This window comes from Natator depressus, chromosome 5 (assembly GCF_965152275.1).
Source record: "Natator depressus isolate rNatDep1 chromosome 5, rNatDep2.hap1, whole genome shotgun sequence".
In the NCBI taxonomy this organism is placed as follows: domain Eukaryota; kingdom Metazoa; phylum Chordata; order Testudines; family Cheloniidae; genus Natator; species Natator depressus.
In genome coordinates this window covers 47336658-47625015 of record NC_134238.1, presented here as the reverse complement: position 1 = coordinate 47625015, position 288358 = coordinate 47336658, and the positions used below count along the sequence as shown (strand labels likewise).

The 288358-nt window shown below is 42.5% G+C and overlaps 5 protein-coding genes and 1 long non-coding RNA gene across 15 annotated transcripts; 2 read left to right on the top strand and 4 right to left on the bottom strand.

Moving 5' to 3' along the window:
- Positions 1–48849: 48849 nt before the first annotated feature.
- On the bottom strand, positions 48850–63075 carry ENC1 (ectodermal-neural cortex 1). Of its 9 annotated transcripts, XM_074952731.1 has the most exons (6): positions 62802–63075; positions 62091–62172; positions 61674–61760; positions 60208–60293; positions 55603–57417; positions 48850–51893 (listed from the first exon to the last, which is right to left on the bottom strand). In XM_074952731.1, the coding sequence occupies exon 5, from the start codon at positions 57403–57405 to the stop codon at positions 55636–55638; it is 1770 nt and encodes a 589-aa protein (XP_074808832.1). In that variant the 5' UTR covers positions 57406–57417; positions 60208–60293; positions 61674–61760; positions 62091–62172; positions 62802–63075; the 3' UTR covers positions 48850–51893; positions 55603–55635. The 9 variants fall into 9 exon arrangements, with proteins under 9 accessions (XP_074808832.1, XP_074808826.1, XP_074808827.1 ...); XM_074952725.1 differs by lacking the exon at positions 60208–60293 and having other exon boundaries at positions 61662–61760; XM_074952726.1 differs by lacking the exon at positions 60208–60293.
- Positions 63076–96416: 33341 nt separating this feature from the next.
- Positions 96417–121323, top strand: HEXB (hexosaminidase subunit beta). The gene is made up of 14 exons (XM_074952722.1): positions 96417–96730; positions 97192–97343; positions 98765–98830; positions 99587–99633; positions 99957–100067; positions 104105–104206; positions 107036–107165; positions 112430–112610; positions 113878–113964; positions 114690–114762; positions 115980–116154; positions 116897–116987; positions 117808–117912; positions 121117–121323. The coding sequence occupies exons 1-14, from the start codon at positions 96456–96458 to the stop codon at positions 121178–121180; spliced, it is 1659 nt and encodes a 552-aa protein (XP_074808823.1). The 5' UTR covers positions 96417–96455; the 3' UTR covers positions 121181–121323.
- A 1117-nt stretch (positions 121324–122440) lies between these two features.
- GFM2 (GTP dependent ribosome recycling factor mitochondrial 2) lies at positions 122441–152049 on the bottom strand. The gene is made up of 21 exons (XM_074952721.1): positions 151874–152049; positions 148761–148850; positions 148042–148129; positions 146971–147016; positions 146175–146272; positions 143752–143877; positions 141837–141925; positions 140597–140685; positions 139725–139785; positions 139297–139482; positions 135061–135141; positions 132248–132396; positions 131054–131194; positions 130869–130968; positions 130257–130446; positions 128932–129008; positions 128192–128330; positions 127842–128027; positions 125311–125426; positions 123515–123697; positions 122441–123080 (listed from the first exon to the last, which is right to left on the bottom strand). The coding sequence occupies exons 2-21, from the start codon at positions 148821–148823 to the stop codon at positions 122952–122954; spliced, it is 2337 nt and encodes a 778-aa protein (XP_074808822.1). The 5' UTR covers positions 148824–148850; positions 151874–152049; the 3' UTR covers positions 122441–122951.
- Positions 152050–152242: 193 nt separating this feature from the next.
- On the top strand, positions 152243–159711 carry NSA2 (NSA2 ribosome biogenesis factor). Its single transcript, XM_074953980.1, has 6 exons — positions 152243–152500; positions 154385–154572; positions 155388–155538; positions 156182–156361; positions 157628–157820; positions 158731–159711. The coding sequence occupies exons 1-6, from the start codon at positions 152498–152500 to the stop codon at positions 158796–158798; spliced, it is 783 nt and encodes a 260-aa protein (XP_074810081.1). The 5' UTR covers positions 152243–152497; the 3' UTR covers positions 158799–159711.
- Positions 159712–163084: 3373 nt separating this feature from the next.
- On the bottom strand, positions 163085–226934 carry FAM169A (family with sequence similarity 169 member A). 2 transcript variants are annotated; one of them, XM_074952720.1, is made up of 14 exons: positions 226792–226934; positions 203558–203695; positions 201108–201207; positions 199994–200079; positions 183801–183972; positions 178274–178453; positions 175450–175578; positions 175140–175252; positions 172508–172562; positions 171996–172134; positions 170038–170206; positions 169136–169342; positions 166822–167406; positions 163087–166283 (listed from the first exon to the last, which is right to left on the bottom strand). In XM_074952720.1, the coding sequence occupies exons 2-13, from the start codon at positions 203690–203692 to the stop codon at positions 166852–166854; spliced, it is 2040 nt and encodes a 679-aa protein (XP_074808821.1). In that variant the 5' UTR covers positions 203693–203695; positions 226792–226934; the 3' UTR covers positions 163087–166283; positions 166822–166851. The 2 variants fall into 2 exon arrangements, with proteins under 2 accessions (XP_074808820.1, XP_074808821.1); XM_074952719.1 differs by having other exon boundaries at positions 163085–167406.
- A 20986-nt stretch (positions 226935–247920) lies between these two features.
- Positions 247921–250647, bottom strand: LOC141987410 (uncharacterized). The gene is made up of 3 exons (XR_012639522.1): positions 250537–250647; positions 250130–250211; positions 247921–249389 (listed from the first exon to the last, which is right to left on the bottom strand). It is a non-coding gene; the product is annotated as an uncharacterized LOC141987410 (long non-coding RNA).
- Between the last annotated feature and the right edge of the window lie 37711 nt (positions 250648–288358).

Sequence of the window (288358 nt, the reverse complement as noted above, 5' to 3'; positions counted from 1 at the left end):
GGAGCAAATGTGGTTGTATCTTAGGGCTTCGCTGTAGACAATGGAACTGGATCGTGTGATGTGTCCTGAATGGAAGCTGGGGGCACCTAGGGAAGTGAAGAAACAGATTGACAGAGAGAGATGGGTATCCAGAAGTCACCTACTACAGGACAGGCCTAACAAGGAAAACAAAAGAACGCCACTGGCCATCACCTGCAGCCCCAAACTAAAACCTCTCCAGCATCAACAATCTACAACCTGTCCTGGAAAATGATCCCTCACTCTCACAGACCTTCGGAGGCAGGCCAGTCCTCGCTTACAGACAGCCCCGCAACCTGAAGCAAATACTCACCAGCAACTACACACCACACCACAGAAATACTAACCCAGGAACCAATCCCTGTAACAAACCCCGTTGCCTACTGTGTCCCCATATCTACTCTAGTGACACCATCAGAGGACCCAACCACACCAGCCATACCATCAGGGGCTCATTCACCTGCACATCTATTAATGTGATATATGCCATGATGCCAGCAATGCCCCTCTGCCATGTACATTGACCAAACCAGACAGTCTCTACGTAAAAGAATAAATGGACGCAAATCAGACATCAGGAAAGGTAACATACAAAAGCCAGCAGGAGAACACTTCAATCTCCCTGGACATTCAATAACAGATTTAAAAGTAGCTATCCTTCAAGAAAAAAAACTTCAAAAACAGACTTCAAAGAGAAACTGCAGAGCTACAATTAAATTTGCAAACTTAACAGCATCAATTTGGGTTTGAATAGGGACTGGGAGTGGCTGGCTCACTACAAAAGCAATTTTCCCTCTCTTGGTATTGACACCTCCTCATCAATTATTGGGAGTGGACCACATCCACCCTGACTGAATTGGCCTTGTCAACACTGGTTCTCCCCTTGTAAGGTAACTCCCTTCTCTAAGTGTGTCAGTATATTTATGCTTGTATCTGTAATTTTCACTCCATGCATCTGAAGAAGTGGGTTTTTACCCATGAAAGCTTATGCCCAAATAAATCTGTTAGTCTTTAAGGTGCCACCGGAGCCCTTTTCTTAACAAATTGCCCATAAGTGGGAGGGAAATTATTTCAACCAAGGACACCAGGGCAAAGACGTTCTATTTCAAAAGGTGGCACAGGATCTTTAGTAGCCACACACCACAGATAAGAGCTTGGTTTCTAAGGCCATGTCCACACACGAATGTTGCACTAATTTAACTAAAAGTTTAAACTGAATTAAACTAGTGCAAACTACTATAATTTCAGTGAAAAAGAATTGGGGGGTTGGTGGGGTTTGTTTTTTTTTTTTTTTTTTTGTTTATCTTAAATTTCTTTCTAGTTAACTTAAGCTAAACTGAAATCAGTCCGAATTAAATTGAAATAAAAGGGTGTCCACACAGCCTTTTGCACTGGTTTAACTAAATCGGCTTTTTTTAAAAATGCTCTTTAATTAAAGCAGAGCAATTTTTTTGTTTAGACAAGCCCTAAGATCTCATTGAAAAAGATCCACTACCAATTAAACTGCATGGTATTTATCTGCTTCAGGAGGATGTGGGAAGTACAGAGAAGTCAACTCTGTGCTGGGATGTCAGTTTGTTATTCCCTGTCCTGGAGTCTAGAGTTTCAGAGTTTAAATCTTTTGTACCCATAAGGGATACTCCTGGAAGACGGCTGTCAGTGGCATGAAATGGTCACATCTTGCAACTGCATGAAAAGTAAATGCAAGATTATTTGAAAAGGTCATTTTATTCTGAAAGGGAAATGATTTAGACTCATGGTGCTATCTATCTGCACTCATTTAGAACAGAAAACATACTTCTTGTTTACTCAAAGCCAAGAAGCTGTTTGGTGCTTCAAAACCAGAGGCCCCTGCACCAAGAGACTTACAGTCTAAATTAGACAGACAATAGCATCCAAACCATGTAACATCCAACTTCAACCAGTATAGGGTTATTTATTTTAATATATGTTTCTTACTTGGTGAGATGCCATTGGAAGGACTCAAAGGCAATATGGAGGCAGTGAGATGAATTCCATTATTCTCACATCTACCCAGAGCACAGGACCAAGATTAAGGGGGGGAAAAAACAAACAAAATTGAGCGTGATTGTCTTTTTCTTTAATTACCTTAAAATTCCCAAACACAACGAGATTCCTGTGTGTGCTAAATTTTAGCACTGAGCAAATTGGTTCAGCTGAGTTAGGAACCCCTGAAAATAAAGCTTTATAATGCAGCTGCTGATACAGCAAATACCTGCCCCATATAGCAAAGTGACTTTAGAAGAGCCAGTTCACAGGATCGTTTGAGAAGAGGCGTTTTCCCTTTGTAAGCTTGTCTTTTGTATTGCTCACACTCCTACATGCTACTTTGTGCCAAACTATTTGCTATTCTGTGGAAGCTTCTGCAGTTTCCTACATCAGATGGAATTTACCTCCATGTAATTATTTGTTCTGGAAACTCTTTGATCTCTACTTCCCTTGTAACTGCAGTGTAGTCATGCTTTGAACTACAAAAAAGTACCAATTTAAGGCTCTTACAAACATAATGGTTAATCCTAACAACAAGGTGTTAATTGGTCTCTTGGCGATTTAAGCCACAGTCACAGTAGGCTCTTATATCTGTTTACCGCTGTTGTATTTCCTCCTCACCACAGTAAGAAAGTACTGGGTCCGATAGTCCTTTTATGCAGATTTCTATTTTTTCAGATTATGTTACAGTTTGGGATAAAGAATAGAATATAAATGTAATAGATCTCTCTCAACAGGTGTGGTTAAAGAAAATTAAACTCACGGCAAATGGTTTGAGGCTGTGTATTCATGGATAAGAACAGGTGAAAATTCAGGTCACACCGAAACTCTTTCTGGGGCACAATAACCCACTGTTAAAAGAAAGCTATTTCTTGGTATGACAATTTCATCCAATCCATTGGCCCTGGCAAATATAGTCCCCAGAACTATTCACAATAGGCCTTTCATTTTTTAAAAGCCCAGGCCTTAAATGTTTACTGAACATGTTAAAATGAAAAGCATGCATCAGATAACCCCCCAATCTATATTTGACAGGAAGAACATTTTCTGCTCAGGGTCAGACCTAATACAGGAATTCATGGCTTATCCTACACACCCTGTCTTGCAAGAATCACACCTCCATTTGTCATCAATATTCCAACTCCTGGACCCCCAAGACTGTAGTGGTGTTAACAGACCACTTCACTTTGAAAAGGTCCCTTGAAATGTGTGTTAACTACTTATGCTAAACAATCTGTTCCACAGTGTATTTATCTGTGACACTCTGGGTACCATTCCCAGAGCTGAAGAAGAGTCCTGTGTAAGCTTGAAAGTTTGTCTCTCTCACCATAGGCGCCAACTTCTCCTGGTGCTGGTGGGTGCTCGCGCCCCGCCCCGACTCCACCCTGCCCCGCTCCATTCCAAACCCTTCCCCAAAGTCCCCAACCCCCAACTCCGCCCCCTCCCTGCCCCTTCCCCAAATCCCCTCCCTGGCCTCTTCCCTGCCTCTTCCCCTGGGTGCCGTGCAGTCCCACTCCTTCCCCCTACCTCCCACAGCTTGTTACGCCGCGAAACAGCTGTTTCACGGCAGCAAGCGCTGGGTGGAGAAGTGGGGAAGGAGCGCTCAGGGGAGGAGGCAGAGGTGAGGTTGGCGGGGAGCTGCCGGTGGATGCAGAGCACCCACCAATTTTTCCCCATGGGTGCTCCAGCCCCGGAGCACCCACAGAGTCAGCTCCTATGTCTCTCACCAACAGAAACCGGCGCAATAAGAGATATTATCTCACCCACCTTCTCTCTCTAATCTCCTGGGAGGCAGTTTCCTGTGGCATTTGGCATTATAGTCACATGTTAAATTAGATTGTAGCTTTAGTCCATCTCCTTGTGTATTGGTGATAATACAAGAAAAGTCCCATTTATAGCCCTCATGCTTGCTGGCAGTATCAGCCATCTGTTGTGTAGACATAAAGACCAAACTCCAGTCCTTCCACAACAGGAACATGTTACCTTGGCAGGAGCAGCCAGTTTTTGAATGAACACAGCTCTTGCAAGTGAAGGTGAATTCCCATCAGCGACGAGGGTCAGAAGTGCACCTACAGCATGGTCATTTCCAAGGAGCATCTGCTAAAAGAGCTTTCTTGCCAGAAATGGGTTCATTGACTGGGAGAACAAGAGCTACTCTAGAGACATGGGATAAAACATGCTTTCCCAAACCTCTGGAGCTAGAGATCCCCTTCCAGGCTAAGGGCTTGTCTTCACGTATAGCGCTACAGCAGTGTGGCAGCGCCACTGTAGACAAGACACTTCTATGTCAATGGGAGAATGTAGTTAATCCACCTCCCCGAGAGGTGGTAGCTATGTCGATGGGAGAGCTTCTCCCCATGACCTAGCGCTGTTTACAGGGTGGAGTTAGGTGGGTATAACTACATTGCTCTGGGAGGTGGATTTTTCTCACCCCTGAGCAATGTAGTTCTACCAATATAGGTCTGTAGTGTAGACCTGGCCTAAGAAACAGTTCCCCACTGCCCCCACCAAAATACATCTGTCCAGTTAGAGACAAAATCCTGTAACTCTAGCCATAGCAGAAACCTCCACTTAATTATGAAGTGTCAAAAAGTGAATGTTCATTATGGAAGAGGGGCCCAAGGACCAGACTCCTGGGTCTGGCCAATTTGGTTGGGTGCAGCAGGACCCACGTGGGAATAGGGGAGAAATGTGGCTCCTGTTTCCCCTAGCCGAGAGCTGACTGGGGCCCAAGCCAGCTTGCACTGTAAATCCAGGCACACGTAGGTACTGTCTTATTAGCAAAGGCTGAAGCAGCCTATTGCACAAGCGTTCACATACCCCCTGCATTTGTCTACAAGATATTGTTCTAGGGTTATAAAGGGACACCCCAGTACCGGGGCTTATGGTGCAGTTTTTTGACACGCTGTCCCATACCCTCCTGAACACACCCTGGGCCTTTGTACAACCCACAGTCTGAGAAACCGATATACTTAATTTGCAAGATATATTGAATAGACTCATATCACAATGCGCATTGTGAATGAGGGGAAGGGGTGAGAGAGTTCCACTCAGTTTTCCCAAGTGTTGGTGCAGTTTATAGACCATGCTTCTCTCATCCGGAGAAGCTAAAAGTCACATTGAAAACTTTTAGTTCTCACCATAAAATCTTGAACCGGAGCCTTATTTTTCTGGCTCTTCACCCTGTCTTGTACTCAGATTTCTTCCCTTTTTGATCTATTGCCAATAGATAAGTAAACACTGAGTGGGATTAACAGTTAAAGGGTTTTTTGCTGTTGCTTTTTTTAAAAATGTTCTGTGAAATGAGAAAGCTGTTCAAACAAACCTATAAAATATCACAATCTGTCTTCCCCTGGTAAATACAACCACACCTTCCTGGGAAAACAATAGGTTTTATAACTGCAACCTAATACAATAAATCTAAAGCACTTCATCATGATAAATCATGCTTAAATACCATGTTTCATGATAATGATGTTTAGCAGTGTCATGCTGTCAAAAGAGGAGTGAAAAGACTTGACCTGACAGATGAACCCAAGTTTGAGCTTTTCTTAGATCTTTGATTAAGAAGTCCATCTCTTACTCTGGAGAATGGTGCTCTCCCATGTATTTCATGATGATCATCTTGTGTGACAAGTTTCTATTAGACTGTCAAGGAATTTATGGTTTTCCATCTAGGCATTTAAAGACTACATGATTGAAGTGCACACGCATATTCAAAGTTGAACAGGCAGGCAGGATTTTGAAATTAAACAGCTACCTGAACAGAATGGAGAAGATAGAGACAAGTCCTCTGCTGGTATAATGCTACTGAAGTTATGCCAGCAAATTATTTGGTCCAATGAGTTCAGGCAGTGAAGTGCTGTGGTATACACGCCCACATCCACAGTCACTACAGACTCAAACCTGCGCTGAAAAAGCTGGAAATTTGGTAGTGTTGCAGCCTCAAATTTCCATGTATTATAAAATAATTGAGGGAATGCTATCTCCTGTACTTACAGAAGGCTTCCTTTAACAGAGCCTTGCAATCTCTGAAGTACTCATCCTCACTCCACACCTAGCGAGATAGGGAAGTACTGTCCAGGGTGACACAGGAAGCCTGTGGAAGAGCAAGGAGATGAACCCAGGTCTCCTTAACCCCTACATCTTCATTTCTTCATTCAGTTTAGGTCTATCAGCCCTATCATTACTGAAGTTTCCTTCTAGAAGTTTCTCTATCTAAAAAAGCCTTCTTCCCAAACCTGCTTTGGGGCCACTGATGCTAAATGAGTGCATTTGGGAAGCCATAATTCTGGATCTAGGGTTTCTTTGGGTGTAAATCAGCAGGGAGCACGATTAGGGAGCACAAATACCAATGGAGGAGGTGGTAAATTATTTAAAATCTCTAACAATAATAGTGTAACATATATTATCTACACGCTATGACAATGGTACTTACCGATACCTGGAACTGGTGGTGTTTTTAAAAAAATACTTTGCAATCTGTATTTTTGAGGTTGCCATTGCTAATCTCAGTATCAGCACCGGAGTGGGAAAAACAGAACAGATCGATGCATGTATCTAAGCCGCAGGAAGTCTTGGGAGAACAGGCTGTCTCCCAAGTATCACAGTGCTTTCTGCTTCCACTTGAGTTGGATAGACTCAGAACAGTCTCCCTTGTCATAACCTGACTCTCCTGTTTCCAACTCTAGCTGAAAAAGCAAGAATTAAAAACGTGGAGGTGGGGGGGAATTAGTCACCATTTTTTCCAAAGCTCAAAAAAATATTTGTTTTGAATAGTGAGTGAAAATTCAGGCTGATCCTTACTCCCGCACTTTATGCATTCTTTTAAAGTATGCAGCTTGTGCTGTATCTGCTATGCCTTGTAGCCTATGTGCCGTTACTTCACATGGAGAGAAGGGCCCCTACTCTGCTGCAAAGGTAGCTGCCATTATGTGTTCAGCTATAGCCTCCTGTGGAAGATACACACACACGGAGACCTAGAGTCCTTCTGGGGCACCTGGCATTGGCCACTGTCAGAAGACAGGATACAGGGGCTCGATGGACCTTGACCATACTGGGTCAGAGCAATTCTTATGTTCCGATTGTCCTCTCAGCTGACACCAGTGTAGCTCCATTGACTACAACAGAGTTACTGCTGGTTTACACTGGAGTGACAGGAGAACAAAGGCCTCTGTTTTATACTCTCTTGTGTTTGTCACCTGAGAAAAAATGAAGGTCACTATCTGAACAGAGGGTGGTGCTCTTTGTGAATGGAAAAAGACAATGATTCCTGCTTATTGTCCTCTTCAAATTCCATTATTTCATAGCAGTGCTGTTGCCTGGGCTTTAGGGGCTTGAGCTAGCTCCCGTTCAACTCAGTGGGAGTTCTGCCATCCACTTGATTGAGAACTGGACCAGACCCTAGCAATACAGGAAAAAGTTTGGAGGTATCCTGGCAAGCAGTGTCTGTTGGGCATGCATCCGAACCAGAATAGGAAGGATTTCCTCCTCACACACTCCACCTTTAGCCTGCGGCAGGTTGACATTTCCTGTCTTGGGGGATTGTTCATTGCAACAAAATTGAAGACTCGTCAGCTGAGATGGATTGAAAATAGTGGGGTTGGATTCAGCACTAAAACACCTCCCAAGTTTTGAGACGAGGTTTAATTCAAGACCCATGTTTATAGTGAAAGTAAGAAGGGAGCCCTCACCATCCCAGAAACAAATGTGTGCTGGAGTAGCCAAAGTGAGATAAGAAATTTTTAAAAAGCTAGGACTCTTCCGAACATTTGTCAATCCATTTCTGGGGCAAAGTACAATCTTCAGGCACATTCCAAAGGGAATATTGAATATTTTATTGACAGCTCAGTCCGAATGAACTGGTTTCCATGGTGACTATCTATAAAGTCTTCCCCTTGCTTGGGGGGGGAGAGAGAGTGCCTCTTTCCTGTAAACCCCTGTTGAAAACAATGCAGGGAAACGTACCATTTTTCAGTAAGTCTCATATATCTTTCGTTTGATCCCTGACAGTTTTGCTTCCTGGAGCAGGGAACAACAAATACACAATCTTAGGATGAGCATTCCTGACTCATTAATGAGCCTTTAGAAATGAGCCAGCTAGATCATCTAAAAATAGCTCAGGTACCCATGAGAAAATTTTACCTGCCAAACTATGAGTAAACAGAGAGGCTATTGCCCAATAGGCCCGAAAGCAAGTGAGCCCACACCTCAAACATTCCCTAGTGAACGCTCAGAAAGCTATGTTAAGTGAGTTCATTTTTCAGGAAAGGTTTATATTTGTTGAAGATACAGCCGCAGCAAAGGTCTACTTACACTTCCGTACTTCAGGGCCCTGAACAATCCCTCACCCCCGCCAACGCTGGATCTTGTTTCTCACTATACTCTTCAAGGCAGCAATTATCTCTTTGTTCATGTTTGTACAGCACCGTGCACAAGGGGGCCCTTGTTCTGAGCCAGGCTTTGTCAATGGTCCCTCAGTCCACAGTGATGCCAGCCTCAGTGTACCCTTCTTCAGTTCATTTTTCCACTCTATAGAGGTTCTTAAAGCACACTCATTACCACAGTATCTGAGCACCTTCCAGTAGGGCTTTAAAGAGCATGACTAACATCTGTCACATGCTTGTTCTCTCATCCGCTCCGCTGGGGGAGAAGCACCTGTGCTAGAATGTTTGGTCTGGAGATTTATTTATACAAATATCTACACGCGCATTGCTGGGTGTTTGTTCGATAAGGTAAGAGCAAAGAAATATGCCTTGCACTTAGACCAGAAAGTGGTGAGGTTTGTCATGGTCCTTACTATCTCTGGACATTCATTTCACATACTTGGGCCGGCCCCCTATCTTCAAGCTTTTGTCCACGGTCCATCCTCTGCATGGAATGCACCATCTGCCTCAGGACAGCAGGTCCCTACTCTCTCCTTAACCAGACTCTTTCTAAAAGACTCAGTTTTTCCATAAAACCAACAAATACTAACCCAGGACAGTCAAATAACTAACTGTTCCGTGTTCAAATATTCTTGTTTGGATCCCCCACTGCATAGTGCTGCTCCTTTCTTATGGCCAGCTTGTAGAGTGGAAGCTAAGGCCTGTATTTAGCTGTGCCTTGCACAGAACTAGACACATTACCATGATTATATACTTTCAAATTAGGATACCTACTTCAGCATGCATATGGCAGACTTTTCCCCACCTACTTGCAAGTTAAGAAAGAAGTTGCACCAATTTGACTAAGCCAGTTTCTAAATCAGCTCAGTTGTGGACATCCTCTCATCAATATTAGACACACTCATGTAAGTGTCTGCACAAGGGTGTTGAGCCAGTGTAACTACATCAGCTTGCCTATCCCAGTCACAAATAGAGTCTTTCAGCTGTTTCCATGTAGCTTGCACTTTTCTAGGATTGACTGAAAATGAATTTGCCCTGCTTGACTTGTGGTGAAACAGCACATAAGAACATAACCATTGGTATCTATGGAACAGTCAGGTATCATAGCTACATTTAGGGGAAAGCAAAGCAAAGCAGAATGAACACACAATATCCCCAGTCATCACTGAGTTAGTTTTGCCATCACTGATAAATACGATAAACAGGATTAAACATATAGGGTGAAACTTGGCTTCACTGAGTCAGTGATGTAACTCGCATGAATTTCAGTGAAGCCAGGATTGAACCCATTATTTAAAACCCTACACAGTTTAGGTTTCACCAGGCTTTAATTTGGCCCAAAGCTAAGTGAGACTATGGGAAAAAGACAAGCCAAAGACAGGAAATGATTTCATGTTAGGAGCTCAAAGTAATATGTACTTGTGACTGGGCCTTCCTATAATTAAAAAGAAATCCCATTGCCACAGGGGTGGAGGACATTCCTGTGTCAAATCTTTGAAGTTAGAAGGTGCTCAGAGAGCACTGTGATGCTGAGTGCAATATAAATGCCAGAGTAGAATACATAGAAACCTAAAGGTTTCTACACTGTAGAAATAAAAAGTTATTATGGATTGATGCATGAATCTTTTGAGATCTGTTTGTCTCCAATACAGTATCATAGGAAGGAAGGAAGAATGGGATAGGGTTTCATGATAGCAATAGATGTTCACCAGATCATCCCAAGAGAGAAAAGCACTGGCGTTTTTTAATCATGTTTCCTGAATTCTGGTTGACAATCTAGATAGCGTGAGTCTTCCCAGGCAAGTTTCAGGAAAGCAATCAGCAGGGGGGTAAAGAAAACATTAGGGAAACAACCTCCCACTGTGTGGTCAGGGAGGTGACAAATCCAAGGGAGGATCAAAAGAGCCAGAGAATATACGCTTGTATCTAGCCAGTGCCCAGAAATAACTAATTATTGTACTAAAAATAAAGGGGTTGGATGGTAAGATAGTATTAAAAATAATTTGGCACTTGAATGCATAGCAAAAGAGAAGTGTAGTTACAGCTGATAGCTGTCAGGAAATATTTTTAAAGACCCCAAATCACAGGCAACAGATTTTCGGTATTTCCATGAAACAAAAATTCTAAACATTCCTTAGAAAGATGGGGGGGGAGAAGAGGGGAAGGCAAAACATTTTAAACTTCTTGAGCCTCCTTCTCCTTCAGCCATTCAGGCTGGTTTAAACACACACTAACACAAGAAAAGTAAAGATCTGTAATACAATTATTGTAAACGAGTAACCAAAGCCATGTCTACACTACAAAATTCTGTCAACCTAACTTACATCAGCATAGAGCCACGACAGTTATTAAATCACTTGTGTGTGCGCACACTTGGCTTTGTGTCGGCAGTCCTCACCAGGAGCACTTGTACCAATTGTACTGTTAGTGTGGGGCATTATGGGACAGCTCCTGAAAACCAGTAACAGTCAATGTCAGCAATGCAGTGTCTACACTGATACTGCGTCAAGCTAATTACGTTGACCGTGACTCTCCACCGCTCAGGGACAGCGGCGTATTAACACCGAGGCCGACAAGCCCTAGGCCTAGGGTGGCAAATTTGCTGGGGCGGCAAATGTATAATAGCAGCCAGAGGCTGCTTCCCCCGGCGCCAGTTAGCGCCCTCCACCCTCAACTCCCCCCTTCCCACCCCCATTCCCCGCCCCTATTGGTCCCCTTCCTCAAATCCCCACTGCGGCCCCGCCTCCTCTCCTGAGCGCGCCGTGTTACCCCCTTTTCCCCCTTCCTTTGCGAAGCTGTTTCACGCACAAGCACTGGCAAGGAGCGGGGAGAAGCAGGACCCGGCGGCGTCCACAGGGGAGGAGGCGGCAAGCTGGGGCGGGGGTGGGGCAGCAATTATTTCAGGGCCTGGGGGCGGCAAAATCTTTAATCCGCCACTGCTCAGTGAGGTGGTGTTACTAAATCGGCACAGAGAGTCATTTCTGTCACATTTAAGTGAAGACACGACCACAGCTAGGTTGATGCAAAGCAGCTTAGGTCAACCTAACCCTGTAGTGTAGACCAGGCCAAAGTCTTTAACGTTTTGCCTCAGCTCGTGAAAGACTTGTGAACTGATTTGTCAGCAATCCTTGACAGTTGGACTAAAAATCATTAGCTGAAGAATGCGAAGTGCATTCTGACTGGAGAAGACCAGAGAGAAAACACAGCTAGAGCAGGGGTGCTGCACTTACAGAAGCTCCTTCATTCGTCTGTTCCCTAGACCTTCCATGTTCACTGGAACATTGGCTCTAGACAGGAAGAAAGCTGTCTCTCCCATGTCCTTACTCGGTATTGCTGTATGCATACTAGCAAAGCCAGATGTTCCTCTCCCAAAGGAACAAACTCGGAGGAAGGAAAGACTATTCTGTGGTGGGGTTTCCTTTGCGGCCTTGCAGAGAAGGAAGGGAGCTCAGCCTGTGAACAGCATGGATCACGGCATTCTATACGGCCAACAGAGCAATCTGTATGGATCCTGGAGCATCCGTAGGAACAGCTGGGTGAACTGCACTGATTACAGGGTCCACCTCCCCCATGCTAATATGTCCCCCTTAGCCCTGCTGCCTTTGACTGACCCTCTGCCATTCCCTACAGCTGGCCATTACTCCCTTCCATGCCGCCATCAGGTTTTTCTCCCCTTCACATACTTAAGGGAAGTGAGCATCTGTACTGTATGTTCAGTACACAGAGATCCCTCTGTCCATTTCGAAATGTCAAGCTGGACAGGATTTAAGTGCAATTGGTGCCTTGGAGGACTGAGCACTCACTTTTGATTTTGGACAATATCTGGGGAGGTAAAGGATTTCTCCCTTATAAGATGCCAGGTCAGGATTCTCCAGAATGCTGATTTATTCCTGCTACAAGGTAGCTCTCTAACAGGAAACGAAGAGCTATACACAGCCAAACCTGAATTTGTCTTTTAACCTTAAAGGGAACAAGTTCAAAGAGAGAGAGAGAGACCATCTGGTAATCTGTATGACAAGTTCCTCCAAACACTAATTTATCATTCTCTGAACTGGATGGTTTTGTTTTCAATACAGTAAGTGTGACTAGATACCTAAAAAATGTCTTTAACAGCAACACAGACCATTTGTCAGTTATATACAAAGAAGAAAACCAGTTTCTCCAGGAAAACCCAGCTTACCACCATTTAAGAGCATCCTATGTGTCTCACTTGGTTGTTTATCATGAAGGGCTAAAGGCTATTTTGTCCAGTGTTTGGTCCATGTGTCTGACGGAAAAGTGTCCTTTGTACTCATTATGTTTTCAGGCATCTAGTTAAGAGATGTGGGATGATTGATATGATGGTGGTGGTGGGGAAAGTCATATTACAGCTTAAAGCATAACAGATTTCACTTGGTACTATTCAGTGGGAAATGGAAATCAAATACAGTGGCAGAGCAATCTGTCAAGGAAAACTTGTTTCATTGTGCAACATAACCCACTTAAAAACACATAAGTCACCAGTGTAAGAAAGAAATGAAAATGTCATTTCTTTCATTCCTCATGTCTTACAGATATAGGATCGAATGTATAAAATCCCCAATTATAAATCAGAGACACTATAAGAGACAAGGCCTGTAGGCTTTGTTATGCATTTAGCATAGTTCATTTTCAGCTTTGCTTCCCTCCCCCAGGCTTATCACTCAACCACATCTATCTTAGTAAGAATGACATAATGGGAAATTGTTACTGGTTTGAAGAATTTGCAGTGGAAGCACAGACTGAATGATTAAGCATTGTGCTTCCTGCATTCCATACCTAGTGACAAAATAAGACCTTTGCAATTGAAAATAAATTCATTATTAAGTCATAGAGGGAGGGAGTGTGAAGGGGATGAAGGTGTTTTTGATATATGTGGTTTTGCAAAAAATATCATCAATATTTTTGGTGATCTTATGGTTTGCACTAGAAAAGCTATTGCTATGGCAGCAAAAATATTTTATAATAAACCCCTGTTTTCAGGCACTCAACTTATTTTCCTTGAAAATTTACCCTTTGGGACTACAATTTGTGATGCTTAATTTTCAGAGCAATAGGTAAATAGTTAAGTTTATTCATAAAAATCCACTTGGCTGGTTTTGAGATCTCAAAACCTGCGCGAAAGGGAAGGCATTTCAATGGAGATAGTCAGGAATTTGACAAACAGACAGACACTGATCAGAATAGCCCTCACAATAAGGCCAAGCACAGAGGGACTTGAACCTTGGCCTTCCATATCCCAGATGAATTCCCTCACCACTGGGTTATTGGCTATTCTGGGGTGGGTCTCTCCCCCCATGAGGAATTCCAAAAGGTCTTGCTGAACAAAACCAAATTCCTTGACTTTTTTTTCAAAATGGAATTCTTGTTTTCCAGCCAACCCTATTCACCAGTTTATTTAGAAAACTGGAAGTTTTAGTCACCAAACCCAAAAAGCAGGGCACCCAGTTCCATAAATCTGCATGTTAACTTCCCCTCCTTCACCACCCCCACAATTATATGCCATGTACTCCTATTCATTTGTACACTACTTCATATGCAAGATCCCTCATAATAGTAACAGATGAGCTATCTTTCTGAGACTGTATTTCTCAGGTGGTTTTCTGTATCAAGCTGATATTTTCCCAAGGATAGCTAGCCTGTTGTGCTTTAGTTAAATTTGTGAATTCTATTTCTGAAGCTAAGGCAAAGTCTCCTGCATAAATGGTATGTTTGATCAGTAAGGAGGGCTGAGGGAGAGCTGAAACATGATATGGACATTTTTGGTTTACCTCACCAGGTAACATTTATCTTTTGTGTTATCAAGAAATTTATCGGAAAAATTTACATTTGGGAACTATAAATCATTAACTAGATGCAGGTCCACTGCTCACATGTGGCTAGATGCAATTATCAAGCCAGCTAGAATTTAAAGACATAGCGATCCAAGTCAAATCACTATGCTGGATTAGCTATGTGTCACTTTTCAGTTTTGCCCTGCAAACAACTTGCAGGGCAAAAACAACAAGAGATTCAGTGGTTTGAGCTTTGGCCTGCTAAACCCAGGGTTGTGAGTTCAATCCTTGAGGGGGCCATTTAGGGATATGGGGCAAAAATTGGGGATTGGTCCTGCTTTGAGCAGGGGGTTGGACTAGATGACCTCCTGAGGTCCCTTCCAACCCTGATATCCTATTCTATGATTGGTGCAAATTAGCAAAACAAATATTAAACAAAACTGCTGTTCAGGGGAAGAGAGGATAAAGTTTTTCTTAAAATCTGGTAACGTACTTCAAGTATATAAAATGTACCACGAAAGACACTGACTAAGATGAGACACACACAAGCAGATCTTATGGTTACCATATCATAACGCCGTGACAAGGATATTACTTAATGTAGTTCCTTCATTCCAAAACTTTCAATTACAAATGTATTTCCTGTCAGACTCAGTGGATGCATTTTTTACCATCTGAAGAAAATATATCAACATGGCTTAGCCTATATACAAAAGACCTGTTGGACTCCTTACTATTTCTTATATGTACATATAGTCGGGGAAGACTGGGATGAAGACAACATGGAGGGCCAGCCTGGAACCACTGGAGTATGCTCCCCACAGAACCTGTAATAGAACCCAGGATTCTTGAATCTCAACATTCCTCTGCTGTCAGCAAATAGCTGTGAAACCCACTGGCAAAGTGCGGGCTACATAGAATAATAGTCGTGTAGGGCTGGAAGGGACCTCAAAAAGTCATCAAGTCCAGCCTCCTGTGCTGAGGCAGCATCAAGTAAACCTGACCATCCCTAACAGGGTGTTTGTCCAACCTGTTCTTTAAATTTCAGTGACAGGGATTCCACAGCCTCCCTTGGAAGGCTGTTCCAGGGCTTAATTACATGTGGCTCTCAACACTTAAACTAGTGGAAGGGATATTGGAGAGTTTAAGGAGAGGTCATTGGAGGTTCCCCCACACAGAATCCATTACTTTTAGGTGCTGCTTCAAGTTCTCTATACACATATAATGCATGCCATCGCTGCGTTGCGGCACGCACCTTGCACCAAAGGAGATGAGAGTCTCCTCGGAAGTTGTACTACTAGCATCAATGTGGAATGAGGAAAACTGAGCCTGACATAGGGAGAAAGAGGAGAGATAGCAGAAATGGCCTTGTGACATGTAGCAACCTGCTGCTGGATCAGGAATGGACATTGCTGACAAAATAGACATGGGGAATTAAACCTTAGACAGCGTGTGACTGTCCCCAGTGGGTCAGAACCTCCAAGAGATCCCTGAATGGTCTGCCTTTTTCTTTACATGTTGGCAATGCACTTTTATTGCTAGTCATGTCAATAAAGTCTCAATGAATTGAGCTGTGCAAGTTCCCAAGGTTAAAACCAGGGATTCTTACATAGCAACATAATGTTCTATGAGCCTGATCTATGGAAAGATTCCGATTGATTTCAGTGGGCTTTGGCTCAGGCTCTATCTGCGGACCCATCAGAGCAGGCCAGAAGTAATATACAGCCCTTTTTATTAGCTACAGAAAACTCAAATGAGACTAAAATGAGTTTGTAAGTAGTAAATACCGTACATGTTTTCATCCAGACTGAGTCAGTTTTTGATGCCTGTGCAGATCCACAGCACAGAGGCTTGCTTCAACATTTGTTCCCAGAGTACTCCAGTCCTCAGAACACACTAAAAGTAGATTCAATCCTCAGTGGGCCAGAACGGTGCTCAGTGTACCTAAAGGGAGAGGCAAAGGTGGCTTTATGCTACTTTTCCCACACACCCACCACCATCCAAGCATGGGGCAGGCCTAGCAACCATTATCCCAATCAGGGATTGCCAGAGTTCAGCACACGCCATCTTGAAACTAAGAACATTCTATTGATCCCCTAAGAAATTAAAGGTTTCAGAGTAGCAGCCGTGTTAGTGAGCTGTAGCTCACGAAAGCTTATGCTCAAATACATTGGTTAGTCTCTAAGGTGCCACTAGTACTCCTTTTCTTTTTAAGAAATTAAAATAAACAGATATATCTGCTTTCTGCTTAAACTAAAAAAGATGAAGGGAAAGACTACTCCGGCTTATGTAGTAAGAGTCCCTAACTTCCCTTTATGCCGTTGGAGGAGAAAGGAAAATAATCACTCCTGGAACCATGAAGAGATGAGGGCCAAAACTTGAGAAAAAACATTTGAAAGTTTAGAAGTGATAGAAAAAGACAGCATAACTAACCTTGATTTTAGGGAAAGGCCTGCCAAAGGCAGGCTGCTTGGCCTGCTCTCGTATGGAAAAGGAACAATGACTTTCAAACCACCTAACAAGGACTTTCGTTCTAGAACAATTTGCTTATCCTTTGTACTCCACTAGGAACCAGCTATGTAAATGGGTGCTGCCATTTCAGTATGGTTTCATGATGTGATTACTCTGACCAATTGTTGGCCAAGTTCTGGGAGTTTGCCTGAGTAAGGGCAGAATAAAACCAAGTAAGGACCTCAGAGTTTGTCCCTGTGTTACGTGGAAGACAGGAGCCCGTTCTCCCATTAGAGCTATTATTACCTCCAATGTACTTTGAGTGAAAGAAGCAGAACACAAGAGCTAATTCTGTTGTGAAAACTTCTGTTACCCCATTCATTATCTACACATAGGTGAGAGAAATCTCATCAAGCCTGAGTCAGACCATCAGCCTTCCAAGGTAGTGAATGCCAGCTAAATCCAGTTGACTAGATGGGGGGTCTTTTTAGGACACCTTCAAAATCAAGATCCTGTCTTTTCCCAAGCCACTTTTCTTAAGAGTAGTGATTTGCCTTGGTGTTCTTGGCCAAAAAAACTTCCAGCTCATCTTGTTGTTTTTGATGGTACATTTTCCTCAAAGTGGTTGCACGTCAATGGTGTGGAGTGGAATTAGAGCTTGATCTTGCTTCCCTTGAGGTCAGCATGCGTTCGGTGATTGGCTTCAAACAGGGAGCAAGATCAGGTCCATAGGTTATGAAGTGCTTTGGGATTCTGCAGGATGGAAGGAGCCAGAAAAATATGAGAAATCATACTTAAAACTGCACTAAAGACAGGCCATTAGAATGCATCCTTAGGGGAAAGCCGGGCCATTGGGGGCGGGGGAGGAACAGAACTGAAAGCAGTGGAGTGAAAGCAGTTTCATTATGGAGAACAAGACTAGAGGGAAAAGGGCCCCTGTGAAAGATGGACTCTTTAGCCTGTCCAGGTGAGGGAAATGATAATCCTACTCATCACTAGCTTTCTCCTTCGAAAGCAGCAGTAAGGTGAGGAGCGGATAGGGACTCCAGTGGTAAGGAAGATGCAGTTATTCAGTTACTTGACTGCATTGTTTATATACTGCTAGCTGCATTATACTTGATGGCCCAAAGCTTCCCCCTCTCACACATGAGAGAGTTGCTGTTACAATATCAGTGACCTGAATATGGAAGAGCAAGACTCAGAGAGAATTAGATTCAAGAGGCTTGAAGCTTCCCAGGAATCTGAAAGAGCAGGCATTTAGGTCTTCATGGCCGACTAGAGCCAGTTAAAAGGTCAGAAATAAAAGGTTATTGACCTGTAGATTTTCTTGAGGCTCTGAGGTCACCATGACTTCAGCCCCAGGGTTCTCCCCACAACACTGGGATCATAAAGGAGTTTGCAGGTCACTGACCTCAAAGCATATGAAATCAGGAAGACAACTGGTAAATTTACTCTGCATTTCATGTGATTTTCATTTAAAATTTAAAATAAAGTTACAAGGCAAGGATCACATGTAGTGACCACTTACGTTACAGGGAGAAAAAATATTTCCTTCCACTGTAGGAATCACTGGGTGACGTTCTATGGTGTTTCAGAGTAGCATCCGTGTTAGTCAGATGCATCAGATGCATCCGATGAAGTGAGCTATAGCTCATGAAAGCTTATGCTCAAATAAATTTGTTTGTCTCTAAGGTGCCACAAGTTCTATGGCGTATATTCTATGGCAGCAGATCAGAACAGGAAGATCATATGGTCCCCTTTGGTCATAATATCTGTGAATCTGTGTTGTTTTGTTTCCTGGTTGAAATGTTAAAAAAGGCAGTCTCTGCTTTCATTTGCCCTTGTATTTCTTACCACATCTCGAAAACGGGCTCCCAAAGATCTGCTCAGTTACCCCTTCCTTGGAAAAACGCAGGGCAGCAAGGTGAATTACCTATTTCACTCATGACACAGCTGATTTTTTGACATGGTGCCCAGAAGTCTTAAGAACACAAGAATCTGTATCACTTTGATCACGAAAGACAAGTGGCTCTAGTTATCTGAAATTGTATTTGACAGGATGGAAGCAAGATAGGAAGTGAAATGTTAAACTCTGCCATTTAAAAAAAAAAAAGAAGAAGAGTTTTAATGAATATTTGAGCAAGACAGAAAAGTGGGTTTTCAGAAGGCAATTAAAAAAAAAAGAAAGAAAAGGAGCTGGTATAAATGTTACCAAGCATCCCTTTAAAAGACTGGCTATGATGGAAGTTCATTTTTGATTATTGTGGTGTTCAAAGTACCCTCTGAAATCCTAGAAAATCAGTCTATGGCCGCAGCAGACTGCTAGTGTTTAGCAGTATTAATCAGCATCAAAATGCTGCTATGGTCATATAAACACATTATAAACCAGATTCTCCACTCAGTGGTTTAATTACTTTGCAGTCAGTGGAGTTTCTTCTTGCTTCCACCAGTATAAATCAAGAGTATCAGGGCCTTTGTGCCTTAACCGAATTGTCTTTTGCGAACAAAAAAACCAGATCCTGCTGTCTGAAGAAGTTACCCTGATTTTCATCAGGAATTTGAATATTTCACACACAAATTAAAGTCTTGGAGCAATGACATCAGAAGTGCATGTTCGTTTCAGTTGTGGTTCTTTTGACATTACTGTAGAGCTAGTTTTGCTTCGGGCCAAAAGCACATTATGCAGATGAAAGACTAATAGCTTATGTAGCCAGCCTGCTGACTGCTGGAACAGGGCCAAATTTCTCAAATGCAAATAGTATAATTAATATTTTTGTATATATAAGAGCTTGAAGAAATGCGTTGTGCTTTGCTCCTTGGGCCCTCCCAGAACCTTGGCCCTATCGCTGCTGATTGAGTACATTGTATAAGGTTCCCTTTTGCTACAGTACGACAGTCTGCAGTGATAGCAGTAGTAACCAATCCTTCAGACAAAGGAAAAGAAGGAAAGTACTAGACGTGGGGTGTGCAGGGCTGCTTTGAAGGCCCACATTTCATATCGCTAGCAGCCCTGAAAGCAAAGTCACATTCTAGGGCTATTGTTATGAAGTCTGTTTGGAAACCATTGGGAGCCAACATGCTGATGAGACAGAGACAGCAACAACAACCCTGCTTTTTTTATATGAAGTTGAGTGCTCCCAAATGATGCCCGGTTCACGGCACTGGAGACAGGCATCCCCTCTGTATCCAGGCCCAGCCGAGGCAGTGGCTACACCAGCATCCTGTCCTGGTGTGCCCATCCCGATTCCCTTTCGGAGTCAGAAGGTAATGCAGTCTCCATGCCCATAACTCTAGGCCTTTCTGTGGAGACTGAGAATTATTGCCATGGGGTTGTTGGATTCTGGGATATCGACACCACTAGTCCATTGAGAACAGGACTGAGACCAGCAACTCTTTTGATATAGGCCAGTTCACAGATAGCAACAGCTTTCAGTCACTGCAAGCCAGGAATCGGTACCCTTTACCATAAGCCATCCAGTTCCCCACAATTGATTTACCCAAGAAAACCAGTGATATCACTGAACAGCAACAGTTGCAGACAGTCTCTCTTTCCTTCTTCCTCCAGTGAGAGCCTGGTCCTGCTTCCTTTGAAGTCAGTGGCAAAGTTCATATTGACAGTTAAGGTACCAGGCCTGGAGTGAAAAGCAAAGATGTCAAGAACCGTTGTAGAGGTCTCTGAAACTAAGTCAGTGTTATGCACCATATTGCAGCAGTCCTGTTGACTCCCAAATCAGAGGCTTCATAATATTTATTCTTTGTCATGCTTTCCCTCCAGCCCTGGAGAAGGGAGGGGAGCATCCTGCTATGCCCTCCAAAAGGGAAAACAAAAAGCAGACAACAGAGCAGTGGTGGTAGTCCCATATGAATGAGCATTTAATAACCGGTGGAGTTATCTAAAGACTCCAGAATACATCACTAGCACCTGATGTAAGAGACTGTTGTGTCTTTGACACGTCATATACAAAGATAGCTGACAATCCTACTGTCCTCGTTGTCTCCCCTGCAGTCTGAAGCTAGCCATGAACATACACTGAAGTTGATTCACCACTGCCTTGCCCCTTCAATAGCAAGTGCAGAGTGGGTATAACATGTTACCGTTCTGATCTGGTAGTGTTTTACATGCTCTTTCTACAGGTCTAAGTGGACTACTCAAGGTCTAAAGCAGGGGAGAATCAGGCCCAATGAATCTTTTAAATATTACCAATATAACTGTCTTAGTGGAGTGCCACCACCAGACAGTAAAGGATGTATGTTCTTTTCATATTGATTAAACTTGTTAGTCACTTCTTCCATGACAATACTAATGAGAGAATTGCCTTGCCACCAAGGCTTATCTAGTCATCTATTCCATATGATAGAGACCACAACCAGTGATTTCAGAGGAAGGTTAAATTAATCATGTTAAGGACAATTATGGAACAACCTGCCAATAGGGGGAGTTTCCTTCTGTTAGGCAATTAGAGTTGGATATAATACAGAAAGGAGCAAAGAGAAAATGAACTCTCTAGCATTTTAGTCACCATCAATTAGCACAATAGCAAAGGTCATGCTGTGTGCCGCATCATAGCATTTTACTAGTCTTCCCATTAGCTACAAGTTGACACCTTCCCTGGATCTTGGCTCCCCTCCACTCACAGGACAGTTGTTCTTTCTCCCCCTCCACATGATGTAGCCACTGTTAGTGTACAGCCTTCTCTTCAGCTCCTGTTATCCAAAGCAGCACTATCTACCCACTAATTCTTTTCAAATTGCATCTAAAAACGTACCTTTCATTAACAATGGACCAGGGCTAGAACCTACTTCCATCAATGGACTGCTCTGGGAGAACATTCCCCTACAGAAAGAGCCACATGATGCATCATGTTCCTCCACTTCCGCCTTCCCCATAGCTAATGCAATAAAGCTATTTTCCTTCCCAGAGCCAACCCCAGGCAGTCAGTGTTGGGTAATTACTTATGATAATGAGCATCACGTGTGCTGGATCACCCTGTTTCTTAGGAACATTTTGGTAGTGACTGGGGCTCTGGAGCATTTTGATGCTGACCCATCCCCCAGTGGGATGAGTTTTAAATAATTCTTTGAATAGTGATAGCTGGTGAAACCCACCCTAACAACAACAGTCTCACACTTGGAAGTGATCAACTTTAACAAAGCTAAGTGATACTGATAAGGAGCTTGCACTAATGTTTAAAATGAAGGTATTTTAATACTGGTTTTGAGTTTTTCCAGAGTACTGTGGAGGGGTTACTCATGCACTGCAAGCCAGGCAAAATCCTACAATAATCCCTTTAACTAAACAACATTTCTTTAGTTTACATCAAAGTTTTGTCTAATTTGCACCTCCCAAAGGAAAACATATTCCCACTAGAAATTTTAACACAAACTGTTAATGAGTTGTGAATTCCTTATATACTCAGGCAAAGACAACTTGCTGAGCTTCAAGCAAGCAAACAGAATTTAAAGCAGATTGCACAAGAAGAGGGAAAAACTCCATGATTGTATGTATATACCCAGGAACGATGACCAGCACACAAGAGGAAAGAGCAATGTAGTGACAGAGACTTATATATGGTTGAGTTTAGAGACATACCACAAATCTACAGGACAGGACAGTAATCCCACAAAGGTATTTAAAGGAATCAGATGTGATGTTTTTTAATTACATGAGACCTTACAGTAGGTAAATCCCCTTTCACCTGACTTTCCAATTCAACCAAGTGAAATAAATAGATATGCAGATTTCAGAATGAGCCCTTACCACCAGCTCCCCAAAGTCAGTTTCCAGGGGAACTGGGAGCTGATGGAAATTAAGGTCTTTCACAGTACTTAAACAGCACCTCACCATCTTTAATTAAGGCCTAATTTAAAAGGGGTGTTAACTGGTATTTGCAATTAAATCCGGTTCCAGTAATTAAAGGGATTTTCTAAATCTCATCCTCAGTGTTAGCATGCTCATTTGAATAGTTGAAGACTGTTTCCTAAGCCTTTCTTATGAAGGAAAATTTTAAAGAGAAAAGAGGAGATTTGGAAGTGCCACCAAAAATAGACAACATGAGCCTGAAATTATTTGTTGGACTCTAATTAAAAACAAAGGTCTCACTTTATTAGAAATGGCTCATGCATGCGTTTTGAAAGGCTTTCCCCCTTTTGTACAGTTGAGTCAGTCTGCATATTTCACAGCTGCTTCACAAACATAACTGGGCATAAGTGATCCACATGCCACAGTTTGTGTGGATTTACAGCTAATGCATAAGTGTCCTCATTCTCTTGTACTCAGTGGCCAGGGATAGTGTACACTAGCTGGGCACTGAAAGAAAGGGCATTCCTTTATTAACTCAACTTGAAAGTCTTATCATATTCAGAATGTTTAGGAACACACTGTACAGAAGACTGATTAGCATATGGGAGAACATATTGTATCGGGGGGAGAGAACTGATTGCTGCTAAAGCATATTAGCACAGCTTCATGACTGTCAAACTCGTCAAAGAGAAAGTGCTCACACAATTCAGTCAGATGGCTGGAGTATTTCAACACAAGGCCATGAGCGTGTAAAGAATTATTCACATGCTTAATTTAAATCACTGTGAGTAGTCTCACAAACTTTCCACACAGGATGGATGGCCTAGTGGTTAGGGTGCTAGACTAGGGCTAAGGAGAGTTGGGTTCAGTTCCCTCCTCTGCCATAATCTGCCTGAATAACCTTACGCAAGTCCCTAAGGCCTTATCTACACAGCAAAGTTATACTGGTATAATGGAAGGTTATACCAGTATATAGCTGCCTGTTAGGACTCATTATATAGGTCTCCCTCTCTCTAGCCATGTTGCTATGACTGTGTTAGAAGAGGCTCAGTCAAAGAAATACACCTGGCACTTGGAGTAGGTGGTGGGACTGTTTGTGGTGGTTCTTAATTCCTGTGGAATTTCATTTCACAGTCTCAATCTGGCTCTTGAGAAACCTCTGCTTCCTGCACAGGTGAGCTCTACCCTTTTAGTAGAGCATTCCATTGTGCCACAGGAGTGAAGTTACCAAAGTCTTCACCCCAGAGCTTGCAGTATGCTTTAAGCATCAAAAGCACTATACATTTATCAGAGGGGAGAATTTGGCTTGACTACTATTCCCCCTCCGCACAGTAATAGTAAGGATAGTCAAGAGCTTGGCTGGAAATACGTTCCAGAAAGGACTAAGATGAATGCATGTGTGTCCATACCTTTCATATTATAACAGCAAAGGTTGATAGTGTAGTGTGCAATATAGGCCTGATCCAAAGTCTACTGAAGTCAATGACTTGGATCAGGCCCTTCCACATTTTACTAACCTATAGCTTCCATGGACATTCTTTTTCTCTGCTCCCCTCCTCCTTCTCTTCACTCTTATAGCCTTCTCTCTGTCCCTCCACCCGATCTAGCCATTACCGGCATAAGAGCATTCTCCTCTGCAGCTCCTGCCCTCTGGAACAGCATCCCTGTATCTCCCCTCTTGATCCAGCCTTCAGGTGTTTTCATTTCTCATCTAGAGACATCTTTCCTCCCTTTCCTGTACTTCTTAACTGCTCTCTCCCCTCTGATTTTTTTCCTGTTTTCATTCAACGGCAAAAAAGCATTTGGGCCACACTTTGTATAATAGGTGCTCCACAAAATAAAGTCAGATTGCATCACATTGTAGCCTTCACTGGCTCTACATCCATTCCTGAATCCAATGCACAACTACCCACCTGGTTTTCAAAAGCCCCTTTGGCTTGTTCCACCTTGTTGCTATATCATACTTCTCTGATAGCTCACTCCAGCCCTGCAATGGTGGCCTCCTCTCTTGTAATACCTGCACTTCGGGTATATTCTCTTTCACTTGGACAGTCCTGTCTACCTGGTTAGACCTTCCTTCCTCTACAGGGATGGCTTCAGAATTTGAACACCCAGGGCAACTATTTTGGGAGGCCCTCATCTACTTATTCAATCCTCCCCCACCCAAATCCCGTCACTATCCCTATGCTCATTCACCCTGCTACTTCTCTCCTCCTCACCCTCTTCCCTGCCATAGCTGCAAAGTAAAGTACCCACAGATCTGCTGTCTTAGCAACACGGTGGGTAAAGAGGCCTAGTAACCAGGTCTTTTCCCAGAGAGAGCAAGTGAAGACATTAATGACCTTTGCTCTGCAGATATCAATGCATCGTCAGTGCATTCAGACAGAACTCATAGTGCCAAGTTAATTTTGGGACTGTCTCAAAATAATGGGGACCCTCATGATTCAAGAACCCCTTCAGCTACAGGTTTCAGAGTAGCAGCCGTGTTAGTCTGTATCCACAAAAAGAAGAGGAGGACTTGTGGCAACTTAGAGACAAACAAATTTATTTGAGCATAAGCTTTCATGAGCTACAGCTCACTTCATCGGATGCATTCAGTGGAAAATACAGTGGGGAGATTTATATACATAGAGAACATGAAACAATGGGTGTTACCATACACACTGTAACAAGAGTGATCAGGTAAGGTGAGCTATAACCAGCAGGAGAGCGGGGGGAAAAAGCCTGTTGTAGTGATAATCAAGGTGGGCCATTTCCAGTTGACAAGAATGTCTGAGGAACAGCGGGGGGGGGGGGGAGATAAACATGGGGAAATAGTTTTACTTTGTGTAATGACCCATCCACTCCCAGTCTTTATTCAAGCCTAAGTTAATCGTATCCAGTTTGCAAATTAATTCCAATTCAGTAGTCTCTCCTTGGAGTCTGTTTTTTTGTTGAAGAATTGCCACTTTTAGGTCTGTAATCGAGTGACCAGAGAGATTGAAGTGTTCTCCAACTGGTTTTTGAATGTTATAATTTTTGACATCTGATTTGTGTCCATTTATTCTTTTACGTAGAGACTGTCGAGTTTGACCAATGTACATGGCAGAGGGGCATTGCTGGCACATGATGGCATAGATCACATTGGTAGATGTGCAGGTGAACGAGCCTCTGATAGTGTGGCTGATGTGATTAGGCCCTATGATGGTGTCTCCTGAATAGATATGTGGACACAGTTGGCAATGGGCTTTGTTGCAAGGATAGGTTCCTGGGTTAGTGGTTCTGTTGTGTGGTTGCTGGTGAGTATTTGCTTCAGGTTGGGGGACTGTCTGTAAGCAAGGACTGGCCTGTCTCCCAAGATCTGTGAGAGTGATGGGTCGTCCTTCAGGATAGGTTGTAGATCCTTGATGATGCGTTGGAGAGGTTTTAGTTGGGGGCTGAAGGTGATGGCTAGTGGTGTTCTGTTATTTTCTTTGTTGGGCCTGTCCTGTAGTAGGTAACTTCTGGGTACTCTTGTGGCTCTGTCAATCTGTTTCTTCACTTCAGCAGGTGGGTATTGTAGTTGTAAGAACGCTTGATTGAGATCTTGTAGGTGTTTTTCTCTATCTGAGGTGTTGGAGCAAATGCGCTTGTATCATAGAGCTTGGCTGTAGACAATGGATCGTGTGGTGTGGTCTGGATGAAAGCTGGAGGCATGTAGGTAGGCATAGCGGTCAGTAGGTTTCCGGTATAGGGTGGTGTTTATGTGACCATCGCTTATTAGCACTGTAGTGTCCAGGAAGTGGATCTCTTGTGTGGACTGGTCCAGGCTGAGGTTGATGATGGGATGGAAATTGTTGAAATCATGGTGGAATTCCTCAAGGGCTTCTTTTCCATGGATCCAGATGATGAAGAAGTCATCAATGTAGCGCAAGTAGAGTAGGGGCATTAGGGGATGAGAGCTGAGGAAACGTTGTTCTAAGTCAGCCGTAAAAATGTTGGCATGCTGTGGGGCCATGTGGGTACCCATAGCAGTGCCGCTGATTTGAAGGTATACATTGTCCCCAAATGTGAAATAGTTATGGGTTTGGAAGATCCCATCTCCATACTGCCAGATCTTGCCATGTGTTATTTACTTTTAGCTTACAACCAACACTAAACACCAAGCACATTTCCATTCCTGTTACTTTAGCAACACTATTTGTGTCCCACTAGCTAGTGCAAGTGCCTATTCCTACAAACCTCTATCTTTTTAACCCTATGTTTTCTTCTCACTCTCTCTGTACCACGTTGTCCTTTTAGAGCTGTCAGACTGCAGAAAGTTCTAGATTATTCACTTTTGTACCTAGAAAGCAATATTCATATTGAGTGAAGGATGCTCCATTGGGCTGCTTCTCCTTTTACTCATCTGTGTGTGTAAATTGGCACTAAGGATTCACTTCAATAAAGTTACAGTGGTGTTATATCGGTTTTAGTGAGAAGAAACAACATTCACTGTATTGCATTATATGGTAAATAGATTTCTTTCGTATCATCCCATGCATGTAGATTAACTGATAACCACACTGAACTCAACAGGTATTCCCAGGTTTGCTGACAATTTTTTCCTCAAATATTATTTGATCTAGTTTAAAAAGATGAAAAACAGCCAAATAACTGATTACTCAGTTATGGCCATGCCATGTACTTTCATAACCAATAGTTGTCTCCTAGCTGCAAAGTTATTACATGTTTGTGCCTTGTGAGAAAAGCTATATCAGGAATTCTGTTCTCAAAGACAAAGAAACGTTGTAATATTTAGAGCAACTATAAGTCAGGAAGAGTGTGCGCACCACTAGGAATGAACTTGAAACCCACTATATTGTGATTACTTTCATGCTAATTTAACAGATCTTTATAGCGAAGAGACAGGATAATTGATAAATTTATAAAAATATTTTTCTGCCTAAAAATGAGAATAGTTTATCTGTCCAATTGTCCATTGAAGAACTTTTTCCATAGAAAATAGCTGAACAACTCGCTGATTAGAAGCCCATGATTGGTCTAAAAAGCCCACTTCAGTCCAGTGATGGTCAGCTGACACCACAACAGGTCATGGTGGAATTAGTTTGCACAACTCACTTGACTGCATGTTTAGCATAGTATAGGAGGCACGGAGCAAATGCTATTTGAGAAGTGCACTTGATTTCATTATCCCAACACTTTCTCTTAAGGGAAGCAGACAACATTTCCTCTCTCCTCCCCCACCCATTATTATTGCTTTTCTTTTTAAAAAGAATGTGCAATTTTTCACCTGGTGTTAACAGACTTCTGTCGACTCAGTTTCATGAAACCCTGATTCCTCTTCACCTTCTGTTGACCTACAACGGCTGAAAAATTATAGACCCTCTTCCCCGGATTTTCCACTGGGCACAGGGGAGTAAATGAAGAGCCTGCACAGCACCCCTTGCACACCACAGAGTAACACCCTGCAATGGCTACCTCCAAACTAGTCTTTGCTAGCTAAATTATCTCTTGCCGACAATAGGTGCAGCTGAACCACTGCTAGCCCCCATTTAGCCATGGCCAGACTGTTCAGTCACCATATGTAAGGGGGTGAGGCCTCCCAACACCCCTAGCAGCAGGGACATGTCCCTGCAGGTCTCACACGTCACTGGAAAAATCCCTGTGGAGGCTCTAGTCCCACCCCAAACCATAGCCTTAACAAAGTTCCCAAGGAACAGCTCTGATGATCCCATATGATTTCTTATGCTGTCTGTTCAGCCAGACCCATTTTAAGTTTCATGCCACTCCCACTTCTGATGGAGGACCACCAGATTCTGCCCTGCCCAATGTTGCCTGACAAATGAAGAAATTAAGCCATCTTCTCCATCCTGAGGTTAAATCTTAGTTCCAGACAGAGTATAACCCACCTGGGCTTGTATCTACTCCAGGAGATTCTGGCAATGCCACCTAACTACCACTGAGGTTCTATCTCTCTAACCCCAAGGCAGACCAGTTGAGAAAGGCCCCTTTTCTGTCTGCCCTTTACTTTATATAGTGCCATCCCAGCCCTTCCCCAGCTGTTACTGATAGCCCCACATGTACTCAATCAGGCAAAATCAGCCCCATTGAGAGGCAGCCACCTACTCAAAAGGGGACTGTCCCATTCCCTCTTAAAGGGACCATGCACCCTGTGACACCACATTTAAAACACATGTTGTTGAGCTAGAGTGTGCATTGAGAATGTAGAAATAGTTCATGTAATTTAGCTTGAGAGAAAACTCTTGGAAGGAGGTAGACATTCATGATGGCTATCCCAACAGGCAACTGCCTTTCAAAATGCTGAAGAGCAAGTCCAAAGGGAGGAAAAGAGGACTTTAAAGGAATCACACGCCTGATGCTGACTAGCTGCATAACCTAGGATGAGCCCCTTGAATTCTTTGGCCCAGATCCTTAAAGGTATTTAAGGCTCCTAAATTCCATAGAAATCAATGGGAATTAGGTGCCTAAACATCATTTTGGATCTGTGCCTCTGTGTCTCAGTTCCTCACTCTCCCTGAGCATATAATTCTCACATGCCCAGAATCTGGGGAAGAGAGAAAAAGTACGCCCTATTCTGGACTCCCACAAGTTGTCATAATTTTGTTTAGTATTTAAATACAAAACTGATGCCAACTTTATAAATGATAGATTAGATTAAATTGCATCATGGGCTCGTGTCCTTTGAGATTACACGGTAGAACCGTCAGATGCTCCAACCCTGCCAATCTCTACCACCATAATGGGATGTTGTCCCTTGAGTAGATTGGATCTTCATTTCAGGCTTCTAATACAAACAGTAAGACCTTGAATCTCATTTGCTAGACAGTCAGTAGCCAATGCAACGTTAGACTGTTCTGTCTACACTACAAGCAAGGATGTGATTCCCCTGCTCATGGGTCTCCATGCCTGTCATGGAGCTAGGGCTAGTATAAATAGCAGTGTAGTCGCAGTAGCATAGGCAGTACCAGTGGAGGCCTGGTTCAGCCAGGCCAAGTACAATCCCCCCGAAACTGGTGGATATGTATTTAGCACCACTGAGCCCTGCCCCTGCTACCTGTGCTACCAGGGCTACCCTGCTAGGTATACTTGTGCTACAATGATGAGAGCCAGCGTGAGTAAGTGTACACGGGCAGGGGAATCACACCCCCAGCTCACAGTGTAGATTTAGCCTTCAGCTGTACTGATATTTCTGTATATTCTTTGGTATAGCAATATGCTTCTGGAGAAACAATGTTAAGAACATAACATAACATAAGAATGGCCCTAGTGGGTCAGACCAAAGGTTCATCTAGCCCAGTATGCTGTCTTCCGACAGGGGCCAGTGCCAGGTTCCCCAGAGGGAATGAACAGAACAGGGAATCATCAAGTGATCCATCCCCTGTTGCTCATTCCCAGCTTCTGGCAAAGAGAGGCTAGGGACACCATCCCTGCCCATCCTGGCTAATAGCCATTGATGGACCTATCCTCCATGAATTTATCTAGTTCCTTTTTGAACCCTGTTATGGTCTTGGCCTTCACAACATCCTCTGGCAAGGAGTTCCACAGGTTGACTGTGCGTTGTGTGAAGAAATACTTCCTTTTATTTGTTTTAAACCTGCTGCCTATTAATTTCATTGATGACCCCTAGTTTGTGTGTTATGAAAAGGAGTAAATAACCATTTCCTTATTTACTTTCTCTACACCAGTCATGATTTTATATAAATGTTGAAATTGTTGTCTTTGGAGTTGCAACTATTATGCGTCCCCAGTCAAATTAGTAAGACAAAAAACAGTGACTGCCTTTAATAAAGGCTAAATTCAACTGCAGCAGAAAGCTGGAGCTAATTCTATTACTAGCAGAAAGACTCCACTCCTTGAAAAAAGAAAAGGAGTACTTGTGGCACCTAGAGACTAAAAAATAAATTTGTTACTCTCTAAGGTGCCACAAGTACTCCTTTTCTTTTTGCGAATACAGACTAACGTGGCTGCTACTCTGAATCCACTCCTTGAATTCCCCTCAACAGGATATCAGAGCAGAATACACTCTATCAGAAATGCCAGGCAGAAACATTACACCATCAGAACAAGCTTTCATTGGCTGTTCAATGATCAAACATGTAGCTACCTAGCAACTTCTCAGAGCTGATTAACCCTTTTGTAGGTATTCCATACACCATAGTGATCACTTTAAAAACAAAGTGAAACCTGATACTGGAGCCTGCAAGGATTTTTCCTAGAAAATTATCCTGTATCTTGGGTCCTCTTTAACCTGCCATTAAACTCATTTGCTAGAACACTTACGGAAAGTAAACATGGCTGAAGCAAATTCAATTTTTATTTCAGCAAATAGTTGCAGACATTTTGGGGGGAGGCAGAGAGGAGAGACACTCAGCTCCAGCTCAGCCTCTTCTGAGCTCTAGTCGATGATTCAGCCCAAACAACACATAGCCCTTATACAGCCCTTGGTCTTTTCACCGCATTATATAAACATCAAATACAAATTCTCTCGTGTTTCAAAGGCTTCCAAGCCCCACCACTTTTGTTGTTGGAGAGCAGCAGCTCTTTCAGACGCAGGCCCTTAAGCAGTCATGCTGCCTTGCTTTGCAGCATTGTAGCTACAAGCCGCTGTACAGGTGCTTTAAAGGGTAACTCCTTCTCCTTCCAGGAGTGTTTATCCACCCTACAGGCTATGAAGCACAATAGCAAGGTCTATGTCCAAAGGTATTATTTGATTATGGCCAGGAGGAGCAATTAAGGCCATGGCATGATGACTTTGCTCACTGTGATTTGTATTAGATCTTTACGCACCATGCTACCGCCTCTATGTTTACTGACCTGCTGTTTCTACTGCACACTGTAGAATGGGAATTTTGCTTTACAAAGCCTCTCATGTCATCATTGTATAACCTGTAACAACTGGTAAATATCTCCCTCTAATATACCAATGTTATGGTAACAGATTAGCATAGTTTATTTTACACAGACAGCAGGCCCAATCCTGAATTAATTTCACACCCCAAATTGCTGTTAATTTCATTAGGAGTTTTGCCTGTCACACTGACCAGGTTCCTTACTGTTTTCTCTGTACTCCTTTTGGTCTGTTTATATCCATCTTTTGTCTCGTATTCCATACGTGCAGACTTCTGCTGGCGCCAGTGGGTGCTCGACCCCCCTCTGCTCCCAGCCTGACTCCACCCCTGCCCTGTCCCCATTCCAACCCCTTCCCCAAATCCCCGCCCCGGCCCTGCCTCTTTCCTGCCTGCTCCCCTGATTATGCTACCTTCCCGCTCCTCCTCCCTCCCTCCCAGAGCTTGTTACACCACGAAACAGCTGTTTTGTGGCTGCAAGCCCTGGGAGGAGAAGCAGGGACATGGCGCACTGAGGGGAGGAGGCGGAGGCGAGGTGGGACGGGGGCGCGGAGCGGAGCAGGGAGGGGAGCTTGGCTGCTGGTAGATGCAGAGCGCCCACCAATTTTTCCCCGTGGGTGCTCCAGCCCTGGAGCACCCACGGAGTCAGCACCTCTGTTGTATTCTATACATAGGCTATGGCTACACTACAGAGCTTACAGCAGCACAGCTGCAGTGCAGACACTCTAAGCTGATGTCAGAGAGCTCTCCTGTCAACTAATTATTCCGGTCCCCATGAGCAGCGGTAGCAGCTCTCCACACCAGCACTTGGGTTGGTGAAATTTACATCCCTCAAGGCGGTGGCTTATTCACATCCCTGAGTGACATAACTTATACCGACGTACAGTGCAGTGTACATAGCCTTAGATTGTAAGCTTTTAGGACAGGGACTGTCTTTTTGTTCTTTGTACAGCACCTAGCGCAATAGGGTCCTAGTCCATGACTAGGGCTCCTAGGCACTATGGTAATAATGATAATAATTGGAAGAGCCCAAGAAATGCAGTATTGGGTCCTCTTCTTGTGATGGGATACAACTGCTAATACCTAATGATGGGAACTTTTTTGGCTTCAAAGCTACTATAATTTACTTGTTGGACCAATAAAAAAATCACATTACCTACCTTGTCCATAAAATATATAGTCCATCCATAAAGTAGCAGAGTTTTAAGTTCCTACCCTATTGTAAAAGGAGTAATCCTTATTTTTATTACATTCTGAAAGGCAAGGTAGCAGACTGTATGCGTGTAGCCTTTTTAAATAGTCAACATATTTAGGATTCCCCACTCCCAGGTAGTACAAGTTATGGTCAGAGCCCCCTGCCAGTGTTGAAAATATATGGAACTCTCGAAATTAATATTGCCCATCCCACAGCGAGTTCAAAGAGAGGAGGTTATTTTAAAATATACAGTGCTATTGAAATCCTTTGAAATGACATGGGCATGGTTTCCATATATGGTATTAGAGTGAAACTGTGATAAATGTAGCGAAGTTTTTGTACTAATTTAAAATTAATTCCTCTCTGCTGTAGCGACATTCCAGTCAACCGTGTAAATATATATTCTATACATAAATAAGTTAAAAAACCTTTGTGTGGAAGTGAATTTTCATGCCTAGTATTTTAAAAAATTTATCTGAGTACATTACTATGTAGAAGATAACTTTAGTGCTACTTACATAGAAATATTGGACATCCACTCATTCTAAGCTGATCGTTCTTTCATTAGCAGCAATGAAATAACTGAATCAAGAATAACACATTTATGTGCATACCAGGAATAGCCAGAGTGATTAGAGTAAATGTTAAAATAATTAAAATGAGTTTTGGAAGGGAGATAAACCCTCATGCTTCAGGGGCTTAAGCCAACCTTTAACTATTGGGGGTTAGGAAGAAACTTTCTTTGGAGGCAGGTTACCCCATCATTGCCTACTGTGGGTTTCTTGCACCAATTATGAAACATTTAGTACTGGTCACTGTCACTAAGAGGACACTAAACTAGATGTGCCAGTATAGCAATTCCTAGGATCCTAATCTATAGACCTGATCCTGAGAGGTGCAAGTACCCACAACACTCCTTGAAATCAAAGGGGGTTGCAGGTGCTTAGTACCACTCTGGATCAGGCTCTGCTGCCCGGCCACTACCAACTAAGTATTTAACTCCCAAATTCAACTGTCAAGACTAGTTTGTAGGTAACCTATTCCTAATTGCTAGAAAACACCTTTTTAAAGCTCTAAACTCCACCCCACCACATGCCATTTTAGACAAAACGTTGTTCACTATCAAATGGTTGGGGTTTTTTAAAAAAAAAAATGTATTACTCAGGGATAAAACTGAATGAAGACAAAATTATTCTCTGGGATCTATACAGCCATGCTCAACGCTGGCAATCTGCTCTCCCTACACGTGTGAATCTCCCAGGGATGTCAGTGGGAGCTCTGCACATGGAGGGAGCATATATTTGAGTACCACTACATGGTTCTAAGAGAATTTTGTACTCAGCGGTTTCAGTTTGGTTAAGAGACTGTAGCAGGTAGACAGTATTAATGTTTGCACAAAACACTGGAGAGATCAGTGATATATACTGTTGGACAAATTCTTTGCTTCTGTAAATTGGCACAGCTCCACTGAAGTGATTTAAACTTACTGAGCCTTGAGTTCCACTGAGTCAAGTATGGTGAGACAATTTACTCCAGCAGAGAAACTGACAAGATATTATTAGACAATAAGTGTCTTCAACAGGGACTGTGATCTCTGCCACAGAGGAGAAAATTGGAGTTAAGGTTGGCAGCAGGAGACCACTCCGTGACAGCTGTGGATCTAGCCAGGAAGATTAAAGAGGACGTGACTGAGAACAAAGATGGAAGAGAATTGGTGGACTGTAGGCCTTCTGGAACTGGGCGTAAAACCTGTCTGGGCTGGCTTCCTACTTTAGATATTACAGAAGATCCCAGCCTGCACCCAGCTTGGTCCAGTTTGAATTTAGTTTACCCAAACTCATAAGAACAGAAGAAATTAACTTGGAAGATTTTTCCATCTATTCCAAGGCCAGAAGGGAGAATTGGGAACATGTAGTCTGATACTGTATAGCACTAAGCACAGGTCATAGAAGAATTCCTAGAGCAGGTCCTTTAGAAAAACATCCCATCTTGATTTAAAGTTGTCACTGGTGGAGAATCCACCAGAACCTTTGGGCAATTTTTCCAATGGTTAATTACACTCACTGTTAAAAATGTACACTTTATTTCTAGTCTGAGTTTGTCTAGCTTCAGCTTCCTGCCTTTGAATCATGTTATATCTTTCTCTGCTAGATAGAGGATCCCATTATTAATTATTTGTTCCTGTCACCAGGGTTCCTACAGGAGGGCATCCCACAGGCTCTGGGCCAAGCCCCAGGACTCACCCAGGCCTCTGCTCTGAAGCGTCTGCATGCCTCAGCACATCAATCTGCTTGTAAGAGGCTCAGCCCTCCAACTGAGCACCAGATAGTCCACCCCTTCCAGGGTTTGTCAATAAACACAGCTGAAGTAACCACACATGAAACTTCCCACAGGTGGAGTAAGAGTCCTCATCCCTCAGAGGGCTTCTGTAAAGTAGTGGGCACAAGTAGGTAAGTCCATCCATCCTCCCTGACTAGAGGGGTACCAGGCAACAGTTAGCTCAGGAGTCCTTGCCTTTAGCTAGGCCTGACTCCAGGAGCTAAGGAAGGGAGAGCTGTTTTTCTCACTCGCTGCCACCAAGTGAGCTGGATTTCTCCCTTTGAAGTGCTTCCCTCCAATGTTGACATCTCCCACAGGTGCAGCAGGGCAGGGCCACCTGAGCCCACATTAGCTCATTAACTCTGTGTTATACAGTGTGGGGTTTGTATGCAACATCGTAGTTTCTCATGTAGGTACTTATAGATTGTAACCAAGTTACCCTTTAACCTTCTCTTTATTAAGCTAAATAGACTCAAGTACATTTTCTAATCCTTTTAGCATTCTCTTGGCTCTTTTTCTGATTCCTCTCCAAATCATAAAGATTCTTCTTGAATTGTGGGCACCACAACTGGACGCAGTATTCCAGCAGTGGTCGCACCCATGCCAAATTCAGAGGCAAATTAACCTGTCTACTCCTTTTTGAGATTCCCAACTTCATGCATCAATGGATCACATTAGCCCTTGGCCACACCGTTTATACTGGGAGCTCATGTTCATCTGATTAGCCACCATGACCCCCAAATCTTTTTCGGAGTCACTGCTTCCCAGGATAGAGTCCCCCATCCTGTAAGTATGGCCTACACTCTTTTCTCCTAGATGTATACATTTACAGTTAGCCATATTTGCACCCAGTTTACCAATCAATCCAGATCACTCTGTATTAGGGACCTGTCCTCTTCATTATTTACCTCCCCCAGTATTTGTGTTATGTACAAACTTTACCAGTGATTATTTTATACTTTCTTCCAGGTCACTGGTAAAAATGTTAAATAGAATCAAGTACTGATCACTGTGAGACCCCACTAGAAATATACTCACTTGATGATGATTCCCCATTTACAGTTACATTTTGAAACCTATCAGCTAGCCAGCTTTTAATCCATTTAATATGTGCCATATTAATTTTATATATTTTTAGTTTTTTAATCAAAATGTCATGTGATACCTATTCAAATGCCTTACAGAAATTTACTACATCAATGTTATTACCTTTATGAACCAAATGTGTAATCTCATCAAAAAAAGATATCAAGTTAGTTTGGCAGGATCTATTTTCCATATAGCCATGCTAATTGGCATTAATTATATTACCCTCCTTTAATTCTTTGTTAATTAAGCCCCTTATTAGCTGCTCCATTATCTTGCCCAGAATCAATGTCACAGGCCTATAATTGCCTGGGTTATTCTGTTTACCCTTTTAAAATATTTCAACAACATTAGCTTTCTTCCAGTCTTCTGGAATTTCTCCAGTGTTCCAAGATAATGAAAATCAACATTAATGATCCAGAGAGCTCCTCAGCCAGCTCTTTTAAAACTCTTGGATGCAAGTTATCTGGACCTGCTGATTTAAAAATGTCTAATTTTAATAGTTTAACATTCTCCTGAGATACCAATGGAATGGAAAGAGTGTTATCATGATATGATGAGACTACATCATCTGTTTACCTATTTTTTATCTAATGATATCCTGGTATTACAAAAATTGAAGCTGTTTTTCATGAAGTGAAAAAGCAACTAAAAGATCTGGGGATAGAACATGTTATGCTCCTGCCAAAAGTTATAATTATGCATACTATGGTATGGTAGTGACTAGAGGTCCCAGCTAAAATCAGGGCCCATTGTGCTAGGTGCTGTACAAATAGCATAAGAAATAGTCCTACCCCAAAGAGCTTACAATCTAAATAGAAGATAGACAAAGGGGGCAGGAGAAGGTGAAGTACAAGTGTAGAGGAGTGAAATGACTTGCCCAAGGTCACATAGCAAGTCAGTGGCAAGGTTAGACCCGAGGTCTCCTGACTCCCAGTCCAGTCACATAGCTGTTAGGCCATGAAAAAAAATTCTTGGCAGTGTTTAGTGGTCAGAAGTATATTTTACCTTCTCTGGAGATTGCTACTTGCTTTGTTGACCACTGTACAAAATACTATGACAGTGGATACAATGGATTCAGTAACTGAAGGTTCTTAGGAGGCATAAACATTCTTCATCTCAAAAATTAAATATTAGGGGTTGTGTGTATATTATGGAGTGTTCTTACATTCCAATCACTCATTACAGTCTTTTTTATTTTATTTTCCATGGTAAACTGAAATTAAGATTTAGAGCAAATTCAGATTCACACAAAGTTCACACAAAATATGCATCTTCTATCTACTGGTTTAGTGTGAATAAGCACTGATATTATTATAAGTTTCCCACACCCCAGGGACGGATCATTTGCTCTACAAGGTGAGGCAGGTTGGCAGGGATGTTCTTCAGACAGAATAGGGCTGCCATTCTCGACTATTTCCATAAACGATGGATGGGGAAAGCATCCTTTTCTATATTTTACTTCAGACATACATTGAAATATTGCTTGGTTATTTGTGTCGGATTCGTTTGTGCCCAACAAGAGAAATGGACTTTTAGTTTGAAACTGTAATAAGTTCATGACATTAACTCCGATTTATGACGGAGTTAATTATGTTGAATTTCTCTTTCTCGGATGAGAACTGCAGAAAACATTGAGCGTGGAAGTGCCAGTGAAAGTTCTGTACACAGAAGGCTTGCAGATCTGGATCCCTTGCATGGGGAAGGTATTGCCCTCCTGTTCATTCTGAAGAATTAATTCCCTCCATGGCTGCTTAAATGAATGTACCCACAGCAGAGCTAATGCATTGCAATATAGATTTCAGTTGCCAGACCCATAGCTACTGCAGCTAAGCATGCCCTTTAGGCAGCATTAGAGGTGCTATCTATGGGATTTACTGTTTAAATGGTTGGAGTAAATTCCAGTGGCTGCCTAGTTGTTTTGCTGCACTGAATGTTTTATAATTATTCTATGAACCTACTACTTTGTATGGTTTGGAAACTTTAAATATGATCTAATTATAACATTTTGAAAATATTAACTGAAAAAAAACTCTGAAGTATTTATAATCTCATGGTATCAAAAGTTATGTGCAATTTCTGATGTTGTCAAACCACAGCAGTTCAAACAATACTGTTCCTCTCTCTTTTTTTCTCAGAAGTATTGTTTTCGAATTTTAAAAAGTAAAATTCAAGAGCTTGCAGGTCCCTCAGCTGAATTAAAAACAGTGTCCTGAAACAATACACTAGGAAATTGTGGAACTATTTTGGCTTTTTTACCAATCTAGGCCCCAATCCTCCAAAGACACAAATTTAACTTTATGGACTGCAAGTAATCCTATCAAATTCAATGGGATTACTCCCACTGTGTAAATTTAAGGCCATGCATAAATATTAGAGCTCATAAAAGGACAAAAAAGATTTTTATTTTATTGGCCAGATCCTCATCAGGTGTAAATTAGCATAGGTCCATGGACATCAAAAAACGCACTTTTTCAAACACTGAAGACCAACACTAAAGAGTTTGTTGTTCTCCCAGATGAGTTAAAAAGCTGCTCCTAGAGCTTTTATTTAAATGTGCTTGCTGCAGAGTATGATTATGTAAATGATCAATAATCCAGTATTGTTTACCAAGGCATTTTAAAAGTTTATATACAAAAGATTCCTACAGTTGGCTTTTTTAAACCATAAGTACTACTTTTTCCTTCTTGAGATTTTGACATGGATTAGACAAAGGGGAATGGGCTGAGTCCCTCTAACAGGGGAGGCGTCAGAACGAGCTGCGAAGAGTTTATGAGCGGCCTTATTTGTATTGTCTACAGTTGAACATAGGTCTAGAGTCAGGATCCAAAGCCACCTATAAATTCTCTGGGGTTGTAATCAGAACTTGACCTCTGAAAGCAGGAGAGCCTTGTTTTCAGTAGAAAGGGTTCTGAGAAACCAGACCTTCTGTAATCTGTGGGAAGGCCTGAATGAAAGCCTTGTTAGAGAGGGGATTAGGGTTTAGACTCTAGCAGGCTGAACCATTTTCTGGGAGTATTCGCAAGGGCTTTTGACTGTCTTCCACTGAGACTGCAGGTGGTCCCGGGAACTCCTTTCAGCTTTATTGGAACACACAGGCAGATTGGAATTCTCAGCAGGTACTGGGAAGAGACGTTAGAGCAAACTCGGCTGGAACCATCTGTCCATAACTGCTGTCTAATTACATGAACTGCTTCTTGCCATTTTTAAGATCCGACACCCTGTCTCTGGCAAATGACATTGAGTGGCAGTAACAGAGTTATGCAAAAAAATCTGCAAAAATGTGATTTGGGGAAAGACATGCAAGAATGAAGAACTGGTCTGGTGGGGGGTTAAACACCGATTGGGTGGAACAATGATTTGACTTCATTTAATTTCAGGGCTAGGAAGTCTAGCTTATTCTATTACTACAAGGTCTTTGTGCTTCCCTCAACTTTAAATTGCTGTTTGAAAATACTAAATGAAAAATAAACTCTGTTAGATAATATATTGGATAACTACTTTGTAAGAACGATGTAGGCTATGTTTAAAAATCGGAATGCACAGCAGTGCTATATACAAAAATTTTTAATAAAAATATGCATTAAACTGTTCCAAAACCTTTTATTTAAAAAAAAAAGGAGCATTTCACATCAAATGAAGAGAACTTACATCATCAGTGCTGAATAGCCTTTTAGAGTTAACCAAACGCTACCTGCCACAACACATCAGATCTTACTTAATGACTCTGGTATTTTTAGGGAACTGTGAAGTTAACCAGAAGCCACTACTAGATACTATGATGTGCCAGTTACTGTTTAAATTGCAAACCATTTTGCAAGGGACAATAAAGCTTTTTCAGGTAGAATGAGTCGCATTCCAGCAATGTTCAGGGCTGTCACACAATGGGATTCAGACACAGGATCAAATTCAGAGGTGATGCGTTAAACTCCTTCAGACTCAGAGGGCCCAATTCATCCCTGTGCCTGCGCAGTGCCTGGCACAGGGACGCTGAGGAGGCAGCTTGTGCCTCCAGTATCCTGGGGCTGCCAGGGCTGATCAGTCTGGCCCCTAAGGGAATAGCTAGGGCACAGAAATACTCTGGCCACACCTTCTACTTCCCCCAGTTTACCCCCTGCCCCACAGGGAAGAAGGTGTGCAGCGCCAGAAGAGCCAGAAGGAGGCCTTATGGCTGCTGCTTTGCAACCCCTTTGTACCAGCATAGCCAGCTCAAATGAACCACAGGCCACCGATGAGTTGGGTCCAGACTCCCTTAGACCTACTTAAATCCACTTAATCATGCAGAGAGTACAGGAGTCCAAGCTGGAGTAACTTACACACAGTGGAGCTTCAAGGAGGTGTAATTTCAAGTGTGGCGTGATCCACTTTAACTCCCTCCCTCCTGATTTTTTGCTAGTCTTGCTGCTCTTCTCTTCTGGCTCCAGGGTATGTGAAATACAGCAATGTAGTGGAATGTAGTGTTTAGTAGAATCAGTTTAGTAGGGGGGGCCGCTGTGTAGCTGTGACATACATGAGAAGGGGTTCAGGGAGGGGAGCTGAGGTTGGAATAAAATGTAAGGTGCACGAGCCCCTCTACACTAACCTCTGAATTTAGCCTTAGCCTTTAATTTTTAAAATGAGGTAATTCTAGTCTTGTAACTGAGAGTAAACGTATCACTTTGGGATGAAAAATCAGAATTGTATCTTCATTTCCTATTGCTTAGGGACTCCATTGCACAGAGACCAAAAGCTTCTAGTGTCTGAAGGCATCCTGCAGCTCTTGATATCTTTTCTCACATGCAAATACTGTGCTATCAGCAGGTCCCTAAGTCTGTCTGTTTCCTATCAGCTGTCCTTAACTAGCTAAAGTGTAACCATCTTCCTGAAAGAACCATTGTTCCTTTCATGAGCCTATTAAACAAAGTGCCAGCCAGTTTGTTTACCTTGTGGCATTTTTCTACAGCTCCATTTCAGTCTGGGAGACATCAATTCTGTACACATTTTAGTTACTTCTCACGCCCATAAATGAATAAATAAAAATTTAGGTTATCACAGCCAATCTTACTGAGAAGCCCCAAACCTCAGATATCCATTAGGAAAATGGAATTGTATGCATAATAGTCTTGTGCTTAAGGTAAGTGAAAGTCTAAGGCCTGTTCCACACTATAGGGTTAGGTTGACATAAGCTGGCTTCCGCCTATGTAAGTGCCTCTCTATGCCAATTTAGTAACACCACCTCCCCAAGCAGCACAGAGGCACCGTCAATGTAATTAGATACAACGCCGTGTCAGTGTAGACACTGCATTGCTTGTGTCCAATGTTACTGGCTTTCAGGAGCTGTCCCACAATGCCCACATGGACAATACAATTGATACAAGCGCTCCTGGTAAGGATGCACACTGTCGACACACGGAGCCAAGGGTGCACACACCCAAGTGATCTAATGATTGAAGTGGCTGTATGCCAATGTAAGTTAGGACAACATAATTTTGTAGTGTAGACATGGCCTGAGGTTTGGTCCTTAGCTCTGCTATAGACTGCCTTATGTGACATCAAGGTAAGTCACCTAGCCTCTCTGTGCCTCAGTCTCCCTTTCTTGGATATTGGGGAGTGTTCTTAAGCCACATTAATTAATGAACCATTCTAAAATCTGATAAAAGGTGTTACAGATGTGTAAAGTATTATTATTTATCGTTGTGACCATATTACTATTTAAAATATCTAGTTTTATTAATATATGCGGTGTTGTAGCCATGTCAGTTCCAGGATATTAGAAAGACATGATGCGTGAGGTAACATCTTTCATTGGGCCAACTTTTGTTGGTGAGAGAGACAAGTTTTCAAGCTTACGCTGAGCTGTTCTTCAGGTCTGGGAAACTTAATGAGAGTGTCACAGCTTAATACAAGATGGAACAAATTGTTTAGCATAAGCAGTTAACACATATTTCAAGGGACCATTCAAGGTGAAGTAAGCATGGCAGAAATCATCATACTGAAGAGGGCTGGGACCAATACTCAGCCCTGCTTGAATCCATTGGTGACTGGGAATGGTTCAGATGACTCACCATCGTCCATAACACAAGCGAGCATGCCATCATGGAATTGCCGAACCATTGCGATGAATTTCTCCGGGCAATCAGATTTTGCCATGATCTCCCAAAGGCACTCCCAACTGACTGTATCAAATCCTTTTGTCAGGTCAATGAAAGTCAGACACAGGTTGGAGTTCTGTTCCTGGCATTTCTCCTGAAGTTGACAAGCTGCAAACACGATGTCTATGGCTCCGCGTCCTTTCCTGAAGCCAAGCTGACTCTCAGGCAGGAGCCCTTCTTCAATGTGTTGCACAAGGAGAGCAGAATTCTGGTGAGAATTTTGCCAGCGATTGACAACAAGGAGATGTTCCGATAGTTGTTGCAGGATTGTGTGTTATCTTTCTGCTTGTACAAGTGGACGATGCATGCATCCTTGTACTCCTGGGGTATAGTTCCTTGAGTCCACAATAACTGGAAAAATTCAGCCAGTTTCCGGCCTTATAGACTTCTGCTGGTATAGCATCTGCTCCAGGTGCTTTACCATTTGACAGCAAGTCAATCGCTTTCGCAGTTTCAGTCAGCATTAGAGATATTTTGATATCAGTCTGGGGCAGTCGATCACTTGCCTCCTTGCTAATAGATAATTGTTGATGGAGGATATTGTTAGTGTTCTGCCCACCTTTTGCAGTATCTTTTCTTTGTCAGTGAGTAGTGTGGTGCCATCAGCACTCAGTATTGGAGATGTACCTGGTGACCATGGTCCATAAATTGTCCTCAGAGCATCATAGAAGTTCTTCATATCATTCCTGTCTGCATAGTACTGAATCTCATCTGCCTTGTTGCTCAGCCATGAGTTTTGGATCTCTCTAAGTTTGCATTAGACAGTCCTCTTGATATTGTTGAAGGTCTGCCTTCTTAAATATTGAAGTTCTGTCTCCTAAACAGGTCTTATGGAGCCAATGTTTCTTGTTCAATAGTCTCCCTATGTCAGTATCATTTTCATCAAAGCAATCTTGATGTTTACGTGTGATGGAACCGAGGGTATTGGACGCAGCTGAGTACACAGTCTCTAAAGGATGCCCAATTTTCCTCGATGTTATTAGAGTTTGCATCAATTATTACAAGTTGGTTGTATGGTCCTTCAGTATGATGTTTCCTGCCATCCTTACAGATGCTGTTCGTGACTGTGACACTGGGATTGGCATCAGAAACCAGATTGATGGCAAGCTTTTCAATCTGAAGAGACTACAGGCAAAGACAAAGGTACAGGAAGTGACTGTTTGTGATCACCTGTTTGTTGAAAAAAGAAAAGGAGTACTTGTGGCACCTTAGAGACTAACCAATTTATTTGAACATAAGCTTTCGTGAGCTACAGCTCACTTCATCAGATGTTTGTTGATGACTGTTCCCTGAATGTCAAATCTGAGTCTGACATGCAGCGGAGGATGGACTATTTCTCTTCATCTTGTGACACTTTTGGTCTCACAATCAACATCAAGAAGACAGAAGTGATGTATTAGCCTTCACCAGAAGAGCTTTATGTAGAGCCTTCTATCACAGTGAATGGCCAAACCCTCCAGGCAGTGAACAAGTTCACCTACCTCGGCACTACACTGTCATGTGCAGTTCACATTGACGATTAAACCAACGCCAGAACTGCCAAAGCAAGTGTGGCCCTTGGCAGACTATGTGCACATGTGTGGGAGCGTAGCGGCATTAGTCAACAAACAAAACTGAAGGCCTACAAAAGTCATTGTGTTGCCAACTCTGACGTATGCATACGAAACCTGGAAGGTGTAAAGATGCCATGCTGTGAAGCTGAATAAATTTCACCTCGGCTGTCTGAGGAAACTGATGAGGATAAGATGGCAAGACAAGGTTCCAGATACTGAAGTTCTCATACAGGCAGGTATTCCAAGCATCCATACTCTCTTGATGAGACGAGCAGGCAATGTCACAAGAATGTCAAATGAGCGACTGCCAAAGAAGATCTTTTATGGTGAGTTAAAGGAGGGAAAGCACTCTCAGGGAGGCCAGAAGAAATCTTTCAAGGACTCTCTCAAGTTATTCTTGAGGCGTTTCAACATTGACCCAGAGTTTTGAGAAGATCTTGCTCGTCATCTTTCTATCTGGCAAAATCTCATCCATACTGGAGCCACAGTCTATGAGCAGAGGATAACTGCTGAGGCAGAGCAGAAGCTCCAGCAGCATAAATCCCGCAACAGCAGCATGTCCACTGTTAATCAAGTAACTCATAGCAGCATCTCTTGTTCAGTGTGCCACCGACAGTTTACAGCTCAAATTGGCCTGATCAACCAAACCAATCAGTGAACCAAAGGATCAAAACAATAACAACAAGGTGAAGTGGCCAGCTAACACCCTCCAGTTACAGCGAGGAAAGGAACTGGGGGGAGAACAGGGCCGGCTCCAGCGTTTTTCCCACCCCAAGCGGCAAAAAACCCCCCAACTTGCCGCCGAATGGGGAGGCGGAATCCTGCCTGCCGAACACAGAGGTGGAGTGATGGTGCAGCCGCCAAATCGCCGCCGGCAACCAAAGAAGAGTCGTGTCCCCGCTGCCGAATTGCTGCCAAGCGCGAAACGCGCTGTCATGGAGCGGCTGCCGAATTCCCGCCACCACCGAGGGCGAATTGCAGCCCCAGAGCCCGATGTCCTGCCGCCCCTTTACATTTGCCGCCCCAGGCACTTGCTTGGTTCGTTGGTGCCTGGAGCCGGCCCTGGGGGAGAAGCAGCTTGGGGGTTGTTACTACAATGATCAACACCCGTCACAACAAATTTTTCAAGTCCATGAGTCCTACACATGCCTATTACAACATGTGGTGTACCTCATCCAGTGCTCTAAACACCCCAATAGCAACCATGTGGGTGAAACCAGACAATCACTATGCTCTCGAGTGAACTCACACAGGAAAACGATAAAAATCAAGAACTCCATGTCATCTGTGGGTGAGCACTTTTCACAAAGCGATCACTCTATATTTGACCTATCAGTCCTCATCCTCAGAGGAAACCTGCACACTTTCAAAAGACAAGCTTGGGAGCTTAAGTTCATAATTTTGCTCGACACCAAAAATCATGGACTGAATGCAGACATTGGATTTATGGCTTATTAAAACAATCTATAGCCCACTAACAACCTCCCCGCCAATTTCTTTCCCGCTTCCCGCCCCCCGCCATCCCCGTCCCCCCGCCACCACTTTCCTCCCTATGATTGGAGGGATGTTAATGGGCCACTTCACCTTGAATGGTCCCTTGAAATATGTGTTAAATTACTGATGCTAAACAATCCGTTCCACCTTGTATTTAGCTGTGACACTTTGTTTCCCAGACCTTAAGAGGTCTGTGAAAGCTTGTGTCTCTCACCAACAGAAGTTCGACCAATAAAATATATTACTTCAACCACCTTGTCTCTCTAGTTTTATGAAAATTAAATGCAGTCAGCCATAGATTTTATCTTTGAATCAAGGGGTCTGCATATGATCAATAAAAGGTGCCTTAGAATTTACAAAATATCAAACACACACCCCAGCACCATCTAGTATGCAAGTGTGAAATAACCGAACAGCGAAAATCTGATAACATAAGAAAAGGATTAGCAGGGGTTTTAGCTGAAATTCCTACTGCTCTCCCTCCTCCAGTGCTCCCCATCTCTTCAGAGATAAAGATTATGGTTGCTAGGGAAACTGGACCAAAAAAAGAAAAAGAGGGAAACTTTGTCTAATTTGGTATCCTGAGACTCTCAAAGCACTGCTGGGCCAGAAGCACAGCCTAAACCTGATTGCGAGAGATTTGTAATTTACTTAACTAAACTCATTTTAATTCATAGTCATGCCTTGCATATTGAGGCTGACTCTTACTCCTAGCTGTACCGTCTCTAACAAATAATGATGCTTTAAAATTCATAGATCACCATTAAAGTCACATTCCAGACAGATGGTCTCATCTACCTGCATGTCTTAGACACTGAAGGAACTCATATCTTATACATTTACAACAAGCCTATAAATACAATGTAAATCTGTGTGTAAACCTCACCTTTACCTATAAGATACATATGCATGTTTGCGTATGTCGTATACATACACACAGACATAAATTCTCATTTCTGCTCCAGCCCCTTTGCACCATTTGGGCAAGGAAGAAGAGTGAGTAAGGGGACATGATAGGGATGAAAAGACAGTATGGTGACACCAGGCTATATCATATCACTCCTCCACTGGTGTAAGAGCTAACAGAAGCCTATGCCAGTAATCTAAGTCAGAGTAAATTGTGCTAACTCATGTTGGAGGCAGGGTCAACCAAGAGAATCAAAGGTCCAGATCCTCAAAGGTATTTAGGCTCCTAACTGCCATTAATTTCAATGAAAGTTAGGAGCCTGAATAACTTTGAGAATCTGGGCCAAAGAGACTAACTGGCTCCCTGATGCCTACTCTGCTTCCCCGCACCAAGCTGCTTCAGTGTCTCTCTATGTAACTGTGCGCATACACATTCATACTACCTCTACACAACAGATTAAAAAGCGTCATTATACCTTATTTTTAAAAACGACAGAAGAAAATGCTTTACCTGCTTAGACAAAGCGCTGAGGATCCTGCCACTTCGTACACTCTCGTGCACATGCTTCTCTCTGCTTTAGCTCTCTCCCCTTATCACCTTCAAGGTCCCCAGTTGCAGCATCTATCCTTCTGGACAAGCAGTAGGTATCAACCCTCCTTTTGGAACCCATCCGTTCTACTCCTGGAGTCCCTGTAGGATGATACAAGGCATTCCTTCCCCCCATCAGTCCTGCCATATTACATTGACATGAAACGCTATGACTGTTATCGAGGTCTCTGACAGAGGTAGGTACAATTAATCTCCCCAGTCATCTAAGGACTGATCATGTTACCAAGGAAGCATTTCAAGCCCTTCTTAGCTGAGGACTGAGCATCTAGGTATGCTTAATTTCAGTGCAAGGAGTCCTACCACAATGCTAATAAATGGTGACCCCCTGCAACTATTAAAGAGTGTTTCCTATTCACTCTTACTGTGCCTACCATCTTGATTCTTGGCATTTACATTTGGTAATTCATACCATCCATTTCAATCACCCTGCCCTGCAATCCCTTCAGCTTTCACAGGCTAAGTAGGTCAGGCCAAGCCAGTGTTTGGATGGAAGTCCTCCCCAGAACAACTTGGTGCTGCAAGAAACGATGCTGATGGCATTCAGCTCTGAGTCATCATGGCCATGCATAGTGCTGTACATAGTGCCATATTACCAGATTAGATGTAAACCCAACACCCAGAGCTGTGTCGAGGCAACAGTGTGCAGGGAATAATTTACTCCATTCCTTTATCCTTTTTTATCTCAGAGGACGGCAATTTACTCCAATTTTTTCCATTATTCAAAATTATTCCAGTGACTAATTTGTTTTCATCCCTCTATGGATTGTAAACAGCTGAGCATTGGATACTCAAGCTATGTTGGTTAGTCCTGCCTAGTCCTATAAGTTACTATGTATTGTGTCCCTGAGTAGGTCAGCAGAAGCCTCTGAGCAGAAAGAGGGCTTGAAAAAGAACTGGGCTATTGAATCTCTCAGGAAGTAGCAGCAGAATTTAGTGAGAGCCTGGTAGCAAGATTAGGGGATTTGGGAAAACTACATCTTTTTCTTTCTGGTCTTACCCGAAGCTACACTCTTAAGCACAATAGGTTACTGTAGATTGCAGTATTAGTTGGGGGCTGATTTTAAATGTAATTGTCTCATTATATTCACACATGTGATTATACATACACAGCCCACAGTACCAAAGGTGAAGCCATATACCCACATAGTGCCTGATCCAAAGGCCCTTGAAGTCAATGGAAGAGTCCATTAACTTCAGTGCTTTGAATCAGTCCTTTAACTCATGATGGACCAAATTTTTTTGAACATGGTCCCCCTCTATTTCTGTGAGGTGACACGACTTGCCCTAGATCACACGGCAGACCAGTAGCAGAACCCAGGTCTCCTGACTCCCAGCCCAGTGCTAAATCCACTAAATCATTGCTTTTTCTGTGTATCCTGCATACTAGAGGGGATTTCTGGGAACAACCATGGTAGGGAAAGCACAACTATACTATCCAGAGACTAGTGGAAGCCAGTGAAGCCAGGCAGCAGCCCAAGGCTACACCTTGCATCCTTCAGTGCTGTGCAGCTCTCAAGTGATCTGCAGGTTAGGAAGTAGAACACCCGGTCTCTTTCTCACTGGGGAGCGATCCCCTCCTCTGCCACCTCCAAGGAAGAATTCCTTGGAATCACAATGGGTTGACAAGTGTAGAATTATCCCTCCCCTAGGCAGAAGAATGGGGCCATTGGCCGCAAACCTTGGCAGTACCCTGGGGTATGCATGCATGGGTCCCACTGCGGGATGGGGGCCTCAGTTTATAAAAGAGTTTGGATCCCCAAACCAATAGCATTAAAAATCTTTTATAGCACAAAAAGTAAGCTTAGAAATTCATAGGCTGTGCTGGTGTAAATAAGATTTTAGCTCAGTGTGTGCGTCTGTGTATATACACATACAAATATATACATCTTAAAATGCTTTATACAGATCCAGGAACTTTTTTTCCTCAGGAACTATTCTGGAAGATCTGACTTGTCTAATTCTGTTCTAGATTAATATTAGACCCTAAACTGTACTTCAAAGGCCAAAAGAAATCATGAAGGCTTGCATTTCCTGCTGCTCGTTGTTTTAAAGCTCTCATAGTTTTACCTATTGAACTCTGAGATCTAGATCATAATAAAGGGGCCTAATAGAGCAAAGGGAACAGTCCAAGTACAACTGAAGCAGAAGTTTAAACAAACCAGTAAACTACATATCAAGGATGTCTTTTTATGAAAGAGATGCGAGTTACAAGGATAAAAAAAAAAATGGCAGGCAAACAAACAAACCCAACCCTCAAAGGAACTACTCATTGAAGAGAAAATCTCTAATAATTTATTGACCTTCAGTTTCACATTGTGAAAAAAAAATGCAGTTTTACAAAACCTTAAAATATAGGAGCAAACAGAGACAGAACATAGACATTTTCCTTCTTCACTTGTACAGTTTTCTGTTAGTATGTGAACCACTTCAATAGTCAGGGAAGGGGCATTATTCAGCTCTAATCACTCTTATTAGACAGGTGTCAGGCCTAGAGAAAAGGGTCTACACAATTATACCAGAAGTGGAAGGCTGTCCTTTGTTATAAGTTTCTACAGCAACCAGCCTACAAAATAAGAAGAACCTTCCCGTCCTATGCCAAGGTTTTTGTGTGCACTCTGCTGTGAATTGCATTTGCTTCAAAGTGTGGGATGTTTTGCACGACTGGAATGGTCAAGTAGTAAGCCAGAATTCCCACATCAATTCAAAGAGCAGAAGCCCAGAATATTCCCTGCAGGGCCTGAGGCCCACCCTGACTTCAGTTTCCTTCAGCCTACACAGAGGAATTAATCAAGCAGTTGAAAGCACACCACAACTTTGAAAACAGCTGCAGAAAATTCATCCCACTTTCAGAAGTTACATGGTATTAGAAAACAGATTTTTGTCAGAAGCTAAATAGCAATGTACGGTGCAGCTTCAAGACAGAACTATATATATCCCTTCATTCAATAAAGAAAACGGAGGGCTTGATCAGATATACCTTTAGTCAAATGAGTCATCTCATTGGACCCAACACTTCACTTCCCTGTAACTTGTGTAGCCACAGACACCTGTGCGAGGAGGAGGTAAAACGTGACTATTTGCATTTGGGAGCATTTTACACCCACATCGCACAGGTGTGAATAACTATCCAACCTACAAGGCAGTGGAGAATCCAGCCCATTTACTTTACTGGGGCAACTCGGGCTTATAGGAAGGTGCTCTACCTAAGAAGCATGTCTAGCGTTTAAAGCCATGTAGAAGAAGGGGACGGATGTTTTAATACTTCAACAGCTCAACCTAACCTAGCGGAACTACAACTGTAACTCGTTTACTACATAGTTGTGGAGTCCTGTTCATGTCAAACCTTGGGTCACCCTTTAAACATTCTTCCCTTGTGAGAAAAATTTAAGGGTGATCACTGTAAACATTTTCAGATGGTAAGCTTAAAGAGCACAGTGACTTCACCATCACACAGAGAAATGCAAACATCAACATTATCACTTTTGTTTTTGCATGCATGCAACGAAGAATCTTTTATTTATACTGCAGCAGAATACTACAACCATGTTGTTGACCACATCATTATTAAGTTGGGCTCAACAGACTTATGAAAAACACAACACGTGCTTCACAACGAAATCTGGCAAGGAAAGCACCTGTGAAACAGAAGAAGAAATGAATGGGTTCATACCCGACTCAAGACTAGACTGAGCAAATAAAATGGGCATTCTTTTTTTAATCCTTTGGTTTATCATGATTATATTTGACATTTCTCAATACCAAAGTGTCTGAAGACTCATCTCTGGGCTGTGTGAAAATAAAAGATGCAGCAGAGTTTGAGGATTATTTTTAAGTTCTAGTTCTGCAATTTTTCATGCTTCATCGTAACAATTGTGCCACACCTTTCGGGTCTTTGACACCATGGCACTCATTCATCCCACTTCCGTGCAGAGAGAGGAGCCAATCCTGTCAGTGCAAGTTGTTGGTTTTTTTGTTGGTTTTTTGTTTTGTTTTTTAACTAGTTCACTACTAATCTATTTTGTTTTTGTGAGTCAGCCAGACTCCACTCAATCAGGTAAATGTGGTTATGGTAAACGTCCCATAGTCTAAACTCATAAATAAATAAATAAATAACTTTTTGGCCAATGCCTTTCTTGGGGCTCTGTGTACAGAAACCATCCCACAGCATCTTCTAGGTAATTGAGAAGCTGCACAAAGAGAAAGCTGTCTATGGTTTTGGCTAGTTCCAGATAAGAAATTGAAAGGCATGAACAGGTCAATGAAAAGGAGCAGGGACGCTATCTACAGGATAAACCACATCTAACCTGGGGAGTTGGTGGCCTGAGAAAGTGACCTCCATGGCTTCTTCCTTTAGTATGTGTGTAATTTAAGATCCTGCCTTGTAATCCGTCCATTTCCGACTGAGGAAGCCATCCCATCACTCGCTCCCACCTCCAACTATTATTCAACAGTTTTCTTTTTTGTGTGCAGCAGAGCGAGTCAGAGACCACAAAATGTGCAAAACAAACAACAAATCACACAAATCCTTACAACATGAAGACAACTGCAGGCATCGTTTCAGCATGCAAGCACTGAACAATAAATAGCTACATCTACAAGTAACGTAACAGGAATGGGACAGTTTAAGTCACCTATAAATACAGGGAGGAAGGGAAAGAAAACATTTGGGGAAAATGAGTTCTTTTTAGTTCCCCACTATTACAAAAACCTTTTATTTTTTAATTGTGCTGTTCCTTATCCAATGAAGGGTCACTCACTGCAGATAGGACAATCGAATGGATTCTTCAGACACTGCCTATAAACAAGTTCATTCCTGCAGCAGTACTCTGCAGTGACACAGCTGTATCTTCATTCACGGCGACATCTCACTGTTTCAGACCTGGCCTGCTTCCCCGGCAGCTGGTGCTGACACTTCAAACTGTCACAGTGAGAGGTGACAACCATTTCAAATTTCACGCACACACAATGGAGTCCATGAAAATCGAGAGTTGTAGGTTGCACAGCTATGGAAAGTTCTGGACTTTTTTTGTTTTTCCTTTTCCCCGTCCCCTCCCTTTAAGGTCTGATTAACACTGACATTAATCCACTATTACTAGTACAAGGAATCAGACCATAGGTTCATTCTTTCATATTTAAACCATGTGCTGATGCACCAAAGACAGTTTTTTCCTCCCATTCCTTCATGTCCAGGTTAGATAATTTACAAGGTGCAGATATTTTTCTTCAAACTCAAAGACTCTGAACAATTTTTCTTCATTAAAACCATTTCTCCGTAGCTGAGATTCCAAGTCTCTTCTCCAACTAACAGAGCAGACTAAAAAAAAAACGGAGGGGGAGAAGAAAAGATTTACAGGATTCTCATGAGACAATATACAATAAGGTTTTCATTAGATGTCAAAGAAAAACTAAAAGCCTTTTGTGCATCTCTGTGTAATAACTAATCACGGATAGTAAATAAACCAACCACAACATTTAGGTCAGATTCTGCCTCCTTTACTTGCCTGGCCTTACTCTGCAAGCAGTCCCAGAGACTCCAATAGGGACTAGCCATGGAGTAGAGTAGTACTTCGGTGTGAATCTGACCCTTATAAAATAAAAGGTTAAATAGCATTTGGTCGACAGTGCTGTTTTTGCAACACACTGCTTTTCCTGTTCTCAACAAATGGGGTGGGAATATGCTTAAAAAAAAATGAAAACAACCTCATGCAACTTCTCTCTTCCAGAAAAGCCTCAAAAATTATTAGGGCAACCAGTTTATTCTACTCATGGGCCCTATTGAACTAGATCAGACTGATGTTGAAGAAAGAGCTGGGAGGGAGCCGGGAGGTTGGGTTCTCCTCTGTTCACCATGAAGAACTCTAAATTGAATTTATTCACCATAGAGAAAGTGGACATATTAATCCCCTTATTTAAAACTTCTCTGCTATTCATTATGGCAGAAATCTGTCTCACTTCTTTTCACATGACAATGCACCATGCCTCAACAACTCCACACGGGAGTCTTTTCCAGGAGCTGATTATTCAGTGAAAAATATAGCCCTTGGATGCTGAGATTTGGCTACCATATTTAATTATGAAGCCTATGTTAAGTGCAAGTTTCCAAACCAGACACCAGCCTCATTATTACAGTAGCTTTAAATAGCACAGCGAGAATTTAGGGTGCACATGCAGAGAGTAACTCTTCTGAAGCCAATGTAGTTAATCTGAATGAACACAGATATGTGCAGCAGAGCAGACTGTAGCCCTATATGGTCAGTGCCGCAATGCCCAAGAACAGCCGGGTATACTCACAGCCTTAGCCTGAAATCTCTTTGCCTTTGTGGGTTTAAGACAGACCCTTTTCATTATTTCCAATGTAATTTTTTGCCATTTCTTATTGCTGATTAGCGTCGCCTAGACATTCTTCAGACGAGTGTGTCATTTTTTCCCTTCTTGAAAGGTATATCTCAACACTGAAGCCAAAAATTATGTTTCCTGTCATGGGATGATTAACCAAAAAAAAAAAAAAAAAAAAAAAAAACCAACCCCTCTTGCAAGGAGAAAATAAAGCTAAACCTACTCAAAAGAGCAAAGTTTGAAGGAAGAAACAAAGCAGACTAAAATCTTCCTAAGCTGCGGCAGGCTGGGGCCACACAACACCATGAAAACAGAGGATAATCAGAAGTAATTTCCTTCTTGTCCCTCCCACCCACTGACAGAACAGTGGGAGTCAGTAAAAATCTACTGGCTGGATGAGCATGCCGCACTAGAGTGGTTTCAGTTTACGGTTGCATTCATCCCGTTATCTTACGGGCTAGTGAGGCTAAAGTAATGGCCTTTAACAGGATATCGCAAAGCAAATGAAAGCCTTTAGTGCCATTATATTCGGACTACTATGTTTCAGGGAAAAGCCCCCTCTGTTTCTATGTGCTGTAAATTTTAGAACAATGAAGTCAATCTTAGGAAAATGAAAGTCAGTATTTTTCTTGGCACAGATCCTGAGTTTGGCCATTCGTTACTACTGTTCTGATAACACTGAGCCCTGTTGAAATGAGTAATAATAGAAACTGGTTGAATGGTATGGATTTAAAGATGTGTTCCCAGCTTTCCGGCTAGCAAGGAAGTAGTCTCAAAGAAGCCTATTTGCTCAGTTTTTGAGTTATCGGAAGTGTGTGATTAGTCTCAGATACCCAGGATATGATCAGTCTCCAATGTTTGCAAACGTTGGATGGAATCCAAAATTCTGTTTTTCTAAGACTAAGTTGTGGGTGGAGATGGAAAAGTCACAGGTGGTTATTCAACTCAAAGACCAAAGTGTCATTGAAAACATGACCTCACTACATTTCCTACTAGATTTCAGCTCTGAGTTGCTACTCTGCAGTGGCCCAAAAATGCACTTCTTACTTAGTCAAAATTCCTATTCAGCTCAAGGGGAAACAGCAAGATGAGGCCTCAGCACACCACTGGGTGAAAAAATTCCACAACGATCCCCAAATTATCAGATTTACCCTGTTACAAGGACAATCGGGTGTCCTGCTATTTATTGCAGGAGCCAGCCAGCCATCTCCTTGTAGTCCAGTTGCCAATAAAATCCTGTCAACATGACCCTTCTGAAGAGCTAGATGCTATGAAGTCTATAAAAGCAGACTGGTATCATTATCTTTCTGAGGTATCTACTTTGATCTGGAGGTTCTAGGTTACTGCAAAGCTGATTTAATTATTTTAAACTGTTTTTCCTTCAATAGTTTTTTGCAACCTGGCTGGTTTTATGGTTACATTATGCAGTATTCAAATCCCTTAAGAAATTACTACTCACAAGGCATGGCTCATTTAGGCAACAAAGGGTGCTTCTGAGGGTTAAACATGCCATCAAAATGTGTTTGTAGCCACAATGCTGCATTGCAGTCTCTCAGAAAAAAACTGAGCAACACACACTAAAGCATAGTATTTGTAAGTTTTAATGCAAAATAACTCAAGTAAGAACTCTAGAAAATATCAGAGACTTAACTTAAGTGATGCAATTCAGGAAAAGATTGGGGGGGGGGGGAATAATGAAAAATCTGATTTAGTTTGAGACAATGCCTAGCAAGTTAACTCTGTTTTGTTTATAAACTGACATTAATATTTTGGGCTGCTCAGACATTTTAGTGGTTTTCCAAATGAAGAAGAAACAAAAAGTAGAAAAGTGGAGCCACATAACCAGCAAAACAAGCAAGGCCAAACTTAGACTTGCCTGTAAGAAGTTGCACGTGGTGTGAGTTTGGCCCATAATGCTTAACTGTAAATGAGATTGCATTTGCTTTGAAACACTGCCAAGTAATTATTTGAACCACAGTATTACTGGTATATTGGAGTGACATTATATATAGTCAGACATATAAACACAACTTTCCTTTGAAAAACAAGCGCTTTAAAAGTATATTTAATGGGCCCAATTCAAAATTAGCATAAGCAGGTGCAATCCCATTTACTTCAGCTGTTGCAGGAGGGTTGACTTGACCCAGTGTGTTTGTGCAACACCTTACATATCCACTGGTAACAATGCAGCTGCAGCAAGATTGTTCACACAAACAGAGAGCTGTCCATTTGGACCGAGTCATCACCCTGCTGCAGCTCATGATTAGAGGGTTAACAGAAGTCTTTTTAGGTTCTCATGTTGATTGACCAGTTCTGTATAGTTAAGGAAACACCACCTATCCCTAGTAGGTTAATGATTTATAACTGAATTTGTCATAATTAAACTATATTTTCCCATCAGCATCAGACCTAGTGGAAATAACACATTCAACATCTAAACTGGGAGGCAAAGTGATCAATCCAGTGAAGAGAGCATGGTACGGGGAGCCAAGCAATCTGGGTTCCATTCCTGGCTCGGTCACTAATTTGATGCATGACCTTGGACAAGTCACTTAACAGCTGTGTGCCTCAGTTTTCCTTACTGTAAAATACAAATACTTTACTTACCTTCCTTTGAGATCTGTGGATGTAAAGCCCTGTGAGTGCTAAGTACTATTATATTTGTATTCATAAGTCTAATTTCTTACCTGGCAAGCTGCAATCGCAACACACACACACAGTTATGAGGGGAGGTGTTTCCATGTGCTGACAAATGCTGTGGGAATTAGTGAATAGGGCACTGTGGTTATGCTGTTCCATACATCTAATGTGGGATCATAGCAGTCCAATGTTTTGCATCTTTGAATCCCAAAATAGCCTCCCACTACATATAGTTTGTTTCCAGATGCTACTGCATGGCAGCTCATTCGCTTAGCTGTCACATCGCCCACCTTAGTCCACTGGTATGTTTCACTGTTGAATTTATAAGCTGAGCATGCAGAGAATTCAGTATCTCCACCCATAATAAAAATCTGGTTACCCAAAACAGCTGCAGCTGTGTAGCGCCAGGGCTGGGGGCAGGTGGCTGGTACTGTCCATCTATTTTCACATTGATCATAACATTGAACTTTGGGCAGCTTGTCATGGCTAACACTGGTGCCACCAAAAGCAAATAGCTTAAGCTTTGCACTAACTACAGCTGCATTGCTTACTCCTTCTCGAAGTGGTGCAACCATTGTCCATTTGTTGGTCACAGGGTCATACTGTTCTACTTGCTTTAAGGATACTGAAGGGGAAGCTGGAAGGCAACCAGTTGCTGCTGTGTGTCCTCCTACTACATACAAACAGTGCTTGAGTTCAGCAGAACCATGCCCAAACCTAGCTACCAGCATGGGGGCAGCCTTTGACCACTCCTCATGAAGAGTGTCATACACCCAAACATCTTTGGAGACTCCGTTTTCTGATCCCCGACCTCCAGTGATATACACTTTGCAGCCAATCGCACAAGCACTGAACTCTTTCCGTGGACTTGGGATGTCAGCCTTTGGAATGATCTCTTTTGCCTTTTGGTCCACCAGATACAGCTTGTCACACATAAAGGTTTGGCCCCCCAGAAGAAACAGTGCATGGCCAGTTTTACGAGGTCTGGCACACAAACTGGTGACCACACCATCATTCTGTAAGATCTTTAGCTTGCATCTTATTGCTTCTTCTACTATATCTTTGCTTTTCCTTTGCTTAGTGATAAGTTCTTCCATGGCTACATTCTCCATAAGGTAGATGGCTGGCAAGAGAGCCAGTCTCACAGTTTGCAATAGTTCAGGGAGATAACAGTGGCGCTTATTCAGATCATAGTTAACCCAGTTAATAGCTGACTCATATACTAATCTTTCATCTTCAGTTTCTAGTTCTTCACTGGAAAGGAGCTGCACAACCATGTCTTTTGGCAGCTGGAGAAAATCTTCACTTTTACTGATGGTTTGGAAGTTGCTAAGACACATCGTCCAAGAGAGTTCATAAAGCTTGGTGCACTGGTGAGCATCTGACAGCAGCAGCATGCCAAGGCAGTTGGTGGGATGAAGGTTCTTCTCCAGAAACTCTGCACAAGCATCTCTGATATCCTGGAATTCTAGCATGTCTCCAGCCTCTAGCAGGGACTCTGCATTCTCTTCATTGATGATAACCCTGGAGGAGTACGCATAGTCCAGCAGAAGTTCTAAAACTTCTGGATGAATAGAATTATGAAAATTGACTTCACTAGCCTGGCTCTCTTTAAGTCCACCGCTGAACATTGCTTCAAAATAGCGACTACATGCAGCTAGGACAGCTCTGTGGCAAGGGAATGACCTGTTGCCAGCATGGAGAAGTACATCTGTAAAAAGCCTTTGTTGGCGTAGAAGGTTCAGGTGAGTTAGGACGCTATCAGCATATGATGATTTATGGAATAAGTATATGTTTATAGAGCCAGTGCTGGCTCTAGACTTGCGATTCTCATGCATGCTGACTGACATTTTCTGCCACACCTAAAAATAAACAAAAATTAAATAAGATTAAGGGTTCTCATGACAAATGTTTATGACATACTTCTTTTAATTAAAAACAATTATATGCATCCCTGATAATGACTGTAAGCAGGAAAACTGCTCTGAGCCTATTATAGACATGAGAGGACAACGAATTGTATCTACTTCAGTGTATGTTTATTTTTTTCCCCTGATAAGTTTCTTAAATGACATGCCCCACTATTATTGCCCAAGAGCAGGTTTACCTTGGGAAACCTGATCTCCAACTTTCATGAATAGTAGGCAAGGAAGACAGAGGAAAAATAAGGACCGAGAGCTGATTTTCTCACCCCTCCCCAGTGTAGCACAGCTGATTCATCACATACACACACTCAAACACACTTGAAACATTCTCCTGCTTTGAATCATAGTAGGAAGAGCTACCGGAGAGAATACCTCTTGGAATGTAAAAAAACTGCATGGGAGAGCAAGAATGTACTCATTCCATTTTGATGATTTCTTTTGGTATAATGGTTCCATATCCAACAGCAGGGAGTGGGGAAGTTAAGACAGAGACAGATAACATTGCAAGGATATTGTTACATGACCAAAGCTTTATTACAATATCATGGCTAAATATTATAGAGATCTACATCTTGTATATCTCCAGTGGAAGCCTGCTACTGGGTGACAGTATGTGCTTACAGTCTTGGCAGGGAAATGCGATTGTACTGTCTGCTGATATCAATGCAGGACTGCTATTCGGCAGTCCCCCTGAGTTAGGCTCTCAGAGCACAAGAGTCTGCAGTTGTTGGTTTGGGGGTGGGAGGAAAGAATATTCTACATTGCTACCCCGTCCTTTCAAAACCAGGGCTGTTTTGCTCCCATTTTAAGGGAAACAAGTTATATGTGACCTTGGAAGGATTCAACTGCCCTCCATGGTCCCTTCCAACCATTTGCAAGTTTATGTATTTCGTATGGGCCAATCTTCTGGATTAAGTAAGGCAAGTGGTTGGCCCTGAATTAAACTGAACTGATGTGTGCTATGGGGACATATCAGGGACACAGGCTCTAGATTTGCATCTACACAGATCCATTGACCAAATCACACAGCTGACAGACTACACAGCATCCACAGAAGTTATTGCAGACCAGGGGCTGCAGTAGCAGCCATCATGGAACAGCTTCACTGGTGCTCTACAGCCTGGATAGATGGTGGTGGGAAAGAGGTTTGGTGAAGGAGTTCAGCTTCTCTGATTACCATGAAATTCCCCTCCCCATTTATATTCCTGAACATATATTTCTATGCTGCTAATTAAGACATCATTCCATTTCCACATGGTTCATGTTTTTTAGAGGAAAACTTTGCCCATTGCCCTCAGACCAGTGCTCTGATAAAGAGACGATGTAAGAATCCGAATAGCCTCAGAGGTCTGTATGTCATTCTAAAAATCAATACAATATTCCTTTCATTCTTTTGGAAATCATAGGCTAGAACTCACAACAGAATAAAAACCTGATTTTTCCAGCATTTAATAATATTACAGTTTATGTCTGCGAAATTATAGACTTCTCATACACCTGCTCATGGATTGCTGCATACCAAATAACCTGCGCTCTGCTCCAAGCAAGCGGCAGTACGGCATAGCTCTACACAAATGGCATATCACAGACAATAGGAAGTTTATGATTTGCCTTTGACTTCATGGTCATGCTCAAATAAGCACCAAAATTCTGCAACCTCTTTCTTTTAAGCTGGAACTTAATTTCCTAATGATTATCATCAGGACTTTAAAGAAGGAGCAACATGGGAAATACATAGTGTTTGTCTTTATCAGGCCTGATCCAAAGCCCACTAAAATCTATCGGAATCTTTTCAGTTACTTCAGTAAGGTTTAGATCAAGCCCTCTTCATTGTGACTGAAAACATGAGCTGCACAAAGTACTTTGGACCAATGTTTTAGGTTAACTGCAATAACTGTAAACACAATACAAGTAGCCAAGTATGCTATTAAAATGCATGCAACTACTTTTACATGGTAAGTATAATTGCAATACCCATTAAATATAATTGCATTACCTGACAAATAATCATCATTCAGAGGACATTCAAGGGTCACATACACTAATCCAGGACTAAATGTACCCATTTACCCTCTTGCCAAAGGTTAAACTGAACATGTGCCTCAATTTCAGATTTGTTGTGGCTACAGAATTACACAGAGGATCATGGCTCTGCGTATTGGTGCATCAACAGTTTAGATGCAAAAGTGGGAAGATCAACCCTCATTTGGCAAACATCGTGGAGCCAGATTTTAAAACCGTTACAGGATTTTGTCATTTCATAAGTTGTTATGATTCAAATACACAACATTCTGTATGTTTTTCTGGATTGGTCTGTCTCACATGTAGGGCCCAATCCTGCAAGAGTCTGAGTGCCTCCTGTGGGGTGTGGAGCCACCTCAGCCTCCAGTCTCTGAAGTCAGTGGGAGATGCAGGCACTCAACATCCCCAGGCAGCATTTAGCGTTTTATAGGATTAGGACCTTAGGTGCTCATCCTAACACGAGCTACATGTGGACAGATCCCTGCACTCTTGGGCATCCCCAGTTAAGTCAATGGGGGACCAAGCAGACACAGGGATCCCCCCTGGGTGATATCCACTGCAGGATGGAGTCTTTGATTGCAAGTTCTTTGCATCTGGGACCTGCTGTGTACTGCTGCAATGCTAAGCATACCAACAGCACTCAGCACTAAATAATAATAATTAAAAAAAAAAATCACAGCACCATTGATAAAGAAAAGTTCAAACCTTGCAGATATAGGTGTGTTCTGATCCAGAGTGGTGCTGTGAGTTCTCATGAGTTGTGGCTGCACAGAACCATGCAGGATCAGGTCCTGAACACAAAATAAGAGCTAAGAAACTAGAGTTATCCCTATGTTTGAGAATGGTGAACTACAGACCCTATGCAGAGGGGTAGGACAGAAGTAGGAAAGTGCAGATCACTGCATGTTGCCCAAGCCCACCCACAGCCCTACCAAGAAATACTGATCTCAGCTGGAAAAAGATAAAAACCACTGTGAGACTTTTGTGGCATAGGGAGGTTCAGGGTTTCACGTCATTTCTGTTTTGCACACAGCAATATCCTAAAAGACAAGGTCTGGTCTTTCAGTGACCAAAGCTATTTTTATTAATTACTTGCAGTATTCATATATGTTCCTCTTTAGCAAACCTTAACAAAATCATTACCTGTATCATTCTAAAGTTGCCTTTTTAGAAGAATTCAAGGTGTGGCAAGTCACATTTTAGTAAGCTAAACATATTTCCTCAAACAGAACAAAGATACACACTGTATTTGTACATCTTCCCCCTCAAGTCCCACACTAGTTTTTGAGTTGTTCTACAAGTCAATATGTAGAGGCAAAGCACCATTAAAAAGGATTCCTTATAATTTACTAGCAAAGTAGTGTTTTTGTGAATAAATGTGGTTTGTGATTGTTGAGAATGCAATTTGGGCCAAAATGTTAATAAGTATATTCAAACCTACAAAAATATTCAAACAGACATCTCTGATTTCTCTATTTGTTTCTGCAAATTATGCAAGCCTCAAACATTTCAGCAGAGGTAATTCACAGAGTCACTGAGCAAGTGTTCATCTTGAATAAAATGAGTGAACTCCCGTCAGGCAATTTTTCCTTAGAAACAATAACATTTGAATATTAAGGACAAATGGTCAGTAAAATACAAATCTATATTTATCATGAATCACTAATGAAGCAGACATTGAAGCAAGGGATGATTTATGATGTACTTCAACCAGCTACTTGTCGCAGCAACCTCAAATCTGGTAGTACACAATGTTCAACAACCTCTTGCCTTACTTCTTAACAGCTTTAGATTCTGAAGATCTCAGCTCAGTCAAATAAATTCTTTTTAAAGTGTTTTCAGTTATTTGCACATTTATTATGTACAAGATAAAACTTCCTCTCGGAACACTATAATCTCATCGGTTCTCCAGTGAGATACTTGGGAAAAAAATCACCGTTTCAGGACTACCCACTGCATGAATTGATCCTTTTCTCAGCTGCTAAGTCTGCAGTGATGCCCAGCCCCTCTCTAACACTCCACAGTATAACCCATTGCACAGAAGTTACATGAAGTGTAAATCAGGCTATCACTTACTATGCATTAATTTTTTGTACAGTTCCTGGCGGGTTTTTTGCCAAATGCAGACCATTTCAAAATGACTGTGTGATTGTACACACCTATGTACCTACGTGCCTATATGCTTGCTCCCCTTCAATGTAGTATCCGAACACCTCCCCAGTATTTCAAATCAGAAATAGTATCTGTTTCTTCCCAACCTGCAGAAGAAATAACTTAATTAGCTTATACAGATTTCTGTTTTATCTTTGTGTAAATGAGCATTGTATTGGTTGTGTATGAAAAACTTCCTAAAAGAAAGAATAGAAGAAATGGGTTTTGCCTTTGATTCTGAAAGTGGTAAAGTCCATGGTCATTCAAATTCTGGTTACTCAGACTTATTAAAAAAGTCAACTGATATTTCTTATGTGTATTTTCCAAATTAGTCATTTGAGAAATTTGAAAAGGAAACTACAATAAATCAATATTTAAGGTTAGTATCTAGTATTACAGGACGCAAGTGTTTCTATTTGCCAAAGACAGCCACATACCAGAAATATCTATCCACCAGTGTTGCATTTTCCTTCAAAAGGTTGCAATGGGCACATGGTGCACAAACAGCGGGACCTGCTTCTAGGAGTGAACACAGGATGCTTACTAATGCACAGAATCTATCATTTGCGTGGTCTGATGTTACCATCAAGCCCACACAGTCGTTCAATATTCAATTAGAGATCGATACACAGACTCAGTTCATGTGTACAGTAAAAAAGCTATGAGGCTGCTGAAAATGCACCCTGACAGCGAGATGAAAATATCTCCCAACTTAACAGCCTCAGTGCAGTGATGCTTCATTTTGCAACACAGACAATCAGCCCGCCAGCTGATCTACGCAGGGAACAAGTTGCACGAAGTCTGCTAAGCTGGGGGGGAGCGGGGTGCGCTCCCTGCCAATGCACCTTTTCAGCCGCCCGCAAGGCTGTCCGTGGCAACGGGTCCCGCACCCGGCTGGCTTCGCTTTGGAGTGAGACTCAGGGCGATCCCTGCGAAGGGAGAGAGGGAGTCTAGCGCAGTCCTCCCCTCCCCACAGCCTCCCCCTTCCCGGGGCTGGGGACGCAGACGCGCGTCCTGCCCGGAGCGCCCCGCCAGCAGGGAGAGAAGAGCTGCTGTTCCCCCCCGCCCCGAGTGCTGCCCGAACACCCGCCCGCGAACCGGCAGCCCCGCCAGCCCGCCCGGCAACAGGTCAGCGCGCAGGAACTTACCGCCGCGGCGCCGGGCTCCCTCCTGTCTCACGGCCGCTGCTCAGGGCAGGCGAGAGGCTGCGGGAGCCTGTCCCGTCCCGTCCCGCCCCTTCCCCGGCGGCCAGCAGCCTCCGGCTCGCTCCTTCCTCCCTTCTCCTGCCGGGCCGCGCCGGGGGCTGCGGTGCCTCCCCACTGGAGCCCGGGCTGGGGGCAGGAGAGCCGCGGGCAGCCGCACTCGGGCCGGGCGAGCGCGTGCGCGGAGCAGAGGCGGAGGCGCTGTTGCTGCTGCAGGAGGCGGCCGCTCGCCGGCTGCTGCGCTTTGCGGCGCGGGGAAGCGGGTATATGGGCTGCGGCCGGGAGGGTGGGGGGCACATATGCAAAGAGGCTGAGTGACACACGGGGGAGGGGCGGGGAGGAGGACGCGAGTTAACGGAGCCGCGGGGAGGCTGCAAGAAATGCTGTCACATGGGCCAGAGCGGGGAGGGACACAAAGGGAAGAGGCTCCGCGGCAGGGTTGGGGCACCTCGCCCAGCCCGGGCCCCAGGAGGAGCCGCGCGACATGTGCGCCCAGTGTCCCCAGTGAGGAAGGCCAGCCCCCGCGCAGAGCCGGAGCCCACCGTCTCCCTCCCCACGTCCTCAGCAGCCCGGTGGATCCCAGTGCACTTAGCAAGGGCCACACCTCCCATCTCCCTCGGACAGGTCTGCGGGGCACGGGCTCCTCTCCAGCCTCCTCAGACAATGAGGAGCCAAAGGTGGCTCCTCCAGCGTCCGGGGCTGAGCTCTGCCCAGGCATCGGTGCGGGCAATCTCCATTGCCTGGCACACCGCAGGGACACGCCCGCCACCGGCGAGCTCGTGTCTCCGCACCGAAGGAATGAGACAGCGTCGATCTGCAAAATGCTACAGACGCTAACGGAGGAGATGTGCTGTGAGGTGTATTTTAAGAGATGAGCTACATGAGATGGACTCAAATATATGTTACAGGGTGCCCGGGTAGACCACGCTGAGAAAAACCCATCATAGATCTGACTGCATATAAAAGGCTTAAGCTGTGATTTGCAGAAATAATAAGGCATGTCACCAAGCTTTTTAACTGTGCAGAAATTTCCCAGGCTAATGCAATGCAAGGGAACAGGGTGAATCCATCACACGTGGGAAGCCAGGCTTTAGGAAGCGAAGCGGAAAGCGAGGCAGGACTGTTTGTCTTTAAATGCTTCTCTGTGCGATGATAAAGCTAGCTCAGTGAGCTGGGAGCGGAACAAAGCAGCTGTTGGCAACTCCATCTGCAGCCCGCTAGGATCTTCCTCCCTGGAAGAAAAACCAGGCTCGGCGCTGGAAGCATCTGCTGCTGACCTGGGGACGCTACGGCACCCTCTCGGTCTTATGCGAGTGGAAGCGGCCAGTTTCTACTGCTGGCAATGCGTCTTCCTCCACCCCCTCCACGTGTTTCTCAACCAATAGCCAGCAGCGTAGGATTCAAAGCAAACTACAGTGCTCAGAGGAACTGTACGCTGGGGTTCCTTCTGTCTGCTGAGATAACACATTCGGTTGTGATTGCATTTTCATTAAGCCTTTTTAGTTTTATCGCTTAACGCTTATACAGTAAAGTAATTGAGCATCGCAAACTTCGGCCTGACTTTAATTATTCGCCAATTAGCAAAGCGGAAAAAACTAATGGGCAAGAAGGCTGATTTTAAAAATAAACATCTAAGCATATAATAATATTATATAAAGACACTGAGCAACTCACTACATTTTAGTAGATAAGAAATCTGATACTGTCATAAAGTTCGTCAAACTTGTTACCAAAATATGTAAGGAGATTTGGGGGTGGCATTTATTTTGGGGTTTTGTTTGTTTTGTTTTTTTAATGGTCTCTAATAGCTACAGAAAGAAAACGGAAATGACTTTAAGCTCTCTGGATAGATCAGTTTGGGAAGTTCATTCTTTCTTCACAATGAAAAAAATGGAGGACTTGTGGCACCTTAGAGACTAACAAATTTATTTGAGCATAAGCTTGCGTGAGCTACAGCTCACTTCCTCCGATGCATTCAGTGGAAAATACAGTGGGGAGATTTATATAGCTTATGCTCAAATAAATTTGTTAGTCTCTAAGGTGCCACAAGTCCTCCCTTTCTTTTTGCGGATACAGACTTAACACGGCTGCTATTCTGAAACCAATGAAAGAAATGTTATCCAATGGCCAATTCATAATACCTGTTTCCTGTTTCCTTTTTCATGTACGTGTCTGGGTTCAAAATACTCCATAGAATACAGATATGCACACAATCAATTTACAGCAGGAGCACATCATAAGGAATTCTAGAGAGCCTAGGGGCATGCATAAGGAAACAGAAAATGGTGCAGTGGTGAGCAAATGAAAGGGTAATTTGTTACACAGTTTTGTTCTGTTTTTTAAATACAAAATTAAATTATGAAATTAGGCACAAGAGATACAGAGATGTTAAGATATTGCACATCTGTATGTAATAAAATACGTTTAAAGCCTGTTTGGGTATGTGAATTTCTCAGAACTCATGCAGAGTAAGCGACGTCTTGTAAAAGATGCTGTAGCCTAGAAACCAAGAGCCTGATCCAGTGCCCGCTGAAGTCATTGGAAAGTCTCCCATTGACTTGAAGGAGCTTTGGATTTTTGAACATTTGAGGTTGGCCATACTGTCTTAGTCCATCCTCAACTCAGGCCTCATCCACTCACAGAAGTTGCACCATTTTAACTAAACTTGTTCAGCAACACACTTTTAGTGTAGATGTGGTTCATACTGGCAAAAAAAGGCCTTTTGCTAGTATAGCTTATTTCACCCAGGGCAATGGTATAAACACCACCAGAAACAGGACTTTTTTTGCCAGTATGAACCACATCTACACTAGCAGGGTCTGCTGATATAGCTGTACTGGAAAACCTTTGAAAACACAGACCAGGCTTACGTGCCTGCAGCACAGACTGCAATCTCATATTTAATGCTATTAACAGCTGTGTCCTGGTCTGGTGCCTTGTTAGACTCTTAACATCATTATTTTGTTAGACTGCTAAATAAACAGCATGGGGTTAAATGTATTAGCAGCCTTCAAAGGTAATTTTTCTTCATTCCTTCCTAATTTACACTTTGACTGAATTAATTAGAATGATCTAATTAACACCGTACAACAGCCATACCAGTGTCAGACACATCTCAGGAGGATAGGGCCACGCACACCTCTCAATGGCCCACACCTGTTTTTCTTATCAATTTACTTTTATGGGTTTCTCCAATATGCCTCCAAAATATAGTTCCCATTTGATGTAGCACAATATTTTCTTGTTGAATGCCAAATATATTTATAAGCATTTTGAAAGAAGGTTAAAATATAGTGATTCTTGATGAAAACTGTTACCAGTCGCCCATTTTATGGGAAAAGACAAAAGGAAAAAGCTCAACTTTTAAGAAGAAGGGGAAAAACTATTTTAGATTTCCTTCCAGGGATTGTAATCTGTGGCCATCACCCTTAGAAATCCTCACTGCCTGGCATTGAAATGCAAAGCAAAATAAAGCCTGTTTCAGGCTGAAAATTGGTAGCCCTGTGGGCCAAATTCTACTCATAGACTTTAAGGCTAGAAGGGACCATCATGATCATCTAATCTGACCACCTGCACATTGCAGGCTACAGAACTTCACCCACTCACGCCTGTCATAGACACCTAACCTCTGGCTGAGTTACCGAAGTCCTCAAATCATGATTTAAAGATTTCAAGTTACAGAGAATCCAACATTTACATTAGTTTAAACCAGCAAGTGACTCATGTCCCATGTTGCAGAGGAAGGTGAAAAACTCCCAGAGTCTTGGCCATTCTGACCTGGAGGAAAATTCCTTCCCAACCCTAAATATGGTGGTCAGTTAGACCCTGAGCATGTTGACAAGACCCACCAGACACCTGGGAAAGAATGTGTAGTAACTCTAAGCCCTTCCCATCCAGTGCCACATCTCCAGACGTTGGGATTTTTTCTACTAGCAATCGCAGATGGGCCACATGCCATTGTAGGCAATCTCATCATATCATCCCCTGCATAAACTTACCAAGCTCAGTCTTAAAGCAAGTTTGTGTTTATTTTGTGCCAGTTTGTGTTCCCTGCCCCCACACACACTGCTCCCATTGGAAGGCTGTTCCAGAACTTCACTCCTCTGATGGTTAGAAACCTTTGTCTAATTTCAAATCTAAACTTGTTGATGGCCAGTTTATATCCATTGGTTCTTGTGTCAACATTGACACTTAACTTAGGCGACTGGTAACTGCTGATAGTGGGGGGCACAACGGCAGCCCCCGATTACAGCCTTGGTCAACTTCCTGGTGACTGCCAAGAGAGCCTCCAGCAACAGCCTCTTGACGATGGTGCCCCCTTGACCACGGCAAGACCGCCCACCCTTAAGGTCAGCCTCCTCCAGCCCCCCACTCATTGCCCCTGGCCCCTGATATCTCCCCTGGACCGCCAGCCCTCCCCATCCCCCTGGCCCACCCTGCCTCCCCCACCCCCTTATTGCCACTCTGCCCCCCCCCACTGGCTCCCCAGGGTCCCCACCCCCATCTCCCTTGGCTCCCACTGCCTCCCCAGAACCCCACCCATGGTCCCTGGCCTCTGCTGCCTCCCCCACCCCCCACTATCCCTGTGGCCCCCCACGCTCCCCTGTCTACCCCACATTTCCCCTGGCTCCCACTGTCTCCCCCAGCCCCCCACTTATCCACCCCATGGCTCCTGCTGCCTCCCCTCCCAAATCCCCAATTGCCAGTATCTTCACTGCCTCCCTCAGGTGCCCACCCTTCCCCCCTGGCTCCCACTGCCTTCCCCCCTGGCTCCCACTGCCTCCCCCAGCACCCTACCCTTCCACCCCATGGCCCCTGGCCCCACTGCCTCCCCTCAGATGCCCACCTGTTGCCCCTGAGCCCACTGCCTTCCCAGGCTCCCCACATATCCCCCATCCCTGCTGGACCCTGCTACCTCCCACAACCCTCCACCCATCCACGCCATGGCTCCTGCTGCCTCCCCCAGACACCCACCCTTCCCCCCTAGCTCCCACTACCTCCCCCAGTCCCCCACCTATCCACCCTATGGCCCCTGACCTCATTGCCTCCCCCATCCCCATTGCCCCAGCTGCCTCCACTGGCCCCACACCCCATCCCCAGGCCCCCTTTCCTCCCCTCGCTCCCTTTGCTTACCCCAGTCAGTGGCACTCAGGCAGGCTAGCCCAGACATGTACCTGAGCAGGTAACTGCAGCTGCCAGCCAGGAAGGGACAGAACTGCTTCCCCACACCCCCAAGCAGAGCTGGGCTGCCAGCCCAGTCTCTCTTCCCTGCTCCAGGCGCCACCTTCTGGGGATCAGTGGGGTCGCTAGCTGCTGGTGCTTTTCCCAGGCATATCTCTGCAGTGGAGCTGCGGCTCCCGACTCCCACCCTAGCAGATATCTGGGCGGACATGTGACCCCTCAGCCTCCACCACCCTGTCACCTCTGCTCCCTAATATTTATCCTCTGATGTATTTATACAGCACAATCATATCTCCCCTCAGCCTTCATTTGGTTAGGCTAAACAAGCCAAGCTCTTTGAGTATCCTCTCCTAAACTAGTTCCTCTGATCATCCTAGTAACCCTTCTCTGCACATGTTCCAGTTTGAATTCATCTTTCTTAAGCATGGGAGACCAGAATGGCACACAGTACTCCAGACAAGGTCTCACTAATGCCTTGTATAATTAGGGTGACCAGATAGCAACTGTGAAAAAACGGGAGGGGGGTGGGGGGTAAAAGGAGGTAATATATAAGAAAAAGTCCCAAAAAATGGGACTGTCCCTTTTAAAATGGGACATGTGCTCACCCTATGTATAATGGTACTCCCCTATCTCTACTGAAAATATCTCACCTGATGCATCCTAGGATTGCATTAGCCTTTTTCATGGCTGCATCATAACATTGTTGGCCCATAGGCATCCTGTGATCAACCAAGGTCTTTCTCCTCCTTTGCACCCAGGTCTTTCTCCTCCTTTGTCATTTCCATCTCAGTAACACTGATAAAACTCCAAAGTCAATGGGATTGCACCAATGTAACTAAGAGTTTTGGGGCCTGAGTCTCTGGGCATTTGCACTGCTGTAAATCACCAATAGCTCCACTGAAATCAATGGAGTTACACCACTGTGTACTGGTACTAGTACTATGTGGTTTTCATAAAATGTAATGTTACGTGACACAATAGAAAAAAAGGCAGTTTGGTTTCTTTTAAGCAATAATTTTAAGAATCTATCAATCAATGTATATGGCAATGGTTACAAATGCTTTTTTGTAGTCCCGCAAATGAAAATGGATTTGCTTTTTATATTGATATTTTCCAGGCAGGTTTATAACACTGGGTATTTTGGGGAGGAGGGGAAAATTATACTTGTTTCATTACAAGTTAGCATAAGACTCAAACTCCATCCTTAATTTTTAGGGAGGATAGAGCCGGAAAGGCCCTCTGGGCATCTAGTCCAAAAGTGCTCCAAGTTTCATATTGTGTGAGCCACATCATAGTCATGGAAGTGCCTGGTGGATCATCTCTTCGCTCATCACAATTATTCAGTTCCTCTGTGGCAGCTGCTAACATGGAGGAGTAATGTTAGGAGAGAATTTAGTTGTTTAACCATCTTTAAAGCAAGAAGTGTTTTGTCATTTAAAAAAATCACTAGTTCTGCTTTTCAATGTGTTTCCCTCACCCATCTGCTATTTTCCAATTCCTCTCAATCTCCACTTGCCCTATATCTCTCACCCTTTCTCTACTCCTTGAAAATAGTTACCTGATACCTGGTCCTCTTCTTACCAGGAGAGGTCAACCCTTGTGCAGAGGACTAGTACAAAGACAATGTACCACTTAAGTCACACTGAAGCTCTGTTTTGACTAGTGCCTAGTTCTTATGCTTGCTCTCTCCAAATTTAATTTCCTCTGATGCTACGTTCCCTTCTTCAACCAGTGGCTCCAGCTCCATTGGCAACTCCTGGCTTCTCTCCTGCAGGTTGCTCCCATCCCAGTGTTGACTCTGGTCCCTGCAGGCAGCTCCCATTTCGTCTTCTCCTCCTATGTAGCAGTGGCCCCCAGTGGAAAGAGCTATCTTTTACAGCCCTGCAGACTGCAAGAAAAAGCCTGGAAGCAGAAAATTGACATAGGTGGAGGAGTCATCCCCATGTCATCTTCCATCCATTCACAGACCACAAGCCAGTGCTCTGTGGCCCCGCAAGGACCCCACAGACCACAGTTTGGGATCCACTGATCTAGTCTAAGCTCTTAGAGTCAGATCGTATGCTACATTAATCACTTCAGTGGTTTAGCTAGTTTTTTTCTTAAAGACTTTTAGTGATGAACGGTAATTAAATGAAAGAATGGAATAAGTCATCTAGCAAGGTCCCTGAATGATCAAGGAGTTTGGTTATCTCCAATTTACTGGTATTATTATCTAAAGTGAGTGCACAAAAATGCACCTGTACTAACACCTGAGTGCAAAGCCACATTTGTACAGACAAACAGAAGGAGTGCGTGTCTAAGTACTTGTTTACACATTCATAAGTACCAGTTTGTACATGTATTTAAATGGTGTGCATGGTTTTGTACATCTGATGGAATTGCATATTTTGTTATGGGTGGATATCGGGGCACTAATGTCTAAAAATGTAGAATTTTGTATTTGTCTCAATCTTTTCTGAGTTAGTTTTAGGACTTTACTTATTATAGAACCTTCAACCTATTTCCCCACCTCTTTCACATTATATCCCCTCAGATAGGTCAGGCCCTGATCCTGCACCCATTAAAGTCATTGGCAATGTTCAGGGTCAAGCCCTATATACTGTGCACAGGTACTGCAGCAACTTCGAACAGTGGGTGATTCCATATGAGCGGAAATGCCCTGACCAGGATGTGTGTTCAGGACAGAGTTTCAGATTTGATTCAGGCTGATAAGGAAGAAAGAGAGAGATTGTTATTTCTATTGTTGAGTACTTGGGAGGCATTCGTATGGTGACTGATATGGGCCATGTAAATATTGAGAGACAGTCCGACCGAGAATTCCATGGATTCAGGGCAGACCCAGCGTGTTATTTTAAAGCAGGTTTGTGTGAATGTAACTTTGTCCATTTTACTGCTGAGCTATTTACCAGGTACAACTGGAAAAAACACTACCTCGGAGGCCATCTGAACTTTGCACATCCTCAAGTGAATTTCAACAAAGGGACACTTTTTGAAAGCTCTGCCAGAATAGGAAAGTGCTACACTGGAGTCTCAATTCTCTGCTTTTGCTCTGAGCTGGCTGGCTGTGTTCGCCTGATTCCATAGTATTTTCACAGAAATGAAATGTGTCATATGGATACGGTATTTCTGTGGTTTAGATCTAACTTTTGAAATCCTTGGCTAGACCAGGACATCAGTAAGTACAGAGGCTGTTTCCCAGCAGTTCTCTTAAGTATAATATACTCTTCAATATCCTCATCCACCCATTTCAACTTAACTGGATTCATGGAGGGGGACCCTTTTGTTTTTTGTTTTAAATGAGTTTACTTACTCCCTAATAGCATTCATTTGAGTCTTTACTGTTCTTGTGCATAAAGGAAACAACTGACTTGGATTTTTGCCATATAGTTTATGCATTATGCACAAGATTACAGGCTCTTTGTGAGGTTTAATCCTTCATTGATACCAGTAGCATTTTTTTAAATAACCTGAGTGAAAGAGAAATTCACTGTTATTGTAATGCTGCTGAAGTCTCTATTGCTATGTATGATAAGACATTTTAAAGGAAAAACAATTTACATATGAAGAAATTCTACATAATTATAGGTTAAACTAGTTTGAAACCTTGAAATAGTCCTGTTCAGAGAAAAAAAATAACCAAAGCTTGTAGGTTACTTTGGTTCCAAAAGTTCAAATTATCTTTCTGCTTTAAATATTGATTTAGATGAGTTAGTTGTGTCTAAGCCTCTCTCTCTGCACTACACATTTTCCCATGTTTCAGCATAGTCCTTAAGCATGGTAAAACACGTAGGGTAGGCAGGGCTTTAATGATTTTTAGTAATATCATTCGTAAGACATTTATTCTGATTGTTGATTTGCATCTGTAAAGTTCTTTTTGCTTTTAGGTTACTGTTTTTTAATTAAATTAGAGATATGATCACTGCTGAAAGTGGTAAAAATGAAAGTGTCACTATTTTATTTGAGCTGTATATTTTCTGGCAATATTCCAAGCCTCCAGAGCATGTCTGAGCATGTCCATACCTGAAGAAGGAACCATTGTGGTATGAAAATTCATGTATATCCTAATTTAGTAAAAGGACTCTCAGTAGTTTAGAAATACAGGCAATACTTTCTCCCCTTAATAATCAGCTGTGTACTAGGATATAGAAGAGATGAGGTTTAAATTAAATTAGAAAGAATTTGAAATATGCATTGGAAGAGTGTAAAGAGATGGTAATACCAGAATATTGATGATTTGCGTTTACAAAATAGGGTTGCCAACTTTCTAATTGGACAAAACCGAACACTCTTGCCCTTCCCCAAGGCCCCATCCCTCCCCCACCCCTCCCCCTCCACTCACTCCATTTCCCTCCCTTCTGTCACTTGCTCTCCCCCACCCTTGCTCATTTTCACCAGGCTGGGGCAGGGGGTTGGGGTGCGGCAGGGGATGAGGGTGCCGGCTGGGGGTACAGGCTCCAGGGTGGGCCAGGGATGAGGGGTTTGGGGTGCAGGAAGGGGCTCCGGGCTGGGAGGTGGAGCTCAGGGGTTTGGAGGGTGGGAGGTGGCTCTGGGCTGAGGCAGGGGGTTGAGGTGTGGAAGGGGGTATGGGCTCTGGGAGGGAATTTGGATGTCGGGGGGGGGGGGCTCTGGGCAGCACTTACCTTGTGGAGCTTCCCGGAAGAGGCAACATGTCCCTTGGCTCCTAGGCGGAGGCGCAGCCAGGTGGCTCTACATGCTGCCTCCACCCGCAGGCACAGCCCCCGCAGCTCCCACTGGCCACGGTTCCTGGCCAATGGGAGCTGTGGAGCTGGTGCCCGAGGTGGGAGCAGTGCGCAGAGCCTCCCTGGCCACACCTCCTCCTAGGAGCCGAGGGACATGTCGCTGCTTCCGGGGAGCCAGGTAGGGAGCCTGCCAGCCCTGCCAATCAGACTTTTAACAGCCTGGTCAGCGATGCTGACTGGAGCCACCAGGGTCCCTTTTCGAACGGCGTTCCAGCTGAAAACTGGACACCTGGCAACGCTATTACATAAGGAAATTTACCTACTACTTTTCTGGACAAAGTCTTTTTAGAATCTACCTTTAACTCTACATAGATACTAAAGTTCACTCAAACAGAACCACAAAGGCAAGTGATTCATTTCATTTGAATACACGGAGGAGGAAATACTAGATTTCCATAATGGAATAAAGCAGACAAATGAAAGAAAGCACTAACCTATGCCTGCTAAATGACCCCAGAAGGTGTTCACCAATATGTTCTTCTGTGAATATAGGCACATCTTTAACATACATTGTTAGTGGCCAGAAAATGCACAAGTCTCTTCATCTCACAATTCTGGATGGAAAAACTGCTTATAGCTGTGTCATTAAAATTAGCATAGTGCATTTTAAAAATCTGCATTCTGAATTGCTTGCCTGACAAGTACTGTCTAACTAAATGGCATTTAACTGGACAATTCTGTAGTGCAGCCACCTACTTGCAAATGTAGCCAAGCTGACATCTTTAACTAACGAATACATGTGAAGCACCAATATGTCTCCAATGATACATGAAAGAACTTCCTGAAGTTCAAATCAACAAATTTGCAGCATTTTGTTCTAATTTGCACTAATGGTCTTTGACATATACAGATGAGGTGTGGAGAAACAGCCAAGCATACATATTACCTGATATTACCTGTCAGCTTTTCAAACATAGCCTCAACAATTATGCATGCCAATTTAGTATGTGCATTTTTCATGTGAACAATGTGTGGAGTGCAAACTGCATAGCTGCACACCTTACAGGAAGAATTGCATGCAAATGACAGCTTTCTGCATGTACAAAACAAAATCCACTTGTACTTCTATGACAGATGCACTCTGGACAGCACTTCTGTTTTTCTTTTGTCTGAATACATTTGACCTATTTTTCCTTCTGTTTGTTGGGAATCAATCAGTGAAGTTCCAGTATTAACATATTACCAGTCTGATGTTAAGAAACAATTACTGCACAATAATTACAATACCTTTGACTGCTATAGAGCAGGGACCACAAAGTGCTGTCCAGATGTCAATCAATTATGCCTTACAAAGTAGGTAAGTATTACGCCTATTTTACAGATGTGGAATCTGAGAAGAACAGAAAGATCAAGTAAATTGCTCGGGATCATGCAGGTAGTCTGTAGCAGAGATGAATAAAACACAGGGTCTCTTGGCTTCTCATTCTATGTCGTAACTACATTACAGTCTTTCATTACCTATTCCAGCCTACTACAAGGGGCGACAACAGTAAGGTGTAATCTGACGAAGTATGAAATATCTGATAAGATCATGTGAAGAAAGGGCTTGCTTCCGCTCAGATTGACTTCACTGGCAGCAAGGTCAGACCAAAATAAAAACAAGCCAAAGAAAAACCTGGCTGGAAAGCATATAGTACTCTCCTCTGTTGATAACGCAGTATCTTGTCGAACAGACTGATAAAGTTGACAAAAAAATTTTGAAAAAATAAATGATCTCACAATATTACATTGAGTGAGTCTAGTAAAGATTTGTCTTTGGAGTTAGAAAGAACCATATTACCTGAATCTGATTTATGCAGTCTGATGAACTGCTGCAGTTACCATTTTTTATATTTTACCAAACTATGTCATTGTATGTAATTCTAAGCAAATGAATAATATATGGAATATGGTTTTAAATTTTTAATCTTAGTGCACCTAGAGATGTCAGGCACATTGTGTAGAAAATGGAATTAAAAAAAGACACAAAAAACTCTAAGTATCTGAAGCAAGAAACTACATGGAATTTTGTCACTAACATTCTGAAGTAAATTTACATGAAGGCTAACATTTAAACTCCTTTATTTTTCAGAAGTCCAGTTTTTCTTTACTCTGTCTTATCATTTACCCAGGTTTGCTCAAAGGATTACAAAACCAAGACTACTAGTGTTTTACATGACAAAACAGATTATCCAATCAATTAAATGACTTAACAAACTCAAGGAATCTTTTACTTGCTATACACTCAATATCACTTTTCAATGGTGATAACCCACAAAACCCAGACTGAGAGTTTTGTACCTAGATTACCTGCTCTTCTCCCGCCACCACGTAGCAATGCTGCTGAATATACTGGATATGAAGATACCTGCAAGTGAAATTGTATTTTTATATATTTGAGTGAAACAAGAGCGCCCTCTTATGGTTTCAGGTTAAGGATTAATGCACATAATAGGGTATAAAACCCACAAAAAACCCACCAACAAACAAACACACACACACACACACCAAAAATTTCCGAATAATACAGAACAAAATATTGCCCAAGATTATGAGGCTTGATCATAAATAGATTGTTTGGACAATCTTTTAACAGCAATATGAATAAACATAAAGTTATTAAAGAGAATGAAATCCTGGCTCAATGAAGTAAATGGGAGTTTTCCAATCAATACAACAAAATAAATAATCATTCATAAGACACCCATGACGATGGCACTGTTTTCCTTCACCTCTTTCTCGCCCTCTGTGTGTTTCTCCGTCCTCGTGTGTCCTTTTTTCCCTCCCTCCATCCCAGTATAGTCAGTTTGGAAATGCCATTTCTCTGAGCAGCTCCTCCTAGTTTTACAATATTTGGTCTATAAAGATGAGAGGAGCTTCAGGGAGTTGCTGAGCGTCTACACTTCGGCCATGTCTACACTAGAGACCTTATAGTGGCATAGCTGCACTGATGCAGCTGCGCCCTGTAAGATGTCCTGTGTACCCGCTCTATGCGGACAGGAGAAAGCTCTCCTGTCAACATAACTAAACCACCCGCAATGAGCAGTGATAGCTACATAGTGCTGTCCACGCTGGTACGTCTGTCAGTGTAACTTTCGTCACTCAGAGAGGTGTTTTTTCACACCCCTGAGTGACATACGTTATACCAATAAAAGTGCTAGTGTAGACATAGCCTCAGACATGTCCTTGCAATTCCATTGACTTCAGTAAGTTTGCAAAGGTGTGACTAAGATCACAATATTTATGTAATCCAATCTCCAGTCATCTCCTTTTATTTTAGTAGGTACCATACAGACGGATGGAGCTGTCGAAAGATCGGTCTGATCTCTTGATGCCTGTAGGCCATAGTTTGTCCACTCCAATCTAGCTACACCAGTTTGAACCAATTTAACTCAAATTTCTGAAATAAATTTGTAGTCAATATTCATTTAAGAACAAATCCCAGCTCCACTGAAGCCAATGGCAGTTTGCCAAATTTCAGCACCTTTACTGGTCTATTCCTAGGTCCCTCTTAAGCAGAGAGACTGCCACTCATGAAACATTATGGAGTGATTTTGTGATGAGTCCAGTCCTGCTCCCAGTAAAGTCAATGGAAAAATCATCCACTGTCTTCAAAGGGAGCAGGCTCAGGCCTTAAGAGCAGACCACCCAATCACTTTTTAACCAGAGAGGAAATTCAAGCCCAAGTCTACAGAGCTGACAGACTAGACCACTACCCACAAGAGCACTGAGCCCCCATGTGAGAGTTTGTTTTAATAAAGGTTTTCCTCTCTTTCAGAAGCCAAACATTTTACATTTGCTGTTGAACCAACAATCAGCCTTTGGTAGGCTGCATGCTAATCGACCTAATTAGGCTCCATGCTGTTATTACATGCAAATGATTTTAAGAGGTGAGAAAACACACTGCAATTTGTTATTTAAAAAAAAAAAATCCAAACTGCATCTGTTATAGGAAAATCATCTTCAGTTCTGTAACAATTCATGAATTTTCACTTGAGTCCCTCAGCGTACAGGGTTAATAGTGGGGACAGCCATTCTTTTAAGTTGATCATTCAAAAATTCAGCATATGGCAAGCCAGCGCTCATCATATTAAGCAGCCTCTTCAGCTGTGCCAGAGCAGCACTTGGCACAGTGTCATCATTCCAAGCTGCCCCAGCACATCCCTTTGCAGGCAGGTGTTGTGTTGCAAATGAGCCCTTATTTCATTTCGCCCCTCACCAAAGGTCTCAATAACTCCAAAGAGACCAGTCGATGCTGAAGAACACCACTCAAAGGGGGTCTGATTTATTAACAGAAAAGCCAAAGCAGAACACAAACAACACCCCAACATCTCAGCTGGGTAGCTACATCACTCTTAGACCATCTATCCCCAACCTGAGCCCAGCACTTGCCTCTACCTAGCCTCTTCCCCAAGGATTCTCTCAGTTCCAGTCTCTGCCCCCAGTGTTAGGCCCCTTGCTCCTACTGAAGTAATATCCCTCCCTGGAGTCAGGGGTTCAGTGGCCATGTGCATTCAAAGTCACCAGCAGTGAAAAACAAAGACGGAAAGTTCTGACTACTTTGTGACGTCTGTTTTTAATTCTGAATTGGTATTTTCACTATGTTGACCAATAGAATCACTTTCTGACACCTTCTACTAGTTTCAGTAAATATAATGCAGACTATCTTTACACAGAACATCCCAGGTAACAGCAGTAGCTGCACTGACCAAAAGATGTGTGAGGTATTAAGTAATACATCACATGATTTCCTTTGCTGCACATACAGTACACAATCTTTAGAACTCAGAGAACAAAAGAGATTGTTTATAAGCTTTCAAGACAGGAAGGAACATCTGTTATGGTGTTTATTACAAAGAAAACAGTATTACCATTCAGATTTATTAGTCTCTAAGGTGCCACAAGTACTTCTTTTCTTTTTGCGAATACAGACTAACACAGCTGCTACTCAGAAACCTGTTATTACCATTCAGATGCAATCAAAATCATTCCAGAGTTCCTACAATCCAGAATCCACTTTAAATATATTTTACTTTCTTTGAAGACTGAAATTTTCTAGGGTTTCCTTATCATTTAAAAGTGGTTCCCCCTTCCCCCCAAGACATTTCACAATAAATATTGGAATTTTTTTCAGCAAGTACAACTCTATTTACAAATGTGTATCATCTACTCACCCTGGGCAGTATGTCCTAGGGCAACTTTGGATCATGATTCAATGTTATGTTACTCCTATTTTCTAAGGATCTTTGTCATACAATTCCTAGTTGTAACTCTCGGTTTCCGTGTTGCATTCCTGGAAGCCTTGTATATTAAATTGCAAACACCGGGCCAAATGCTGAGCAATTCACTATTTTTGTTCAAGCTCTCATTGTCATCACTGGTAGTTTGCCTTAAATTATGAATAAGGATTTCAGCAGAGCCAGAGCTAAAGCTAGAAAGAAATCTGGCCATGCTGTGGAGATTGTAATAGATAGAATTACACACAAGAAAAATGTAGAAGGAAAAAGCAAGTTCAGGCTCAAGGATGGCCGCAAGATTTCTGTCCTTCACCCCCATGAAAGATACATATGCAAATTATAATGTCACTTGGGTTCCATTTATAAAGTTTAAAGAAGAAGATTCCACAGCAGCCAAGCCAACATCTCCCCTGTCTGTTTTCCACAGTAAAAGCATAAGGAGAGATGTGCTATGAGTACTGTACTGATATTTTGTATACTTGTAACTTACACAAGTTCAGCCTGCTCTCACTTCATGCATTTTCCTTAGAGTGGTCTATAAAACAGTCATTTTGAACTACACATCTAGTGTGTTTGGTATTTGTTCTTGAGGTTGTATTGGTTTGGTCCAGTTAAAAATGTAATAAAAAAAAGGTTCAAAAGAGATTAAAAACAGAATGGGGCAAAGAGTTTTCAGCAAACTGTAAATTTGCTAAAAAATGCATTTTGGCAGGCAATGAAACTATTCACAGATATGGGCTAAAAAGAGAGAGAGAGAAAATTTCAGAAATGTCAAAATGGTTCATTTTGAAAATGTTGAAACCAACTATTTTGACAAGGGCTGGATCAACCTTTTGTGAGCTCAGTGCCGAACGTATTTGTGGGCCCCCATGAAGGCAATGGAGCATGGCAGAGGGAGGTCAGTCCCCAGAGCAAGGGGCCAGCCATGGGCAATGGGGCATGGCATGGAAGGGGCGGCCCCGCTCCGCCCACCTAGTACAAGGGCACTATTTACAAATTGGCCGTTGACAGATGCCTAGCAGCCCACCCGGCCCTGTCCCTCAGGGACAGAGGTCCCCATGCCACGCCACACAACACCTCCCCCCTTGCCCAACATGAACACCGCTCCCCAATGCCCTATGGCCAGAGCCCTCCAGACCCGTTATGCCCAGCCAGCCCCTCTCCACAAATGCACAACACCTTGCACTACACCACCCCTGCCCAGCGCCCCCCTGCCCACAGCCCCACCACAACTGCCCAGCACCCCCCACAGAATCTCCACTCTCTAGTGCCCCAAAACACACCTTTTCCCCACCCCCTCACAGTCCAGCACCCCCCCAGACACACACTCCCCCATGCCCTGCCTCCCGGCCACACTTACTAGCCCTGCTGGGAGGTGACTGTCTGCCGGGTTGAGCCGGCAGCAAAGCCAGGGCTGGTCCCGGGGCAGGGAATCACTCTGGCCCCTCGGGAGTGGCACGATCAGCCAGGACAGGGCCTGCCCAGCCAGGCTCCCTCAGGACCCACTTGCCTGGGGGGCCCCCGCTAAGCCCCCCACACTGTCTGTCCCCCCAACTGGCCAAGACTGTCCAGGCTTCTGCACCAATCCCAGGCGGCTCAGCTCCTGGGTGATAGGTGGGGCCCCACATTTGGTGGGAAGCAGAGACTGCCCGGAGGGGGGGTGCACTGGGTCTGGCCAGGGGGCAGAGAGGAGCTGGTGGGTGGGGCCAGAGGGTGGAGAGGAGTCCTTGGCCTGGTGGTGGGCAGGCCGAGAGGAGCAAGGGGTGGGCTGGGGGAAGGCAGCGGGCTGGTGGAGTCTCGGGGCGCAGCGCAATCGGAGCAGGCCAGGGCCCCTTCTGCGCATGGGCCCGGCTCTGTGGCCCAACTGCCACCATTGTAAACCCGGCACTGATTTCGACATTTTGTTTTGATCAACATTTCAAATTGAGATTACATTTCAAAATGACATTTCAAATTGACATTTGAAAAGTTTCATTCAACCCACATGAATTTTTGTTGTTGTTTCATCGTGGCAAGAATGGCTACCGAAACCAAAAGTCAGTTATTCACTTAGCTCTAATTAGAAATTGAGAGCTCAATTAAGAATAATGAAAATGGAATAAAGGACATAGAACAAAAGAGACTTCAGCAAAGAAGAAAGATAGTAGTGGGAATGTGTTGTGTAACTGGGAAACAGACCAGAGTCAAGGAGTTGCAGAGTTGGGCACTGTCCTTATCAAAGTCCTTACGAGTAAGACTGACGATAGCAGAGATCTTAGATGGTGAAGAGAGCCAAAGAGGACTTGAAAATAAGCGTATCAATGCTATCTACTTTTAAAGTCAGCTCGGGAAATAGCAGTCATAAAAGTGAGGTGGATGGAGTAGCTTTTCTATCAAACATTTTAAATTCATTCCACTGAAACCCCATGCAGGACTGTAAAAACAGAGATTGTGCAGGTGGCTTACATGCAAAGTTATTATCTTAATGAGAAAATGTGAAAGGCTGGAGAATAAACATAAAGGAATAATTATTTCATAGAGTAGTAAATTTAACAGAACACAGGCCTAGTAAGGACATAAACAACTGAAGATCAAAGGATTCATGGATCCCATTCATTGGAATAGTAAATGGAAATTTATTAGTAGAGTTCTCTTTTTTTTAAAGCCATCTCACAATAAGTGCATAGTTTAATGTCAGCTTAAATTATATCTGCAGTTTTTCAGACAGATTCACTCACTTTTTCAGGTTTATACCTGACACATTGACAGTTTCTAATCAATGGGATACAATTCCCTTTGAGAGTTATTAAAATATACCTTGCATTTAAATGCAATAAAAAGCATGACTGAACATGCCTCTGTTCTTCATAACACATAAATACCACATCTGGTCCATAAAAAAAACCCCATGCTTTATACAGCGGTTGTATGGATGCCAGATCCATATTATTACATAGAACTGGTTTATCCATTTAGTCTAATTTTCCAGATGTTTTATAACTTGTAGACAAGAGTGTTGTCAAAACTGTTGCTGAAGTCCATTCATTTCAAGGGGAAATGGGGAGAGATGGTGGGTTTAGCTACATGGAACATTTCTGCGATATTGTTAATGGTATGTCACGTGATACTGATGAATGACGTGTGATGGGGAGTCTCATTCACCCATTACATTGAAAGGGATACATTTAAATAATGCTAACAGCTAAAATTTCTACGGCTGCCTTTTAAAGATGTACTTAGTTAATATTTCACATGTAAATGCAGGCACAAATAATGAGGCAATGTTTACTATGAGCAGATCAAGCAACTAATGTAATTGAAACTGGAAATATTAGTGCAAGCAGTGTTGCCAACCTCAAATGTTCAAAAATATAGGAGTCAGGCCTCAGAAAGTCATGAGCTTGGCTAAAAAGTCACAAAGTTATTTTAAGATAGTAAACATTAGCTTCTCCTTATTTGCTTTGGAACCTGTAGGGTTTGCTTTCAAGCTTTACTCCACAAGCATGAGGCCTGGAACTTTTGTTTTTAAAAAAAAAAAAAAAAAGTAGAGATTTTCATGGAATCATATGACTTTTGATGTTGGGGCTTTAGGACAGACACCAAATATTGTGAGATTTGTGATCAAATAGTGAGATCTGGCAACACTGTAACAAGTGAACGCACAGTACAATGAAATACTGGATGAAATACTATGGACTGTATTATGCAGGGGGTCAGACTAGATGACCCAATGGTACCTTCTGGCATTAAAATCTGTTGAGGAAGCAAATGCACATGCAAAGCAGGGATTTAAGAAAAGTACCATAGAGTCCATGAATCTTTGTTCAATAACTTCAGAATATTCACTGGAATTGCATCACATCAGACCACACTGTCTGTCCCTGTCTGCACAATCCTCTCCCAAAGGACTAGAACTCCATTTGAGACACTTAGCAGCATGATATACCTATACTATGTGTTAGTGCAGGCACGCATGCCCCAAGTTCACCAACACTGATGAAAGGACAAAACTTTTCCCAAAGCCCTGGTGATTTCATACAATATAAAATGTAAATAACTTCAATGGATACACAAAAGTGGGTAGGAACGAACTACAGGCCATTCATTGTCTGGGGCTCTAACCTTTTTATTTTTTGCCTTTGTGAGTTTAGCTGCTATGTCATTTTACCAAGGAAAGTTCCATTTGATTTCCTTCGTTGTATAACTTACAAAGCATGGGATACTTTCATGGATAGAAAATCTGTCCCTATCCCATAAGCTGCAACAGTTACATTCTCTTTATTAACTAGAATCTTATCAAAGTATGTGACTAGTGAGTTTGTGTCTTACTACTCAAAATTTAAATAATATATGAAATAAGTGTCTCATTTTCATTGATCTCTTGCATAGTAACAAAGTGTAGTAATACTTGTTTATTTCCCAAGAATGTATGTGAGAACACAGCCAGGACACAATACACACAAAGCCACAATACAACCAGTAACCCACTGCTTGCAAATCAGCGAACAGCAGATCTAGATAAGACTTTAAGAGCTAATCACACAGCAATACAATTTCATTGATTTCAATAGAGTTAGCCCAGGGACTTAATGAAAGACACTAGTGAGTACTGTACCGCCTACTGGCTGAGATTACACTTTCACTAATAAAGCATTCCTCCATCCTTCATTTGAGTCAAAACAAAAAGAAGTCACAAAAACTCTACACTATGTGTAGGGCTGTCTATAGATTAGGTAACACATTTCTGGTGATTTTCCAAGACCTATGGCTTGTAACACTTTGTAACGCTGAAACAAACAAGCACCATTAAGGACCCACCCACCCTCTTAAGTGTTACATAATTTATGGACAGCCCCTATACTAAATGGGTGTAGTCTGCCATTCCAACAGGTTTCCAGGTTGGTCTAACGACCCATATCTCATTCACAATCAAGGAGCTAGATGCACCTTTATTCCCCCTCTCTGGTTACTTGAGGGCACCTACTCTAGGCTTCTGGCTCCTCATCCATGACTTCTCTTGGGCAAGGAGTCCCACATCTCTCTCACTCCTGACCAAGGTTTTTCCAAGCTGCACAGTTCCCTGCCTATTCTGCAATATCTCCTGCAAGCCAGATTGCCTAAATAGGCCACTGTCTGTGCTATGCTTTTTTAAAGAAGCTCATGAACAGCTGTAATTGCAGCAGTTATAAGTTACCACTCAGCCTTTTTTAAGCAAGCACGTTTATTCTTAAGGTGAAAGGATTACAGAGAAAACATATTAAAAACGATAAAAGAACGTACACACATGTTAATGAGCTTACGAGAGACCACAGCAATGGCTTTGATAGAAGTCAGTCCTTCAAACTCCACAAAGGGGTTTTGCTGTGGTTACAAGTTCATTACAGCCTTAGAACCATGAATAGTTCAGTCTTTACTATGTACAGCGTGGGACTTTGAACTTCAGATTCCAGGAACAATCAGCAGACAAAGGCCCACTCCTCAGAATGTAGCTTCAGAAGGCTGGGTTTTACATATCTGGGGTGGGGAATTTCCATTCCCCTCCACAAAATATTTTCCAGGAGATCCACTTCACACACATTGTCCCAAAAGACCATTCTTGTCTCCACATTGTTCAATATAGTCCCGTGATCTTCCAGGCCCACAATAAGCTTAGGGGGGAAAGGCTGGCACAGGGGCGGGGCTTTGGGTGGAAGGGGCGGCACAGGAGGGCAGGCCCACAGTTCAGGCACTAGGGGCCCTCCCACTTTTAGGTAGCTTCCACTGCTTCTGTTTACATGGCTCTCCCACACAGCAGGTGTTCTTCACATCTTCCTTAATGGTGGCAGGCAAGTTACTATCTGCTCTGTGGATGTGCAAGGGCTGGGTAAGAGGGGAGTTGGCCCTCTCTGGTGTTTGCCTGAGTGGTCAGTAGGGAGATGATGTGGTCAGTTCTCCCCTAACCGATTGACTCCCATGGTTGGGGGGAGAGGGGAGAGATGAGGATGCAGGTCTCTCCAGGTCAGTGGAGGGTTGAACTGGGGTGAGTCTATCCTGGTGGGTATGTAGGGAAAAAAGCGGTAGGCTCCCCCACAGTGCCAGTACCAGCTGTTCAGACCTATGGCTAGGCAGGCTGTCACCAGGGGGAACAGGCAAGCTGTAGTGGTTACAAAGCTCTACTCGGCAACAGCAAAGCTTTATTTCCTCTCTGCCCCCTTTGTACTTCCAGAGTGGCTGGCAGGGAAATGGGGAACCCGCTGTGTGCACCTACAAATAATGGTGCGGAGTGTGGGGGGGGGCGGGGCTTTTGCAACAGCTGCTGCAGTCACAATAGTGCTTGCCCTCTCTGAGGGCTGGACGTAGAGTGGCCTTATCATTTTACCTCCATTTTGCCATAACTGTTTTCTCACCTCCTCCCATAAATTATACCTAATTTCTATCCACAACTATCACTCCATTATGCTTAGCCAGATGATTCTTTGGAATACACCCTACATTTCACTGATTCATTTTATGTAAGACTTGTTGATGGGGTGGGTCTCTACATTGCCCCATCTGCCTGTTTCAGAAGTGGAGCCCAGCTACATATGTTTTAATTTTAGCAATCAGTTTTTATTTTCAAGGTTTCCCCGAGGCAAAGGGCTAGAAACTTTAAGATAAATGCCTAGATTCTGTACAAGATCCAGAGGCCATGTCATAAACATATAGCTCAGGGTAGCATAAAATCCCTCCTTTACCTGTAAAGGGTTAAGAAGCTCAAATAACCTGGTTGGCACCTGACCAAAAGGACCAATAAGGGAAGAAGATACTTTCAAATCTGTGGGGAAAGGTTTTGTTTTGTGCTCTCTTGGTGCTCTCTCCAGGATAGAGAGAGACCAGGGCAGGAAAAATACAACTCCTAAAGCCAGACCTGAAACAAGCATCTAAGATTACAAATTGTAAGTAATAGCAAGGAAATGCGTTAGGTTATCTTTTGTTTTAGCTTGTGAATTTTCCCTATGCTAAGAGGGAGGTTTATTCCTGTTTTTTGTAACTTTAAGGTTTTTGCCTAGAGGGGAATCCTCTGTGTTTTAAATCTTATTACCCTGTAAAATTACCTTCCATCCTGATTTTACAGAGGTGCTTCTTTTACTTTTTCTTTATAATAAAGTTCTGTTTTTAAGAACCTGATTTTTAAGAACCTTTTTAGTGTCCTAAAAGCCCAAGGGTCTGGTCTGTGCTCACCTTGTTTACCTATTTGGTTAGTATATTATTCTCAAGCCTCCCCAGGAAAGGGGGTGAAGGGACTTGGGGGATATTTTGGGGAAACAGGAACTCCAAGTGGTCCTTTTCCTGAATCTTTGTCTAACTCACTTGGTGGTGGCAGTGATACCATCCAAGGACAAGGAAGAATTTGTGCCTTGGTGAAGTTTTTAACTGAAGCTGGTGGAAATTAGCTTGGGGGGGTCTTTTATGCTGGTCCCCACATCTGAACCCTAGAGTTCAAAGTAGGGAGGGAACCCTGACAGGCCAGCTCTGTTAACAGGAGGATCAGACAAGTTCCCTCCAGCTCATCAGTGATTTCTGCTTGCAATACTTTTTTTTAATTTCCATAGAAATGAAAAGTATTAATAACTACTGTTACTCATTTTTAAAATGTCAGTTGTGGGCTGTAAAGTTACACAAGACCTTATTACAAGCATAGATAAAAATATGTTCCCTGCCCTAAAGAGTTTACAATCCAAACAAGGAAAGACAATCAAGATAAAACCTTGAAGAACAGTCAGATTAGGAGTGAGATTTTGTGCTGCACCTCTAAGGCCCTGTCTACACTACAAAGTTTTGTTGGCAAAAATTATGCCGCTTTAATTAAAACAGCTATCGCATGTCCATGCTAGCTCCTTGTGTGGGCAAAGTGCATCTGCATCTAGTAACAACTCTTGCATTGGCACAGAGAGCAGTGCACTGTGGTAGTATCCCACTGTGCAACTGGCCACAGGCCACGTGCTTTGGGAAGGGTTTGCAATGCCTCATGGGGCAGGTATAGCATCACACGATGCAGGTTTCTCAACCCCATCGCTCCAGGGGCATCCTAGTAGGTTGTCATGTCAGATGCTTTTCAACTGAAGCGGGGGGCGGGGAAGGGAGAGGGGTGTGTCTGGGGCCAGGGTCACAGCAGGCTGGTGGACCTATCCTGAGACAGGGGGAAGGGGACACCCCTCCCCCACTTCAGACCCCAACTCCGCTCGGCACAGCAGTCTCTCCCGAAGCAGCCCGCTCTGCCTGCCTGCCTATGGTTCTGTGATTCCCTCTGAGTTCTCCCACAGCCTCCTCAGCTTCTTCCGCGCTGAGGAATGTCAAAGCAGCACAGCAGTCTGCCCCTCGCCCCCTCAGCACAGGAGCAGTCCACGCTAATGATTTGCTCTGTGTTCCCCAAAGGGAGCAGCAGGCTCAGCTGTCAGATACTTCCCGGAGCTTTGGAAGGGGAGGGGTGCATGCCTGCAGGGCGGCAGAGATCAAAACAGTGAGCAGAGCGGTCACGGCAGGCATTGTGGGATACTGGTGGAAGCCAGTTCTGTCAACAAAACAGACAGCAGTGTCTACACTGACCCTTTGTTGCTTTAACTTTGCGACAAAAAGCTTTATGCCTCTCGTCAAGGTGGTTTTATTTTGTCGAGCAGAGTTTTTCTGCCAAAATTAGCTTTGTAGTGTTTACATCTCCTGTTCTGTCGGCAAAACTTTGTAGTGTAGACAAGGCCTAAGAGTACACCTACACTACAAAAAAAAAATACCCTCTCCCCTCCCCCCAAACCCTGCAGCCGCAAGTCTACAGACTCAGGTTTGCAGGTGTTGTGCTCCAGCACTAAAAATAGCCAGGAAGATATTCCAGCTTAGATCTGAAAACCCGTTCCCCACCCTGGAATTCAGAGCCTGAGCTCCAGACCAAGAGGGAATGTCTACATGGTTATTTTTAAGCACTGCAGTGTGATCCCCAGGAGCCCAGCTATTTAGACCCAGGGTCTGAGACTTGCTGCTACAGGGCTTTTTTTGCAGTGTAGACGTACCCTAAGAGAGACAGCACAAAAGTTGCACCCCTGGGGGAGGAACAGTGGTGGAGGTGTCTTTATGCCACCTTTGTAGTCTAGTGATTCCAGGCTGGCTCCTGGCATAAGTTACAGCACCTCCCCAGGGTGCCTTATGGCTTAGCAGCACAAAGCTAGAATGGCCCATAGGGGAAGATTACTTTAGCAGAAGCATTTCATGGCAGCAGTAGCACGGTAATGTCACCACAGTTGAGGCTGCATCTGGATTCACCATTTAAACCTCTTTGTAACTCACACCATGTGCCTTTAAAAAAAAATTAAAACACTCTCAGTGGTGCCTTGGAATTTCATAGTCCATTTGGCACACCATAACATGTTCCTATTCCATGAGCAGGAAGGATCCTACATTCAGGCTCCAGCCCAAGCCCAAATGTCTACACTTCAACTGTATAGCCCCGCAGCCAGCAGAGCCCACAGACTCAAGTCAGATGATACAGGCCAGCTACGGGATGTTGTATTGTAGTGTAGACATACCCAATGAGACTGGAAAATGCTCAGCTCTCTGCTACTAACCTGAGCTGCTCTTCCCCCAGTTCCTTGGAGAACAGCAGAGGATTCCCCGCCACAATCCTGCCTTCTCCACACTTACTCCCCCTACTCCATCCCAGTACTACTCTCTCCTCTGCCCTCCAGCATCTCTCCTTTCCCCCCAGTTACTAACTCCTACAGGATTCTATACAAATAAAAGCTAAAAAAAACAGGAAGTTCCCACAAACCAGAACTTCTTTAAGAAGCAGACAAGGGTAAATTCCAGCCACACAAGCCTTTCAAAATAAGGAAATCACAAGTTCAGGAAACCTTCTTTAACATGCCTCCCAGGGGCGTCATTTGAGAAAAATTCAGGAGGGGAGGGGGGAAGTTGTGTCAGGGTATAGAACACTAAATGTGATTATATTCTATCCTGCAAAGTCAGAGGGGGGAGGAGCAAAAAGTGATGCATATCTATATCTATGAAAAGTCAAACATAACTGCCCCTCTTTATCCCATAGTAAATGACATCCCGATGTCTCACCACCCACACATCCCATTAGCTACTCCCACCAACAGAGGCCACACCTCCCCAAATAACTCCCTTTTACCTCTAAAAGTTAAAATAACAAACACACCAGTCACATACAATACACTTCACTAACATGCACTACAGCACAAATCCTGAACTCTGACCTTAGCCACAGTGCATGTACATGTCATGTGTGCATTAGCAAAGTAGGTGGTTTCTTATACTCTTAAGGGAAGCATGAGGATGGAGTTCCTTGTTTTGAATGGTTTGTGTGGTTATGTTTCTCCTACTCACCCGTATCTGTTTTTAATGAAGTTTTTGTTTGTGAGAATCTTATCATATACAGGATTAATTAACATAAATGTGGCTGATTCACACTATTCACAGACTTTTTACATACATCTATCTGGCCAGTTATTTATGCCACACTCATCATCGTTTCTGACTCCTTTGATAAGTGCTTTTAAAGATAGGCAACTTTCAACAGCATTGATTTAGGATCCATTTAAGTCTTCTTGGTCTGTGTCCTCTCCCCTGACCAAGGCAGTACAAAGAAAGAGCCTTGCAGAAATGTCTGCCTAAAGCATACAAAAAATGCAGAGGCTCACTTGCCCACCATTTTCTATCCTCACGTTCCTTTCAATATCTCAGCAGACCTAGCCCACTTTTACAATATCTTTATTAATATTTAATGTACCGTTGATATGCTCCCTGGATTCCCCCTGAGAAGCTGCCCATAAAGTGCCTTGGGGTCTTTTTGCTTCTCATTGAGTTACATTGCCACCTTCTCATCCAACTGCTTGTACACACTGATCAAAATGCCTAAGGCCCCAAACCTGCAATTTGTTGCACACAGGCAGACTGCTGTGTTGCATGGAACTTCCACTGACGTCAGTGGGGGTCCATGAGGACCCAGCTGTCCATCCATATGCAATACATTGTACGATTGGGGCCAAAATCCATTAAGTACTCCTGAATTCCACAGTCCTCTATTTAACCTTACATGTCTTCTCAGTCTTAAAACCACAGCCACCAGATGGGATATGGAATCTAATTACATTGCAAAATTGCAAACACAAAACAGTATGAAAAAAAACCTAGGCAAGTCCTGACCATTTATGGCTATTAAAGATTAGAAAGCAAGGGTCTTTATGAAGGCCAGATCATCAGCTGGAAGTAAAGTCCCAAGAAGACTCTGTGACACTCTGTACCCCAAACCAACACCCTTACACTCCCCTATTTACCATGGTGATATGATTATAATATGTTTTGTACAAAGTATGCCTTGTGAGGTATCATTCTAAAAGTCTTGATCTGTTGAACATTAATATCCTGTTGAACTGTATGTGCTGTCATTGTATGTGAAGTTATGAAGTTTTGCTCTGTGTATGTTACTGAAATATGTTGTGAGGTTGGGAACACCCACAACTAGCCTTTCTGGTACAACGATGGAGAAGCTAGACGGTGCTAATGACCGCATTAAGGGGAATACACACTCAAAAGGACTATCACAGGAGCTATGTGCAATGAAGACGTTTCAGAGGAAGCATGTAGACAATGGAAGGTGCTTGACCGGGGCGGGGGGACCCCCATGTTCTGAGCAAAGTTCTTTCCAGCAAGCTGGAAGAAGCTATAAAAGAGGAGAAGTGACATGATCACTTGGCCTCACTCCAAACTGAACACCTGAAAACACATCTAGAAGACAAAGACTTGGACTGGGGAGTGGTTCCAGGTGGAAAAGGAGGAATCCCAGCCTGTGTATGGAAGATTAGTGAACTGTTTGTACCATCAGGGTGAGACACTGCTTAGTTCAAATCCTGTCTAGTTTATAGAACTTAGATTGCAGTTTTGTTGTATTTCTTAGGTAATCTACTTTGATCTGTACACTTATTACTTTTAATAACTTAAAATCTATCTTTCTGTAGTTAATAAATCTGTTTTATATTTTACCTAAAAACAGTGTGGTTTGAGTTAAGTGTATGAAAAATCTTAGCTCAGTTAACAAAAACCTGGTTATGTCCTCTCCACACTGAGGGAGGGAAGGACTGGGTAATAAATTTACACTGGTCAGGCTTTTGACCAGGGCAGGATGGTACAGTTCAGGGATGCAAGGCTGGGGAGCTGGGGGAACTGGCTGGAGCCTCTTTATTGTTGGTTCATGAGTGGCTGGAAAAAGCATTCATGTAACTCAGCAGGTTGTGTCCTTGCCTGTGGATGGTTGTGTAACTGCAGCACTTGGCTCAGGTTTGTAGCTGGTCACAGCATCACAGTGAGAGAGGGAACCCAGGCTGGTGAGACAGAGGGTTCAGCAGTACCCCAGTTCCAGGTTGCACTTGAGAACGCCCGTCACAGACTCCAGCTACATTCCTAACCACGACTCTGGAATAGTTAGAGCCTGCCACAAAATGGACTACCATCTTAAGTTTTATAATTGACCCAGTGCATGCTGGGAGAGAACTTTGGGACTTTATTGAATGCTCTGTACATGCCCTGCAGTGATATGGTCGATATAAGGTAGTTATTTTCTTTAATGATGAGTCTTGAAACATTAATTCAAGAAGCTCAGTGATCTTAAACACTATATCATTTGTTTTAATCAATTTGACAAGCTTGTATACAGACTACATGGGGAGTTGCATTGCATTACCTCGGGGTTGTTTTTGTTTTCTGAGAGATGGACCCAACCTCCCACTCAGTTGACTACAGCCTCTCACCATAGAGTCAGTACAACCTGCATCAGCGCTGAGCACCATCCTACTTTGCTGAGAAGATCACACACATTTGGCAAGCCTTCTTTAACAGCATGGATCTGATCTGCCTGCACCCACCAACCAATATCCCACCTGCATTCCCAGAATCCAATACATTCACTCATCAAAAAGTTCTGGACACCCTAAAGGAGTCCCAGCCCCAGACCTGTGAATCCAATCCATGCTCTTCCTAGTTTGTGAAAGAGAGTCAGGAACAAATGGTGCCACTCCTGATTGAAACTGTCAACCCCTCATTCAGAGGTGGCACCTTCCTTTCCTCCTTCAAACATGAAATAGTCCTACCAATATTGAAGAAACTCACCCTGGAGACTTCAGTGCTAGCCATGGGTGGTGGGTGGAGCCCCCCCTTCGGGGAGGCTAGCCCCTGGCTCCATCCCTTCTGCCTGCCGCCCCAGGCCGGACCCCAAGCCCCTCCAGAGCCCCAAGCCCCCTCTTTTGCCCCCCCCTTTGCCCAGAGTAATGAGCCCCCCCTGCCTGGAGGAGCCCCAGGCTGGCTGGAGGCCCGAGCCCCCCACACTTGCCCAGAGGAGCCCTGAACCCCCCCACCCCCCACACTTGCCTGGAGGAGTTCCAGGCCAGCCCAGCCACGCCGCGCCTCCCCTCCCCAGACCCCAGGCCACCTGGGAAAAGCCATAGCATGACAGTGAAGAAGAACCTGAGCTTTTGGTATGCCCCATGCAGGTTCCGGGGTGGCTGAGGAGGTGATATCTGTTACTCAGCTTCCTGGATTCATCAGTAATCTCTCTGGAACCCAGGGAGATTACTGATGAACCTGGAAAGCTGAATAGCACATACTACCTCCTCAGCTGCCCCAGAACCTGCGTGGGGCATAATAAAGCAAAAACTTTCCCAGCCAAACCCCGCAACAGGGGGTCTGACGTCCACGGCAGAGCCTCCCCGGCCTATTATACCTGCTGCCCATGGTGCTAACCAACTATCGCCCTATGTCAAACCTGTCATTCCTGTGCAAGCTCAGCGAGACCTGCTGCTGGCCCCTTCCAGGGCGCAGCATGGTGTCACAACAGGTAGGGACTAGCCTGCCTTAGCCAGGCAGCACCGCCAACAGGACTTGTAACAGCCCAGTTGGCAGTGCTGACCAGAACCACTGCGACCCAGTGCCTTACATTCCATGACCCAGTCCTGGGTCATGACGCGCAGTTTGAAAACCCCTGCACTAAGGAACTGTCCATAAATTCTGTAACACATTTTTTGGTGGTTTTCAAGACCCACCCACCCCTTGTAATTCTTTGTAACACTGAAACAAACATGCAAAATTAAGGACCCCTCCAATGCAATACATTATTTATGGCCAGTCCCAAAAATGGTTTGAGTCCTTCCTGGAGGAAAGCACCCACAGAGTAGTTATGGGATACTGCACATCCAACATTAGACCCCTCTCTTGTGAAGACTGACAAAGATCAGTTCTGGTTTTGGTTCCTTTCAACATTATGCAATCAGTAGGTGAAGTGGTCAGATGATATGAACTCAAGTGCCAGCAATATGCAGATGACATTCTACCTATCCTTTACCACATACAACCAAACCCCTCCAGCAAGATAGTCCAGTGCATGGATGAGATCAGCTCACGGATGAAGAACAGCTGTCTGAAGCTGAACCAGAGCATGACAGGGATGATGCTGGTGGGCAGAAGAAAGTATTTTGAGGAGTTTGCACCCATGGTGCAGTCTCCTTTGATTGAAAGTTCGCTCCACAATTGATCAATTCAATGTGTTGTCTAGATTAAGCACGCTTGGATTCCTTGATGACACTGAGCTCTTATATCACAACAGTCGCAAGTAATTCTTTCTACTATCCCCAGTTGGCGAGAACACTGCCACAGCCTGGTGGATGAAGACCTGGCCTCAGTTATTCATGCCTCCATCACCTCTCATCTGGACTACTGCAATACGATATACCTGGGCACGAAACCTTCAGTACAAACTCCAACTAGTACAAAACACTGAAGCACATCTCCTCAGCAACACAGGCTTCCGTGAGCACATCAAACCTGTCCTCCACTCTCTACCCTGGCTTCCCATAGAATTTCTAATCAAGTTCAAATTTTCAGTCCATATCTTCAAAGTGCTCCATGACTTGGGCCCAAGATAACTAAAAGACTTTTTAAAGTCCAGGATGAAGACTGTGATTGACAACTTCGCTCCTCTGGCACAATAGAACTCTCAACAATAAAAGTAACGCTTGCCTCTGTGGGAGACAGAACCTTTTCCAGGTGTGATCAGAGACTATGGAATGAACTCCTGCAGAAACTAAGGACTACCACTAATCTCTCCACGTTCTACTACCAGTGTATGACACATTTCTTTGACCTTGCCTTCTCTAATATAAACACATAGCAACAGGTATATTTAACAACAAAAACCTCAACTCCCTACCAACACAAGACATTCCAGTCCACATGCTTCTCCTTCTGAGGACAAGATGAGAGAACAAACAAACATGATAGATGTTAGTCACATTGCTTAGTGCACTACAGATAGCCTGAAACAATGACTCAGAAGTGTGAACACCTGTTAATTTGAATGGAGTATCAACTTTAAAGCCCAATGAGGACATTTTATTTAATTAGAGGGGGGCAAAACTCAATTTTCATTCCATCGGAAATTCTGACATTTCAAAATTTGATTTTGTTCGAATTAGAATGAAAACAAAAATTTTGAAGTTTCCCATTGACTGAAAATTCCCCCCAAAATTTGTTTCAGATCAATCAATCAATCAATCAATCAAAAAAAAGAAGTCACCATACTTCCATGGAAAGTTTTGATTTTTGACCAACTCTATGGATGGTAGGAGATGGACATGAGGAGCCCTGAAGAGGAAATCAGGAATTGCTGCATGGAAGAAGATGCAGAAAAGAACAGAAAAGATTTACACAGCTAGGCAAGAGGAAGAGAAACATAGAGAAGAGGATGGGGAAGGAAGAGAAACAAACGACGGAAACAACTGTGGGCCTAAAAGGAAGCTTATTTTTTTCCCTGAGCGATGACAGCAACTATTAGGTGTTGAACAAATAATTAATAAATAGCTTTAATTACTCCTTGATCTCTGTGCAAATCTCCTACTGACATCTGTGGGCATTCCACTCTACACTGTCTGGTGTATATAGTCCTGAATATATACCCTGGCCAATGGGACACAGAATTCCTCCCTCTTCTCCAAATGGGTTAAACATCCCTACCTATATGGCAAGACACTATATGAATCCATGTGCTGCTTTCTGTGAGCTAGTCACAAAATGGCAGCATCACACCGGGCCTATCTAACTTCAGGATTTTGACTTGAGAGTCAGGCTTTTGACGACTTGTTAGGCCCTCAGGACAGCCTCTAAAAATATTGGGATTTTCAACAGCAAGCACCTGTGACGCAGGGACTTCTTCATGCCAACTGGCAGAGAACACAGGGATGCATCGGATTATACAGGGATTCCCTCAGTCAGATATATGCATATTAGTTCACCAAAGGGTGGCATGTGAGGTCTTTTCCAAGATCCAGTAGCCCACTGGTCATCATAACCATCTAAAAATGTAAGTACAGATAATATTTAAGACGTTATGTAGCTATACTGGAAATAATGTTTTCAAAGCCTTAGCATTAAGGAAGGTAAACAGGCGATGACTTGCCTTGAGCAGGTCTCTTTCAGGGAGGGGGCAATAGATGTTTATCTCCCTGGCTGGTAATTGTGTTTTGTCTGCTTCGCAATGTAGGTCTATTTTCATACTGACTAAACAAGAGACTGCAAAATCAACAAGACATTGTGAAATCCTCAAGAAAGGAATATGGGGTGGAGTGGCGGGGGAGGCAGGGTGACGTCTTGTTTACAAATGAAGACAAAGGAAGGGACTTGTTATCTAGAGAAGCAAAGGAACACATGGTTATCTTTTATGTAGGGGGCAAGCTGGCAAAATGCTTGTTCTCATGAATAAAGGATCACAGCCAGGCCTGGCTGAAAAATGCTGGAAGGACTTTGGGGTGAGCTTTGCTCTATAAGACACTAAAGTGTCTAGGTCCTAGAATGCAAGTTATGAACTTATTGTATATGTAATCACAGCTTTCCAATACTTCTACTTGCTCTCATTAGAATCTTTTTGTTAAATAATTTTTTGTTTATTTTCACTATAAACATCTAAGTGCTGTGTATCTAGCAGAATGGTGATCTGAGGTGGAACTGGGAAGCTGGGGTGTTCTGCTTCATTGGGAGCAGCGAATCTGTGAATACTGCATGAGTCCAGTGTAACAGGGGCTGGGCACTTTTGGGAGATGTTTGAAACATTCTAGGGTTGGAACGTGACTATTGCTAGCCTTCAGAGGGACAGTGGAGCCTGCGTTTGCTGAGAGGTGAATGTTTGTGTTGCCCGTGGTTGGTAGAGTCAGGGAGCTGGCCAGCACAGACAAGGCTTCCTCATGCTATGGGCAGGTGGTTGTGAGTATCCCATAACCCGGCTTTCCCCCAGCAAGTGCCACAGCACCACAATCATGAAAGTGACACCAAAGTGTGCTCACAGGGAGTAATGAGATGAGCCCTGTCCCTTTATCACAGGACAGAAGTAACTCCAGCTGAAATCAAATGGGAGTCACCTCCACACTGGGGTAACCAGCTCCACCCACTTCTCCATTCACTTGGGGCAGGAGATATGGTTTTGTTAAAGTGTAAAGGGATTTTCCTTTAAATGGCAGAGAGAAACTGAACAGGGCAGGAGAGTCTACCCCCAGGAAAATCAGGCACTTCACTTTGCAAAGGGATGTATGTGTCACTCACACACAAACACAGCACCGGGACAGGTAGCACCCAGCAGCGAAGCAGAGCAGGTGCATATTGCTGAAGGGACACCTGGTGCCCCAGGCCAGACATTGCCTGGAGCCCTGCGCTAGCAGCAGGCTAATAGCTGACTAGGCCCAGTGCCTGCAGAGCTTTGGGGGAAGGAGGGAGCCGAAGAAGTGGGCAGCCATGCAAGGAACTCAGCGGGAGGGGATGGGGGCAGAAGGAGCCTGCGAATGGCCCTTTTAACAGCCTCTTGGGGAAGCAGACATGCCAAACCCGTGGAAAAAAACACAGAAATTGGGCTTGTTTTGGGCTTAATTGGCTTGTGAGTTGTTTGTTGGCTAGTTTTTGGCTTTAGCTTATTTGGCTTATAACTTGTTGCTGCTGCTTCTTCTTTTGGATCAGCTCCTGGCAAGCAGGGGAGAGAGCCAGGGGTACACAGCGGGCCCACCACAGTCCCAGACTGCATGCCAGGGGATCTAGTCACATAGAGTGTTGGGATTCTCGGGGATTGGCTTGGTTTGAAAGGGGATTAGCTTGATTTTGGGGTTATTGTGAAAGTCACGGTGCTTATTTACCCCTGAAAGTTGGCAACTGTGCAGGGAGGTCACGGCCTAGGGCACGCCAGGGAAGCAGCGGGCGAGAGGGGCCAGGCCAGAGCTAGGGAAAGAGCCAGCCCCCTGGCCTTGGCCCCAGCGCCTCCCTGGGCCGAAGCCCGGCCGCCAGCACCGCTGGCTGCAGGTACAGAGGGAGCCGGGCTGCGCCTCGCTGCCTCGTGACAGGTCGGAGGCGGAGCTCGGGGATCATTTGATGCGGTCCCGCCCGTGCGGCTCAGCACGCAGGGACAGCGCCAAGCCATGGAGCCAGCCCGGCTGTTCCTGGGGCTCCTGTGCGCCTCCGCGGCGCTGGCCGTCTCCAGCCTCCACCAGCGCGCCCCGCCGCCCGAGCCCCTGCTGCTGGAGGAGGAGCCGGAGCTGGGCGAGTCCCCCTCCGGCTCCCTCTGGCCTCTGCCCCGCTCGCTCCGCATCCTCCCGCGCCAGCTCCAGCTGGCCCCGGCCCGCTTCGAGCTGGTGCACGGCCCGGGCTCCACGGCGGGGCCCGGCTGCGCCCTCCTGCAGGACGCCTTCCGCAGGTGAGGAGGGGCCCGGCCGGCACCCGCAGGCCGAGCTGGGGCGGCGGCGGAGCGGGGGCTCGTGCTGCGCCCTGCATGGCCCGGCCGGGGCTGGGGGCGCGCGCTCCTGCAGCGCACCGTTGCTGTGGGATGGAAAGCAGAGCGACTGATGGGGCAAGCGCAGATCAACCTGCCAGTGGCCAAACGGCCGCCGAAAGCGACTTCCTTCCTCCTAGATGCAAGCAAAGCAAAACGGAGAGAAGGGGCATCTGCACTTTGAGCCTCTCCGGACTGTCCCTCGCCTGATTGTTTTTATAGGATCGCGGCTAACTGGGGGTGGGAATTAGCCTGACACTTCTGTGCCCTGGTTCCCTGTACAAAATTTCCCCAGCTCCATTGCGTTGGTCCTGGGCACTGAGGGTGGGACGGAGAGGCCACTACTCACTTCAGTGCTTCCTTCCCTGGCTTTGCTTCTTGTGCAGATATTACGAGTACATCTTTGGTTATTCCAAATGGCAAAATCAGGGTCAAAGACAGCTTCCTGCCGGAACAGAGTTATTGCAGCTTCAAGTCATAATTGGTTCCAAAGACTCTGAGTGTGACAATTATCCCAGCATCACCTCGAATGAGGCCTGTGAGTATCTGACCTAGTCTGAACTGTGTCTAGCTGGGGGAGGAAGGAAAAGTCCATTGGAATCATACACTTCAGCTTTCTGTAGGTCAGCTTTTTTTCCTTCCACAGCTATAAGAGCCATTCACAATTTCCTCACTAGTACTTGTTTTCCAAGCACACACATCAGCCGAATGTAATAGTCAGCAGCATATTTAAAGGTTTATTACAAATGAATCGAACAATAGGCTCACTCAAGCTGTTAAGAGACCTTGAAAACCTCTCACAGTCTCACAGCCTGACACTGATGGCTGCTTTTATAGCTCTGATGAGTTTTTTTTTACTTATTCTTACTAGATAAGTTGGTCAGTGACTTCTTCAGTTCACATTCCAGGTAAACAGGTTAAATGGTGGAACTCTTAGACCTTGTCTACGCTTCCCCACGCCTGTGGCGGCACATAGGGTACACAAAGCTATGTGCTGCAGTGAAAGGCAGGTTGTGTCCGTGGTCACTGGGAAATGCTCTGGCAGTGGGGAAAAGCTCTGATAGTTGGAGCCTTTACCCGCTGTCTCCCCCTGCCGGAGCCTTTTACCCCTTCTACAGTCTTTCACTATGGCGGGGAAAGGCTCCAGCAGTATGGAGGCAGCAGGATGCTACCCCGCTAAAAATAGCCGCGTAGACATGGGAGGCACTGCTTTGGTGCACAGAGAGCTGTGTAGGGTATATGCCCTGGGGTTCAGATGTGTAGGGTACTCTGCTCGCCTAAGCAGTGCCTCACTGTCTACCCTGTTGTTTATACCTTTGCTAGCTGGGTGTACGGTGTCTGTATTGTACATGCTGCCCAAGTGTAGATCTACCGCTAATAATAATTGTGATAGATCCTGTAGTAACTGACACTTCCCCATATCTAATTCTGCAGGACAAGATTTAGAAATATTCAGGACTTAAACATCTGTTCAAATTCTGGAAGATGGGGGAGGGATGGTTTTACAACTTCTTACTTACAGATCTACTTCCTTCTTGAAATCACTTCATATGCAGTTGTGGTAACCTTTCTTAGCATAAACACTGCAGTGTTTAAATCTCAAGAAATATAGGAAGTATTTACTGCAATAACTTTCTTATTGCAACATTGTACATCTACTTACTTTCCTTCCATTGGGTGAAACTTGTCCTTTTCAGTAACAAAATGAATTTTCATTATTAATAAATATACGTGTGCAAAAGGACATACACTAACGCAAAGTTGTAATAGTACAACACCACCACTTAAAAGCAGTGGAAGTCAGAGTTAAAAGTTGTTATAAAGAAAGGTTAGAATTTGTAGAGTCCTATTCTAGCACTATGTCTGTTACAGTCATTATTATCTTTTTGTTTAAAGTTAACTAATCCCCATTTTATCTTGTTGAGGCAATAACTTGTATTTTGTCCATTTCCATCAAAGATCAGTTAAGCGTAACAGAACCTGTGGCAGTACTGAAGGCAGAAAAGGTCTGGGGTGCATTAAGAGGTAAATTAACATTTTATATGCTGCTCTCTAAGGGTTTCAATACCTCAGAGTGAAGTATTTTGTTCCTGTTTGTATAATAAAAGCAAATACATGACAAGAAAACCATAGAACTACTAAAAGTGTATTCTGAATTGTATTTAGTAAACGAATGTCTTTGAGTGAAAACACCTATCGAGATTTTATCATACTGTTTAAGGTTCTGTTTTCCTATAACTTGTGGAAGAAGGATGTTGTCCAAATCCTTCTTAAACTTGAAACTGAAAACGAATGTTCACACTGAATCTGGAATTTCTTCCATTGTGTAACTTTTCTTTGCTAATATTTGAAAATAGAATTGGACTTGTCAGTATCTTGGAATTTTCTGGCTCATAAGCACAAGCTTAGTGAAATCCTTCTTTATTTTCTGGAGGGCTGTATGTATGTAAAGGTTTCCATTCCTTTACAAGGTTAATTTGGTGCAGTGGAGAAGTCTTAGTACACTTAAATTTAATATACATAGAATAGTGGAGAGAAGTTTACCTTATCTTCAGGATTAACAGTTTCCTCTTCCCAGTTAACGTAACTAAAGTTGGGTCTTGGAAGGAACTGAGATGCAGTGTACAGTGGAGAGGAGAATGTATCTCAAAGGATACCTGAAACATGCTTTTTAGCTACGTAAACTACAATAACTGGTGATGCTCCCATGTTTGACTGTGTTTTAGTGACATAAGTATTTGGATTGTTCTCCACAAACCTCAATCTCTTTGATTCTTCTAGGTTTGGAAACCTTCAGTCAGTTGGTCTATGAAGATGACTACGGGAGTGTGAGTATAGCTGTTAACTAAAAATCTGTTCTTGGTAGCAAAAGAACCACATGCTGCTATTGCTAAGAGACACTACTACAGATCTTCTCGACTAGAGGCTGCATTGATGATCCTCCCCATGATGTCTTGTCTTCCTAAATGGTCCTCTGAAGCTAGTTAATATAGACTTTTCACTTGATGTATGGTTAACTTAAAACTTCAGAGGTATTATCTATTTGAGCTATATTTCTGTACACTGCACTATAGCTGAACTTAATGGTACATTTATGAGAATCTGTTATAAAATAACATCTTTTTAATTCTTCAAATCCTGTTTGTAATAGTTCCTTATCAATGAATCAGAAATCACTGACTACCCAAGATTTGCTCACAGAGGAATCTTACTTGATACATCAAGACACTTTCTACCCCTCAAAAGCATTCTTACAAACCTGGTAAGTTGGCATTTTGTAATAATCAGTGGTTTTTTCTCAAATGTCTGCTCAGTTTTTGTTATACACCTTATCTTGACAAACTTCACTAAATCTGTCACTGTAAAACAATAACTTTATAAAATAATCACAGGTGGCTAATTGTTAAGAAAGCAATTAGTCCTAGAAACCTGGAGACATTAACAAATGCTTATTTCAATTGCTAGGCAACTTAGAATTGCCTAGGACTGTCTAAAACTATCTTGGTCTAGTTTCCTCTCTGTCTGGATATACAGCATGCTTTAACTTGTAAATTTCAATCTAAAGAGAAACTGATGGGGTGGATTGTCTGATGGAAATGCTCTAGATTTAGAACAGAGGGACTAACATCACTTGGCACAAATATTCTTCATAACTTTATTTAAATACAAATGGCTATGCTAACGGACCAGAACACTGAAATGTTTGGAGGAGCGTAACTTCTTCAGTATCTACATGCATACAAAGGTAAAGACATATTCAAAAACAACTATTTAAAAAATGAGCAGGAGCAGCAAAAGTTCTCTCTTACCATGTAGTAGTATCAAACAAGTTGAATTTCCCTAGTGGTAGATGGGATAATGTATAGCCCTTAACTGTTTAAGGGAGTGGGCAAATGAGCCCTTATTGAATTAATATTCATAATTTAGACCATCTCTTCAGGGCTATGGGAATAGAGCTATTGGAGGGGCAGTGTGGTTTGGTGGCTTGAATAAGTGGACTTGAAACAGGGAAATCTGGGTTCTGTTATATACTGATTTATTACGAGACCCTGAACAAATCTCAGTCTCTCTTCCTCCACTTCTCCCAACTGAAAGGGGAGATACTTGCCCCCCTTTGTGAAGTACTCCTGAGGTTTTAGTGAGTTTCTTCTGTCCACATCTGCTATTTCCATCCTGGTTGCTTCCATTATCCCCATACAAAGAAGAGGACAGCTGCTGTAGGAGAAGCCCCCGAAGTCCTGGCATCAGGTCCCCCTCTTTTGAGGAGTTGATTGATATCCCTTACTTCCTAATCAAACAGAAAGTGACCTCTGCATCTACATCGTGATCGTACAAAGAGGAAATTGGGCCGTGAGTTGAGGTGGGGAAAGAGATGAAAATGAAACAGACTAAATATTTTTAAAAGTTTCTGAAGTGTTCACAAATGAAATGGAATTAAGGTGTAGAACCACATTTTAAGTGGTTTAATTACTGTTTTAAGTAATAGTGACAGGTAGCTTTCCCGTTTATTGTACTTTACAAAGTGCAACCCACTTCAATGCAGTTGTTTTAACACATTCAACAAGGGTTTTTATTAAAGTTAATCTTGATGCACTAACATTCTGGATCCTTCAGGAGATCTTGTAATCTGATTTGCAAACACAAGTTCTTCACAGTGTTCAGAGAGAGCCATGGGGGCACAGCATTGAAGTTCATGGTTTCTGGCCTCCTAAAAACATTTTTCTCCCATCAAGCTGTCTCTTCTAACCACTAGCTGCACAACTGAGGAATGATGTGGATGCTCTTGACAACCTAGCTTTTCCAGATTGGGTGGTGTGTGTCTCTCTCCAGCCTATTGTATAGAGGCTGTGTCTACATGGCTCCTCTATTTGGACTGTGGGAATGTGAACTGCAGTATTCGATAAAGTGCTACACTGTAACTCCCTTGAGTGGACGCTCTAGGCACAAACTAAAAGGTGTCTAGTATGCATATCTTTTTAGTTTGCGCCTGCAGTATCCAATGGGGGCGTTACAGTGTTGCACTTTAATGCATATTGCAGTTCACACTCCCACAGTCCAAATGGTAGAGCTATGTAGACACATTTTAAGATTACTAGACTTTTTTCACTCTGACCTAATCTGAAGTTGAGCCTACCCTTTGAGGGTAATGCATTTAAAGGAACAGCAGTGATGTTAAACCTATCTCGAAGATTTCAGGTTCACTTCTTCAAACTGCTCGACGTTGCAGTGGAAAAGGGTATATTTGCCAATAACTATACTATAGCACACGAACACTGGGTAATATATCAGAGGGTAGCCATGTTAGTCTGGATCTGTAAAAGTCTGGATCTTAAAAGCGGCCAAGAGTCCTGTGGCACCTTATAGATGAACAGACGTATTGGAGCATAAGCTTTCGTGGGTGAATACCCACTTCGTCGTATTCACCCAAGAAAGCTTATGCTCCAATACGTCTGTTAGTCTAGGTGGTGCCACAGGATTCTTTGCTGCTTTTACTGGGTTATATGGTTCCCCTCCACGGTCCTGCAACGTGGTTTATTTGGTAGAGGAAATATGTACCTAGGATCATGTAGAGAAGCCTTTGAATAGGAGAATACATAACTTCCTCAATTCCTTATTGCCTTTTTTTTGTTGCTTTTTTAAGACTGAATCGTGTGCTTAAAGTCTTTTTCACTATTTACTGCAGTTTATCTGTAACAATTCTGATGCTTTTAGATCTAAGTCAGCTGGTATGTCGACTCAGTGTGTGTTTGACCTCTAAAATGCTTATTTTTAGGATTCTGTTTGTGCCCAGCAAACCAGGTGTTTGTACACTCAGTAATTTATAGACTCATGCTGCATATTCTGCAGCATTTCCAGTGAAAATAATACTTGTTCCTCTTTTCTCTGAAAGGGCTGACCTCTTAACATTCTAAGAAAGTTAGACAAATGTAAGTTGACTCTCTCTTAAGACTTACATTATTCTTAAAGCTTACCCACATATTTCTTGCTTTCCTAATGTTTTTTCTAAATGCACTAAGTTTGTAGCTGTAATACAGTGGTTCTCAAATGAGGGCTGCCGCTTGTTCAGGGAAAGCCCCTGGCGGGCCGGGCCGGTTTTACCTGCCGCGTCCGCAGGTTCGGCCGATCGCAGTTCCCACTGGCTGCGGTTTGCCGCTCCAGGCCAATGGGGGCTGCGGGAAGCAGCGCGGGCTGAGGGATGTGTTGGCTGCCCTTCCTGCAGCCCCCATTGGCCTGGAGCGGCAAACCGCAGCCAGTGGGAGCCGCAATCAGCCGAACCTGCGGACGTGGCAGGTAAACTAGCCCGGCCCACCAGGGGTTTTCCCTGAACAAGCGGTGCCCCTAGTTTGAGAACCACTGCTCTAATACCCTCCCACCTTCTTGCTTTTTATGTCCTTTCTGCTTGCTTTAAAACATGCATAACTTTCCTCTTATCTGTCTAGCTAAACTTCTGTTTGAATTCAGTACTAATCTTCCAGTAATGAATTATAGACAATTACCAGGTAAGTTAAAATACTTGTTCTATCATTAGTAAAGGTGGATAACACAGTTTTGAGAGACTACAAACGGTGTAGGTCTTAACTTGGCTTGAGAGAGAACCTGGAAAAGAGATGGCAACGTTTTTTTTTTTTTTTTTAATAATCCCCAAAGTGGGGAGCCCCATATATCACATCTAGTCTCAGTACTACACCTCCATATGGAGAACTTGTATTAATGTGGGAAATCTCAACTGTATCCAGTTCCCAGAATGTAAGTGTTGCTGCCAAATTAACTGAAAACATAAGGGGGAAAACCAATCCTGATGAGGAACCAATAGACAAAAATTCAGTTGCATGCAAAATAAAGTAGAGATGTAAAAACCTGTCGACTCTAGAATCCCTTGGCACACTGCTTGCATCTAAACACCTGGTATCTGGGGGGAAGCGGTGGTGATATAATGCTGGCTGACTATAGCACTGCATGAAGAACTAGCAGGATTTGGTGTGAAATTCAAACTCTTCAGTTTCTTAATTTGACAGCTGCTTTGCTACGAGCCAGTCAGCTAGAATCAGGTTGACTACCTGCAATGGATGGCGAGAGAGAGGAACAGTAGGAAAAACACCAAAAAGCATATACAAAATTCATTTAGGCTTCAAGAATGTGTGGCAGCGGAGGTGGTGAGGACACTTGCAATGCTCCATAAGGCACTACGGGATATTGCAGCTGAAACTAGAGCAGGACCAGTAGTAGCACCCTTCAAACAGTGATGCAGTGTCGGGGAAGCACTTAACTAAAATGTTAATCTTGCATTGTTCATTACAGGATGCCATGGCTTTTAACAAGTTTAACGTTCTCCACTGGCACATAGTAGATGACCATTCATTCCCTTACCAGAGCATCACTTTCCCCAAGTTGAGTGGCAAGGTGAGTCAAAAACATCAGTGGAATATTTGAATTTCTTGGCATGAAATCCTCTACAATAAAATATTTAGGTATCTGTCACATTTTGAAGTTCAACCCAGACCAGTGAGAGGTTGCATTTTTGCTTAATCTATAACCCTGAGTGCCTCAAAACACTCTGCTGCTGTAGCTCCCTGTTTGAACTCTTTCAGACATCATGTAAGCATGAACTAAGTGTCCGTGTTTTAAGCAGCCCTGGTTCAGCAAATCTGACTCCAGCAGCCTGCTTGTTACACCACAGCCACACACTGGTCTCCTCCAGCCTTGGTTATTACTAGCCAAATGACCCCCAACACACCCAAATTTCCCCCAAACCCTCTGCCCTGAAATGTCTAGCCCTCTTGTGGATCATTCAGAGCAGTAATAAGTAAGGCTACGTTTTAGTCATTGGTGTTTTTAGTAAAAGTCCTGGACAGGTCATGGGCAGTAAACAAAAATTCATGGCCCGTGACCTGTCCAGGACTTGTACTATATACCCCTATTACTTGGCCCAGAGTGGGGGGGATGCCGCGGGTGCTCTGGGGTGGCCTGGGATGGGTTGGATTAAAGTAAAACAAGTTTATTAACAGAAAGAAAGAGGTTTTAAGTGAGTTCAAGTATAAGGGATAAAGTCAGAAATGGTTACAAACAAATAAAAGGGCAAACGCATCTTAAAGTTTGAATCTTAATCTAGCAAGATACAGTCTTTGTTCAAGATGGTTTTCTCTCATCCGTGGTTGTCTGTCCAACTTTTTGCTGGCTGGCCTGGTCAGGACCCATCACAGAGGTCAAATCACTTGGTTTCTTTGTCTGAAAGTGAAGGATAACTTAGGGGTTCGCTCCCCCTCTCTTTATAGTTCAGTGAACCTCTGAAATGTATCTTCAGAAGGGTACAAAGGTGATTAGTTCCTGCTGAGTAAAGAAGCCATGAGGTCTGGAAAATAAGGCTCTGTGGTGGTTCCTCCCCTGCTTGTGGTTGCTACTGTGCAAATCCTCTCTTCCTGCTGCAGCCTCCAGTACAAATGAATAGCCCATTGAACTTGGGCCCCACCTGGTTTGGGATGTCAGCTACTTTCCTTTGTCTAGGAACTGACCTGCTTATCACCTTTACCTAGGCCCGGCTGTCTGTCTTACACGTGTTCTAGTAACATAATGGGAATTCATAACTTAACCATACATGTGAACACACATGCATTTTACAACAATATTAATAAACAGCGTGGTGTTAGTTTTCATGTGATACCTTCCAAGGCACATTTTGTACAAATATTATTGCATTAGTGTGTAGAGTGAGAGTACAGGAGTGTGTCGGGTCACAGCATGGGAACAGTATAAGTGATACATCTAGCTTCTCAACTGGCCTTGAAAAGAGAAACATTGGTTCTTTGTCAGTGTTCTCTTAAATTCAGCAGGCATCTGCAACACCACAGGCTTAGCCCAGTAAATGAAGGTGGTCTTGCACCATATACAGTTTTCACCCTAGTTTCTGCAAGGTGGGCATAAGCCTTGCCAATCGTGCATAATTCGCACATGCCAGTGGCTTCTCTGCAGTCTTCTATGATCCAACAAGCAGAGCCAATAGTGAGATCTTGTACGAACAGATTAATGTTCCAAAATATACTACAGAATATTCATACCATACTATGAAAGTCTCTTAAATGACACTTTAGTGTACATCATTATGCTGGTTAGTCACTAATTCACAGTGTGTCACCTTATCAGTAGTGAGGTTCTGCTCTACGCACACCACCACAAAAATTTGACCAAATTTAAATTTTGTTGGATTACTCCGTTATTGGAATTCCATCCTGTTGAGCCTAAGAACAACAAATATATCTCACCAAATTCATGCTCTTCTATTAAAAGTTGTTTGACAGCTGCTGATCTTCATATCAAAAAATCCAGTGGCAGTGCTTGGGGTAGAGGTTTGAAGAACTTATTTAAAATCAAGGCGGGGATTCCAGAGGGTGCACTTGAGTCAATTTTCCTGTTGCTGGCTACAGTCCGTCCTGCCTCTTTCCAACCTGCAGGCTGTGGGAGGGAGAGCATCTTGCCTCAATGACCAGTTGCATTTTTGTCAATGTCTGTTTCTGCAATTGAGTCCCCATTTGGCTACAACTCTGAGGCTTAAGATCCTGTTTGATAGCCACGAAGGGTCATGTTGTTGTCCGTTGAGAATTCACTTTGTGACTAGCATGTGCTACACCAAGTCATTAGCTGGAGGAGGCAGTACAGTGCTCAAACTCAGCACCATAAAATGGACACCATAGTTTCAAATCAGGCAGAGACGAAAACTGACAACCAAAGACATAGTAACTTCAAACTGACTCCACCTCTCAACTCAATCAGCCTTTTCCATTAATTTGGTCTTTCATGGGGCCAGCAAAAGGGCCCATAATGTTTCAGAACCAGTAAAGCTGGTATGACCAGATGGATGTGGGGAGAAGTCTAATAAACAATTACTTTGCACTTTGTCAAACCCATGACTCTTATAGGAACTGGCTTGTTCAAATCAGACTTTTTTGTAACTGGAAATCAGTGACTGATTTCATTTATTAAGCAAGATCTAGGACAGAACAAATCTCTTCAGGTGCAGACCATTTATTCTTATTGGATAAAAATACAGTTCTCACAGGGCTGGACTGCCAGACTTATTGGACCATAATTATCCCTGGTGTAATTGCACATTATTTGTGACTTGCTTTCAATCTGAGCTGAAAGGATTGCAAAATTTCAATGCTCTTTTTTTTTTTTTTTTTGCAAGTTCCTTGTATACTTTATAAACATTCTCTTTTAAATGTGAACATTTCACAGGGCTCTTATACCTATGATCACATCTATACTCCGACTGATGTCCGTCTGGTGATTGACTATGCTCGGTTAAGAGGCATTAGGGTTATCCCAGAGTTTGATAGCCCAGGACATACACAATCTTGGGGGAAAGGTAAGATCCATGTTTCTTTAACAAGGTTACAAAGGTTAATGCTTGTAATGAAGTGAGGCACAGAGTAATGTGACTATATGAATTACCACCCATGCTCAAAGCACATTATGAAGATTTTGAAAGACTTTTCAGTGAGAGGTAGAAGAATGATAAAAGCCCTGAGAAGGATTCAGTGAAGATCATGACCTTAGTTTGAGAAACAAAAGTGACATTGGAAGCAACTGAAATCCTATGCTAGGTACATGCTGAGCTTTCATTTCATTGCAGAGTGGATATGCACAAGTGCGGGCATAGGAAAGCGCATAAATGCCGCTGTATTTATTTCATTATCTGTGTGTGTTAGAATTTTCGGGACTCTTCATGACATGTTCTAGTCCAGTTGCTGTTGGAATGATGGAGATAGGGATAGCTCAGTGGTTTGAGCATTGGCCTGCTAAACCCAGGGTTGTGAGTTCAATCCTTGAGGGGGCCATTTAGGGATCTGGGGCAAAAATTGGGGATTGGTCCTGCTTTGAGCAGGGGGTTGGACTAGATGACCTCCTGAGGTACCTTCCAACCCTGATATTCTATGAGACAGGAAGTTGATTCAGCTTGTGGAATGCTATTACAGTGAGGAGTGGAGTCTCACTTTGTTGTTTGTTTGAACTTCTTATTAAGGCAGAGTTGCAATGGAATGTTAACCAGCTACATCATATATTACTTATTCAGGATCAGGTTAATATGAAAAGAACTTGGCTAAAGATTCTAGCTTACTTGCCGGGGAGCCTTCCTTCTCTGACTACATTAAAATACACCACATTTCTAAATACCTGTCCTCTTTTTGCCACTTTGGTTGGGTATGTATTTGGTGTGAAAGCTTTTCTTTTACAAGGACAGTCTGTTTTACCATACTACAGTTCTATTGGAGGAGAAGTCAGATTTTTCCAATAACGCGATACTCTACCAAAGCATAGATGACCACAACATAGGTCACTTGCAGAAGTTGGGGGTGGCAAACACCAGAGTAACACTTTTTAAAATAAAATACCAAACCCAATACTGTACAGGGCATTGAGATTATCTAGAATTGATGGAGGAGGCCATACCACTTGGCATTCCCATAGTGTCTATTTTATATAGGTTTTTATACTGCGATCATCACCAGAGCATCTGAACACCTTCCCGTAGTGCATTAAGCAACATGACTATGCATGTGTCATGTGTTGCTTATTCTCTTCTCCTCTCCCCAGAGGGAAAAGTGTGTGTGTGTGTGGGAGGGGGAAGCGTCTTGTTTGGTAAGGTGGTTGTGTGGGCTGTGTGTTTGTTTATATTCGGGAAGGCAAGGTCAAAGAAAATGTGCCTTCCACTTGGAATGGAAAGTCGTGAAGTTTGTTATAGTCCTTAGTTCCTTGGGGAGTTCATTCCACAGTCTTAGCCCCTGAGGAGGTTCTGTCTCCTGCACAGACAAGTTTAATCGTCTTATTGAGTGTTTCATTGTGCCAGAGGAGCAAAGTTGTCAACCACGGTCTTTGTCCTGGATCTTTAAACAGTCGTTTAGGTATCTTGGACCCAGGCTCTGGAATGCTTTGAAGATAAGGACTGAGACACCCTGAACTCAATTAGAATTCTGTGGGAAACCAGTGTAGAAAGCGGAAGTCAGGTGTGATGTGCTCAGAGTAGCCTGCGTTGTCAAGGAGATGCACTGCAACATTTTGTACTAGGTGAAATTGAGAGCTGATGGTTTCATGCCCAGGTATAGCCTGGCATCGGAGGATTTCATGTTACTTTACAGAGTCTATTGAATGAAGTCTGTTCTTCCTCCTGCAATGTAGGGAAACAGGCTCCATTTTCAGGTGGGGAAATGAGACGTGCAGACACAGTGACTTGACCTAAATCACACAGGAATCTGGCAGCAAAGCTGGGATTAGGACAGAACTCCTGATTCTTAGGAGTGTGCTTCGGCCACAAGACTGTCCTTTGTTTCTTTGCGGCCATTGCTTATAAACAACCTGGCACTCTTCTTGGGGGTGGGGAGAGGGTAACTTCATTAAAATGTTAGACCTGCATGTGCCCCCCGACAAGTACCCAGGAGCAAAGCTTTGGTGGAAAGCAGTTAGATGTGAAGCAGTAGGCGGTCCATAATTAGGAAGAGAGAGGAATAAGACCAAGAAGCTGCATTTGCTAAAAAGCTTTTTCTAAATCCTTAGTCTGGGAATGGTAGGTGCTTTTTCTATAGACCTAACTGTGACAGGTCAGGGCAACTGCACCCATATTTTCCCTCAGTGGTCCAGCAAAGTCACCCGCTCTCCTGGCCATCACTCCCTTTGGTGGAGAGCTGTCTCTCACCCCGGGCAGAAGGGAGTCTCTCCAGGCTGCACATTACCCTGCCTTCGCTCTGTATGTCCCAGCATGGACAGTCAGTCTAAACACTCCAGACTGCTTTCTCTTCAGAGACTGATAGCTGAATGATTGCTACAGATATGTTACTATGCAACACTTCCTATGCAAGTCTACTTTATCTTAAGGTAAAAAGCATTCCAGAGAAAACATATCAAAACCAATAAAAGAAGCAGTGTGCAAGCTAACAAGCTTACCCGAGATCACCCCACTGTAGGATTACTTTATGGTTACAAGTTCATTACAGCTTCAGCTCAGAACAAGGTCCTATGAGGCCCCATTAGGCCAAGTCCTTCCAGTCTTCCCCAAGGATCAGGGCCCTTCATGGGCCAGAGGTCTTGCCTGTTTGCTGGACTGGGAAGAATGCTTTTCTCTAAAAGTCTCTTCTTTGTTAGTCTCTGGAGTACCCAGTTTGAACTACAATATGTATGTATCTCTGAGGGGGCTTCAAGAGATGATAGCAAAGGAAGTATATTAGCATCCCCCTCCCTCCTAGAATAGGTACATACAGTGCCACAACACATGCACAATTACAATCTTAATACAAGGTATCCCAAAGGTATTTAACCCTAATTCAAAAAGGTTTAGCTTAACTCACCAAAGCTTGTTTTAATTCCATTAGGTTTATTCAGGACATTAGCACTGTCACAATAACCAAGAATGATGGCTCTTGGACTGATCTGTGGATGACTGGTTGCCTACAGAGTACATTCGAATGGGCCACAGAACTGAGTCTCAGTCTTCAAACAGGCCATTTCTGCTAGTTTTAGCTTGATCCAGGACTTACGGAGCAGCAGCAAAGATACATTTGGGCAACTAGCCTTAAGCATACCTTTCTGTGCCCCAGATGATTATTTTGAGTCTGTTGAGTGGCTGTTTGATCAATTGTGATCAGATTTGCAGATGACACTACAGCTCTGGAGGAGTGACAGAAGGCCAGAACCCCAAACTGTAAAGTAACAGAGTGATTTAAAAATAGTGGGTGTACAGGCAACAAGAAGAAAGTTGGTATAAAAATCCTACCGTTAGGGAGAGTACAAAATAGATGTAAAAAGCAATGGCTATTTCATTATCTTGTCTTAATATTGACATTTTCCACATAATTTTGCATTGGTTTCTGCAAGGAAAGTTTTCTTAGAACAGGTAGGTGACAAGGACTCCTGTCCTAAATTAATGAGGAGTCCTTGTGGCACCTTAGAGACTAACCAATTTATTTGGGCATAAACTTTCATGGGCTAAAGCCCACTTCATCAGATGCATAAAGTGGAACATATAGCAGGGAGGTATAAATACACAGCATATGAAAAGATGGGAGTTGCCTTACCAAGTCTGGGGTGGGAGGTGGAAAGTCAGTGCTAACGAGCCAATTCAGTTAAGGTGGAAGTGGGCTATTCTCAACAGTTGGCAAGAAGGGGGAAATCACTTTTGTAGTGCTAATGATGCCAGTGTAGACAAGGTGGCCCACTTCAAACAGCTGACCAGAAGATGTGAGTATCAGCACGGGGAAATTAGTTTTTGTAGTGACCCATCCACTCCCAGTCTTTATTCAGGCCTAATTTGATGGTATCCAGTTTGCAAATGAATTCCAATTCTGCAGTTTCTCGTTGGAGTCTGTTTTTGAAGTTTTTGTGTTGAGGAGTTGCCACTTTTAAGTCTGTCATTGAGCGTCCAGGGAGATCGAAGTGTTCGCCTATTGGTTTTTGAATGTTACAATTCCTGATGTCAGATTTGTGTCCATTTATTCTTTTGCGTAGAGACTGTCTGGTTTGGCCAATGTACATGGCAAAGGGGCATTGCTGGCACATAATGGCATATATCACATTGGTAGATGTGCAGGTGAACGAGCCCCTGATGGTATGGCTGATGTGGTTAGGTCCAATGGTGGTGTCTCCCTTCAATAGATATACGGACAGAGTTGGCACCGGGGTTGGTTGCAGGGCTTGGTTCTTGGGTTAGTGTTTTTGTTGTGTGGTGTGTAGTTGCTGGTGAATATTTGCTTCTGGTTGGGGGTCTGTCTGTAAGCGAGGACTGGCCTGTCTCCCAAGGTCTGTGAGAGTGAGGGATGTCATTTAAGATCCTTGATGATGCGCTGGAGAGGTTTTAGTTGTGGGCTGTAGGTGACCGCTAGTGGCGTTCTGTTACTTTCTTTGTTGGGCCTGTCCTGTGAGTAGGTAACTTCTGGGTACCCTTCTGGCTCTGTCAATCTGTTTCTTCACTTCACCATGTGGGTATTGTAGTTTTAAGAATGCTTGATAGAGATCCTGTACGTGTTTGTCTCTGTCTGAGGGATTGGAGCAAATGTGGTTGTATCTCAGAGCTTGGCTGTAGATAATGGATCGTGTGGTGTGGTCTGGATGAAAGCTGGAGGCATGTAGGTAGGCATAGCGCTCAGTAGGTTTCCGGTATAGGGTGGTGTTTATGTGACCATCGCCTATTAGCACTGTAATGTCTAGGAAGTGGATCTCTTGTGTGGACTGGTCCACGCTGAGGTTGATGGTGGGCTGGAAATTGTTGAAATCCTGCTGGTTGAAATCCTACAGTGTTAATAAGAAATCTGCAAAAATGGTCTGAAGTGGATGCGGATACCCACGGATATAAAGCGGATTTGCAGGGCTCTACCCATCCAGGGATGCATCAGAATCCAGTTTTCCAGATGGTAGCCTGTTCTGTAAATATTTAGACATTAAATTGGACATCAGGAAGTCCTGAGTTCTAATCTTTACCCAAACTCCCTCTGGGGTCTTCATTTAACTCCCTCTTCTTTTGCCGATTACATAAAGTAGGAATAATACTTAAACCAGTTTTGGGCGTGCTAATATTTGTAAAGCATTTTGTCTAATAAAAGAACTAGAAGTTTTGCATATCCTCTTAATTGCTTCCTTTATTAGGTCAAAAAGACCTTCTCACACCATGTTTCAATGGAGAGCACCAGAGTGGTTCTTATGGACCTGTAAACCCCATTTTGAATACAACTTATCATTTCATGACTGACCTCTTCAAAGAAATTAGCAGTGTATTTCCTGATGCCTACATCCACTTGGGAGGAGATGAAGTGGACTTCACTTGTTGGTATGATGTGACCGTTCGAAGCATAGAGGCTGGTGCATCTAAAATGTACCTAAAGTCAGCAATTACAGCATTCGGTTCAGTGATGCATATGGAAAGTAATGTGGCTTTCCCTGTTTGACGTAAGGGTGGGGTCTCGTGACTCGAGGTTTCTTCTAATCATAGCTACATAACAAGATGCATTATAGGGAGAAGTGTTTGCAACTTCTAGGAAGTGAAGGGACTAGAGTGGGGCTAATTCTATCTAGCATGGATGTTTGTTGTTTAGATTAAAACATTCAAAGTAACGTTAAAGATGCTTTTATAAAACTAATATGGCAAAAGGGAGCTACAGCCGTGCAGAAAAGTGGTATATGAAATAACTCATCTAATCCAAAAAATTGAATTCTTAATGCATTATGGAAACTGAAAAGCAGCTTCTTCTTAAATAAATGGACTTTTTTCTTTAAAAACCTGCCTTTCCTCCACCTGCCCAACTGGGTTTAAAAGGATAATAGTACAGATAGCTGTATGCTGTTAGTTTGCAGTTTAAGTTACTTTAAATGGTAGTGAGCACTGAATATTTTGGGGAGTCTATAAGTAGGAGTGACTGTTAGAGAACTTAGCTTCTGCAACCTGCCTTACAGGCATGGTTCCAGTGGAAGTAAGTTGAAATCAAACAGTGTCTGAAATGTTTCAATTCTAACAAACTCCACTGAAATTTTTTCAACCAGCTCTACTAGAGTCTTCCTAGAATTGGGAACATGGAGTAGGGAAATTTCTGAAAATAAGTTAGACTGTACTAGTAATTTAACACTTCATACATACATGCATATTTTAAAATATCAACATGATAAACTTAGGCCTGATCTAGAAAGGATTTAGATTTATCTACCTGCCTGCTGCCCCGCCCTGTTCCTTGGCAGCCCACCCCGCAGACTGCCTTGGAGAAGGGGACCCTAAGACTTCTGGACAGCCTGCCAGATGAATTGCCCCAGATCTGGGAATCCATGCCTTTTGGAGAACTTTTTCTGATTTGGAACAAAACTCAAAGTTCAAGTTTTGAATTACCAAAATTCTCTGTAAAAAGGAATTGCTTTTCTCTGCCTAGCCTTACACTCTGGGTTGTGACATTTGTCTTGCCTCATCTTGTGCACCTACAATGGGATATCAGTAGCGGTAACACATAGCGAGCAGTCTTGTGCTAAGTAAAACTCACATTACTGAAAACTGGGTTTGGGAATCTTTGTAAGGAATCAGAATTACACTGCTAATATTTTCCCCTCTTAAGGAAATCTAACCCTGACGTGACAAAGTTTATGATGCAGCAAGGATTTGGCGTTGACTATGCTAAACTGGAATCTTACTATATTCAGAAGTAAGTAGTTTTTCACTTTTGCCAGCATATTTAATAAAACATATTTTTTTCTTTCTGCCCCGTCCTTTGCCCCACCCTCAAAAAATTGTCAACCCTAAAAACACCTAGTTTGTTAGAGTGCATGTGTGATGGAGTGCGGGGGGGCTGAATTACAAGAACACCCATATTTTTCCTTTTCAAAGGTGGAGCATGAAACTTACAACTTTGTGGTGTAGTGCAGCATTAACATTCAGGTGCTTCCATGATCGTGATAAGCATGCTCTAAATACGTACATTGTATATGTCTTGTCATTTAAATGCCTTAAACCAGAGTTGACTGTTTAAAATTTTGGTAGAAGGACTCAGGTGTGACCTTTGTCTCCCTTAACATTTTTGAGCTAACTTATTCCCTTAAAAAAAAAAAAAAAACTAAAAACCCCACCCCTTTGTAGCAATGAATCTCTGGCTAAAGTCACCAGTTTGCATTAATGCTCGTGAATTTCCTGACAGTATGGCCACTTCCCTTTCATGTGATTCTTAGAGCTCGTGTCTTGTGTAAGGTGGATGGGTGAAGGACAAGAAATGCAAAGATCAGGCTCTCTCTTAGGCCCTCCACAACACTGCACAGTGGGCTGAGAGCCTGTTATGGCATAAACATCACACAGGCTCAGTATTTCTGCAGTAAAATCAGGTGATCTAAGACCTGCCATTCTTAACTGTAATCCTATTTTATTTTAAAATTCTAGAATCTTGGATATCGTTTCCTCTGCTCACAAAGGATACATAGTCTGGCAGGAGGTATTTGATAAAGGAGTAAAGGTAAGATCTGACAACTGGACAAATCACTTAACACCACAGGACTGCAGTAGGCTTGTAAAATGCCTTGGTAAAACAAGTCTCTGAACCTGCAAAGGTTTAGGCATATGAGTAGTTCACTGACACCAATGGGGTTGTACAGGTGCTGAAACTTTACAGAATTGGAGCCTAACTTGATTCATAGTCAGAAAGGACCGTCATGATCATGTAGTCTGATCTCCTACACATTGCAGGTCACAGAACCTCACCCACCCACTCCTGTTATAGACCCCTAACCACTGGCTGAGTTACTGGGAAGTCCTCAAATCATGATTTAAAGACTTCAAGTTACACAGAATCCACCATTTACGCTAGTATAACTTGCTGGTGACTCATGCCCCAGGCTGCAGAGGAAGGAGAAAAACTCCCAGGTTCTCTGCCAATGTGATCCAGCGAAAAATTCCTTCCTGACCCCAAATATAGAGATCAGTTAGACCCTGACCCTTCAGTCAGACACCTGGGAAAGAATTCTCTATAGTAACTTGGAGCCCTCCCCATCTAGTCTCCCATCACCAGCCATTGGAGATATTTGCTACTAGCGGTTGCGGATCGGCCACACGCCATTGTAGGCAGTTTCATCAGACCATCCCCTCCATAAACCTATCAAGATCAGTCTTGAAGCCAGTTAGGATTTTTGCCCCCCACTGCTCCCCAGAGTTAAAATGCTAGAACAGGAACTTTACCAAGCTTCTTTCGACAGCACTTGATTTGAAAATGATAGTCCTAAGGACTTCAGAACTTCTTGGTAGGGGTGGGAAAGTCCAAAGAGTAATCTGTTTGTCCTGGGCTCTGTGATCTATAATTTTGTACTCTGAAACTGCATTGGAATAGTCTGATATCTGAACTGGGAGTTAAAGTTTACTAATAAGCTACTTTCTCTTTCATCCAGAGCAACCCTAAGGCATTTACTTTTAAAAGAGATTGTAACAAAATGAAGTCTGGAACATATATTTTTAAAAAAATCACATTGATATACCAAATCCAAGAACTTAATTTTAGAGAATACTCTCATTTCTGTAGAAAAAAAACCCCAAGGAATGGAAATCTGACATCTTTGAAATACTGGTCTTACTAAAACAAACCCTTTGTTTGGAACTAGACTCAGGTATTCAGTGATTAAACTAATTGCAAAATCATGTGTAGCCATTTACTTATGTTAGTGTGTTTTCTTATTTTTCTAGCTAAAACCTGACACAATAGTTGAAGTGTGGATAGGGAGTTTGTATACTGTAGAACTAAGCCGTGTAACAGGAGCTGGGTTCACCACTATCCTGGCAGCCCCCTGGTACCTAGACTATATTAGTTATGGACAGGACTGGAAGAAATACTACAGCGTTGAACCACTCAGCTTCACTGGTTTGTTAAACTGTTTTTAAATTACTCATTTCTATTTGGATAACTGCTTGTATGTGGCTCTTCTGTGTGCATGAATCTCTCTTATGAAAGTCCCTGGGCTACACAGAATATGTCTACACAGTGTTTCGGAGCCTGCAGGAGCAATCCTCCCAGCCTGGGTCAATAGACTTGGGCTACAGACACTGCCACTCCAAAAATAGCTGTACAGACAGCACTTTGAAGTTGTGGCTTGGGGGAGGAAGTGTCCAGGTGGCTCTTTTTCTGGGTCACTAATACAATATAAAAATATGCAGTTATTTGCATTATGTTCTTACATCCCCCAACTAATACAAAATTCATCACAAGAGAACCACAATAATGGCCAAATAATTAGGGTTTTTTTTTTTTTTTTAAGGGCAACTGCTTTTCATAGTTGCAGTCTTCACATCCGTACACCTACCCTTTTTACGTAATCAAAATATTTACTGGTACTTGAGTGCACTTCATGATACATAATGATTCAATATGGCTTCAGAAACTTAACTAACATGTAAGACTTCATTTAGTTCATGCTAAACTTGTGATCCTACCCTAGACTGTGTTAAACGTCTGATGGCTGTGATATGTTTAAAACGTGCATGTTAGGGGGTTTGGGTTTTTTTTGGAAAATCTACATTCAGCTATCAAAGGTGAAGTTTATGCCTGTCAGCTGCACCTGGAGTGAACAGTTAATTTCCATGCTATTTTTGTGGTTTGAATACAGGATCTGAAAAGCAGAAAAAGCTGATGATAGGTGGAGAAGCCTGCCTTTGGGGAGAATTTGTGGATGCAACTAACCTCACACCAAGATTATGGTAGAGAACTTCTTGATCACTTTCAGATTTTTTGGAAAATGTTAACCGTCATGAGGATTGAATTAATCCCACAATCTACTTAGAATTTAAAGCCAGAAGGGTCCATTAGCTCTTCAAGTCTGATTTACATATCACAGGCCATTAAATTTCACTGTTGTCCAGGTTGAGCCCAATAGTTAGAGCGCAACACAGCATTTGTCCTCAGACTAAATGGTTGTGTGCCACAGGCAGAGTAAGAAACACTGAGGTGCCATTAATCCCTGGGGATGGATTAGGTGAGATGCCCAGATGATCCTAGCAGGTGATCCATGCTGCAGAGGTAGTGAAAATCCCCCGAGTCCCTGCCAAGCTGACCTGGGAGAAAATTCCTTCTTGAGTCAGATGTGGCAATCAGTTTGACCATGAGCATATGGACAAGACTCACCAGCTAAGCATCGAAGAAAAAGAGGATTCTCTGTACCACCTCAGAGCTCTGACTTACTCTGTCAGATGTCCTGTATCCAGCTGTGGCCAGTCCCTGATACTGGAGAGGAAGGCTAAAAACCCCAGCCTACATCTAGCCAATTGTGCCTCAGGGGAAAAATTGCATCCTGATCTCTGCAGGTGCAGCAGCTGAAGCATGAGATTTGATTAATCATTGTCAGTGCAGAGCTGCAAGTGTTATGAGCATGTTGAAGGCACTGCAGAGCTTTGTAGCTTTCTTTGTTGCTAATATTGGTCAGTGTAAAAAACTTTCCTCTGGGCTCAACCCCAGTATTAAATTCATTCTATTCTGGGAAATAGAATAAATTCTTAGACTGAATTGAATGTCTTTGCACAGGCCTCGAGCAAGTGCTGTTGGGGAGAGGCTCTGGAGCAGTGAAAATGTGACTAACATAAAGGATGCTTATAACAGACTAGTGAAGCATCGTTGTCGCATGCTCAGGTAAGATAGCAGGAATTAGAGTAACCCTCAGCTCCATGATTCATTAGAACTAATGCATTTCAATCCACTATCAAGTATGATTGTAAAATACTTATTTGGAAACAATCCACTGTCTTGTTTTAATGCATTTATCTTGCTGTCTTCAATTCTAAGGTTTGCATGGAACAGTTACTTAACCAATAACTGTAGATCTCTCTACTTAGTGGTACCTCTGCATAGTCACACTTGTCAAATGCACTGAGTTTCAGGAGCTTTCTAGAAAAGCCATACCTATTGGGTCTGTACAAACTACTTCATGCTACCAAACACTCAGCCAAGGTCACATACACGGAGGTCATGGGGTCTAAAGAGAAATCTCCCTGCTCTGAGGGTTCTAATTCAGGCCAACTGTGTAGTGACAAAAATTTCTGGACATTTTCCTCTGAAAAGAATGCTCTAGTTTGTATAAAGTCCAAAATAGAACTGCTGAAAGATGATCAGTAGCCGCCTTATTTATCTACAAATCTAGGGATTGAAATGCACTGCACATTATTTCCAGGTATTTCTAAACCTTTTTATGGCTGATTCAGACTCTTTCTTACCGAGGGACAGATAAACAACTATTACCTGCTGCTTATGATATGCAGCCACCACAGCCAATATGTAGCATAAAACTACAGTAGATTATCCAAATGGCAAGATTTGGAAATGACTGTCTCCACCACAAAAGTACATGTCCTTTCAGTAAGCTAGCCTAAATGCTGAAAGAATGCCATTTTTTTAAAAGGTGAAGAGTCCCAACTAATCTCTCTCTCGCAGAGGACAGGGATAACAGAAGCTACAGCCAGCAGCTGGAACTTGATTCCCCCAGGACAGTCTTCCGGACGAGTAGTACCATACATTAGGCCCAGTCTAAATGCGCTGTTGCACTAGCTTAACCCCAAGTCAATTAAACTCTTAAGCTAGTGTAAACCCTTGTGTGGACACTTATTTGAAGCTCACTTAAACAAATCAAGTTGAGGGGCTAGAGAAGGGTTTCCAGGTTAACTAAATGTTTTTAAACAGTTTTTAGTTAAATGAGGGCCTTTATGCCTTTCCTCCAAAGATCTACAGTGCCTCTCATTAATAATGAATCCCACCTTTGCTCTGAGCAGGGTCTTGTAAAGGGATGAGGGGGAAATGAACTGTATCTCCAACACTCAGCATAGCATGGCCATAGATTGACTATTTTTCTTTATAACAAACATGCTCTAGGAGATAACAAATGCAGCAAAAAACCAGAGTTTGGAGAAACTTGTCATTTTTTAAGGCCGGGTGGATAAGGATGGAAACTTACCTGAACTTTTTATTTTCCAGTGTATCACCTGTTGTTGGCATAGATGAAACTTCTGCGGAAGTGTCAGATAAGGGAACTTCATTCTGTCGCTGGGTTGTGTCAACAGTAGCGATTGTGCTGTAGATTCAACCTCCTTTTCCTGACCTACGTGGATTTTGCTGGCATACAAATCCTCACCTTGAGAGATCTTATTTTAGACAAAGCCACCTCTCAACAGCAGGACTAGACTAGTGGAGAGTGAGATGCCTCTTTCTGGGTTATATTTTGATCCCAGCATTCCTCATATCAGCCCCTGCCTGCTGGGGATAAACCAACTGTGAACACAAAGGAAAAACCACCATCCTCCTTTCCCTTTGCAAAAAACCCCAACTTTTTGAAAAGGAAGTGTGTGCCTTGTGCTGAATGTTCCCATCACAGACTGCTTTTACAGAGCATGCCTGAAGCTCAGAGCCAGGAGGTGTATCCCACAAATGGGGTCATGCAGAGGTTACTCAGAACTATTTCTCCATGTAAATGATCTAAACAAATTTAAACGCTACCACTAACGGTCATGCTGAGATGCCACGGTGCTGGAGGGAGGAGGACTTGACAATTGCCAATAGTAAAGTTACCACTGTAAATGCTCTTAACCAGGGATTTAATTGAGGTAGTTCCTACCTATTTACTGTTCCTGCTCTTTCTGGGTGGCTGCATCAGTATCTGACTCTTCAATTAAAAAGAAAAAGTTGCAGCCCTTCTTATTCAGAACGTGACCTGGTGTAGTGCTGAGGCTAGAGGAAGCCAGTATCTTGAAGACAATCAGTGCCCTGCCCTCCTCAACAAGCGAAGGAAACCACCACACCAAGGCCTTTACAGCTGTTGCAGTGGTGATATGGGGCAATGGCTACTGTTCAGAGCCAGAGCTGTAACTCCCTATGTAGGAAAACAGAAGTCAATGGGCCTGTAGGATTGGCAGCAGAATAGCTGGACCCCCATTCCACAGAGTTGGGAGATAAGAGCCATGCCTTTTATCTAGAATCTGTCAGTGCAGAATCAATTAAACCTGCTGTAGAGGTGTGCAAGATTTGATTGACATACTGACTATGCCATTTCTTTCACTGTAGCTTTGAAGCTTAATTTAGATGCCAACAATATTGCACCATTGATCATTTTAGCAGAGATTATAAATACCACCACTTCCCATCCCCAAACTTTCTTCAAACCATACTGCACCCACATCTTATTTGCACAAATATTACTAAAGTATTATGTAGAAGTCAAGGATCTACTGCACCATCAAGTCTGATTTTAAGACCTCACTATTTCCTGCACAGGCTGCTACCCCAAAAACTAGAATAGCCTTAAAAAACTGAAGAGGAATTGAGTGGGAATGGAGTGAATCTGACAGACATTAATGCTATACTGGGACAGGGGTCTTGTGCACCAGACTATTTCAGCTGTACTATAAACTGGCCCAAAGTAAAATAACTAAAGCTACATATAAAGGCAAAATGTGATCTATTTTTATGATTCTCCTGCATGCTGCTTGTTTTCAAATGGCAGCAAGGCTATGCTGAAGCTCCTCCAACAGTATGGAGCACCCTGTACTAAGATTTAGTATTCACTATAACTTAGGCATTGGAGACCATTTTCTAATATGCCGGTATCTCTAGTTAGACCTCAAACAGTAGCATACTTCATAAGCTAAGTGTGACTTTTAAAGCTCATAATGGGGCCATCTTTTCATCCCCTCAGTAAGTCATCCATTATTTTATTGTCTTGACTGACAAGTTCTCTTACTCCTTGGGCCTAATTTGCTCTGTAAGCTAGCACTGTCTCATCTTACTATTTGTACTACTAATTCCTTATTTATAAACGTGCACGGTATAAGACAGTTTTTCTTTTAACAGACGTGGAATAGCAGCTGAACCCCTCTTTGTTGGGTATTGTGATCATGAAGCTAGAGGTCTGTAACTGCTGCAGCAAGATTTTACCGAATTACCTGAAGTGTCTTTGTGGGAAGTGAATTTACACATTCAGCACCTGAAATTTGCACTGAAAAAAAAAAAAAGAAAAAATCCTGACAGTTTCATAGATGTTTTAAAACTATAAAAGTTGATACTAATGCAATAATAAATCACAGTAGATGTACAGAGAATCAAGGACTCATCTACTGAAATCTCTGTAGTTATGCTGTATATATGTAGCAGGTTTTATTCCTATTGAACATGTATAATTCCAAATGGCAGCTACCAACACCTGACGTAGATATCACCATCCATATAGCTGTCAACTGGAATTCTTCACTCTACAATCCTTGAGCATGACCATCACAATGAGATGACTGACAGACCACTCAATGTTGGGCAGTAGAGGACAACAGAACACTGTGCCTAGAGGCTCAGAGCTTACAATAAACTAGCATTAAGTGGTAAAGGCAAGTTATTTATAGAAATGTGTGACCATAAGGGATATGAACAGTACACTTTTGATAAAGCACTTAATCTGTTACAGCTGTATAAGTATTATGTTAGCAATACAAGCTTCCTCAAATGTACTCTGGATAGAGTATGAGGGGAAGAGGAAAGTAGTTCATTATCTGTGTCTAATTAATCCTTAGTCTGCTACCTCAAATAACCCAGAGGTTGCAAAGAACTGGAATGAGACTAGACAATTTCAAGTAGACAAGTTCTGATCCCTAGTGACCCAGAGCTGACTGGCTAGAGGATATACATTACCGTAAATCATTCACTTACTCTTGAGGGTCATAGATTCATATAAGCTGGACTTTGCACTTATACATAATGCTAGCAGCAGAAACAATTCTTTCTTCAAATAAGCGTAGCATTATTGGGCACAGATCTTTTGTGGAAAGATCCTGCACTTAACCAACATTCCCCCTTTCCACAAAAGGTTTTTGTCATATACAACATTCTTCACTCTATCTTTAACTAAATTTGTTTCAGTAGTTAAACCATGATGCCCAAAACTACTATTTGCTATAGCCATGTTGGTCCCAGGATATTAGAGATACAAGGTGGGTGAGGCAATACTGTTTATTGGACCAACTTCTGTTAGCAAAAGACATAAGCTTTTAAGCTGACACAGGGCTCACTCACCTTATATGCTACCTACTCTGTACCATACAACATTCTAACATTAAGGCAAGTAATTCTTGTTTGGACAGCTTAAATGACAATAGCGGCTTTCAGTGTTCAGTTGAAGCTAGACCAACAGAAGACGCTGACTAGCAGAGTGGCCAATAGTTAAGTTTACTTTTATATGTGAAATATTAAATGTTTTAAAACAAGTTTTACTACATACTTTAGGTGAAACAGTTCTGACATGATTCAGTAAGTTGCATGTCGTGCTCACTTTCACAGAAAGAGCTGCACCATCATTTCTTGTAGGGGATTTGGAACATTGTCTTCCAGTAAGGTATCAGCTCCAACTGTTAGGCATGTGAAGTGTAGTACACGGAATATGGTGGATATCAAAACAGTCAATTCTAGTTATCTCTGGTTTAACTCCCTTCATGCAAACAAGGCAATTCCAGGATTTCACAGCACTTTTTTCTTTGCCACTTACCACTGGACAGCCATAGCATGTTATTTTAAGACAGTTCTAACCCCACACACTTTACCCCACCCATTTTTCAGAAAGAGGATACTTGGCAAACAGTTCCCCTAACATTTTCTAGTGAGAATAAAGCAGGTCTTCGTTGTTCTCCCATGGAGTAAAGTGGTCACACCACCCCTCTCCTCTTCTGAAGCAGTGCGCTTTGCTCCTGAATGTTCATGGCTTGGTAACTGGCTAGTTCCAAAGTGAAAGTTGCTGAGCCTGATGTTAAAGAGCGCAGAACTGTTGAGTAACCCTAGACAAAAAACAAACTATATTTAAATGTAATTACTATAATCAAATAAATTTAGGGTTGGGTGGAGATAAAGAAAGCTTTCTGCCCTGGTTTAATTTACTACAGTGTGATTCAGCTGGGGAAGAGACTATCACAAGCATAATACAAAGTATACAGTAAACATTACCTTTTAATAAGTGCACTATTTTTCACCCATATTCCCAATATTACAGAAACAAGTGTTGGTTCAGTACAACATAAACGATGAGACATTTTCTTTCATAGCTGTATGAACCACACTGTATCCTCCTGAGATCTTAATCCAGACCTTCGGCAAAATTAGAAATATCAGTTCCTGACTTCATCATGTGAAAACAACTGCATATATCAAAAAGAATCAGAAGTGGGTAGGCACACTTTTTTGCTTTTCTTTCATCATTATCACCACCACATACCATCATTTCTGCTAGGGGAACAGCTGCAATCACTACTTTGTTATCTTGACGATTTTGGATTTCCTGAATGCTGCCTCTTCTCTGCGCAAGGTCACCAAGCACTGCGCTGAGGAGATCTTCGCTCACTGTAATTTCCAGATTCATTAAGGGTTCCAGCAGTTGTTTACTGGCTTTCTTCAAAGCCTAAAATCAAAAAGAAATAAGTTACCCTTGGCTCCCTTTTAAAAATGAAATTTTTCTATGGTGTGGACTATATAATGAAACTAACTTCTGTCTCATAATCCCTACATCCCATAGGGTATGTTCCTACAGAGTGTATTAGATCAGAGAAAAAGGAAACCTATGCTATACCGATAATTGTATGTATACACACACACCTCGCTTTCCCTACACATGAACCAGAGAGGACAACAATTTATTATTAAGAGGCCTCCAGCCACGTCTCAGCCCCCAACAGCAGTAGAAAACTATATTATGCCAGCACCAAGTGTTAAGGGAAAAAAAAGTATACAAACGTCAAGAATCCCGTGATTCAGCGAGAACAACAAAACATGGTGACATGAAACAATGGCTATTGCAAGTTAATATGTTAAAAGAAACGAAGTAGCTGAAATTGAAGGCTTTAAAGCTTAAAAAAAGCAAGATGTTGTGAATTAATGGTACAGTACCTCACTTTGGAATAAGGTAAGATTGACCCACGAGACCAAGGCTAAAAGGGACAAAAATATTTTGACAGGAAAAAATATAGGATATAGAGGAGCTTAGTAAACCCAAGAAAGTGCCGGACTTCGCTCCACGCAACAAGCCACATTACATTGAATTTCCAATTCTTAACTAATTCAACCCGGATAACACCACACAAAATGGAAAGGATTGATGCCAAAAAGTTGAGTGAATATTCCCACAGTGCAATCTGCTGTAATCTGGGGGCTCCTGAAGGGGTGTTAAAGAGCTTATTTCATTCCAATCGATTACACAATTTTATTTGATACTCTAGGTATCTAAAATAGTTTGCAAAAAATACTAGTGCTGTAACCACAGGCAACCGTGTTATGCACTTCAATAGCTCACACCGAGTTTTAAGCACTAGAGCCAATTTTACCAAGAACGCATTACAAAGCCCATAGCAAAAAAGTTTCATTTTTCAGCTGACAGTAACTGTATATATCGCTACATACAAAGCTGGGAAGTGGTACATGCCACTAAAGAAGTGCACAAGATCAGTACAAATTCAGAACTGATTTTTTAGGATTAAGAAGGAAGATTCCAATAGGATGTGTGAATTAATAATATGCAGAGAAAGTAGAAGCTACAGGGAACACACTCCAAGAAACCTGATGGAAAGTAAAGACAAATAATGTGACACTACATAAGAAGTAACTGAGCGTACATCTTAAATCTATGCAAAATATAATGCAGATCACAAAAACTGCCAAGAGAACACAATGATAAAATCCAAGTATTACTGAGGTAAACAGCCCTCCAGCTGTAAAGAAAATTATGTTGATTTTCTAACATGAAAGACAAAAGACCTATCACGTACACCTGGAGGAGTTTAAATATTTTGCTGGAAGCTACCTGGCTAGAGGTGACAATCAAAATTCTGAAGGACATCAAACAAGGGAAAAAGGAAGATTCAAGACATTCCTTATGTTGTGAGTGTTGTATATGTTTCTGAACAAGTAGTAAGGTGCACACATCTCTGCCATCTTCCTAAAGGCTGCATTTTTGTCTAATTCACCATCATATTTTCCCATGAAACTGCACTGTAGAATAGTCTTCTAGTTGCATTATACCTTTTGCATACAACGAGAAACACAAGCAGAAATCATAGTCAGGGAAGTTTCAGAGTGCATGGTCATGGAATACACAGTCACTGCTACATCCTGAACTGGGAATCCCAGGAGCGGTCCTAGACAAAGAACAAACAATGTGTTAGCATTACAATGTTTCATGTCATTTGTCACATTATTAAGTTATGGAAAAAGTATTTTGGGATTAACCTGAAGGGTCTGACGCCCCCTCTGACCTACTCAGTAGACAAACTATTTGTTTTATTTCTTGCTCTAACAATCATTTTATCATTGTCCAACTTTGCCAAAAGGGGCAGATAGGCAAATCATCATGTAGCCTTGTGGTTTATTATCCCTCTTGGTCAACAGCATAAGCAACATTTGCCAGAATTAGGTCTCTGATGTTCCCAGAGTGCATTATAGAAACAAAAAAGTGGACCAAATTAATCTTACAAAAGAAAAAAGAAATCATTTTCAGAATAGACTTGACTGCTAAAGTGTCTTCATAAAGAGAGAGAACATTTAATTATGATTAAAGATGTAATGACATTCATGTTAATCAAAAATAGATGTACGACCATAGCACTTTTTTAATAAATTGTTATAACAACTAAGGGCAGCTGCTGACTTCCTGATCCAAATGTAGATTTTAACTCTCCTGGAGTGAGGTCAGCCGCCTCCATGGCACCATTTTCTCCCCTTCCCAAATCCTGAAGAGCATTCTTAGCAAAACATGGATCTGTGTGGGGGAGTAGGCAGAGGCCCATACTGCATAAGGACAGGACTTGGGGAAAACAAAACAACCCCACCCCACAGTCCAGCAGTCCCAAAAGGAGGTGTTATGACCAGAGCACCTTTTCTGCAACTCCCATTTAAGTGAGAGGATGTATGCCTGAGGCAGACACACATCAGGTAGGCCCTGATAGTGGGGCTCTGAAACCAGCAGGTGCCTTATTTCATGCCAGGAGTGGGGAGCAAACCCTGCTCCTGTCAGAATATTATGGGGAAAACCCTACAGTGTTTTCCATCTAGAGTTTTTCTCCCCTTACCACCACATCTTCCCATTGACTTTCCTATAGTAAAGAGCAATTTGGCCATGTAATTAGCTTATACAGTAAGAGTATAGTTAATGTTGTTTTGTGACGTCAAGAGATGGTTAGTAATAAAACTAAATACCAATAATCAATCAGTACAATGTGTCTGACGAGTCTGATGCTTTATCCATATTTGAACTTCAGATGAATATTATTTGCAGTTACTTACCGGGCAATGGGCTGGATTTGAATCAGTGACTCAGAGCTACTTTAACCCTCTGTCATTTTCTCTGAATTTATGCTGTGCTCTCTTTGCATTATGACTGCTACACTCCTTTTTCCCCATTATTTCTTATTTTCCCTTCTGCCTCACACTGCCCTTTCACTCCATTTCCTGATTTGTGTTTTCCATGATGTCCTGAGCCAAGTATCTTAGCAGTCCAAAGAAACTTCACTGGAACCCAACACTTTGATGTGCTGGCCAAGGAGGTTTCAGAGATTGCGATTTCTGTTAACTTCACAGTGCATGTCAGAGAGATGGTGAGAAACACCAACCAGCATGTCAACACAGAATGAAGTCATAGAACAGCAGTTTAATACCTTTTTTTTTTTTAAAAAAAAAAAAGCCTATATTGTGCAGTTAGGCAAAGCTTTTTATTTTACACCTTCAGAGAATATAATATATTTGAACGCATGCAAAACAATTCAGATAATATGGGAAAAATATGGCATTTTCATGACTGCCTCCCACCCCACAGGTCAGTTCCATCACACCACCATGGTTTATGGAATATCATAAGAATAATACACATCTCATCATGTGGGATATGGAGTCAAATCAAAGTGGGGTTCAATATCAAGATACCCAAGAGGAAGAAAAAAAGTGGAGTTTTAAAAATATGGCGAATTTCCCCCCGAGTCTGAGTAAAGGGGCATTCAGCACATTCTGTGGAAGTTGAAGGAATTCTGAAAATTTGCTTTTGCCCTTGTCATTTTAATAGTGCTACCATGATGCACTTTAGTTTTCTGGCTATGAAGAAGCCCTTCTTTCTAATAGCTAAGACTACAATTATGTCACGGAAGTCTCGCAATCCGTGCCTTCCAGAGACCTCTGGAACATTTTCCACTTCAGCCCTGGGGCAGTGGGGCTAGGGCGGTCAGCTGGTAACCCCCATGCAGCTCCCAGCCACTGCAGGTGGCATGGGGACTCCAGAGATCCCAGCCACCACTAGGTGCGGGGGTGGGAAGAACCCAGAGTCCCAGCAGCTGTGGGCACTGGACCCTCTTCCTTTCCCATTTTGTCAGGGATATTTTTAGTCAAAGTCATGGACAGGTCATGGGCTTCTGTAAATTTTTGATTACTGCCCGTGACCTGTCCATGACTTACTAAAAGTATCCATGACAAAACCTTAGCCTTACTGATAGCACTCGGACCATGTAATTTCTAATGTGAAATTTTATTCAAATACCTACAAAAATTTGTCATAATGGTTTCTTTACCTTGAAGGTATGAACTGTTAATTCCATTTTCTATAGCTTCTTGAATGTCTTTCTGAAGTGGTTCCATGAAATTGTCAGCATATTCAATGACTGGTGTTACTGATGATCTCTCTCCTACCCATGGTCTTACTCCCAGCTGGGTGGTCACCAAGTGCCGTTTATCTCCTATCGTTCTGTCCAACGTATCTATGGTAAAATGAAGGACATATCTGAGAAACAGTTAATATGCTCCACACATCATCTAAAAGTTAATGTTAACTAGTCACGTCATTAGAAGACCATTTAAAAATGAGTAAGTAAACAAGTTGCAAGGACAGAAAACTAATATTCTCTGTATTCTTTCATTTTACCTGTGGCTTGGGCCGAGTTTAGGATGGTTTCTCTATATGCTATCTGAAGGGGTCCTAGATAGGTCTCAACGCCATATTCCCGTTTGATTCGGTCATGAATAATCTCAATGTGCAGCTCTCCCATGCCACAGAGAACAGTCTAGATAAAGAAGTGAATCAAATAAAAAAAGTGAGAGAAAAAGTAAATATTCACACGCATGCTTATATGCGGACACAGATGGGAACCTTTAGGATGCACTATTTACACTAGGAATTCGCTTATATGTACTGTCCTGTTCACATTTTAAGAAAGTTTTAAAAATTGCATAAAAATATTACAAGTAAGACCAAGAAAACTTTAGGAAGTATTGTTTTGGGTGATACTTAAGTGTAAAAAACACTTAAGTGGAGATGGTAATTGTTGCTGATGCTACTACAATAAAGGCCATCCTATATTAGTTTTGAAATGTAAAGACCGTTTGAACTTGCTTTTAGAGTTTAGAAAAAAAGAGAATTGATAAGAAATATGCTATTTACAGAGCATAAATAAGGAAGGTGATCTTACAATCTCTCTTCCTCCATGGGTCATGTTTATAGGATTTCATTTTAATCTGATCAGACACACAATACTTATTGCATTTATAATGTGAACACCATTTATAGTGCCTTTCACCGAAGGATCTCAGAACTCTAAAATAACTGCTTATAACTATAGGAATTAGGGAACTAAGTTTAAGTCAGCAATGTATCGACAATCTTACTTGTCCAGTGTCAGGATCTATCTTCACTTTCAAACTTGGATCTTCACGCTGAAGGCAGTTCAATGCATTATCCAACTCTGTATATATACAACAAATATTGCTATATATATATAAATATATTAGTAACTTGTAACTAGCTATGAGTAGCGATCTGAAGTGTTCACCCATAAGATCAGATTCTATCCTCAGTGGTATTGTAGAGTCATACAAGAAAAGTATGACAAAGTATAACCTTGTCACGGCAGCCTTTACAAGAAAAGTAGAGTTTGTCTCATTTCAAAGTAATGGGTTCTTGAGTTAACAAGGTGTAATAAAGTAACTGGTATACAAGTTTTAAAAAAATGCCTCATCAGAGTAATATTTGGCACTTCTATAGCTCCTCAGAGAATCTGAAAGCACTTTACCAAGAGGGGTAAATATCCCCGTTTTACAGATGGGGACACAGACACACAAAAATTAAATGATTTGCCTCCGATTTCAATGTGAGTCAGCTGTGGAGTTCAAAATACAAACTAGATCTCCTGACTCCCCATCCTCTGCTCTAATTACTAGAAGACAGCAACTCCAAAAATAAAGTAATAAGCTAATAGTTTTGACTTGTTTATGCACTTTGTAGGTTTTTTCCAAAGATTGTAATCAAAGGATCAATACCCAGACAATCCACTCAATCATTCTGCAACCCTTCCCTCCAATTCCACTAGAATCCAGGAGACCAGATGGACGTGCTAGAAGTCCTGATAGTCAACAAATCTAGGCTCTGTTGGGCTAAGGAGAGAAAAGAGGGTTTCCAGAATCAAAGATCCAAAGTTGCCCATCAGGTTCTCAGAAAGATGTTTATGAAAGAGGCAGTGTTCTGTGGGTGAATTGTGGTAAGTGATTTCCAGACTCCTGATCAGTGGAGATAAAGGCCATAGAGGGTGGTGGATAGTGCTGACTGGAGAAAGTACCTAGACTTGGAAATGTACTTTCATTCAAACATATTGCACACAATACAATATCCCGCTCTCTCAGCAAGAGGCTGGATATCTCAAAGCTAACCGTGCAAGTGGGAACGGATGTAGGAAGACAAAAGTGCAGCTCTCCCACCTTCCAAAATGAGGTAAGAACCAATCATCTAATCTTTAGAGTCGACCAAAAAAATCATGAAAAGAATAGTAGCAAAGCACACACAAATTATAAAATTTAGCACTTATACAAAATCATTAAGGGTCTCATTGTGTTACTGATCCATGCATGCAATTCAATTACATCAACTGTATGCGCATGCACAGATCAAGGGTACGGTATAGTATAACTCTAAAACTGCTTTTGTAGCTGTGTTGTACCTGGCTGTTTGGACATCGAAGGTGGTTCTATTGTACAAAAGAAGACTGGCTCGGGGATCTCTACGCCAGCTAATAAAAGGCTCTCTACTTCACTGTTACCGCCAGGCCTTCTCCCAACCTCTCTTCCAGCTCGACGGGCTGCAGCCACAGCAGACGCCTTTGATGAAACAATGGTGTCTCCAGTGGCACTCTAAAGTACGCCAAACATCAAATGACATCAGCTTGTTTGCAAGTAACTGTTTTTTAATGCTCTTCATGATAAAAACTAAGTAATTACTGTAGGTTCTCTTTGGATAATCAAATTAAAACCAGATTCAGAAGGACATCAGAAGCTCTAATTACATAGCTATCTGTTCAGCACCAGCTGAGTTTTTAGTAGTTCTTGTATGCCAAAGTGACTGTATTTTTAAAAGACACAACACATACAGAAAACAGAGGAAATAGATCAACTACATTTATAAAAAAAAAAATAACTGAAATACAGTGAATTTAAATATAACATTAAAAGCTAAAAATATTTGAAACTAAAAGAAAACGTGATCTTGTATCTCATATTTATGTGGTGAGTAGCTTTTCAAATAAAACTCTTGAGAATCAAATGTCTTCCTTTACCTGTTTCAGCCCAACAGTAAGGGCAATATTGCCAGCCATTAGTGAAGGTATTTCTATTTGCTGGTCAGCAAAAGGCAGTAGAAGGCGACTCATTCTCTCTCTGCAAATGAATTACTCATGTTATCTACTACTCAAATACAAATGCCAATGCTTCAATGAACATCTCTCATCTCACTCCTACTCACGTGCAATTTTTGTTGATGTTATATACAGCTGATTGAGGTTTCATTGTGCCTGAGTAAATGCGTATAAAAACTAATGGCCCACGTTGTTTATCATGAAGAACTTTAAATGCCAGGGCACACAAGTCATCTTTGTACCATGGCCTGTAAAACATAACCAATGAATCAGAAGAGCAACCTCATACAACTCATTAACAAAAAACATCCTAGTTCCAGTTTTAGCTACATTTCCACTCATTTAAGATACCGATTTGTAACTATTAATTCAGAGGCAGATTTGTTTTTATTTTTACAGCATATAAATTTACACAATTAGGGGGACTACCTAGAGTAATCCTAACAGTAAAAATAGCTGTGCTGAAATATGATGTAAATCAGTGGATATTAGAGATGTCCCCTACTGGGCTTTGCAGGAGTATGGTGAATGTTAGATACTTTTTTGAGGTGAAATTAAGAACAGAAGGTGGCTCATGCAAGGCCCTTTGTGCTCTGCAGGAAGGTCATCTTGGAGTACCTCAGGCTACTTCAAAACAGTGCCTAGTCAATGACTGCTCCTATTAACAACCAGAATGCACCAGTTCAAAAGCATCAAACCTGGAAGACCATGAAATAATAATTCACATGTATGGCTTTTAAATGCACTTAGCTTTGAAATAGGAGCAGTTCACTCAGACAAATCAGTTAAGGAACGGGCTTACCTACTTCTCTTTTCCCTCCCCTTTTTTTTTGGTTAAACTATGAGTAACAGCAATTAGAGAACTAAATAGGGAAGAGACCTAGCTTTTATTTTCAGCTTCATTGCTAACACACTGCATAACCTTGCCAAGTCACCTATAAAATGGAGAAATAATATTCACCCACCTTTGTAAAACGCCTGGATCCACAGATGAAAGGTGGTTTACAGCTATAAATTATGATTAAACAACAAGTTTTGCAGTCAAAAAATATACACAGATGCTTTGGATAGTACTGACCAAGTAGCTTCAGTACTCAAGTATATTTTTATGACTGCACATCTTAGCGTTATACCTGGTGTAAAGCAGCATTCCTACTGGATAAAAAAAAACCCTCAATACTTTAAAAAAAATATACCCCGATTTTGGAAATCACAAACAATTCTACATTTTCTCCTTGTAATTTTCCCAATTCATTTTCCCAAACAGTTGTTAAATCACTTTATCTTCTCATTACACTTACAGAAAGTCATAGGAACGCTCATTAGGTGCAGGTAAGTACATAGTAATGGCATCCAGTAAAGGCTGTACTCCTTTATTCTTCAATGCGCTTCCACAGAACACAGGTACTGCTTTCTGTGCCAGTGTTACTCTGCGTACAGCAGACTGTAACTGCAGAAGGAGAAAAGAGTATTTTCAATTCATGTATTTATGACTTAGCCTTTAAAAAAAAAGAAAAGAAAAGAAAAGAAAATACAGAGAAGTAGTGAGGAAAATTAAGGCACAATTCCAGAAACCCTCCACACATGGGCCTTCCACTGATTTGAATGGGAGTTTTTCCTCACAGAACCACACCTATAATTTGTAGTAACTGTAGATTACAAATCAGGTGGTTTCTGGGTGCACAAAAATCATGATTTTTAAAAATCCTGTTTAAAATTTAAACAATTTCTTAATTTAAATCAGATTTCTTTGATTTATATGTTGCTAGTTCTTTATTATATTTCCATTTTGTAGTCTTAAATTACTGAAGTGGATGTGTTCTGCTGGTTTCTTTCTTTAGTTCGATTTTTTTTTTTCTGAGAAATTTCATAGTAAAAGTGCTCATCTACCCTGAAAAAAACAAGTCCAAGGCCATTATTACAGCCTTACGGTGAGACCACCACACACTCAAACACAAAACCGACATGCAAATAGCCCAATACTGTATTTGCCAACAAAAATAAATGAGATCATGACTTTCACAAGTGAAGAAAGTGAAAGTGGACATGCTTCAGACAGGCTATACTCCTTTCATCAGGGTTTGCAGTTTGAAGTCAAATGGGACTTGTTCTCCTGAGTCACTTAGGGTACGACTACCAGGGTGGGTGGGGGGAGGGAAGTAAGAGCGGGAAATCCATGGCAGCGTGTCTCAGAGTCTGAATCAACTGACGCAGGCTTGCGAGGTTCGTCCTATGGATCTAAAGATACCCATGTGTAGACATTCAGGCTTGGAACCCAGGCTCTAGCCTAAGCATCTACACACCTTTTTTTACCCCCATAGGGCTCTGAGTTGACCTGGGCTCTGTGACTTGCTGCCGTGAGTCTTTTTTTCCTGTGAAGACATACTGTTAGGTTCTTTTGAAAACCTTACCCGTAAATGCCTAAATATGAGCTTAGGAGTCTAACTTGAGACTCCTGTTTTTGAAAATTTTGATATGTTTGTACAAAGTAAGTTCACAATTACTTAGTGAAAATCTAAATAAGCTTTCAGTGTGAACAATGAAGCAATCTGTTTTGAAGTGAAATATTTTTGGGGAGAATTTTTTTTTTTTCCAAATACTATTTTAGTTCCTGACGCTGCAAACACTTATGTACATGTGTAACTCTAAGCACATGAGAAGTCCTACTGAAGTCAATGGGGCTATTTGTATGAGCAAAGTTGTGTACCTGGTTCACTGTTACAGCGTCAGGGCCTTGGTTTTCAATATTTTGCTTTTTGCCTATAGCAGTTTTATAAGCCTCAGTAAAATATTCTGCAGTGGCTTAAAAAAAAAAATCCACAGACTTTATAATGTAGTTCATTATTAATTCTAATCTAAAGTTGCAATAGCACAAATTTTACAATTAGCTTTATTTTATTTTTACTACAAAGCCTCCAACTGATTTATATCCCTGATATTAAAATAAAAAATAAAAATAAAATGATCTTGATTTAAAATTGCTCCACTCCTGGCTCGTTTTGATTTTAACAGTTAACCTTTCTGTTGGAATATACAAGTGACAATACTGTGCCCCACATTTTAATTGCGTTCCTTACACTTTAAAGGGGACTGCAGGTCTATATTTGATCTCAGGAAGGTTAGAAAGTATTTCAAACTACTTTAAATACAGTTGTACAAAACTCACATCAAGGTAACAAAATTGTTCAAAAACAATAGCCTCCTCCAAGAGCCTGATCCAAAGCCCACTGGAGTCTTTCCTCTGACTCCAACGGGCTATGGATCAGACTATAAAACAACTGCATGTTTAGGTACTGCAACAGACAAGAGCCCCTGGGCCCCAAACCCCATGACTTCAGAACAACAACAAAAGTCATACAAGGCAAGGACCATCTTTTTGTTGTGTATTTGTAAAGCACCTAGCCCAACATGGTCCTGGGCTATGACGAGGGCCCCATAGGCACACTAAGGTGGTGGTGGTGGTGGTGGTAATAATAAATGTCAATAAGGCGGTCACTATTTCCCCCCATCCCTTGTAAGAGGAAAGTCAATCAAGGGACTCTGTGTCAGACATCCATCCTGGGATGTTTGAACATCCCGTCAATTCACACCAACCAGATTCTGCTCTCAATTACACTGGTGTAAATCCAGACCTGCTCAAAGTGGAAACTGGCCCGCTGCATAGGATGTTCTATTTTCCCTTCCTTAGCCTCTTCCTCCAATATCCAGGTAACTTTAAATCACCCATGATCAAATTAACTTATTTTTATTAATTGTGTCCAACATGTTTGAGAATCAGATTCAATAGCAATATCAGATGAAATCCTTACATTATACAGTTTGAGTATAATACTGCTTGTTAAATTCACAGCACCTTAATCACCATCTAAACTGGCTTAATGCTTTAGTACCAAAAGAAAAGGAAAAACTTCTTCACATGATCTACAGCTGGCTATGGTAGCTTTTGTCTGAAATTTAAACGTTTATTTATTTATTTATTTATTTTAGCACTGGTCAACACAGAATGCATGCTTGCTACATCACACTTAATCCATATGCACAACAGAAAAAAATATAATCAGAATGACAGCTAGTAAAAACATACAGTCATAGTAACTGGATGGTAAAAATGTACCTTATCAGCTGGTAGTAAGTCAAAATTTTCACTAAAATCTCCTAGAACCAGCTCAGCAAATTCATCATCCAGATCTGCAACCTGCAAGAGAGAATATTTCTGCATTATCAGTAACTATACTATTCTACAGTTGGCCCAGCAATACTAGCTATCTGAGCCAGAAAACTAATGCAGAATGAAGCTTTTGCAAACATTGGAGATCATGGATTCAGAGTCTTGCAAACATAATTTACATTTATCACAATAAAATTGAAAAATTGACAAGATTAGCTAACAACATTGATGGAATATGAATTATTGAGACGCTGAACTTTGAATAAAAGCGGTTTTATTTTAGAAAATTTCAATTTTGAATACATTGTTAAAATGAATGTTTCCCTCTTATGTTACAGAATCTGTTAGTTTATAACAATAGATACTTTAGTATGCTACCAAATAAAAAAAGTAGACTGAAGCAATCTGCTGTGTTATGAGGAAAGAAAACTTTGAAATAATAAACGAACATTACATGCTAAAATGTCCAACTTGCTAATATCAGGGGGTAGCCATGTTCGTCCGTATCCACAAAAACAACAAGGAGTCCGGTGGCACCTTAAAGACTAACAGATTTATTTGGGCATAAGCTTTCGTGGGTAAAAAAAACCAAAACACTCCTTCAGATGCATGGAGTGAAAATTACAGATTCAGGCATTACATACTGACTCGTGAAGAGAAGGGAGTTACCTCACAAGTGGAGAACCAGTGTTGACAGGGCCAATTTGGTCAGGGTGAATGTAGTCCACTCCCAATAATTGATGAAACTTGCTAATATGCACTCTCTACCTAGCCCAACTGCTTTTTCAGACCTTTTTAGGTACTTTAGACTGCTATCTGGGATTTTGGGGGACTGTCTGGAGAGTGAATCCACAACGAGAAAAATCAGAGCCTCTGGGGTAATGGTTCTTCAAGAAGTGAGAACTGCAGGCTGACAAAGTTGCTGGACAATGTATTAGACCAACAGATAATGCACGTCCATCATCTCTCAGACTGAAAGATTTCAGCCAACAGTGACAGCTGTGAAGGGCTCAATTAGAATAAATGCTTCACAGCTGTAAAGGATTATGCTCCCTCTTATGACTAACAGAGCCACTGATCAGCTAAAACTGAAATTATATATATATATATATATATATATATATATATATATATATATATATATATATATATGGAAAACAATCAGCTAAAACATGAAAAGTAATATATTTACTTCATTAACTAAATGAAAGGAAAATGCTACAAATTTTCCCCACAAGATTTGTATTCCAACTATTACATTTTAGATCAGCATTAAGTAGACAGCTCTCACACAAAGTTATTCAATCAAACAACATTACTGGTCCATCAGATCTTATATCCAGCTTCTGCAAAGGACCAGTAAACACTCTGCCCTTATATAGTGCTTTTTATTAATTATTCCAATGTAAATCCCTTTGACAAATGGTGAAGCACTATCACCCCCATTTTACAACTGGAGAGTTTGAGGAACTAGGTGGTTAAATAATCCTCCTAATGTGACTTTGCGAGGAACATAAAACAGATCTCCCAACTCTCAGACTGATACTCCGATCACTTCATCGCCATCTCCCATAGCTGATGTTTTAGAAGAATTTGAAAATCCTCAGTCATCTACTTAGCCAGTTGTGCAGTGCTACAAATGCATGGGTGGAGGGCTGTTCCTTGACCACTACAGTAAGTCAGATTATACCACAATTTTAACTTGCATAACTACAAATATTAGAAATTATAAAACTATCCATTAGTTTCCTTATTCTCCAATCAACATTACTCTTGTAAATATCAGAGCTAACAGCATGCACTAAATCCCTGTATTTTGAGAGAAAAAACCGCAATGAAATGCAGCAAAGTCATTCAGATATGGCTAACCCCTCTATTACAATTTATGGAGTTTATTCCAAAGTGTGTGACATTAGAATTATAGCAAAGGAAAAAGATGCGCTGAACAGACAACTCAAAGACGATGCCCTGTTTAAAATGTCATAGAATTTAAGGCCAAAAGGAACCACTGTGATACTGTATTCATTCTCTCGGCCCAAAAAATAGCAACCTAAACTGATCCAACTGTACCACCTGTGTGTTTCAAGATTTTTATATAGAAATAGATGGAGTTTATATCTTGTCTTCATAACACAGTAGTGCTGAAAAGATTCCAAAAGTTGCAATCTGCAAAAGGGAAGGATAGCTAACACAAAGAACTGGGAGTTAGGAAATACTGGTTCTTCTAGTCTCAGCTCTGTCATGGACTTCCTGCATGAGCTTGGCCAAGTGATTTAATCTTTCTGTACTTTAGTTTTGTCATCCCTATGTTGTCACATAGGTGTTGCGAGACTAAAGGACCCAATTCTGCTTACACTCAAGTCAGTGGCAGTTTTGTCTGACTTTGGTCAGAGTAGGTTTGGGTCCTAATTTATTAATGTTCATGAAGTGCCTTGAGATCTTTTGATGGAAGGAAAGCAGTGTAGATATATAGAGTAGGGCTGTCAAGCGATTAAAAAAATTAAATCGCGATTAATCACACAGTTAAACAATAATAGAATACCATTAATTTAAATATTTTTGGATGTTTTCCACATTTTCAAATATATTGATTTCAATTACAACACAGAATACAAAGTGTACAGTGCTCATTTTCTATTTATTTTTGATTACAAGTATTTGCACTGTAAAAAAAAAAATAGTATTTCTCAATTCACCTAATACAAGTACTGTAGTGCAATCTCTTCATCATGAAAGCTGAACTTACAAATGTAGAATTCTGTACAAAAAAACTGTATTCAAAAATAAAACACTAAAATTTGAGTGCCTGCAAGTCCACTCAGTCTTTTTTCTTGTTCAGCCAATCGCTCAGACAAACAAGTTTGTTTACATTTGCAGGAGATAATGCTACCTGCTTGTTGCTTATAATATCACTTGAAAGCGAGAACAGGCATTCTCATGGCACTGTTATAGGCGGTGTCGCAAGATATTTACGTGCCAGATGTGCTAAAGATTCCTATGTCCCTTCATGCTTCAGCCACCATTCTAGAGGACATGCATCCATGCTGATGATGGGTTCTGCTCGATAGCAATCCAAAGCAGTGTGGATCAACGCATGTTCATTTTCACTATCCGAGTCAGATGCTACCAGGACAAGGCTGATTTTCTTTTTTGGTGGTTTGGGTTCTGTTGTTTCCGTATCAGAGTGTTGCTCTTTTAATAAGACTTGTGAAAGCATGCGCTACACCCTGTCCCAATCAGATTTTGGAAGGCACTTCAGATTCTTAAATCTTGGGTTGAGTGCTGTAGCTATCTTTAGAAATCTCACATTGGTATCTTCTTTGCGTTTTGTCAAATCTGCTGTGAAAGCGTTCTTAAAATGAACAACATGTGCCGGGTCATCATCCAAGACTGCTATAACATGAAATATATGGCAGAATGCAGGTAAAACAGAGCAGGGGACATACAATTCTCCCCTAAGGAGTTCAGTCAGCAATTTAATCAACACATTATTTTAATGAGCGTCATCAGCATGGAAGCATGTCCTCTGGAATGGTGGCTGAAGCATGAAGTGGCATACGAACGTTTAGCATATCTGGCATGTAAATACCTTTCAATGCCGGCTACAAAAGTGCCATGCAAATGTCTGTTCTCACTTTCTGGTGACATTGTAAATAAGAAAAGGGCAGCATTATCTCCTGTAAATGTAAACAAATTTGTTTGTCTTAGTGATTGTCAGAATGAGAAGTAGGACTGAGTGGCCTTGTAGGCTCTGAAATTTTACATTGTTTTGTTTTTGAGTGCAGTTATGTAACCAAAAAAAAAAAAATCTACATTTCATGACAAAGATTGCACTACAGGTACTTGTATGAGGTGAACTGAAAAATACTAATTTCTCTTGTTTATAATTTTACAGTGCAAATATTTAGAATGAAAAATAATATGCGCTTTATTTCAATTACAACACAGAATACAACGTGAAAATGTAGAAAAACATCCAAAATATGTAATAAATTTCAATTGGTATTCTATTGTTTAACAGTGCAATTAAAACTACGATTAATCGCGATTAATTTTTTAATCACAATTAATTTTTGAGTTAATCACGTGAGTTCATTGCAATTAATCGATAGCCCTAATAAAAATATATTAATTTAAAAAATACTGTGTAAGTACTTTACATATTTACTTTAGAAACTTTACTTGTTCTATTAAGGCATTTCTTGCATCTCTGACATCCTTTAACAATTCAGGATCTTCAGTTTCTGTCAGGGGTTTTTGCTCAAAAACTTTTCCATCATCCAGACTAGAAGCAGGGTTCCAAATAATTTGTTCCTTGGTCACTACATCAACCAGTCCCTTGAAGGTCTTGGCCTCACCAATTGGCAACTGTAAAGAGAAAGGAAAATTACACAATTAGGAAACACTAGCATGAATACAAAACCTATCTGTCACATGCAGATTTGTTCAACAGTAAAATTATTAACACTGCAAATAATGAACATTGCATTTTGTTATTTATATGCTATTTCCATTGTGTCAATGTATTTAACACTATTTGTTGGTTGTTTATTTTTATTGTTATAAAATATAAAGTTAAAAAATAATTAACATTAAATTTCTTAGTTTACCTGTAAAAGCAAAGGTTTTGTCTTTAACTTTTGCTTGATACTGTCAACAGCATAAGTAAAACTATATTAAAAAAAAATAACAGATGTTAAAAAGAAGAGTTAGCCAACTTTAATGTTATATATCAGTTTATCCATTGGTTTAATATTTCTTATTTATTGCTAAACTAGTTCCACAATTAAAAAAAAATATATCTTTTGAATAAGATTTAGCATTATAATTTTTTGCTGGCCACACCCATTGTGATATTTTCAACTCTATTTCATAAAATGTTCCGCTTCATTATAATTAAGGCTACGATTAGGTCACAGAGGTCATGGAATCCATGACTTCCACTGACCTCCGTGATATTTTCTGCCCCAGGGCTGGAGCTCCCAGCCCCTGCCCTGGTTGGGAGACCGGAGCTGCCCAGCTGTGGCAAAGGGCGGGGCGGACTCCCAGCAGCTGCCCGGCCATGACGGGACCCCACAGCTGTCCAGCCAGCAGGGACTCCCGGAGGGATCCTACAGCTGCCCAGCCTCTGTTGGGTGCCTGGCAGACCCTGCAGCTGCCCAGCCGTGGCAAGGGGTCCCCAAAGCAGCCCAACTTTGCAGGCAGGAGGACCCTAGAGCTCCCATGCACCGCAGCAGTGTGGGACCCGGGAGCCCCAGCAGCAGTGGGTGCAGAACCTGCCTACTCCTTTTGTTAGGGCTATTTTTAGTGAAAGTCAGAGATAGAACTCTGTGATTTTTTGTTTATTGCCTGTGACCTGTCCATGATTTCCACTAAAAATATCCGTGACCAAAAAACATAGCCTTAATTATAATTAGAAATATTCTCCCCTGTAGTGCGCTTATCATTTATAAATAAATAAATAAAATTGTGGTCTTCATACCTTGCCCCATTTTTGTCCATCTTATTTAAAAAACAAATTCGTGGTATATGATGCTTGTCTGCTTGTCGCCATACTGTTAGAGTCTGTGCCTAAAGAAAAATGACAGAAAACATCAAAATGCTTGCCCTGATGGCCGAATGGCAGCTCACTGATTTACGAGACCCAGATTAATTTTCTCATCTTGAACTCTTGCTCCCTTGCTGCAAGGGCAGTGAGATCAGCATATGCAGGGGAAGGGACTGCTCAGCCACTATTCCTTGACCTGTTAAACTGTAGCATTGATAGGCTCCAAAATGAGCCTTGTCCCATCCAGTCTTCTCAAAGGTGGAAGGAATGACTGTGCCCCAGGTTGGGGCCTCAAGGACGCCAGGGATAAAATGAGGGGAAAATGGAAGCAATCTAAGTGATGTGGGGGATTCCATAAGGAATAAAAACCTAATACGTATGCACACTATAAATATTATTGCTAACATGTCAAAGTGCATGCAAAGTAAACACTTGTATAGCTATGGCTAGGCCACCGATTTTTACTGCAATTGGGTTGGCATAACAGCAGCAATCAATACAACCTGCACATTGCTGGGCAATTCTAATATTTTTTTATTAAAGCAAATTAAATCTGGCATATTAGAAATAGTTCAAATATTGAAGTCTAGTCACTTAACACATGGGGGAAGTTAATACAAGTGTTCCATGTATTAGTTGATGATTAGAACCCTTAAGCTCTACTTTTGTTGTTGGTAATCAAAAGCGTCTCTCCAACATGGCAGCACTTAGCGTGCCACAAAGGAAACTCAAATTCTGGCCTGTCCCCAAGACTTCTGCACTCTGATCTGATGGTCATACTAGACACTCCAAGCAGGACCTGGAGAACCTCCAAGGAGAAACAGCATTCTGGCTGAGAATTAAAGTAATTCTCTACAATTAAATTTGATGTGAGAAATGAACAGCTACTTATTTCTTCCCACAGATGAAGCTAGCCAAAACATCTTAATGATCTCAATCTCTGTATTTGTTACAAAAGACCAATGGTGAAAACACTTATTTGTGCCCTGTCATCAGGAACAAGCACATGAAATCAGATCTCAAAATTAGGTTGGCTGTCTGAAACCAAACTTTGATTGATTGAAACCATCAGAGCATAAACCGCATTAACACGGAACAGGGTCTCAGAGGAAGCTACTTGAGCCTATTTTAAGTCGTTACATGTTGCAAAATCTTCACTGCGAGTAATTTTTACCTCCACACCAGCTGAAGCATCAAATACAGCCACCGCCCCATCCAGCACTCTCAGGGAACGTTCAACTTCCACTGTAAAGTCCACATGACCTAAATGATTTACATTACGCAATGTCATAAATCAAACAGGTAAAAAATAATCAGTTAGATATAACGTTTTTCACCATGTTAGAATGGCAACACTTCTTTAAGTTTATAAAAATGCTCACATCCAGTGTTATGGGCTCTCATATACTCATTACAGAATCACAGAAATATAGGGCTGCAAAGGACCTTGAGAGTCCAGCCCCCATGCTGAGGTAGGACAAGTATTCCTAGGCCACCCCAGACAGGTGTTTTTCTAAACTGTTCTTAAAAACCTCCAGATGGGGATTCCATAACCTCCCATGGTAACCTATTTCAGTATTTACCCATTGTTATAGTTAGAAAATTTCCCCTAACATCTAATCTAAATCTCCCTTGCTGCAGATTAAGCATATAATTTATTGGCCAACCATCATGGAAAACAATTGATCGCCATCCTCATTATAACAGCCCTTTACATATTTGAAGAATGTTATCAGGTGCTCCCTCAGTCTTCTTTTCTCAATACTAATCACACCCAGTATTTATTACCTTTCCTCGTAAATCAGGTTTTCTGAACCTTATATCATTTTTGTAGCTCTCCTATGTGCTCTCTCCAATTTGTCCACATCTTTTTTAAATTGTGGCAACCAGAACTGGACACAGTATTCCTGCTAAGGCCTCACCAGTGCCAAGTAGAGCAAGTAAATTACCTCCAGTCTAACATATGGCATTCCTGTTAATTCACCCCAGAATATTAGTCTTTTCCGCAACTGTCACATTATTGCCTTATATTCAATTTGTGATCCACCCAGATCCTTTTCAGCAGTTCTACTGCCTTGCAAGTTATTTCCCATTTTGTGTTGTACAGTTGAGTTTTTCCTTCATAAGCGTAGTACTTAGTACTTGTCTTACTTCAATTTCATCTTGCTGATTTCAGATCAATTCAGCTTCAGCTTGTCAAGGTTGTTTTGAATTCTAATCCTGTCCTCTAATGTGCTTGCAATGCCTCCCAGCTTGGTATGATCCACAAATTTTATAAGAACACTCTCGATTCCATTATCCAAGTCATTAATGAAAATACTGAACGGTACCAGATGCAGGACTAACCCATGCAAGACTCACTAGATACGTCCTCACAGCAAACCACTGATAACTATTTCGAGTTATGCACCCCTCTTTATAATAATTTCATCTAGACCACATTTTCCTAGTTTGCTTAGGAGACTCGTGTAGGATGTACCAAAAGCTTACTACAAATCAAGATATATCACATCTGCTGCTTCCCTCTTCCTCCCCACATCCACTAGGTCAGTAACCCTGTTAAATGAGGAAATGAGGTTGATTTGGCAAGATTTGTTCTTGATAAATCCACGTTAGCTATTATTTATTACCCATTATTCTCTAAGTGCTTACATATTGCTCCAGTATCTTTCCAGGTATCAAAGTTAGGCTGACTGATCTATAATTTCCCAGGTCTTCTTTGTTCCCCATTTTAAATATAGGTATTATGTTGGCCCTTCTCCAGTCCTAAGAGAACTTACCCATCATTTCTGAGTTCTAGAAGATAATTGCTAATAGCTCCAAAATTGCTTCAGCCAATTCCTTAAGTATTCTAGAGTGAATTTCATCAGGCTCTGGTGACTTGAATACATCTAACTTATCTAAATATTCTTTAATCTGTTCTTTATAAAACACCACCAACAGCTGGGTCCAGCATCCAACCAACTAAACCCTCTGAGATTGCACAAAACTTTAAAACCAAGATTCACTTTCTAAGCTACCGGAGCCCATCTATTCCTCCCCACTACCAACAGGAGAAAACCTAACAGAACATATTCAAAATACTGTACCTGGTGTGTCAATCAGGTTCATTCTATAGCCCTTCCAATCAAAAGTAACAGCAGCAGACTGAATGGTAATGCCACGTTCTCGCTCTTGTACCATGAAATCCGTCACTGTGTCCCCATCATCGACATCTAATCAGTATGAACATATACACCATTTCAGTTTGGTCACATAACTTTACATTTTGAATTACCTGCCTTGGACCAAAGTAAAGATGATGATTATTTCTCCTAGACCATATTTACTCTATATACTTCCAAGCCATGAAAATTGCTTCCGATTCAGAAAATCATAGAACTGGAAGGGACCTTGAGAGGTGATCTAGTCCAGTCCCCTGCACTCATGGCAGGACTAAGTATTATCTAGACCATCCCTGACAGGTGTTTGTCTAACCTGCTCTTAAAATCTCCAATGATGGAGATTCCATAACCTCCCTAGGAAATTTATTCCAGTGCTTAACCACCCTGACAGTTAGGAATTTTTTCCTAACATCCAACCTAAACCTCCCTTGTTGCAATTTAAGCCCATTGCTTTTTGTCCTATCCTCTGAGGTTAAGAAAAACAACTTTTCTCCCTCCTCCTTGTAACAACCTTTTACGTACTTGAAAACTGTTATGTTCCCCCTCAGTCTTCTCTTTTCCAGACTAATAGAACAGAATGATAAGGCTGATACTAAACTCCTCCTCTTTAGAAAACAAATGCTCTAAATAAATAAATAAATCTAATAAAGCCCACCTCCCCACTCATGTCTGAAATCTCAGCTGTTGTAGAACACTGCTGAATGCAGCCAAGAAGTGGTAAACTTATGCCACCTTTATGTTCACTCCCCTCAGTCCTGTGGATTGATATGGGCTGGTTTATGCTCCCCCAACTCCCATGTAACTTTAAAACCGTCTCAGAGCTACTTTAAGTTGTGTTGGCAGATAGCCCCCAACAGTTTCCAGCAGCTGGAGATCACCAGAGCACAGCAGTGCTCCTGCCACACATCTTTCCCACAAAATACTGCCTATGCCAAGGCCAGGCAAGCAGGTTGTGTAGAGCCAGCTACTTCAGCTTCTTGCCGCATGGGGAATCCAGGGCCAGGAACTATTATCCAGTTGTATTTATTCAATCTTTCTTGCTTTCATTTGCATTTGCTTCTTTGATATACTAATACAAAATCCTCCCAGCAATAAGAAGCCAAAACACTTTAACACAGATGTACCTATTTCTTCTCCTAAATATTAATTTACTTTATACTTAGTTTCTCATCCTGAATGCCTACTAGTTTATAATTAGACTGCTGACCCCACTCATAATGCTGTTCTCAGACACCAGCCTAAATGAACACAGGAAAGAGAATTCAGCATCCTTGTGGAATACTTGATAAATTCTCAACCAACTCAGTGGGGAAAACCACAGTCAAGTGCTGCCAACAACAGTGTTTTTGCTACTGAAGAGTCACTGTGCAAAATGTAAATGGCAAGACAAAAACACAAAACCTGCGAACAGAAGGCACTATTACAAAAAGGAATATCACTGGGAGCATTTACTATATGCACCCTGATTACTATTTATTTTAATGTTTTAAAATATATCTTAAAGCTGCTTTTTGGTAAACACTGTTACTGTCAAAGCGGCAGCCCTTCTTTCCCAAACAAGTGCGTCAGAACGTTCAGCAACTGGGATCTCTGGCGTAGCTGAACATTCATGGATGCTTTATTTTTGTAGAATTAATGGATGGGATTCTGTGATGTTCCAGTTAACAAGTGCAGCACAGAACTCAACACAGGAGGGTGGGAGGCTAAAGTAAGCCAGGTTTGTGCCACCCCGATCTTCAGCTTTTCCAAAACTGAGCTATTCCAAGGGCTGGAGATAGGCTGGGCCTGTCTATGCAGCTTCCTTGGGCTGCCTTAGGGGCAACAGGTGCTGCCCAGAAACTTTGCTATAGTCTACCCTCCATCATGCCCCCCTATGTCCAGGCTTACAAAGAATGCAGGCTCAAAGCTTTCTGTTTCAGTTCCTGTGCCAGGAAAATCATTCCCTGGACAGATATTAGGCTTTTAGGGACTTTTTATACCACTCTGTCCTTGTTACTTGGCATGCTGGAGCAAAACTGAGGATCTCGCTAGCATTTCCATCTGAGTTTGGCTACAATATTCTGTGAACAATACAAAATACATAAACTAGGGGGATCCTGAAATTTGAAGTTAACCCAATTAAAAGCTGTTTACGAATTAAAAACTGAAAACCTGTCAAGATTCTTACTGCCCTAGTGTTATACATTGTACTATATAATGAAATATGCATCGTGCTTTCATTGTATTTCAGTATAATATCGAAATGACAGATTATATTTGATAAAACATATTCTACAGGACAACCTCTAATTTTATATTAATTTTTGCGAAATTTCTCAAAGCTACTAAAATAAAAAAGCAGTTCTAACCTCCCAGTGCTCTTGTGTATCCGGAATAGTATAACATTCTCTCTGTGGTTGTAGTTTTCCCTGCATCAATATGAGCCATGATGCCAATGTTACGGATCCTGCATAAAACAAGCAAAGGCATTTAATGTAAATGTTTCTTTATTCAGCAATATTGTGATTTTGATCAATTAAATGACTTCATGATCAACAGAGGTAGCTTTTTTCCCCATTCACTGCACAAATGATGTAGTTAGTGCATAACCGTAGTATATATACTCATAACACTTCGATGGTAAAATATGGTAGAAATATAGCTCCAGGCTTTCTTCCACATCACCGTTAATCACCCATTTTCAAAACAAATGGGCACAATACTAAGAAGATTAAAATGAGGGAACGCATATTTGTACTACAGTTTATATTCAGATATCAAGCACTGGAATCAGAACAGACAGCTAGACTGCATGCCACTAGGTTCTCACTGGCAACCACTGCTACCAAGATCAGAACAGATTGACTTCCAATCAGTATATACATTGACTTTTCCACTGAGGGTTCAATCCAGAGCCCATTGAAGTCAATGGAAAGACTCCCATTCTACCAACCTGAAACCCCTTCCACAATTGGTTCCTGCTTCCTTACATTTACTCCTAGAATATATCCCTGATTTCCCATTAAAAAAAAAAGAACTGCTATCAAGTGCAATTTAGAACATGGGTAGATTAAAGCAGTGGTCACTACAGTATTCTGTGGTTCTTTTGAAACACACACCACCATGATATCTATTGCTTACATACAGAAAATAGACAGTACTTACTTAGCTATAGGAGGGGTAATGATAGAACGCAAAGATTTGACATCTCCTATTGCAGGAAAAAAAAAAAAAAAAGCAATGGTCAAAATTTAAATTCATAGTCTATGAATGAAACCTGAGATCTCACCACTGCTGAGTAGAGCAAGACAATTATCTATTTTGTCTTACATATGACACCCATTAATACGTCCCACGACGTATTTCTTTTTTCGCAACTACATCATGCTGTTGGCTTATATTCCGTCTGAGATCCGCTATAATCCCCAGATCCTTTGCAGCAATACTACTGCCTAGCCAGTTATTCCCCATTTTGTAGTTGTAAATTTGATTTTTCCTTCCTAAGAGTAGTACCTTGCACTTGTCTTTGCTGAATTTCATCCTGTTGATTTCAGACCAATACTCCAATTTGTCAAGGTCATTTTGAATTCTAATCCTCGACTCCAAAATGCTTCTAACCCTTCCCAGCTCGGTGTCACCCGCAAATTTTATAAGCATACTCTCTACTCCATTACCCAAGTCCTCAGTGAAAATATTGAATAGTATTGGACCCCACTAGATATGTCCTCCCCATTTAACAGCAAATTTAAATTAATTTTTTGTTTTCACAGAAATTTTCCCACCAGTCCCCTTTTAACAAAGATTCAATAACGAAACTGTCCATCAGGAAGTTCAAAACATCTCTATCTGAGCAGGAATCCCTCTCTCTCCCTTCACATGCTACATGCTCGAGGCAGATTTTGATATTACTAGCCATTCTATCTTTACTGAGCACTTCAAGCCAAAAGGCCAGGTCTCAAGAACACTTAGCTCATGGTCTGATTCTTTTTCATTTTTGCTAAAGGATTTACATTTTCCTCTTATGCCCTCTGCTATGCAATGCCTCACTGCTCTGTCCTTAAGCCTCTTCTCTACACTGCTCTTTTCCTGCTTGATATACTAAATGTTATACCCAAGGGTTATAAAGTCATAAGATTATAAGAAAGTATATTTTAGGATTTTTTTCCCCATTTTCTTACTACTACAGATAAGTGAAAGGCAAGTTAAGAAAAATTAAAAAATAATTTAAAGTATTACCTGGTGGAAAGCTGTAATTTCTTTGATGACATTCTTGTGATTTTAGTCTTTTTACAACCATCGTTCTTGCCCACTTGCAGTACATACACTTTAAAGAAAAAAAAATTAAAAATAGTTACTTTGTAGAAATACTTTTTGGAAACTATGGTAACTGCTTGCAGTGCCTTTTCCTAAAATGAATATTAATGATATCTGCAGCAACAGATGTGTAAATAATTTGATCACACTTTTGTGTGAGCTATCCTGAATAATATTTTGGACACTTGCAGGCATCTCAGCATTACTTGCTAGAGTCAAAGACCAAAAACAAATCCATATCCAACAGAATTTGTAAAGCCTAATGAAAGTGCAAGTCAAAGACTATACTGAAATAAATATAAACTGTCAGTATCAACAGTATTTAAACACATACAAGGAGTGAGGCAAAATCGTACACTGGACCTCACTGGAATCACAAGTATAAACCAAAACATTTACAGAAACTGCCACTTTATTGAGGTAAAGATATACACATGAAAACCCATTTACCCATTTCTGAACTTCCCCACAAACTATAAAATAAAAACTTTTTTTGATATTTGAAACAAAATGAATATTAAGCTTCATTCCGGACATTAAAATATTTATATTTATTCAGATTGGCCTAGGTATCCCATTTTGCTTAAAAGAAAATATTTAGCAAATGCTCATTGGCAAATAAAAATCTGAGAAAAGCTTACCTCATTGCACAAACTTGATGCTTTCAGGACATTCAGTGAAAATTTCCTTGGAACTCTCAACATTATTACACTATTGTCTACAGCTGCACCCTGCCAATATAAGCAAATACTGTGTAAAAAGATCATGATCCAGATTAAGTATCTGAACTGTTTCCATTCAAGTCACCGGGAAAACTCTCACTGGCCTAAAAGGGAACTATATTGGACCATATTTTATCAAAAATAGAGTAATGCCAACAGATGTTAAAACTGTACATGTACATCTACAAACAATATAAAGTATACAGTACAGACCCGTTTACACATGAATCTGCTTAACGTGCGGTAGCACCATGCCTCCCAGTGCTACCTATTTAACACGCGAGGCTCGGTAACACGCGGTACAGGAACTTGCTATGTAACGCTACAGATTTGCTCACTAACTCACTGACATAGAAATCAACAGGAAGTGCGGAGCAGAAACGTGTTGTACGTCTTTACCGATATTGGTAAAGACGTATCACGCACGTTTAGTCATTGTCACACTAGAGAGATATATAATATATAGTAGTTATATAGTAATATATACACTATATTAGAAAATTTTAACCGTAGGCCTAATATAATGGCAGAGGGCAAGCATCAGTGTTCCTACACTGTAGAAGAAAAGCTAGCTGCAATAGATTGAGTCAATAGCAGAGAAACAGAGGCCAAAGTTTCAAAAGATATTGGGACTGCCGAATCTACTCTCAGAGGATGGCTAAAAAACTAATCTAAACTGAATGGCTTTGTACAAAATATCGATTCTGCCACGGGGCTTAAGCGAAAACGTGTGAGCTATTCAGCAAAACCCACAATAGACAAGGCCATGCGCATGTGGCTTGCTCAGGAAAGCCTGAAAGGAATGCCACTAAGTGGGCCAATTCTTCAAGCCCAAGTGACAAAATTTGGAAATTTAACGGGGGATGAATCATTCCAAGCCAGCAAGGGGTTTATAAGTCATTTTAAAAAGCGTCATGGCATAGCACAGGTATCGATTTCTGGAGAAAGCTGATCAGCCGATGAATCGGCCGAGAATATATAATAATAATAATAATATATTTGCTTTACAGTTTGTGGCTAATAAGGAAAAGGCCCCAAATAGCAAATAAAATAAGGCTGTAAGAATAATAAGTAGTATTACTTATTATTTGCAGTGTGGGAAGGATGCGTGGTCCAAAAAGTAACGAATAAAATAAAGAGCTGCAGTAACAAGACAAAGAAAAACGGTTTTAAAAGAAACGAGCACAAACCTTCCCCCTGTTCTGCTGGTAAGCAAGGATGGGGGAGGAGATAAGAAAGGAAGGCAGCGAGGATAAACTGCTTCAAACTGGGTTTTTGCTAAAACTAGCAAGTTAGCTGAAGGGTATAAAACAAAGCCATGAACCTGAAGGTTCTTTGTCAGACTGGAGCATGTCAGGACAAGACAGTTTTCCCAAAGTCTATCCTATTTGTACATACACTGATCACATGCCTATGGTAACTTTGTTACTGTACGGGGTGTAATGACTACTTATTTTTAGGCTATTAGGCATGTTTAGTGCAATTATACAAAATATCATTTGGCCTTTGGACTTAATAAATGAATTTTTGGTTGAATTGGTGTCTAGTGGTCTCCCTGATTAATATTAACAATGTCAAATATCATGAGTAATTCCAACATTGTCCGATTAACATAAAAAAGTTTGAATTAACACTTGAAATTAAACACACAGCAAATCTACATAACCTTATTTTTCCCATTACTGTTACTTCCCCTCCTCTCCATGTCCTCCTGGTAAGTCATGTTTATTTAGGCCTTAATCATGCATTGCAATTTATGCAGGTGTAGCAGTCCATCCATGCAGATCACAATCCTGCATCAGGCAGACCATAAGATTTTCACAGAAAGGTTTGTAGTGCAAACATCACAATGGAGCCATAATCCAGTCTAGCACCTTTGCGCTCTATCACAAATCATCAGCCTAAAGCAGAGGTGGGTAAACTACAGCCAGCAGCCACATCCAGCCCACAGGACCGTCCTGCCCGGCCCCTGAGCTCCCAACCAGGGAGGCTAGACCCTGGCCCCTCCCCTACTGTCCCTGCTCCTGCTGCAGCAGGGTGGTGGCTGGCTCCGGCAGGGCGGTTGCTCCTGCTGCTCTGAGCAGCATGGTAAGGGGGCGGGGAGTGGTTGGATAACGGGTAAGGAGTCTTGGGGGGCAGTCGGATAGGGCAGAGGTTCGGGGGGGGAGCGGTCAGAGGACTGGGAACAGGGGGGTTGGATAGATGTGGGAGTCCCAGGGGGCCTGTCAGGTGGCGGGGGTGTGGATGGGGGTCGGAGCAGTCAGGGGACAGGGAGCAAGGGAAGGTTGGATGGGGGTGGGGTCCCAGGGGCAGTTAGTGTTGGGGGCATCCTGTGAGGGGGAGGTCAGGGGTCAAGGAGCAGGGGGGGTTGGATGGGTTGCAGGTTCTGAGGGGGCGGCCGGGGGCAGGAAGTGGGAGGGGGTGTACAGGGGGCTCGGTCAGGCTGTTCGGGGAGGCACAGCCTTCCCTACCCGGCCCTCCATACAGTTTCACAATCCTGATGTTGCCCTCAGGCCAAAAAGTTTGCCCACCCCTGGCCTAAAGATTTCCATATACATTTTCTTTTTACATTAAGTTTCTCTTTTAACCATGTGTTGTCTCGGTAATGACAACACTGGGTACAGTTATAAATATTAATGACCTGTTATCAATAATGGCTGCTCAGGAAAACGTGAGACGAGAAACAAACAACTCCCCAGGCATCACCAACCGCAACGGCAGCAGAAAGGCAGGCTGGTGGTGTGGTTAAGGCACTAGACTGGGCGTCAGGGTTAAAGTCCACAGACCCCTTAGGCAAGCCACTTTGCCTCCCTGCCCCTCAGATCCCATCTACCAGGGATCCCGCCCGGCCTCTCGAGGAGCTGGAACAGAGCCTGGGAGATGCCGCGATGAGCCGCACGGAAAACTCCGTCAGTGACCCACACCAGCAGGGAGCCGGGACAGGGGGCTGCGCCCGGCGTGCCCAGCCTCTCCAGCGCAGCGGCTCGGCAACTCGCTCTCGGTCCCAGGCGCCGCTGCCCGGCAACACTCACCGGCCGCAGCCAGGACACCAGCTCCCAGAGCCTCCTCACTCACTCCGGCCCGGCCTACGAGGGGTGCGGAGAAGGGGGCCTCGCCCGCGGCTGCCCGGTGTCCCCGTGCGGAGACGGGTGGCGACCTCCCAGAAAGATCTGTCCCGTCACCCTGCGCCCCCGGCCCGCAGCAGCTTCCTTCCGCTTCCGCCCTGCTCAGCCGCGCTGGCACCGCCTCCCGAGCCCAGAGAAAGCCTGCAATGAAAACACGTCTTCCCAGACCGCACCGCGGCGCGGTGTCCTTTCTCTCCCTCCCGGCCAGCCCCTCCGACTCTCCCCGGGTTCTGGGCCCCGCAGGGAGGTCCCAGCAGGCCCTGCTGGCGATGCAGCTGCCGGGTTATGATTCAGGCTTTTTTCAACGCCCCGAGGCGGGTGGAAGGGAAGGGCCTTGGCCAAACGGGGCGTGTGCTGCTTGCTACAGGCGGAACGAAAGTGCCAGTGCCGGAAGCGGTTCTACCCGGCGGCGTTTCCCGGACGCACCAATCCTTTCCTTCTAGTCGTGCGGCGGCCAGACGGGATCGCCGGCCGCTGAAACTTGTGCGCGGGCTGCTAACCGCCGCACCCAAGCCCACGAGCTAGGCCGCCATGGTGAGAGGAGGAGGAGGAGGCTGTTTGAGAAGCAGGGGGCGCTGGGAGGGGTGAAGAGCGTCTCTGCTGGGGGGGGGGGATTCTGTGCCTGGAGCGGGCATTGGGCCAGGCGTAGCCGGAGCCCCTTTGTCCTCAGCGGCTGCAGAGTCCCGGCCTGACCCGAGAGCAGCGGGGCCCTGCGCCCCCTTTGGAGCGTCACGTCCCGGGCGCCTCTTCCTCGGAGATAGGCTGGCCTGGTTCCGGCGAGTCACGAAGCAGCCCCCGTCCCAGGCCCTGCGGGGCAGAGAGCGGCTCACCGAGCGGGGAGCGGGTAGCGGGTAGCTCGCGGCGTGAGGAGCCCGTGGTAGTGCGGCATAGATCGGGGCTCCGTCCGTCCCCCACCCCGGGCTCCCCATTAGGGTTTAAAATACGCGTCTCTATGACCACAGCAGGCCCGCCGGGCCACGGTGAATGAGACGGCTAAAGCCGCGGGTCAGCGCCCAGGAGAGTAGCAGGCTGCTGCCGGGCCTGGGCTTCCCGGTGCCCCCCTAGAGACTCTCCCTATTGCTGCCCTGCCCCAGCGGACACCCGTCTGGACGCGCTCCCCTCTTTCCCTCCCCTCCCCCCGCGGTGGTGCACCCCACAGTTCACAAAACTGTGCGCTGGGGCAAGTGGCCTCAATCTCTAGCCCCCGCTGCGACATTTCCGCTGGTGCCTCTCTGTGCACATACACAAAGCATCAGCAGGACAGCTCGGTACTGTGCTATACCCCCTACCCCCCAACTCAGTCTCTGTGAAGGACCGGTGAAGGGGAGCTCAGCCAGACACGCATCGCACTGATCACACTCCTAGAAACGAAACCCAGGAAACTAATCCAGCTGTTGCTCCTCCAAGCTAGGATGGAAGAAGAGAATATTTTATATCTGTTTTGTAACATGCAGGAGATGGTCTGATCATGTGATGTTAGCGACCCAGTTAATTGTGTAGATATTTAAACATTGGGCACTTAACAGGACTTACTATCTTGTAAATCTAAACTGTAACTTCAGTGCTTATCACTTTCACACAAGCCACCATCACACTCCTGTGTGGTTAAACTAGAGCACTAGAAAAGAGCTGTTGGAGGAATACAATATAATGGTCTGCATTAATTTGGGCAGGCTCCCAGGACTCTGTATAGGGATACAGGACTTCTCTTTTGAGTTATCCTGAAGTTGGGAGCATGAACCATGGGAGCAGATACAGCTCATTAATTGCAAACAGGATATGAGGGATTGACACATCTATCTCTGTCATCAATTATATATATGGCCTCCACTACCATAATGTGAGTGCCTCACAACCTTAAATATGTTTATCCTCACAGCACCTATATGAGGTAGGGAAAGATTATTATACCCACTTTTCATAATGGGAACTAAGGCAGAGAGAGAGACTGATCACCCAGGAAGTGTGTGGTCAAGTAAACCTGGCAATAGCTGCTTTATCTCTCTGGAAGAGGCAGTCCTGCAGGGAAACTCTGGGAATAGCCAAGCTTCAGACTGAGGATTAGCTCTGTTTTTGTTTGAGTTAACACTAAGATGACCTCAGGAACAAGGTATGTGTGGACTCTAGATCCAGTGTGTGCATTCTGTCCTGAACAGTGCAGGAACCCCACCTGTTTAGTATCACAAATCTGAAAAACTAAAGTAATTTTTGCTTGTACATTGACTGTTGTAACAGCATAGTACTGTTATTAGTCCATTATTAATTGACCATGTCACGTGTGATGCATCCAACAGTTTTGGAACCAGCTATCTCCAAGAAGTATTCCACTATGCAGATAAGAGGAGATTGAGTATATTGTGCAAAAAGCCTCACCACACTTTACTAACTTCTAAACAAAATATCTCTTTGCCTGTACAGCCACAGAACGATTACATAGAGTTACACCGCAAGCGATATGGTTATCGCTTGGATTACCATGAGAAGAAGAGGAAGAAGGAGGGCCGTGAGGCTCACGAACGGTCAAAGAAGGCCAAGAAATTGATTGGGTTGAAGGCCAAACTCTACCATAAGCAGCGCCATGCTGAGAAGATACAAATGAAAAAGACGTGCGTATCCATTTTTTCCTTGACACTGTTACACTCTCATGGTAGTTTAAGGTTGTGACTAGACATTGATATAGTTATGAATTATTAAACTGTCCATAGAGGCCTGTTTGAATTGCGTACTAAAACTTGAAAAATGCATCTGACTTGCAGGAACAAATTGTTGTGTCATAATTAAAATATTTCTCCTTCTTGCTCTCCCCTATCAAAACTGTTCCTACCATTAGATGTTAGCAGTGGACTTAGCATCTAGCACTATCAGTGATGAACATTAAATACTAGAACTGCTTCTAGATCTAAAACTGATCGAGGGGTGGGGGTGGGGCTTAATGGAACAATACAATGTGTGTAATGTGTTTAAAGGGCTTTCCATGACTTTTGTATTCATTCACATGTTTCTCTGTTGCCCTTCTTGTAAACTGTTAACAGAAAAGCACAGTGGTTTATACCATATTATTTGGATCTTAAGATAAATTACCATACTAATCTTAACACTGTCAAGTTAAAATCACACTTCTGTTTGAAACTTTTACCCTATATTGTTGCAGATAACACCCACAATTTATTATAACTGAATTAATTAGAAGAAAAATATTCTTATTTATTTAGCTTGTGCACTTGACAACATTTTGTGCATAGACAGTTTTGGTCATATGCTGCTGTTGGAAATAACTTATCTTTAAAGAGAGCCTCTGAGCATACATAAGGCTTAAGATGACAGGTCAATGTGATAGTGGCTCATGTTGTCAAGCTTTTACATTCGATTTTTTTTTGTACACCCTGAGGATGTTTTTCTGAATACTTGTTTTTCCTTTTAGCATTAAGATGCACGAAAAGAGAAACACCAAGCAAAAGAATGATGAGAAAACCCCAGAAGGAGCTGTACCAGCATACTTGCTGGATAGAGAGGGCCAGTCCCGGGCTAAAGTTCTCTCCAACATGATCAAACAGAAACGAAAAGAAAAAGCTGTAAGTAACAATAGAAAAATTCAGATAATTGCTATTACTACGGTTTATTTAATGACCATTCGCAGTATTCATGCTGACTTCACTTGCAATCTGGAGGCAGAGTCTGAATAGTTCTGCAGGTTTGATTAGCACCTTGTTAAGCACTTTTTTTTTTTGCAGTAAATATAAACTTAGTATATTGGTATCTGCAAAAACTCGTAATGGCAGAGCTATTGAGTCAGAAAAATAACTAACAATCATATACAGTAACTTAACTTTCATGACATTTAGCAACAGTGTTAAATCACCATTGAGTTCAATAGAATATGAGGAGGAAGAACAATCAGTAATGTTTCCTGCATTTAAAAAATATTGCCAGAAAAAGAACAGCAACTAAAAATGTATCATCTAATAGATATAAAGAATTCAGATGTTTGAGACAATAGTGTGTTCCCTATGCTAATTGTCCCAGTTTGTCAGAATGATGGTCAGTGGCTCTTTTTATACATGTCTTTATTACAATAATAATTTGAGTTGCTACACCGTAAATCATATAAAAAGGAAGAACTATAATTTCTCTTTAGTAAAACTGTGTTTTATTCTTTGATATCTCTTCCCTTCCATTCACCAACACTTTAATAATGCTACCGGCCCTCCATTGTAGGGGAAATGGGAAGTTCCTGTGCCAAAAGTCCGTGCACAAGGAGAAACAGAAGTTTTAAAGGTGATTCGTACGGGAAAGAGAAAGAAGAAGGCCTGGAAGAGGATGGTTACCAAAGTCTGCTTTGTTGGGGATGGCTTTACTCGAAAACCTCCTAAATATGAACGATTTATTCGACCAATGGTAAGTTACTTGTATACAAATATGGTTTAACGTATATTTATAGCATTGAGTCAGTACACAGTATTTGTCAACAGTGACTCTCCCCAGTGAAAAGAAAAGGAGGACTTGTGGCACCTTAGAAACTAACAAATTTCCAGGGAGGAAATATACTTTGGTGATAATTAAGGTTAAGATTTTATTATTTTTAGTAAAAGTCATGGACAGATTGCTGGCACTAAACAAGAATTTACAGAAGCCTGATCCCCACTGCCGGGGCTGACAGAGAGAGAGAGAGTGAGGATGTGGGTGTGGCTGACAGCTAGAGCCCCTCTGCTTGGGACTCACCCTGTGGCACAGGGCTAACAGCCCGAGCCCCGCCTCCTGAGCTGAAGCCCTGAAGGTCACAGATTCCGTGATAGTCTCATACCTTTAGTGGTAATCCAAAGTTAAAGTTGAAACTGTTGTAAATCAGCCACATTTCTAATAGTTTCCTTGTAGAAGCCTAAATCATGGAAATATAGGGCTGGAAGGGACCTTGAGAGGTGTTCTAGTCCAGACTCCTGCACTGAGGCATGACCAAGTAAACCTAGATCATCCCTGACAGGTGTTTGTCTAGCCAACTGAAATCTTATGTATGAGGAGACCCTTGAGTTCTTTCAGGGAGGCAGTGGCTCAGTGGATAAGGCACAGGTTTGACACACAGACCACTTGGATTCTATTGCCAGGTCTACCATTGGTCTACTGAATGACCTTGGGCAAGTCATTTCATCCCTCAGTTTCCCCATCTGTAAATATATCAATGTTGTTTACCTTCTCTGGAAAGCGTTTTGTGCTTTGTAAGACCCTGATATTTATTATTTCACAATAGGTGGGACAGGGGAGGAATGGCTGCAGTTTTAGGTTTTACAAGGGATGTGTAGAAATTAAGAACATGAGCCTAAAAATAAGAATGTGAAATACTTTACTATTAGCTCCTGATTTCTTCAACATGCAGAAACCATCTGCAACAGCAAGTATTCTTCTTCCCATACTAATTTTAAAGTGATGCGAACTGAAAATGTACAAATCTGAATAGTCTCTAGAGAATCTTATCTGATCATTTATCAGGATTGAACAAATCTGACATCTTACAACTGACAGGTGACTCTCTTTAAAAAATACCAAAAATCACTTCAATCATTTCTCGCTGTAATTCCTAAAAATACAGGAAATTATGGAAACAACAATTTAGTTAGTTGGAGGTCAATTTTTTTTACTAATGGCTTTTATAATTTTATATTTAAACAGGGCTTACGTTTCAAGAAGGCTCATGTAACACATCCTGAACTTAAAGCTACTTTTTGTCTACCGATACTTGGTGTAAAAAAGAATCCCTCTTCCCCTCTGTACACAACATTGGGTGTAATTACCAAAGGTACCGTCATTGAGGTGAATGTGAGTGAGCTTGGCCTTGTGACACAAGGGGGCAAAGTTATCTGGGGTAAGTATCCAACAAAAAGTTATCAGCTGTATTCCATAACTAGTCTAGAATTTTAACAAAGAATGAGATTTGAATCTGATTTGTTATATTATAAGCATGTTAGTCTTAAGCTTTCAGTTCACCTTGTAAATGTCAAATTATTTAAGGGTCCAAAATCAACAATACAATACCCAAAATACTTGAATATAGCTGTTTTGGGATCTAAAGTTCTTCATTATAAATTCTGAGCTCTGGAGGGTGCTTTCATGCGTAAGCTGAAAAATGTTGCTAAATTGAAATCTATTTTTCTTTAAGAATATTATCAAAATGCAGTTCTCATATTGCAATTAGTGTTTTGGAATGGGAGTCCATTAGACTACACAGGGTGGGATTGGTGGAGGGGACTTTTAAAGGTGAATAAACTTATATTTATTCTTAAAACATAAGAATTAGGGGTCACCAAATGAAATTAATAGGCAGCAGGTAAAAAACAAACACAAGGAAGTATTTCTTCACACAACACACAGTCAACGGGCAGAACTCTTTGCCAGAACATATTGTGAAGGCCAAGACACTATAACAGGGTTCAAAAAGGAAATAGATAAATTCATGGAGGATAGGTTTATCAATGGCTATTAGCCAGGATGGGCAGCAATGGTGTCCCTAGCCGTTTGCCAGAAGCTGGGAATGGGCTACAAGGGATGGATCACCTGATGATACAGGTTCTATTCATTCCCTCTGAAGCATCTGGTACTGGCCACGGTCAGAAGACAGGATATGGGGCTAGATGGATCTTTGGTCTGACCCAGTATGGCCGTGCTTATGTACATTTAACTGTCTTTCAGGGTTAAGTTTTTATTTTCTGTAGTACCAGAAGCTGTTGGAAAATGATGCTTTATTCCAAGTTCTTTTCTTTTTTTTTTTCCTTTAGGGAAATATGCACAGGTAACCAACAATCCAGAAAATGATGGCTGCATTAATGCAGTCCTGCTTGTTTGATTGGGGCCTTACTAAATATTGCACATGGACTCTTGCAAAATTGAGGCGAGTAAATCAAGAAGCTTGCAAGCAATTTAAGACTTTTAGCTTCCCACAAACCAAGCATCAAACTTGAACCTAAGAGAGGAAGGTCAAAGAACTTAAACAATCAAGTTCCTGAAAATTTTACAAATATTAAAGCCCAATGGTATATAAACTGTTTGTTCCATTGAATGTTACCAGAATAAAGTCAATGAGCTTTCCAACTTTCTTTTTGTTGGGACAAAGTTATGTTTTTCTAAACTTTTTACTGTAACTAATTGAAAGTGATGGTTGCTCTCCTTCTGCAATTTGTGATGCAGGAATCACTTTAGAATTGCTAAATCTGGATGAAAATTCAACTGAGGTTCTTGACAATGGGAAACAAGAAGACAGAGTCATGCATACAAACTGCCCATCAGCGCATAGGTTAAGTTGGGGTCCTAAAGGTGGATGGAAAACAAGAGGAAACCCCAGATACAGAGAAGAAAGATCAAGATGATGATGATGCAGATGCAGTAAGGGCCAAGCAGCTGCAGCAAAGAGTGCTGATTGTCAGAAACTGCACAGCACACAGGGCATGTTCTGCCATATCTCCAGCTTACTTAAGCTTACTTGCTGGTGGGAAAACCCCATAAAGAGGGAAGATACATACCTCAAACTCCACACGTTCACATGTTCATCTGTGAACTAATGGAGAGAACCTAGAGGAAGCAGTGCAGCTGGGAGAAGGGAAGGAGAGAGAGTGATATCTGAGCACAAGTAATAGTACCAACATTTTAGTACTTGCCACTAAGTATCCTGCTGGGGTTAGACGGAGGAAAAGCTCTGACTTGCAGGCATTAGTATCTAAGAAGTGTGTGCTTTGAACAGTTTTTTTTTTTCCATCACAGACTTTTGATGCAAGGATTGACACACCTCTGGCAATCTTTATCCTATGTATGAACCTACTCTCTTCATCATCATTCTCCCCCCAAAGGAGGGGGGAAGTAGGGCCTGAGAGCATGGCTCTGTGCTTCCAGGCAAGGAGGTAGTGAATACTGAGGAGTCTGTATTCATAGATTTCTTTGCTGCCTTGTTTCCTAATAGATGGCAGTATCTGCTAGATGTATATACAATCTACTGAATTATCTCAGAAGTGAAGGAAAATACAATACCTACAATTAAATCAATGACTCACTTTGTTTGTTTTTTAAAGCACTAATGTAAATTCTTTAGTGAATGTGTAAATTCAGGGGTTATTCTAAATTCAAATTAATTTGAATGCCATTTGGTTATATTCTAAATATTTATTCAGAAAGCAATCAAGCCTTCAAAATAAGAATTTTTCCTTCTGCTGTAATATTGGTCAGAGATCATGAACATACCAACAAGCTGTAGAAAAACTCTTACCTCAATTAGTAGTAGCTGAAAGTTATGCCGTGAGTTTTTAAAAATAACTTTTTTGTACTTTGTTGAAATATGCTTTAACAATTGGAAACAGAACTTTTTCAATAAGTGACAAAGACTTGAGTTATTCAGAGTACGTGGCTTGATTTTAAGAGGTACATAATTTTAGTCTATAAGTACAGTGGGACTTACAAAAACATCCAATCAAGCTTCATTTGTTAGAGGACACTGCTAGTGTGAAGCTAAATTAGACCCTTAACTTTATTTTGAATTTTGGAAAAAGACTCATTTCAGAAGTGCTTGTTGATGCAGTTACTACTGGTTACAAGTGTAACGATGGTAGTAGACTAGACGAGTGGTCCCCCAAACTTTTCAGGGTTGTGCTCCCTCCCTGCCCTTTGTGGGGGCTGGTCCTGGCCTCAGCTACACCCCCATAGGGGGATGTGCCCCACAGTTTGGGGACCTTTGGACTAGACAAATACTGATTCCTGGCTCCTCTCATACTTGAGGTATGATCTAGTCAAAGCTTTGTACCCTCTCCTCTCCCAAAAATACATCTTCAGGGGTTCCCTCTATTACAATCTCCCAGATTGTACAGTTTGTGCTTATTAAGTTTGATTGGAATGAACAGTCTGATATGCTGAACATGCAGTTACTTTCAGCTTTTATCTTCCATCAGTTGTTTGGGAATACAAGTTTTTGGGTTGGATGACCCACTATATCAGAAGTTAGAAAAAACAAACAACCAGATTCTTTAAAGCTGTACATGAAACCATCACCACCACCAATAAATATCCAATCAAAGATGTTAAAGGTCAGGCAGCTCAGAAGCTAACTTGTCTTTAGCTACTCCATCTATACTTGTTTCAAGCGCTCAGCAATTATACATATCAACTATCTTACTCTGATGATTTAAGAAGCCAGAGGTAGTCCTAAACAAGGAAATAATTTGCAATTACAAGTTATTTTGTACATGTAGAAAGTATACCACTAGCAGTACCTTATGCTGCATGGTCACATTTCTAGCTCCATAATGGTATAGTTGTAAAGGTAGAATTTTTGTAATAGAAGGCAACGTACAAAATAGAATATAAATTAAGGCCCCAAACCTGCAAACATTTGCACACATACTTTAGTCTGTAATCCTCTTGAAAAGGCCTTGTATTACACACACTGTTGCAAGCTCATGCCATATTTTATTTCTTAAAGCCTCAATCCCCTTGTGTCAGGTGATTACATAAGAATTGGCTTTCGTTTTAAAAAAAGTTCTAGCCCCCCCCCCCGCTTTTTTTTTTTGTAGAAAAAAGGACCCAAAGCCCCAAAGGTATTTAGGCTCCGAACTTCCATTGATGTCAAGACCCTTGAAGCTCTGGACCAAGATGCCTAAACACTCTTGACAGTGTGATTTTTCTGGACCCGACTCATTTATTTGAATGCTTGGAGTTGATGGTACTAAATATATCAAAAGGTACTCTACAGACATAGTCAAATGGGACTGCTGACATGCAGAAAGTGACACATATGCACAATGCTAAGTGTCCACAGAACTGGGACTTAAGTCCATAAGAAACTGCCATTAAATGGATCAAGCTAAATGCATTTTTTGTACCAATTTAACTACAGAAGCTTCTGTCTAAAGTTATGTTCACGCACTGATTGGCTTAACTGCATTTTTTTTTTAAGCCAGAATTTGTGTGTGTTTTAGGAAAGTCTTGTCAGAGCCATGTATGTCCCAAGACTGTGCCTTCTAATTGGTTAACTAGTTTTCAGACAAACATTTATACAATGAACAAACAAAAAAGTTACATGACTGATTTGAATTTAATGAGTTTCACAAGCAAATATAGTGTGTATTGATATTTGCTTGGCAGGTGGGGGGACATTTTTGTGATGATAGGCTCTGGCCCCAACCCCTCCCAGGTCTCATGTCTGAAATGCCAGTTGAATTTGTTAAGATCTTCACATACAGTAAGTGATAGACAATTAGAGGGATGTTTTCATCTAATTGTGGTCTCTATTTATGAAAACACAATCTTAAATATGTGTTTTAACTTAACTTGTATTCATGCTATAAACATAATCCACTGTTAGCTGCATAATACAGCTGTTGCCAATAAGGACTTACTCCTGCAATTGTGTCTTCATGGCACCTTGTGGAGCCACGCGGGCCTCACTTGGGGGGTTCACATAGGTCCACCTGCATGGATGCAGTTGCAGGATCAGGACCTACATATGCGACCTCTACCTTCTCTCAACTTACGTTTTTGTTCCTCCAATCTGTGTAGGATCACGTTCCAATTTGTATTTTGTTACTATTTTAAACTTAAGGTTAAAGAACCTCTAACTCTGGAAGACCTGTTTAAGATATGTTAGAAATATACTACATTGACTGGATAAATTATTAGTTGTACCTTATACCGCCAATGGTTTAGTCTGAAGTTGTTAATGTATAAGAAAATTAAATGTGGACATATGAAGCTATAAAGTGGGGAGTGAGGGGGGAAATCAGTTTTGTCTTGCAGTTCACATTTTAAGACTGCAATCCTGGGGTTTATTGAACAGTATTTTTCATTAGGTGAAAAGTTCAGATTCCTAAAGCAAAGTTCCATGGTAGTATTTAAATTATGGACTAAAGCTAACATAGTTAAATACTGACATTTGGAGAACTATAAATTGTACCTTAGTGAGCTAGAGTGATTGAAAATGTTTGCTGTTTAGCAGAGGGGACTCAAATACTGAAACCAAGAAAGAAAAGTCACAAAATATAAGTTTAATTACTACTTTGAAACATCTCAAAAGCCATTAAGACAATACCAAAGGAAAAACTAAAAATACTATAACAAGACTTAACACAGTAATCCAGAATAGCAGTACATCTTCCATAAGAGATTTATAAACATAGTACCACATGTTTAGAAAACATCCAACACCACATTTATGAAAATAAATTTAAAATGTATCTCCTTGGAAATAAAGTTTGAAAATGGTGTATCATTAATCAGAATGGAGCACATAAGCTGACACTAGGACTATTTATTGCTAGCGTATGTATAACTTAGGTAGTGGTGTTGATGTCATTGCAAATGAGATCTAATTACTGAAGTCCAGGAAATATTGTGATGTGGGGGGGGGGACACAACAAAGAATAAGCAACATAGCATTTATCAAGCTAAAACTCAAATTCCATTTCTGAAAGAAGATATGAATGTAAGTTTAATGTGATGGGTTCAGGAAACAGGATGAGAACAGTAAACAATATTTCTGCATGAAATGAACATGGCCTTTACAAAGAAAAGAATATGAATTTGTGGGAAGCAGAGCAATCTTCATGAAAATTAGTGAGCAATACAAATAAGACATGAAGAAATGTCAGGTTCAAATACAAAGCCATTTATCATCTAAGGGTGAGGCAGAGATCAAAAGTTAGTGTTCTTTAAGCTCTGATCCTAGACTAAATAAGGCTCAAGAATAATACTGCTTGCTTTAGTTGTCCATATATTGTTCCACATCGTGTTTTAGTAACGTTTAGTACAAACTGTATAAAAATCAAAAACACTATTTTGATTTTGGATTGCTGGTGTGGTAAGACCTTAAAAAGTTCTAACCATTCAATGGTAATCCGAAACAAGAAAGACAGTATTTTACTTCTGTTAAGCCTAAAAAAGGGTAATTTTATTTCCCAAAGTTAAAACTCTTCATTGACATGCTTAGTTGTAAATGGAGATGTTCTCTTTGCAATAGCATAGCAGAAGGTATATTTGAGATTATGCTATGTTGTAATTAGACTTTCAACACTGTAATGAAAATTAATTCTTTTGTGTGAATAGCTTGATTTCACCAGCTCATTATTGTTCAGATAGCTGATACCAAATATGACATTTAGCTCAAATGACTGGTGTAATCCTTCTGTAGTAGTAGGATATCCCTATTAGCAGCAGAATGGCTGTAAGAATTCTTAATTATGCACCTGTTCTCCATATTCCTAATCATCAGGGGCCTGATTCTGATCTCAGTTTTGCTAGTTTTACACAAGTGTAACTCCTTTGGACATCAGTGAGTAACTCAGTTTACACCAGTTTAAGTGAAATCAGATTCAACCCCTAAGACTCTGCTCTTGCTGCCACGTAAATCAAGTGGAGTTTTACTGTTGAAATAATAACTGGCGCTAACTGTGCGAATGCAAATGTAAATGTGCAATGAACAGGAAATATCTGAAATAGGATATGTTAGCATAAGTTAGTTCTGAGTTATCCATACGGGGGGAAAAAAAAAAAACACAAGTGAACTGACCTTAAATGCAGCAAGCCAGGGTGCATGGTCTGAAAAATGCTGTTGTTCAACACAATTGAAAATGAAAGTGAGTTTTAATTAAAAGTAGATATTTTTGTAAGTATGTACTGAAGTACACGAGTCTATTACTCTTTCCCAAAGCTTAACTCTTTGCAACTAACAGCCTAACATTCATATCCTCCACTTTTTAAAATTTACTATACACAAAAAACATATTTTTAGGTCAACCCCCTGTCCCTAACGAGTTCAATTCTTGCAACAACAAAATGTAGTGTTTTCCAACTGTCTATTTTTACAACTAATCTTAGCGCTAAAAGAGAAGCCAAAGCATACATAACAGGTTTTTCTTGTGTGCTTTATAGAAAATGTTTAATTGGTTTTTAGAAAGGCTGAAGGTTCACTTGAATATTTATAAGCAATCAAGAAAAGTTCTGCTTATACCTCTCATCCACAATGTTAATATACAACAAATGTACATTGACAGGAAAAGTTGCAACATTTTAAGAAATCCAAATATAACTCAATGATTCTATGCACCCCAATTCCAGAGCATATGCAATACAAGCCTCTAAAAAACCTGCACCCTCATTGTAAAGTGAGTGAAAACAGTTTAAAAGAACAAGGGTGTTTCACCAGCTAAATAAGATAAGAAAATATCTAAAAAGTTAAACTGTACATTCATAAAATCAAAGCAGATTCTTATACTTGTTTCATAGAGGATAAAAATTAAAAGATCATTGATGTTATTCAAGTGAACCTTTTATTTATAAACCCTAAAGAGAAATAAGTAGGTACCTCCAATTTTGAGACATTTAGGTGCCAACTTTTGCTCATCTATCTTATAAAATATGTAAGAGTACAAATAGTCACATTTCTTCCTTTCTGTGCATGCACCACTGCTCTTACTTATTCCTGAGTTTTTACCCATTATTGCAGGAGCTTCATTATTGGACAGAAATAAACGGCGATTTAAAAATATATAAATTGATGTATAACATTGCAATTTGAGTCAAATGTGTTAGAGGTATCACTGAAGATGGGGTAAAAGGGACTATTCAGAAACATGGATGAATAGCCTAGTTTTTTTCCTGCCAACTCTGTCTGTCTGAATGCTGCAAGCTTGGGTGTTACTAGCCAAGTAACCAAACTGGAAAGCTGTTATCCCAGAAATTATATCAGAGTCAGGGCTACTTCACTCTTTCATCTAATTGCAACAATCTCCTGGTAGTTAGACAAAGACAAGAATTTGGCATACACGGATGTTTGCTGCAACTCCGATTAATGTTTACTTTACACTAATGAAATGTCATGGTATACCTGGAATTTTTGGGCCCACAGAAGTCTTGCACCTGATAGACATCACATCTACCGGCTGCTGAATGTACCAGCCAAGTATTTGGAAGATACCAGGTAGCATTCCCTATTCAGCCCATTTCCAGCTGAAGGGTTATTTTAAGTTATTTTCTGCACTGTGACACAAAGAACCAAATCAGCACATGTACATGGGGTGGCAGTCCAAACAGATCTGTAAACGTATGGGCGGCTCAACACACAAGTAAAAGTAGATGCTATAAAAGTATGCTTAATGTTGAATTTTGAAATGATAAATGTATAACTTACCATATAAGCATCATTAATGCTCCACTAAAAAGCTTCATTATTGTATTGTACAATGCTAGACATTGTTTTGACAGTGCTTCAGATCATGGACTCAGCTGTTTTTCTTTCAAATGAATAGTAAATGGGATTTGGAAGTAGGGGTGGAAAATCAGTTCACCTAAAACAATACTAGAGAAAAAAATAGATAGTACTGTTCATGTTATTTTGGACCATTAAGTTGTAAGAGTAAGTTCTTGTGTATACTCCCCTCATCTTGAGATCAATATTTATGCCATATATTCTTTTTCTCTACTCTATTCTCTGGTAGTCTATGTGGGTTTTTCCCCCCTCTGTCCTGCTTTTTTCTCAAGCGGAGAACACAATTTTATAAACATCTGGTGTGAAATCCTGGCCTCATTGAAGTCAATGGGTTTAGGATTTCACAGATGGTATTTTCTTCTAACAATTCTAATCTTAAATGTAAATTCTGTTGCTTTGCTAACACAACTGTTCCATTTATTCAGCATTTATCCTTTATAAAGGGGGAGATTGGCCATTTACTTCCATACTCCGATGAAGCTCATTGTATAGTGGTTAAAAATTCGAGAAAAGCTGAGGAAAGGTGGTGAACCCCGAAGGGAAGTCTAACCCAAACTTCTGAATACATGTGTATCCTGTGTCCCATGCAATTTAATAATACCCTATTTTAAATGAAATAATAACTTACAAATAGCTGGATTAACAAGCGACTTCATTGTTAAGCTGGCTTTCCTTTCTTCTTGGGTGGTCCTTTGTATCCTTTGGCCTTTCTTCGTAAGTTCCTCCGATCTACTATTGGTACCTCAATTTCTGTTTCTTCTGAGCTGCTATCAGCAACTCTCTCTGCTGCTGTCTGCGTGTATTGATCCATCTGTTCAGAAGACTCCTCAGACTGCTCTTCTGATTGGTTCTTTTGTCCTTCTGAATGTTGCTGGAACGACACATCCTCAAGTTCAACCACTATCAAAGAACTCTGACCGAGGACAACAGGGGTTTCTTGTGAATCATGCCCTGCTTCCTCACTTTGCTCCTCCAAGGAAGAAGATGCGTTGGGCGACACATTTTCAGAAACTGATTCTTCTAGTGCTTCAGTTACCACAGAGTTTGAAAGGCCATTATCGGATGGTTCTTCTTTTGGCACTGAAGCTACAGTATCTGTACTTTCATCAGATGATTTCTTCCTTTGCGCTGTTTGCTGCTCCTCTTCAATGCTCTCTTTTTCCATAGATATACTTTCCTCCGTCAGTATTTCTGAATCAGTAGTGTTCATAACCTGAGGAAAAAAGAAGAGTCAAAACTATCAAGGGGACAATTCACATGTTCTGGAGATGGTACAGACTCTGGGCCTTCCCCTGCAAGGTGCTGAACACCCTCAGCTCACAGTGGGAGTTGAAGCACCCAGCAATTTACAGCATTGGGTGCACCATTAACAATCCTCTCCTTCCCCTCACACAAGCCATCTTCCTGGCTTAGGGCCTTGACATTATCTGATGTTTTCTAAAACTTTGAAATACAGAAATTCAGAGGATCACTCAGGCACAATGGGGCACACTTCAAAAGTAGTGCAGAGTAAGCATATGGACATTGACTTGTCTGTACTTGTTCCAATAGTTAGCATTCTGCTTGGTGCCTATAACTGACTGTGCCTTTAGATTGTAAATTCCTTGGGATGTGGATCTCCCTCTCTACTGTATCAAACATAAATTACTTGAAGGGCCTTGACAGCGAAGACAAGACCTATCCACACCCTACCGATCATATCTCATTCAGTATCAAAAGGTTGACTCCCACCACTGATCACCCTATGATGCCAGCCACCATCACCCACTGTTCAATTTTCAAACAAGCATCTTTGTGCTTTCTCCCATGCTGCTCCCCACTCTTGGGAGCAGCTCCTCGAACATATCCACAAAACTACATTATCCTCCTTAAAACTCTTTTGCCTAGAAAAAACTTGACAACAGTTCAGTTGCTACAGTGCTGAGACCACTGTATCATGGTGACCAATATTGTCTCATTTCCTTGTTCTCCTGTCTGTCTGTATCATCTCTGGTCTTAGATAGATTGTAAAGCTCTTTGGGGCAGGGACCATCTTCCTGTTCTGTGTTTGTACAGCACCTAGCACACTGGTTCCCAAACTGGGGGGCATGAAGAAATTCCAAGGGGGGCACGAGGCTACCCAGCCCTTGAGCTCCCGGCTGGGAAGGCTAGCCCCCAGCCCCTCCCCTCCTGTCCACCCTCCCCCACAGCCATGCCGGGAGCGCAGCTTGCGCCCGCCCACCTCCCAGGCTTTCCAATAAGCCAGTCCTGCCGCTCTGAGCGGCCTGGTAAGGGGGCGGGGGGATGGGGCGGAGGTTCTGGGAGGCAGTCAGGAGACAGGGAGCGGGGGGGGGTTGGATGAGCTGTGGGGTCCCGTGAGAAGGTGGTCAGGGGACAAGGAGCAGGGTGGGGGTTGGATGTGGGTAAAGGAGAGGTGAGGGGCGTGAGGGTTTCTCAAAAATTAAAAAGGAGGCCTGATGCCAAAAAGTTTGGGAACCACTGACCTAGCACAACGATGTCCTGGCCCAGGACTGGGGCTCTTAGGTGCTATGGTATTACAAATAAATAATAAGTTTCTTATACTTTACCAGCAATTAATGGTGTAATATATTTTATTTTGCCCTACTCATTTTATCAAATCTAAGTACTGAGAGAAATTACTAGCCACAACAGAGGGATGGCTTGTTGAATGTCGCTATTTTCCCTGAAGATACTGGAGACGTATTTGAGTATTACTAAGGGAGATTGGACCAGAGCATTGTTTTCCTTAGTTTTAATGAACATAGATTTAGTGCTATTGCATATTACTAAAACACCAGTCTTATTTTATTTATGGATTTTGCCATATGTTCTGACAACTGTTTTTGCAAGTAATTCATGGCCTATACCTATTAAATAAATAAACGTAATATATGCATTGCAGAAAAAAGACCTAAAATATCATATTGTTGCACTTCCCTCACCTTATCTGATGCAGTGTCTTCAGAAGATTTTGCTGAAGAGTCAAGGATTAACGGAACAAACAGAGTTAAAGATTCTTCTTCTGGATTGTCAGACTGTAATTTTGATTCACCATCTAGTATTTCACTAGCTGTTTCCTCTTCAGTCATGAGTGATGGTTTGATAGTCTTTTCTGTTAGGTCACCATTGAGTGGCTCTGATTCAGTTTCCTAAAGTGACATTCATAAGTCAAGCTAGGGCACAGCCATTGTTCAAAACATCAGCGTAAAAAACCTCAGAGGCAGAACTTTTGCATACAGACATTGATCAGCAGGGTGTGAGGTTCTACCAAGACACCAATGTTACTTCTAGCTTTAATTTCATAACTTCTGTTACAGAGTAAAACTGTTATGCAAACAGTTATATTTATTATGTTTTTTTTATTTTTTGGCTTTTTTCAAGCATAAAAATTAAAGCACACATTTTCAAAATTTGCAGGAGTCTCTGATATACAGCAAGCCATTGGTTCCTTGAGGATCATCTAATTTTCTTCAGAGATACTAGACCCGATTCTGGCCTCTGCTCCAGCTACTTTGTGCTGCCAGAGTTAACAGGCTAGCTGGGGATTCACGTTACAGAAGCTCTTGTGGACTCTAATGTTCACAATAAGTATAGAGGACATTTCCCTAACCTTAATTCTGTACCAGCTTCATCTTCCAAATGGATTTAAGATGTAGTCCCACATAAAGTGCATTGCAATAAATTTCATATAGAGTTAGCAAACACACACAAGATGGTAGCAAAGACCACATTTGACACAAAAGGTTGCAATTTCCTGCTCAGATGTGGATGGAAAGCTTCCTCAAGCCTATCACCACTACCTGGGCCTTATTTACAGGGAACCTCAACCAGACTCAGCTCCTACCTCTTTCTCATCTTGTTTTTCAGGTGGTGATGTACATAACTCTTGTGTTTCCAATACTGACTGGTCCTCATTTTCAGCTACTGTTTCCTCTTCATTTTCAACTACATTTTCTTCAGTTTCTTCTACTAACTCTTCTGAGCTTTCAGATGTATGTGCTACAGGTTCCAACCTGCAACAGAAAATAAAACAACTCTTAATTTTTTTAGGTTAATAATCTCAGTGACACCATTTAATAATGAGAACTTTCTCCCACATCAAGTTAATTAGTATAATACACATTCATCATATAGGAGTGTGGAACCCAGCTAAATAAATAAAATTATATGTTGAAAATGGATAACTCCTAACTAGATAGCTATTCAACTAGACTGTTGCTGCACCAATACATAAAGAGGCCTCTATCTTGCATCCATTAAATTCAAAGCTAGAAATCAGAAACACCTTCATGAGGGCTGCAAGCTTTTGAAGTAATAAAAGGTTAATCCCTTAACTGTAAAAAAAAATTTGGACCCTGTGAAAAGAGACCCAACTTCTCCCAACCCAGGTATACCAGTATCAGTCTCATGTGACTTAATTGTCTGAGTAGCCTTATAGAGCTAAAATGATCATTAATTTCATATAGTTTACAAAATGTCTAACTGGATTAGAATTCAAGATAGCAGACAGCATGCAGATTGGCTGGAAAAGTAAAGCTTTGATGTAGCCAAAAGCTAATGAGGTCTCAGAAATGTTCACTTTTTATTTTTGGGATGATGGAATTTTTCATCTTTAAGTGCACTTAGGTTTTATATATGAAGAAATGATAGTGTGCACAGCTGACTTTTATACAGTTTTACCAGCATTCTATAACTACACACCACACTTTCTCAAGATAGATTATGGCAGTGGTGCCACAAAATTTTTACCACAAGCCCTAATATCCTGATTTTCAAGAACAGTCATGAGCTTCCCAAGAATCCAACTAGCCAATTATCTGTGGTTACAAGTCTCGAAGCACTGATTGCCAATCTGTGGGACAGGTGGTTAGAAATCACTGAATAAATTTCATATATTCCAAACACTGTCCATTTTACAGCAGCACATTGTCTAGAAGTGCATAATAGCAGCATATCATCTCTGATTCCATTTAGCTATTCACCAGGAAAGTAAAAAGCAGACCCTGGACAGTAGCGTAGCTAGAGGGGGGAGCAACTGCTCCCCCACTGAGCACAAGTGGAGCCTTTTTAATTTTTTGGCGCCTTTTTTAATTTTTACTCACCCGGCGGCACTCTGGGTCTTCGCCGGCAGGTCCAGCACTTCGGCAGCGGGGGACTTCACGCATTCTGGGTCCTCGGCGGCATTTCGGCGGCGAGGGCCTTCAGTGCTGCCGAGGACCCGGTGCGCCGCCCGGTGAGTACAAGCAGGTGGCACCTTTTTTTATGTCTGCTCCCCCTGTTCGCTCCACCTAGCTATGCCACTGACCCTTGATAGTGCAGGACATGTGAAGCCACTTAGGGCTTTTCTACACTGGCAATTTACAGCGCTGAAACTTGCAGCGCTGTAAAGTGCCAGTGTAGACAGTGCTTTGAGCACCAGTAGCTGCGCTCCCAGCGCTGGTAGCTATTCCCCTCATGGAGGTGGTTTTTTTAGAGTGCTGGGAGAGTTCTCTCCCAGCACTATGCTGTGACTACACAAACCATGTTAAAGCGCTGCAGTGTTCTTCCTATGGTTCCCAAAATCTGCTGAGTTTATAGGGAGAAACAAACCATTGCTTTGGTGCAATCACTTCAGAGTTGGCGGCTTGCTTTTTCCGCCTAGAGTTTTATTTTTAAAGTAATCAGCAAATCAGACTAAAGCAGGGGAAGGGAGGGTATGTCAATTTTTCTTTTTAATGGGATAGGAAATAGCATGTACCACATGAGAAGGTACACCACAGCTCCGACACCACTGAAACTGCAAAATGAAAAGTGACACATTACCTGCTTCCTGATATCCAAAGAAGGTTTTCATCCTCTCCTGAAGGAATTTCAGTTTCAGATTCCTGGCTCCTCTTTCCTATCCTGGGACGTTTTAAATGACTGCTTCGTGTTCGAGTGGAAACGGGTGTAACATCAAGCTCTTACAGATACAAAAAAATGAATGTAAACGAAAGAATACATATACCTAATGGATCTGCACATTGTAAGAGAATAACTTTAGTATTTTTCATAAAAGTAGGCATATGCAGAGCCTAATTGAAAAAGCATTTCATTATAGGATTTTTTTTAAACACACTAAAATAAATATACAATACTAGCATTCATCCAAGGATCTTAAAGTACTTTACAAACATTGCTTAGGCTTCAAAACACCTCTAAAAGAGGTATTATAATTTATCCATTTTGCAGATGACTAAATCAAGGCACGGAGAAGTTAAAAGTAATGGTGAAAATGGGCCATTACCCTACTAAAATTTAAGAACCATAATACTGATGTTCAACATTATTTTTACCTTCAGAAGTGCTTGCATGGGCATCTAAGATGTCTCTGCCTTTTTGAGAATCAACCTAAAGCAGAAAAACATACTGTACTTTAAAAGTCTGAACCACTGGAGATTCTATTCTCCTGATTGAAATGCCTTCATCTCCCAACCCCAGTTACATTCTGGAGTATTAATTCAAGTCACTCTTTGGGAGACCGACTACAGTCAGATGAAGGAATATGTGAAAAAACGGTATCTTCTCGACAAAGAGATTGGCTCATGGGGTAAATTTAGAATCAGATCTACTCTCTTACGGACTAATACACATTTTTACTATCCCAAAACGTCTAGCTTGGGATTATTAAAAGAAAAATCAACCAAATTAATAAATCTCTATTACTGGTGATGATGTGGCAAGCTGGGTAAAACAGAGATTCAGCCTTATATTCTTGGTGTAGTCTGCAGAGCCAGCAGGTACCAGGTCTTTTTATTCATGACCAAACTAGATCTGCAGTCATTGAGAGACAAGCATCCAACCCCACAAATCTATTTTTACTAGCACTAAAAAGAGGCCATGTCCACCTGCTCCAACCCACCCCACAGACCTCTGCTGCAAGACCCAGTGGGTTGCAATCAGTTCTGTAATACATTGATATTTGAGATAACGTCAAGTAAATTTAAATAGTGGGGTTTGTTTAATTATATATTAGTGTTACAATCATTTCAGTATTCCTTGTGTTTTCAAAGACAAAAATAATGTAATACACAGGTACATGTGGGAATCGTTTTCCACATTAATATTTTACACTACTCCTAAATCGTCAGTGTGCTGCAGAACTTTGTACAGATAATGCAGTCATCAGGGAGAAAGCCAGTTTTAGTATTTTGGAAGGGATTCTGGGATTTGGGATTCTGGCCTCCAAAAGATATTTGAGGCTTTTGACATTGGGTGCATTTCTTTTTTTCCCCCCAACTTTTGGGCAGAGGCACAGGTGACGACTTTTTTGGGAGGGCTTGAATTCCTAATTCACCACCACAGCAAGCCTTAACAGCAACTAAATGTTCCACTGCTCCTTCCCCCATAATACGTGACTGCATCCAACAACCTTATATAAGTGCATTAATCAGTTGTTTCTGCTAAAACAATTACCAATGGAGATGACATTTAAATAATCACAATCAAGTTTCAGAGTAAGAAACTTACTGTTATGAATGACAGCTCTCAGAGTTGTTGTTTCAGGCTTGTTTAAAAACCTCAAGAAGAAAATACTATATCTGTTTACATTCAGTTTACCCTTGGGAGGTAACCTTCTCAACCATGCTAGACACTTACATTTTACTTTGAATACAAAGTTTAAATTTCAGTAGCTAGGTTTTGTGCCTAAGGCACTGGTCTTGCATAACTAAAGTTTACTCCCAACTGCATTTTGACTGGTTTGTACAATGCAAATTAATACCTCATTAACATTCATCATTATTCACTGTATGCAATCTTGCAGAATTTTCCATCTCTTAACAGCTGCATAATAGTCAACTAACAAAAATATTCAACTGCATATCCATATGCGGGTGAAATTTGGCTGAGGTTTCAAATATGCACAAAGAGACTCACATTCCTTCTGTGGTGGAACTGAATAAACCTGAATGCAGGCTGTACACTTTACATCATGATCATCTACAATGCGATTATGCACTCTAAGACACTATCTTCTTCGACTTATGCATTTGATGCTTCCATCTGATGCCAGAGAAATGCAGCCTTTGCACTGTTTGTGAGTATAGTGCTTCTATATGTCATAATCTGGATATTCACACATCCCAAGAGTCTAGGGTCGGGGAGGAAATCAGTTGAAATACCCTCCTCCCCAAACCGATAACAATCTACCAGTGCAAGTTACTAGACACTACTAAGGCCTTCTCATACCCTACAGCATACGAAGAGAGCACTGGCTGAAAAAAATGATAGTACAAGATGCATCCTAGTGTTCTATTAACACTAGGTGAATTTGCAATGTCTAAACAACAAGCTGGTGCTGCTTTGCTGAAAAAGGTAACATTAAACGAAGTGTAACAAAAGCATCTGTCTTTCATAGATCCTGACACCCATGTCAATTTAGTTCAACCACAACAAAATTTCACAATAAGTATGTTTCTGACTTTCTCATTGAAGCCACAACTATGTCTTCAAGGGTAATCTGATAAAAAAGTCATGGGTTTTGATAGACTGGATAATTCAAAAGAAAGGCTATAGTCCAGGCGCACAGGCCCAGAGAACACTGAGGAGATACTGGAAGTTCAAGCTGGATTGCTGAAAGGACTTACTGAGGGAGAGAAGCACAGGAAAATGGAGGCTAAAGCTGGAGTATTGAACAAGGAGGGCACACACTTTTATTAAATTCATGGACTTTATAATTTATTTCCTAGGAATCATCTATATTTTTCCCAAAAGTTTATCTAGTATCACTGCTCTCTAATTAAAAGTTTAAAAATGGATTATTAAAAAAAATATAACTTCCTATATGGAGACCCATCTCTTTCTCTTCAGTAAAAGATTTTACGGAACAAGTAATTAAGGAAGCCAGAGGAATATGAAAATATAAATTATACAATTCTGTAAAAGCTCTTTGCTTTTATGTATACAGAAAACACTGTGTGTACCTACCCTTAGCTGCGTTTCAATCTCTGTGCTTTGTTCACTTCCTGTTTCAGATTCCACTGCAGACGGCAGAAAACACTCCTCAGTCTGGGAACTGTTGTTTTCTTTTTGAGAGGCTCCTGTTCTTAGAAAAATTCAACAGAAAAAAAGTGCAGATACAATTTAAATAATGAAGTTAGCTGGCATCTTTCCAATGACTTCTATGGGGATTGTTCACAGTGGGACTGTCTACAAAAATTGTTGTAGACACTGTACAATGTAACTTTACTTTTCAAGTTTCAGTAGTTTCCTGGCCTTGCTTCCAAAGCATCCTTACCTGTAGTTTTGAGTGTTTCTCTCTGCAATACACTGGTAATAGGTGTTCTCTGAAACCAGTGTCCTGCTCCTTCAACTTCCCATAGAAGATCATGATCCCCGGGGTACTTTTCAAAATACTGCTTACAAGCTGAAGAAACATAAATAAAACAAAACCACACCACACAGTATGCACATCTGTAACTCATCTTAAGAAATTATTCAAACACTATCCTATTGAGTCAATTATAATCTGACCTTCTACTTTATCATATTTATAATACATCACAAACAAAATGGAACTGAGCCAGCAAGATGTGCACGTCTAACCTGAGTAACTATATGATAACATTTCTGTAATCCTCATCCATCTAGAACCCAGTCCCGTCCTCTTATTTAGCACCTTTCATCATTGTACTATGTCTTACATTTAGATTGGTTTTAGAGTAGCAGCCGTGTTAGTCTGTATTCACAAAAAGAAAAGGAGTACTTGTGGCACGTTAGAGACTAACCAATTTATTTGAGCATAAGCTTTCGTGAGCTACAGTTCACAAGTGAGCGTTAAATTTAGATTGTAATCTTAAGGGGGCAGGGACTGTAGGGTTTTTTTCCTGTCTTCTAGGAAGCATTTTTGGGTATTAAAAATAGTTACAGTAACTCCTTGCTTAATGTTGTAGTTATGTTCCTGAAAAATGCGACTTCAAGCGAAACGATGTTAAGCGAATTCAATTTCCCCATAAGAATTAATGTAAATAGCAGGGGTTAGGTTCCAGGGACATTTTTTTTGCCAGACAAAAGACTATATATACATATCTATATAGAAGACTATATAGTTAGACATATAGATATACACACACACACATATACACAGTATAAGTTTTAAACAAACAATTTAATACTGTACACAGCAATGATGATTGTGAAGCTTGGTTGAGGTCCTGGAGTCAGAGAGTGGGATATTTCCCAGGGAATGCCTTACTGCTAAATGATGAAGTAGCACTTGACTGAGCCCTCAAGGGGTTAACACATTGTTGTTAATGTAGCCTCACACTCTTCAAGGCAGCACAAATGAAGGGAGGAGACACAGCATGGCAGAGAGAGACAGACACACACTGTGTGTGTGTGTGTGTGTGTGTGTGTGTGTGTGTGTGTGTGTGTGTGTGTGTGTGTGTGTGTGTGTGTGTGTGTGTGTGTGTGTGTGTGTGTGAAAGAGAGACGCACATTTCCCCTTTAAGTGCGCTGGCCCCACTCTAAGCACATTGCTCTTTTAAATAGATCAGCCAGTTGAGACCGCAACTACTGCCAGCAAGCTCCTTCCATCCTGAGCCCTGTCATGTCCCATCTCATCCCCCACTCTGTAGAGGCAGGAGACAGAGTGTGTGTTCTGGTTCCTGAACCATCTCTGAAAATTGCCCCTGGCAGTAGAGAGTAGACAGGAACCCCAGAGGACTCCCACAGCCAGTATGCTTCATTGTGGGAGTGCAGGAAGGGCCTCCACACGTTATTAAACTGCCCTTATATTTTGGCTTTGGGACATACACAGCCTCAGGAACCAGCAACCTTCTCTCCCTCCTCCACACACATTCTGGGGTAACATTTGCCCTCAGAGCTTGTCAATATTTGTATCTCACCTGTGAACACTTCAGTTATTTCACCAGTTTGGATTCTTGTTCACCTCTGTGGCAAGATCTCAGCAAGCCAGCACCGGAGAGACAGCAACCCCCCCTCCCCTTATTTAATACTAACTAATGTTACAATTAAAATAAACTAATATTTTAAACTTTTAAAACTAAAGGGGAAAAGCATTATGGACTTATTTTGGGAAGAGCACTTTCAGCCAAGTATATCTGCAATTCCAAAAGTAGCAGAGTCAGAGAGAGTAGGATTTTTCTGGTGCCCACAGAAATATGAAATATGTGGCAGAATGCAGGTAAAATGGAACAGGGGAACCCCCAAGGAGTTCAGTCACAAATTTAATTAAACCATTATTTTTGTAAACAAGCGTCATCAGCATGGAAGTATGTCCTCTGGAATGGGGGCCGAAGCATGAAGGGGCCTACGAATCTTTAGCACATCTGGCACGTAAATACCTTGCAATGCCGGCTACAAAAGTGCCATGTGAATGACTGTTCTCACTTTCTGGTGACATTGTAAATAAGAAGTGAGCAGAATTATCTCCTGTAAATGTAAACAAACTTGTTTTTCTGAGTGATTGGCTGAATAAGAAGTAGGACAGAGTGGACTTGCAGGCTATGAAGTTTTACATTGTTTTGTTTTTGACTGCAGTTATGTAACAACAAAAGCTACATTTGTAAATTGCACTTTCACGACAAAGAGATAGCACTACAGTACTTGTATGAGATGAATTGAAAAATACTATTTCTTTTGGTTATCATTTTTACAATGCAAATATTTGTAATAAACAATATACACTGATTTCAATGACAACACAGAATACCATATGAAAATGTAGAAAAAATCCAAAATATTTAATAAATTTCAATTGGTATTCTATTGTTTAACAGTGCGATTAAAACTGCGATTAATCGTGATTAATTTTTTTTGAGTTAATTGCATGAGTTAACTGCGATTAATTGACAGCCCTAGATATAATATTAACCAATAGAAATTCAAGGATTACAATAAAACAGCATGCACATTCTCCATCTGACTTTTTAAGGTTCATTGAATAACAGCATATTTTATATTTATGTAAATTTAAAGTTTGTCATGAACTTTAAGAAATGTAATCTCTTCCTTCCATGTTCAACTGAGATGGGAGTATTTATTTGGAAGTTTAAAGAAAGCCAGAGTGGAAAAGACAGGAAAAAAATTACAGAGTTTACCTGTATATATGAAAGATGACAGTGGGTAGCGAAGACCAAGTGTGTCTTCAGTAAAGGAATCCACAAAATCCTCCAACATCGTTAACCCAAAATCTTTCCCACGATGTCTCTTTCTCACAAACATTGTGTCCAGCACTGGAAGCTGATAGCTTTGGGTAAGATAGGAGCTACATATGCTTCCTGAAATCATGGAAAAACCATACATCAGTATTTCATCATTGATTTGTCACAGTTTTAGATCATCAACAACATACAGGGGCTTGGCTTTTACTGTATCCTGATTATAATAGATGTACTGCACACATAGCAGCCACATTCAGTCACTCACTGGCTCGCTGGGCCAACTTTGTATTTTTGCAGCTTGACAGATGTAAGAAAGCTTGTCTGGTACAGTGGCCTACTGCTACACGATAAAGAATGGAAGGCTACAGATGAGAAGGTAGTGGGGGGAAAGGCACACTTGGGATTCCTGCTGAGTTATTTCTTGGGGAAATCTGGAAAAGAGAATACAGTGAAAAGATGGAAGAAAAAGCCAAAAGGCTCAATCCAAATATATTCTCTTTACATAGATTAAAAAACTGTTTAAAAACAAACCCATAATTATGGAAGTCAGCTCTCATTTAGGAACTGAAACACAAATCATTATCCCCCCCCCCCCAATTTTTTACAGAACATCAATAATGCTGAAGTCAAGGCAAAATTTTACAAGAAGGGATTTTTCCATTCATAGCATAGTATGGATTACAAATAATAATTACAATTAAAAACAAGTGCACTGTGACACAACACAGCAATTTAAGTATTGAAGAATTCTTGAATGGTAACCATGAACTCACTGGTAGAGTGTAATGGAGTGGACGCCCACTCCGGCCCAGAAGGGTTTAAGATAGCCCTGGGAGAGGGCTGGGGCAGGGGAAGAGCTGGGCTGATTGGCAGAGCAGCCGCAGCTGGGGGCCTCGCCCCAAACAGACCCAGTGGGCCTTGTAAAAGCCAGGAGCAGAAAGGCCCCTCTCTCTCTAGTTCTGAGAGAGAGGGACCTGGCTGCAGGGACCTAAGCAGAGTATGTAGATTGGAGCGGGGCTGGGGAAGGGCCTGAGGAGCTCCAGCCAGGGAAGCCCCAGGCTGTGGCCTAGCATTAGGCCCAACAGGTATTGGGGTTGCAGGGGACAGCCCAAGGTTAGACAGAGGCAGCAGGTCCAAACCCAACCTTGCCTCTGATGAGTGGCTCATACTTCAGTCTGCCCCAGGGTGCGGGGGCTAGCTGGTGACTGGCAGGAGCCTACGACTGAGGTGAGGTATGGATAGTGGGTGCGGGGTTCCCCTGGGAGGGGGAGACCCAGAACTGTGGGGTACTGCCAGTGGGCAGCAGCCAGTGAAAGGGGCACCGGGGTCCTGGGAGGGACATGGGAGGCAGCAGCAAGGCGAGACACCAGCCTGAAATGCTAATTCCCTGAGATGACCAGCAGGAGGCACCGCCGGTGAGTCTGCGCCCAGTTACATAGAGTAATAAATGTTATTTATCTGGATTTGTATTACAGGGGTAAATACTGGTCCCAAGGTGGGATTGGAACTCCACAGTGCTAGGCCCTGTGCACACAAAGAAAAGAAAGCCCCTACCCTAAAGAGTTTACAATCCAAGTAAAATAACAATACACATCTCATATATAGCACTCACCACAGACATTAACTAATTAGTCCTCACAATACTTTTGTGAGGTCAATTGCTATTCTCATTTGCCAAGCAAGAAAAACTCAGGCAAGAGAGATTAAGTCATTTGTCTAAGGTTACGCAGTAAGTCCACATCCGAGATGAAATTAGAAAAAAACCCAGTCCTGTGGTCTGACCACTGGACTACATCTCAGTCTATTGCTGCAGAAAGGGGTGGGGGGGAACCCATGAAGTATAACAGTATTTCACATACAAATAGTCTTGGATGTTTATTATCTCCGGATTAGTAAATGGTAGAACATGAAAAATAAGTGTACTTGCATGATCTAATTGCCACAATGTATATGGAACAAATATTTATTATAAACACTCCTCCCTCACTCAGAATGTAATAAAATCAGTTGTAACAGAAACTAGAATAAAGTATTAACATTTCAACCCAGAAGTCATTTTTGTGATCATTGTGGCGGCTTAAATTTTAGCGTGAATATTGCTCCATTAGGACCTGAGCAGTTTCATAGCTATGTTCACAGACACAATATTGATAAACAAAACAAAGACATGCCATCTGCCAATTACCTTCCCCACAGGAATTACCATACTGGAACAGATCAATGGCCCATCTGGCTCAATATCATGTTTCTGACAGTGGACAAGGCCAGATGCTTCAGAGGAAGGCATAAAACCCTTCTTGTGCACTTAGCTGTACAACCGTTGCAATTCACCACAAATTTCCCTGAAGTTAATTCAAAAACCTTCTACTGAGACTAGGATAAAGTTAGGATGTCAGATCATACCACTTTGGGCCAAAATTAGATATTCTATTATTTAAGGAGGGCTGTCAGTGTGCTCAACAAATTATTTACAATTAGGTTAGATTTAATCCAGCAAAAGTGAAAAATGCAATCAAGTTTTGTAACAATCAGAATTTATAATGTATATTTAAGCAATGAGAAGAAATGAGAGAACTATCTATAAAGCAATGTTAATGACATGGAAACATGCTATTTAAATTGTAAGCTCCTTGGACCAATCATTTTGTTCTATGTTTGTACAGCGCCTAGCAAAATGGGGTCATGGTCTGTGACTGGGGTCCTTGGCACTAGCACAATACACACAAATAAAGAACAGCAGTAACGAGACCTGACCCTGCAGCCACCCTGAGATCAACTAGGGTTCTGCACACAGGGGAACTGCAGGATCAGACCCTAAATGTGCACAATACAGCATTAATGTTTGTAACTTCCACAGTCTGGGTGAATTTCACCCTCACCAAATTGGTCTGACCATATCCAAAATATATTAAACTGTGCACAAAATATCGTCCCCTATGACCCACATATGTCCTTATGCAGCACTACTTTACATCTTCAGTGTTAAAAGGGTAGAACACTGGACAAGATTTTTGCCTCTTGAGTTATGGGGATATAAGAAGAAGCTACTTACCTTTGTAATTGGAGGTTCTTGTGGTCCCTATCTGTATTCCACTGTGAGGTACGCATGTGCTCCATGCACCCAGAGCCGGAGAATTCTGAAAGCTGTACCTGTCAGTCTGGCATGCACCTTCACTCTCCTCATGTCTCCAACAGAAGAGATTGTAGTGGGGCAGACTGATTGCCTCTCCAGTTCCTTCTCTACCATGAATCAAAAGATGATTCAAAGCAGCGGGGAAGAAGGGCGGGTACTGGAATACAGATCGGGACCAAATATCTTGAAGGACCTCTAGTTACGAAGGTAAGTAACTTCCTCTTTGAGTACTGGTCCCTATATGTATTCCAACATGTGTGAGTGCAAACAGTACTCAAGCAGAACGAGGGTATGAGGATACAGATGGCAGAGCAGACCAAGGACTGCCCTTCCAAAAGGATGTACCAGCAGAGGAGTCTTGTACTAAACATAACGCCTCGCAGACGTGTTGATGGAATGCCATGTAGCTGCTTTGCAAATATCATATAGAGGTATTTCTTGAAGCGATGCCATAGACATCACTTGTGCTCTTGTGGAATGAGCCCTCACCCCATGAGTGAGAGCGAGAGAGAACAAAATACAGCCTGAGATATATTTTGAGATTCTTTGAGAGGTTATAGCTTGACCCTGAACACTTTCTGCTACGGTGACAGACAGTTTAGGAGATTTCGGATTGGACTCTCGAGATATCGAGTGCCTTGTGCTGTGTGGTTGCCAATATGAGCTACCTAATCTAACAAGGAGGTATCTGTAATGATCATCCGATCCAGTAAGGAGGAAAGGAATGGCATGCCTATGCATTCTTGGCATAGAGTCTTCCACCACAGCAGAAATGATATTAATTTGGTGGGAACAGTTACTATTGTGTTCATGGATGCTGATTTGGTGAGCACACTGTTCGAAGCCACGCTTCCAGACCAACTGACAATGGATGGTACTGGAGACACTACTGTCGCCAAATTGTGGTCTGGTACCGACAGAGCCCTAGATTTGTGGGCTTTCTTGTCATGCCCCTGAAACTTGGGACGTTCTAAATTCTCTTGGATTGAGCTAGAAGACTTGCTCAATTTAGACAGGGCTCTATTCAACTTCTTCTAAGTGGATTTGGAGGAGGATTTACTCTTTTATATTTATGAAAACGCTCCCTGTCCTCCTGACAAGATGACACCAAGAGATCTGTGGGGGTCGACTCCCTCGCTCCTGAGTCGGCCCCAGTGGCATGAGACACACACCTTACTAAGTCAGGCTGAAGTATGGGAGTGGTCCCCTGGCTTAGGTACGACTGCAGTCTCAAGGCCTTTTCCATTAGGTACTACTTAAGATGAAGTTCCCACCCTTCTTGGGGAACAAGCAGCAGATACTGCACCTTGCCACGATATGGGTTTCGCCGTGGCACTACAGGCAGTGTTGGTGGTGTGACAAAGTTCCTGCTCTACCTTGGTGGGTCTTGCGCTTATTGGCGGATTTGCTCGCCTTGGAGCCTCACGGCGGCCCTCAGCTTGGCTGTTTTTTTTCCTGAATTCACAGTCCAGGTAAACTCCTCCTGTGTCTGACCAGGAGTTGGGGGGAACCCGGGCCCGCCCTCTACTCCGGGTTCCAGCCCAGGGCCCTGTGGAATGCAGCTGTCTAGAGTGCCTCCTGGAACAGCTGTGCGACAGCTACATCTCCCTGGGCTACTTCCCCATGGCCTCCTCCCAACACCACCTTTATCCTCACCAGAGGACCTTCCTCCTGGTGTCTGATAATGCTTGTACACCTCAGTCATCCAACAGTCCGCGTTCTCACTTTTCAGCTCCTAGTGCCTCTTGCTCCCAGCTTCTCACACGCACACCACAAACTGAAGTGAGCTCCTTTTTAAAACCCAGGTGCCCTGATTAGCCTGTCTTAATTGATTCTAGCAGTTTCTTGATTGGCTGCAGGTGTTCTAATCAGCCTGTCTTAATGGTTTCCAGAAGGTTCCTGATTGTTCTGGAACCTTCCGTTACCTTACCCAGGAAAAAAGGGACCTATTGAGCCTGGGGCTAATATATCTGCCTTCTATTACTCTCTTATAGACATCTGGCCCGACCCTGTCACAATGGTCATTGCTGACTAAGAAGGATTGTGTGCAGGAAGCAAAAACTTTGAAACCTAGAATCCTGGGCATAGTGCAGTACCCATAATGACTACTAAAAAGATTATGGGCAAAATTAAAAAAAAAAAAAAAAGCATAAGTGACTTCAGAGCCTAAAGTCACTTTTGAAAATTTTACCCAAAACCTTGCCTGCTCTAAGAATTCAAGAAAAGGCTGATGTCTCAATCACACACACTAGTGCACCTTAAAAGTTCTGATAAAGGAGGTGTTTTTTTTTTTTTTTTTTAAATAAAGCAATGGAAAACCAAAGTTTTTACCTGCAGGTTTAACAGAATAGAACCCAATGGCCTCTCCTTTTTTCCACAGAATCTTAGCATAGTCATTGCTGCTGTGACAGAGGAAGGGGATCTCATTTCGCTCAATTTCTTGTTTGCGATAAATAATTCGATTCAGAACATACAGAACCACCCTCTCTCCAAGAGTCTTCACCTATGGAAACATGTAACTACATTTAAATGTGCAACAGTTAAAAGGCAAACATCAATTTAGTTGAAGCTTAGATGTTAGAGGGCTTATTTTCTGAGGTGCTGACTATCCACAACTCCAGCTGATGTCAGCAGGAGCTGCGAATGACCAGCACTTCTGAAAGACCAGGCCTAACATTTTTTGAGGGGTGAAGAGAGCTCAGATGCCATGGTGACACAGTGTATAAAATCAGAGATTAGATAAAATGCACTGCACACCTTAATATTAAAAACATGTTCTGATGACTTAAAGGCTTTATTTTTGTTTTCTAAATTTAAATGAACACAGTATTTTGGGATTTTAAGAAACATTCGCCAAATACAACAGCACTGTGTCAATTAGTCTTAGTCTTCCCAGGCTAGCTGGAGTTTGGAGTGCTACAAAGAACATGTGCTCAGATCTTCTGGGAAGGCCCGCATAACATACTTCTCCATCATTATTGGATGTAGAGGTATAGCACTCACACAGAAATGTCAGAGTTAGATTTACCTGTGCCCTGCCCCTCTCCCATTAAGGACCGAAGGTCTGCTGAAGGAGTCAAAGGGGATAGCACTGGTTGCAGCAGTAAAGTTGTGTGTGCTCTAAAAGAACTGAGCAGCAATGGGGCTTCTGCAAGCTGTGTTTCTTTGTTTAACTAAATTTTATTAAACTCCAGTCTCTGATGTAGGAATGTAACACTTAACAAGCACGGACAGGAGAAGCTGAATGCAATGATCTGACCTCCTTGAGGCCTTGTCTACACTACGAAATTACTCCGATTTTACAGAAGTCGATTTTTGGGAACAGATCGTATAAAGTAGAGTGCATGCATCCACACTAAGCACATTAATTCGGTGGTGTGTGTCCACGGTACCGTGGCAAGCGCTGACATTCCGAGCGGTGCACTGTGGGTAGCTAATCCCACAGTTCCCGCAGTCCCCCGCTGCCCATTGGAATTCTGGGCTGAGCTCCCAATGCCTGGTGGGGCCAAAAATTTGTTGCAGGTGGTTATGGGTAAGTGTAGTCAGTCAGCCCTCCCTCTGTGAAAGCAATGGCAGACAATCATTTCACACCCTTTTCCCTGGATTGCCCAAGCAGACGCCATAGCACGCCAAGCATGGAGCCCGTTCAGCTCACTGCATCAGTTATGGCCATTGTAAACACCTTGCGCAGTATCCTGCAGTTTATGCAGAACCAGAACCTGAAAAACCAGGCAAGGAGGCGATGGCGGCGCAGTGACGAGAGTGATGAGGACATGGACACAGATTTCTCTAAAACCACGGTCCCTGCAATTTGGAGATCATGGTGTTAATGGGGCAGGCTCATGCCGTGGAACGCCGATTCTGGGCCTGGGAAACAAGCACAGAGTGGTGGGACTGCATAGCGTTGCAGGTTTGGGACGATTCCCAGTGGCTGCGAAACTTTCGCATGCATAAGGGCACTTCCATGGAACTTTGATTTGCTTTCCCCTGCCCTGAAGCGCAAGAATACCAAGATGAGCAGCCTCACAGTTGAGAAGCGAGTGGCAATAGCCCTGTGGAAGCTTGCAACACCAGACAGCTACCGGTCAGTCGGGAATCAATTTGGAGTGGGCAAATCTACTGTGGGGGCTGCTGTGATGCAAGTAGCCAACGCAATCATTGAGCTGCTGCTATCAAAGGTAGTGACTCTGCGAAATGTGCAGGTCATAATAGATGGCTTTGCTGCAATGGGATTCCCTAACTGTGGTGGGGCGATATACGGAACGCATACCCCTATCTTGGGACCAGACCATGAGGGCAGCCAGTACATAAACCGCAATGGGTACTTTTCAATGGTGATGCAAGCACTGGTGGATCACAAGGGACGTTTCACCAACATCAGTGTGGGATGGCCGGGAAAGGTTCATGACACTCACATCTTCAGGAACTCTGGTCTGTTTAAACGGCTGCAGGAAGGGATTTACTTCCCAGACCACAAAATAACTGTTGGGGGTGTTGAAATGCCTACAGTTATCCTTGGGGACTCAGCCTACCCCTTAATGCCATGGCTCATGAAGCCATACACAGGCTCCCTGGACAGTAGTAAGGAGCTGTTCAACTATAGGGTAAGCAAGTGCAGAATGGTGGTAGAGTGTGCATTTGGACGTTTAAAGGGTCACTGGCGCAGTTTACTGACTTACTCAGACCTCAGCGAAACCAATATTCCCATTGTTATTGCTGCTTGCTGTGTGCTCCACAATCTCCGAGAGAGTAAGGGGGAAACATTTATGGCGGGGTGGGAGGTTGAGGCAAATCACCTAGCTGCTGAATATGCACAGCCAGACACCAGAGCGATTAGAAGAGCACAGCAGGAAGCCCTGCGCATCAGAGAAGCTTTGAAAACCAGTTTCATGACTGGCCAGGGTACCGTGTGACGCTTCTATTTGTTTCTCCTTGATGAAAACCCGCCCCCTTGGTTGACTCTAATTCCCTGTAAGCCACCCGCCCTCCCCCCTTCGATCACAGCTTGCCTGCAAAGGAAAAAGTCACTATGTATTCTTTATTAATTGATTATAAAAATAGGGAGATAACTCACAAGGTAGCCTGGGTGGGGTGTGGGAGGAGGGTAGGAGGGAAGCAAAAGGCCTCTTCAAAACCTGTTGAATGACAGCCTTCTGTTGCTTGGGCTGTCCACTGGGGTGGAATGGTTGGGTGCCAGAGCCTCCCCCACCCGCGCATTCTTGGGCGTCTGGGTGAGGAGGCTATGGAACTTGGGGAGGAGGAAGGGCAGTTCAACAGGGGCTGCAGCGGCAGTCTGTGATCCTGCTACCATTCATGAACCTCCACCAGATGCCGGAGCCTGTCCGTTTGATCCCGCAGTAGCCCCAGCATTGCATCCTTCCTCCTCTGATCTTCCTGCCGCCATCTCTCATCTCGATCGTCCCTCCTGTCCTCACATTCATTGGCCGCTTTCCTGTACTGTGCTACTGTGTCTCTCCACACATTCTGCTGAGCTCTGTCAGTGCCGGACAACTGCATGAGCTCAGAGAACATTTCATCACACGTGTGTTTTTTTTCGCCGCCTTATCTGAGATAGCCTTTGGGACGGAGGAGGGAAGCTTGAAACATTTGCAGCTGCGGGAGGAAAAAAAAGGGAGTGAAGTATTTAAAAAGACACATTTTACAGAACAATGGCTATACTCTTTCATAGTGAACACTACTATTCACATTAGATAGCACATGTGATTTCGGTACAAGGTCGCATTTTGCATCTTATATTGAGTGCCTGCGGCTTTGGTGTTAGAGATCACACACGCCGTGCCAGGCAACAGAATTCAGCTTGCAGGCGGCCATGGTAAGCCATAGTCTTTCGGCTTCTGCAACCTTCGTAAGAGCAGCGCCCCCCTTTCCCATACCAAGCAAAGCCCGTTGAGTTGACAATTTAGTTCTGTGGTTTTCATGCAGCAGCAGAAACCAAACTAACCCCCCCAATCCAATTCTCTGGGATGATCGCTTTACCCCTCCCCCCCACCACGTGGCTGGTACCAGGGAAGATCACTGCTAGCCAAACATGAACAGCTCAGCACCAATGGCATCCCCCCCCCCCGCCCCCCACTAGGCTAACTACGGGGAGGATTTCTTTTCAGCCACAGGCAAACAGCCTAGTAGGAATGGCCACCTCTGAATATCCCCTTAATCAAATTCCCCTATTTCAACCAGGTTACCATGAACGATATCACGGAATAAGGCTGCTCTCCCCAGAAACCTTCTGCAAAGGCTTTTAGAGTACCTCCAGGAGAGCTTCATGGAGATGTCCCTGGAGGATTTCCGCTCCATCCCCAGACATGTTAACAGACTTTTCCAGTAGCTGTACTGACCACAAATGCATCCCAAACCTCAGGGCAAATTAATCATTAAAAAACGTTTGCTTTTAAAACATGTATTATATTTAAAAAGGTACACTCACCAGAGGTCCCTTCTCCGGCTTGGTTGGGTTGGGAGGGTATTTCAGTCAGGGTGATAAAAAGATCCTGGCTGTCAGAGAGAACGATGTGCTGTGTGCTCTCCTCAAGCTCATCCTCCTCATCTTCTCTATCCGCAAAATTCTCCGGCATGGCAGAGAGTACCCCATCATCAGTGGCATAGCCAGGTGGAGAAAACAGGGGGAGTGGAGATAAAAAGGCACCACCCGTTTGTACTCACCCAGCGGCGCTCTGGTCGTCAGCAGCAGTTCGGTGTCGGGTCCTTCACTTGCTTCGGTCTTTGGCGGCACTGAAGGACCCCCCCCCCCCCAGCTGTCAAAATGCCACCGAAGACCGGAGCGAGTGAAGGACCTGACGCCGAAGTGCTGCTGAAAACCCGGAGCGCCGCCTGCCCCGCCACCAAAGACCCGGAGTGCTGCCAGGTGAGTAAAAATTAAAATGGCACCAAAGAATTAAAAAGGTGCCACTTCTGCTCGGTGGGAGAGCAGCCACTGCCCCACTCCTCCCCCCAGCTACACGACTGCCCATCATCAGAGTCCACGGACAGGGGTGGGGTAGTGGTGGCGGCACCCCCTAGAATTGCATGCAGCTCAGTACAAAAGCAGCATGTCTGGGGCTCTGTCCCCGAGCGTCCCTTTGATTCTTTGGTTTTCTGGTATGCTTGCCTGAGCTCCTTAAATGTCACGCAGTGCTGTGTTGTGTCCCTACTGTAGCCTCTGTCCCTCATGGCCTTGGAGATTTTTTTAAATGTTTTGGCATTTCGTCTTTTGGAACATAGTTCTGATAGCACGGATTCGTCTCCCCATACAGTGATCAGATCCAGTACCTCCCGTTTGGTCCATGCTGGAGCTCTTTTTCGATTCTGGGACTGCATGGTCACCTGTGCTGATGAGCTCGCCTGGCCAAAAAGGAAATGAGATTCAAAAGTTCCCGGGGCTTTTCCTGTACACCTGGCCAGTGCATCAGAGTTCAGAGCGCTGTCCAGAGCGGTCACAATGGTGCACTGTGGGTTAGCTCCCAGAGGCCAATACCGTCGAATTGTGTCCACACTAACCCTAATTTGAAACAGCGATGTCAATTTCAGCGCTAATCCCCTCGCTGGGGAGAAGTACAGAAATCGATTTTAAGAGCCCTTTTTATGTTGACAAAAATGGCTTCGTTGTGTGGACGGGTGCAGGGTTAATTTGATTTAACGCTCCTAAATTCGACAAACTCGTCGAGTAGACCAGGCCTGAGAGATGAACCTACCGGAAACTGCTGTAGACTATTCCAGGAAAAGCTGCCAGGGAAGATTTAATTGTTTGCAAGCATTATGGCTAGCAAAGAATTAGAGGACCTTCACAGGGAGGTAGACTTTTATACCAGCCAAAGGATGAGCATTTAAGAGAAGTTAGTGACTCTTTGAGCATTTCTCGGACAAGCTACTGTGAAAATGCAGCAAAAAAAACCCATTTTGCTTAGGGTGACCATACATCCCATTTTGGCCAGCACAGTCCCTTCTTTAAGCCCTGTCCTGATCGTCCCGATTTTTTTGGCAAAATTTTTTTTGCTCTTAATCAGTTGGCAAGATAAAATGGGACAAATGCCCAGTTTTGTCAAAAAAGTGGGGTGCAGAGGTACATGCAAGGGGGCAAGCAGTGATACCAGCCCCAGGCAGGGGGGCAAGCAGGGCTCGGGCGAGCAGTGATACCAGCCCCAACCTCGCACAGGGGTCAGGCAGGTCTCAGGTGAGCCGCAACGCTGACATCAGCCCCATGCGGGGAGGGGGGCTCAGGCAAGTGGCTTTAGGGGTGGGGACAGGAAGGACTCAGGCTAGCCCCACGCCATATCCCATTTTCACTTTGGGAAATACGGTCACCCTAATTTTGCTTTAATCAAATCTATAAGAAGCTACTTAAATGCACAGGAAGAGTTGAAAGATCAAGGATCGTATACACTGCTGGGATTAAAAGATAAGCTTTTACATCTCATTGCTATAGCAAAGAAGCAAACTGGAACATTTGAACTAGAGAGAGTGCAGAACCAGTATGCTGAAAAATGAAGATATTTCTGAAACGGTATTTCAAGCTGTGTGAAAAATTAAAAGCAAAACCTCTCTGGAAAATCTGTCACTCCGAACTCAGAAAACAGACCCAATTTTAAAGAAAGACTTTAAAACAATGGGACAGAGTGGGAACTCCCACCAAAAGGGCAGGTTTAAGCCTAACTAGTCTGGATTATTAAATTGAAAGTGGAATTCAAAAGGGGGTACACTGACGCAGAGATCACAGAAGCTGTAATCAGGGCAGTTTGACCAGGACTGAGCCTCAGCTAATCTGAGCCTGCCAAAATGGAGGTGTAACTTAAAATCCTATTACCAGGAAAAAGGTGCAACTGAACTTTACCTAAAAAGAAAAGGAGTACTTGTGGCACCTTAGAGACTAACCAATTTATTTGAGCATAAGCTTTCGTGAGCTACAGCTCACTTCATCGTATGCATCCGATGAAGTGAGCTGTAGCTCACGAAAGCTTATGCTTACATAAATTGGTTAGTCTCTAAGGTGCCACAAGTACTCCTTTTCTTTTTGTGAATACAGACTAACACGGCTGTTACTCTGAACACTGTAACAAGACTGATCAGGTTAGGTGAGCTATTACCAGCAGGAATTGGGGGGGGGGGGGAGACTCTTTTTTGTAGTGATAATCAAGGTGGGCCATTTCCAGCAGTTGACAAGAACGTGTGAGGAACAGTAGGGGGGAAAATAAACATGGGGAAATAGTTTTACTATTGACACTAAACTGGGAGGAGAGATAGATACGCTGGAGGGCAGGGATAGGATACAGAGGGACCTAGACAAATTAGAGGATTGGGCCAAAAGAAATCTGATGAGGTTCAACAAAGACAAGTGCAGAGTCCTGCACTTAGGACAGAAGAATCCCATGCACCGCTACAGACTAGGGACCGAATTGCTCGGCAGCAGTTCTGCAGAAAAGGACCTTAGGGTTACAGTGGACGAGAAGTTGGATATGAGTCAACAGTGTGCCCTTGTTGCCAAGAAGGCCAATGGCATTTTGGGATGTATACGTAGGGGCATTGCCAGCAGATCGAGGGATGTGATCGTTCCCCTCTATTCGACATTGGTGAGGCCTCATCTGGAGTACTGTGTCCAGTTTTGGGCCCCACACTACAAGAAGGATGTGGAAAAATTGGAAAACGTCCAGCGGAGGGCAACAAAAATGATTAGGGGACTGGAACACATGACTTATGAGGAGAGGCTGACGGAACTGGGATTGTTTAGTCTGCGGAAGAGAAGAATGAGGGGGGATTTGATAGCTGCTTTCAACTACCTGAAAGGCGGTTCCAAAGAGGATGGCTCTAGACTGTTCTCAGTGGTAGAAGATGACAGGACAAGGAGTAATGGTCTCAAGTTGCAGTGAGGGAGGTTTAGGTTGGATATTAGGAAAAACATTTTCACTACGAGGGTGGTGAAACACTGGAATGCGTTACCTAGGGAGGTGGTGAAATCTCCTTCCTTAGATATTTTTAAGGTCAGGCTTGACAAAGCCCTGGCTGGGATGATTTAGTTGGGGATTGGTCCTGCTTTGAGCAGGGCGTTGGACTAGATGACCTCCTGAGGTCCCTTCCAACCCTGATATTCTGTGATTCTATACTTTGTGTAATGACCCATCCACTCCCAGTCTTTATTCAAGCCTAAGTTAATGGTGTCCAGTTTGCAAATTAATTCCAATTCAGCAGTCTCTCGTTGGAGTCTGTTTTTGAAGTCTTTTTGTTGAAGAATTGCCACTTTTAGGTCTGTAATCGAGTGACCAGAGAGATTGAAGTGTTCTCCGACTGGTTTTGAATGTTGTTATTCTTGATGTCTGATTTGTGTCCGTTTATTCTTTTATGTAGAGATTGTCCGGTTTGGCCAACGTACATGGCAGAGGGGCATTGCTGGCACATGATGACATATACCACATTGGTAGATGTGCAGGTGAACGAGCCTCTGATAGTGTGGCTGATGTGATTAGGCCCTATGATGGTGTCCCCTGAATAGATATGTGGACACAGTTAGCAACGGCCTTTTTGCAAGGATAGGTTCCTGGGTTAGTGTTTTTGTTGTGTGGTTGCTGGTGAGTATTTGCTTCAGGTTGGGGGACTGTCTGTAAGCAAGGACTGGCCTGTCTCCCAAGTTCTGTGATGGGTCATCCTTCCGGATAGGTTGTAGATCCTTGATGATGCACTCGAGAGGTTTTAGTTGGGGGCTGAAGGTGACGGCTAGTGGTGTTCTGTTATTTTCTTTGTTGGGCCTGTCCTGTAGTAGGTGACTTCTGGGTACTCTTCTGGCTCTGTCAGTCTGTTTCTTCACTTCAGCAGGTGGGCGCTGTAGTTGTAAGAATGCTTGATAGAGATCTTGTAGGTGTTTGTCTCTGTCTGAGGGGTTGGAGCAAATGCGATTGTATCGTAGAGCTTGGCTGTAGACAATGGATTGTGTGGTGTGGTCAGGGTGAAAGCTGGAGGCGTGTAGGTAGGAATAGCGGTCAGTAGGTTTCCGGTATAGGGTGGTGGTTATGTGACCATCGTTTATTAGCACTGTAGTGTCCAGGAAGTGGATCTCTTGTGTGGACTGGTCCAGGCTGAGGTTGATGGTGGGATGGAAATTGTTGAAATCATGGTGGGATTCCTCAAGGGCTTCTTTTCCATGGGTCCAGATGATGAAGATGTCATCAATGTAGCGCAAGTAGAGTAGGGGCATTAGGGGACGAGAGCTGAGGAAGCGTTGTTCTAAGTCAGCCATAAAAATGTTGGCATACTGTGGGGCCATGCGGGTACCCATAGCAGTGCCGCTGATTTGAAGGTATACATTGTCCCCAAATGTGAAATAGTTATGGGTGAGGACAAAGTCACAAAGTTCAGCCACCAGGTTTGCCGTGACGTTATTGGAGATACTGTTCCTGACGGCTTGTAGTTCATCTTTGTGTGGAATGTTGGTGTAGAAGGCTTCTACATCCATAGTGGCCAGGATGGTGTTTTCAGGAAGATCATCGATGGATTGTAGTTTCCTCAGGAAGTCAGTGGTGTCTCGAACATAGCTAGGACTACTGGTAGCGTAGGGCCTGAGGAGGGAGTCTCCATAACCAGACAATCCTGCTGTCAAGGTGCCAATGCCTGAGATGATGGGGCATCCAGGATTTCCAGGTTTATGGGTCTTGGGTAGCAGATAGAATACCCCTGCTTGAGGTTCTGGGCGCATGTCTGTGCGGATTTGCTCTTGTGCTTTTTTCAGGGAGTTTCTTGAGTAGATGGTGTAGTTTCTTTTGGTAACCCTCAGTGGGATCAGAGGGTAATGCCTTGCAGAATGTGGTGTTGAAGATATCACCCTATTCTTATACAACACAAGTTTCTCTATTCAGTCCTGACAGGATTGCAGAATGTCAACAAGTGATGCAGCCTTATTTAAAAGATAATCAGGCTGCAGATGAGACCTTGTTTGAGAAGCTGCACACTGCTGCAAGGCAGAGAAACCACTGATGAGGTAGAGAAACAGCACAGGAGCATGTACTAGGGCAGTAGCATGTGATTCTGTGCAATCACCCTACCACAGACCATTAGTCACAGAGTAAAGTAGCACTTCCTCCTCGGGTACAAGGAGTCTCCAAACATGACCCATTTACAAATCAGAAAAAGGAACTTTAGGCTAATATTGATTAAATCAAAGGTGTGAAAGCCAAAATTAACATATTAAAGCAACCTGCCCAGGAGTGGGACAAAATAACTGATAATGTCATTGGGGCAGGGGAGTGAGAGAATCTTTTCTTAGACCCAACTGCTGTTGCTGAGAGAGACAAACTTTCCGCTCACACAGCTCGAAAGCTTGATTCTCTCTCACACAGAAGTTGGTCCAATAAAAGATATTACCTCACTCACATCGTCTCTCTAATAAATATCCTGGGACCGACCCAGCTACAACAACCCTGCATACAATGAACGGTATGAGCAGACAAGCAATCCCAGAGAAGAGAATGTGCTAGCTGCAGGCAATCTGGCACAGGCAGTACCTGTGACCGCTGTTACAGATGTAGAAGTAAAGAACACTACCAGTCAGGATGTCATGCAGGAAAATCACAAGAGAGCAGAGACAAAGCTGACACAACATGGGATTTATCAGGAGCAGGTGGCAAGCAGCAAACCAGAGTAGCTAATTTAGTTGGAAAGAGATGTTTGGTTTGATGTTTCCTCAATAAAGTACACTGGAACACAGGTGTGCATGATCTCAAGTCAGTGGGTAGAAGACCATCTCCCAGAGACACACCTCAAGCTTGAAGAGTTATTGGAAATAGAAGATAGGCTTGATTTTAAAGCTACCAATGGAACTCAAATCCCTTACAAAGGACGAACTCCACTTCCAATTAAGCAAAGATGATGACATCTTGACTGTTCCTGTGCTGGTCAGTCCACACAAATTAGAGAACTTGATCAGGGGCTACAATGTTATTAAGGAGACAATCAAATGCCAGTGCTGCAGTTCCCCTGCAGTTAATGAGGCACCAGCCTCATTAACATATGACATGGGAATTGTCTCATGTTGGCATGGCAAAAGTGGAAGCTCTTGTGAACTTCATCAGAAACAGTTCAGACAATCTGTACATGGCTAAAATGGGGAGAAGGGATGTAATCACTAATGTAACATATTGGGCTCATGCAAGCCCAGATACTAAAAGTTTAATAGCAATATTTGAGCCAGATGCTGCTGCTCAGTGGCCTGAAGATTTGGACACAAAGGAAATACTGATCACATTACCAAAAGGATCATTTTGCCAGATAAATATCTTGGAAGTAACCTATCAAACTATATCATCATTTTGAAAAGACAAATTGCTGGGTAATTTATAGCAGATTAAATCTGAAATACCAGTGGATACTCAGCAGATAAAATCCTTACTAGAGGCACCAGTGTCAAAAGAGAGAGACGGTGGTATCAAGGACTAAGGGCAAGTCCACACTTAAAATGCTGCATCGGCACAGCTGCTCCACTGTAGAACTTTAATGAAGATGCTCTAATTCGATTGGAGAGAACTCCCCTGTTAGTCAAGTTAATCCACCTACATGAGAGACCTTTTCTTTATAGAAGGCACTATATGGTAGGTCCACCACGAACACGCTCAGCTCACCAACTCTTCTGGCTGACATTATGGTTATTAGGCCACCTTCAAGGACAGATGGGCCATAGAGCATATGGCCCGAGGCTCCAAAGAGGGGCAGGTTAGTGAGAGATGACGGAACATAACTGATATTCCACTGAGATGCGAACTTCACCAATGATGGACAAGATTTGAGAATCTCCTTCAGAAATCTGTAGTAAAATCATATTTGACTAAGATGGCCTAATAACTTGAGATCCTGAACCAGTGAGAAATGGAAGAGAAGACCTTTCTCCCTAGAAGGTTGAGTGGCTTGTGTCCCTTAGAGGGAGTAGCCTTTGGGTGCTGTTGCTTGGACTGCTCTGCAGCCTCCCGCACCACTAAAGAGTTAGGCTGTAGGTGAAGGGAAAAAAAAACACACCTCTCCCCCCTTGGACAGAACAAAGTAACACTTCTCGGCCCTCTGAGTGGTAGGGGCACAAGAAACAGGAGTGTGCCAAATCATCTCTGCCAGTCCATGATGGCCTTTTTGGGGAGGGCCACTCAACTGGGACCAGAAAGCTGCAGAATGTCTTGTAAACTATGCTGAGGCTCCTGTACTTCCTCAAGCTGAATCTATAGCTCTGCATGAGCTCTTGATACTGTTTCAAGTGGTCTGGTGCAGATGGAGTAACTGCTTCAATCAGTGAAGATGATGAGATTGCTCCCAGTACCATTGGACTCTGTGGATCTGGCTCACCTTCCCCTTCCGAACATTCCAATAGGACCAGTTCTGGGCGTCTGAGCGATGGCAAATAGGACTCCTATGCTGATCCTGGGTGTCTAGGGTAGGACTCCGATGCTCCCCAATATAGCCAGTAGGATGGATCAATTGGCAAAAGAGAACCCAATGGCATAGGGTACCACCACTCTCTTGACCAGTCAGATCTGGTGGGAGGCCAGAACCCCAATCTTCTGGAACTCCTATCTTGTGCCACCTCTGCCCAGTGCTGCAGAGACTCCTGTGGGGCCTCAGATTCATCTGAAGATAAAGACAGATTCCTTGTATCTGTCATAACTGACAGTACCAATGGATGCACCTCAAGGCTGAAAGGTGGGATGGGAGAACACTCTGCCTCATTGGGGTAGTCTCTTCCTTAGTATATGAATGTCCCGGAATAGAGACAGTCCTGATAGGAAGGAAAAATGTGGATAGGGAAGAGCAAAGATGTCTCTGGAGAGACATAGGTTTCTGATCGCCCTGGGGTACGAGGAAAGTCCATTGGCAGAGCCTTCAGAACTCGAGCTTCCCTGGTCACCAGGGTGGTCAGCTCCCACCACGGCCACATCGCTACCGGTATCATATCGGCTTTAGAAGTGGATGAGAGCACCAGTAGCTGTTTATCCCAAGCCTTCAGTATCAGATATCAGGGGTCGGCAACCTTTCAGAAGTGGTATGCCGAGTCTTCATTTAGTCACTCTAATTTAAGGTTCCGCATGCCAGTAATACATTTTAACGTTTTTAGAAAGTCTCTTTCTGTAAGTCGATAATATATAACAAAACTATTGTATGTAAAGTAAATAAGGTTTTTAAAATGTTTAAGAAGCTTCATTTAAAATTAAATTAAAATGCAGATCTTATCAGTTTAGTGACAGTTGTGTTAGTCTGTATCAGCAAAAAGAATGAGGAGTACTTGTGGCACCTTAGAGACTAAGGATAAATTTGTTTGTCTCTAAGGTGCCACAAGTACTCCTTGTTCTTTTTAACAGTTCAGTGTGATCCTTGCTTTTCCTTTCTGAGTTTTCCAATATTTGGCATGTATTTGGATACTTGAAGCTGCACACAGGATTCTGAGCGATTAGTTGTTAACCGGCTCCGAGAGGGACAGAGAATAGATTTCATGTGTGAAAATACCTGTTCACACAGGTATGTGGATCCAAATGCTGAAAGCATTGCAAACGCAATTTTCTTCTAACAGTTAAATTTCACTGGCAGGGATGTCCAGCAGGTCAGAATAGAGGCCCCATGATCTCTCTCGGTAGCTTCAAGAGCACTCCGCAGATCTCCAAACTTTGATGGCCGCTATTCTGAGCTTTTTAATTGAATGAGCTGCATTTCGAAATCTTCGACACCCATCCACTGAAATACAAACAAATCCAAGTCGCTTTCGTTGAACTTTTCAGGTTTAATTAGAAAATAAAGCATTGGGCCAAATGGCTGGAAATCTTGAAATCTGTCAGAAAATTCTGATTCCAGTTCTTGCATGTACACTCTAATCTCAACGTCAAATGCAGTGCGCTGTTCCACATGGAGTGATAGTGATGTAAGCAGCAAATCAGGACTTAAAAATATCCCAGCACAGTGGCGCTGGAACAATTTTTAAGGTGGGGATGCTGAGCTGCACCCCCTCTTGCCCCTGTCTGCATCCCTCATTACCCCAGGCTGGGGCCAGTGGGCCACAGCTGTGGGCAGCTGCAGAGCCCCAGGCCGGCAGCCAGGACCCTAGGCCAGCAGCAGAACTCCCCAGACTGGTGACCGGGACCCAGGGCCAGCAGTGGGCTGAGCGGGGCCGGTGGATGGAACCCCGGCTGGCAGGGGGCCAGCAGCCAGTACCCCAGACCAGCAGCGGAGCTCCTGGGACTGGTGGCCAGGACGCAGGGCCAAAAGCGGGCTGAGCGGGGCTGGTGGACAGAACCCCAGCTGGCGGGGGGGCCAGTACCCCAGGCCAGCAGCAGAGCACCCGGGACCAGTGGCCAGGACCCGGGCAGTGTGAGTGCCACTGAAAATCAGCCTGTGTGCCGCCTTTGGCATGCGTGCCATAGGTTGCCTACCCCTGAGATACATAAACTTGCACACCTCCTTCTCCTGTCAAGAATATTTACTGAGGCCTAAGTTCTTAGTGCCTGTGCACACTGGCTCTCCCAACTTTGATGGAGTTGGGGAAGGATCCTCTCTCCTCGGGGCAGTTGTAGATGGCAATGCCTTGTCCTTATGTCTATGAGAGTACCCTTTGCTCATGTGAAGCCTTCTCCTTAGGCTTAACACCCTTAGCTTTTTGTCCGTAAGCTCATGCTCAAACCAAACACTTGATGAGAGTGATGAACAGAGCGTGGTTCCTGGCCCAGATCTCCTTCTCCATGAGATCTTTTCTGAGTCTCAGTTCCAGACCCTCATAAGTTCTGGGGCAAAGAGAGAGGCAGACACTGAACTTGGCAGAACTGCAAGCAGTGAGGCAGTGTAGATGTTCATCGCTCGCCGAAAAAGATGGCAGGAAACAGTTTTTGAACCCCTGGGCTGTGGGCGTAATCCCCGACTTCTTGAGGGGAAAAAGTCGCCCGAAGGGAAGAAAATGGGGAAAAATACAATCCAACTACACTATGTAGACTATAGTATAAAGACTACTAAAATAACTACATACAATATCTTACCGCAATGACGCAGTAACGAAAAAAGGAGCTGAGGAATACTGAAGATTCTGACTCAGAACATGAGGTGGTAAGAAGGAACTGGAGAGACATCGGCTCACCCCACATTTTATGCCCTTGGCTTGGAGCATGAGGAGAGAAATGGCACGCATGCAGGCCAACAGATATGGCTTGCAAAAAATTCCAGACTCAGGCACAGAGTATGCATGCGTATCCCACATGAGGAACACACATAGGGACCATCACTCAAAGAAAAACTTGGAGTTATATGGTTATACCATTGATCATTTAAGAACTGTTATTTCATAAGGTATGCGCATCTTTCAGGATTTAAGGTGTTCAAAACTGACTATTCAGTTGGATAGTGGAACTAAAATTGCTGCAAACATTTTCTGTTTAATGTGAAATAAACTGAAGAAAGATACAGAAGCTTCCACCATCAGTACCAGAACTTGTGACAGAGGAATGACTCAAAGAATCACTTGAAAATGACTGTTATGATCTTGTGCATGACTTCTAATAAGTCAAATGGATGAACTATATTTTAAATGTTGTTAATAGAAATGTTGGGACGACATTACATTTATGTGGGGGAGGCGGGGAAGAGAAGGGTGAGTACAGCTTTCATAAGGGAATGTTAGGGTTAGATTTACTTGTTCCCTGTCCCATTAAGGATTGAAGGTCTGCTGCTCAAGGGATCAAAGGAGATTGCTGCTGCAACCAGAACATGACTCAAATGACTGCAATAGGGTTTTTGGACGCAGTTTTTGTTCGTTTGTTTTTTTAATATACCAAGCTTAATGAAACTCCAGTTTTAAAACTGTCTCTGGTCTTGGAGTGTAACATTGGCAGATTTTGGGATGTGGTGCAGTGTGGCAGAACTAGTTATCATCAAGATTTTCTGTGACGGGAAACAAGGAATTCAACCCCCCTTTACACTGAAAATCCAGAGTCACCACTATCCCGCCCCAAAAGAAGAGACGCATCCCCTCTTCCCCCATGCCAAAAGTCTCAGGCACCCTAACCAAGCTTCCGTCATTTCTCCACACACATTGCAATTATGCTTCACACTGAAAGAGATTGTGAGGTGGGGGGAGCTGCATCACATAAAATCAGTTTAAATATAAAAAATAAATTAAACAACAACGCTGCATTGATTCTACTGCACATAGGGGCAGCAAAGAGGAAGAGGCTTCTCCAGTAGTACAATGCACAACTCCCATGATGTACCTAATTGCCAGGGGCCCAGACAGCAGGAGTCTCAGACGGTAGCCCTTAAACCATTAGTGGCAAAGTATCTTTCACATGAGAGTGCTGCACAAGAACAATGTTGTTTTGAAGAGGTCAGCTCCTCGATCTCTGCTGATGTTTCAACTACGCGAGATGGCCTACCTATTTATTTGCACCATCAGGTTCATTTCCAAATCAAATCAAAATGTACAACACATCAGATCATTAACTATCCCCATTAAATCTATATAAAGTTGTCCTTACAAGATTAAAAACTGTTCAGATATAAATGCTGGAGCTCTTTACCTGCTGAAGTCCTTCTCTAGAAGGGATAGATGTTCTCACAATATCATTGACGGCCCACCATTGGTCAGCAAGATACAGGGCTACGGCTTGAAAGTTAAAAGATGGGAAAAAAAGTTAGTGGTCTTGACATTTGAAATTTAAGATATTCACTAAAGTTATTAGTTTTACAACTATAGTTACTAAGTTATAGAGACATCTTAAATAAACTGTAGTAAGAAGCACATTAATGCAGTTATTTTCTTTAGTGCAAACAATGTGCTCAGTGCTGTACAGCCACAAAACGACACACTCCCTGCTCTGAAGAGATGATCATTTAAAAGGACAGTAAGCGAAGAGACGGGATATGCTCGGGACCCAGAGGAGTTATTTTTTAAAAATTTTGTTTTAATTGTGGGCATCACAGAAAAACTGAATCTCAACAAGGGAGATGAATGTGGAGAGGGTGGCAGGATGGTGATCAGCATGAGGGAGGCATTCTGTCCTTGGGGTGGCATGGGCAAATTCAGAGACAGAGTTGGGAGAAGGAGACAAGCACAGCATTGAGAGTGGCATAGTGGAGGACTGGAAGGTAAATGCAATAAGAGATGTCAGCTGCAGCTGAGCAACGTAGGGTCTTGCAAGCAAATATAATGAGCCTGAACTTGATGTGGTAGACTAAAGGGTGCCTGAAGAGGTAGGCAGATCAGTGGAGAGACTCAATTCCTGCTTGACAGAAGAAGAAGATAAATTTAGTAGCCTCATTTTGGATGGACTGGGGAGGATGGCTGGGTATCAAAGAAGCCAGAGAGGAGAAAATTCAAGAGAAAGTACATGGTGCATTTAATTATCATGCACATTAAATCAGGAAGGCACTGTCTTTCATTTTGTTACACATTTTCCAAATTAATCTAGCTGGTTCTGCTCCGATTGGTACAGTAATTTCACACTTATTGAGATGTGGATAAGAATCTACAACAGAAATTAACAATAATATGAAAGTGGAGGTAATGGACACTGCATTCAAGCTGAAAAAGGTAATTCGTTATTGCAAGGTAGCATGGAATGAGTAAAGGATTGGTTACATGTATTTGCCACAAAATGCTACAACATTTAGATTAGAATTTTAAAATGAAACCTGTGAGCGAGTCCTCAGGTGCAAATAAAGCAAGAACTTTGTGTGTCTGATCTCCACCGTAAAGAGGAACGAAGCCTATAGTTGACAAGCTAATAGGAATCTGAAACAAGAGTTTAGAATGGTTCAATGGACTCTTGCTAATATAGCATTAGTAAAATATATAGAGCATGCTAAAGAGGACAAGCAAACCCAGTTTTCAAACTTGGGTGCATAAAGGTGACCTGCAAAAACAAAAAAACACGCCCACCACTGGAGTTTGGCCCTGTTTTGCCTCTTTATAATACAGATCTTCTTTATAAAGATGACCTCTAAGGTGTGTGCATGTCGGAGGGAGGAGGGTTAAAAAGTTTTTCCTCTGTTAAAACAAAAACAAACAAAGGAATTCACATTTTGTCTATCCTATTTTTCCTGGATGATTCTATCTACGACTGAGGAACTATTAAGTTTATGACATCAGATACACTGGGCCATTTGCTCAATTTTAATAGGCCAGCCTTAAATTTGGCCTCAGGGTACATGTACATTGCAAAATTCAATCAACCCGCAGCAGCGAGTCTTAGAGCCTGGGTCTATAGACTTGGGCTCACACTACGGCGCTAAAAACGGCAGTGTAGATGTTGCTGCTCAGGCTGGATATTAGGCTCTGAAACCTGGGTGAGGTGGATGGTTTTCAGAGCCTGAGCTGCAACATCTACACTGCTGTTTTTAGCACCACAGCATGAGCTCTGTGAGCCTGAGTCTGTAAACCTGGGCTCTGAGACTCTCTCCCACCATATATAAAAATATATTTATTTTATTTATTTTGCAGCACAGACATACTGTAAATGACCAGGTGGGGATTCCACCGGTTAACACCGTTCACTGCCTCTGTTCAGGAGCATGATGGGGTGATCTCTGGCTGCTGTAACTTGTGCCAGGGAACAGTGGAATGCAAAGCTGGCATATAGCCCCTATGTTCCTCTTTTCTCCTCACCATTAGGCTTTGCACTGAACAAAGCTCAGTCTAACATTATGATCTGACCCCAAGGAAGTGAATCTCTACTGAGAGGGGAAGCCATTTTTAGTTCTGTTCACATCTATTCGACTCAAAAGCTGTATGAACAACTGGACGACAAGCTGTCTTTATTAAAGATTCAACATCTCGTCCTCAATTAAGGGCTAAGAAAGCCTCAAATACATTTTGTAGACTCTTCTAACAAAGACTTCCAGGAAACAGGAAAGAAAAGACTTGACATGCCTGATACACAGACCCGAATTGTCTTCCCTTGCAGGCCAGGTCACCTTTAAAACAGGGGAACACGTCCCACGTTTTGGTGCTAAAATAGGCACTTCAGCGTCCAAATGCTCAATTGAGCACCAAAATGTGGCATTAAGGCACCAACATATGAAAACTGGGACCACTTAGTTTTAGAAAGTACAATATCTTCATCAAAAGGATTTTGAAGTTATTTAAATTCAAGTATTTCTAATATTTAATGAAGATATTTGAGAATATATATATATATATATATATATATATATATATATATATATAAGCACTGATTGTGTGGTGAACAAATGACTAGGCGTTCAGACTATGAGAAAGATTTGCTTGCTTATAAAACAGTTTAAAGCTTATGGTATGCTATGGCTCAGAATTTTTTTTTTTTTTTTAAACGCACACGGCACTTACCATAATTAGAGAAAAGTGCCTAAAACTCTGTTCCTGGAAAGGGATCTGCAAGTGAGGACCTCTACTCCCACTTAGAGTCCCACTGGCCTCGCTTACTCTCGACTCTTCAGTTAAAATTTCACACCATTGTTACCACAGATACTAGCAAGTGGGAGTGCCTGCATAGGCAGGCCCGATTTTGACTACTACATCACAGAGACAGGCTAAGCGATAAGGTGGGTCAGATTATAAAATTCCAGCATCCGGTCTCTACTAGTACCTCCACCAATACAGCTGCTGTGATGGCAACAAGGAAAGTTTTAAGACAAATCATCCAACAGACACCATTTTGGATGTCAGTGGGACGGCCTATGGGATTAAAGGTCCACCCAGGCAGATCACTTTGCAAAACTGAGGCATATATGACCAATTAGTTGCAGTACCTGCTAGCATAACTTATGCATGTGCATTTCTGTGACTAATTCTAGCAAACAGTTTGTCTGACTCACCAGTTGAGATTTAAAATGAAAGAGAATTGTTCAATATACTTAGATTCATCATCCAACAATCTGAGTGGCTGACACAGATCCCACTGGGTACAAAACAATGTGTTTTTTGGTGTTCCAAAGTACAATAAAAAATACAGTTTAAAAAGGATAGGAACATATAGAAAATATAATACTTATTTAAATAGTTATTTTAACACAGTAGACACAGACTGGATTTATCTGCATTTTTACTCTAAGTTCAATTGCAAATAAAGAGGAAAATCTGCACTGATTTATTTCTTGATTCTTACTTTGATGTTGCTGACAAGAGACAAGAACTCTGGATTCTCCGGATCCCCACATCGAAGATCAGACATGTAGTCTTCTGCAGAACTCTCCAAGTCTTCATGACTGTAATTATCCAACATATCCACAGGGAATGCCATCCCCTTGAAAAATTGAACACACATATATTTTTGTAGAGATACCATACAGTATATGCCTGAAGTTATCTTGTCCTACTAAACATAAAATTAGAATGAGTTTATTAACTAGCACCTCTTCTTCTCTACAGGGAAGCTGTTCAATTTTATTGGCAGTAAGGAGCATGAGTCACAGCCTCATGTCAATTTGTCACAACCACCCCAAACAATTATTTCCAAATGTTATTTGGGCAGAATAAGGTGATGTGTGTTCCAGCACAATTTGGTTAATTTAATACATGCTTTCTTTCTTTTTCTATACAATGTTTACAGAGTTGTGGTTGCATAAAGTACAAAGGATGCATATAGAGCCAAATCTTTCATCACTTCACCTAACCAGAGTAAAATAGTTGTACAGGGGGTGCTGCATGGATGTTGGTGAGAACAGAATCTTCTCCACACAACCGTCCATTGCTTCAGCCTCCCACAATATGGCCTATGTATCCCACCTATGCACGGGGGAAGCAGGGAGAAGGGGATTGGCCAAAGGATCCCTGTAGACATCCATCCATGGACTAAAGGACATGCACAGATATCGGGGGAGCTTCCTTGCCTGTTTTCACCCAGCTATTCCACTGACTGCACCATTGGTGCACTCAACTTCACTTCCTAGGGGTCCTAGGTGTGTTTTCTTTTGAAGTCCTCTTCCTGAAATTGCCATTGCCTGAACTTTTCCGCTAGTCCCCCAACTATGGTGAATCAGCACTATAGGCAGCAGTATGCTTCCTTGCCAATTGTCAATGGGAAGCCCTGCATTTAGAGCAGATGGTTCACCAAACTGACAGCAACAGCACCTACAGTAAGAATTTTTTAAATATCAGTGATGAGAAGAGAAGCGAAGCGAAGCTCCTTCTCACTCTTTAACACTCCCTCCACTAGCCCAAGAGCACTCACCAGGGCTCTCCAAGGTTCTTCCCAAGAACTCATGGCAAACTCAGAGTTTGCCTAAATAAATACTGATTATCTTTCAGGTTTTTCCACATCTGATGTGTCAGGTAGTCTGATACCGTTCTTCAGGTCAAGAATTGTGTCCGTCCTGTGTATTTGTACTGTGCCTCTCACAAAGAGACTTTAATCTAATAAGGATCTTTGAGCACTACCACAATTCAAAAAAAGAAGAGAAAAATGAAAGACCGTGGTTCCTCCAGAAGAGTGAGAGAGAGGACACCTATATCTCAGTGTCCATGCATCACAGGAATTATAGCTTTATGCATTTATTTCCACTAGTCTCACATTCGCACCATTCTCAAATACTAATAAAATCCAGCATCCTTCAGCAGGCATCTCTCTAGATAATTAGGTTTTCCAGGTTTAAGTTAATAAAAATGAAACCTGACTACCACACAAACCTAACAGGCTTTTAAAAATATACACACACAATAGGACAGACCAGTGGTTTGATCTGCATTGGTACTTAATATGTTCCTTCAATTACTCTGTTGCCTGTGCCCACCATCCCCTCTGCTCTCCACTCCAACACATGCACCGTATTCTCAATGTCACACAAACACCCTCTATCCCCTCCTCCCTCCCTCCCTCCTCCTCAGTACAAGCACCCTTGCCAGCCTAGCAATCGTGCGCTAGCCAAGACCTCTATGGTTACTGTCAAAGAGTCATCCCACCACACAAGGGAGTTGGGTTTAGCCCCACCTGTGCCTAATTATCTGCATCCCAGGTGATGGGATTGATTTCCTTTATTGGTACTCACACAACCTTTACAACACAAGATACTGGCAACACAGCAAAAGGTCCTTTCAATGGGACCATAAAAATTTCAATCCAGATATTTACAAAATAACCACAAAATACAAAGAATTTTTTTTCTTAATTGTGGAAATGGCAATAGCAAATAATAGACAGCTCCTAGCTGCTATTGATACTACTGTTACTGTATAGTAGTGTCATAGAGTCAGCTGGTCCTTTAAGGGAGTTGTCTAGTTATCTGCCTCCCAGATGATGAGTTTGAGGCCAGGGATCAGGTAACCTGAAAGCTAAAAGGTCAAAGAACAGCTCAGTTAGAGAGAGACCTGCAGGAAACAGAATCCGGTTTATCTGTTTAATTTACATAAGACTTTTGATTTTAAGAAATTAACCCATCCCTAAAAAAAGGATCGGAAATTCTGAAGCTGGGATGCACTAGTAGTGAGGGAGCCCACCAGCTTACAGTTACCATAAACCGGACCTAAGAGGCAACTGGGTGGGGGGGGGGGGGGGGGGGGAACGACGAACAAATCACCTGGCGGCTGAAGTACAGCTGGCAGTCAGACATGCCAAACCCATGGGGGGAAAAAGCAGAAACTGGGCTTGTTTTTGGCTTACTTGGCTTGTGAGTTGCTTGTTGGCTAGTTTTTGGCTTGTAGCTTGTTTGGCTTGTTGCTTTTTTTTTTTTTTTTTAAATCTGCTCCTGGCAAGCAGGGGCTAGGGAGGGAGAGAGTCAGGGGTTCACAGCAGGCCCACCATAGTCCCAGACTGCACGCTGGGGGATCTAGTCACATAGAGTGTTGGGGTTCTTAGGGATTGGTTTGTTTTGGCCTTGTTTTGAAATGGGATGAGCTTGATTTTTGGCTTATTGTGAAAGTCGGGGTGCTTGTTTATTGCGTGAAAATTGGCAACTGTTCTGGCAGTCGTGGCAGCAGCAGCTTCTCAACACTTGGGAGAATCTTTGATTCAACTGCCCCCAGTGAAAGCAGTGTCGACTTATGCCTCCTCCTCAAGATACCATCGGGCCAGAAGTTACACCCCCAAAAGATCATCACATAGGACAGAGAGGACCTCATTTTTAAGGTTTCATCCAGAGCTTCCACAAGCAGTGAACTACCACATCTAACCAATTTATCTCTCTTGGAAGGATGAGGGGCTGAATTGACCTTGCCCATAGCTACCAAGTTGTATGGCTTCTTTATATGACTTTCAGATATGAGCAATCAAGTCTGAGAACTTTTCGCTGACAAAATTCCTGGTTTAAGTCTCAAATTTCTCCCCATTCATTTCTAGTCTCTCTTATGCATTCTGTGCTTTCACTTGGAAAGGTATGTGATATGACAAGACCCCTTCTTTTCCCCCACCAGGAGACTCAAAGGTAATCTATAAATCAAGCTTTACAAAAAGTAGGTAAGGGTGATATCTAGTACCTATAGACACTAGGATCCAGGAGAAGGGATAGGGTCACCTCTTTCACAGCCAAAGGGCAGAATTGTTTTCCTTTTTTAAAAACACAGCCATTATTTAATCACAGATTAAAATTGCTGTCAAAGCTAGATTTCCAGGAACATTTATAAGAAATTAACATATGGCTCCCTCATTTTACTTTCCATTTTATCTACCTGCCCTTCACTATTGTTTGTATCTTGGTCTTTTCACTTTTTTAAAATGTCTGCTTTTCAATTGCTTTTCTGTTTTTCCATCTCTTATCAAATCAAATCTCTTATCAAAGGATTTGTCCTTTTCTGATTCAGCCCACTTCTTCCCTTCACTGATTTTTAGTGTCAGTATTTTCTCTTACCTTCCCTTTTCTCCCTCAGTTCCTTCTCCACTTCCAGATCTCCCCATCATGTTTACTCCCTCTCCCCATTACTATCTCTCCATCCCCCATACTATTATTCACCATCCACCCCCTGCACTCAGTGATCTCATTCACCTCTACATCGGTCTCTCCTCACTCCAGAAAGATACTCATGGATGCCACTATTTTTGAAGTAATGGCAGCAGGCAAGTGAGACATCTGACAATGGCAATTTCCCTCCTCATGCCCTATAGCAGTGAGTGAAAGGTAAAATATGCAAGCAGACAGCAAGGGGCAATAAAGAGGCAAAAGAGACAACCTTGTCTGCCTACAGCTGCCACAGTGCCCGAGAGTGACCAAAGCAGGAACTGCAAGCAAAAACTGTTCAACCCTAAGAATTTTTCCTCACCTCTGCCAGATCACACACTAAAATACACTTTGCACTGTCTATGCTAGAGTTTTTAAAACACTTTAAAACCCACCTTTTATTCAAGTGTGCACAAAAGCTAAAGAGCTGGAATTATCCTCCTGTCCCACAGTTCTGGGAACTTCATCATCTACTCCCCTATCTTCTTCTGGCTTCCCAACCCCTTCCACATTACATTCACACACACTCTGATGGCCCATCCATGCCACTATAATTTCACCCTTCCCTGCCTAGTGGAATTAGGGAGCAGAGTACAAGGGACTAGTTTGCACAGGAGATTAAGAGACTAAGACAAAAGCTAGTCTTCACTGTAATAAAGGATGAGGTTGAAATTGCTTGTTAACATACAGACTTCCTTTCAGTCTACTACTTTTGTAAGGCCTACATTCAGGGCAGGAACTAAGGAGGAAATTTGTGAGATCACATGTCACTGGAAAAGACTGATTGGATGACGCTTTAGAGTGAGATCTTACCTGCTTTAAGGTAAATAAAGACCCTAGGATAAAAGCAGAAATTTCACTTCAGGCAAAAGCTAGTTCCAGCTGCTAAAGAAGAGGTGAAGCTGAGAATCTTAAGCCAATAAATTCTGCTTTAAGGGAAATAAAATCACCTAAACAACTAAGATTTTGGTTTTCCTTATATTGGCAGAAACAAACTATCAAATAAACACCCAAGTAACTGAACTAGTATGAGAACAATAAGGAATGATAGAGGTTCACTTCAAGTTACATGACAGTATGAGAAATGCAAGCCACAGGCTATTGCTAAAAGCCTCTACTCTAGGCCATCATTCTTGGCATTTTTTGAATTAAAAAAAGGCAGAATCAAAGCAGAAAACATGTAGCAACAGCTGGCTTACTGAATGAATTTTTTTGATTGCTAAGCCATTGTGAAAACAAAAACACAGAAATATATTTGTTTACATCTAAAAATTGACAAGAAATAATCAGTTCATATTTTAGGAACATATTAATAGGCAGAAAATTCCTTTAACATTCTAAAAGAAAATTTCTTCTATTCAACAAGAACTGATGATTAGTTAATGAGTCCTGATCCCTGCTGTTTCTGTTTTTTTAACATGTACCACACTAAACAGCAAGGAGAACAGAAGTGAATTATTTATCACTGTAAAAAAAAAAAAAACTTTTTAATTTTATTCCCTCCCACCTTTCTCCTTAAGCAAACTAATGAATTTCCAACTCAGTAGTATTCCAACAGAGTTTGTATAAAAACACTGTTCTTACATATCTACCATAGCATACAACAGCAGAAAGCTTGCCCATCATTGTTATTCATCATCCATAAATTTTGAATGTGATGCAGATTACACATCTTTTAAAGCAAGTTCTCAAGCATGTTCATGGTGCAATTCATATCATAGAGTCTGCCCTGTGGACTACCTCCCTCTCATTAAAAATCATAGTATTCCTGAGGAAATCACAGTAATTGCTTACATGGAGAAGCATCTAATGGATTTTTTGCTGTCTTCTAGAGCAGTGGTTCTCAAAGCCGGTCTGCCGCTTGTTCAGGGAAAGCCCCTGGCGGGCCAGACCGGTTTGTTTACCTGCCACGTCCGCAGGTTCGGCCGATCGCAGCTCCCACTGGCCACGGTTCACCACTCCAGGCCAATGGGGGCTGCGGGAAGGGCGGCTAGCATGTCCCTTGGCCCAGTTCAGCAGCTGGAAACAAGAAGGGCCAGCAACATGTCACTAGCCAGCTCTCTGCAGACCAACAAGTAGCCCCACAAAGAACATTTAAGAATCTATTTTAAAGGAGAGATTAAGCTGTTGGAGGCAAAGCAACTCATTGATCCCCGCAATAAGCCAATTCCATTCCCACCTGCTATGACAATTTGAAATTTCACATTTTTAAGATTCTTTTGAACTCCAGAAAGCAAAAACCATGAAGGTTTTCATCTCCTGAAAGAAGTTGCTTATATAATCTATATTTGTGTGAATTACTGTTCAATTTTTCAGGTGAGAGCGCTTTGCATATTTTCACAATTCTAGGTTTTGGACTTTTTTGGGGGAGGGAGTTGGGGAGCGAAGGGGAAAAGAGAAACAAAGCAGGTCCTCATCGTGAAGCCTATCACTCCTCTTTTTTGTTTCTTTAAGCTTCTGTGTGTTGCATGACTGTAAAACTGTCATGTCAAATCCTTGTCACGTCCTGTGGGATTGTGCTCCATTCATGAGATAACCCTCCAATTGGCCAGGAAATATTCTGGCTGAATGAGCAAATTTGATGTAGCCTTAAGCAACCTAACTTATCATGAGCATTCATGCAAAACAGATATTAAAGGGGAAGGAATGTCCAAATAATTTGTTTTTTAATTAGGCAAAAAATGTAATTCTTTCTTTCATTAAAACAAAAGCCAAATGTCACTTTATCTCACTGTAAGTGCACCATCTTGCATAAGATATTAAAAATTGATTGTATTAAAGTCACACATGCTACACTCGCTTCAGTGTGGACTAGAATGAGACTTTTCACCCTCCCCCTATAAATTACTATTCTAGAATGGCACAACCTCTTTTAGAAACAGCTGTGGTACCAGAGAGTGTATGAGATCAATTCAAGGAGCCCCTTGAAATAAAACATTTAACAAGAAAAGGAGTACTTGTGGCACCTTAGAGACTAACAAATTTATTTGAGCATAAGCTTTCGAGAGCTACAGCTCACTTCATCAGATGCATTCAGTGGAAAATACAGTGGGGAGATTTATATACACAGAGAACATGAAACAATGGGTGTTACCATACACACTGTAACAAGAGTGATCAAGTAAGGTGAGCTATAACCAGCAGGAGAGCGGGATGGGGTGGGGAATCTTTTGTAGTGATAATCAAGGTGGGCCATTTCCAGCAGCTGACAAGAACGTCTGAGGAATAGTGGGGGGAGGGGGCGAATAAACATGGGGTGGCATATATCACATTGGTAGATGTGCAGGTGAACGAGCCTCTGATAGTGTGACTGATGTGATTAGGCCCTATGATGGTGTCTCCTGAATAGATATGTGGACACAGTTGGCAACAGGCTTTGTTGCAAGGTTAGGTTCCCGGGTTAGTGGTTCTGTTGTGTGACAAACACCTACAAGATCTCTATCAAGTGTTCTTACAACTACAATACCCACCTGCTGAAGTGTAGAAACAGATTGACAGAGCCAGAAGAGTACCCAGAAGTCACCTACTACAGGACAGGCCCAACAAAGAAAATAACAGAAATGCCACTAGCCATTACCTTCAGCCCCCAACTAAAACCTCTCCAATGCATCATCAAGAATCTACAACCTATCCTGAAGGACGACCCATCACTCTCACAGATCTTGGGAGACAGGCCCCCAACCTGAAGCAAATACTCACCAGCAACCACACACCACACAACAGAACCACTAACCCAGGAACCTATCCTTGCAACAAAGCCCGTTGCCAACTGTGTCCACATATCTATTCAGGGGACACCATCCTAGGGCCTAATCACATCAGCCACACTATCAGAGGCTCGTTCACCTGTGCATCTACCAATGTGATATATACCATCATGTGCCAGCAATGCCTCTCTGCCATGTACATTGGTCAAACTGGACAGTCTCTACGTAAAAGAATAAATGGACACAAATCAGACGTCAAGAATTATAACATTCAAAACCAGTCGGAGAACACGTCAATCTCTTTGGTCACTCGATTACAGACCTAAAAGTGGCAATTCTTCAACAAAAAAAAAACTTCAAAAACAGACTCCAACGAGAGACTGCTGAATTGGAATTAATTTGCAAACTGGACACAATTAACTTAGGCTTGAATAAAAACTGGGAGTGGATGGGTCATTACACAAAGTAAAACTATTTTCCTGTGTTTATTCCCTCCCTGTTCCTCAGTTCTTGTCAACTGCTGGAAATAGCCCACCTTGATTATCACTACAAAAGGCTCCTGAACCCCGGGCTCTCCTGCTGGTTATAGCTCACCTTACCTGATCACTCTCGTGATCACTCACTCAGAGTGTATGGTAACACCCATTGTTTCATGTTCTCTGTGTACATAAATCTCCCCACTGTATTTTCCACTGAATGCATCTGACGAAGTGAGCTGTAGCTCACGAAAGCTTATGCTCAAATAAATTTGTTAGTCTCTAAGGTGCCACAAGTACTCCTTTTCTTTTTGCGGATACAGACTAACACGGCTGCTACTCTGAAACCTGACATTTAACAAGATGAGTGAACATGATGTTACTGTGTGACTTTCCATCATATTCTAATTCCCAGACACAAAACCTTCATTTATTTAAAAAAAATACTAATGCAGACAAGGTTGAAAATCCATTCAAGTTGTGAATCTGAATATTAACTGAGATGCATATTCTCAGTCTTATTTTTGAAAAGCACCATAACCTCCATCCTGTATTCCTGTCCACCAACATGTGTGCGCGCGTGCGAGTGCATAAAATCATCACAAAGATTCACACTGACTGACCAGATGATAATATTTGTTAGGTTTCCATCAAACTTTCCCCTTCTGAATCAAAGTTTTACTGTATTTTAGTAACTGCACTGGGACCGAAAAGCAGGTACTCTGTAGTACAAGGAAAAATCTTGGGGATAATTTCAGTTCAGTTCACAAAGGGGATGAAGGAGGGAGATATCTCTAGGATATTTAGAGTTTATAGTGATGATCACCACAGAAGTACATCCATAGATGGAGGTCAAGATGTGCAGTGTTCTAATATATACACACAGACAGGAAGGAAGGAAGGAAGGACGGCAGGCATGCTGTGGGAGAGTGAGTTTTTAGCCAATACACTATGTAGCCTAAGATACGTAATACTGGCAACCTTTGACTGTAATAGATAGGTGAAGAGGAGATTCAGGGTTTTTTTGAGAATATTCATAAACCTTAACTGATTATTTTAAATAATATAAAGGCTTGAAATTTTTTTGTTAACATTTTTTTTATCCATTGGAATAACTTGTATTTGCAGGAACAGGACACACCTATGCCTAACTTTACTCAATGTACAGCATCAAGTGCTCTAACTCAATTGTTGACAACTTTGTATACATGCTACTTTTTTAATACAGAAAGTCAGTTATGCACATGGAACTCTCATTGCAATGAATAGGAGTTTCAGGCCAGTATGCTCAGAGCAAAGTTAACCGCTAAATGTGAATTATACAAAGCAGCATCTATCACATGCACACGAAAGTGCCCATCCTGAAGAGGAGAATCAGACATGGACTGACCCTCTCATTTTCAAAACTATCAGGCCAGCTAGACAAAGAAAAAAATACGTTTGCAGGGAAGCCAGTTTACATTTCTACAAAAAGGGAATTTTCCCCCACCTAAACTAATCCCTAGATTTTGGGGAAAATACAAAAACTTCACTCCTTGTAAGGAAAATATTTCGAGCTACAGCAGCCACACTATACCAGGCCAAACACTAAGCAAGCTATTCTGGGAGGATTGTGTGGCTGAAAAGCCACACCAACCTATGCTGATTTAAAAAAAAATCCCCCAAAATCTGATGCTTAACATGCACTCAGCAAATTCAGCTTTCATTCACGTGCAGTATAAACCCTAGACTACAGAGTGCCCTGCACAAAAAAATGAAGGACAAATAATTTAAATCTAAAAAAATGTTATATTGTTACATACTCTGTGTGTCACAATTGTATAGTGCTTAAAACTATTTTTATGGGTCCTTGTTAGGAATATGAGGGGAAGGGCAGTCTAGTGGTCAGGGTACTAACATGGGACTCAAGAGAGCCAGGTTCAGTTCCCTGCTCCACCACAGACTTCCTGAGTGACCCTGGGCAAGTTACTTAATTTCTGTGTGCCTCCGTTCCCCCTCTGTAAAATGGGGACAATCCCTATCTTGCAGACGTATTGTGAGGATAAATTCATTAGATTGTGAGACTATGGTAATGATGCCATATAAGTACTTAAGTATTTAAATACATCACTAGCTTGTAATATTATAAACCTACCAAAAAACTTTAGAGTAAAAAAATAACTGGTACAGTTACCACTCTCTGCTCAAAATATATGTCATGTAGTGCAGCCCAGTGAGGCTGCACATCAAGGCATCAGCGTGTCTTTTAACCCCCTCCTCCTCACTCCCCCAGAAACCACACAAACATAGCTCTTTCTACTGACCAGCGTACATACCTGCATTTCTTGATAATTGCAGGGGCTTAAGAGATGAACATAAGACAAGGCTGGAAAATCCCCAAATTTTAAGAACTCAATATTTGGTTTTTAAAAATTCATTCAAAAATACTTGTTTTGCACATTCCTTACTGTATTTCAAATTATTATGAACCACATCACGTCACTAAAGTGAGCAAAAATTCCACATTTCAGATAATAATGGAGTTTATTCATTTTTACACAATATCAACATTTCAGAATAGCTGTAGGAATCCTAACCAATTCAGATGAGTTTCTGTTCAAAAAACCTACAACACATAAATCAGTCGTTCTCAAACTTTTGTACTAGTGACCCCTTTCACATAGCAAGCCTCTGAGTGTGACCCCCCCTTATAAATTAAAAACACATTTTTATATATTTAACACCATCATGGATGCTGGAGGAAAAGCCGGGTTCGGGGTGGAGGCTGACAGGTCGCACCCTCCCATGTAATAACCTCGTGACCCCCTGAGGGGTCCCAATCCCCAGTTTGAGAACCCCTGACATAAATACAACTCTTTTTAGCGATTTTCACTACCATGTATAGCATTTGCACTTCCTTGACAAATCTCTCAGTACGCTACACAAACTTAAAATAAGAACCAAAAAAAACCCCTGTAACATTGATTCTGAAATGTACTGTATACAAATCCAAGCAGAAGCTTCAAAAAATTAGATAGACGAGCAAAGCATCATATTTATAAAAAGGATTTATGCAAAATCCAGTTAGGGTTGTGTTTTTTGTTGTTGTTTGGGGTTGGTTTTTTTTGTTTTGTTTTGTTTTTAAGATTTTGGATTATTTAATCCTTGTTTATCACTAATTCCTTTCAACATTAAAATTTGATCATCTCTTCCTATGTAACACAGCAGAAAGTGAACAGCTAGCTTGCGTTACAAAGCATTTTTAAAGGCCCCAAACAAATGGAAACAACAAAGCTGTGAAAATGTTAAACATTTGAACAAAATGAAAACAATGGATTCAAAAGAAACTGATAAATTAATAATACTTTTCATTTCTATAATGCCTTTTATCAGAGGATCTCAAAACACTCTTCTAATATTAATGAATTTAGCCTCAATATCCCCAGGACTTTACCAAGACTACAAAGGGGATCTGTGGCAAAATACAAATTAGGTCTCCTGACTCCTTGTGTTGCACATTCTCCATACTATATTAGTGGTGCTTTTCTCACATACAACTACTAAAAGACTACAAACATGGGACCACAGGTTTATGTAACTTGTGGATTTGGAGATTAAAAACTAAAAGAGAAAAAGCCTTAAAACAGGATATCAAACCAAACAAGAATATACACAATGAAACCTCCATCAAAGATCACCTCAAGTCTGAACTGAACAAGAAGTTCCCCAAAAGTATCCCTGAGGTTTTCTTAATTCTCAGAATAGATAAAGGTCATCTCTATTAGTAAGTTGAAATGTAATGATTCTTTGAGGCTGGTTTAATTGTATTCCTATTTTTAAAAAAACACAAACCTACCTTGATTACAGAATTTTCTTCATAATCCCTTCATGATAACATAGTGAAATTAACTGAGACCTGTACTTTATCGCTCTCTTTAAGATAAGAGTCCACATGAAGACAAGTAACTTCTCTGGTTCTTAATACATCCAGCACTATGCTGATGAGAGAGAATAAAATCTCTTGTCTAGAAAACACTGTCAACATCCACCAAATCCTTCAGATTAATGCACCAACCACATTATTTGTAATCTGTTTCAAGCTTCTTACAATGTTCCGGGTGAGTACCAGAGAAACAAATCTGAGCTGCTGATCTGAAAAACAGAAATCACCGTACTTTTTTTTTTTTTTTTTGCCCTTGCCAGTACTACACTAATTTGACAATCATTAATGTTAACATTCTTGCACCACATGGATATGGAATCCTTATGTAGATAAAGGATTCGATCTCAACAATGCTCACATAAGCGGAAGTTCAGTGGAGATCAGTTAGAATTTTGCCCGTGCAAGGCCTAAAGAATTGAGCTCAAAGTGTGTCTTTTTTTTTTTTTAAGTGTGAATGTAAGCACTGGCTTCTGCAAGAGAAAGTCATCAGCTTCTAAAATACTACATCACAAATTTTTTTCATTCTAAATCACAACAGAAATATGAATATCTACATTAAACTACATTGTTCTGAAGCAGAAGTCTAGCTCTGAGAAAGGATTAAAAGGTTAATTTTTAGTATTAAGATGGAAGATCACCACCATTTAATACCCCAAGAAGATGCCCACTTTTACCATGTGATTATTACTCAATGACATATACTCACTGCCAAATATTTTTTTAACTGATAGTCGTTAAAAATAGAACTGGATGTTAAAAACACCTTCATGTTGTCAGTATAACAATTTATATATTACTTTTTCTATTAACATAATTGGGAATTTCTCCTACCCTGGATTCACAGCCTGAGAAAAAACAACCCCTGGAGACAAACAAATACATTATTGAATATGTAAGAACACCACTTATACAGCTCTTTACATCTTTTAAGTGCTTTATCAATACTGACTAATATTAGGGTTCAATATTGCTCCTATCGAAGTCAATGACAAAAATCAATGACCTCAATGGGAGCATGTTTGGGACCACAATTAATTGTTATAAACGCAGATGTGGTAGAGTTCAGTTAAGAGAAGCACGTTCTGTAATTGCACTTTAAGGCCCCAGTTAAACAAAGTATTTAAGCATGTGTGCCTAATTTTAAACCTGTAACCCCACTGAAGTTATTCAAGTGATCAAAGTTAGGCATGTGATTAAGTATCTTGCTGAATAAGAGCCTAAGTTTCCTTAGTGATGATTCAGGTAGACAATATTTATGTGCTGTCTTAAATTTACATGTTCTGTCCCATGTATTCCTGTTGTAACAAGAAAATCACCAGGTTTCTTAAACAGTAGTCTCCATTCTATACAATTTTTGCCAATTAACCTCCAGGGCACCTTTCTATAATGAGAATGGGCCAGAAGTCTTCTAAATTAATTGATTAAAAATCTGTGTTTGAGAGCCTTTGAAGTAGGCACAGTTAATAATTAAATCTAAATGAAGAGTTCATCAATCTGAAAATTATTTCAGCCATCTTCCATCTCTGTCGCTCAAGCTACCAGTTAATGGAGTATTTCACAAAAACAATCTAACACGTAGTATGTCTTTGCTAATATTTCACATCTAAATGACAGAGAGCTATGACTAACTGGAGCAAAAGGGATTTTACTTCATAGTCTGTATTCTTCCTGTAATGTTCTCCTGATCTGCCTTGCCTTGCATCCACTCATCCCCTTATTCTTTTTCTTAACTTCTCTCTCTCTTCTGGCTCTTTCCCTTCTCAATTCAAGCATGCTTTAGTCTCTGCCATCTTAAAAAAAACCCACACTTGTCCCCACTTGCCTCTCCAACCACTGCCCCTTCTCCCTTTCATCTCTAAGCCCATTAAATGCATGGTGTACAATAGCTGTCTGAACTTCCTCCCCTCCAATCCCATCCTAGACCCTCTCCAATCCAGCTTTCACCATTTGCCCTGCTCTGAAACCACTCTCACCAAAGTCTATAATGACCTCTTTTTAGCCAAATCTCAGAAGCAGTACTCCATCTTTATCTTTCTTGGCCTGTCAGCTGCCCGACACTGGTGACCATGCTCCTCTTCTTGAAATCTTCTCCTTCCTTGGCTTCTGTGACTCCATCCTATTCTGTATAACTTCTCCTTTAGCATGTCCTTTGGAGGATCCTCCTCACCTCTCCTCCAACTCTCTAGGGTTTCACAGGGCTCTGTCCTTGGTCCTCTTCTTATCTCTTTCTGTCCAAACTAAAATCTCAGCTGATTTCTCAGACACCAACCCATCAACATCTAGCCATCAGCTCAAACTCAACATGGGCTAAAACAGAGCTCTTAGTTAATCCACACACACACCACAAGCTCTCTGTGTTAGCTTCAACACTACCATCCTTCCTGTCACACAAGCCCATAATCTGTGCATCATCTTCAACTCAGACCTCTCTCCAGGTCCTCACATATGGGCTAAGTATAAATCTGGCAGATTCTTTTTATATAACATCTCTAAGATGCAACCTTTCTTATCCATCAACACACAAAAAACCCCTTACCCACGCTCTCATCATCTTGATTACCGCAACATCCTTTTCTCTGGCCTTGACAAATGCAGTCTTCTTGCCCCACTCATGTTCACTCAGAATGCTGCTGCAAAGATCGTTTTCCTAGCCTGTTGCTTAGCCATGTCACCACCTCTCTAAGTCCTCTACTGGCTCCCACTTCTCTATCACATCGAACAATCTGCTAGTCTTCACTTGCTTCACAACCTATCCCCACCCCACGTACCATCTCTCATTTGCTAGCAAAACACTGATTCCCACCTCCAAATGGCCCATTATGCTGGCCTCCACAACCCATTTTTTAAATTTTCAGTCAAGCGCCTTTATGCTTTCTCCCATGGTGCTCCTCAGACTTGATACGAGTGCCCCATAAATATCCAGAAAATTACCCCATTATCCACCTGCAAATCCCTCCTCAAAACTCTCCTTTGCTGTGATGTCTCCAGAAAACATGACAACAGTTAAGCTGATAGTTGCCTATCAATGCTGACCAATGTGGTCTCTTTGGGTATGTCTAAACAGCAATTAAACACCCATAAATGGCCTGTGTCAGCTGATTCAAGCTTGCAGGGGGAGGGCTGCAGGGCTGTTTAATTATAGTATCGACGTTCGGACTCAGGACCTCCCCCCACAGGGTCTCAGAGCTCCACAAGCCCAAGTCCTGCAAGCCTGAGTCAGCTGACAAACCAGCCATGGGTGTTTAATTACAGTGTAGACTTGCTCATTATTTCCTTGTATTTCCCCATTGGTCTGTAACCATATGTTATCTCTTGTAAGCTCCTTGGGGCAGGAACTTTTTTTTGTTCTGTGACAGTATAGCACCTTGTACAAAGGAGTCCTAGGCCATGACTAGTGCTCCTTGGTGCTCCATAATACAAATAATAAACAACAAAAGCCAGTGAGGAAAGTAGATAACTATAGTCTCTCTGTTACAGATGGAGCAATGTGATGGGGTTGGTTATATCCCTATATCCTGTATCTGTGTGATATGTTTCTTCTTCCTCATTGCTTGCAGCCCCTACTGTCCAGATCGCTTCGCAATTTGGTTCTATCTTCTCTGTTTTTGCCATTGCAACATCTGACAAAGCCATAAAGCAGTACACAAGGGGCTAACAGGATTTGGTTTTTTCGTTTGTTTTTAAGTAAAGGTGATCTTGAGTGCTTAAGAGTCCCTATAAGAATCCCTGACTTGACTATAACTAGCAGGAACCATCAATGCTTGGAGATTCCAGATGTTTCACTATTGTGATAGAAATACCAAAGTAGCACCACATACCAGTTTGGAAACTGCTGCTTTTAAAAGTTGCGCTTTAAAAAAAAAATATATATATATATATTATAGTTTGCAGTTCAAATTTGTGGTAAGTTTGTAATCAAGCAGGGTAAGTGAGGGAAAGGTAATCACTGCAAAACAACTAATCTGACAGCTTCATTTTCATATGTGCTAAGTTTCAACACGAAGTTGCCACACATCCTGCAGGACAACTATGCAGTGCCACTCTTCACATTAACACAGAATATCCCCTGAAGCAGGAAACAGCTGCAGAGACTGAAACAGAGAATACAGCCTGTCATAAAATAAAGGGAAGGTTAACCACCTTTCTATATACAGTGCTATAAAATCCCTCCTGGCCAGAGGCAAAACCCTTTCACCTGTAAAGGGTTAAGAAGCTAAGACAACCTCGCTGGCACCTGACCAAAATGACCAATGAGGAGATAAGAGGGAGGGGGAAACAAAGGGGTTCGTCTGTCTGGGTGATGCTTTTGCCAGGAACAGATCAGGAATGCAGTCTCAGAACTTCTGTTAGTTAGTAAGTAATCTAGCTAGAAATGTGTTAGATTTCCTTTTGTTTAATGGCTGGTAAAATAAGTTGTGCTGAATGGAATGTATATTCCTGTTTTTGTGTCTTTTTGTAACTTAAGGTTTTGCCTAGAGGGATTCTCTATGTTTTGAATCTGATTACCCTGTAAGGTATTTACCATCCTGATTTTACAGAGGTGATTCTTTTACCTTTTCTTTAATTAAAATTCTTCTTTTAAGAACCCGATTGATTGTTCATTGTTCTTAAGATCCAAGGGTTTGGGTCTGTGTTCACCTGTACAAACTGGTGAGGATTCTTATCAAACCTTCCCCAGGAAAGGGGGTATAGGGCTTGGGGGGATATTTTGGGGGAAGACATCTCCAAGTGGGCTCTTTCCCTGTTCTTTGTTTAACACGCTTGGTGGTGGCAGCATAGGGTTCAAGGACAAGGCAAAGTTTGTACCTATGACTCATCATTACTGCTAGCCATTGGTTTCAATGGATTATTTGTATATGGTGTCAATAACTTATATTCTCATTAATAAAGAGATAAATGTGGCTCAAGAACTTGAATGGCTAAAGATTTTATTTTAAGAACATAATTCAATTGAGTTAGCATTCCTAAAACTCTAGTTCAATACTCATTCTGTAAGTATCACATTAAGAATAATAAGAATTTGAAACATACTGTAGCTGAAGTATGGCACTCTTCAGAACAGTACTAGACAAATACCTGTGACATTATTATTATAGTCACTCCTATAGGTTGACAGGTAGGTAAAATATTGTGTTAAAGAGAGAACTGAATCTGAAAGTTATCATTTGTACACATTGAAAATATTGGTGTTCCCCAGGGACCAGGACTGATGGTGTCCAATGTATTTATTAATGATCAAAAAAACAAGATGAATTGCATGGCACTCAGATACGATGATGATGAGATCCATTTAAAACAAGATGACAAAATTTGCTAGCAACACAACTATTTAGATTAATCAAAAGTAGGGAGGATCAGGAACTCCAGAAGAATTTAAGCAAGCCTACGTAACTGGGTAGCAAAGAAAGAGAAGGTAGTTTAAAAGATAAAAGGAAAGACATATGAGAAGGAAGCCAGAGACACCAGCCATTGCGTCCAAAGAGGACTGTGCAATCAGTGGCATGAAATACATTGCACTTAGGCAGAGAGAATAAACATGACGAGGAAACCACTGCCAGCAGAGCAGAGGTGGTCCCAGACCATTCTGACAGGAGTAGTTTCAGGTTATAGTATCACAGGGATCAGCTAAAAGACAAATACTTTATAGCAATAGGCTGGAAGCAAATAAGATGTTAGGCTTAAGCAGAGGATATAGAATACTACAGAAGAATTTATAATGCCCCTACTGAACACCAAAGATACAAGCTGATGGATCAACCACACCCCTCATTTGGAACCAGAAATATGCAATCAGACAGCAGCAGAGACCAAAAAAAACATTTAAAAAAGCAAATACAGTACAGTACTGTGTTAAATGTAAACTACTAAGAAAATAAAGGAAAAGTTTAAAAAAATTTGAAAAGGTAAAGAAACTGTTTCTATGCTTGTTTCATTTAAATTAAGATGCTTAAAAGCAGCATTTTTCTTCTGCGTAGTAAAGCCCTATTAAGTCAATGTTCAGTTGTAAACTTTTGAAGAACAACCATAACGTTTTGTTCAGAGTTACGGACAACCTCCATTCCTGAGGTATTCATAACTCTGAGGTTCTATTGAACATTTGCACCTTTAATGCTGTATTGTATTGTTGTCCTTTTGTTTCAAGGATCACATAATGTAAGAAAGGTAGAAGTGAAACATGAGTAGGAACAAACACTCATGAAGTGTCTACACTAGTGTTTACAAAAATGTTAGTTAACATTTGTTAACTGCCAACCATTTAACATGTTACAACACAAACAAAAACTCTAGACAAGACTGATGATAATCTGTTTGTTTGGTAGGTGAAAGGAATTCATATACAATCCTCTCCCTACTATATCCCAACTTTCTCTTCATTATTCATCCTGGAACTCTCCTAGAGTCCCACACTCCTTTGTGGGTGTCCGATGCTCCCTTTCCCAAGCCTGTGTCTTGTATCACTTCTTCAAGCTACCCCGACATTTCATAATTGTTTAACCTCTCCTGGTCCCATTCCAGGGTGAAGATGGGCTCTCAAGCTACAAAGTATCCTCAGACATTCAAAAATGATTGTACGGTTTAAGTTAGAGCAGAGCTGAGACCCCCTTCCCTGCAAGGCTACAGCTGCTCATTTGCACTTAGGGGATGGCTTTAAGCAGCTGAAGCATGCTGCATAAACCACTGCTCAAAACAAGGTACTGTAGTACACGGACTATCAGTCTGTTCCAATATCAGCTTTACCAACTCTCATGATTTTCTCTCTAGTCTTGTGATTATTTGGTATTTTTATTAAAGCTCCAGTTTCTGGAATCAGATTTTTAACCAGAGAATCTTTGTTTTCATTAAAAAAGTTAAAAGTTTCTAGCCCTTAAGCCTTCAGAGAGAAGCTGGACATCATGAACCCTAAAATGCCAATACCATAACGCCAAAAAAAAAAAAATCCTGTATTTTTGGAATTTCATGATTTCTAAGCCAATCTCAGAATTTTTGAGCCCTCCTTTGGGCTGGCAATGCTGCAATATGGCAGTGGTTACGCTGCTGCTGTGATGAACAACTAATACGCACTTGAGGCTCTCTGATGAAGTTTTTTTTTTTAATCAATTTAGAAATCACCCAAGTTCCAATAGAAGGGTAAGTTTATTGGTTAATTTCCACCAAAGCTTTGATAACTGCCATTCACTAAAAAGTATTTATCCTCTAAACTCCCTTGCTGAGTGTGTGTAGAATTACAAAGAGCCAGACAACTGATTTGTCTTCTAGTAACACATCAGAATGTACTAATAAAACACCTGTCACGTGTGACAGCCTGTGTACAAAAGTATAAACTAACTATGGTTAGTACAGCATTCGATACTGGCCCCTGAAGTTATAATGGTAAATAATCACTTCTATGTGAAGTTTTCAAATAAGACACATTCTTCTAGCACTGCTCCAGGAGCAATTTGATTGATTTGATGACGGCTCCACCCTTCCTAGTTATGTAAATTTCCCCCCCCCCCCAACGATTGCACAGGATTAAAGAAACTTGATAAAACGTGTTAATGAAGCATATCTGTCACCTTTATTTTATTTGACTTCATGAAAGCTAGCAAATACCAACAGCAGTGTCAAGTTCTGTTCATCCTTACCCAGAGCTGGCAATTGGAGCCATGCAAGCACAGGGGTCTGCCCACATGGATGCAATTGGAGGACCTGGTCCCATGTTACTACAATATGAACCTCTTATTAAAGTCTCATTTTACTATTAAAACTACATAGCAGCCATAAAGGAGACAGATAAAACTACACTATTTGGTAGTACAAGCAAAGACGTAGAATACTAAATGACAGTTCATTATAAAGTCCACTCACTAGACTCATAGCACAAGGGGTTCAATTTTTATTCATAAAAAATAAAATTCCCAATTATTTTCAAAATACAGAAAAAAATAAGTTAGTCCTGTCTGTTCTCACTAATTCTGGAATAATTTTAAGGCAGCCTTGAAAGTCTCTTACTTTTGAGAAGACTGAGGGAATACATTCCAGGGAGATATTTAAAATCTCTCTTACTGAAACTGACTCTCAGTTTGAGAGCTCCGAATACCACAAAATGTCAACTTTATTATTTGTAGTCACTAAGTAAGTGTTGGGTATATTCTGTCATTTAAAAAAAAAAAGTTAGTATGCACAAACAAAACCGCAAGGATGCCAGACAATAGTTACCCAGGCATAACTATCCTTTTGTGCCTTCCACTTCAGTAGTTTTTAAAAGGGTGCAAGGGGGGAGAAGTTATCCAGTCCCTCTGCATTGAGAATGGCTTATACCCATAATGACATTCCTCAGAGCAAGAGTTTGGTTTTTGTTTTCTTAATTTACAAACAACTTTATTACCAACTCAATGTTACAATGTGAACACACCAAGGGCCATGCACGGATAACAAAAAGTTCCAGAGATGAGTATGTACCTCACATTATTAAAAGCACGCAAGCTATTATCTGCCCCAAATTTTACATTTCATAGACCACAACAGGATGACTAATACTTTTTGGAATTTACTGACTGATAAGATTTGATGACTAGGTTACAACTTTGGGGGAAGGGGAGAAAGCACTTTTCTATGCCAGGGTGAAGGAATGGGGCACGCACACAGTCAAATTACCAAGCTTCTCAAAATATATACAAGCAAAGGAGCTCAAAATACAGTAAAGTTAAAGTCTGTTTCATTTTAGATCCAAAACTATTAATATTTTAAAACACTTGCCACTATAGTCAGTAATACCTGTGAGTGAGCTCTGTAGACACTCCTACTACACCAAACCCTATTACATTTAAGAAGTGATACAAATGAAGTGTGGTTGTACTCTGAAGAATTACTCTGCAAAAGTGTCATCATGAGACTCCATACTTGTCTCTCAATGATTCCAGATCAGTTATAGTCTCTCTCTCTCTCTCTATATATATATATACACATAACTAAGTGCCAGCCCGGTATACTCAAGTAGGTTCTTTCCAATTTGCAACTCACTAGTAATAAAAATTCTGCAGCCCAAATTCTGCCCTCAGAAATACCTGTGCAACCTTACCTTACATTAGCTTGCACAAATGAAACCGGATAATCAATTCTGTTGACAGACAAGCAAGAAGAGACTCAAGCTTACTCTTTCTGAGTTGTATATTCTTTAGAGTGCTAACAGGAGTAAAAAGATAGCAGATATGACTCAATACACACTTGAAGCAGATTAATGGGTAAATTGCCAGTTTATATACTTTTCAAAGGAGAACTTCTCTGTGTAGAAGTCGTTAACAAGTGCTCTAAAGGCAACCTTTGAACCACATTTGACTATTTGTTGGAGAGATTGAGGAGATTAAGTGGAGAAGGTACATTTTGAAAAGTGTTCACTATTCTGTCAGATACATATGGGCTCCCTATGTAACTAAGTGACTTTGGTACTTTTGCTTCCCTAAACAACGGAGACTAGGTAGGGTCACATTGGGGGAAAACGTAATATTAAACACAAGTAATGCCCACAGTTCCAAAGTATCAGGAGGTTTCTACAAAAATGATCAGCAATAAAATAACTATTGTTCAAACAAATAGCTATCATTAGGCTTCAGAGTTAACACAATTTGAGATTAACTGAAGAGTTTACACCTCTTTCAGACATACTGTTTCCAACTAATTGAGATAATGGATAAATTCACATTCATGAAGTTTTTGTTGTAACCATTAAATTAATAAACCAGAAATAATTTTAACTGAAAGTTTAAATTATACAGAAGCTGATGAAGCAACCCAGAAAAAAGCGTTGGTACAGTCAAGGCTTGGAATAACAAACTGACAATGTACTCAGTTTCTGTATTAAAAGGTTGGGGCGAGGGGGGAGAGGTACTGACTACAGTGATCTCCAGTAACCCTTTACCAATCATTCAGTGGAGCAACACTGATTTCATTACGCTGATCATCCTACCATGACAAATACACCAATTAAAAACTGGAATAGATATACCACACTTCAGTAAACAGTGATGTATAATATACCAAAGTGAATACCTGTGTTTACAGGCAGTAGGTAAGAGAAGGGGAAAAAAAGTTGGACACAAAAACAGAAAGAACAAGCAGTATCAACTAGATAATACTACCTCCCACAGTTGACTCATTTTTTTCAGTGTGCACATGGCTAAGGAGGGGCAGAGGGAAAGGAATCAAAGCTCATAAGACTTCTAAAATGGCAGTTTCCTATTTGGTGTTATTTTTAAAGACTGGTTTTATTGAGCACTTTACTCTTCAGATATAGTAATTAAAAATAAGTATAATGTATATTACACCTGAGATTTCCTTTAAGGTTGGTAAAAGCCATTGCTCTAAATCTGGCTTCCATGGAGTCATGCCACTTTTCCTCAAGCTGATTTGGCCCTCTACAAGAGGACAATAAGGCCAGACCAGCATAAGTTCTAGCCAAGACCTCTCTTTGCTTTATCAATGATGGCTCATGACAAAGTAAAACATTTTGCTGCGGGGCAGACAAAACACATCCCTCAAAGGTCCATTGTACAATATACACCCTTCACAAAAACCGCCTGGCTGCATCAAATAGTTTGGGCTAGAGATGTGGCCATTTCCTTAGAGCAAAGATAAACTTACATAAAACTTTAGCAGTATGCAACATCCACCCCCCCAGGTGTTAGGGTGGATCCAAGTCCTGTGCAAAAGTAACAAGCTGTAGTGCAGCAGCTGACAAACCTAGCACACCTCCCTCATCTAGGTTAGGAAGTTTCCGGGAGGGGGGAACGGGGACGGAGAGGGTTTTAAGGCAGGGTGTAGAGCCCTCTTTACAATGAAGGATTTTGCTGTGTTTGACTAAGGCCTTTACAGTCGCCCTTGTTTATTCCCACCCATCCAAAAGTGACCTCCATTGATTTTTACTGCTACACCTTGAAATCGCTGCCTTTGCCTAACCCCAACCCTTTAATTCACAGGCAGCTGGGGAGAGGGCTCCACGCAGCAGCACCCCGTGCCCCCGTCCCCCGGATTTCCGCGAGGCGGCGGCAGCCCAGGAGGGGGTGGCCGAGCCAGAGGAGGAACAGGCCAAAGAGCAGGGCCGAGAGCCCTTGGGGGGCAGGGAGGCCCGCACACACCTGGTGCGATGGCCCAGCCTGGGGGACGGGAAGACCAGCAGCGCAGCCTCCCCCGTGCCCCGGCCAGCGCCTTGCCTCCACCTTACTGGCAGGGAGACGCGGCGCCCCCGGCTGCTGGCCGGCCGCGGAGGAGGCCGGGCGGCCGCCTCGCGGCTCAACCCTCCGCGCCAGGCCCGGATGAGGGGGGAGGAGGCTGGGAGGCCACCGCGGCAGCCAGGTTAGCGCGAGCCCCCCCCGCAGTCGCTGCTCACTCACCTCGGCCGGCCCTTGCCGCTGGGAGCGCGGCGGCGGGGCTGGGCGCGCGGGTCGGGGAATGAATGGAGGCTGCAGCGCCCGGCTTCCCCAGCAGCGTCCCGCGTCTCACCTTCTGCCTCCCTCAGCGCCGCTGCCCGGCGCCTGAGCAGCTCGTCCCGGCTGCCCCCCCCGCTCCGGCTCCCTTCCCCTCCCCTCTGACGCACTGGCTCTGCAACGCCTCGAGCATCGCCCACCCTCGGCTCCCCGGCGCGCGGGGTACCCAGGGCAGCCGCCGCCTCTCTCCCCGCCCGCAAAGGCGGGCGCAAAACAGCGAGACTTCGGGACTAAAGCAAGCCGCCTTCGCACAGCAGCAGCGGGGCTGAGCCTCCCTTCTTTACCGAGCATGGGGCAGGGCTGGTGAACGACAATACTGGACTAACAGACTTATCCGTGTTTAGTTGTTGTGTTTTTCTTTCCAAAAGACACCGCAGGATCCTGCAATAATGCATGCAAATACTCCCAGTTGAGTACACTCTCGCGGATGGCGTGCGATGCCCTTACTGTCCGCGTGAGCGCCTGCGTTTCAGGGAAATAAAGAGCAGCCACAGAGAAAAGCAGGACAAAGCTTATTGTCAGGGACAGCCCTGCTGATGGTTGATTCATGGTACAAAACTAAACGGTTGTAGCACGATGCAAGCCTTTGCATAGATATTGCAGATAAGACGCATTCTAAATTGACATAGATGGGAGGTTGGATGGTAAACAGCTAATTGGAGCCATCCCTTAAAATAAGGGGCAAGTGGTCACCCCTCTTACTGCTGAATGCAGTAATGTTTTATGAAGATACATATTATTACAATAACAGGAAGAGAAGGGCACATACGCAGTGGTATTTATCACTTTATAGCAGTTATATTTCTGAAGTGCTGTAACTCTACTGAAATCTATCAGATTACAAGAGGGTTTCTAAGAGATAGAATGGAAAATTCTCCTTTAAAAAAATATAGGGATTGTCTTAAACAAAGAGCTACTTGTATTCAGGCTTTGTCTAGACTGTGGCCTTTTGATCCTGCAAGTAGATTCAAATAGGTAGAATCTTGAACCATACAGAAACCCATTGGCTCCAATGGGGCTCCTTGTGGATTCAAAGATCCACCCACACAGCTCTGCTTGCAGGATCAGGACTTGATCTTTACTGTCTTTTATCCTTGTGTGTTGGTTGCTGATGTTAGTTACTCCTGCACCGGGAAATTGGAAAATATGCTGCTTTATATAATAATACCAGGTAAGACTGTGATATTAAGATTGTGGATTTACATCCACAAGTAAGAAAATTCAAAAGTTTCACATAAATGTTAATTCGCCTATGTTGTACAGATGTGTGCATAATGATATGCATGCACAATATGCATATATTCAGCGCAAAAACTATGTTAAAAGAACATTGTTACAAAGTCAAGCATTCAAAATGCCAGTATTAAGATTGCCTGTGAAACCTAAATTCAGTCCCCTTGTGTGTATGCATTATATGATCTTTAATTACATGATCCCATACTATTTTTTTCCACAGGATCCCTGTCTGATTTAGCGTGGGGGATCAATCTGCTCTGGTGATGAATCAGGCTTATGCAGTGAAGGAAGCTGTTTATAAAATCCCTGCCTCATTTGTTGCACAAGTTGGAAGATATGTCATGAATGAGGCAGGGACCTGCAAGAAGAGAAAATACAGTTTCATGGTGAATGGTGTTCTGGAGAACTGGATTTTATCCCTGACTCCAGCACAGAGTTCCTGTATGATGCTAGGCAAGTCAATTAAACCAAATTTTTCAGAGGTGGTTGCTAATTGTGTATTCCTCATTTTCTGGGTGCCCAGTTTGAGACTGATTGGAGGACTGCTGAGCACTCAGCTGCAAACAGGTCACCGGGAGGTGTGCTTTGAATATAAAACGTGCTGTGTACTGTTAAGAGCTCTGAACAAAATCGGGGCCAAGGCATCTCAAATTGGGCACCCAAAATTAGTGAACATTTTTTATCTGAATCTCTTTGTGCATGAGCTCCTCATCTGTTTAAAAAAAAAGGGGGGGGGGTAATATTATCCCTTCACCTCACAGAGGTGTGGATATGTTTCCCCTTTTGACCAGAGCAGTTAGCCAAAATGTGGGGTCTTGTGGGCTGTTTCCATTAGGAGAAGAATTTGATGAGTCTTGTACATAAAGTCCTGTGTCCCTGAACTCAGTAGGACTCAAACAACAGTAGACTGTTTCTTTGCTCTCAGTTCCATGCTTCTTTTCAGCCAGCAGTCTGCCCAAAAGCTCTCTGTCTTAGCTTTTTCTCAAGGTCATGCTACAAGTCCTTCTCTGGATGTGTCCAGGGTTTCCTTGCTGATTTTGCTATGTGCTTCTCTAGTGTTCTGCTCCTTCCCTCTCATACACTTGAAATCTATTTAATCCCCCCCCTTGCATTTATCAAACTCCCAGGAAACCCCTTGGACTGCATGGCCCAGCCACTACCCAGGCTTGCATGTGGTCTAGGCCTTGGGCAGAGGTTTTCCATTGTTTCAGCTATCCCCTGGCTGGAGCTGCAGGGATAGGCGGAGCCCAGTGGGAAGCGTGTGAGCCCCACCAATCTCCCCTCCTTGCCCCAGCACCAGCAATATGCTGCCCCGGCACCAGTGGGCGGTCCCGGGCCACTTTCCCCCCCCCCCCCAGCACCTGATCACAGACAGAGACTGGTATTTTATTGAACCTTTCCCGTGTACTATATTATTATTGGCTTACAGTAATAAACCTGATGGATATTGGTTAATTGGCCTCTTGAATATATTTCATAATGAATCAAAGTGTGGTCAAGCAATTTACTATACAGTAGAACCTCAGAGATATGAACACCAGAGTTACGAACACCAGAGTTACAAAGTGACCGGTCAACCACACACCTCATTTGAAACCGGAAGTACACAATCAGGCAGCAGCAGAGGGGAAAAGAAAAAAGTAAACACAGTACAATACTGTGTTAAATGTAAACTGCTAAAAAAAATAAAGGGAAAGTTTAAAAAAAGGATTTGGTAAGGTAAGGAAACTGTTTCTGTGCTTGTTTCATTTAAATTAAGATGGTTAAAAGCAGCATTTTTCTTCTGCATAGTAAAGGTTCAAAGCTGTATTAAGTCCATGTTCAGTGGTAAACTTTTGAACGAACAGCCATAATATTTTGTTCAGTTATGAACATTTTGGAGTTAAGAACAACCTCCATTCCTGAGGTGTTCATAACTATGAGATTCTACTGTACAATTTAACAACAACCCTGTCTCCTCCAACTTGTCCCAGTCCTATCTCTTCCCCACTCCTGGCTCCTCATTCCAGTCCCAGTCACCTTGCCCAGCCAGTCCTAGCCTCCTCCTCTAGACTCCAAGTCCCAGTCTCCTTGCAGAATTGGACTCTATGGTCTCTATGTCCAGCCAGTTGTATTCTCTTTCAGGCTTCTCATCCAACTTCACCACCGGCTCCCAGTCTCCCCTGACCTGTTCTCCATCCCAGTCTCAGTCCCAGCCTCCACTCACCCTCCCCAGTTCCCACTCTCCTTGCCCAACTAGTCCTTGCCTCCCCTCACAACTCCCAGTCACAGTTTCTCTACTTCCCTTCCCCACTCCAGTCCCAGACTCACCAGGCTCCCAAAACTACTCCTTTCCCTCCCTTCTGGTCCAGCTCTTGTCCCCCTGCATTCAAGCCAGGCAGCTCAGGTTAGCTGCCCAACCTCAGGCCCAGGGTATTGAGCTGGCTTGGACTTAGGTGACTAGCCTGAGCTGCTACAAATGCCACAATGTCCAAATTGCTTTTTAGTGCACTAGCTCAAGCTGAGCTAACATGAGTCTCTTTGCTAGCACTGTGAATCACACTCCCAGCCAGGAGCGGCAGAAGCTCCCTAGAAGTGGGGGGGAGGGGGGGAGGGGGCACTGGTTCCTGAACCATGGCCCCATCCCTGCCCTGCCCCTTCTGGCAAAGACCCATATCTGAGGCCTCACCCTCGCTTTGCCTCTTGCCTGAGGCCCCGCCCCCTGCTGACTTGCCCATAAGGCAGGTAAAAAACGATGGGGCCGGGGCCCCCTGGCCCTCCCGTTCCAGCGCCTCTGGAGACAGCTGCAGAGTAGACATACCCAGAGAACACAGGATAGACAGGTTCCCTGCTCAGTTTTGGTGCCCAGACCCACCCTTTCCCAGAGCAGGAATTATAGAGAAAATCCATTTTAGCCCTTGTTGCCACACGCTGGAGCCTGCTTGATCAGTGTGGGGATGCTACACATGCAACCTGATCAGCACTAATTGCTGTGAGCAGCTGAAGCCTACTCAGTGGGGATGCAATCATCAGAGATTTTAGCTGCTAAGACCTCTTAAGAAGTCTGAGCATGTGCAAACAGAAATTTTTTCAAAGGCTTCTAACAGGTGAAGAAAAAAGCAAGTTTCCTAACCAAAGGCCAGCCCCTGCCAACATTCAAGTCCTTACTCTGGGGGGGGGGCAACCAAAGCTTCTCAAAGAAAAGGAAAGAGGCAAAACAATGTATTTTTTCCCTAGCCTCATTCTTGGAAATGGCTGAACAGTTTATGCTGGAACAGTCCAAAAAAAAAAAAAAATTCAGCCTGAGGCAGACACCTGGCATGAAAAATTAAAGCCCAAATGGCTATAGTTTTGCAAAGTTATAAGCAACTGAAAACAGGGTCTTATAGTAGGAAGTGTTGGGCTACCTTAAGAGGTGATGCTACCAGTGGTGCTTATAAGTAAAGCACACATCTAACATGAACAGTGACTGAAACGCTCCATATTTTGTGTGTGCAATATGGCAGCTACATTGTACCTGAACATTTGAACATCCTGACTTTCATGGATTTAAATTCTTAAATGGGAGAGCAGGGAGGAAATGACTGAAGCTATATTTTTGTTTCTCTAGAAGTATAAGGAAGACCTGATAGTAGTTTTTGTTTGTTTGTTTGTTTTGTTATTTATTTAGGATTACCAGGAATATAAAATGTTTTCTTCCTAGTTTTTGCTGGCTGACTCCTGGAAGACCAGGGAAGGGGAGCAAAACCTTCCTTATCCCTCAGTAGGATGGATGGGGATGTGTTTAAAGAATCTTTTATTACAACTATTTATTAAGCATTTGAATTAAAAAGACATTAACAAAACAGGAGCTTTACTAACTAACAATACATCCACCTTTCAGTTGCTCAGGATTCTCTCTCTTGGCCCTTTTAATGTCAGAGTTCCAGCCAGTTTTCCAGGGAAGCAAAGAGATAGCTATGACCTGAATTTCTAATGAACGGGGAGAGTTAAAAATAAAGCAAGAAAAAAGCAAACATTTCAGGCCCTCTTTCTACATTATAAAGAGACCATAATCCTCAAACATTTACTTTCATTGCAGATCATCTTCAATGTTGTATTAAAATAGTTTTGCATTTAATTCTCTCCTTGTTTTTTCATTTTGTTTCTGTGCTGTCCCTTATTCATGGAGATTGCTCCCTGTAAAAATCCACAAAGGCATCTTATTATCCACTGTGACGGGGCAAGGCCAGATGGCTATAGAAAGGTAGTGGGAGATAGATATATTAGCTCCAGGATAAACAAATCCCTGGTACCAGGATAAGTGAAATGGCAGCTGCTCCAGGTCAACTAAGACACCTGGGGCCAATTAAGAACTTTCCAGAAGGCAGGGAGAATGCTAGGTTGATTGGGACACCTGAAGCCAATCAGGGGCTGGCTGAAACTAGTTAAAAGCCTCCCAGCCAGTCAGGCGGGTGTGCATGTCAGGAGCTGTGGGAGGAAGTTGCACTGTTGGAGAGACTGAGTAGTACACACCATATCAGGCACAAGGAAGGAGGCCCTGAGGTAAGGGTGAAGTGGAGCTTGAGGAAGTGAGGGCTGCTGTGGGGGAAGTAGCCCAGGGAATTGTACATGTCATGTTTCTAAAAGGTCAGCTACCATAGCTGACACTATTAGGGTCCCTGAGCTGGAGCCCAGAGTAGAGGGTGGGTCCGGGCTCTCCCTCCCCCTCCTTTGCCCCCTGATTAATCACTGAGACTGGGAGACAACAGAGACTGTGCAAGGAAGGATAACTTCTCCTCACCTCCCTCGCTGGCTTATGATGAAAATGGCTCAGTAGACTGTGACCCTTGTCTCTAGAGAGAGATGGGTTACGTGGAGGGTCACAGTGAGCCTCTGAGGCTAGCGAAATCCGCCAGGAAACATGGGACCCACGGAGGCAAGGACAGAGCTTTGTCACAACTGGTTTTAGAAGTGGGATTTCGTTCACAGCGTGGCAGAAGAAAGAGGTTTAAAAAAAAAGTGCACTGGGGTTTTGGATTTTTTTTTTTTTGGTTTGTTTGTTTGCTTTGTACCACAATGGAGGAGGTGGTAAGAGCTCTGGTACAAGCCACGGCAGCCCAGCAGGAGGCCACCTGGGTTCAGGCAATGGCACAACAGGAGTCTATGCGGCTACAGCAGGAAAGCAATCAATTATTGATGAGCCAGGCGACCCAAGTTCGTGCCCTCTTGAGAGAGGTGGTGGACCAGCTGAAGATCCTCACCACCCAGGCCCGAGGGTCCAACGGGACATGAACCCTGAGGGCCACTGGTTGTATGCCAAAGATGACGTCAGGAGATGACGTAGAGGCATATCTCCTCTCATTCGAAAGGACTGCTCAGCGTGAGGTGTGGCCCCAGGAGCAGTGGGCCAGCGTTCTCGCCCCTTTTTTGTGTGGAGAGGCCCAGAAGGCTTACTTTGACTTGCCTGCCACGGATGCCACTGACTATACCCGTCTGAAGGCAGAGATCCTAGCACAATCAGGGGTAATGGCAGCGGTAAGGGCCCAGAGGTTCCATGAGTGGAAATACCAGGAGAACAAACCCCCGAGGCTATTCGACCTCATACACCTCGCGTGGAAGTGGTTACAGCCCGAGGTGTGCAGGCCGGAGGAGATTTTGGAGACCCTGGTCATAGACCATTACATGCAGGGACTGCCGCCAGATCTCCGCAAATGGGTAGGCCAGAACGATCCATTCACGTACGACGAGATGATCACGCTGGTAGAAAGACAGATGACAGCCAGGGAACTGACCTGACTCCCCAAGGAAGGCCCCTTTTGAAGCAAGCACCCGACCCCAACTCTGGAAGGTTGGGCAGCCAAACCCTCGGGGAGTCCTAGGTGGAAGAAGGGGGGGCCGAAAACCAGCGGGGACCCCAGAAGGAAGGGATTGGCCTGAGTGAGGGGAACCTCGGGATTAAACCCGCTAACCCCTGGGATAGGGGAGTGATTAAAAGCAATTATAGATGTTATGCATGTGGGGAGTGGGGACACATAGCAGCACAGTGTCCCAGCACCGAGGAGCCTATGCAATGTAACTTGGGGGATTGGGAGGTCCCATGCTCCCTTATCCACCTCGCGGGGGTCGCATTAGCCCCACATAATTATACCAGGCCAGTGAGGATAAATGGAGCAGAGACTACAGTGCTTGTGGACTCTGGGAGTACTATCATCCTCATATCGGGTAAGCTGGTAAAAAGTAGTCAGCTGCTACAAGCCAAACGCGTAGCAGTGACATGCGTGCATGGGGCCGTGAGCCATTACCCCACCATCCCAGTGGAGATAGAGGCTCAGGGAAACTCCATTGAGGTGACCATGGGCATAGTTCCTAAACTCCCATATCCTGTAGTCATTGGGAGGGACTATCCGGGTTTGATAATTTACTCCCCCTGGAGAGGCTAGAGGGAGGTGGGGACCCTGAGGACAATGACTCCTCACTGGGGGAATGTCAACCCCCGATGTTCGCTGAGATTTCTCAGGATCTGTTCTCAGCCCTCTGAAAGACCCGGAAGACAAAAAAAGAGAGGAAGGCCGTGAAGGCCTTAGGAACCCAGATCCTGACCCAGGGCCAGAAGACCTCCCTAGTAGGCAGATGGACGCGAGCAGCCAACAGAGAAACTTCCACCACAGAAGGTGAGCCAGAGGCTGCCCCCAGCCATGACGGCAGCGCACCGTTGGAAGAAGCAGAAGCCGGCCCCTGGGAGCTTGGACAGGTTAGTCCTGGGAGAGAGACTTTTGGGCGGGACCACGCGGAGGACCCCAGATATGATAACGCCAGGAAAGAGGTGGCCAAGATCGATGGGATACCCGTGGATGGGAAGGTCCGGGGTTCCGGACCTTACTTTATAGTGAAGAAAGATCTCCTGTACCGCGTGGTGCAAATGCAGGAGCAAGAGATACAACAACTTCTGGTGCCACGAAAACATCAAAAAGCCCTATTGAGTCTCGCCCACAGTCACCTGTTTGGAGGACACCTAGGGGTAGAGGAAACCCAGGCACGGATCCTGCAGAGGTTTTTCTGGCCAGGAGTACATGAAGATGTCTGGCGATACTACACCTCTTGTCCGGAGTGTCAGTTACATAGCCCTTGCCCACACTTGTGGGCTCCTTTGATACCTTTTCCAATAATAGAGGTTTCTTTCGAACGGACAGCTGTGGATCTGGTAGGGCCCCTAGAGAAGATAGCTCGGGGCCACCAACGTGCTTGTTGTACTGGACTATGCAACCCGGTACCTGGAAGCTGTTCCCCTACGCAGCACAGCTTCCAAGACAATAATTAAGGAGCTAGTAAGGATCTTTGCCCGGGTTGGGCTACCCAAGGAGATATTGACTGATCAAGGGACACCTTTCATGTCCAAGTTGATGAAAGATCTCTGTTCATTGCTCCATGTACAAGCCCTACGGACCTCTGTATACCACCCGCAAACAGAAGGCCTTGTGGAAAGGTTCAATAGGACCTCGAGGCCATGATCAGGAAAGTGGTGAGCTGGGATGGGAAAGATTGGGATACCCTTTGCCTTACCTCATGTTTGCCATCTGGGAGGTTCCGCAAGCCTCCACGAGTTTCTCTCCATTCGAACTATTATATGGGCGCCACCCTCAGGGTATATTGGATATAGCCAGAGAAGCCTGGGAAGAGGAGCCAAATCCCAGAAGGACCATAGTTGAGCATGTACTGCAGATGAGAGATCGGATAGCCCGAGTTACGCCCATTGTACAGGAACACTTGGAGAGAGCACAGGAGACCCAACGAACCCATTATAACCACCAAGCGAAGCTTTGACAGTTCCAACCAGGGGATTGGGTGATGGTACTGGTGCCCACAGCAGAAAGTAAACTGTTGGCCCAGTGGCAGGGACCCTATGAAGTAATTGAAACCGTGGGAGAGGTGAACTATAAAGTGCGGCAGCCAGGCCGCCGGAAATCGGAGCAAATTTACCACATCAGTCTTCTAAAATCTTGGCACGATCGAGAGGCATGCTTAGTCATGCAGGAGACCCTTCCCCAGGAGGATAACTTACACGAGCAAGGATATCATCCGACTTGACGCCGATCCAAAAGAGCGAGGCAGCCGACATGATTAATCGCAACCGAGATGTGCTCTCTACAAAACCAGGGCGGACGACTGAGACCTATCACCATATCCGCACGATCCCCAAAGCCAAGGTAACATTGAGACCCTACCGAATCCCAGCAGCCAAAAGAGAAGAAATCAAGCCCAAAGTAAAGAAAATGTTAGAATTAGGGGTTATTGAAGAATCTTACAGTCAGTGGTCCAGTCCAGTTCTAGTGCCTAAACCTGACGGTACCATGAGATTCTGTAATGACTTTCGCTGACTGAATGAAATATCCCAGTTTAATGCATACCCCATACCACGCATCACTGAACTGGTTGACCGACTGGATAGTGCCCGATTCTTGACTACACTGGATCTGACAAAAGGGTACTGGCAGCTTCCTCTGACCAAAGAAGCTAAAGAAAAGACAGCATTCTCCACCCTGGATGGGCTATTCCAGTACACCGTCCTCCCTTTTGGGCTACATGGGGCCCCAGCCACATTCCAGCGCCTCATGGATAAGCTGCTGCACCCCCATACTCGTTATGCAGCTGCATACCTAGATGATGTCATCATCCATACGCCAGACTGGGGGAACCCACTTGGAGAAAGTTGAGGCAGCACTGCGCACCTTAAGGCGGGCTGGCCTCACTGCTAATCCCGCTAAATGTGCCATAGGGCTAGCAGAGGCTATATACCTGGGATATATTGTGGGAAGGGGCATAGTGAAGCCCCAAACGAATAAGTTAGAGGCAATTCAAAACTGGCTCCGGCCAACCTGAAAGAAGCAGGTCCGTGCGTTCCTAGGCATGGTAGGCTACTATCGACGTTTTATTCCCCACTTTGCCACTAGGGCAAGTCCCCTAATGGACCTGGTGAAGGCCCGAGGTCCAGACATGGTAAAGTGGACCGACGCAGCAGAGGGGGCATTCACAGCCCTTCGGACGGCCCTCTGTAATGACCCCATACTCATAGCCCCGGACTTTAACAGGGAATTTATTTTACAGACAAACGCTTCCGAGGTGGGGTTGGGGGCAGTTCTGTCGCAAATGGTGGGGGAAGAGGAACACCCGATCCTCTACCTAAGCAGAAAGCTTCTCCCAAGAGAACAGAAATATGCAGTAGTCGAGAGAGAATACCTTGCTGTCAAATGGGCTATGGAGACACTGTGTTATTACCTCTTAGGCCGGCGATTTACTCTTGTGACGGCACATGCATTCCCTCCAGTGGATGCAGCGGAATAAGGAAAAGAATGCAAAGGTGGTTCTTATCCCTCCAACCATTCCAGTTCCGCATACGGCACAGGGCTGGATGCCACCATGGCAACGCTGATGGTCTGTCATGAGCATACTGCCTGGCGTCCCAAGTTGCCCAAGTCTATGGTGTTGAGCAGAGGGGGGGGATACGTGATGGGGCAAGGCCAGGTGGCTATAGAAAAGTAGTGGGAGATAGATATATTAGCTCCAGGCTAAACAAATCCCTGGTACCAGGATAAGTGAAATGGCAGCTGCTCCAGGTCAACTAAGACACCTGGGGCCAATTAAGAACGTTCCAGAATGCAGGGAGAAGGCTAGGTTGATTGGGACACCTGAAGCCAATCAGGGGCTGGCTGAAACTAGTTAAAAGCCTCCCAGTTAGTCAGGTAGGTGATTGTGCATGTCAGGAGCTGTGAGAGGAAGTTGCACTGTTGGAGAGGCTGAGTAGTACACACCATATCAAGCACAAGGAAGGAGGCCCTGAGGTAAGGGTGAAGTGGAGCTTGAGGAAGTGAGGGCTGCTGTGGGGGAAGTAGCCCAGGGAATTGTACATGTCATGTTTCTAAAAGGTCAGCAACTATAGCTGATACTATTAGGGTCCCTGGGCTGGAGCCCGGAGTAGACGGTGGGTCCGGGCTCCCCTTCCCCCCCCCCTTTGCCCCCTGATTAATCACTGAGACTGGGAGACAACAGAGACTGTGCAAGGAAGGATAACTTCTCCTCACCTCCCTTGCTGGCTTATGATGAAAATGGCTCAGTAGACTGTGACCCTTGTCTCTAGAGAGAGAAGGGTTACGTGGCGGGTCACAGTGAGCCTCTGAGGCTAGCGAAATCCACCAGGAAACGCGGGACCCATGGAGGCAACGACAGAGCTTTGTCACACCACCTACCTTCTGATTACACTTTCAAAATCACCTTTCTTGTAATCCCTACAGAACTATTGGCAATAGATAATTGTGACTGCTGCTTTTGACCTGTGCTTTTACGCTAATCATAATAACTTACTATGAGCTTGCACTCTTCTCATCTGTTTGTTGTATCCAAGAGTTGTCTCTCATCTCATACTTAAGACCCAATCCTATCAACATTTATGCATGTGTTTAATTTTTCCTCTTTAAAAAGTCAGGGTAAAGGTGTGTCAGTGTAAGTTGCATAAGTGTTTGCAGGATGGGGGACCTTGGAAGTGTAAACTCGGAGGTGGGAACATCTCTTTTATATGTGTGTACAATACCTATTATAACGGGCCCTTATCCCTGACTGAGGGTTTTGTGTGCTACTGCATTTCCCCCCCTGCATGGACAGGCTTTTCGGGAGACTTAGCCTCCTGTGACCTCTTATACACACCACCCATGATTGTGATCACATCGTGTATTCAGTGCAGGTGTGTGAACATTCATCTAACCATATGTTTGACTTATCTAATAACACAGTGAAATATACATACAGTATTTGCATATTCTATAGCTTGTAGTCTTGGGAGAAGGTGGGGGCTGAACTTGTCACTGGAGAAAATCAAGGGAAATTTGATAGCTGGGTGAGAGTGACAGGTATACGCAAAAAGAAAAGGAGTACTTGTGGCACCTTAGAGACTACCCAATTTATTTGAGCACAAGCTTTCGTGAGCTACAGCTCACTTCATCCGATGAATTCAATTTTGACCAATTCAAATTTATGACATATTTTGGATGTTTTTCTACATTTTCAAATATATTGCTTTCAATTGCAACACAGAATACAAAGTATACAGTGCTCACTTTATAATATTGCAAATATTTGCACTGTAAAAATGATAAAAGAAATAGTAGTTTTCAATTCACCTCATACAAGTATTGTAGTGCAATGTCTTTATAGTGAAAGCGCAACTTACAAATGTAGATTTTTTTTTTTTTTGTTACAAAACTGCACTCAAAAACAAAACAATGCAAAACTTTAGTGCCTGCAATTCCACTCAGTCCTACTTCTTGTTCAGGCAATCGCTAAGAGAAACAAAAAGAAAAGGAGTACTTGTGGCACCTTAGAGACTAACCAATTTATCTGAGCATAAGCTTTCGTGAGAAGTGAGCTGTAGCTCACGAAAGCTTATGCTCAAATAAATTGGTTAGTCTCTAAGGTGCCACAAGTACTCCTTTTCTTTTTGCAAATACAGACTAACACGGCTGTTACACTGAAACCTAAGAGAAACAAGTTTGTTTACATTTATGGGAGATAATGCTGCCCACTTCTTATTTACAATGTCACCTGAAAGTGAAAACAGATGTTCACGTCACTTTTGTAGCCAGCATTGCAAGGTATTTACGTGCCAGATACGCTAAACAGTCTTATGCCCCTTCATGCCTTGGCCACCATTCCAGAGGACATGCTTCCGTGCTGATGACACTAATTAAAAAAACAATGCATTAATTAAACTTGTGACTGAACTCCTTGGGAGAGAATTGTATGTCTCCTGCTCAGTGTTTTACCCGCATTCTGCCATATATTTCATGTAATGGCAGTCTTGGATGATGACCCAGCACGTTGTTCATTTTAAGAACACTTTCCTGCAGATTTCACAAAACGCAAAGAAGGTACCAACGTGAAATTTCTAAAGATAGCTACAGCACTCAACCCAAGATTTAAGAATCTGAAGTGACTTCCAAAATCTGAGAGCGATGAACCCAAACCACCAAAAAAGAAAATCATCCTTCTGCTGGTGGCATCTGACTCAGATGATGAAAATGAACATGCATCGGTCTTCACTGCTTTGGATCGTTATCGAGCAGAACCCATCATCGACATGGATGCATGTCCCCTGGAATGATGATTAAAGCATGAAGGGACATTTGAATCTTTAGCACATCTGGCACATAAATATCTTGCAACGCCGGCTACAAGAGTACCACATGCCCACCTGTTCTCACTTTCAGGTGACATTGTAAACATGAAGCAGGCAGCATTATCTTCTGCAAATGTAAACAAGCTTATTTGTCTGAGCAATTGGCTGAACAAGAAGTAAGTCTGAGTGGATTTGTAGGCTTTAAAGTTTTACATTTTATTTTTGAATGCAGTTATTTTTTGTACATAATTCTAGATTTGTAAGTTCAACTTTCATGATAAAGAGATTGCACTACAGTACTTGTATTAGGTGAATTGAAAAATACTATTTCTTTTGTTTTTTTACAGTAATACTTGTATTCAAAAACTTGTAATCATAAATAAATATGAAGTGAGCACCGTACACTTTGTATTCTGTGTTGTAATTGAAATCAATATATTTGAAAATGTGGAAAACATAAAAAATTTATATAAATGGTATTATTGTTTAACAGGGTGATTAATTGCACAATTAATCATGATTAATTTTTTTAATCGTGCAATTAATCATTAATTTTTTTAATCGCTTCACAGCCCTAAAAAGAAAACTTTAACAGTTGGTCTTCAGTATGATCTTCCATCACATGTGAAATTACTGCACCTACTCCACAGGGGAAAGAGATATTGTAGTATGTAAGGATACTTTCAGATGCTATAAACTTCTTGGCCTCATCAAAAGCATTGGTGCAGTGTGCATTTCTGTCCACTGTTCAATAGTTTGTTTACAGGATGTAACAATTTCACTATGTTAGGCAAGAATCTGTAGTAAAATTGTGTCAGCTTCAGAAAGGCATGTAATTGTGACACATTTTGAGGTTGGTGTGATTTAAGGATAGCTTCAACTTTGTCTTGTTATTTTGCAAATTATATTAATGGTATGGCCATAACTGAATCATTGAAAAATTCACATTTTCCTTATTTGCGCTAAGACCGCAGTCAGACAGCCTCATCAGTGCCTTCTGGAGGTTTGCAAGGTGCTATTCATCAGTAGTTCCTGTGACCAGTATATTGCCCAAGTAACAGTAAGCGCCAGAAATAATCTGTAATACCTGGTCTATGGCTCACTGCCAAATAGGAGTCCTGGTGCAGATAATGGAGTGAACTCTGAGACCCACCAATCAGTAGTCCTCAGAACTGTCCTATTGTTCTCACGGAACTGGTGCCCAAAAGGGACACTGTTAACTGTTGGAGGAAAGTTGACCTACTTATTGATCATTTCTTTCAATAAGTAATGAGGGTTCCAGAACCTTTTTTGGGCCTGGGGTAGGTACCAGCTAATCAATCTAAAATGTTGACCAATTCACTCTTCTCCTCACCCCAACTTTAATTTTCACATGAACGAAGACCTTGTCTAGACTTAAAAGCTTTGCCAATATAGCCATGCTGGCAAAATCCTCCGAGTGTACATGCAGTTAGGCCGACCAAACAGTGCTTGGGTAGTATAGCTTATGTTGGTTTGGTGAGCTCAATAAACTATTACAGCAAAAACATTTTTTGCTAGTAGAACTGCGTCCACACTAGGGCTTTTGGCAGCAGAGGCATGTCATTAAAAAAAATAAATCACCCTCTAACCAGCATAGCTAAGCCTGCAAAACTTAAGTATAGATGTAACCGAAGAGACCTAAAACAGACACCTTTCTAACAGAAGGAATTCTTCATCCAGTGACAACTGCACAAGCTCTTCCTGTCCTTTTCACAACTGGGTGCATTGAAGGGGATATGTATAAGGTTCTTTGGAGAGCATATTACTCAGGTTTTAAACTAAGTGTGGAATCCAATGTTCATACATTAAAAGTCACATAATTTATACCAATAAGGGATGGGGCAGTGAGGCTCTAGTTAGATGTGAGAAGGACAACTTGCCATCTGCACCCTTTTCATCTGTTTTCAGACTTTTCCAGCTGAACCAAGTATGGTGCAAGGTTCTTTTTGTTAAGGAAAGAGAAATATTGTGCACGTTCAGTATGTCATTTTCAAACATTAATGACTATTTCAAAGCCATGTTTTGAACTAGTGCAGTAAAGTTTTCAGTACTCACTTGAAAGCAACAATATGCCAGGTTTGAATTTCTAAATTTAAGGCATTTTTTGAGTTATTCAAGTGCAAAAAAGATCTGACGCTTACGTTAAAGGTGAACTGCCACAGTTTACAAACAGCATAATGTGTTTGGCAAGCTTCCAAAAGTGGAAAATAGAATAATGTCATTGTTTTGAAAATGTAATTTTCTTAATGAGGAGGGGTTTGAGTGTGCTGGCAAACACTGGCTGAGATTTTGCTGAGTTATGAGGATTTGCATACATTGACTATGTTTTGGTTTTATTTTTTTTAGACCATGAACCACCAAGTTTCCAGGGGATGTTAACTGGGCTGCATACATATGCACACGTAACGGGGTAACAAGCCTGTACATCTCCTAAAGTTCTCATTAAGACTCTGAATGCTCTACCCAGCAGCCAATCCAAGCAGGCATGTTGGGCACTGGTTACATATACAAGAGTTAAATGGAAGTGGGGGGGGGGAGAATCCCTCCCCCCGAGGCCCTCAAGCAGCTGGAAATCTACTCTTGCAGATCATGCCCTGGTTCAACAGCTCAAGTAGGAGTCAGAGCCCCTAATTAAGCTCACCTGCATAGCAGAGGGTAGAAGGATTTTTGCAATACCAGTTCCCTGATCTTGCACCACTCTCCCTTTTTCCACCTTCATGCTGCTACACAGGCACTCCCACCTGGTGAATTCCATACCACGTTGGGCAAACTTATCTCCTGCACAGCCCCCTTACAGCTAGCACCACCATTGCACAGCAGAAACACAAACACACATGCATATAAAACTACAGAAAAACTGTATAACTACTAAATTGTATTATTTGAGACATAGCATATGATCATATAACTAAAGACCAGGGATGAAATCAATGGCAAAACTCCAATTGACCTCACCGGAGCCAGGGTTTTACCCCATATCTTCGAAACCACTGCAGACAGGGATGGTGTTAAGTTTGCACGGTGATGTAGGAATATTGCCTAGGCGGACCCGTAGTTTTTGGAGGATAAATTGCACATGTGGAGTAAAAGAAGGAAAATGTATGCAGTGGGATTTTTTTTAAATACGAGCCAACACTTTTACAGCTTACAATGTACCATTGCTCCCAATGGTATAGATTCGTTTATTACAAAAAATCAGGCATTTAGTAATTATTCTGAAGAGGTTTTTTTTGTTAAAAGGGAGATAGATTATTTTAAAACCATATTTTTAAAAATATTTTCCCCCTTAGTTTTGTTACTTAGAAATCTCAGAGTGAAATTTGTTTTTAAATCCAATTTGGAATTCACCAGTTTTACGGTTTCTTTTCATATGCTAATTCCTATGCGGACAGAGAGTGTGCTTACACATCCTGGGACTTGCTGCTGACATGCACCAGCATGACGACATCAGCATTCATTGCTCTGGAAACCACATACGCACTCCCCAAGAAGCCTGTGGATGAGGAGAGCTGCTGCACTAATGCGTTAGAGAAGTGGAAAAATAAGGATATTAGATTTGCTTTTCTTTCCATCACTGTCAAACAGTATTCTGTGTGTGGGAGAACCAATAGCATTTGGGGGAAGGAAGGGAATCCCCCCACAATAGTATTTTGGGGATGCAGTATCCAAAAAAGCATTTTCAGAGAGGGGGATGAGGCACCATACCAGTGATGCAATAGTATACTGGGTAGTGGTGGTGCATATTCTCCCTGCAATACAATTTGGCAAGACCCCAGCAAGAACATTTTAGATAAAGCCTGTTCTGCACTAGTACCCACCATTTTTGGGAGGGAGGGGAAGAATGAAGGGGTGTCCAACATATTACAATAAATTTCTGCATCTTCTGCCACCCCACAACAGCTGGGGCTCTATAGCAACTAAGTTTTGCCCAGCATTGTGTGTGACATTTATTATTCATGCAAATTATTTGCAAATATGCAAGTTAACTCATAAGAATGGCCATACAAGGTCAGACCAATGGTCCAGTATCCTGTTCTCTGACAGTGTGTGATGCCCAATGCTTCAGAGGAAATGAACAAAACACAACAATTTATCAAGCGATTCAACCCCTATCACCCACTCCCAGCTTCTGGCAGTCAGAGGTTTAACGACACCCAGAGCATGAGGTTCGGTCCCTGACCATCTTGGCTAGTACCCATTGATGGACCTGTCCTCCATGAACTTATTTAATTCTTTAACTCATTGAATTATTTACAAAGTTTGTAAATTACCATATGTCAAGGTTCCTTCCCCACTCTGAACTCTAGGGTACAGATGTGGGGACCTGCATGAAAAACCCCCTAAGCTTATTTTTACCAGCTTAGGTTAAAACTTCCCCAAGGTACAAACTATTTTACCTTTTGCCCCTGGACTTTATTGCTGCCACCACCAAGAGTCTAACAAATATATAACAGGGAAAGAGCCCGCTTGGAAACATCTTTCCCCCCCAAATCCCCCCAAACCCTACACCCCCCCCCTTTCCTAGGGAGGGCTTGATAAAAATCCTCACCAATCCTGCATAGGCGAACACAGACCCAAACCCTTGGATCTTAAGAACAATGAAAAAGCAATCAGGTTCTTAAAAGAAGAATTTTAGTTGAAAAAAAAGTAAAAGAATCACCTCTGTAAAATCAGGATGGTAAATACCTTACAGGGTAATCAGATTCAAAACATAGAGAATCCCTCTAGGCAAAACCTTAAGTTACAAAAAGACACAAAAACAGGAATATACATCCCATTCAGCACAACTTATTTTACCAGCCATTTAAACAAAACAGAATCTAACGCATATCCAACTAGATTGCTTACTAACTTTTTACAGGAGTTCTGAGACTGCATTCCTGCTCTGGTCCCGGCAAAAGCAACACAGACAGAGAGAACCCTTTGTTCCCCCCCTCCCCCGCTCCAGCTTTGAAAGTATCTTGTCTTCTCATTGGTCATTTTGGTCAGGTGCCAGCGAGGTTGTCTTAACTTCCTAACCCTTTACAGGTGAAAGGGTTTTGCCTCTGGCCAGGAGGGATTTAAAGGTGTTTACCCTTCCCTTTATATTTATGACATGCCCCCCAAATCACAGATAGGGTGAAATGCTGGCTGTGATTTCTTCCTAGAGCTCTAGGAGAAAACAGAGTTAATAAGACACATGCACCCCTAAATATACTACCAAGTGTATAAAGACTAACAATATTTTCCATATCTCAAGGACGATTTTAACCAGTTGATTCTGGGAAAAACTTTCAAGGGAGGGTGCATCAGCCACTTTGTTAGAAGCTCCTGAGATGTGTTGTATGTCGAAATCAAAATCTTGGAGAGCTAAACTCCACCAAGTATGTTTTTTGTTATTTTCTGTGGTGGTATGAAGCCACTGGAGCGCAGCATGGTTGGTTTGCAGGTGGAAACGCCATCCCCAAACGTATGGGCGTAGCTTTTCCAGAGCGTAGACAATGGCGTAACATTCTTCTTCACTGACTGACCAGTTGCTTTCTCTCTGACAGCTTCTTGCTGAGAAACACTACAGGGTGGAATTCTTGATCTGGTCCTTTCTGCATTAAAACTGCTCCCACACCACACTCGGACGCCTCTGTGGTTAATAGGAACAGTTTGTCAAAGTCTGGGGCCCTTAGCACAGGGTCAGACATGAGTGTCGCTTTAAGCTGGTTAAAGGCCTTCTGACACCCTTCCGTCCACTGAATGGCATTTGGTGTTTCTTTTTGGTTAGGTCTGTCAGTGGGGTGGCGATTTGGCTGTATTGTGGTACAAATAGTCTGTAATACCCGGCCAAGCCTAAGAAGGATTGGACCCGTTTCTTTGACTTTGGGACAGGCCACTTTTGGATAGCATCCACTTTGGCCTTTAGGGGGTTGATAGTTCCTTGACCCACCTGGTGTCCAAGGTAAGTCACTCTGTTTAGGCCTATTTGACACGTCTTAGCCTTAACAGTTAGTCCTGCCTCCCTTATGCGCGCGAAGACTTTTTGTAGATGTTCCAGGTGTTCTGCCCAGGAATCCGAAAATATGGCCACATCGTCAAGGTAGGCGACTGCATATTCTCCCAATCCCGCTAGGAGACCATCTACAAGTCTTCGGAAGGTGGCGGGTGCATTCCGCAGCCCGAAAGGGAGTACATTAAATTAATACAGCCTGACGTGTGGTGAAGGCTGACCTTTCCTTGGCAGATTCATCAAGCAGTACCTGCCAGTACCCCTTGGTTAAGTCCAAGGAAGAGATGAACTGGGCCCGTCCCAGTTTCTCTAATAGTTCATCTGTGCGTGGCATTGGACAGTTGTCTGGGCGAGTTACAGCATTTAGCTTATGGTACTCCACGCAAAAACGTATCTCCCCATCTGGTTTGGGAACTAGAACCACTGGAGATGCCCATGCACTGCCAGAGGGGCGGATTACCCCCATTTGTAGCATATCCTGGATCTCCCGTTCTATAGCAGTTTTAACTTGAAGAGACATCTGGTAAGGTTGGACTTTAATTGGGTGAGCATTACCTGTGTCAACTGAGTGGTATGCCTGTTCAGTCAGTCCTGGGGTGGCTGAGAACGTTGGTGCGTGGCTAGTGCACAGCTCCTTGATCTCCTGTCGCTGCATACACCCAGGGGTCATGGAGAGGTTCACCTCTTCCATGCCACCATCACTTTTCCCTTTGTAGTAGACACCTTGAGGCCACTCAGCTTCATCTCCTCCCTGGGCTATAAACTAACAAACCTTTAATTCTCTGGAATAAAAGGGTTTTAGAGAATTAATATGGTACACCTTAGGCTTTCGATTGGAGGTTGGGAAGGCTATGAGATAATTAACAGCTCCCAGGTGCTCCTGGACCGTGAATGGCCCTTCCCATGACACTTCCATTTTATGGGCCTGGAGCGCCTTTAAGACCATGACCTGGTCCCCTACCTTGAAAAAACGCTCTCTGGCATGTTTATCATACCAGGCTTTTTGCTGTTTTTGAGCATCCTGTAGGTTTTCTTTAGCAAGGGCTAAAGAGGTTCGGAGGGTGTTTTGTAGGTTGGTAACAAAGTCCAGAATGTTAGTTCCTGGAGAAGGTGTAAACCCCTCCCATTGCTGCTTCACCAACTGTAATGGCTCCTTAACCTCGTGGTCATATACAAGTTCAAATGGTTAAAACCCTAAACTGGGATGTGGTACAGCTCTGTAGGCAAAGAGTAACTGTTGCAACACTAGGTCCCAATCATTGGAGGGCTCATTTACAAATTTACGTATCATGGCCCCCAAAGTCCCATTAAATTTCTCCACCAGGCCATTTGTTTGATGATGGTAAGGGGTGGCAACCAAGTGATTCACCCCATGAGCTTCCCAAAGGCTTTCCATAGTTCGTGCCAGGAAATTAGTTCCTGCATCTGTGAGGATGTCGGAGGGCCAACCTACCCTGGCAAAAATGTCTTTTTGCTAGTGCCTGGCACACACTTTTAGCCCTAGTGTTGCTTAGAGCTACTGCTTCCGGCCATCGGGTGGCAAAATCCATGAAAGTCAGTATGTACTGCTTTCCTCTGGGTGTCTTTTTCGGAAAAGGACCCAGAATATCCACAGCTACTCGCTGAAATGGAACCTCAATGATGGGGAGTGGCTCTAGAGTGGCTTTGACCTGGTCTTGGGGTTTTCCCACTCTTTGGCATACCTCACAAGACTGGACATAGGTGGAAACATCCTTGCCCATTCCCTCTCAGTGGAATGACCTTCCCAAACAGTCTTTGGTCCTGTTCACCCCAGCATGGCCACTAGGATGATCGTGGGCTAAGCTCAAGAGCTTTACCCGGTACTTAGTTGGAACTACCAACTGTCTCTGAGGATGCCAGTCTTCCTGATGTCCACCAGAAAGATTTTCCTCGTATAAAAGTTCTCTTTCTACAACAAACTTGGATCGATTAGAAGAGCTGAGATGCGGTGGGTTGCTCCGTGCCGCCATCCAAGCTCTCTGGAGGCTTTCATCTGCTTCCTGTTCGGTCTGGAACTGTTCCTTTGATGCTGGAGACATCAGTTCCTCATTGGATTGTGGACCTAGGCTTGGTCCCTCTGGAAGCGATGTAGGGATGGGGCTGTTTCTGTTGACTGTGAACCGCTCTCCGCTGGTGCACTATGTTGGGGTTCAGGCTCCGGCTGAGCCTCTTGTGTAGGGTTATTGGCTGCTGCCGGTTCAGGTTCGGTGGGGCCCTCTGGTGTTGGGGTTGCAAGTACTGGATTCAGTGCTGGCAATGGGTCTGGTACTGATTGTTCCACCAGTTCCGGTTCTGGGACTGGCTCTGTTTGGGTCTGGGTCCACTACTGCTGTTGCAGACGTTGGCCTGGGGTCTGGGTCCATCACCTCTGACCGGGTCCTGGTAGAAGTTTCCGGGACAGAGCTAGGTGTGACGGCTTGATTAGCCTGGCTGCGGGTGACCATTCCCACCCTCTTGGCTGGCTTCACATGATTGGCCAAGTCTTCCCCCAACAGCATGTCACTGGGGGCTGCGTCTGAGGGAGATCCTGAGGGGGTGGCTGGGGCAGAGCACAGCAGGGCCCAGCTTCCCGGGTGAGGCACCTGCAGGGTAGCGGTCTGGCATAGCTAGAGGCGGTGCCCATGAGGTAACTGGAGGGAGAAGCTGGGCACAACAGGAGCAGGATGGGGCTTTGTGGTGCTGGGAACTGGGGCTGCTGCTGTCTGGCTAGGACTAGCCCCCCCTTACCTGTTCCCACCTCCTCTGCTTGCTGCTGCTCCTCCAAGTCCCACCTGCTCCCTTTGCGCTTCAGACAGCAGAGGGAGCAGTGAGGCAGGGGTCACTTGCCAGCCTGTGCAGCCGGAGCCACAGGTCATTGCGGGTCATTTGCCTGCAGCCTGCATGCATCGGTGTCAGTGGAGATGCACTTGGCTGATCTGGACTCTCAGCTACTGACCTCCCAAAAGGGAGGTGTTTGACTCTGAACGCATGCTTCCCTGGAAGCAGCCACTTGTCTTTCTCAAGAAGCCCTGCAGCAGCTCAGACTTGGCGGGTGTGCTCCAAGTTCAAACTGTTCCCAGAGCGCTGGTGTCACTTCACATCCTGTAAATCCTTGGCCTTTTCCACACCCCAGCCTGAGTTGTTCACCTGCCAAAAACACACGTGATGAAGAAAGATGAATGATTGCCAATATACAGAGAAATGTGGTAGAACAGGATGTGTGACCATACCTTCTTTAAAATGCCCCAGTAAATTTAAGTTAGGGGCAGGGGTGAAAGTAAGTTAAAGGACTTACCAGTACGCAGGGCACTGGGCTCCTGGGCAAGGTGGAGGGAGGCAGCTCTGGGTCCCCAGAAGGGGCGGGGCCTCGAGAGGAAGGGGTGGGGCTGGGGCCAGACTCCCCCAGCCAGCCCTTAAGCACTGCCCGGCTCACGACACCCGAGGCTCTGGCAGCAATTTAAAGGGCCAGGGATTCCAGCCACTGCAGGGAGCCCAGGGCCCTTTTAAAATTGCCGAACCCCGGGGCAGCTTCCCCTTTTGCCCTCCCCATCAGCGGCCCTGCCAGTACAGTGCTTAAAGCTTTAACGTTGCCTATGTACTGTACCGGCTTACTTTCACCTCTGGTTAGGGGCATCTCTTCAATTTAATATTTTGATTTTAATTTCTTAAGGGAATGGCCTAGTGTAATTTTGTAATAGATTCTTCCACCAGGAAAGAAACTGATTATCTCATCACCCACCACTGAGAATTTTCCAGCTCCATGCAAGAAAGTGTTGTAGAGTGTTGGGAGGAACCTTGAACTTGGCTGATATAGAGGGAATGAGTTAGTAAATTGCAGTAGCACTGGTTCTTAACATTAGACAGAGTAAAGGAGGGTACACACTTACAAATTTGGGGTCCTCATCCTGCAGCCCTGATTCATGTCAGGACAAACATGCCATCTCTTTCCCTATTGCTAGGGTCCCAATCCTGCAAAGACATACACTTACTTAACTTCCCACACTGAGTCCTCCCATCAAGGTCATTTTAATTTTACTTATATTATTAGCATATCACTAAATTGCTTTACGATTAATTTTATATCTAGCTAATAGTTATTGACTTCAATTAGTGTGATTTAGATTAATGACTATTCTATTACATTTTCTATCTGTTGATAACTCTGAAAACTCTTTTTCATATCAGTAGTGTTTTTATTTGAAAACTCAGACAAGCCATTGACCTTAGCTGGGTACAGAATCATCTCAATAGATATATGTACCTTATATATATATATATATATATATATACACACCTGCTTTTCCATGTGGGCACCAATGATACTGCCAAGAATGACCTTGAGTGGATCACTGCAGACTACGTGGCTCTGGGAAGGAGGATAAAGAAGTATGAGGTGCAAGTGGTGTTCTCGTCCATCCTCCCCGTGGAAGGAAAAGGCTGGGGTAGGGATCATCGAAGTCAATGAATGGCTACGCAGGTGGTGTCTGAGAGAAGGCTTTGGATTCTTTGACCATGGGATGGTGTTCCAAGAAGGAGGAGTGCTAGGCAGAGACGGGCTCCACCTAACAAAGAGAGGGAAGAGCATCTTCGCGAGCAGGCTGGCTAACCTAGTGAGGAGGGCTTTAAACTAGGTTCACAGGGGGAAGGAGACCAAAGCCCTGAGGTAGGTGGGGAAGCGGAATACTGGGAGGAAGCACAAGCGGGAGCGTGTGAGAGGGAAGGGCTCCTGCCTCATACTGATGTAACCCTTCTGCCCGTCAGAGTTGGCAGCAACAAGGGCCGGGTTCAATATCTGGGGGATCCATTCCAATAACACAATGCAAACCAGCTCGAGCCCCCACCCAGTGACCTGGGACAAATATATACCACCCCCGCTGGGCGCCTCCAAGAGGCAATACTTCCCCTCTCGCAAGCACATAGTCTGAGTGTAGCAAAAAGCCTTTTAATAACAGAGAGAAACAATGTGGCATTATGTTGGGGAAACACCACCAGCAGGATTCATAACACAACCCATGAGCAAAAACCCACCCCAAGCAAATTGGGGCATGCCCCTTTCCCTTTGGTTCTTGAGTCCAGCAACCCCAAATCACCCAAAGTCCCAAAAGTCCAATGACCCAAAAGTCTCTGTCCCTGGTCAGGGCAGCCCCAGAGTTTGAAAGTTTATTGGCGGAGCTTTACCTCCCAACCTGGGTGGAGATGGGATGGGGGTAAGAGGCACCTTACATGATCTGAAGCTGACCACCCCACAGCTCCATAGGCCTTCGCTCCACTCCGCTCCGCCAACCGCCCCACGAACTCCTTATCTCAAGTGCCTATATACAAATGCACAAAGCCTGGGAAACAAGCAGGGAGAACTGGAGGTCCTGGCAAAGTCAAGGAATTATGATGTGATTGGAATAACAGAGACTTGGTGGGATAACTCGCATGACTGGAGTATTGTCACGGATGAGTATAAACTGTTCAGGAAGGACAGGGAGGCCAGAAAAGGTGGGGGAGTTGCACTGTATGTAAGGAAGCAGTATGACTGCTCAGAGCTCAAGTATAAAACTGCAGAAAAACCTGAGAGTCTCTGGATTAAGTTTAGAAGCGTGAGCAACAAGGGTGATGTCGTGGTGGGAGTCTGCTATAGACCACCGGACCAGGGGGATGAGGTGGACGAGGCTTTCTTCCAGCAACTCGCAGAAGCTACTAGATCGCATGCCCTGGTTCTCATGGGCGACTTCAATCATCCTGATATCTGCTGGGAGAGCAATACAGCGGTGCACAGACAATCCAGGAAGTTTTTGGAAAATGTAGGGGACAATTTCCTGGTGCAAGTGCTGGAGGAACCAACTAGGGGCAGAGCTCTTCTTGACCTGCTGCTCACAAACTGGGAAGAATTAGTAGAGGAAGAAAAAGTGGATGGGAACCTGGGAGGCAGTGACCATGAGATGGTTGAGTTCAGGATCCTGACACAAGGAAGAAAGGAAAGCAGCAGAATACGGACCCTGGACTTCAGAAAAGCAGACTTTGACTCCCTCCAGGAACTGATGGGCAGGATCCCCTGGGAGAATAACATGAGGGGGAAAGGAGTCCAGGAGAGCTGGCTGTATTTTAAAAAATCCTTATTGGGGTTACAGGGACAAAACATCCCGATGTGTAGAAAGAATAGTAAATATGGCAGGCGACCAGCTTGGCTTAACAGTGAAATCCTTGCTGATCTTAAACACAAAAAAAGAGGCTTACGAGAAGTGGAAGATTGGACAAATGACCAGAGATGAGTATAAAAATATTGCTCGGGCATGTAGGAGTGAAATCAGGAAGGCTAAATCACACCTGGAGTTGCAGCTAGCGAGAGATGTTAAAAGTAACAAGAAGGGTTTCTTCAGGTATGTTGGCAACAAGAAGAAAGCCAAGGAAAGTGTGGGCCCCTTACTAAATGAGGGAGGCAACCTAGTGACAGAGGATGTGGAAAAAGCTAATGTACTCAATGCTTTTTTTGCCTCTGTCCTCACAAACAAGGTCAGCTCCCAGACTACTGTGCTGGGCAGCACAGCATGGGGAGGAGGTGGCCAGCCCTCTGTGAAGAAAGAAGTGGTTCGGGACTATTTAGAAAAGCTGGACGTCCATGGGGCCAGATGCGTTGCATCCGAGAGTGCTAAAGGAATTGGCGGATGTGAATGCAGAGCCATTGGCCATTATCTTTGAAAATTCATGGTGATCGGGGAAGTCCCGGAAGACTGGAAAAAGGTTAATGTAGTGCCAATCTTTTAAAAAGGGAAGGAGGAGGATCCTGGAAACTACAGGCCAGTCAGCCTCACCTCAGTCCCCGGAAAAATCATGGAACAGGTCCTCAAGGAATCAATTCTGATTTAGAGGAGAGGAAAGTGATCAGGAACAGTCAGCATGGATTCACCAAGGGAAAGTCATGCCTGACTAATCTAATTGCCTTCTGTGATGAGATAACTGGTACTGTGGATGAAGGGAAAGCAGTGGACGTGTTATTCCTTGACTTTAGCAAAGCTTTTGACACGGTTTCCCACAGTATTCTTGTCAGCAAGTTAAAGAAGTATGGGCTGGATGGATGCACTACAAGGTGGGTAGAAAGTTGGCTAGATTGTCTGGCTCAATGGGTAGTGATCAATGGCTCCATGTCTAGTTGGCAGCCGGTATCTAGCGGAGTGCCCCAAAGGTCGGTCCTGGGGCCGGTTTTGTTCAATATCTTCATTAATGATCTGGAGGATGGTGTGGATTGCACCCTCAGCAAGATTGCGGATGACACTAAACTGGGAGGAGTGGTAGATACGCTGGAGGGTAGGGATAGGATACAGAGGGACCTAGACAAATTAGAGGATTGGGCCAAAATAAATCTGATGAGGTTCAACAAGGACAAGTGCAGAGTCCTGCACTTAGGACGGAAGAATCCCATGCACCGCTACAGATTAGGGACCGAATGGCTAGGCAGCAGTTCTGCAGAGCAGGACCTAGGGGTTACAGTGGACGAGAAGCTGGATATGAATCAACAGTGTGCCCTTGTTGCCAAGAAGGCCAATGGCATTTTGGGCTGTATAAGTAGGTGCATTGCCAGCAGATTGAGGGACGTGATCGTTTCCCTCTATTCGACATTGGTGAGGCCTCATCTGGAGTACTGTGTCCAGTTTTGGGCCCCACACTACAAGAAGGATGTGGAAAAATTGGAGAGAGTCCAGCGAAGGGCAACAAAAATGATTAGGGGTCTGGAACACATGACTTATGAGGAGAGGCTGAGGGAACTGGGATTGTTTAGTCTACAGAAGAGAAGAATGAAGGGGGATTTGATAGCTGCTTTTAACTACCTGAAAGGTGGCTCCAAAGAGGATGGATCTAGACTATTCTCAGTGATAGCAGATGACAGGACAAGGAGTAATGGTCTCAAGTTGCAGTGGGGGAGATTTAGGTTGGATATTAGGAAAAAAATTTTCACTAGGAGGGTGGTGAAACACTGGAATGCATTACCTAGGGAGGTGGTGGAATCCCCTTCCTTAGAAGTTTTTAAGGTCAGGCTTGACAAAGCCCTGGCTGGGATGATTTAGCTGGGGATTGGTCCTGCTCTGGGCAGGGGGTTGGACTAGATGACCTCCAGAGGTCCCTTCCAACTCTGATATTCTATGATTCTATATTAATTATGCTATTTTTAAGTATATGGAAAGCAGAAGACCTGATTCTGTGACGTAATAGTGGTATTTCTGTATACAAGGTCTGTGCACTGTCTTCAAAATTTATTCCAGGTGACCCAATTTAAGTTCTTTCACAATAACAGTTGAATAAATTTCTGCATATGATTTTTCATTTCAGGTTAGGAGTGACAAAGCACGTAAGAGAAGGAGGGAATTTATATGCAACTCCAAAATATGCCCATATTAAAAAAAAAAAGTATTACAAAATAGTCAATTGCTTAGTCAGAAGAATAGTTCTGTAGACAGATGCCAGCAAGCAGGATCCAAAGCAAAAACACCCACCCCCCACCCAGTGTCATATTTCAGAGTAGAGATAGTTGAAAAAAATTCTGGTAGAACATGTTTTCCATTGGAAAACACAGTTTAATTGAAATCTAAACAGGAAGGTGTTGATTCAGACATTTTTTGAGTGGAAATTTTTCTTGAAATTAATTGTTTAGACTGTTTCAATAATATTGAAATGTTTATTTCAATAAAGTGAATTTGTTTAGACACCACCATTTTGCTTATTTTTGGACAAGTTATATTAGGATATTGATTTATATTTTATATTTAATATTTCAATAGTTATCTATAAGATAAAAATGCTTTGCTTTGAAACACTGATTTGACATCAAAACTAAATATTTAAATAACCCAAAACAAAATTTCCTGTGGAACAAAAATTGTAAGAGTTTGGCTTTTGGTTCCAATTCAGAATGAAAAAGATTCTGAATGTCAATTTCCAGTGGAACAAAAATTCAGTTTTCTGACTACTTGAGACAAGTCAAGTAAGGCTAAATAACACTATAGAACTTTTGCAATTATTTATGCAGAATAATCATAGACCCAACTATATGCACAGATCTATCTGTGCAGTTATGGCATATTAATCATCATAGTATCTGAGCACTTTGAAGAGGCCCTAGAGTGATCTGGAAGAATGTCCTCATTTTGCCCCAGGCAATTATACTGAAACAAAAATGCTGTTGTCCCAGTTTCAGTATAAGTAAGACACTGCTTGTTAGTCCCATTTGCAATCTCCCACCCTACAACACCCCTCTGTGTACCTAAAATAAATTTGGAGAATAGCTGCTTCTGTTCCGACACGGCATTTCTATAGAACTCTGTTTGTGCTGATGAACAATAGGGTCCAGGTTACCCTATAACCTGTAGCCTCACAGATCAGGCAATGAAACACACAGAGAAGTTTAGGACAGGAAATGAAGAATTCCATACCCATTTGAAATTGCAGAGAGAATTTAGATAGGCAACATGTAGTTATCCGAACTGAAATTAGGACTGTCTACTGGGATTACAGTATCCCAGTTAGAAAGGGACAGGAGATCTATAAAGGGACTTTTTAAAAAAGATTGCCAGCAGCGTAATTCTAAAAGCAGAAACAGCCATTTTTATTATAGAGATAACTTCTTCAATAAGTTTGTGAAGTATACAGGTGTGAGATGCAATCGCTAACATTTTAATTTGACCAAACGTTTTTGTCAAGAGTTCATCTGAAATTCATGTTACTCAGTCTAAAGACTCAAGACTTCCTCTGTACTTACCAGTTTTATTAACCAAAATACAATTCAAAAACAAAAGCAAGTTATGGAAAGTAATACAAATAGTTCCATGACAGGAAACAACAAGAACTGAATGTCTGAAGTCTAACTTGGGATGCTCAATATTTATCAAAACTAATAAGCAAATTTAACAAATGTAATACATATAGTTATTCAGGCATGATTACAAAGCATTAACCTTGCTTAATTCTATTCTTCTACCATGAGAAGAAACTTTTTTGTCCAAACATGGTTCCATTTAAGGTAAGATAAGTTTATCCCATTTAGTATTTATGGACTGACAGTGACAATCAAAAACGAACACCAAAATTAGAAATTAAGGCCCAGATTCTGCAGATAAACTTATATTTAAACAAACAAGTAGTTTTTGTTGATTCCACTATTGCTGTTGACCGTTCATGTTTGGCTGGGCTTTCAAGAAATAGGTAGATTCTTCAGTTCAAGACGTAACAACGACTGTAGTCTTTTCTCGTAATGCAGGTAGGCTTCTCTGTTCACGGACTGAAAGGGTATGTCTACACTGCAATAAAAACCTGTGGTGGCCCAAGCCATCAGGCTCGCAGGTGGGACCCTGTGAGGGTCTCAGAGCCTGGGCTGCACATAAGCCTGAACAGCCACATCACAATTAAACAGCCCTTAGTCTGAGCCCCACAAGCCTAAGTCAGCTGGCATGGTCCAGCTGTGGGTTTTTAATTGCAGTGTACATGCCCAGAGAGAGACAGTTAAAGATTGTGCCTGTTTTCCAACTGATCTTAGTGTTACCAAAAGAAGGGCTTCCTGGATGGACAGCCAGTCTGTCCAGCTGTTGCTCAGTTTACAGGAGGGAAGCAAAGATTTTGAGATCAGTGGGGTTTTCTATCCAAAACTGAAGGGTGCATCCTGCCCGTTACATCAAATAACGTAGGCCATAATTACAGAATCGGGGACCCTATCCCTCGAAAGAAGCAACTCTGAAATTGTTTTGGGAGTTGTGACATATAATCAGCTGAACATGAGTTCCCAGTGCTATGCTGTGGCCAAAAGGACTAATGCGATTCTTGGATGGATAAACAGGGGAACCTTGAATAGGAGCGTCAAGGTTCCTTCCCCACTCTGAACTCTAGGGTACAGATGTGGGGACCTGCATGAAAACCTCCTAAGCTTACTTTTATCAGCTTAGGTTAAAACTTCCCCAAGGTACAAACTATTTTACCTTTTGTCCTTGGACTTTCGCTGCCACCACCAAATGTCTAACCGGGTTTATTTTATTAGGAAAGAGCCCGTTTGGAAACGTCTTTCCCCCCAAAAATCCTCAACAAAACCTTGCACCCCCCTTCCTGGGGAAGGTTTGATAAAAATCCTCACCAATTTGCACAGGTGACCACAGACCCAAACCCTTGGATCTTAAGAACAATGAAAAAAGCATTCAGTTTCTTAAAAGAAGAATTTTAATAGAAGAAAAAGTAAAAAAGAATCACCTCTGTAAAATCAGCATGGTAAATACCTTACAGGGTAATTAGATTCAAAACATAGAGAATCCCTCTAGGCAAAACCTTAAGTTACAAAAAGACACAAAAACAGGAATATCCATTCCATTCAGCACAGCTTATTTTCTCAGCCATTTAAGGAAAACATAATCTAACACATATCTAACTAGATTACTTACTAAGTTCTAAGACTCCATTCCTGTTCTGTCCCCGGCAAAAGCATCACACAGACAGACACAGACCCTTTGTTTCTCTCCCCCTCCAGCTTTGAAAGTATCTTGTCTCCTTATTGGTCATTGTGGTCAGGTGCCAGCGAGGTTATTTTAGCTTCTTAACCCTTTACAGGTGAAAGGGTTTTTCCTCTGGCCAGGAGGGATTTTAAAGGTGTTTACCCTTCCCTTTATATTTATGACAAGGAGTAAAGAGGTTATTTGGCACTGGTGCAACCACTGCTAGAATATTTTAAGAAGTGTTTAAGAAGGAAATTGAAGAGGGTTCAGAAAAAGCCACAAGAATGATTAAAGGATTAGAAACCATGCCTTATAGTGACAGCCTCAAAGAGCTCAATCTGTTTAGCTTAACAGAGAAGGTTAAGAGGTGAGATAATTACTGGCTATAAGTACCTCCATACAGAACAAATATTTGATAATGGGCTCTTCAGTCTGGCAGAGAAAGGTATAACATGATCCAGCAGCTGGAAGCTAAAGCTCGACAAAAGTCAGACTGGAAATAATGTGTACATTTTTAACAGTGAGGGTATTTACCAAGGGTTGTGGTGGATTCTCCGTCACTAGCAATTTGTAATATCAAGGTTAGATGTTTCTCTAAAAGACCTGCTGTAGGAATTATTTTGGGGAAGTTCTAGAGTCTGTTATACAGGAGGTCAGATGAGATGATCACAGTGGTCCCTCTTGGCCTGGGACTTTGATGACTCATTTTTCAAGAGTGCTACAGAAAACCTCCTTGTGTTGTTTCCGAATAGATCAGTACTTCAGGTTACCACAGTTGTTTTCTGAAATGACTTTTACATTGAGAGAAAGGATGGTTAGTGGCTAGGGAGTTGGAAGAGGGGGATCCAATTCCCAGCTCTGCTACAGACTTCCTGTGTAACCTTGGGCAAGTCACTGTTACTCAGCTCTCTATCTGTAAAGTGAGAATAAAGAGTACTTCCCTACCTCACCAGGTACTATGGAGGATAAAATCCATTCCTGATTGTGAGGCATTTGTTATGCAGTTCAGGAGGCAATCCAGACCAATGAGGGGTTGTATCACCACTTGCCCTGTAACCCTGGCTGCCTTACAATGCTGTAGCTCCCAGCCTGAGACGCTCACAACCAGGTCACAAGCGTACAGGTCACACTCTGAAGTGTCTGTGTGCCAGGCAGGCTTAGTTCAGCAGCTCTGACCCCAGCAGCCTGCCTACAGCCCCACACGCCCATTCTGGCTTTCACCAACCTTGATTACAACTGGTATGTCCCCAATGCACTCTCAGACCTAAATTTTTCCAAAACTGTGCTTGCTATAATGTCCAGCCCTCTCCTAGACAGTTCAGAGAAATAATAAGGTTCATTTCTTGAGCTGAAGACACAAAAGCACATCACAGAGTATTAACTTAACTGGGGTAAATACACCCCACTGAATTTGTCTGTAGTAAAAAAAAAAAAAAATTAAACCATAGGACGTAAGTTAAGTGATGCCAAGTAAAAGGAATAAAGTTAGAAAGGATTAAAAGCAAATCAAAGTGAAAACATGCATCTAAAACTTAATCTAGCAAATTACAGGTTTTGTTCAAGAATGTTTCTCTCACCAATCTTCCTTCTTCCCAGCCATGGCTGACTTCCCCTCAGTCAGGACCTTCCACAGAAGTATAAGGCACTGGATTCCCCTGGATTCCGAGGTGGAAAATCTTGGCCTAAGCAGGTTTCTCACCTACATTCAGTTTCCAGAGACTTTGACGCCCCCTTGGTTGAAAGACTCCCCTTTCTCAGCTTGCACGAGCTCTGTTTCCTTGCGTCAGTCTAGTGATGGATACCCAGGATGGCTTCTATTTTTGCTTATGTCTTCCATAATTCAATGACTTTGTTTCAAGAGGCAGGATGACCTCATGATGTTTTTCCCTTTCTGTGGGATCCTCCTGTTTGTGAATGGGACTTCCATTGTTTTGATTCTACCATGCTTAAATTTACATAGGACATTTGAAATGTTCACAGGCATTAGAGTGGAGGAGGAGTTCAGAAAGGGAGCTGCTCTATGGCTGCTACTGCAGCCTCGTGTGGATATAGTAGCCCCATCTCTGTGGTGTTCCCCCTTTGTGCGAAGGCTGGGGTAAAGAAGATACAGATCCATTGGCCCCTTTCGGGGGCTGCTTCCCCTCTGCAAAAAACTTTCCTGTGTACTAGGATGCAGGGAGCCCAGAACAAAGCTGCATGGTACACAGAGGATATGTACCCTTTGCAAGGAGTTCCCTCAGTTTTGACTGACCGTCACCCGCTATTCAATGGAACTTCACTTACAGCAACAACAGCTGTGTTCAGGGCCTTCCACAATTATGGTAAGGTGAGATGAAGTAGAATTTGCCCCACATGGCAGCAACAATCAATTTTCAGGTATAAATGACATGACTGGTATTAATATTTTACATTCTGAAAACCTAATGAATATATGTACAGTATTATTACATAAAATGAATACCTGGTAAAGGAATATTGCTGCTGAAAGAATTAACTCCCTGTGTCCCAAAGGGTAAAACATAACATAGCACTAACTTCATGAAAGAAAGCATGTGCTGAATGAATACATACAATTTCTGTGCACCAAATTTAAATATTTTTAAAACGGAGTGCTTTTAAATGGACACCTGCTAATCTTAATGGAGCAACATTTTATACTTTTATCTGTTTAGGAGATTTGTATACTTTACCACTGACTTTAGTGGGAATAGGGTTGGGAAAGAAAATGTATATGAAGTGTACGGCTATGACTTTAAAGCTGCATTATGAGGGGAAGTAATTATCTTTCTTTCCTCTAGATGGTGCTGCTTTAAAACTGCTGTTTTTTAAAGGTCAAATTTATGATAGGGAAACTGGCTTCTCCTTCTGTGGTCTGATAACTTCAAATTTTATAACCAGTCTTAATTAAGATGTTCAAACACATAATTGATTTTTAAATATAAAGCTTGTGAATTGTTTTTGCTTAAAAGGGTCCAATCCTGCTGAGCTTATTCTAGGAGATGCTGGGTGAAGTCAGAAGGTACTCGGTGGATTCCCAGTAGCCTTATCATGTAAAAAGTACATAATACCTGGTTCTGACCCCCTCCACATGCACAGACCCGTGGTCTCTCAGAAAAAACTCAGAAATGAGGGACAAAGAGGACCACTGACTGCACCACTACCACCACTTTCTGTGTAACCAAAGGATCAGATTTAGGGAATCGGTCTCAATTTTTCCAGCATCTAATCCTGGTTCTGACACTTGCTGATTGATCCTGGGCAAATCACTAATCTCTTTGAGAGTCAGATCTCCCATCTGTAAAATGGGGCAGATATTTTTAGGCAATACTGGAATGCCGGATTACAGGATCCCAAAGAGTGTGCTGTATTCTGTAGTTCACAAAGGGTCTAGAAAGAGAGGCAGACCGCTGCATAGATTTCAGGATGATTGCAAAGATGATTTAGTATCCTTTCGAATCTCTGTGGATGACTGGGGAAAAAAATGCAGAATGCTGCTCTGGTTGGCAGAGTCAGCTAGTAGATGGAGCGAGGCAGATGATCATAAAATTGCATTATGATTTTATTAACTGCACTGTGATTCGGTATTACAAAAACTTGTTTCACTGCTATGTCGATATCTTACCGAAAAAAGAATATGGAGGCATCTGTTATTAGATTCTTATATTCTTTTAATGCACCATGTGGGACTGTGCAAATAAAATGAATTACTGTTTTATGTGATATACTCAATGGACCAGATTAATCCCTGGAGTAAATCCACTGATTTAAAAATAAAGACTATATTTGGCCCCATATCCACAACAGAGCAGTAGACAAATGAGTGGAGCTTTTCTTTTTCTGTACTGTTAGGGGAAAATCCAATAACAAATGAGTTTGTTCATTATTATTAATGTGGCAAGCAGATGGAAATAATTGCATTCATGCCTTGTCATTCTCCCTTTTGGAGCTCAAAAATAAACTATTGTGTACACTAAAGAACTGATCCAAGGAAGGGGAAGTATACTAAAAAAATCACCAGAACAGGCATCCATTAAATATTACATGTGTTATATTCATATGCAAATTCTAGGGCTCCAATATTGCAAAGAGAAAGACTAGCATCAGCCACTGCATTCCTACAAAAGTACTCTACACTCTTCAGAGCAAAGACTGTCTGCCTATCTGTTTGTGCAACAGCTAGCCTAATAGAGACCCAATTCTGACAGGAGTTTTCGAAGCTACTGCAATAAGAAATAATAATTAATAATTACTTCTCCTGTTGCTGCAGGTCAAGGCTAGCATATCTGTTTGCGGGCAATAATTACTAGGTGTGGGATTTTCAGAGGCACCTAAGGGAGGTTGAGGCACAAATTCCATTGAACTTCAATGGAATTTAGGTTCTTGAAAATTCCAGCCTATACTTCTAACACAGTAATATAGTGTGTGATGATACATATTGGATATATACAGAAAATCCATGTGTCTATGGGATGGAGATATTTAAATATTTTGCAAACAATCCCCATTCTCTGCATTTAGGTTGTTTCCTCCTATGTCCATTAAGAAGTCCTCCTGTTAACTAAACCTTCATTTAGTAGAGTAAATTAAATGTCCCCATGATGGGATGTTCACTCCACACCAGCCCTGAAAGGGTTAAGGAAGCTGAAAAAGGGTCACTTGGTGTGATAGGCCACACATGAGAAGATTAGGCTGGAAAAGCAACTCCTGATTGGAAGATGAAGCTCAGCTGAGCAAGCGTCAGCTGAGCTAGTAAAAAGCCAGGAAGCAGCAACAGAAATAGCTGCAGTGAGGGAGCCTGCAGCCAGCCACTCTCCGGACATTAGAGCGGGAGGGAGGGAAGGAAGGAAGGAAGGAAGGAAACCCCAAGATGTCATGGGACACTCATTCACCAGAGGCGGTACCTCTTCCTGGCTGTTCTGGGTATTAGCTCTCTTCCACATCCAACGACTCACCTTGCAGGCTCTCAACTCGCTGTCCTTTCTCTCTGCAGCCCTTTTCTCACTCCAGGAGCTGCAGGTCCTCTGCGTGACTTGGCCTTCTGGCCAGGTCATTATGTGGTTTCCCCTTCTGGGGTACAGAGCCTCACTGGAGCCGCTGTCCAGGCTATGCCACTCTAGCAGTGCTGGGTAGGGGAATTCAGGCCTGCCCACTACTCCAGGTTCCAGCCCAGGGACCCTACAACATTCAGCCAAAGTCTGCTCAATCCCCAACCTTGCTGTTCTCTCCCTGGGCTGCTTCCTACTCTGCCTCCCACAGGGTCTCTTCTCCACCCTTCTTGGTACCTCCTTCCCTCAGGGACAGGCTCCTAGAGGTTCTACTCCTTTCCTTGGACTCTCTCTGTGCATTACAGAGGGTGTCTGCAGACTTACTCAATGCATCCCTTCTGTTGCCAGCTTCCTCGCTTTACACTAGCCCAGCTCACACCTGCTCAGCTAACTTTCATCTTCCAATCAGGAGTTGCTTCTCCAGCCTAATCCCCTGGTGGGCAGCCTATCACACTAATTGGCCCTTTCTCAGCTTTCTTAACCCTTTCAGGGCTGGTGTGGGGAGAACACCCCATCACAGTCCCCCACTCCTTTTGAATAGAATTATTAGTTCCTGTTTGTATGCTGGCAGCACCTAAAGACCCCAGCTGGAGTTGGTGCCTCCTTGTGGTAGGCACTCGACACACAGACTAGAAGATAGTCCTGTTCTGAAATGCTTACCATGTAAAAAGCTAGACAAAACAAGACAAACAGAAACAAACAAAAAAAGTAGTATGTCAAAAGTTCAGTACAATTTCCCCTACTTTCCACTCACATAATAATCCAGCCCCCATCCCTCTCTGCTGAGCTGCCAGTTACATTCTTTCACAACCCTTGCCTACCTAAAACATCCTCCTTTCTTTGCACCCTCCTCCCCCCAGGAAGATACTCCATCTCACTCTGTGTAAAGGAGTTCATCACAAACCCCCACTATCTACGTTTGGCAGGATTGCCAGCCCCAAACCTTCCAAAATCACGAGTCAGCCCCTACAAAATCACAAGTGGATAAAAATCATGGAAATTTTAAAATAACACAGTGGGAGTTCTTATTTCCCTTTTGGGTTTTGAGCCTTTAAGATAAATTTGAGCCACGTTTTCAAGCTTTTCTTCACAACCATGAAAGCTAGAAACTTAGTTTAAGAAATGAAAGCTGAGATTCTTGCAAAATGATGTGGCTGGCATCTGTGGCTTTATGGAAAAAAAAACACTGAATTTTGCTTATGTGCCCAGCTTCCACATCTCAGCAGAGGGGATGGGAGGGGCCTTACTGCCTCCCCTGGGTGCTGCTCTCTGAGTTCTACTTTATCAGCATTTACAGGAAAATGTCAGACATGTTGTGTACTTTTCCTATTCATGGAAGCACCTGCATGCCAAATTTTAACTCACCTAAACTACTATCTTGAGTGAAGAAAGTATAAATATCCCAGAAGCTCTCTGAAGGCTCTGAACTCATAGTGCACATTCAAGGATTTTGTATGCAGACCTGCGTAGGATGACAAAAATTAAAAAGCTTTTTCAAAGTGGAATATATTCTACCTTTATTGTTACTTTAAGGAAATAAACATTTTGAGGGTTACAAAGACAAGAGGGTTACCCTGTACCCCTACATAATGACAGGTTTCAGAGTAGCAGCCGTGTTAGTCTGTATTCGCAAAAAGAAAAGGAGGACTTATGGCACCTTAGAAACTAACAAATTTATTTGAGCATAAGCTTTCGTGAGCATCTGATGAAGTGAGCTGTAGCTCACGAAAGCTTATGCTCAAATAAATTTGTTAGTCTCTAAGGTGCCACAAGTACTCCTTTTCCCTGTACCCCTAGAATCAAATCTAGATTAAGTGCCTTACTTTATATACTATTAGAGAAAGAATGCATCATCCTATACAAGAGTCCTGTAACCAATTGTAATGTACGAGATACACTTCTACAGTTGTTTGTTTTGTAGTTATATAGATTTGCTGGAGTTAACGTAGGTGAAAGCAAAACTATTGGTATTTGGTTGTCAGGGTGAAAAGAGCTGCTGAAACGATTTCTACTTCAGAGTCTTTTCCAAGACAAAAATTATTTATTTGAATGAGGAGCCACTTTTCTTCATTAACAGATGAAACTCTAATGATTCCAAAACCAGATGAGTGTAGACAAAATCTAGGTGCAAAGGTAATTTCTGTGATCTACTACAGTCAGTTACAGCACACGAATTAGGAAGCTGCATTCAGCAGTCTCTTTCCTGGTGATGTCACCAAGGCTAATAGAATAACCTTGCATGAGATTTGCCTCAAAAATCCCTGCAGACAAAGCAAACTATGTCTATTGAAGTCTTTGCCACTGAGAGTTTTGCCATTGACTACAATGGGAGCTGGAGCAACCGCTATGTTTTGGAAACAGAATTATGGTTTAAGGGATTCCACATAAAATTGCTTTAATCCAGGGGTTCTCACAACAACATTTTGGTGGCCTCAGAGTGCAGCCAGCATCTTTTGCTGGTGGCCACTATGACAATTTTTCCGAAAAACTTAATTAACTTTAGGAAAAACAAATAAATATGTATATATACCTGTCCAAATACTTGTAATTTATTTATGTAGGGTTGTTTTTTTGCAGACTCAATAACAACAACAACATACAGTTGTTTCTATTCTTTACTGGACCTAAACAGAATAGAAACACAAATAAGGTGTTTTGCATGTTCTTGTCGTTGTTGTTGTTTCTTTTGCTTTTTTGGTTTCTGTTTTGTTTTGTTTGTTTTTTTTTTAAATAGAATTGCTAGCTAGTAAGTCTTCTTCTGTGAAAAGTGATATTTGTATGTTTGTTAATATCACTTTACACAACAGCAGACTTGTTAGCTATCTGGGAAGCAGTGAAAAGTGATATTAACAAACATACAAATATCATTTTTCACAACAGACTTACTCAGCCCTGGCAAGCTGGGGGACAAATTAAGCCTTGGATGGGGAGGTGGGTAGGGAGGCATTGAGGGCTAGAGATGATGGGGTGGATGGGTCAGGGGCTGGGGGAGGCAGCAGGGGTCAGAGTCGATGAGGGGGGTGAAGAGCTTGAAGCCCAGTGGCCGGAGCCTGCCACCATGTGGCCACCGAAACTTGCCCCCTGCCATCCCAGGGCTAAAGCCAGAAGCCTGAGACCCGCTGCCCATAGGAAGGTGGGGAACTCACACTGGCTGTCTGGTCCTCTGGTGTTTGTGGCTCAAGAGGGGGGCAGGGCCCAACCCCTAGTTGGAGACCCAGGGGAGGGGCCAATGCTTTGCCTCCCCCTCCTCCCCAGTCCTGGCAGCTGTGGCCACAAGAAAAGCCTCTGGTGGCCACATGCGGCCACATTTGAAAAACACTGCTTTAATCTCATTTCGTGAAGTTATTATGGTCTCCTAGCAGAACGTTGGGCAATGCTGCCATCTATCTGTTCAACCATGTTGTGTACGTGTGCTTTTGAAACAGCAGTTGTCTAAATAAAGTAAGCTATTTTTTCACATCAGAATAAGAGTGCAGGAATTTCTATGTGCCATTTCTGCCCTCTAAAAGATTGTTTAATTTCCATTCTGTAACAGATTAAGCAAGTTCACACACAATCTAAACAGCAGTAATTGCTTTAGAAGATATAAATCTTGCTCTCTCTAGCTGCTTCTTGATTTTCTTGTACTTATTTGCCATGAACTTTTGTTAAAAGCTGCTGTACAATCTCTGAAATTCTCTCGATTACTTAAAGCAATACAGATACAATTACTAATAATTTAATAAGGCTTTTATCATGTGCCTACTGTATGTTCTGGAGAATATTTTATCTGGGATTAACAGTTTGTCCCATGTAAATTTTAGACAAGTCAATTTATAATTTCTGTTAGGGTGAGAGAAACCATAATGGACATACTGAACTTTAAAAATGAACTAACCACTAGGGGACAGCAAGTAATCCGCTATTGTGATACATAATAATCAGCTATAATGTAACTAATAGATGTCAAAAGTAAATGTGTTGTGATATCTGCTGTGATATCTGTCTGAAAATAAGATGTCTCCCAGTTTACACTGGGGAATTACCCATCAGATTTAGTTGATCAGATAGTATAAATAAGAATTATTTATGATACAACAATGAAAAATGCAATAATGATTGTTAAAGGTCCTTATAGAAAACAATGATCCAATATTTAATTCTATGACACATCCCTATTTATGTGCAACATCAACTTTTAAATACATATAGGGACAAATTTGTCCCTGGTGTAACTCTGTTGACTTCATGACCAGGGTTGAATTTGGTTCATATTGTAGAGAGGTTAAAAGTATCAAGTGAGACTCACACCTGCGAGTAGTTTCAAATATAGCTATTTAAATTGTGTCTGGACAAAATGCCATATTTTCAGGCAATCTATTCAGTTCACTCCCATGCTGCAGCTATGGGGAATACCAGTGGTAACAATTTCCTGGTAGAAACTTGTGACCACTTAACAAGTTCAATTGATTTTTTTTTCCAGCAGAGTGGAAACTAAAAGACCACATTTTTACAACTGCAACTCAAATATATTATACATAAGATTTATCTAGGGATGCTATCAAACTGAGCTTTACTTTTGCTGCTGTTGAGTCTCCACCCACATTTTCTGTACAACTCTCCTCTTCTGGTAAGCAATTGGGTCAGTCCACTTCAAAATTTCTTCCAAAGGTTTTAATCTGAGTTTCTGAAAGCATACTTTGACCAACATTTGCATTAATTGATGCAATGCTTCATTACCCTTTAATGAATGTTTAAACAATGGGGCCTTTTGCTAATGTGCTTTGCAATTGCATACTGAGATCCACGCCAAATTGAAAGCAAGACTCTCCCACAAACATGGTCTGAAACCATCAGATAATAAATAATCTATTGCTGTTCTTGTTATCAGATATTGGCTTGAAACTCAATAGCTTTTATGGTTTCCCACTAGAGTTGACAAACATGTGTCTGGTCCCCAGGAAAGAGGTATAGTGTAAGACAAAGGAATAGTAATGCTATGATCTTGTCGTTTTCCCTTGCATCATGTGAATATATAATTGGCCTGGATAGCAGATCTATCATGAAGAGCATGGTAAATAGGAGACTATTGAAATATTTCATATAGATACAATGAACAAACACAAACTACAGTAGTATGTATCGTCAACCCAAGCATTCAAAATTTGTGAGTCAAGCCTCCACCCCATCAAGATATTGGCTTAAAAATCATGAGATTTAAGAAATAATAAACTTTGGATTTTCTCTCTTTGCTTTCTGGTTTTCAAGCCTTAAGTATTTCATGCCTTATCAAGCCTTAAGTTTGTGGACAACACTGAGCTGGGAGGGGTTGCAAGTGCTTTGGAGGATAGGCAAAATGATCTGGACAAACGGGAGAAATGGTCTGAAGTAAACAGGGTGAAATTCAATAAGGACAAATGCAAAGTACTCCACTTAGGATGGAACAATCAGTTGCGCACATACAAAATGAGAAATAACTGCTTAGGAACGAGTACTGGGGAAAGGGATCTGGGGATCATAGTGGACCACAAGCTAAATATGAGTCAACAGTGTAACACTGTTGCAAAAAAAAAAAAATCATTCTGGGATGTATTTGCAGGAGTTGTAAACAAGACACGATAATTAATTCTTCCACTTTTCTCTGTACTGATTAAGCCTCAACTGGTGTATTGTGTCCAGTTCTGGGTGCCACATTTCAGGAAAGATGTGGACAAATTGAAGGAAGTCCAGAGAAGAGCAAGAAAAAGGATTAAAGGTCTAGAAAACATGACCTATGAAGGAAGATTGAAAACGCTGGGTTTGTTTAGTCTGGACAAGAGAAGACTGAGAGGGGTCATGATAACAGTTTTCAAGTACATAAAAGGTTATTACAAGGAGGAGGGAGAAAATTGTTCTTAACCTCTAAGGATAGGACAAGAAGCAATGGACTTAAATTGCAGCAAAGGCAGTTTAGGTTGGACATTAGGAAAGACTTCCTACTGTCAGGATGAAATAAATTGCCTAGGGAGATTGTGGAATCTCCATCATTGAAGATTTTTAAGAGCAAGTAATCTGTCAGGGATGGTCTAGATAATATTTACTCCTGCCATGAGAACAGGGGACTGGATTAGATGACCTCTCAATGTCCTTTCCAGTCCTATGATTTTATGATTCTATGTGTTCAAGCTTCCTTCCACAATTATGAGGACTAGAAACTTATTTTTTTTAAAAAAACTAACAGCTGAAATTCTCACAGTGTCTCACAACTTCAGGGCTTGGGGCTTTAAGGAAAAAACACCACATATCACTAGACTTCCAATACACAGGCAGTAACATTGCAAAACTTAGAGAAAGTCTTGAGACTCCTTTCTGTGTATCATCTGATACATTAAATATATTCAGATAATTACTTTTCTTATTATTCATATGACATTGCTTAATCTCACTGATTGTGTGTTAATTAATAAGGATGTCTCCTGTAACAGTCATCGGACAGTCTAACTTTTAATGGGTCTGAGTGAGAGTAGTCTCCACTTTCTACATACTCTATAGCAGGAGCATCAAACTCATTCTATGGCGATCAGTGCCCAATGGTAGCCTCCACAGAGGCTTTGTGGGAAGCCTCTAAGAAAAACATTAGAGGGACGACCCATTACGTATCTGACACAAACCAAAATAGCCTTTTCAATAAAGAATTTGACCTTGCAAAAGAAATTAAAATCACATCAACAACAACTGATCACAAAAGACAGACAAACTCAGGCTGAAAAAATGTAGGGGAAGATTTTTTTTTTTACAGTCTAATGGATTTGGGAATGCAAAGTAAGGTCTGGAAAAGGTTTGCTGCTATAGCTATATTGGTATCACTGCTAACTGGCAAGTCCTCCTAGTGTAAACACAGTTTATACTGGAAAAAAAGTGTTTTTACCAGTATAGCTTACATCAGTTCCTCTCAAAAAGAAACTATACAATAAAAAGAAGTCTCTTGCCATTATAACTGCATCCGCGTTTAAAAGTGTTTTAACCCCTCCCCCACAATAAAATCCAACATGCTTAACCAACATTGCTATGCCAGCAAAAGTTACTAGTGTACAACAGGCCCACACCTCATTGATTGTAAATGGGACTTGTGTTCCTAAATCCTTTGGAGCTTTTGCAAATCTCCTGCATAGTTGTAACTTGACATCACATTTAGGGCACAAGCTGCTCTCTCAATGCACTCAACAACTGGTTTTTTTATATTTGGAAATAAATGCTTTCAAAAAATATATCAACTCAGTAATGCCTCAGCCATTATGCCTGCAATTAGGATGTTAGACAATAAAAATACAACTCTAGGAACAGACATTTTTCTTTTTAAGTTCTACCATTTTTTTTAATTTCCCCTCAGGAATTCCTACAAAAAAGTAAATATGTAATTTCTGGGAGAATTTAAAAATCCTGCAGGTTACAGAAGAATAGAAAATAGAGTTTGAAGCAGAAGTGTCAACAGACAAAATGCAAAATGTTATAAGGAACCCTCCATATGACTAATTTCCAGGGCTTGGCAGCAAGATCTTTCAGTCTTTTCAGGAGCTCCTAGTACCTTCAATATTTCAAATATTCTCCTACTTCCTTAAAGAGGAAAACACTGTCCGATTCCTGTTAGGAAGGCAGTGCAGCTGTACAATAGCTCTGATAAAATATTTTTTAAAAAAAATCTTAAAGATTATGTATCATACCAACCAGTATAATTAATCCAAAATATAAGGCAAAGTCAACTATCTCTGATAGGGTTTTTTGGAACCATATTTTTGTAGTGCTGAATACATTTAATTTTGGACATCAATTAAAACCTCCGTCAAGCTGTTCTACCATTCTCCATGTGCATTCCTTTATTTGAATGGCTCCTGATCAGACACTCTCTCTTTAAAGAGTGGCACCAAGCAAGAGTTTCCTTACTCACTTCTTTTGTTTGCTCTAGCCATTGAACCTCTTGTAAAAGCTATCAGATTTTTCAGAGATTCAGAGCATCACAAGCCATGATGAAGAACATAAAAAAATTGCTGTTTTCAAAGATGACATCCTACTTTAACTCAATAATGCACGAGACTCCATTAGGGTATTTCAAGAAGTCTCAGATACCTACAGTACTACAGTATATTTGTTTTAAATAAAATATGACAAAGTCAGAGGTGATGTCCTTAGGCAACCATCCAGTGAGACATGTTAAATTTTCCATGCTGATGATTCCCTGAGGCATTCACATACCTGGGGGCACAAAAGTACTCACATTTTACTATAATGTAAAATCTGCACCCCTTTTTATGCACATTATACCAAGCCTTCCAAAGGTGGCAGAATTTGATAAAAATGAGTGTCCTTCCTTAGTATTATACTTCCTACAAGTCCTCCCAGTATTTCTACCTAATTGATAGAAAAAGCAACAATTTCACCTGGCATGGAAAGAGACCAAGAATCAACTAGCTGGGCTCAAAACACAGAAAACAAAAGAAGTTGTAACTTTTTTTAACTCTGAGATTATTGAGCAGCTGCAATTAAATGTTTGGAACAGGTTACATTTTACAGGAACTCAGAACAGCCCTACTTGGCAAAGCACTGACGCAGCATAGTGAGTGAGCTCTTTTTATTCTTTCCAACCTGATTTATGGCAAAGACACTTTTCTGCCTCGGAGATCAGACAACATCCTATCTTAGGCACCACTCTGCAAATGTAGAAAAAGGAAATCAAGTAATCTGGGCCAAAATTCTGTGCATCTTCCCAAATATGTACACCAGCAGCATTTCCTCCGGGACAGGAAGATGATAACTTAAAAGACGGGGTGCCAAATCCACTGGAAATCTTTTCCCAGGGCCTAACACTACTGAACTTTGAACATCTCAGAATTAATTTACCTCCAGTTTTGAACAAAACAAATCAAGATCTACCTTTAAGATGCTCTAAAGATGTTTGTCACCCTCATTCCTACAGAGTTAATGGAGCCGCCATCATATACTGTATGCCAATTTTGGGCAATAATGAATAGTTTCATACCTTCCGTTTTAACAGGTGACTCAGTGTTTAAGCCTTTATTAAACATTTTGGAAACTAAACTTAAAGCCAATTCTCTAGCAATGACTTAAGAGTACAAACTACAATGTCTTTTGTGGTTAAAAAACACCCTTGTCCTAAATCTACTGACTGTACAAACAAAGTCACTTTACAGATGTGACAATATGAAAGCTGACTCTCCCTTAACCTACTGAAAACACAACACAGAGCAAAGCTTCTATAATCTATGAGGGTACATATATAAATAGCCTGTGACTTTGCTAAAATGGTAAATCAACTGATTACCACTTGGGACTATAGAGATACCCAAGTGTTTCCCAAATTCAACCTATGTTCCCCAAAATATTATCAGCATTTAGTAATTAGATCTGTGAAGTTTAATAGGGATGTGACAGAAAGTTCATTACTTGGAAACTTTAATTTCTATGTGAAATATAAATTGTAAAAAGGAACCAGACAAAACTAGTCATTAATGGATACTTCAAAAAACGTAATTATTTCCCTTTTCTTATTATGATTTGATGCAACTTTCGGTATTCAACCATTTCCATGGACTTTTTCTCTTTGTTTTACCCTGAATGCAGTTCAAGTAAGATTAGAAAAAAATAGTAAAGTAAGATGGTTCGCATATAAAAAATTACTGTGTTGAGTCATGTAAGGGCATCCAAGTGACAAAGAGGAAATTATTTATGCATTAAGGAAAGGTAGTTTGGTCTGTTGCTATGGAAGGCAACCCCATAGTATAATCCTGTTCATAAACTTATCTTAAAGCTAGTTAGGTTGTTTGCTCCCTTTGGTAAGCTGATCTAGAACCTAACTCCTCTGATAGTTTGAAACCTTCTTCTAATTTCCAGCCTGAATTTATTCCTGGCTAGTTTATACTATCTGTTCTTGTGCCAACACTGTCCTTTAGCTTAAATAGCTCTTCTCCCTCTCTGGTGTTTTTCCCCCAAAGTATTTGTAGAAAGTGATCATATCCCCTCTCAGCCATTGATAGAATCATAGAATATCAGGATTGGAAGGGACCTCAGGAGGTCATCTAGTCCAACCCCCTGCTCAAAGCAGGACCAATCCCCAATTTTTGCCCCAAATCGGCCCCTCAAGGATTGAACTCACAACCCTGGGTTTAGCAGGCCAATGCTCAAACCACTGAGCTATCCCTCCCCCCTGTTGTTTTTGCTAGGCTACATAAGCTAAGCTCTTTTAGACTCCTCTCATAAGACAGGCTTTCTATTCCCATGATCATCCTAACAGCCCTTCTCTCCATTTGTTCCAGTTTGAACACATCTCTCTTGAACATGGATGGCCATCCCTATCAAATGGATACCAAGCCATAGGGTGGGGTAAATCTGTTACATATTTTGAAATAATTGTTATTTCCCATTCCCTTTCAAACTGGCTGCAATGACTGGGGCATAGGCTATCGGGCCTAGTGGTCAGAGAAGGATCCAGAGAAGAAGGTCAAAACCAAAGGCAGCATCAGGTGTCAAGCCAAAGGGCAGAGCCAGAGTCAAGTACCAGGCCAGGGGTCAGAGCTAGAGACAAAGTAAGGGATAAGGCGGAGAAGCAGGGGCCTGGAGTAAGACACAATAGCTGGAATGGATAATAGACAGAAATCTGGGAGGGGAAGACAAGAACCAGGAGCAGGTAGGGGAGCACGTGTCAGATATCCATCTGAGATCATCACAGTCAGCCATTGAGTCCTCTAGTTGCTCAGAAAACTTCCTGCTATTACTTCTTGGTTGATATAGTACTCCTTAGCCAATTGTGGGCTGGATGTTTCCCCCAATCGGGAGCTTTGGTGGCAGGGTCCTCTGCAAGCTAGCCCTTCACTGGACCCGTCCCTAGTTATTGGGGTGAGCTGCTAGGTGGCAGTTGTGGCCTGAGTTCTGCCTGTGGGCCTGCGGTCAAGGCCTATGAGCCTTTGCATCAGTCTAAGTGCAATGTTGTTTTTGAGGTTCACTCTGCTCAAGTTGAGCGATGCAGTCATGCTGAATGTGTCCAGGAGCCTATTTAATTATCACCCATTTTCAAGAAGAACTTTTAGACATCCTAGTGATGGCAGAGAAATTGAAGAAACAAAGAGCAAAAGACATAATTCAAAGCCCGTTGACGTCAGAAACTTCCATTAAGTTCAAAAGGCTATGGCTCAGGCCCTAGAAGAGCTGAGAATAGCACATAGGGACCCTGATTTCCTCTTCCCAGCTCTAACCATTGCCCTTCCTTCCTACTGTTACTAAAGTGATTACCAGCATGTCAGTAATTCTCTTTATCAACCTACCAATAAGGCTTGTTGTTTGAAAGGTCAGGCTGGGGCTGTGTTTCCTGGTATCAATTTCTAGGTAGAGCATTAAAGGGGATGTACTGAAATAGATTTACTGTGAAACTGAAAAAAACACAGGATGGACAGCCAGCAGTGGTGATTAGTTCAGGGAGATTTCCATAACCCTCTGGGTAATATTTAAACTAAGCTGTTTCTCTTCAGAGCACAAAAACATCTTCTCTGCAGTCCTTTGGCTTCTCATTTCTATTTTGATTGCACACTACTGTGTTTTTCCCTCTTTTTTTTTTAATGCAGTGAGGAGACCTGAAGTGGAGAGACCATACAATCAATCATAGGATCATAGACTATCAGGGTTGGAAGGGACCTCAGGAGGTCATCTAGTCCAACTCCCTGCTCAAAGCAGGACCAATCCCCCACTAAATCATCCCAGCCAGGGCTTTGTCAAGCCTGACCTTAAAAACTTCTAAGGAAGGAGATTCCACCACCTCCCGAGGTAACGCATTCCAGTGCTTCACCACCCTCCTAGTGAAAAAGTTTTTCCTAATATCCAACCTACACCTCCGCCACTGCAACTTGAGACCATTACTCCTCATTCTCTCATCTGTTATCACTGAGAACAGTCTAGATCCATCCTCTTTGGAACCCCCTTAGTTGAAAGCAGCTACCAAATCCCCTCTCATTCTCCTCTTCCGCAGACTAAACAATCCTAGTTCCCTCAGCCCCTCCTCATAAGTCATGTGTTCCAGTCCCCTAATCATTTTTGTTGCCCTCCGCTGGATGCTTTCCAATTTTTTCACATCCTTCTTGTAGTATGGGACCCAAAACTGGACACAGAACTCCAGATGAGGCCTCACCAATGTCAAATAGAGGGGAACGATCACGTCCCTCGATCTGCTGGCAATGCCCCTACTTATACAGCCCAAAGTGTCATTGGCCTTCCTGGCAACAAGGGCACACTGTTGACTTACATCCCGCTTCTCATCCATTGTAACCCCAAGGTCCTTTTCTGCAGAACTGCTGCCTAGCCATTCAGTCCCTAGTCTGTAGCGGTGCATGGGATTCTTCCGTCCTAAGTGCAGGACTCTACACTTGTCCTTGTTGAACCTCATCAGATTTATTTTGGCCCAATCCTCCAATTGTCTAGTGCCCTCTGTATCCTATCCCTACCTTCCGGCATATCTACCTCTTCTCCCAATTTAGTGTCATCGGCAAACTTGCTGAGGGTGCAATCTACGCCATCCTCCAGATCATTAATGAAGATATTGAACAAAACCGGCCCGAGGTCCGACCCTGGGGGCACTCCGCTTGATACCGGCTGCCAACTAGACATAGAGCCATTGATCACTACCCATTGAGCCCGACAATCTAGCCAACTTTCTATCCACCTTATAGTCCATTCATCCAGCCCATACTTCTTTAACTTGCTGGCAAGAATACTGTGGGAGACAGTGTCAAAAGCTTTGCTGAAGTCAAGGAACAACATGTCCACTGCTTTCCTCCCATCCACAAAGCCAGTTATCTCTTCATAGAAGGCATTGAGATTAGTCAGGCATGACTTGCCCTTGGTGAATCCATGCTGACTGTTCCGGATCACTTTCCTCTCCTCTAAGTGCTTCAGAACTGATTCCTTGAGGACCTGCTCCATGATTTTTCCAGAGACTGAGGTGAGGCTGACTGGCCTGTAGTTCCCAGGATCCTCCTTCTTCCCTTTTTTAAAGATGGGCACTACATTAGCCTTTTTCCAGACATCCAGGACCTCCCCCGACCGCCATGAGTTTTCAAAGATAATGGCCAATGGCTCTACAATCACACCCGCCAACTCCTTTAGCATTCTCGGATGCAGCACACCCGGCCCCATAGACTTGTGCTCGTCCAGCTTTTCTAAATAGTCCCAAACCACTTCTTTCTTCACAGAGGACTGATCACCTCCTCCCCATGATGTGCTGCCCAATGCAGTAGTCTGGGAGCTGACCTTGTTCGTGAAGACAGAGGCAAAAAAAGCAATGAGTACATTAGCTTTTTCCACATCCTCCGTCACTAGGCTGACTCCCTCATTCAGTAAGGGAACCGCACTTTCCTGGACTTTCTTCTTGTTGCTAACATACCTGAAGAAACCCTTCTTGTTACTCTTAACATCTCTCGCTAGCTGCAACTCCAGGTGTGATTTGGCCTTCCTGATTTCACTCCTGCATGCCCGAGCAATATCTTTATACTCCTCTCTGGTCATTTGTCCAATCTTCCACTTCTTGTAAGCTTCTTTTTTGTGTTTAAGATCAGCAAGGATTTCACTGTTAAGCCAAGCTGGTCGCCTGCCATATTTACTATTCTTTCTACACATCGGGATGGTTTGTCCCTGTAACCTCAATAAGGATTCTTTAAAATACAGCCAGCTCTCCTGGACTCCTTTCCCCCTCATGTTATTCTCCCAGGGGATCCTGCCCATCAGTTCCCTGAGGGAGTCAAAGTCTGCTTTTCTGAAGTCCAGGGTCCGTATTCTGCTGCTCTCCTTTCTTCCTTGTGTCAGGATCCTGAACTCAACCATCTCATGGTCACTGCCTCCCAGGTTCCCATCCACTTTTGCTTCCCCTACTAATTCTTCCCGGTTTGTGAGCAGCAGGTCAAGAAGAGCTCTGCCCCTAGTTGGTTCCTCCAGCACTTGCACCAGGAAATTGTCCCCTACACTTTCCAAAAACTTCCTGGATTGTCTGTGCACCGCTGTATTGCTCTCCCAGCAGATATCAGGGTGATTGAAGTCTCCCATGAGAACCAGGGCCTGCGATCTAGTAACTTCCATTTGTTGCCAGAAGAAAGCCTCGTCCACCTCATCCCCCTGGTCCGGTGGTCTACAGCAGACTCCCACCACTACATCATCCTTGTTGCTCACACTTCTAAACTTAATCTAGAGACTCTCAGGTTTTTCTGCAGGTTCATACCGGAGCCCTGAGCAGTCATACTGCTCTCTTACATACAGTGCAACTCCCCCACCTTTTCAGCCCTGCCTGTCCTTCCTGAACAGTTTATATCCATCCATGACAGCACTCCAGTCTTGTGACAGGTTTCAGAGTAGCAGCCGTCTTACTCTGTATCTGCAAAAAGAAAAGGAGTACTTGTGGCACCTTAGAGACTAACAAATTTATTTGAGCATAAGCTTTCGTGAGCTACAGCTCACTTCATCGGATGCATTCAGTGGAAAATACAGTGGGGAGATTTATATACACAGAGAACATGAAACAATGGGTGTTACCATACACACTGTAACGAGAATGATCAGGTAAGGTGAGCTATTACCAGCAGGAGAGAAAAAAAACCTTTTGTAGTGATAATCAAGGTGGGCCATTTCCAGCAGTTGACAAGAACATCTGAGAAACAGTTGGGGGGGGGGGGGGAATAAACATGGGGAAATAGTTTTACTTTGTGTAATGACCCATCCACTCCCAGTCTCTATTCAAGCCTAAGTTAATTGTATCCAGTTTGCAAATTAATTCCAATTCAGCAGTCTCTCACTGGAGTCTGTTTTTGAAGTTTTTTTGTTGAAGAATTGCCACTTTTAGGTCTGTAATCGAGTGACCAGAGAGATTGACGTGTTCTCCGACTGGTTTTTGAATGTTATAATTCTTGACGTCTGATTTGTGTCCATTTATTCTTTTACGTAGAGACTGTCCAGTTTGACCAATGTACATGGCAGAGAGGCATTGCTGGCACATGATGGCATATATCACATTGGTAGATGCGCAGGTGAACGAGCCTCTGATAGTGTAGCTGATGTGATTAGGCCCTATGATGGTGTCCCCTGAATAGATATATGGACACAGTTGGCAATGGGCTTTGTTGCAAGGATAGGTTCCTGGGTTAGTGGTTCTGTTGTGTGGTGTGTGGTTGCTGGTGAGTATTTGCTTCAGGTTGGGGGGCTGTCTGTAAGCAAGGACTGGCCTGTCTCCCAAGATCTGTGAGAGTGATGGGTCGTCCTTCAGGATAGGTTGTAGATCTTTGATGATGCAGTAGAGAGGTTTTAGCTGGGGGCTGAAGGTGACGGCTAGTGGCATTCTGTTATTTTCTTTGTTGGGCCTGTCCTGTAGTAGGTAACTTCTGGGTACTCTTGTGGCTCTGTCAATCTGTTTCTTCACTTCAGCAGTTGGGTACTGTAGTTGTAAGAACGCTTGATAGAGATCTTGTAGGTGTTTGTCTCTGTCTGAGGGGTTGGAGCAGTCTTGTAAGTTATCCCACCAAGTCTCTGTTATTCCAATCACATCATAATTCCTTGACTGTGCCAGGACTTCCAGTTCTCCCTGCTTGTTTCCCAGGCTTCTTGCATTTGTGTATAGGCACTTGAGATAACTTGCTGATCGTCCCTCTTTCTCAGTATGAGGCAGGAGCCCTCCCCTCTCATGCTCTCCTGCTCGTGCTTCCTCCCTGTCATATCCTTTGTATCCCTTTTTCAGTATTGAGGTGTCTTTGTATTCCTTCTCTCATATTACAATCTCATCTAACTTCATTATTTTTAAACATGAAAAATCTGTTCCCTCTCCATTGCACTAATTTATTTCTTTGCTATGTGCATTACTCAATAATGTAACACAGTGGTAGAAGATCAAGATGGAAATTCAACTTGCATGCAAAATCTACAGCAACGTCTGGGTAGTGGTGAAGGGAGGAAGATGCTAAATATAGAAATTAAATAGCTTCTATAGTTAAGATAGAGCAAATTAAATATTTACTACAGAAATTAAATAGTCTACATGGCATTTAATCAGTAAACTGATGGGTCATGTTTCCACATATAAAAACAAAACATTGCTCGTTCAATATGTTTTCCAAGGGTAGCGGTTATGCTTTGGAACATTTTTTTTTAGTTTCTGTTCATTGCGCTCATAAATCTGGATCAGATGTCAGATGCTTTAGATCATGTGACCGTTTAGCCACTAGCCAGCTGAGGATTCACCCCAGGGTCTACCATAGCTTCTTCCACACTTGGCACTCAGAGGCTAAAAGTCTACTGGGTAGAGATTGCAAAGGCAAAAATCTGCCATGCCAGCCAGAGGCTATAGGAGTGACCTGAGTGTACCAGGCCAATTTAAGTACAATTCTGCCCCAGAATCATTGTGTTCTATCTAAATTATTTCCTGTTTGACTAGATGCTGTAGTATAATTCTGAGTCACTTTTCTGCTGGCATCTGCTGCAATCAATGGATAAAATAGACTAAAACAGGAGAGGGAGCTCTCCCTGCACCAGCTGAGGAGGAGGAGGGGGAGCTGCAGGGAACCACTGCTTATCCAAGACAGGGAGCTCCTTTTTATTTCAGAAGGGAGAGCTGACCTCTCCTTCATTCCCAAGTTATTTAAGCCAATACTGCTACAATATCAACCTCTCCACCTTTGGCATCTAAATGTAGTGCTTTAGGAGCTCTGTCTCTGCTCCATCTCACGCATCACATCCCAAAGGGATCCTGAGGATCTCCATTCCTTTTATTTCTGGGTTCATTGTTTTAATCTATTCTTCAGTCTACCATGCACTCTTTATCCACCAGGGAGGGTGGCTCAGCACGACTGTGGTCTTACTTCTGGGCATAATTTATTCATCTGCACCAGTACAGTGATTCCCTAGAAGCCACGTAATACAATCATTCTCCCAGTTCTACAAAAAATACATAGCAGGTTTTACCCATTTCCTCCTGATCCAGGGCCCAATTCAGGCCTCGGCTGCCCAAGTTGGGGTCAGCTAACCAGTAGTAGTTGCACGGGCTTCTTCCCTCTTCAAGGACCAGTACTACCCTCTGACAGAATTGAGCAGGGGTTTCCCACGTCTAGAGGCAGTGCTAGCCCATTAGAGGCCCTACACAGGAATATTTCCCCATCCCCCCCAGCCCATGCAACACCTACTAAAAAAGCAAATGGAGGCCCCCCTTGATCTACTCAGGGCCCAAAGCAAGTGCTTAGCCCACTTATGCCTAGTGTTGGTACCTTTCCCAGACGTGAAGAAGAGCTCTGTATAGCTCGAAAGCATGTCTCTCTCACCAACAGAAGTTAGTGCAATAAAAGATATTACCTCACCCTACCTTGTTCGTCTAGTATCCTGGGACCAACATGGCTACAACAATGCTGCATACAATAAATTTATACAGCTGGCATGTAGGAGTAGTGTCATCATAAACACTACAGATGTTTTAATATTTACTGCAGTCTGTACTGGATACGTTTTGCAGTGCTGAACATGAAACAAGTGGCAATAACATGACAGGATGGATAAAATATTGAGTGTGTTGAGAAACAAGTTTTGAAACCTGAATATTTCAGCATGTGTGCATCTCTTCTTCAGATGTTTAAAGTGGAAGTTGGACTGTGCAATATAGGCCACTAACAAGGCCTAAAGTTGCTGTGTCTCCAGTTTAATACAGTAGAGCAAATCCCTGAAAATAAACAAGCTAGTATCTTTTGAAGGTGCTATGTAATTGCTAAGTAATTACTTTGCTCCATACACATAGCATAGGAGACATACAATTAAATTAACCTCACATAAATTTCTTCTTGGAAGAAAAAAGGGGAGAGAGAAAGACTCACACATGATAAATACTAATCATATTGCTTAATGCACTTTTGGAAGGTGCTCAGATACTACAGTGGTAAGAATCTGATAAGACTAGACTAAACTTGCAAAGTGCTTAGAGACTATATGACAGAGTCAATGCGCCTACCACTGAACTGAAGACATATCTGGGTTGAACACCATTTAACATCAGACAGTAACATTGAACACTGGTTTTGGAACAGAAGGTAGAGAATACCACTGAAATGGCATGATACACCTAGCAAGAACTGAATACCTGATTTGTACTGTAAGGTATATGGAATGCTGTGTGGTTCCACAATGCAGACACTGCCCTGCTGCCTATGGTGTGAATGACTTTCTTTGGACCGTTTAATTGTGCACTGTATAATTTTCATGCTCTTGAATTTCTCTCTCTTTTGTGGTAATGTTGTGGCAATTTTCACAGAGAAACATAGAACAAGTGGTCCATCTAATAGAACAGGAGTGGCCAACCTGTGGCTCCAGAGCCACATGCGGCTCTTCAGAAGTTAATATGCGGCTCCTTGTACAGGCACCGACTCCAGAGCTGGAGCTACGGGCACCAACTTTCCAACGTGCCAGGGGGTGCTCACTGCATAGGCCCTGCCTCCACTCCACCCCTTCCCGCCCCCTCCACTGAGCCTGTCGTGCCCTTGTTTCTCCTCCTCCTCCCCGCAGAGCCTCCTGCATGCCACGAAACAGCTGATTGGGAGGCGAGGGGACGGAGGGTGGGAGGGGGGCTGCTGACGTATTACTGTGGCTCTTTGGCAATGTACATTGGTAAATTCTGGCTCCTTCTCAGGCTCAGGTTGGCCACCCCTGTAATAGAATAATGATCAGATTCAGACCAGGGACCCCGGTCCCTCCCTGCCCCCCCCCCCAAAAGTATGTATTTAAGATAGAGTTAAGGTTCTAAATAAATATCTAGTAATTCAAAGAAAAATCATTACAATGTTAGAGTTATTAAAAAACGCAGAAATTTGAAAGTGAGGCAATTCATAGTTAAGAAACCACAACCAGCTTTAACTTTGCCCCATATCCTTGCCCAGCCTCAGCCTATGGCCCTGAAGCAGGAGGACAACTGCCCTACAGGCTCTCATATACATTTCTATGATAGGCCACAAGCCATCACCTATGGACCAGAAAGTCCAATCTACTCCATCCACCCCTCCTTTTACAGATTGGTTACTCTACTATAGCTTCCTTACTCAACCTCCCCATATGAATCAGACACTCCAGTCTGCAGGCACAGACCTCACCTCCATCTTTACTTGATCCAGAGTAGCCCATTCATGAAACTAGATGGTGACTCAACAGTTCTGTTTTTTATTGTCTTAGCTTTAAGAGGTCCTGCTGACTTTTAGTTTACTGGGAATCTCAGAGACAGTGACCTCCCAGCTTGTGGTTTTCATACGCAAAGTGTGAAATTCAAAGCTCCAAACCTAGAGCTCTGAGAAATGCATTTTGTCAGGCTCCGAGTCCTACCTCACTTCCCTGTCCCTCCCTAGGGTCAGAAGGAAGTACAGAGCTTTTGTGATGTAACAACACACTTTAGCCCAGCACTAAAAGTAGCACTGGAAGATTATAGGATGCCCTACTATTTTTAGCAGATAAATTGATCCTGATGAATATTAGCTTAATTGGGAAAGCAAGAAGGTGATTTATCTCAACTAGAGCGTATCTTCAGACCAACTGTAATGAATGGCAGCATATAGGCAGAAATGTGTGTTTAACAGAGATGTTAAACTAATCTAAGAGTTGATGCCAAATAACTCTGGTGTGTTAATGCCAGCTTAACAAAACAGATGGTTACACTGTAATTTGCAATGTCCTGTAACAAAGTCCCAGCCCAACACAAGCCCTATGTCCAGAGACAATTCAGATAAAGCTAGTGTGAGACAAACATCCTTGCTGACATCAAATGTGCACAAGAACACTTTTAATGCACACCAATAGGGCCCACATGGGCCAATTAGTGCACAGCCTATGGGCACATTTAGAAATCACATCCCCTTAGGGTGACCAGTGAAATGGACAAAATATCGGGACACATGGGAGAAGCAAAAAAAAAAAAAAAACCCAACAACAACAACAAAAAATGCCAGAGCGGCCAAAGCCACAATATCGGGACAAATGGCATCCCAACCGTACATTGGTCAGGACGCGGGACAAAGAACTAAAAATCGAGACAGTCATGATTTTATCGGGACATCTGGTCAGCCTACATCCCCTTAGTGTGCATTGCAGCACTGTGTAAACAAGCCATCAGTGGCAGACTCAGAAATAGAATTCAGGTTCCTGGCTTCCAGTCCCCTGCTCTGACAACTAGACCACATTGTTTAGATTATTGAAACAGAGGGTGGGATTTTCAAAAGTGATCAATGTTGGCCTGATGCTGCTCCCATGCCATGATGATGCGAACAGTAATTAATAGAAATCAATGTAAAACTCCCACTGACTTCACTTGGAGCAGAGTTAGGTCAGAACTGATCACTTTTGAAAATACCTAGTGATAGACATTACTGCTAGAAGAGATCCTATTACAATGGACAAGTTCCTCAGAATGCCTTAAGAAATAATTATGCTGGTCATCCATTGAATTAACCACAGTTCCTTTTTATATGTTTAGCATAGGTAAATGAAACAGAATATTTGTTCATACTCACGGCTTACTGCATCAATCTATGAGAAGCAACAATATCAAACAGACTTTATATTGTGTGCCCTGTTTGTCATAGAAGGCTGTCATCATGAGTATAATCAAAAAGTTACATGTCTGGTGCTAGTGGAGATTGTTCTCCTCAAGGGGATGTGCTTGGGCTACAGGGTGAGGGTGCTGCATGCTTGCTGCTCAACTGCCTTCTGCCATCTGACGAGCAGCATTGGAAATGGGCTCAGAGGAGGCCTCGGAGCTGCCAGAGAAGAGCACTTTGATTACAGCCAGCAGGAGAGCGTTCGCAATAAAAAGGGTCACTGAAGAGATGGTAGCGCAGTTCATTCTCTCTTTGTAGCATGGCCTCAGTCACAATTTAACCAGTGAAACTGTTACACTCGATTGTGTAGTTAAAAAACTTGGGAATTATCAAACAAAAAGTAATCCAAGTAAAATGTGGGAGGCCAAATTCTGATTTCAGTCACAACACTGTAAATCCAGAGTAACACTGCTGTACTCACAAAGGCAGTGTCCACACTACAGTTACTAACTAGTGTTAAATAAAGTACATCCACATGGCAACTTTAAAAAGAGCTTTATCTGTTTTGAAGACTTCCATTTGAGCTCTGCTAAAGGTGCTGCTCTTGAACTTTGTTCTATATAAACTAGCTTAATTTTAGGATTTACAACAGAACAATGTTAATGGATCCTGCTAGGCCGGAAACCCCAAAATACACAGGACAATGCCATCAAGCTAGATGAAGTGCTTGCAGAGGGGAACCTCTGGAACCAGGAAGTAAAAGTGAAAAATAGAGGTGTGTGCAACCTGCTTCTTATTGAAGGAATTATGATTCTGACTTTTTGGATTGTTATTGCCAAGGAGAGACACACAAACCTTATTTTCTTCAAAAGAGAGACCTCATGTTTCTTTCTCTTGCTGTAGAAACCTCAAAGTCTGCTTGGTGAGCTGAACTCCCTCCACTGTCAAATCAGGTTACAGTTGGTCAATGTTTGAGTCTGTCCAGGCTGTACCCAGCACAGTGTAAGAAAGATAGGGTATAAAACAAACCTTCAAACAATTGCTTAGCTGATTACCCATATCACTTTTCTTACAGTTCCTTTTTATTTCAATTGCTTAACTAAAGGAAAGGATTCAAGAGTTGAATTTAGTTTTATAAATATTATGAATTATCCTTAACAGCAGCCACTAATACTATAGGATATAAGAAGGCAAAAGTTGTATTAGATTATGATTTGGTTACATAAATCAGAAAATTGATCATTATAACAATTCAGGTTTTCAGAATCAAATTACACAACCACAATAGAGAATAATACTTATTCTTAATTACTATCGTGTGAAGGTGACTTTGCTTAGATTTTTGACCAAGAGTGCCTCAAAGGGAAAATATCCTCAAGCCAGATCATAATTTGAACAGTTACTTTCAAGCCAATTCACCAACGCCTCCTTCCCAATAGATCCCAATGTAGTCAACCCTTTTGTGGCACTCTGGGCTTAGGCCTACATATCAACTAAGACTGTCAGGCTTAATGCTGCTGGAATGTTAAGTTGTTAAAATTGCAATAAAGGATTTAGTGTCTGGACTTTCCTAAATGCTGGTGAATGGATAACTGTAGTGCTAAGCTCTAGATTTGTCTTGTTAAGAGTAATGTCTGTACATTCGTGTTATGTAACTCTCACATGGCTGGGACAGACCCCAGCATAACAAAAGGCATTAATCGTTGCTGAGTTTCGTCCATAGAAAGAGCTCCCTTAGGGGAAGGAGTAATCTATTAAGACTCATTAAAAAACAATGTGTCCATGGGAAACACCAGTACAGCAGATAGAAACCAGTTGCCAGGACAATGGAGAATGGATGAGTCTCACAGGATGACTTCACTGAAGAATTACCTCATGGACCTCTACCCCGCACACCCACCCCACCTTTACATCTGGGAGCCCTGGGATCAGAACGGTCACATGGCTGGGTTTTCAGATAAAAGCTACCTAAGGAAACAAGGTTCTTTTCACCAGACTTGGTTGTAGGTTGTAAAGACAGTGTGCCAGATAAACAAACCCTCGCTCCCACAGCTGAGACAAGCCTTAGAATCTGGACCTATCAGACTTTGTTACGTTGAACAGAAGTTTTATAAGGTAATAACCACAGTTTGTCTTTGTCTGCCTGTGTCTTTAGCAATGTGTAAATATTTCTTTATTAATTGAATGAAAATGAAGCAAGCCTACATAGGTTTATTACAGGTTCAGACTGAGCATTGCCTTATTGGATAAAGGAGGGAGATCTAAGAAGGAGCTGACCTGTGGTATGTGTCTGGTCCTTTTGAACAGAAGAATTTGGATTTTCTGTGACATTACAGTGACAGGGGCCTAATATCCGAGAGGTCTACTTACTTTGTGTCAAGAGGGACTGTTTAAACTCTATACTGAGGCTGGCAAAAGTCTAGGGGAGTTAATAAGCAGTGTGGTTAGCCGGTGTGTCTAAGGAGTTAAAGACATAGCTGGCACTGGGTTAAGGTCACTGCTACTGAACAATCTGTCCTGAAGTGGAACCTATGATCTTGAGATAAGAAGGGGTGTGATACCTCTTAACTTAACTTATTTTCCAGTGAATGATATTAGCCCCAGGATCTGACTAACACTTCTAACTATCCAAAAATAAATTTTGACATTTGTGGTCGACAGAGTGGAGTTCAAAAAGCTTGCACATGTTGTCTTGTTTTATGTCTATATACACACCTAGAACTTGACAGACACTGTGAAACCATTAACTAGTGCAGTGTTCTATAAGCCTTGTTAACAATAACTTAGTCTGCTTGAGAGCTACTTTACAGCAATCTCAATTGAAAGCTGTTACAAGACAAAGACACACACTGTAACTCTGTGACAATTCATTACAACATACACACAAGCATATCAGGGACCCAGGGTGGGGCTTGAACATCTTAAGGTCAGTGATGAGAACTTGTGTTGGGCAGAGCAAGAGTCAGACTCCAAGTCAGAGCCAAAGTCAATGCCGAGAGTTTGGGAGCAGAGAAGAGGAATCAATCATGGCAGCTCACTGTTGAGCCAAGTTGTTGCTTGGATGCTTCCTGGTATGCCCCATGAGATTGTATGGGGACAAAGGGCATACTGAGAGCCTCCACGGCAGCTGCCAATTGGCTCTGAGGTGAGATTTTCCGTGGCGTAAAAAGCTGCTGTGATTTGTGGGTTGCAGCCAGAAGACAGCCGCTGCCTAGTGGCAGTGTGGAGGTGTCTGTTGCCTCCTAGCTTTGCTCACCTGGGTTTGAGTCTCACCAATCCCTACAAAGTATGCACACTGCCTTACTAATTAGGTGCCCTGTTTCAGGAAAAAGAAAAGGAGTACTTGTGGCACCTTAGAGACTAACCAATTTATTTGAGCATAAGCTTTCGTGAGCTACAGCTCACTTCATCGGATGGCTTATGCTCAAAGAAATTGGTTAGTCTCTAAGGTGCCACAAGTACTCCTTTTCTTTTTGCGAATACAGACTAACACGGCTGTTACTCTGAAACCTGTTTCAGGAAGTGGTCAACTGACTGATTTGCATCTTCACACAAGAACATGTCTGTGTGTTACTGATCAGCAGATGTTTACTCAACCATAAGCTTTCAGCTCAGTTATCAGTTCACAGCAGGATTTGACACTGCAAACACAGGTGGAGAAAAGATAAGGCACAAGTGTTCTCTCTTCCTGGTGCCCTAGCAGGCAACCTGAACTGCTGAAAAATATAAAGAGTCAGTTAAAGGTGCCTATATCCAAAACAGGTATTTGATGTCACCAGGAGGACTCTCGCGTAAGCTGGCCAGGGCTTCCATCTTCCCCCTTCTAGGAGTCTTTGGCTTTTGGGAAGTGATGTACTGAAAGGTGATCCAACTTGGCTCCTCTTCTTGGAGGTGCTGGCATAGACCAATCAGATGGTGACCCATACTTCTGAAGATTAAAAATTCCAACTAAAATGAGAGCTGTCCTGTTCCCTGATTGGATGGTGAGAGAGGACATCAGCTTTTAAGTCCTTGCAGCTGGGAGTAGAATTTTCCAGTCTCTCTATAAAAAGAAAAGGAGTACTTGTGGCACTTTAGATACTAACAAATTTATTTGAGCATAAGCTTTCGTGAGCTACAGCTCACTTCATCGGATGCATTCAGTCTCTCTATGTAAACACATCTTATCACACTAGCTTGCGAAAGACAAGTTAGGCCATAACAATTGGTACAACCATCCTGGGACATACCTTGAGCACTGGCTAGTTTGCTGCGGTCAGCAGCTTATCTCTGCAAGTCTGTGGGCCTCTTTGTGGTGCATGACTTAGCCAATTTTGCAATTATGCTTTTTTCAAGTTGCAGCTTCTTCATCAACACTCTCCTAGCTGCTGAAGTGTCCAGTTTAAAGTATATACAATCAACACAAAAATCACTCTATATTCTTTGATGCTCTTTAAACTTGGTTTAACAGTCCATTATACAAAGTCACTTCAAGAACTCTTTGCAAGCCAGAACAGCTGTATAAATCTTTTGTGTCTGTTCTCTGTGTTTTAACAAGAATGATAGGATCTTAGTATGTATGGCTGCGCTGATGCTGTGCACTATGAATGAAAGAGTTAATTTCTGATTATTCCACTCTTTGGTCAAGTGGGCTTATAAACATACGGTTTGATTTCAGTTCTTTTTATTTACGGCTCCTTTCAACACAGGTATTTCATGAACTTGATAGCATAAGCATGCTTGACTGCAAATATTAACTTTACTTCTTCACTCTTACTAAATTAAGAGAAATCAATATGAATGCAACCCCTTTCTTTCCCTGACAGGATTGTCTGAGGTAAATCTTGTCATTAACTTTTACAATATTTTGCTCACAGCTGTGTCACTTATAGGTGACTTCCCTTTTATACACAGTTCAAATTAGATCAGATTCTATCATCAACTTCCCTCGTTTACTACTGTATCGACCATATCATAGAATATCAGTGTTGTATGATTTTTAATTTATTAATAGACAAGGAAAAAAGGGAAATCTCTTTCGCTGCTCCAGCGGCACACTCTTGCGAAAGGTGGCAGCAGCTGAATTTTCT

Bases quoted from the DNA above. Each gene is read 5' to 3' on its own strand.
- FAM169A (XM_074952719.1), bottom strand. From the start codon at position 203,692: ATGGCATTCCCTGTGGATATGTTGGATAATTACAGTCATGAAGACTTG. The intron at 183,973-199,993 runs GTAAAGAGCTCC...ATGTTTCCATAG, and splicing joins CTAGAGAAGGACTTCAGCAG to GTGAAGACTCTTGGAGAGAG. The intron at 167,407-169,135 runs GTGAGGGAAGTG...TTTTTTCCTCAG, and splicing joins AAGACACTGCATCAGATAAG to GTTATGAACACTACTGATTC.
- NSA2 (XM_074953980.1), top strand. The intron at 155,539-156,181 runs GTAAGTAACAAT...CCTCCATTGTAG, and splicing joins AGAAACGAAAAGAAAAAGCT to GGGAAATGGGAAGTTCCTGT. The intron at 157,821-158,730 runs GTAAGTATCCAA...TTTTTCCTTTAG, and splicing joins AGGGGGCAAAGTTATCTGGG to GGAAATATGCACAGGTAACC.
- ENC1 (XM_074952725.1), bottom strand. From the start codon at position 57,405: ATGTCAGTCAGCATGCATGAGAATCGCAAGTCTAGAGCCAGCACTGGC.
- HEXB (XM_074952722.1), top strand. From the start codon at position 96,456: ATGGAGCCAGCCCGGCTGTTCCTGGGGCTCCTGTGCGCCTCCGCGGCG. The intron at 104,207-107,035 runs GTGAGTCAAAAA...AACATTTCACAG, and splicing joins TCCCCAAGTTGAGTGGCAAG to GGCTCTTATACCTATGATCA. The intron at 116,155-116,896 runs GTTTGTTAAACT...GTTTGAATACAG, and splicing joins TGAACCACTCAGCTTCACTG to GATCTGAAAAGCAGAAAAAG.
- GFM2 (XM_074952721.1), bottom strand. From the start codon at position 148,823: ATGTTGAGAGTTCCAAGGAAATTTTCACTGAATGTCCTGAAAGCATCA. The intron at 135,142-139,296 runs GTAAAGTTTCTA...TCTCTCTTGCAG, and splicing joins GAAATGCCTTAATAGAACAA to GTTGCAGATCTGGATGATGA. The intron at 131,195-132,247 runs GTAAGTGTAATG...TATGTTTTACAG, and splicing joins GAGCGTTCCTATGACTTTCT to GCCATGGTACAAAGATGACT.